This window comes from Cervus elaphus, chromosome X (genome assembly GCF_910594005.1).
Source record: "Cervus elaphus chromosome X, mCerEla1.1, whole genome shotgun sequence".
Lineage (NCBI taxonomy): Eukaryota > Metazoa > Chordata > Mammalia > Artiodactyla > Cervidae > Cervus > Cervus elaphus.
In genome coordinates this window covers 102,506,571-102,794,928 of record NC_057848.1, presented here as the reverse complement: position 1 = coordinate 102,794,928, position 288,358 = coordinate 102,506,571, and the positions used below count along the sequence as shown (strand labels likewise).

General features: G+C 37.2%; 2 protein-coding genes, 1 long non-coding RNA gene and 2 other non-coding genes across 6 annotated transcripts; 1 reads left to right on the top strand and 4 right to left on the bottom strand.

Annotated features, from left to right (window-relative positions):
* Positions 1-48,227: 48,227 nt before the first annotated feature.
* On the bottom strand, positions 48,228-60,895 carry HMGN5 (high mobility group nucleosome binding domain 5). The gene is made up of 7 exons (XM_043897414.1): positions 60,671-60,895; positions 58,903-58,932; positions 58,332-58,361; positions 57,992-58,045; positions 55,688-55,822; positions 52,945-53,097; positions 48,228-48,245 (listed from the first exon to the last, which is right to left on the bottom strand). The coding sequence occupies exons 1-7, from the start codon at positions 60,683-60,685 to the stop codon at positions 48,228-48,230; spliced, it is 435 nt and encodes a 144-aa protein (XP_043753349.1). The 5' UTR covers positions 60,686-60,895.
* A 64,992-nt stretch (positions 60,896-125,887) lies between these two features.
* On the top strand, positions 125,888-237,770 carry SH3BGRL (SH3 domain binding glutamate rich protein like). 2 transcript variants are annotated; one of them, XM_043896058.1, is made up of 4 exons: positions 125,888-126,299; positions 227,666-227,851; positions 230,379-230,459; positions 236,464-237,770. In XM_043896058.1, exons 1-4 carry the CDS (start codon positions 126,246-126,248, stop codon positions 236,494-236,496), a joined length of 354 nt encoding a protein of 117 aa, XP_043751993.1. In that variant the 5' UTR covers positions 125,888-126,245; the 3' UTR covers positions 236,497-237,770. The 2 variants fall into 2 exon arrangements, with proteins under 2 accessions (XP_043751993.1, XP_043751994.1); XM_043896059.1 differs by having other exon boundaries at positions 125,951-126,290.
* LOC122689539 lies at positions 170,476-186,553 on the bottom strand. Its single transcript, XR_006339844.1, has 3 exons — positions 186,415-186,553; positions 175,241-175,243; positions 170,476-170,485 (listed from the first exon to the last, which is right to left on the bottom strand). It is a non-coding gene; the product is annotated as an uncharacterized LOC122689539 (long non-coding RNA).
* Positions 224,298-224,404, bottom strand: LOC122690968. Its single transcript, XR_006340220.1, has one exon. It is a non-coding gene; the product is annotated as a U6 spliceosomal RNA (small nuclear RNA).
* A 27,534-nt stretch (positions 237,771-265,304) lies between the features above and the next one.
* Positions 265,305-265,408, bottom strand: LOC122691014. The gene has a single exon (XR_006340264.1). It is a non-coding gene; the product is annotated as a U6 spliceosomal RNA (small nuclear RNA).
* Positions 265,409-288,358: the final 22,950 nt, after the last annotated feature.

The window sequence follows — 288,358 nt, the reverse complement described above, 5'->3', positions numbered from 1 at the left end:
GTTTATATATATATATAAACATACACACATATCACATATCATTTATAAACATATACAATGGAATACTATTCAACCATAAAGTAATGAAATAATGTCATTTGCAGTGATGTAGGTGGGCCTAAAGATGATAATACTTAATGAAGTCAGTCGAACAGAGAAAGACAAATACTATATGATATCATTACTATGCTGAATATAAAATTTGATACAAATGAAGTTATTGAAGTTATTTACAAAACGAAAACAGATACACAAAACAAACATGGTTATCAATGTGGAAAGGGGTGGGAGATGGATAAATTAGGAGTTTGTAATTAACAGGTAACATCTTCTATATATAAAGTAGATAAACAACAAGGTCCTATTGTATAGCACAGGAAACTATAATCAACATCCTATAATAAACTATTATGGAAAAGATTATGAAAAAGAAGATGTATGTATATATATATATATATATATATATATATATATATATATATGTATATAATTTTTTTTTGTACACCAGAACCTAACAGAACAGTTTAATCAACAGTAGCTCAATAAAAATTTTAAAATAAAAAAGACTATCACTTGCCATTTCAGTAAACAAAGATATTGTATCCATGAAGCTATCAGCTACTGCAGTCATTGCTGGCCATGTACCCTTAGGAGAATTCATAATGGAGCAAAACTGGATACTGGCCATGGATAGTTAAGATGCATATCAAATAAATTATTTCAATGAGCCCAGACTCTTTCATCTTCACATACAAAAAAGGGCACTAAAATCATTAACTTGCAATATCTTTTTTCTAATTAGCAGTAAACTTTTGATGTTTGACTACATTCTTTTCAGTAAAAACCCCTTTTTATTCTGGCTTCCCACTTACCTCTTTGGAAAATTCCTTTGGAGCTATCTGAGTTGCTGCCTTCCCAAGCTGTAGTCTTCAGTAATACCTTGAATAATATAATTCAATAATAATATAATTCTGAACTTTTAGGTAATGAGTCTTTTTTTTTTCTCAGTTGACAGTACCCTAAAAATCTAAACTCTTTCTAAAAATAGATTTGAATATCTATTCCTGGAATGTGTGGGCCTTTTGCCCAGGTATGTCTGCCCAAAGATTTATGTAATATCTATGGTATGCACATTTCTAGGCCTGAGTGGTGGCCAAGGGATGATTGTTTTCCGTGGTATAAAATATGTGAACATACATGTTGGAGTATCTATATTATATTTGGTAGTGCTCTTGTTATTTAGGGTGGCTGAATTGTCATTGCCTTGACCACTTGAGGGTCTCTTCTGACAATCCCTCAAGGAAAATCACTGTGTTTTAAGGAGAGAGTCAAGTTAATGCCTAGTCTTTATACAAAGTACATCTTTGAATTGTACATGGTGCCCCTTAAAATAAGGTGTTATTTACAATCATTGTTCCCCTCTAAGTGGATGTACGTCTGCTCAGTCGTGTCCAACTCTTTGCAACCCATGAACTTTAGCCCACCAGGCGCCCCTGTCCATGGGATTTCCCAGGCAAGAATACTGGAATGGGTTGCCATTTCCTTCTCCAGGGGATCTTTCCAATCCAGGGATCAAACCTGAGTCTATTGTCTCCTGCATTGGCAGGCAGATTCTCTACCACTAGTGCTACCTGCAAGTGGAACCAATATCAATTAGGGGTACAGGCTGAGAGGAGCTCCAGTGTGTCTTCCTGGTTGGCTTGTAGATCTTAGGTTTCCCTCTTCAGCTTGAATAATTGCATTTAATTATTCAAACTCAATACAAAGGAATAATTGCACTGCATGTTTTTGGAAGAACTTAAAAAAATATATTTATTTATTTTTGGCTTCTACTGCTGCTGCTTGGAGAAGGCAATGGCAACCCACTCCAGTGTTCTTGCCTGGAGAATCCCAGGGACAGGGGAGCCTGGTGGGCTGCCGTCTGTGGGGTAGCACAGAGTCAGACACGACTGAAGAGACTTCGCAGCAGCAGTCGTGTCTGACTCTGTGCAACCCCATAGACGGCAGCCCCCAGGCTCCTCTGTCCATGGGGATTCTCCAGGCAAGAATACTGGAGTGGGATGCCATGCCCATCTCATTTTTTTTTTTTTTTTTGGCTCTGCTGGGTCTTTACTGCTGCACACGAGCTTTCCCTAGCTGTGGAAAGAGGGGAATACTCTTTGTTCCTGTGCACGGGTTTCTCACTGCAGTGGCTTCTCTTGTGGAACACAGTCTTTAGGCATGGAGGCTTCAATAGTTGCAGCACACGGGCTCAGTCATTACGGCTCGTGGACTTTAGAGCATGGACTCAGTAGTGGTGACACATGGGTTTAGTTGCTCCATGGCTTGTGGAATCTTCCCAGATCAGGGATCAAATTGTGTCCCCTGCATTGACAAGCAGATTCTCACCCACTGTGCCACCATGGAAGCCCTTTGGAGGAACTTTTTGAGGGTAATCATCCCAATCTGTCCTGTTTGTCCATGCCACCAACGAAGTAGCACTCGTTAGTCCTATGAAATGACCGAGAATGCAAGTGAAGAGAACATCTGAGGATGTTGACAGGAATTTTGCATTGGAGGTGCAGAAGCTAAGGTCAAACTTACTATTTCTGACAGACTTCTCAGTCAGGTTCATGGTAATGGCAATCTAATCATGGTTAGAACTCTCTAGAGTGGGTGGCAGACCTGTATTCATTTAATTTAAGACACTTGGAATAGTTTTGGAAAGTTGCACCAAGATGTTTCCCTTTATTAGGAATGCCTCAGAGATGTACTGGAAATAAATATCATTAATGATCCTCCCTAACACATACTTCTCAAGGTCTAAAGAGTTTTCTCCCTAAGTACCAGTCTGTTGCTTTCACCCTATAAACACAAAAAAAGTCAGTGCATCCCATTCCAGTAGCTATAATTGTACCTTGCTTGTAATCATTCCCTTCTTACACTGAGACTTTTTGTCTGAAAGGGTTAGGTGTAAGACGGTCAAGCATGTTATTAATATTTATTTTCAAAAAAGATTTGTATAATGCCCAGTTCCTTTCATCTGATTATTATCCAAGTGTCCAAAAGAAAATGCTCTCTTTCTAAGGACAGCTGCATTTATTGACCAGATTGCTTTACTAAGTAATATGGATCAAGGGAGTACAGTCAAAATTATTTTTGAATTGATTTTTGTAGAGGCCATTACAATGCTCAAAAATATTAAATGCCTGTGATAGAAGGGAGCATGGGAGTTCAATTACATTCCTTCACCACTACCTAATTGTTGAGTATCTTTGGCAATAAAAGGTGTATGATTGTTTATGTGCAAGTGGTTTGGAAAGACAAAAACATGACACAGATTAGTTTCATGGACCCCCAATGATGTAGCTAGAATCAGATGAGTGTGCTGATTCAGTATCATGAACTGTGGCAGAAGGCCTGAAATTCCTGGGTCAGAGGCAAAAGGAGCCAACTTTTATGTTCTCATTGGAAATTACTGGGAGAAAATCCCTTATGAGTTTCTCACACTGCATCTTATGAGCAGAGACATTGACAGCTTTGTTCTCGACTATCTTTTCTGGGATGTTTGTATAGCAAGAAGCCTTAGAAGATACAGTGTCTCCTTGTGGGGAAGAATAAAGATACTGATTATCTTAATAAAAATAATTTCTTCTTTCAGGGATAAAGCGTAGGCAAGTGTTCTTGAAACCCCTTTCAAAAGATTAGTGTCTCCTAAGTTCAAGGTTCCTTGGCTATGATGCAGATACACTGCATGCACTGTAACCACCTGAGTCAATCTCCATAATGCCCTAATGGAACTGAGGGACAGAGGGGATCAATACAAGCATGATATTCTGATATTCATGCTGCCTGCTCTTCTATTCTTCCTTGAATAATAAAGTCCTCTATCTCTTGTTTTCTGTAAATATTCCTGAAAAGTGGCAGGCTAACTTGATAGCTTGCAAATAGGGTAAAATTCCAGGTACTTCAGGGTTCTTAACAGACTACTGAGGCTCTTCGGATGACTATGCTTTGGCCAAGGAAAAGTTAAATCTTGTTAAAGCCTGACCTCAGGCTTATAAGATACTCTTTTCCTTTTAGTTCTTTTATTTGAACTGGAAGACACCTTCTTCTTTAATTACAGATAGAGGAATCAAGGTGAGGTGCAGAGACAGGAAATAGGTTTAAAAGAGAGAGGAACTTATAGATGTCTTTTATTAAATTACTCAAACCGGCTCATCAAGGTAACAAAGGGAGCCCTGATAAAGAAACAAAATGTGTTCATTTGGCTGGTATACAATTTAAAATTTATCTCTCAGAAGTGAATACAGTGAACATAATCGAATAAATTAAGGAGCTCTCCAGATGGTTAGATAGAATAATCACTAAGATATTTTTCATCTCTGAAAGTCTTGAAGTTGTCATTTCTTTTTATGTATTGGAAGCTATAATAAAATAACACATACTGGCTGGCTTATGTTGTTGTTCAGTCATCAAGTCATGTCTGACTTGTTGCGACCCCATGGACTGCAGCACGCCAGGCTTCCCTGTCCCTCACCATCTCCCAGTGTTTGCCCAAGTTCTTGTCTTTTGAATCAGTGATGCCATCCAACCATCTCATCCTCCAGAGCCAAGAAAAATTAATTTCTGTTGTTTTTAAACCACCCTTTTGCTCTTTCATGGATCACTGCCTTGTCATGGTGCAAGGGCTTGCATAATTCAATGAAGCTATGAACCATACTGTGTAGGGCCACCCAAGATGTACAGGTCATAGTGGAGAGTTCTGACAAAATGTGATCCACTGGAGGAGGGAAAGGCAAACCACTCCAGTACTCTAGCCATGAGAACCACATGAACTGTATAAAAAGGATGGCCTATAAACAACAGAAATTAATTTTTCATAGCTCTGGTGGCTAAGTCCAAGAATGGTGCCCACAGCTTCAGGGTTCAATAAGAAATTCCTGGTTCTTAGGCAGCCATCTTTTTACTGTGTCCTCACATGGCATGAAGGGCTAGGAAGCTCTGTGGTATTTCTTTTACAAAAGCAGTAATCCCATTCGTGAGGCTCCACCTTCATGACCTAATCAACCCAAAACCCCACTTCCTAACACTGTCACCTTGGGATGGTTCTTTACCACTAGTGTCACCTGAAAAGTTAGAAATCAATGGATAAGCCAGACCAAAATCTCATCTAAAGGCTCTGTGGAAGAATACACTTGCAAGTTCATTTTGGTTGTGACTGAATTCAGTTCCATGTAACTCTTAGACTGAGGTTCCAGTAATTGTTATTTTTCTGGGGTTGCTATGAAGTCCCAGAGACCACCCATATTATTTACAATGTGACCTTCACAACAGATAATATCCCTTGCATCAAATCTCTTTCCTGCTTTCATTCTTTCTGACTCCTCCATCCTTTACATCTAGACCTAGATTTAAAGAGATTATGTGATCTCTTCTAAAAGTCAACTAACCTAATCACAAGAGTGAAATCCTTATATTCATATTCCCAAGGATTATAAGGTCATGTACACCAGGGAACAATGAATTTTGGTTATCATCTTAAAATTCTGCCTATCATAGAGGCAAAATTTGCATGTTTTAAAAAACACATAAGTGTTTTTTATGAGTGTATCATTCCATTAGTTCTAACAATTGCATTTACCCCATGAAGTTCCCTTCTGTTTTTTTTTTTTTTTCTCAGTAAATACCTTCTTACATATCCGTGGAGTAGGAAATGGCAACCCACTCCAGTATTCTTGTTGCCTGGAAAATTCCATGGACAGAGGATCCTGGTGGGCTACAATCCATAGGGTCCCAAAGAGTTGGACAGACTGAGTGACTAACACACATACACCTATCTACATATCCCTAAAATGAAGCCATTATTTTGATTATATTTTATCAGATTAGTTTTGCTTGTTTTGGAAAACTCTCCTGCCTATGAACCTAACTTTGCCCACTGCCTACTTCTGTAAATAAAGTTTTATTAGGATATGGGCATGTTTATTCATTGATTTATTGTCTATGACTGTTTTCTTACTACAACAGGAGATTTAAGTTGTAACAGAGAACACATGGCCTGCAAAACTTAAAACATGTGCTATTTTATCCTTTATAGATGAAGTTCGTTGATTTTTGCTCTAGATCATTTTATGAATGGAATCCTACAGTATGTATTTCTTTGTGAGAGGCTTTTTTTGCCTAGCATGTTTTTAAGATTCTTCCATGTTGTTGCATCTGCCAATGGGTATTTTCTATATTGTTTAATAGTACTCTATCGTATGGCTACACCACAGTTTCTTCTTTTACTAATGAGCACTTGCCCTTTTTCCAGTTTTTAACAATTATGAATAAAGATACTATAAATATTTTTGTATGTCTTTTTTAGGTCATAAGGAAAACATATATTTAGCTTTATAAGAGACTGCTACTAATGAATATAACTCCCAGTTGCATCTGACCAAGAAGTCTAAGCCAAACACCCAGGAAGCTGTGTAGCCCATCCTAGAGCCCCAAGTACAGCAGCAACTGAGCAAAGAATACAGTCAACATACTGGTTCATCTGCAGAACCAAGTCAGTGGAATTGCCCGACCTGGGAGCTTGGTGGGCAGTTCTACCTGATTGGATACTCAGTTATTGAGCATTAATGGCTGTGAAGTTTGTTTTATGAACCTACCTGGGCAGGAAAACAAATTTGCAACCTTATCCAACTTCTGAGTAGAGCATTGAGTCCCACCTGATTAGGAACTTGACTAGAGAATCCAAACTATCACAGAGCTCATACTACAGCTGTGCTTGGGCTGGAAACCAACCCAGGTGTTCACCCAACTGTTCTCAAATAGTCATCCTTCTGACTTCAGAGTTCAGATAGTAGCCTCTCCCAAATTAAGACAACAATTGCAAGCCCCACTTAATAAATGTGCTTTCAGGTGACCTGTTCTGAACCCGAAGCTGAGTGAAGAATAAACCAGTAAAATCCTGAAAAGGAGACCATTTGTTCAAATGCATGTATAACAATGCAAAGAATCAAAGATCACAATGAATTAGGTAAAAATGACGCCACCAAAGGAAACTAATAAAACTCCAATAAATCAAATTAAGGAACTGATCTTATGAACAGAATAATTCTTTTAAAGAAGTTTAGTGAAAAAGAAGAAAATACAGATAGACAATCAAATGACATTAGAAAATCAATGTGTGGACAAAATGAGAAGTTAAAAAAGTAATGGAAATCATTAAAAAAACAAATTTTAGATTTGAAGAATATAACTGAACTTAAGAATTCAATAGAGAGCTCCAAGAACAAACTTAAGCAGACAGAAGAAATAATAAATTAACTAGAAGATAAGTCATTTGAAATTATCCAGAGTATCAAAAAGAAAACAGAATGAAAAAGAGTGAACGTATGTGGTATCATCAAAAAAGGCAGTATACACTTACAGACATTCCAGAAGAAGAGGAAGAAAAAGGGAAAGAAAGTATTATTTAAAGCAATAATAGCTGAAGATTTCTAAACTATGGGGAGAAAATAGCCATCTAGATTCATGAGGTATGAAGGGCCCCGAGTAGTTTGAGAATGAAGGGAGGTACAGTGAGACACAATGAAATTGTCAAAACTCAAAGAGAAATGATTTCAAAGGAAGCAATAGAAAAGTGACATAGACATCACATACAAGGAATCATCATAATACTATCAGTAGATATCTCAACAAAAACTTTATAGGCCAGGAGAGAGTAGGATGGTATATGTGAAAATATTGAAAGAAAAATACTGTCCAACAGGGATACTATACCCATCAAAGCACTCCTTCAAATATGAAAGATAAATAGACTTACATGAACAATCAAAACTGAGGAAATTTATCACCACTAGACCTGCCTTACAAGAAATGTCAAAGGGTATTTTTCAAGTAAAAATAGAATAATGTAAATTAACAACAGAAAAACATTAATGTATGTATAAAAGTTACCGAATTGTTAAGTATGTAGTGTGTGCTAAGTTGCTAGTTCGTGTCTGACTCTTTGAAACCCCATGGACTGTAACCCAGCAGGCTTTCCAGCAAGAATACTGGAGTGTGTTGCCATTTCCTTCTGTAGGGGATCTTCCCAGCCCAGGGATCAAACTCACATCTCCTGCATTAGCAGGCAGGTTCTTTACTACTGAGCCACCAGGGAAGGCCCATAAATATACAGTAGTCAAAGTCAGATTCTCTAATATTGTATTGGTGGTGCTGTAGTTTAACAACTAGTTTTGTGACTCTAGTTTAAAAGATACAAAGAAAAATATTAAAAATAGCAATAACAATATTTTGTTATTAGATGCACAATGTAAAAATATGCAAATTGTAATCTAAACTGTGGAGGGGGGATAAAAGTACAAATTTTAGGTATGTTATTGAAGTTGTTATCTGCTTAAAATAAGACATTATACACATGCTAAACATAATATATTTGTGTGTGTGTATATGCTTTGTTGCTCAGCCATGTCCAACTTTTTGAACCCCATGAACTGCAGTCCACCAGGATTCTCTGTCTATGGGGATTCTCCAGGCAAGAATACTGGAGTGGGTTGCCATGCTGTCCTCCAGGGGATATTCCCAACCCAGGGATCGAGCCCAGGTCTCCCACATTGCAGGCAGATTCTTTACCATCTGAGCCACCAGGGAACTTTTTAAAAGCAGTATGCGTAGAGTCCTTGAAGCATACTGCTTTAAAAAGTTATCAAATCATGAAAGATAGCAAGATTGGAAGGAAAAAAAGATCTATAAAACAATCTGAAAATAATAAATAAAATGGCAGTAGTAAGTGCTTGCATATCAATTGTTGTTGCTCTTGTTGTTTAGTTTATAAGTTGTGTCTGACTCTTTTGTGCCTCCATGGGCTGTAGCCCAATAAACCCCTCTGTCCATGGGATTTTCCAGGCAAGAATACTTGAGTGTTCCAGTGTTCCAGTGGTATTTCAGGAAAGAATACATTTCATTCTCCAGGGGATCTTCCTGACCCAGGAATGGAACTTGCATCTCCTCCTTGGCAGATAGATTCTTTATCACTGAGCCACTAGGGAAGGCACTTATATATCATAAGTACTTTAAGGGTAAATGGATTAAATTATCCAATAAAAAGGTATACAAAGTATGAATGGATAAAAATACATAATCCAACAATATGATGCATATTAGAGACTCACTTTAGTTTTAAAGACACATAGACTGAGAAGGAAGTCATGGGAAAAGATGTTTCAAGCAAATGATGATCAAAAGAAAACAAGGTTGGGTAAACTTTCTTCAGACAATAAAGACTTTAAGTGAAAAATGGTAACAAGAGACAAAGATATATAAAGGGCTTGATTCATAAGCAGTATGTAAAAAATGGAAGCAATTTTGCACAAAAAATATAGCATTTCAATGTATAAAGCAAATACTAACAGAGTTAAAAGAAGAAAGAAACAGCAGTACAATAATGTTTGGAGACTTTAAAACCCCACTCTCAACAATGGAAAGATCGTACAGACAGAGTAAATAAGAAAACAGCAGGTCTTTATCTTTCTGGCTTACTTCACTACATGTAAATCCATGGCTGATTCATGTCAATGTATGGCAAAAACCACTACAATATTGTAAAGTAATTAGCCTCCAACTAATAAAAATAAACGGAAAAAGAAGAGTACCTATTACTGTAATAGAAATAAAAATCTAATATTTTACTTCAAAAACAAACAAACAAACAAACAAAAAGAAAAAAAGTTTGAAAATCACTATAAATTAAACAGATATATACAGAAATTTATATAAATTAAACTGATATGTACAGAACATCTCATTCAATAACAGAAGAATATACATTAATCTCAAGCGCATATGAAACTTTTCTAAGGTAGATCATATTTAGACCACAAAACAAGTCTTAGTAAATTTAAGACTGAAATCATACCAGTATTTTTTCCAACCACAATAGTATCAAAATAGAAACAAACAAGAGGTAGAAAGCTGAAGAATATACAAATACATGGAAATTAAACAACATGCTCTCGAAGAGAGTATATGACAAGAAATCAAATGGGAAATTTAGCAAATTAAAGGTGAAATTTAACAAAACATCTTAAAACAAAGGCAAATGAAGACATAATGTACCAAACTTATGGCAGGCAGTAAAAACAACCATAAGAGGAAAGGATATAGCAAGAAACAGATACATAAAGAGGAAAGAAAGATCTCAAACAACCAAATTTACACATAAAGGAACTAGAAAAAGAAGAATGAACTATCCTTAAATTTAGCCAGAGAAGTAATGTTAGAAGAGATACAAATGAAATAGAAACTAGAGATACATTCATACTAGAAAAGATAAAAATAAGAGTTGGCTTCTGAAAAGATAACATTTGCAAAAACCTTTAGCTAAATTAACTAAGAAAAATAGAGAAAGCTGACTCAAATTAATAAAATTATGATGAAAGAGGAGACAAAACTATTGATACCACAGAAATAAAGATCAGAAAAGACTACTGTAAACAATAATACATCAAGTTAAATAGTTTAAAATAAATGGATAAATGTGTAAAAACATACAACCTCCCAAAACTGAATTATGAAGTAATAGAAATCTGAACAGACCAATAATGAACAAGAAAATTAAAGCAGCAATCGAAATCTTCCCAACAAAGAAAAGCCTAAGACCAAATGGCTTCCCCTGTAAATTCTGTCAAATATTTAAAAGGAATTAATGCCAATTCCTCTAAAATTTTTCCAAAAATTAAAGAGAAGGGAACACTCCAAAACTTATTTCACAAGGTTAGCATTACTCTGATTGCAGAGAGACAAAAACACTACACAGAAAAGAAAACTACAGGCCAATATACCTAATGAATACAGATTCAAAAATTCTCAACAAAATACTAACAAAACAAATTTAGCAGTACATTGCACACCATGATCAATTAAGATTTATCCCTCGGTACAAGAATGATTCAACATACACAAATAAATAAATGTGATATATCACATTAATAAAATAAAATATAAAAATCATTTCATTATCTCAATATATGCAGAAAGGCATTTGACAAAATTCAACATCCATTCATGATAAAAACTCTCAACAGATTGAGTACAGAAACAATGTGCCACAAAAAAATAAAGGTCATGTGTGACAAAACTCAGCTAATTTCATACTCAATGTTGAAATGTTGAACATTTTCCCCTAAGGTGAGGAACAAGACATGGGTGACCACTTTTATCACTTCTATTCAAAATAGGTCTGGAAGTACTAGCCAGGATAATCAGGAAATAAAAATAAATAAATGGTTTCCTCTTGAAACCAAGAGGAAGAAGTAAATTTGCCTCTGTGTACAGATAACATGATATCACATATAGAAAAGCCTAAAAACTCCGTCAAAAGCACTAAGAATTAATAATGAGTTAAATACAGTTGCAGGATACAAATAACACAGAAAATTAATTACATTTCTATACACTAACAATGAATTATTTCAAAAAGAAATGATTCAATCAGAAAAAAAAATACTTAGGAATAAATGTAGCCAAAGAGATGAAAGATTTGTACACTGAAAGCTATAACACATTGATGAAAAATTTCAAAGACACAACTAAATAGAAAGATATCCTGTGTTATTGTATTTAAAAATTAATATTTTTAAATATTTCCATACTACCTAAAACCATCTATGGATTCAATGAAATCCCTATCAAGATTTAAATGCCATATTTCAAAAATAAAAATAACAGTCCTAAAACTTGTTTGAAACTACTAAAGACCCTAAATATCTAATGCAATTCTGAGAAAGAAGAACAAAGCTGGAGGCATCAAGCTTCTTGATTTCAAACTATATTACAAAGCCATATTAACCAAAACAGTGTGGTACTGGCATAAAAACAGAGACCTAGATCAATGGAACAGAATAGAGAAACCAGGATAAACCCTTGCATATATGGTCAGCTAATCATTTACAAGGTCACTAAGAACATACAAAAAGGAAAAGACAGTCTCTTCAACAAAATAGTGCTGGAAAAATTAGATATCCATATACAAAAAATTGGAATTAAGCCCTCGTTTTATACAACACACAAAATTTTCCTCAAAATGGATTAGAGACTTAAATGTAATATCTGAAACCATAAAATTCCTAGAAGAAAACAGGGTAAAGCTTCTTGACATTGGTCTTGGCACTGAATTTTTTGGATACGACACCAAAACTGTTTGCACAATCAAACATATACAAGGAAGATGTCATTGATCTAAAAAGCTTTTCCATAACAAGAAAAGACCAACAAAATAAAAGACAACATACAAAATGGGAGAAAATATTTACAGATCATAAATCCAGTAAGGGGCTATTATCCAAAATATATAAGGCACTCATACTCAAAACTATTAAGTTTAATAGGAAAAAATGCAATTATAAATTATCAAATCTTATCATATTTTCCCAAAGAATGTATTCAAAAGGACAACGGATATATGAAAAGGTTTCCAATATTCCTAATCATTAAGGAAATACAAATCAAAATCATGATGTAATACCACCTCACATCTGTCAGAATGGCTATTATCAAAAAGAAAAGTGATAGTTCTGGTGAGAATGTAGAGAAAAAGAAATCATAGTGTACTAATGGTAGGAATGTAAATTGGTTCAGACAATGTGGAAAACAGTATAGAGGATCCTCTGACAATTAGTAAATAGGCTACCATAAAATCCAGCAAATCCCACTCTGGGGTATATATCAGAAGATGCAGAGTTCCAAAAAATGGCAAGGAGAGATAAGAAAGCCTTTCTCGTGATCAATGCAAAGAAATAGAGGAAAACAACAGAATGGGAAAGACTAGAGATCTCTTCAAGAAAATTAGAGATACCAAGGGAACATTTCATGCAAAGATGGGCTCGATAAAGGACAGAAATGGTATGGACCTAACAGAAGCAGAAGATATTAAGAAGAGGTGGCAAGAATACACAGAAGAAAATAAATAAATAAATTAATTAATTTAAAAAAAAAGAATACACAGAAGAACTCTACAAAAAAGATCTTCACGACCCATATGATCACGATGGTGTGATCACTCACCTAGAGCCAGACATCCTGGAATGTGAAGTCAAGTGGGCCTTAGGAAGCATCACTACAAACAAAGCTAGTGGAGGTGATGGAATTCCAGTTGAGCTATTTCAAATCCTGAGAGATGATGCTGTGAAAGTGCTGCACTCAATATGTCAGCAAATTTGGAAAACTCAGCAGTGGCCACAGGACTGGAAAAGGTCAGTTTTCATTCCAATTGCAAAGAAAGGCAATGCCAAAGAATGCTCAAACTACTGCACAATTTTCCTCATCTCACATGGTAGTAAAGTAATGCTCAAAATTCTCCAAGTCAGGCTTCAGCAATACGTGAACCGTGAACTTCCAGATGTTCAAGCTGGTTTTAGAAAAGGCAGGGGAACCAGAGATCAAATTGCCAACGTCCACTGGATCATTGAAAAAGCAAGAGAGTTCCAGAAAAACATCTATTTCTGCTTTATTGACTCTATATCTGCTTTATATGCCAAAGCCTTTGACTGTATGGATCACAACAAACTTTGGAACATTCTTCAAGAGATGGGAATACCAGACCAGCTGACCTGCCTCTTGAGAAACCTGTATGCAGGTCAGGAAGCAACAGTTAGAACTGGACATGGAACAAGAGACTAGTTCCAAATCGGGAAAGGCATATGTCAAGGCTGTATATTGTCACCCTGCTTATTTAACTTATATGCAGAGTACATCATGAGAAACGCTGGACTGGAGGACGCACAAGCTGGAATCAAGGTTGCCGGGAGAAATATCAATAACCTCAGATATGCAGATAACACCACCCTTATGGTAGAAAGTGAAGAAGAACTAAAGGGCCTCTTGATGAAAGTGAAAGAGAAGAGTGAAAAAGTTGGCTTCAAACTCAACATTCAGAAAATGAAATCGTGGCCTTTGTTCCCATCACTTCATGGCAAATAGATAGGGAAACAGTGGCTGGCTTTATTTTTAGGGGCTCCAAAATCACTGCAGATGGTGACTGCAGCCATGAAATTAAAAGATGCCTGCTCCTTGGAAGAAAAGCTATGACAAACCTAGACAGCATATTAAAAACAGAGATATTACTTGGTCAACAAAGGTCCATCTAGTCAAAGGTATGTTTTTTCCAGTAGTCATGTATGGATATGAGAGTTGGACCATAAAGAAAACTGAGTACCAAAGAATTGATGCTTTTGAATTGTGGCATTGGATAAGACTTTTGAGAGTCCCTTGAACTGCAAGGAGAGCCAACCAGTCCATCCTAAAGGAGATCAGTCCTGGGTGTTCATTGGAAGGACCGATGTTGAAGCTGAAACTCCAATACTTTGGCCACCTGATGCAAAGAACTGACTCATTTGAAAAGACCCTGATGCTGGGAAAGATTTAAATCAGGAGGAGAAGGCGATGGCAGAGATGAAATGGTTGGATGGCATCACCAACTCATTGGACATGAGTCTGGCTAAACTCCGGGAGTTGGTGATTGGCAGGGCGGCCTGGCGTGCTGCACTCCATGGGGTCACAATGAGTCCGACACGACTGAGCGACTGAACTGAACTGAACTGAAAATAAAGGTGAGAAGTACTCTGTCTTTTCACTAATCTCAGAGGTGGTGAAACAGTAGCAGAATCATAACAATCATATATTTTCCAACAGTGTGGTGGAAATTAATAAGGCAGTGTCCTTTAGGCACTTTGAATACCTGGTGATGTAGTCCTTAGAGATGTGCTTATTTTATTTTCATTGAGCTACTTTTCTTATTTTTCGAGATTTGTAAGCTTCTAAGAATGTAATTTTCTTCTGTAGCAAATTATCATAAGCAGTAAAAGTGCATAGTTCTCTAATAACTAGATGCTATCTCTAATGCAAAAATCAGTCCTGTTATTTCAAACATGAAAATTTTTCTTCTTAAATCTGTTTTGTTAATGGATTTTTTCATGTTGAAAAAATTTCCTCATTTTCACAAAGCATTGTGCTATATTGGCTACTCAGCATTGTAAATAATTAAAAAAATACTAAGTGGGAAACCTTGAAATATCTTTATTAAGGATGTTAAATTTATATAGCAAATTTCAAACTTAGTACTTGGGTAGATGGCATATTGTCTCCTTTGCTAATAGTGAAGACCAATATTATTATTGGAATAGAGAAGTTCCAATGTGATTGAAAGTGATGCTAGTCACCAAAGTCGAGATATAATAAGTGACATGAACTGGGGAATTATAGTAATTGGCCATTTAGGGCAGGGAGAAATGCTTGCCTTAATCATATGACTATTTCAGATGAAGGATTTTCCCCCTGAATAGTGAGACATTTATTTCATTTCTCCACTTTTCTCACACTGAAGGTAGGAAGTTAATGTTTGAAATTTTGACTTAGTTCAAATACTTGGTATATGATCAATTAAAGCCAATTTATTTATTTTATGAAAATACTAGATTTGAGGATGGCCACTCTAGTGTCTTTGGACAATTATTACATCAAATGGATTGCATGATACATCCAATTTTATAAAAAATAATTATTTAGATGAAACAATCCAAGACTCAACTGAACAGTTCTAAAACATTTATTCACCACAATGTTCATTAATTGAGACAACAGTTGGCTGGGAATCAAGAAGTCTGGTTCAAGTTCCCAGTACTACCATTTAAGAGTTGCAAAATCTTGGACAATGTACTTAATCTCTGTGTACTTTGGTTACTTCATCTATAAAATAATATATTCAAATAAATGCCCTCAGTCTTAGTTTGTTCAAGATACTAAAACAAAATGCCACAGACTGGGAAACTTAAAAACAACTGAAATTTATTTCTCACAATTTTAGAGGCTGGGAAATAAAAACTCAAGGTGATAAAGTCATGGTTGCATTCTGGTGAGGGCCTTCTTCCTGTTTCATAGCCAGGACCTTTCTACTGTGTCCTCACAGGGTGCAAGGGACAAGGGATCTCCTTGAAGCCTCTTTATAAGAGTAGTCATCTCATTATGACCTAATCATCTCCCCAAAGTCTCTACCTCCTAATATCATGTCATTAGACTTTAGGATTTCTACATATGGATTTTAGGGAGATGCAAACATTTAGACCATATCATTCTATTCATGGCATCCCAAAATTCACATCCTTCTCAAGTGCCATCAACTCAGGATATCAGTCCAAAATCTCATCTAAATATAATCTAAATCAGGTTTGAGTGATATCACTCATCCTGAGGAAGGTTACTCTCCAGCTATAAAACTGTGAAATCGAACATGTTATGTGCTTCTAAAATATAGTGATGTGATAGGCATAGGATGAACACTAATATTCTAAAATAAAGAATGAAACTAGAACACTTTCTAACACCATATGCAAGAATAAACTCAAAATGGATTAAAGATCTAAATGTAAGACCAGAAACTATAAAACTCCTAGAGGAGAACATAGGCAAAACACTCTCTGACATAAATCACAGCAGGATCCTCTATGACCCACCTCACAGAATATTGGAAATAAAAGCAAAAATAAACAAATGAGACCTAATTAAACTTAAAAGCTTTTGCACAACAAAAGAAACTATAAGCAAGGTGAAAAGACAGCCCTCAGAATGGGAGAAAATGATAGCAAACAAAGCAACTGACAAAGAATTAATCTCAAAAATTTACAAGCAATTCCTGCAGCTCAATTCCAGAAAAATAAATGACCCAATCAAAAAATGGATCAAAGAACTAAACAGACATTTCTCCAAAGAAGACATACAGATAGCTAACAAACACATGAAAAGGTGCTCAACATCACTCATTATCAGAGAAATGCAAATCAAAACCACAATGAGGTACCATCTCATGCCGGTCAGAATGGCTGCTATCCAAAAGTTTACAAACAATAAATGCTGGAGAAGGTTATGGAGAAAAGGGTACCCTCTTGAATTATTGGTGGGAATACAAACTAGTACAGCCACTATGGACAACAGTGTGGAGATTCCTTAAAAAACTGGAAATAAAACTGCCATATGACCCAGCAATCCCACTGCTGGGCATACACACCGAGGAAACCAGAATTGAAAGAGACACGTGCACCCCAATGTTCATTGCAGCACTGTTTATAATAGCCAGGACATGGAAGCAACCTAGATGTCCATCAGCAGACGAATGGATAAGAGATCTGTGGTACATATACATAATGGAATATTACTCAGCCATTAAAAAGAATGCATTTGAATTAGTTCTAATGAGGTGGATGAAACTGGAGTCTATTATACAGAGTGAAGTAAGCCAGAAAGAAAAGCACCAAAACCACCAACACCACATATACTAACGCATATATATGGAATTTAGAAAGATGGTAATGATAACCCTATATGCGAGCCAGCAAAAGAGACACAGATGTATAGAAATCTTTTGGACTCTCTGGGAGAAGGTGAGGGTGGGATGATTTGAGAGAATGGCATTGAAACATGTATATTATCATATGTGAAATAGATCGCCAGTCCAGGTTCAATGCATGAGACAGGGTGCTCAGGGCTGTTGCACTGGGGTGACCCAGAGGGATGGGATGGGGAGGGAGGTTGGTGGGGGTTCAGGATGGGGAACACATGTACATCCATGGCTGATTCATGTCAATGTATGGCAAAACCACTACAATATTGTAAAGTAATTAGCCTCCAATTAAAATAAATAAAAACAATAGCATTCCCACCACAAAAAAAAAAAACAAAAACAAATGATAATTATAAGATGTGATAGAGGTGCTAGCTAATGCTACAATGCCAATCATGCTGCAATATATAAATGTATCAAATCAACATGTGAGATGTTGTTGTACACCTTTAACTTAGACAATGTTACATGTCAAATATATTTCAAGAAATAAGAAAAAAAAATAAAGACACAAAAGGGAAAAATAGGAAAGAGTAAAGGGTTAATGATTCCTGAGTAAGTCCAAAACCTTAAGATCCACTGTGGTCTTGTAAGCAGATAGGGTAGAAGATCTTCAGAGGAAAAGAACCAGACGTAACTTTCTTAACATAAGAGAAGCCATTTAAGGCCTAAGTCATTTTGAGATCTAAGTGTAGCCACAGTGCTTGCCCTTACAGAAGAGTTGGTCTCAATAGTTAATAATTTTAAGGGAAGAAAAGATGGTAAAAATAGCTTTTACCAGGCCAGGGAGATAACATAACTATATGAGACAATATATCAGTTGTAAAGACTCCTAGTTCTGTTTCAAAGGTAAAGATTAGCCTGAAGAAAATTCTTGAGCACATTCTTGGCAGAATTCAAACACCCTTGAGCACTCAAACACCAGATTAACTTGAAACTAAGAAATGATGATGCTGACCTTTTCTGACCCTTGTGACTTTAATCAACTAGAGCCTGGACATTGTCAACCTTTGCCTCAATTCTATGTTGAATTATCCTTTGCTTAAGCCCCTCGATAAATATGCATACATTCTTAGCTTAAAAATTCCCAAACTATGTTGTTTGGGGGAGACACTGCTTTGGTAAATATCCCCGGTGTTCTCCTTACTTGCTCCAAGCAATAAAACCTTCCTTCTCTCACTCTTTGATTTGGTTGCATCTTTTGGCTCAACACCCACCAAGAGGGAAACCCAGTTTTTGAGTAATAGTCCCAAACTTCCAGATACTCTGAGATGGTAATTGAACCCGCAAATGTTGCTACGTGTGATAGGATAGTTATACAGGTAGTTGCTAAAGTCCCAGTAGAGGACTATAGATAAGAGAGAGAAAGCTAGGAAACTTTGGGAAACAACTGTAAGTTAATGATGAATCACTCAAGAAAGCTATCAGAACGTCATGGAACAAAACAGGCTTGCTTAACTATAAAGCTATAAATAAAAGCACAAGATATGCCCCAGGCCATTACATGAGAGAAAAATATCACCACTTTTCTATTGATTTGAATACGTACTATGATAATTTTAGTTTGAGTGAGGGACAGGGAAGTCTGGAAAGCTGCAGTCCATGCGGTTGTGAAGATTCAGACAAAACTTGGTAATTGAGCAACAACAAAGCTTAGTTTGACCTCGTGGGTCAGACACTCTCCTGCCTGATAAGAAAGGGGGGCTAGTGTTGTAAGCCTGAAGTATATCCAAAGAAGGTGGCCTTTTTCCCCTTCCCTACTTTCCTTTGATTATAAAATTGCAGCCCACTTAATCCTCAGGGCAGAGCCCCCTCTGTTGCCCACTTGCATCTCCCACAAGCATTCTTTATTAGTAAATCTACTTCTTGCCAATCACTTTGCCTCTCACTGAATTCCTTCTGTGCTGAGACACAAAGAACCTGAGCTTCAGTAAGTTCAGACACCAAGTGAGTGATTCTAAATAGAAGACTGTGGGTTCCAGTCCCAATCAGGATTTGTTGGCTTTCAGTCCTGTTCACATGCGTTCAAGTCCCAATCAATGTTTTAACTGGGTTTGAGTTCTGACTGAGTGGATTCGAGTCTCAATCTGAGTTTTGGCCAGGTTTATGTCCCAATATGAGGTGCAGTTTCAGGTGCACATACCAGTCATGAATTGTAGTCCTGTTCCTCTGACTCTCCCAGGCTGCAATTGCACAAGTGTCTCTACTATTTGGGGTTTCAGGAATTGACTTGTCTGTTTACTGTGGATCCTCTGGGTAGTATCCTAGTGAAAATTCTCTGTGATAAACCTGTCACTATAATGACTCTCTGCTGGGGTTGTGTGCCTGGAGCCCTTTATGATTCAATCCTTGAAATCCAGGATGAGAAAGTCACATCCCAGGGTTCTGAAAACTGCACCTGGTATAACTGAGGAACATGGAACTGGAATTTAGGGATCATAAGTCTCAATGTGAGGTGCCACCTGGCAGGGATGGCACATTTTTTGAAATGGTTCTGTCATGCAAGCACTAGCATTCTGGACCTGTGGTAGAAGGGGTAGTCCAAAAGATCTCTGAAATGGCCTGGATATCATTTTTTCATTGTCTTGAACAATAAGTCCTAGATTCTGTCTGTGTGCATGCCAGGTTGCTTCAGTCGTGTCCGACTCTTTGCAACCCTATGGACTGTAGCCAGCCAGGCTCTTCTGTCCATGGGATTCTCCAGGCAAGAATACCAGAATGGCTCCAACATAAATCACAGCAGGATCCTCTATGACCCACCTCCCAGAATACTGGAAATAAAAGCAAAAATAAACAAATGAGACCTAAATAAACTTAAAAGCTTTTGCACAACAAAGGAAACTATAAGCAAGGTGAAAAGACAGCCCTCAGAATGGGAGAAAATAATAGCAAACGAAGCAACAGACAAAGGATTAATCTCAAAAATATACAAGCAACTCCTCCAGCTCAATTCCAGAAAAATAAATGACCCAATCAAAAAATGGATCAAAGAACTAAACAGACGTTTCTCCAAAGAAGACATACAGATGGCTAAGAAACACATGAAAAGATGCTCAACGTCACTTATTATCAGAGAAATGCAAATCAAAACCACAACGAGGTACCATCTCATGCCAGTCAGAATGGCTGCTATCCAAAAGTCTACAAGCAATAAATGCTGGAGAGGGTGTGGAGAAAAGGGAACCCTCTTACACTGTTGGTGGGAATGCAAACTAGTATAGCCACTGTGGAGAACAGTGTGGAGATTCCTTAAAAAACTGGAAATAGAACTGCCATAGGACCCAGCAATCCCACTTCTGGGCATACACACTGAGGAAACCAGATCTGAAAGAGACACGTGCACCTCAGTGTTCATTGCAGCACTATTTATAATAGCCAGGACATGGAAGCAACCTAGATGCCCATCAGCAGACGAATGGATAAGAAAGCTGTGGTACATATACACTATGGAATACTACTCAGCCATTAAAAAGAATTCATTTGAATCAGTTCTAATGAGATGGATGAAACTGGAGCCCATTATACAGAGTGAAGTAAGTCAGAAAGATAAAGACCAATACAGTATACTAACACATATATATGACATTTAAAAAGATGGTAATGATAACCATATATGCAAAACAGAAAAAGAGACACAGATGTACAGAACAGACTTTTAGACTCTGTGGGAGAAGGCGAGGGTGGGATGTTCTGAGAGAACAGCATTGAAACAAGCATACTATCAAGGGTGAAACAGATCACCAGCCCAGGTTGGATGCATGAGACAAGTGCTTAGGGCTGATGCACTGGGAAGACCCAGAGGGATGGGATGGGAAGGGAGGCAGGAGGGGGGATCGGGATGGGGAACACATGTAAATCCATGGTTGATTCATGTCAATGTATGGCAAAAACCACTACAATATTGTAAAGTGATTAGCCTCCAAGTAATAAAAATAAATGAGAAAAAAAAATACTAGAGTGGGTTGTCATGACTTCCTCCAAGGGATCTTCCCAACTCAGTGATCTAACCCAATTCTCTTATGTCTCCTGCATTGGCAGGCAGGTTCTTTACCACTCGAATCACCTGGGAAGCCTGGATTCTGTTTAGAAAGCAAATCAATCTACTTTATCTTGATGAATAGCTCCTAATTTCCATTGAAATGATCAATTTGTACCAATCTCTTCATTAAATTTGGCACACCCCTTGTGTTTTCTCTGAACAAGCTTTCTTATTTCTTTCAATAGGAATAGATCAAGAAGTTTCCAATTTTTAAAGTCAACTTCCTCTTTGATTAACAATTCCACCTTCAAATAGCTTCTCTCTTCTCCAATTATATTATAAACATTTAAGAGAAACCAGACTCCCCTTCAAAACTTTGATTAAAATTCCTTCAGTTAAATATTCAAGTTCATTGATCAGAATTTCTACCTTCCACAACATACTAGGACATGAACACAATTCAGCCTAGCTCTTTGCCACTTTATGACAAATGCCTTTCCTCCATTTTCTAATAACATATTACTCATTTTCATCTGAGACCTCATCAGAATGGCCTTTACTATCTATTTTTATGCCAAAATTTGTTTACTACCATTCAAGTATTCTCTAAGACTTAAGATTTCTTTATAGCTATCCTACTCTCCATGTGAGCCATCATGAGAATTGTCTTTAACAGTCCATACGGGGACGACAGAGGATGAGATGGTTAGATTACATAACTGACTCGATGGACATGAATTTGAGCAAGCTCCAGGAGTTGGTGTTGGACAGGGAAGCTTGGTGTGCTGCAGTCTATGGGGTCACAAAGAGTCCGACATGACTGAGTGACTGAACTGAACTGAACTGCCTATTTATGGGAATGTAGACATTTCCTAGCATGTACATCCAGCCCTCAGTGGGGGAACCCTCAAATGTGGAACCTGCAAAAATTTTTTTTAATCTGAAAATTTCCAAAAAGCAAAACTTGAAATTAGCATATTCCAGCAACTAGTTATGTTGTATTAGGTACTATAAGTAATCTAGAGGTGATTTAAAGTATATGGGAGGATGTGCACAGGTTATATGCAAATACCATGCCACTTGAACATTTTTGGATTTTTGTATCTGCAGGGTGTTCTGGAACCAATTCCACAGATATCAAGGGATGGATGTACCTTAAAATTCTTAGAGCCTCTGTCCATCACTCAGTTTCAACATCCACATTTTTAGGCATTTGTTACAGCAGCATCCCCACTTCTCAGCACCAATTTTCTGTCTTAGCCTGTTCAGGCTGTTATAACAAAATGAGATAAAACAACAACAACAACAACAACAACAACAAAAAACAACAAAAAAACAGACTGAGTAGCTTATAAACAATGGAAATTTATTTCTTACACTTCTGGAGTCTGGAAGCCCCAGATCAGGGTATTGTCATGGTTGCATTCCGGTAAGAGCTGTAAACAAAAAGTGTTGCCCACCATTCCAATTCTATAAGCATCAAGTCATTAGTCACTGCAGTTGCCCACTGAGAGTATACCCTCAGGGGAATTCAGGGTGGAAAAAACAAGATGATGAATCATGTGGTTTAGACATATGGGCCCCTAAATAGTTAAGATGCATGTCTAGGGGAGCATTTCAATGTTCGCAGATTCTTGCATCTTCCCATACACAGAAAAGAACTAAAATTATTAACCAAGGATAACAAGGATTACAAGCATTTGATCCTTGTGACTAACAGTAATACTAAGCATACCAAGATGCATGCTTTGATGGACTAAGTGTAGCAAGATTGAGTAAGCCTACCAAGATGCATACTTGATTATGTGTATTGGTTTGGCCAAAACGTTCCTTCTGGTTTTATACCAGCTTATGGAAAACCCAGAGGAACTTTTTGGCCAGCCAAATATTTCCCAATCCCCTACCCCCAAATTTTATATATTACTTGCTCTTACCCTAATTTTTTGAAACAGTTCCTTGGAACTATCTGAAAGACTCTCCCAGGCTATATTTTTCTGTAAGTCCCCAGATAAAACTGAAATTTACAGCTCTCATGTTGTGCTTTTCTTTTCCAGTTGACAATTTTGGAGACCATGAAGGGACTCAGAACAAGCTTCTGACCTCTATCTGAACTCTACAAGGACTCACATATCAGCAGGCACTCTTTGTACCTGTCCACCTCCTCACTGAGTCTGGACAAATTTGGGTAAATCTCTCATGGTCTTGGGTCTCCCAATTATTGGTTAATGATTCTAAGCTTTATTTGGTGATAAAAAGATAATTTATTCTTCAGTTGAGAGACACTGGAAAAACTTGCTCAGATAAAAGACATAGAATGGTTTGGACTATGTGATTAGATAGGAGACTGGCTTAGTACCTTTCCTCAATTTGGCTACCTTAATAGAATTTGTTAAAATAAAAGTGACGATAACACATGAGAGCTCACTGCTCCAAAGAAAAGGGACTCAGCTCCGCCCGGCCAGTTATAGATTTTTCAGGCAACTGAGAAATTTGTGGGAGTGGAAGAAGTGTACTCATACTGTCCAATAGTCCTATAGGGGAACATATTCATTAATTTAAAATGTATCCATCCAGGGATGTACAATACAAAAGCTGGCTACTCAGTGCTTCGAGCACCCATGGTGATTTTAGACTGCTGGAGAGGGAAGCCAAGACATACAAAAAAGCTGAAATGACTCTAGAGTGACACCTAGAGTAGTTAAGTTCACAAACAGCACACTAGTTCCCCACACAATATTATTAGTAATTTTATTTCAACAAACATTAATATGAGGAATAGAGTTTCTCAAATAGAGAAATGAAGGACACTAGATAACCTCTGACTAATGCCTCATCTGGGTTTATATATGAACAGAAGTAATACTCGCAAGTACTCACTTGAGACAGATTTTATTTTCTTGGTCTCCAAAATCACTCCAGATTGTGACTGTAGCCTTGAAATTAAAAGACCCTTGTCCCTTGGAAGGAAAATTATGACAAACCTAGATAGTGCATTAAAAAGCAGAGACCACTTTGCTGGCAAGGGTCCATATATTCAAAGCTGTGGTTTTTCCAGTAGTCATGTATGGATGTGATAGTTGGACCATAAAGAAGGCTGAGCACCAAAGAATTGATGCTTTCCAATTGTGGTGCTGGGAAAGACTCTTGAGAGTCCCTTGAACTGCAATGAGAACAAACCAGTTAATCCTAAAGGAAATCAACCCTGAATATTCATTGGAAGGACTGATGCTGAAGCTGAAGCTCCAATACTTTGGCCATCTTATGTGAAGAGCTGACTCATTGGAAAAAACCTGATGCTGGGAAACATAGAAGGCAAAAGAAAGCAAGAAAGGGGTGGCAGAGGATGAGATGGTTAGATAGCATCACCGACTCAATGGACATGAATTTGAGCAAACTCCAGGAAGTAGTGGAGGACAGAGAAGCATGGCATGCTGCAGTCCATGGGATTTCAAAGAGTTGGACATGACTTGGCAAGAGAACAATAACAACTTACTTGAGAAGTAAAGGAAGTCCTGTTCTGAAGTGGTCAATATGGGGCTCTTTTGACAGTCCCAAACTGCCTTTTGTGTACACAGTTAGAGAAAGCCAGCAGAAGGTAAGCATTCTTACCATGTCAGTCAGTCTCCTGGAAATGAGTCTGCAGGGTCTGTTGGGAACAGCGTTAAGTTTTTCATCTTTTCTAAAATTAGATTAGTGGGAGAAAATATCTGTAGGACCAACTCCTTGGATTAAGAAACTCTTGGTTTGAAATTTGGCAGGGTACACTAGGTTTGTTGGTCCTTTTACTCCCTTTGTATCTATCTTCTGTGTTCTTTGTCATGAGGAAGAAAACCATTGGTCTAATTAGATTTTCCTTTTGTCTTGTCACATGTCTGGAGAACACAACTTATGGATCAGAGGAGTTTGTCATAAGAGAACTCAGTCTGCAAGAGGCCTTTATCATCTCAACTTTTGTTGTTTCTGCTTGTACGATAAAGATCTCTACTATCTTAAACTAACTTTGGGAGTGAAATTTCTGCATCTTGTGAGAGCTGCATCCTTTTCACTCTCTTGTGGTACACCACTTGTGGCCTTGGTTAAGCTGTGAAAGGGCTTATTGGTCTGAGCTACTATTAAGATCCTACTTGTCAATTGCTATCCTTTGAATTGGAATGACTTTTAAATTATTAAAATTTTAGACAGCACTCATCTTAAACAATTGTACCTATTCTAATTTGCATGCAAAACCTCAAAGTCTTAAAATTTCAAAATAACCTCATTAAACTTCACTAAAGGATTTGTTGTGGAAAGCTAGTGGAAGATTAAAGATACAAAAAGTACCTCAAACAAAAGACAATAGATCCACTCTATCCTCCTTTTATCTGAGTGATTATTCTAGTTATCCTCTGCCTGGATTGCCTTTCCACTCTGAAGAGACTATTAAACAGTTACCTTTAGAAACAGGACCACCTGAGATGGGTCTTCTTCAGGTCAAAAGCCAAACTTAGGGCCATGATTAAATAAAAAAGTTAAATTTTCTTGTTTTCAACAATGGATTTCCAATATAAGAGGCCACTAGTCAGACTAAACTTGTGACCATAGCTAATCTTCAGCATTACATAGAAAATTTTTTTGGTCTTCTCCCTTAAGCTAAATGTAACCAGGAGGGAAAGAAAAATATCCCAGCATAGGTGGATGGGTATGTCATTTAGGTGGTCACCCAACTCTTTGGAGAATTAAATACTGCTGTCTGAAACTATAGACAGTATACTCTTTGACATACATCACAGCAAGATACTCTTTGACTCAGCTCATAAAGTAGTGGAAATAAAAACAAAAATAAACAAGTGGGATCTAATTAAGCTTAAAAGCTTTTGCACAGCAAAGGAAGTTATAAACAAGATGAAAAGACAATATCAGAATGGGAGAAAATAACAGCAAATGAAATTACTGACAAAGGTTTAATCTGCAAAATACACAGCTCAATACCAGAAAAACAAACAACCCTATGAAAAACTGGGAGGAAGACCTAAAACAGACAGCTCTCCAGAGGAGACACATAGAAGACCAATAAGCACATGAAAGGATGCTCAACAGTGCTCATTATTAGAGAAATGCAAATCAAAACTACAATGAGAAATCACCTCACACCAGTCATGATGGCCATTATCAAAAATCTACACAATAAGTGCTGGAGAGGGTGTGGAGAAGAGAGAGCTCTCTTGCACTATTGGTGGGAATGCAAATTGATACAGCCACTATGGAGAACAGTATGGAGATTCCTTAAAAAACTAGGGATAAAATTACCACATGAATCAACAATCCTATTACTAGGCACATACCCTGAGAAAACCATAATTGAGAAAGATGCATTCCCAAAACTCATTGCAGCACTATTTACAATAACTAGGACATGGAAGCAACCTAGATGTACATCGACAGATGAATGGATAAAGATAATGTGGTACATATACACAATGGAATATTACTCAGCCATAAAAAAGGAATGCATTTCAGTCAGTTCTAGTGAGGTGGATAAACCTAGAGCTTGTTATAAAAAATGAAGTAAATCAGAAAGAGAAAAACAAATTTTGTATATTAATGCATATACATGGAATCTAGAAAAGTGGTACTAATGAACCAATTTGCAGAGTAGGAATAGAAACACAGACATAGAATACAGACATTGGACACAATGGGTGAAGGAGAAAGAAATCAAGCAATAGTCCTTCAGTCATGTCCAACTCTTTGCAACCCCATGGACTGTAGACCATCAGGCCTCTCTGTCCATGGAATCCTCCAGGAAAGAATATTAGAGTGGGTTACCATTCCCTTCTCCAGGGGTTCTTCCTGACCCAGGGATTGAACCTAGATCTTCTGCATTGCAGGCAAATTCTTTATTAACTGAGCCACCAAGGAAGCCCTGGTGAAGGAAAGGAGAGAGTTGGACAAATTGAGAGAGTAGCATGGATGTATATACACTACTGTGGGTAAAATAGATAGCCAGTAAGAAGCTGCTGTATAGGCACAGGGAGCTCAACCCGGTGCTCTTTTACCACCTAGTGGGGTTGGATGGGGTGAAGAGGAGGTTCAGGTGGGAGGGGATGTATGTGTACTTGTGGCTAATTCACATTACTGTATGGCAGAAGCCAACACAATACTGTAAAGCAATTATATTCTAATTAAAAATAAAAAGAAACAATTCAAACCTATCAATCTTTTTTCAATTCAGTTCAGTTCAGTCGCTCAGTCATGTCTGACTCTTTGCCACCCAATGAATCGCAGCACGCCAGGACTCCCTGTCCATCACAAACTCCTAGAGTTTACTCAAACGCATGCCCATCGAGTTGGTGATGCCATCCAGCCATCTCATCCTCTGTTGTCCCCTTCTCCTCCTGCCCCCAATCCCTCCCAGCATCAGGGTCTTTTCCAATGAGTCAACTCTTCACATGAGGTGGCCAAAGTATTGGAGTTTCAGCTTCAGCATCAGTCCTTCCAATGAACACCCAGGACTGATCTCCTTTAGGATGGACTGGTTGGATCTCCTTGCAGTCCAAGGGACTCTCAAGAGTCTTCTCCAACACCACAGTTCAAAAACATTAATTCTTTGGTGCTCAGTTTTCTTCACAGTCCAACTCTCACACCCATACATGACCACTGGAAAAAACATACCCTTGACTAGACAGACCTTTGTTTGCAAAGTAATGTCTCTGCTTTTTAATATGCTATCTAGGTTGGAGTATAATTGCTTTACTATGTTGTGTTAGTTTCTGCTATAAAACAACATAAATCAGCTACATGTATACATATATATCCTCCCTTTGAGCCTCTTTCCAACTGCCCCCCATCCCACCCCTTTAGCTTATAACAGAGCAGAGCTGAGCTCCTTATGCAGCCTCCCACTAGCTATCTATTTTACAGAGTGAAGTCAGAAAGAGAAAGACAAATATTGTCTATTAGCACTCATATATGGAATCTAGAAAAATTATACTGATTAAGCATTTTGTAGGGCAGGAATAGAAACATGAACATAGAGAACAGACTCGTGGACACAGAATGGGGAAGAGAAGGTGTGATGAATTGAGAGTAGCACTGGCATGTGTACTACCATGCACACTCAATTTTCTTTAAGCCAACTAAATAAAGCTCTTTTACAAATTAACTTTGGCAATACCACACATCTGCCACACACAGACACAAACACATGAGTATAGACCTACAAACATACAGACACAGAGATTTCAGAGTTCCCAATCCAAACTTCAGCCATGAATCAGGTACAATTACATAAAACCCATTGATTACAAAAGAGGTCTAATTCAAATTAGGTTTCTGGTAGATGAAGCAAATCACTGTCACATGTTTAGATGGCTAAATCACTTTTACAATATTTACAGAGAAGATACATAAGATCTTTATTTGTTCTAACAAGTTAAGTTCAAAACGACCTATCCTCCTTTTGTTTTTTCTTTCAGTAACAGTCACTTTCCTGAAATTTGCCTTTTAAAAACGTCCAAGGTAAATGTTACTGAAGAAGACCAGGTGGAAAATTTACATCTCCAAGGCACAGGAGGAGAAATGCAAGTTTCTACTAAGAGGGCTTTCCCCCCCCCCCCCCCCGCCCTTAAGCCAGAATTTTTAAAAAATACTTTGAAGTCACTTAAGATAAATTGGAGAGGTTTGGGGAGTGGTTAAAAAGATTGATCTTCAAGACCCAGATAATCACGATAGTGTGATCACTCACCTAGAGCCAGACATCCTGGAATGTGAAGTCAAGTGGGCCTTAGAAAGCATCACTATAAACAAAGCAAGTGGAGGTGATGGAATTCCAGTTGAGCTATTTCAAATTCTGAAAGATGATGCTGTGAAAGTGCTTCACTCAACATGCCAACAAATTTGGAAAACTCAGCAATGGCCACAGAACTGGAAAATGTCAGTTTTCATTCCAATCCCAAAGAAAGGCAATCCCAAAGAATGCTCAAACTACTGCACAATTGCTCTCATCTCACACGCTAGTAAAGTAATGCTCAAAATTCTCCAAGCCAGGCTTCAGCAATACATGAACCATAATGTTCAAGCTGGTTTTAGAAAAGGCAGAGGAACCAGAGATCAAATTGCCAACATCCGCTGGATCATTGAAAAAGCAAGAGAGTTCCAGAAAAACATATATTTCTGTTTTATTGACTATGCCAAAGCCTTTGACTGTGTGGATCACAATAAACTGTGGAAAATTTTTCAAGAGCTCGGAATACCAGACCACCTGACCTGCCTCTTGAGAAACCTGTATGCAGGTCAGGAAGCAACAGTTAGAACTGGACATGGAACAACAGCCTGGTTCCAAATAGGAAAAGGAGTACATCAAGGCTGTATATTTAACTTATATGCAGAGTACATCATGAGAAACACTGGGCTGGAAGAAGCACAAGCTGGAATCAAAATTGCCAGGAGGAATATCAATAATGTCAGATATGCAGATGACACCACCCTTATAGTAGAAAGTGAAGAGGAACTAAAAAGCCTCTTGATGAAAGTGAAAGAGGAGAGTGAAAAAGTTGGCTTCAAACTCAACATTCAGAAAACTAAGATCATGGCATCTGTTCCCATCACTTCATTGGAAATAGATGGGGAAACAGTGGAAACAGTGGCTGACTTTATTTTTTGGGGCTCCAAAATCAGTGCAGATGGTGATTGCAGCCCTGAAATTAAAAGATGCTTACTCCTTGGAAGGAAAGTTATGACCAACCTAGATAGCATATTAAAAAGCAGAGACATTACTTTGCCAACAAAGGTCCATTTGGTCAAGGCTATGGTTTTTCCAGTGGTCATGTATGAATGTGAGAGTTGGACTGTGAAGGAAGCTGAGCACCATAGAATTGATGCTTTTGAACTGTGTTGTTGGTGAAGACTCTTGAGAGTCTCTTGGACTGCAAGGCGATCCAACTAGTCCATCCTAAAGGAGATAAGTCCTGGGTGTTCATTGGAAGGACTGATGCTGAAGCTGAAACTCCAATACTATGGCCACCTGATGCGAAAAGTTGACTCCTTGCAAAAGTCCCTTATGCTGGGAGGGATTGGGGGCAGGAGGAGAAGGGGACGACAGAGGATGAGATGACTGGATGGCATCACTGACTCGGCGGACATGCGTTTGAGTAAACTCCAGGAGTTGGTGATGAACAGGGAGGCCTGGCATGCTGCGATTCATGGGGTTGCAAAGAGTCGGACATGACTGAGAGACTGAACTGGACTGAACTGGACTGAACTGAACTTCATGTTCCTAATTTATACCCTCTTTGTACTCTGATAGCCATAAGTTTGCTTTGTTATATTTGTGAGTCTGTTTCTCTTTTGTGTACAGATTCATTTGCATTATATTTTAGATTCAACATACAAGACATATCATATAACATTTTATACTTTAGGTCCATCCATGTTGCTGCAAATGGAAATATTTCATTCTTTTTTGTAGCATAGAAATATTCCATGTATGATCTTCTTAAGCCAATTGTTGATGGGCACCTGAGTTATTTGCATGTCTTGATTGTTGTAAATAGTGAAGCTATGAACACTAGAGTGCATGTATCTTTCCAAATTAGAGTTTTCATCTTTTCTGGATATACACCTAATCATAAGAGAGCTGAATTATATGGTAGCTCTATTTTTAGTTTTTGAAGCAACCTCCATACTTTTTCCCATTGTGGTTATATCAATTTACACTCCCACAATGTAAACAGTGTAGGAAAAGTTCCCTTCTCTCTAACATTTACTATTTGTAGGTTTTTGATGACAGCAATGCTGGTGAGTGTTTGGCAATAGCTCATTGTGGTTTAGATTTGTGTTTCTCTCATAGTTAGTGATGCTCAGAATTTCTTTATCTGCCTGTTAACAATCTCTATGTTTTCTTTGGAGAAAGGTCTCATTTCAGCTCAGTCACTCAGTTGTGTTCAACCCTTTCGACCCCATGGACTGCAGCATACCAGGCTTCACTGTCCATCACCAACTCTTGGAACTTGCTCAAACTCATTTCCATTGAGTTGGTGATACCATCCAATCAGCACATCCTCTGTCGTCCCCTTCTCCTCCTGCCTTCAATCCTTCTCAGCATCAGGGTCTTTAACAGTGAGCTGCCACTTCACATCAGGTGGCCAAAGTACTGGAGCTTTTAGTACTGATCATTTAGTTTATGAGTTGGGAAGGGGAAATATTTATTTGTTGTAAATAGAAAATGCTAGACTTGAACACTATATTAAAATACTATCTCAATCATTCCAGTCATCTTTTCTGACCACAATGCAGTAAGATCTCAATTACAGGGGAAAAAAAACTATTAAAAATTCAAACATATGGAGGCTAAATAACAGGCTTTTGAATAATCAACAAATCATAGAAGAAATCAAAAAAGAAATCAAAATATGCATAGAAATGAATGAAAATGAAAACACAGCAACCCAAAACCTATGGGACGCTGTAAAAGCAGTGCTAAAGGGAAGAATCATAGCAATACATGCTTACCTCAAGAAACAAGAAAAAAGTCAAATAAATAACCTAACTCTACACATAAAGCAACTAGAAAAGGAAGAAATGAAGAACCCCAGGGTTACTAAAAGGAAAGAAATCTTAAAAATTATGGCAGAAATAAATGCAAAAGAAGCAAAAGAGACCATAGCAAAAATTAACAAAGCTAAAAGCTGGTTTTTTGAAAAAATAAACAAAATTGACAAACCATTAGCAAGACTCATTAAGAAACAGAGAAGAACCAAATTAACAAAATTAGAAATGAAAATGGAGAGATCACAACAGACAACACTGAAATACAAAGGATCATAAGAGACTACTACCAGCAGCTATATGCCAATAAAATGGACAACTTGGAAGAAATGGACAAATTCTTAGAAAAGTATAACTTTCCAAAACTGAACCAGGAAGAAATAGATCTTAACAGACCCATCACAAGCAAGGAAATCGAAACTGTAATCAAAAATCTTCCAGCAAACAAAAGCCCAGGCCCAGATGGCTTCACAGCTGAATTCTACCAAAAATTTAGAGAAGAGCTAACACATATCTTACTTAAACTCTTCCAGAAAATTGCAGATGAAGGTAAACTTCCAAACTCATTCTATGAGGCCACCATCACCCTAATTCCAAAATCAGACAAAGATGCCACAAGAAAAGAAAACTACAGGCCAATATCACTGATGAACATAGATGCAAAAATCCTTAACACAATTCTAGCAAACAGAATCCAACAACATATTAAAAAAATCATACACCATGACCAAATGGGCTTTATCCCAGGAATGCAAGGATTCTTTAATATCCACAAATCAATCAATGTAATACACCACATTAACAAATTGGAAGATAAAAACCATATGATTATCTCAATAGATGCAGAAAAAGCCCTTGACAAAACTCAACACCCATTTATGATTAAAACTCTCCAGAAAGCAGGAATAGAAGGAACATACCTCAACATAATAAAAGCTATATATGACAAACCCACAGCAAGCATCACCCTCAATGGTGAAAAATTGAAAGCATTTCCCCCGAAATCAGGAACAAGACAAGGGTTCCCACTCTCACCACTACTATTCAACATAGTGTTGGAAGTTTTGGCCACAGCAATCAGAGCAGAAAAAGAAGTAAAAGGAATCCAGATAGGAAAAGAAGAAGTGAAACTCTCGCTGTTTGCAGATGACATGATCCTCACATAGAAAACCCTAAAGACTCTACCAGAAAATTACTAGAGCTAATCAATGAATATAGTAAAGTTGCAGGATATAAAATTAACACACAGAAATCCCTTGCATTCCTATACACTAACAATGAGAAAACAGAAAGAGAAATTATGGAAACAATACCATTCACCATTGCAACAAAAAGAATAAAATACTTAGGAGTATATCTACCTAAAGAAACAAAAAACCTATACATAGAAAACTATAAAACACTGATGAAAGAAATCAAAGAGGGCACAAATAGATGGAGAAACATACCGTGTTCATGGACTGGAAGAATCAATATTGTGAAAATGAGTATACTACCCAAAGGAATCTATAGCTTCAATGCAATCCCTATCAAGCTACCAATGGTATTTTTCACAGAACTAGAACAAATAATTTCACAATTTGTATGGAAATACAAAAAACCTCGAATACCCAAAGTAATCTTGAGAAAGAAAAATGGAACTGGAGGAATCAACCTGCCTGACTTCAGACTCTACTACAAAGCCACAGTCATCAAGACAGTATGGTACTGGCACAAAGACAGAAATGTTGATAAATGGAAGAGAATAGAAAGCCCAGAGATAAATCCACAAACCTATGGACACCTTATCTTTGACAAAGGAGGCAAGGATATACAATGGAAAAAAGACAACCTCTTTAACAAGTGGTGCTGGGAAAACTGGTCAACCACTTGTAAAAGAATGAAACTAGAACACTTTCTAACACCATACAAAAAAATAAACTCAAAATGGATTAAAGATCTAAATGTATGACCAGAAACTATAAAACTCCTAGAGGAGAATATAGGGAAAACACCCTCCGACATAAATCACAGCAGGATCCTCTATGACCCACCTCCCAGAATATTGGAAATAAAAGCAAAAATAAACAAATGGGACCTAATGAAACTTAAAAGCTTTTGCACACCAAAGGAAACTATAAGCAAGGTGAAAAGACAGCCCTCAGATTGGGAGAAAATAATAGCAAATGAAGCAACAGACAAAGGATTAATCTCAAAAATATACAAGCAACTCCTGCAGCTCAATTCCAGAAAAATAAATGACCCAATGAAAAAATGGGCCAAAGAACTAAACAGACATTTCTCCAAAGAAGACATATGAACATGTCTAATAAACACATGAAACGATGCTCAACGTCACTCATTATCAGAGAAATGCAAATCAAAACCACAATGAGGTACCATTACATTCCAGTCAGGATGGCTGCTATCCAATAAATGCTGGAGAAGGTGTGGAGAAAAGGGCAACCTTCTTACACTGTTGGTGGGAATGCAAACTAGTACAGCCACTATGGAAAACAGTGTGGAGATTTCTTGAAAAACTGGAAATAGAACTGCCATATGACCCAGCAATACCACTTCTGGGCATACACACTGAGGAAACCAGATCTGAAAGAGACACATGCACCCCAATGTTCATCGCAGCACTGTTTATAATAGCCAGGACATGGAAGCAACCTAGATGCCCATCAGCAGATGAATGGATAAGGAAGCTGTGGTACATATACACCATGGAATATTACTCAGCCATTAAAAAGGATTCATTTGAATCAGTTCTAATGAGGTGGATGAAACTGGAGCCTATTATACAGAGTGAAGTAAGCCAGAAAGATAAAGAACATTACAGCATACTAACACATATATATGGAATTTAGAAAGATGGTAATGATAACCCTATATGCAAAACAGAAAAAGAGACACAGAAGTACAGAACAGACTTTTGAACTCTGTGGGAGAAGGTGAGGGTGGGATGTTTCGAAAGAACAGCATGTATATTATCTATGGTGAAACAGATCACTAGCCCAGGCTGGATGCATGAGACAAGTGCTCGGGCCTAGTGCATTGGGAAGACTCAGAGGAATCGGGTGGAGAGGGAGGTGGGAGGGGGGGATTGGGATGGGGAATACGTGTAAATCTATGGCTGATTCATATCAATGTATAACAAAACCCACTGAAATGTTGTGAAGTAATTAGCCTCCAACTAATAAAAAATAAATAAATAAATAAATAAAACTACAATGCAGTATCACTGGTTGCATGTCACGTTGGCCTTAATAAAACAGTGACAACATCAAATTCTTGGAAGAATGTGGACAAACTGGATAACCCATATTTTGCTGGTGGGAATGTAAAATGGTAGATCCACTCTGAAAAACAGTTTGTCAATTTCTTAAAAAATTAAACATGCAACCACCATAGAACCCAACAATCACAATTTTGAGCATTTGTCCCAAAGAAATAAAAGCCTATGTTCAGTGAAAAATATGTATATGAATATTTAGAACAGCTTTGTTCATAATATACAAAAGATGGAAAAAAATTAAAATAAGTGCCTTGTTTTTAAAATTTCTATTCAATTTATTTAAACTAAACTAAAAAGATTAGCCATTTCTCCCATCTTCCCCTATCACTACCCCCCCCAACCTCTTAAAACTACAAATCTGTTCTCTGTATCTATGAACTTGCTGTTTTTTTTAAGTTTTTTCCTTCCAAAATAAGAGAGATTATATGGTAACTCTTTTTCTGTCTGACATTTCACTCAGTATAATGTCGTCTTGATTTATCTATGTTGTTACAATTGGCACGATTTCCTTCTTTCTTATCAAGTCAAGTCATGTCACTCAGTTGTGCCCTACTCTGCAACCCCATAGATGGTAGCCAGTGGGACGTCTCTGTTCATGGGATTCTCCAAACAAGAATACTGGAGCGGGTTGTCATTCTCTTCTCCAGGGGATCTTCCCAACCCAGAGATCAAACCTGGATCTCCTGAATTGCAGGCAGATTCTTTATTGTCTGAGTCTCCAGGAAGCCTTCTTTTCTATGGCTGAATAACATTCCACGTGGAATTCATCCATTCATCCACTGATAGACACTTAGGTGTTTCCATATTTTGGCCACTATAAATATTGTTGCAATGTACACGTAGGTGCATATATATTTTTGAATTAGTGTTTTGATTTTTTTCTGCTAAATATCAGAAGTGGAATTGCTGTATGATATGGTAGCTCTGTTTTCAACTTTTAGAGGAAGTTTCACTAATTTATATTTCTATCAAAGTTATACTAGGGCTTCCTTTCACAGGTGTACGAGGGTTTTCTTTTCTCCATAGCTTCCTAAAGATTGTTTTTGTTGTTGTTGCCCTTTTGATAATAGCCATTCTGACAAGTATCAGGGTATACCTAGTGGCTTTGGTTTGCATTTCCCTGTAATTAGGGATGTTCAGCATTTTCATGTATCTGTTGGCAATCTGTATGTCTTCCTTGGAAAAAATGTCTATTCAGACCTTCTGTCCATTTTCCAATTGAATTGTTTGGGTTTTATTGATATTGAGTTGAATGAGTTTTTAATATATTTTGCATATAAACCTTTATAAAATATATCCTTTGTAAACATTTTTGAACACTAATTAAGTTGTCATTTTGTTTCACTATAATTTCATTTGTTTTACAAAAGCTTTTTAGTTTGATGTGGGCCATTTATATTTGGTTTTGTAGCTCTTGTCAGAGGAGACAGATCCTCCCCCACATAAAACAAAATAACTAAGACTGATGTTAAAGAGTGTACTTCCTTTTAGAAGTTTTATGGTTTCAATCCTTACATTTAAGTTTTTTTATTTAAATAATATGATTATTAAAATCATTTATGTAACCCTTGTGGTTCCATGCAAATTTTAGGATTATTTGTTCCAGATCTGTGAAATGTGCACTTGGTATATTGATAGAGATTTCACTGAATCTGTAGATTGCTTTTGATAGTATGAATATTGGAACATTATTAATTCTTCCAGTCTTTTAACATGATATATCTTTCCAGTTATTTGTGCTGTCTTCAATTTCTTTCATCAATATCTTATAGTTGTTTTGAGTATAGGTATTTCAACTCCTTGGTTAAATTTATTCTTTTTGATACAATTGTAAGTAAAATTATTTTACTAATTTCTCTTTCTGATAATTTTTATTAGTGTGTAGAAACACAAGAGACTTTTGTATATTAATACTGTATCCTTTGACTTTAATGGATTCTTAATTAATTATAAACATATTTTTGCTGGCGTCTTTGGGGCTTTCTACATATAGTACCGCATATTGCAAAAGTGACAATTTGTAAGTTACTTTAATAATTTTGAAGTCATGATTCATTATTTTCCAGCTTCCATTGTTGTTGAAAAGTCCTTTGTCATTCTTATTCTCCTTTGTATGTGAACTGACTGTTAATACACACACGTGTGTGCTTATGCAAATAGGCATGCATGTATGTATGCACCTGCACAAAAGCCAGAAATGTGTAAGGAGACAAGGAAGGGAGAGAAAATGAAAAGTGTAAACTTTTAAGCAGTTCTTTTAATCCACAATATTCTAAAATTTCCAGATGATGTTTTCTGACATTTTTCATTTTTAATTCATAATGATAGGTCATTTAAATCTGGAATTTTTGTCTTAAAAATGTTCTTGCATTTTTCCTTTGATAATTGATGTCCCATCTGTTTTTTATTTTATGACAAACTATCCCCAAACTTAATAGCATAAAGTAAATATTTATTATTATTTATGAAGTTTCTATTAGTTCACAGAGATCACCTGTTGTTGTTGTTCAGTATAAACAATATCGTTAAGTATGAATGATTTATTTAATTGTCTCTCAGTCGTGTCTGACATTTTGCGACCCCATGGACTGAAGCATGCCAAGCTTCCCTGTCTTTCACCATCTCCCGGAGTGGGCTCAAACTCATATCCTTTGAGTCAATGATGCCATCCAACCATCTTAGCCTCTTTTGCCCCGTTCTTCTCCAACCTTTAAACTTTCGCAGCATCAGGGTCTTTTCCAATGAGTCAGCTTTTCACATCAGATGGCCAAAGTATTGGAGCTTTAGCATCAGTCCTTCCAAAAAAATATTCAGGATTGATTTCCTTTAGGATTGACTGATTTGGTCTCCTTACCATCCATGGGACTCTCAAGAGTCTTCTCTAGCACTAGTTTGAAAGCATCAATTCTTTGGTGCTCAGCCTTCTTTATGGTCCAGCTCTCACATCTGTATATGACTACTGGAAAAGCCAGAGCTTTGACTATACAGACTTATGTCAACAAAGAGATGTCTCTGCTTTTCAGTATGCTGTCTAGGTTTGTCATAACTTTTCTTCCAAAGAGCAAGTGTCTTTTAATTTCATGGCTGTAGTCACCATCCACAGTGATTTTGGAGCTCAAGAAAATAAAGTCTGCCACTGTTTCCATTGTTTCCCTATCTATTTGCCATGAAATGATGGGACCAGATGCCATGATCTTAACTTTTTGAATGTTAAGTTCTAAGCCAGCTTTTTCACTCTCCTCTTTCACCTTCATCAAGAGGCTCTTTAGTTCCTCTGAGTGGTTCTCATTTGGAGTCTTTCAGGTGGCTGCAGTCAAATGACAGTAGTGGCTGGAGTCATCTAAAAATTTTACTGGCTGACTGTCCATGATGACTTCCTCATATATGTGTCTGGCACCTCAGCTGAAATGGCTGAAATAGCTGAGGCTCAGTCAGCATTTACCTCCATACATGGTCTTCCTCATAGCATGGTTATTTCAAGGTAGTCAGATCTTTCACATGGAGGCTGGATGTCCCCGGAGGGTACATTCCAAAAATGAGTGTTCCAAGATTTAGAAATAAGAACCCGCTCATCTTTTAAAATCAGTGGGTCTCAGCTGCTTTTTTTCCCCCATATACCAGAGGATATTTGGTTATGTCTGACAATATATTTAGTTGTCAGAAGTGTATGTGGGAGGGAAGATACAACTGGTACCTAGCTAGTAGATGCAAAGGATACTATTAAACAGCCTATTGTGTACAGCACAGCCTCACACAGCAAAGAATTATTCAAACTCAAAAGTCAATAATGCCAAATTTGAGAAATGTTGTCTTAATCTTTAGTCTCAGAACTGGCACAGCGTCACTTCTGCTACATTCTATTGGTTAAAGCAGCCATGGGCTAGAAGTTTCGTCACTAGAGACTTTGGCACAAAAGGGCTCTGTGTTCAGTGATATCAGGTACACCTAAGGATGAAGGTAAGGTGCTTTTTGAAAACATCACAGCGAATTAATTGAATTTGTACATACTGATCAATAAAATCATTATATTTAAATGTATGTGTCAAATTTGAGGTATTTTTGGATGAGCTTAACATTAAACTATGAATTTTGAGTTATCAGATTGCCCTCTATAATTAGAGTGGGCATGTTCCAATCAGCTGAAGTCCTGAATTGAACAAGACTGTCTTCCCCAGGAAAAAGGAAATTCTCTGACTGCCTTTACCTGCACTATTAGCTTTCCTGGTTTTCCAAGCTCCTGGCCTTCACACTGGGTTTGCAATGTCAACTCTTTTAGATCTTGAGCCTATCAGCTCATACTACAGATTTAGACTTGCCAGTTTCCATAATCATGTGAGTCAATTCCTTGTCTCTCAGTCATTCTCTAATTTTATACATACATACATATATATATTCTTTCCTACAGGTTCTGTTTCTCTGGAGAACCATGACTAATACAGAGGCACACAGCACCACTTTATCTTGGGTTTTCAGAATATCTGTAGTCAAACTTATGTATCCAGACAGGAGTTTGTATGATTTGTCTCCAGAGAAACTCGCTCAGCTCATAGAGAATGACATTGGCAGATCTTGCTCACGAAAGGGCCAGACTCCTGCAAACCATCCCATAGTGCCATTAGTTGACTCCTAACTCCACCTAACCAGCTTTTTTTAGTGTCTCATTCTTAAATATGTGTTACATATTTTAAATCACCTGAAATTTGAGAAAAGACTCTAACATTAAAGCTAGATACCAACATAAGCCAAAATAAGGAGGAAAGGACCTTGGAGGATATATAACAACCCAAGGAAAAGAAAAAAAAAAAAAGAAAACAAAAACCAAGATTGTAAAATTGATACCAGAGGACAGTTCAGTCCCTCAGTCGTGTCTGACTCTTTGCCACCCCATGGACTGCAGAACGCCAGGTTTCCCTGTCCATCACCAACTCCCCGAGCTTGCTCAAACTCACGTCTATTGCGTCAGTGATGCCCTCCAACCACCTCATTCTCTGTCGTCCCCTTTTCCTCCTGCCTTCAGTCTTTCCCAGCATCAGGGTATTTTCCACAGTCTTTTACCAGAGGACAGAGGAGAGAAAATGTTACACTAAGAAATAAGAACAGCAAGATGTGAACAAAGGAAAGAACAAGAAAATAAAAAAAGAAGTACAAAATTCAATAAATTCAATAGCCATCTTGAGATATAAGGATGTATCCCAAAAAGAAGAGAAAGAGAGAAGCAAAATAAGGGAGAAAGGTTTAAAAAAAAAAATAGGAAAGGCAACACGTGGCCAGCTGCTGTTTGGTTCCCCTCCAGGAGTTACCTCTCAAATCTGTATTTGTCCCATTTCTCTTCTTGCAGAGCTAGCCTGGGTTGAAAGTTCTGTTGAAAATGACCTTTGAGCACCAAAGACACTTGGGTACTTGTACTTTGTACTGTTTTGTGATGACTGGGAAATGCAGATTTCAAGAATCTGGCTCTTCCTGTTTGAAAAGTGAACCAGACTTAAGACAAACAAATCACCAGGACAGGAATAGCTCAGTGCTGGGGTCAGACACTCTGTCCTCTAGCTGTGCTCTCCACTTTAACCACCAGCACATATCTGGCTAGTGATCTTCCACACACATCCAACCTGCTGTTCACCATTTCTCCAGCATAGTTAGGTAACCTCCCAGATGGCAGCAGTGTCCCAGGGCCCTGCCTTCAGCACACTATTCCATTGTGTAAAGGGGATACTGTACTCCAAGATTTTGACCTCATGCCTTACATAGTAAAAAAGCATTTGGGTTTTTTTTGTTGTTCTTGAGAGGGTTGTCTTTTGTTTTTGTTTCCTTTTGCTCTTATTTCGACCTTTCCTCTCTTTGTCTTTTCATGTAGACCAGATATTTGAAAGGGCAGATGATGGCTACAGGTGTAACATGCAGCTTGCTTTTACGTTGTTTGGGGGAGCTTTTACCTTGGATGGGAAATGGAACTTGCATTTCACCAGACTGTCGTGGCACCCTCACCTTTCACACTTTCCTCCAGTTCAGTACCTGTTGTTTCTCCTTTCAAATATGTTATTGTACTACCTCTTTCCATATGAAAGAATTCTCCTTATTTAAATAAAAAAGTAAAAAGAAAATAGAATAATAAATTCAGAAGATCCAACATCCATGTAGTAGGAATTCTGGAAACAGAAAATGAGGAAATAGAGAATAATGGTAGCTAATCTCTAAAAACGGCTCCCCAATGAGCCATGCCTCCTTGTATTCATGTCCTTGTTCACATTTCTCAGATTTGGGCTGATATTTTTAAATTTTCTTTTTGACTAATAAAATGTTGGGAAAGTAATACACAGCTTCCCAGGTTAGGTCATTAGAAACCTTGCAACTTGCGCCTGGGTCTCTTGGAACACACATTTTGTGGGTAGCTAGCCACCAGCCACCTTGTAAGAAATTAGACTACTCTGAAATCACCAAGCTGCATAGGTTAAAAAAAAAAATCGAGCCATGTGAAAAACCATCCAAGCTGAATTCAAGCTAAAATTCTAGACAGCTGATTGAAGAAACCATCTTCAATATCTGTCCAGTTAAGCTTTCAGTTGACTCAAAGTTAAACCACTACATGCCTATAGTTACATGAGAAACCTTAAGTGAGGACTCCCTAGCTGAGTTCAATCAACTTATGTGTCTGGGTTGAGTTGACTGGCACCTCTAAACATCCACTAGTACTAGCTTCCCCCAGGCCTCTGTCATACTGCCTTTTAGTCACCTTACTATTCTCTTACTAGCATTAACAAAAAATTGTAATTATATAATTATTTATATGATTAAAAATATATTGATTTCCTCTGCTGGATATAAGATATATGAGGGCAAGGAAGATGCATAGTTTCTTCACAGATATAACCACTGTAACCTAATTAACACATAGTAGGTACTCAATAAATATTTATTGACTAAATAAATTAATGAATCTAAATTGTAACCCTGGTGAATGACTTACCATTTCTCACTGAATTTCTAAGATTATTTTTACAAAACAAACAAAAAATCCTATTGTGTGGAAGTTGCTTATGAGTTAAGCTTATTTTGAGAGATGGTATAACCTAGCTCAAATTCTAGAAACCATGGATAGCCACAAATAAAATAAATTGATTGACCTTTGTGCTTAGTTTCCTTATATATGAAAATGAAAATAGTGATAGCACTTGCCTCATAGGGTTGTTATATGTAAATATGTTTATGTGTGTGTGTGTGTAACATATATAACATGCTTGAGAAAGTGCCTGCACATAGTAAACACTTTCATGTGTGTTAAGTATTTGAAGAAGTTGTTTCACTATTGGTCAGAATTCCTAATCTATGTGGAAAAAAAACTCTTTAAGCCACTGATACAAAAATATTTCAAAATTATTCATCTCACTCTGTGATTTCCTCTTTCTCTCTCTCTCCTTTAGAAAACATGCACACACACACACAAACACTTCCCCACTATTTGATCTGGAACCCAATTTCTGTAGCCACTGACTCCAGTCGATTTCTATAGCCACTGACTCCAGTAACACAGTATTATGTGTTACTTGATATAAACATGTACAGACAATGTTCATGGGAAAAATAATATTAAAAAAAAGAGTTTATAAAATTTGTAATAAACAACCAGAATCAACTGTAGTTACAGAGAAAATATGTGAAAGAAAATGACTGTTGCTCCATATAAAGTTGAACTTTTTTCTACTTATTATTTTCTTTCTTTCTTTTTTTTATTAGTTGGAGGCTAATTACTTCACAACATTTCAGTGGGTTTTGTCATACATTGATATGAATCAGCCATAGAGTTACACGTATTCCCCATCCCGATCCCCCCTCCCACATCCCTCTCCACCCGATTCCTCTGGGTCTTCCGAGTGCACCAGGCCCGAGCACTTGTCTCATGCATCCAGCCTGGGCTGGTGATCTGTTTCACCATAGATAATATACATGCTGTTCTTTCGAAACATCCCACCCCCACCTTCTCCCACAGAGTTCAAAAGTCTGTTCTGTACTTCTGTGTCTCTTTTTCTGTTTTGCATATAGGGTTATCATTACCATCTTTCTAAATTCCATATATATGTGTTAGTATGCTGTAATGTTCTTTATCTTTCTGGCTTACTTCACTCTGTATAATGGGCTCCAGTTTCATCCATCTCATTAGAACTGATTCAAATGAATCCTTTTTAATGGCTGAGTAAAATTCCATGGTGTATATGTACCACAGCTTCCTTATCCATTCATCTGCTGATGGGCATCTAGGTTGCTTCCATGTCCTGGCTATTATAAACAGTGCTGCGATGAACATTGGGGTGCATGTGTCTCTTTCAGATCTGGTTTCCTCAGTGTGTATGCCCAGAAGTGGTATTGCTGGGTCATATGGCAGTTCTATTTCCAGTTTTTCAAGAAATCTCCACACTGTTTTCCATAGTGGCTGTACTAGTTTGCATTCCCACCAACAGTGTAAGAGGGTTCCCTTTTCTCCACACCCTCTCCAGCATTTATTGCTTGTAGACTTTTGGATAGCAGCCATCCTGACCTACTTATTATTTTCAAACCTAAGGAAGTCAACGTAATCTGAAAGACTATTCAGATTAGGTAAATGAATCATTATTGATAGGTAATAGTCTTAAATCCACTATTTTAAGATAAAAATAATCGTTTATTATGTGAATATCACATTAAAAAGCCTTTTCTGTGTTCTAGAAAAGTACTTTCACACAAGTCATCTACTATCTCCATGGTTTAGATTTAACATGCTTTACACAGAAGGCTCTAAATTACAGCTGATTTGGTGGGATTTATTCTCTGTTCCTTATGTGCTAAGCAACTTGTTTCAACAATTCTGTATTTAATTGTGGAAAATTGCCACAATAGCATCTTGAAGACACGTTGTTACTTTAGGACCAAAACATTATTATTTGAGGATTTTCAAGACCTGATTTTAATTTTTTTTAAATTTTTTCCCATTTATTTTTATTAGTTGGAGGCTAATTACTTTACAATATTGTAGTGGGTTTTGTCATACATTGACATGAATCAGCCATGGATTTACATGTATTCCCCATCCCAATCCCCCCTCCCACCTCCCTCTCCACCCGATTCCTCTGGGTCTTCCCAGTGCACCAGGCCCGAGCACTTGTCTCATGCATCCAGCCTGGGCTGGTGATCTGTTTCACCATAGATAATATACATGTTTTGATGCTGTTCTCTTGAAACATCCCACCACTGCCTTCTCCCACAGAGTCCAAAACTCTGTTCTGTACATCTATGTCTATTTTTCTGTTTTACATATAGGGTTATCATAACCATCTTTCTAAATTCCATATATATACGTTAGTATACTGTATTGGTCTTTATCTTTCTGGCTTACTTCACTCTGTGTAACGGGCTCCAGTTCCATCCATCTCATTAGAACTGATTCAAATGAATTCTTTTTAATGGCTGAGTAATATTCCATGGTGTATATGTACCACAGCTTCCTTATCCATTCATCTGCTGATGGGCATCTAGGTTGCTTCCATGTCCTGGCTATTATAAACAGTGCTGCGATGAACATTGGGGTGCACGTGTCTCTTTCAGATCTGGTTTCCTCAGTGTGTATGCCCAGAAGTGGGATTGCTGGGTCATATGGCAGTTCTAATTCCAGTTTTTTAAGGAATCTCCACACTGTTCTCCATAGCGGCTGTACTAGTTTGCATTTCCACCAACAGTGTAAGAAGGTTCCCTTTTCTCCACACCTTCTCCAGCATTTATTGCTTGTAGACTTTTGGATAGCAGCCATCCTGACTGGCGTGTAATGGTACCTCATTGTGGTTTTGATTTGCATTTCTCTGATAATGAGTGATGTTGAGCATCTTTTCATGTGTTTGTTAGCCATCTGTATGTCTTCTTTGGAGAAATGTCTGTTTAGTTCTTTGGCCCATTTTTTGATTGGGTCACTTATTTTTCTGGAATTGAGCTGCAGGAGTTACTTGTATATTTTTGAGATTAATCCTTTGTCTGTTGCTTCATTTGCTATTATTTTCTCCCAATCTGAGGGCTGTCTTTTCACCTTGCTTATAGTTTCCTTTGGTGTGCAAAAGCTTTTAAGTTTCACTAGGTCCCATTTGTTTATTTTTGCTTTTATTTCCAATATTCTGGGAGGTGGGTCATAGAGGATCCTGCTGTGATTTATGTCGGAGAGTGTTTTCCCTATATTCTCCTCTAGGAGTTTTATAGTTTCTGGTCATACATTTAGATCTTTAATCCATTTTGAGTTTATTTTTATGTGTGGTGTTAGAAAGTGTTCTAGTTTCATTCTTTTACAAGTGCTTGACCAGTTTTCCCAGCACCACTTGTTAAAGAGTTTGTTTTTTTCCCATTGTATATCCTTGCCTCCTTTGTTGAAGATAAGGTGTCCATAGGTTCGTGGATTTATGTCTGGGCTTTCTAATCTGTTCCATTGATCTATATTTCTGTCTTTGTGCCAGTACCATACACTCTTGATGACTGGCTTTGTAGTAGAGTCTGAAGTCAGGCAGGTTGATTCCTCCAGTTCCATTTTTCTTTCTCAAGATTACTTTGGGTATTCGAGGTTTTTTGTATTTCCATACAAATTGCGAAATTATTTTTTCTAGTTCTGTGAAAAAAACCGCTGGTAGCTTGATAGGGATTGCATTGAAGCTATAGATTCCTTTGGGTAGTATAACCATTTTGACAATATTGATTCTTCCAATCCATGAACACGGTATGTTTCTCCATCTGTTTGTGCCCTCTTTGATTTCTTTCATCAGTGTTTTATAGTTTTCTATGTATAGGTCTTTTGTTTATTTAGGTAGATATACTCCCAAGTATTTTATTCTTTTTGTTGCAATGGTGAATGGTATTGTTTCCTTAATTTCTCGTTCTGTTTTCTCATCGTTAGTGTATAGGAATGCAAGGGATTTCTGTGTGTTAATTTTATATCCTGCAACTTTACTATATTCGTTCATTAGCTCTAGTAATTTTCTGGAAGAGTCTTTAGGGTTTTCTATGTAGAGGATCATGTCATCTGCAAACAGCGAGAGTTTCACTTCTTCTTTTCCTATCTGGATTCCTTTTACTTCTTTTTCTGCTCTGATTGCTGTGGCCAACACTTCCAAAACTATATTGAATAGTAGTGGTGAGAGCGGGCACCCTTGCCTTGTTCCTGATTTCAGGGGAAATGCTTTCAATTTTTCACCATTGAGGGTAATGCTTGCTGTGGGTTTGTCATATATAGCTTTTATTATGTTGAGATATTTTCTTTCTATTCCTGCTTTCTGGAGAGTTTTAATCATAAAAGGATGTTGAGTTTTGTCAAGGGCTTTCTCTGCATCTATTGAGATAATCATGTGGTTTTTATCTTTCAATTTGTTAATGTGGTGTATTACATTGATTGATTTGCGGATATTAAAGAATCCTTGCATTCCTGGGATAAAGCCCATTTGGTCATGATGTATGATTTTTAAAATATGTTTTTGGATTCTGTTTGCTAGAATTTTGTTAAGGATTTTTTCATCTATGTTCATCAGTGATATCGGCCTGTAGTTTTCTTTGTTTGTGGCATCTTTGTCTGGTTTTGGAATTAGGGTGATGGTGGCCTCATAGAATGAGTTTGGAAGTTTACCTTCTGCAATTTTCTGGAAGAGTTTGAGTGATTTTTTGGTAGAATTCAGCTGTGAAGCCATCTGGTCCTAGGCTTTTGTTTGCTGGAAGATTTCTGATTACAGGTTCGATTTCCTGGGTTGTGATGTATCTGTTAAGATCTTCTATTTCTTTCTGGTTCAGTTTTGCAAAATTATACTTTTCTAAGAATTTGTCCATTTCTTCCAAGTTGTCCATTTTATTGGCATAGAGCTGCTGGTAGTAGTCTCTTATGATCCTTTCTATTTCAGTGTTGTCTGTCGTGATCTCTTCATTTTCATTTCTAATTTTGTTAATTTGGTTCTTCTCCCTTTGTTTCTTAATGAGTTTTGCTGACGGTTTATCAATTTTGTTTATTTTTTTTCAAAAAACCAGCTTTTAGCTTTGTTGATTTTTGCTATGGTCTCTTTAGTTTCTTTTGCATTTATTTCTGCCCTAATTTTTAAGATTTCTTTCCTTTTACTAACCCTGGGGTTCTTCATTTCTTCCTTCTCTAGTTGCTTTAGGTGTAGAGTTAGGTTAGTTATTTGACTTTTTTCTTGTTTCTTGAGGTAAGCCTGTAATGCTATGAACCTTCCCCTTAGCACTGCTTTTACAGTGTCCCATAGGTTTTGGGTTGTTGTGTTTTCATTTTCATTCGTTTCTATGCATATTTTTATTTCTTTTTTGATTTCTTCTATGATTTGTTGGTTATTCAGAAGCGTGTTATTTAGCCTCCATATGTTTGCATTTTTTAATAATTTTTTTCCTTTAATTGAGATCTAATCTTACTGCATTGTGGTCAGAAAAAATGACTGGAATGACTTCAATCTTTTTGAGTTTACCAAGGCTAGATTTATGGCTCAGGGTGTGATCTATTCTGGAGAAGGTTCCATGTGCACTTGAGAAAAAGGTGAAGTTGATTGTTTTGAGGTGAAATGTCCTATAGATATCAATTAGGTAAGACCTGATTTTAAAGATAATGTCAAGATTTATCTGTGTGATCTTATTTGGTCATTAATCATATGTTATAATATGGTTTAGGAGATTAGACTCCAGCTCCGACATACCTTTGTTATATGCTTCCCTTTTCTTATGGAATTTTCTATAGTATTAATAACCTTCAGCATAAAACATATTAAATATTAGGGTATTGTTTTTAATTTAATTTTATTTTTTAACACCAAAAGCTTTTTGTATTGGGGTATAGCCAATTAACAATATGTGATAGCTTCAGGTAAACAGTGAAGGGACTCAGCCATACATATACTTGTACCCATTCTCCTCAGTGGAAATACTAAAGGCAGTCCTTATGCAGCAGGTATGACCCTGAAAATGTTTATAGATATTCTTTTTCTCCTTGGTAGACCAATAAACTGAAACATAGTTTCCCATCTAATTACAATATGATTTCAATGTTTATTCCCATTAAAATGTTTTTATTCTGAGGCATGCCCTCAAGCTTATGAATGGGGCAAAACCTTTAAAGTAACAACAGAAAAGTTTAGATTAAAACTTCAGCACTATATACTAAGAGAATTGATTATTGTGATGACTCAATAATAATGTATATTACCAAAACCTTGTGTTACCAAGGCTATATTTAACAAAAGATACTTCATATTACTAAAGAAACTTCAAGTGTACTTCTTGAACAGCTTTTCTCTGTGGGGTTCCCTGAAGATTTTTTTATACCCTTGTTTATTTCTCCTTATCTTTAGTAAAGATTGTTCTGTTTTGTAGAGTTATAATTTATATTCGCTTTCACTTACAGTCATGGTGTGCTTTCTCAATAAATTAGCACTTCCTTACTTCATTCCTCCCTCAAACATGTTACTATTGTTCAATCTTTTAGAGGAGAAATTGTGTGAAGCAAAGTTTTGATGATAAAAGGAAAGCAGTATCCAGTTACAACATCAAAAAGAAAATACAATACCCAAGGAAGAAAATTTACTTTGGTACCAATATTATAGTATGAAGCAATGATTCTCCTGTATGTATGTGTGCTTAGTTGATCAATCATGTCCAACTCTTTGTGACCCCATGGACTGTAGCCTGCCAGGCTCCTCTGTCCATGGGATTCTCCAGGCAAGTATACTGGAGTGGGTTGCCATTTCCTACTCCATGAGATCTTCCTGACCCAGGTACTGAACCTGCATCTCCTGTGTCTCCTGCATTGGCAGGCAGATTCTTTACCTCCAAACCACCTAGGAAGCTCAACCTCTTGTATGAGCACTTTATTATAGTTAAGACAATGTTGTAAGGTGAAGGTGGTTACCATTCTTCTTTATGTAGAGGGTATAATTTCACATGAAAAATTAAGATTACTCATTACCACAGTTCTGCCAGTCACCTGGGATGAGTTTTTAAAGAGGAACCCAGGATTGTTATTTTTATTTTAACCTTGGCAATAAAGGGGATCAAGGTGCTTAAAATACCAAATTCTGTGCTGGAAGTTGAATACATTTTTTTGTGGTTGCAGTATCTGGCTAGGAAGTGGGGATCTAGGCAAGTTACTTAGATATTTAACCAGCCCTTTTAAGTTGGTTTTGATTCCTGTAACATTGTAGTTATGGTAATTCTGAGACAGGGTAGGAAATGGTGCAGGACCTGCCAGCCTTGAGAAAGATGTAGAGCCAGAAGCCTATGCTTTGAAAGCTGGACTTCTGAATTTGTGCATTTTCTTTTTTATTTTTAATATTTGTGAAGCCAGGGAAATTAGGCAGGAAAAAAAGAAATAAAGACAACCAAGTTGGAAAGAAAGAGGTAAAATAATCTCTATTTGCAGATGACATGATTTTATAAATAGAGGAAACTATGAGGAAGCCACAAAATACCTGGTAATTCTAATGTACATGTTTAGCAAAATTGCAGATAAGAGATCAATATTAAAAACTCAGTTGTATTTCTATACACTAGCAGTAAATAATACTAAATTGAAATCAAGAAAACAATACATTATAGCTTCAAAAATGATAAAACACTTAGGAATAAATTTGATCAAGGAAGTGCAAAATGTGTACATGAAGAACTATAAAATACTGTGGAAAGAAATTGCTCTGCGGGTATAGTTTCACATTTGCAAGATGAAAAACTTCTGGGGAACTATTTCATAGCACTATAAATAAACTTAGAACCATTGAACTTTAGACTTAAAAAACGAATAAGATGACAAATTTTACATTATTTGTTTTCTACCTCAGTAAAAATACTGCATTATTTAAAAAAGAAAGACACCTTAAATAAATGGAAAGACATCCATGTTCATGGATTGGAAGAAAATTTTGTTAATATGGCAATGCTCCTCAAATTTATTTTCATACTATTATGATCCCTATCAAATTCCAATTGCCTTTTATTTTGTATAAATGTATGTGATGATTCTAAAACTCATAAAATTTGTAAGGGACTGGGAACAAAGTCGAAGAACATATACTTTCTAATGCCAAAGCTTAATACAATGCTATAGTAGTCAAACGTGTGGTACTGACATGATGAAAGACATATAGATCAATAGTATTAAATTGAGAGTCCAAAAATAAACCCGTGCACCTATGGTCTGTTGATTTTTGAACAGTGGCAGGATCATCCAAAGGGGAAATAGTCTTTTCAAGAAATAGTGCTTGCAAATGAATGAATTTGTGATCCTACTTCACACCATACACAGAATTTAACACAAGATGTATCAAAAGCCTAAATACAAAAGATAAAATTATAAAACTCTTTATATATCTTTGTGACCTGGAGTTTGGCAACTCTAGATTCTTAGATATGTCACCAATAACAAAATCAGCAAAAGGAAAAATAGATAAATTAGATTTAATAATAATAAAAAAAAAACTTTCTGTGTGTCAAAGGATTTTATCAAGAAAGTTAAAAAGACAACCCATAGAATGGGGAAAATATTTTGCAAATCATTACATCTGATAACAGATTTCTATCTAAAATATATACATGTCTTACAACTTAGTACTAAAAAGACAACCCAAGTAAAAAATGGGTTAAGTGTTTGTTAGACATTTTTCCAAAGAAGTTATCCAAATTCCCAATAAGCACATGAGAAGATGCTCAACATCATTAGGGAAATGCAAATAAAAATTAACATAATTTTGATCACTCTGAAATCACCTCATTAAGATTTTTTGGAGTTGTATTTACCCTTCCTTTGTTTATGTAAGTCTCAAGGGAATTGGGGTAGTGGGTTTGGACGCGTACACATGGGGTATAAAAGATTTTCACAAATGCTGGTCGGGGTCCTTGGCTAAGAGGAGACTCTGCCTTGGGCCCGCTGGCGTAATAAACTGCACTCCACTAAAAAAAAAAAAAAAAAAAAGACAGACAATAACAAGTGTTGGCAAGGATGTGGAGAAATTAGAACACTCATACATTGCTGGTGAGAATAAAAAGTGCTGAAGCCACTTTGGAAAATTGTCTGGAAGTTCCTCAAAATGTTAAACATAGACTTACTATATAGTTCAGTGGTTATACTCCTAGCTATATAACCAGGAGAAAGGAAAACATACACGTACACAAAAACTTGTATACGAATGTTCATAGAATTATTTATAATTGATAAAACAGAAACAACTCAAATATTCTTCAACAAACAATGTAGTGTATCAATGCAATATAATATTATCCATCCATAAAATAAATGTAGTAATGATACATGCTACAACATGGATGAATCTGAAAAATTATTCTAAGCAAAAGAAGCCAGACACAAAAGGCCATGTATTGCATGATTCCATTTCTATGAAGTGTCCAGAATAGGCAAACACATAGGTACAGAAAGCAAATTAGTTGCCAGGGCCCAGTGGTGGGACTGGTTGAGGGGAATGAACAGAGACCTCTAAGTGGTACTTTCTTATTTGGTGGCGAAAATATCATGGAATTAGATAGTGGACAGTGATAGTGGTTGCAAAACATTGTGAATATACTAAAACCATAGAATCGTACATTTTGAAATGGCTGAAATGGCTGAAAGGCATGAAATTTTATGCTTATTTTATCTCAGTGCAAATTTTTAAAAATATTTTCATGAACATCACAATAGAAAAAAAAAAGCATTATAATATTTCACTAACTGCAATTTTGGAGATATAACAAACTACAATCATCATTGAAGATAATTTTTATTAAGATAAATCCAATAAAATGTTGTGAATACACATATTATCAGAACTTCCCTTCTGAAATAAACATTTGTATTTCTTTTAAAAATGGAATTTCAATTGAATTTTTCCCAAGTAATATCAAAGTTATATTTGGGAAAGATAATTCTAACTCTTACCATTACATGAAAATAGTTCATTTTCTTTATAAAAACAACCTGGAGAACCACAAGAATTTTTGAGGAAATTCTTTTGGGATCTCTCCATTTTGTGAAATTATCACATATAGGAGTAAAATTCAAATTCAAAGATTTAACATATAAATTACAGAAAAGGGTATTCACTGACAAAGTTGAAAGCATATTTTTTTGTATATATTCCACCATTATAATCACAAAGCTTATCGATAATAATTCAATGTTGGGAACTTTGTGATTAATGAACAGTATGAAGATGTTTTAAAGGAAAGCTGTGTCTATAAAATATTTGATAAAAATATTCATCTCTATTAACATTACAACATAGAGGTACATATTACCAAACTATGAAACCATATAGGGCAGCTTTAAGCAATACTCTGAGACTCTTCTTTTTTTCCATCTTCTTTTTTGACCTCTTCTCTTTTGGTTATTTCTTTTCCAATTTCAGCCTTGCTTTCATCTTTTCCATCTCCTCCATCTTCTTTTCCAATTTCTTTCTCTTTTCCTTCTTTATTTTTTTCATCTTCCTTCTCATTTCCACCATCATCCCTTTTTCTATCTTCATCCTCTTTTCCATCTTCTCCTTTTTTCCCATCTTTTTTATCTTTTCCATCTTCAGATTCTTTGCCATCTTCTTTCCCCTTCCCATCTTCATTCTCTTTTTTATCTCTTTTTTCTTTCTCATCTTCTTCCACTTTGCCATCTTCTCCTTTCCCTTTTCTATCTTTACCCTCTTTTCCCTCTCCACTTTCTTTCTTACCTTCTTCCTCTTTCCCATCTTCTTCTTTCTCTTTTCTCCCCTCATCTTTTTTTTCATCTTCTTTCCCTTTTCCATCTTTGTCCTCCTGTATATCTTTTCCTTTCACTTCTTCCTTATTTTGATCTCCATCTCCTTTTTCATCTTTTTCATATTCTTTTCCATCTTTTGCCACTACCTCTTTCTTTTCTTCCCCTTCTTCTTTGATATCTTCAATTTTTTCTTCTATTATTTCCTCTATTTCTCTTTCAGGAACTGGTGCCTATAATGAATATAGAAGAAAAACCAAGATTTGTAAATTTGGAACCAAGACAGAATTATAGCTATCTTATTAAAGAAAGTACTTTCCCTATGGAAAAGGCCTCCTAAACAACGTGTCAAAAGGAAGCATAGGAAATAGGATTAATGAAAGTATCTCTACATAATCATGCACAAATAGATGTTTGGAACAATAAATTTGGAAAAACTTATTCATATAAACAATTTTCATTACAAATATGAGGAAACAGAGTAAATACAGAAAAAATGACATATTCTCTATCAATAATTCTCAATGAGTAGTATATACATATACAAAATATATCTCTTGAAGAAATAATACATTTTATTTCTATATTGGTGTATTTAGGTTTACTTTGTAAAAACTTAGTTGAAAAGTCTTTTACCAGATATCATAGGATCAGTTACAAAAGATTTTCCCTATATGCACAGGTTTGATTTATAGATTTGGCACTAAATCCAATTTTCATTGTTTTAACTATAATACTGAGAAATGTGGTAAGATAAATATGCAAAGCAAGACCTATTGGAAACATAAACATACTGATTTGTTTTGCAATCTGAAGAGGGAAAAAGACTCATATGATCTCAAAAAGGGATTTACAAATAGCCCATGTACTGACAAAAGGAATAGAGGATCAGTCTATATTTAATAAGACAGTCACTAGATTATTAAGTCACGATCACTGGCATTGATCTATTGATATAAGTGCTAACCCATTGCTCCCTTACCCATTCCTGAAAATTATCAAATTTTAAATTCATTTTCTTTCTTTTCCTCTTATTTACCACTATACTATATGATGTACACAGAATGTGTGTCCCTCAAAATTCATATGATGAAACCTAATTTCCAAAGTGATGGTATTTGGAAGTGAGGCCAATGGGAGGTGATTAGGTCATGAGGGTAGAGCCCTCATGAAAGGGATTTATGTCCTTATAAAAGAGGCCCCAGAGAGCTCCCTCACCCTTTCTATGGTGTCAGGGCACAGCAAGAAGACTGCCATCCATAAATCAGGAAGCAGGTCTTCTGTTCAGTTCAGGTCAGTTCAGTTGCTCAGTCGTGTCTGACTCTTTGCGACCCCATGAACTGCAGCATGCCAGGCCTCCCTGTCCATCACCAACTCCCGGAGTCTACCCAAAATCATGTCCATTGAGTCAGCGATACCATCCAACCATCTCATCCTCTGTTGTCCCCTTCTCCTCCTGCCCTCAATCTTTCCCAGCATCAGGGTCTTTTCAAACGAGTCAGCTCTTCACATCAGGTAGCCAAAGTACTGGAGTTTCAGCTTCAACATCAGTCCTTCCAATGAACACCCAGGACTGATCTGCTTTAGGATGGACTGGTTGGATCTCCTTTTTGTCCAAGGAACTCTCAAGAATCTTCTCCAACACCACAGTTCAAAGGCATCAATTCTTTAGTGCTCAGCTTTCTTTATAGTCCAACTCTCACATCCATACATGACTACTGGAAAAACCATAGCCTTGACTAGATGGACCTTTGTTGACAAAGTAATGTCTCTGCTTTTTAATATGCTGTCTAGGTTGGTCATAACTTTCCTTCCAAGGAGTAAACATCTTTTAATTTCATGGCTGCAATCACCATCTGCACTGATTTTGGAGCCCCCCAAAATAAAGTCAGCCACTGTTTCCACTGTTTCCCCATCTATTTGCCATGAAGTGGTGGGACCAGATGCCATGATCTTAGTTTTCTGAATGTTGAGCTTTAAGCCAACTTTTTTACTCTCCTCTTTCACTTTCATCAAGAGGCTCTTTAGTTCTTCTTCACTTTCTGCCATAAGGGTGGTGTCATCTCCATGTCTGAGGTTATTGAGATTTCTCCCGGCAATCTTGATTCCAGTTTGTGCTTCCTCCAGCCCAGTGTTTCTCATGATGTACTCTGCATATAAGTTAAATAAGCAGGGTGACAATATACAGCCTTGACGTATGCCTTTTCCTATTTGGAACCAGTCTGTTGTTCCATGTCCAATTCTAACTGTTGCTTCCTGACCTGCATACAGGTTTCTCAAGAGGCAGGTCAGGTGGTCTGGTATTCACATATCTTTCAGAATTTTCCAGTTTATTGTGATCTACAGAGTCAAAGGCTTTGGCATAGTCAATAAAGCAGAAATAGCTGTTTTTCTGGAACTCTCTTGCTTTTTCGTTGATCCAGCAGATGTTGGCAATTTGATCTCTGGTTTCTCTGCCTTTTCTAAAACCAGCTTGAACATCTGGAAGTTCACGGTTCACGTATTGCTGAAGCCTGGCTTGGAGAATTTTGAGCATTACTTTACTAGCGTGTGAGATGAGTGCAATTGTGTCGGTCCTCAGCAGATACCAAAAATGTGGGTGCCTTGATCTTGGACTTCCCAGCCTTCAGAGTTTTGAGAAATAAATTTCTGCTGTTTATAAGCCACCCAGTCTGTGGTATTTTGTTACAGCAACCTGAACAGACTAAGACACTGTGGAGTCATACTCATTTAATATTTCTCAACTTTTAAACTACAAGGCAAACAAGATTTCTTTCAGTTGAACCCATTGTTAAACTTTCAAATGGACAAATTGGAATATACCTCTATAATTTTTGCTCCTCCATTTTCAGCAGTTTCATTGTTGTATTCTTTAACAACTTCTTTCTTCGTTTCAGCTATGGTTTCAGCAATTGCATCTGTGTTTTTTCCCATCATATCATTTTTGGTCTTCATTTTCTGTCCAGCAACACAAAACAATAAAAAATAAATACAGAATTTAATTGGTATGTTGATTAAATGGCACAATTATTTTACCAGCTATTGTAATAGTTTATGGAAAAGCTTTAAAATACTTTCAGTGTCATTATAAATTGAAATGGCATTAAAATGAGTACTATTATTCTGATATAAATCAAAGTTTCTCTCAGATGAGAAGCAACAAGTTAGAATGCTGACCAGTAGCTACTCAGGGCCAATTGCCAGCATCGGGTTAAAATTTGATAAATTAATTATCTTTGATTACAGGGGACCAGTTTATCCCTGTCATGTCTAATAATTAGCGATAGGGTTTTTGATTGCAGAGCCTCCATTGTTAATAATTAAGAAAAATACTAAGTTAGGGAGAGCACCAATTTAAATACATTTGAAAGAGATCACTTGGGGATATTAGCGATTCAATATACAGGGCTACACGTTTTAGAATGATTTGAATCATGATTTCTTTATAAGAAAGCTCTTTGCCCTAAGTGTGTATGTGGTAGAAAGAGCACTGGATTAAGGGGCCAGCAAACACGTGTTTTAAATCTGGATCTGTTTCTTGTTTGATGTGACCTTGAGCAAAAGCATAATTTTCTCTGTGTTTACTTTTTCAAATGTAAGAGAGAGTAATATTACCTATCTACCAGGATGTTGTATGAAGCAAATGATAAAATATATGTGAAATTACATTGGAAACTGTAAAATGCAATATAGATATGTTATTATCCTTTTATCACGTGAGAAACTGAGAGCCAAGGAGGGTGAAGTGTTTTTATATTATGTTTTATTCTAGCACTTTTTTTAAAAGAAGAAATAAACAGTGTTTACTATTTTAACAACTTATAAGTTGAGTATTTAATAAGTAGTGACCTTGAAATGTGAAATAGAGAAAAACCAAATAGAAACTTCCTCTTCTGTTGTCATTTACTATGATTAATAAAACTATGGCCATAGTTTTAGCAAGGTCTTTTAATCAAGGATTTCAAAGCATTTTATGAATACAACTGTAGTGCAGTTTCTTCAATCACAAAATTATGGGATTAGATGATTTCTAATGTTTCTGCTAGCCTTAATGTTTTCTGATGTTAAGAACTAAACCCAAAGCCAGTACTCTATGACAACCTAGAGGGGTGAGATGGGGAGGGAGGAGGGGTTTAAGAGGGAGGGGACATATATCATATGTATACCTATGGTTGATTCATGTTAATGTATGGCAGAAACCATCACAATATCATAATGTAATTTTCCTCCAACTAAAAATAAAATAAAATTAAAGAATTCCACCTATCCTTAAAACATCAACAATGCCTCAATAAAGAATTCTAAAATGAAATAAAATCATACTATATTCACAAACATTTACATGTAAATAAAGGTAAATATAGGGGGGAAAGTAAGCTTAATATTGAGGCTATTTCTATTTTTAATATTTTTCTAGCCACAACACCAGAACATATAAGCCTATATGAAATCAATTGTGTGCATTTGGAAATAATGTATGTGGAAGCACTTTGCAAATTGTTCAATATTATCAAAAGTTAGTTACTATTATTATCACAAAACATTACTTTGGTTACTACAGTTTACACCTTGTGTTTTCCCAGGAATATTGGTATTGTAACCGTATGAAGTCAAAAGCATGTACATTTTATGGGCCTATCCAACTAAATTTTTGATTTTTGTCTCTTCCTAGGGAAAATGTCAATACACAATAGACAACCACAGAACACAAACAAATATTTCCTACTCAAAGGGCTGACATGTACCATATGGTATGATGTATAATGTAATATGGGGCTTCCCTGGTGGTTTAGTGGTAAAGTATCTGCCTGCCAGTGTTGGTGAGGCAGGTTTGATCCATGGGTTGGGAAGATCCCCTGGAGAAGGAAATGGCAACCCACTCCAGTACTCTTGCCTGGGAAATACCATGGATAGAGGAGCCTGGTGAGCTACAGCCCATGGGGTTGCAAAAGATTCAGACATGACTTACCAACCAAATCACAACAACAACAAATAATGTAATATATGACTAACTGAAAAGACAATAAAGCAAAATGATCAACTGTATTTATGAAGAAAAGTAAGTTTCCAAAAAACTATTTCTGAAGAAAAGTAAGTTTCTCTCAGTATTGCTTGCTGAATATTTACCCTTGGAGTTGATGTTCTTTTGGACTTCAACTCTGGTATAATGGGCACAGGCAACTGCAAAAAAAAAAAAAAAAAAAAAAAAGTGCAAATCATGGGGGAAGAAAGAGAAGACATCATAACTGAAGAAAGATCACTAACTGAAATTCAACTTTGTGATTAAAATAAATGGGTGTAGTTCAAACTGAAGACTAGGACAAAAATATTTCCTTGATGAGAAAGTTTTTTCTTAAAACAGCAAAAGTAAATCTTATATTAAATGACTAACATTGTCCAGGATCCCCTGAAGTCTAAAATTACATTTTACAATACATGGGCAACTTTTAAAAAAAAGACTACTTACAGCAGACAGTCTGGCTGATCTTCTCTTTGGCTATAAGTTAAAAATAATTATCAGTTAAGAAAATTATGGAAACACAAAACTAGAAATATTTATATTGTGGTGAAAGTATCTAGTGTAACACTATATATATGTTGTCATTAAGAAGTATTGTGAGCTTGATTAGAAAGTATCATTGAACAAATAAAAACATAAGCTTTGATTTTTCCCTTCTCTGGACCCTTCATACGCTAAAGAAAAAAATTCCAAATTAAATTTCAATTGCTAGGCTAAATTAACACAATGGCTAGTAACAGTATATTTAGAAATGAAAATATAGCCCTTTCTTGCAAGTCGACAAAGCAATTCTTTCGTTCACACTCTCTCCAGATCTTAAACACAATACCATCCTAAGTCCCAAGAAGTTTGGAGTTTTCAATACCTGCTATTTCTGAGAGAGACCACTGGCATACCGTATTGGTACTCATATGGTACAAATACACTAACCAGCATTTAGGTTTTAGCTGCTTAAGTGTCAATTTTATAAAACAAGTGATTTTTTTTTCAGACAGACTCTAAAACTAAAGAAACTCACCTCTTGCTTCACATCACCTTGACCTGCAGCCTATACAGGGGGGAAAACCACACAGAAATAAGCTCATCAATATAAATGTATAGATCTGAAAATATTGCCTATAGATTGCAGTCTGCAATATAACAGCTTATGACTTTTTCCTGGATTTCTGCTTAAATAGCCACCCGTTATTGCCCAGTAGCATGCTGTCTACTAACGTGCAAATATACACCAAGATGCAAATGAATTCCCGACATGTTTATACAACTGATAGTCAATTTCATCCTTTTGTATAAACTGTATCTCCTAAAAACAAACTTTAATTTTAAAATCCACCTGTTGTAGCCCGTGTTAAAGCCAAAAAGGATGAGGGAGGGCGAGCAGAGTGAAGGGCGGAGCTTCATGCAACTTCCCCGTCTGTTTAGACTCATGCTTGAGATGTAATTGTACTTAATCTGACTCTCACTTATCCCCTCCAAGTTCTGCAGACAAGAACTACAATCCCCACAATGCTTTGCGGCGGCGGCGCGGGGGGGGGGGGTTACCTCTTTGTTAAAACGTCAGCGCGTTTTATTGAGAAGCCGGCTGCGGATTTTAAAACTTCCCGCCACTACCTGCTACAAGGTTGCTGTCAGCTCTGTAAAATCGCAAGATCCATTGCACAAGCCTAGAAAAGCGCAGCGGCGGGAATCACAGGAAGGGGGTTGGTGATTAGAAACCATTGCTTTCTGTCCTTTTAGACTGGGAATTACTAAGCTATCGCACGAGTCATACAGCCTCAGAGCACCGTGGAATTTCAGTCTTATTCCTATTTCTAAAAATAGGGAAGACAAACGAATAGAGAGGAATAATACTTAAAAAAAAAAAACAAACATAACGCCTTACATTAGCACAGTATTTTACAATTTTATCAAGCAACGAAACAGCGATCGATTTCACTTCTAAGGGACCCGCCTCCCCAACAAACAAACAAACAGATCAACACTGAGTGTGAATTTCTTTCTTGTCTAAGAGAGGAGTCATGAATTTTTAAGTGAGGGTTTGCAGGAGACCAGCAGCCCTTGAATAGCTCATATCAATTCTTCGTGTCTAAAGTGAGCAAATCCACGCTACCCCCAGATCAGCAATAGTTTATCTGACGCATTTCTCTTATCATTCTTCCACCTTTAGACAGTGAGCTTGGAGAGTCTCAGACCTCTCGGGCCTAAAGTTGCTATTACAGCGGTGAATCTCTACCTTCTCCAGGACAGTTTGAAGTCTGCGCCGCCTAATGGCACAGGATTACCACTGCAAAGCCCTCTGGCTTGACAAGAAGTGGAGGAGGGAAAAAAAAAAAAGAAAAAGAAAACGGGAAGAACAAAGGCAAATAAATACGGGAGAAAGCCATGGCCTTCGTACCCCGAAACGGGACGGTTCCCGGAGGAAAGCTGGAGGCTGAGGAGGAAATTAGTGCCTGAAAGTGTGGTTGGGAGAAGAGTTCTCCAATAGGGTAAGCGGAGGAACGGGGGTGGGGTAGGAAGCGACAGCACAGCGCTATGGCTGTTTGTAATTCAGCATGGAGACACCTCTCAAGCGATTCTTTCCCTTAAACAAAACACGCCAAAAGTGAACTACCAGTTGTGTGAAAGACCATCCTCAACCTTATACTAACCGATATTTGCCCTTCCCTCCCCTTAGGCACCTCACAAAATCGAACTAGAAGCCAAAATGCTTTTTAAAAAAGTCTCTGCCGATTAGGAAATATGTATTTCAGTCGCTAATACCCCTTCTATCTTCCTATTTCACTTACCTTTCTTTTGGGCATTGTTGCAGCTCTCTATAGGAGATCTTAGCAGTCAGCAGGAAAAAAGCCGAAAGCAGTCTCTCCACGACCGCTCAGAGAGCAACTGAGTTTTCAATGAACTAATTAAAGTACGACCTGTACTTGCCTTCAAAAAAAAAAAAAAAAAAAACTCTCGTTATTGGCAACATTAAACGCACCAAGACACAACCGAACTACGTGAATGGTTAGGAGGAGTGGGAGCCAAATTGGAGTGACAGGCTGTCAGACCAATAAGGGGAGTGACCAGCCCAGGGGGCGTGGCCCACGGACTCCTGAAGCCCTCGAAGGCTGCCTGCTCCGACTGCTGGTGGGGTAGAGGAGCACCTTGACTTAGTGGACACAAAGGGCTGAAGCATAAAACCGGCGGGAAAGCTGGGGTTGTCCTTATCGGTTCTCTTTTCTTTTTTTCCTTTATGTAGTAATAACAGGAGAAAGTCACTGCACTTGCTTTCTCCACGGTCTCCAAAAGTTTCTTCCTGGAAGGAAAGTGCTTTTCAGATAGGACTGGGCCTAGGCTCCAATCTTTCCATTCTACCTTTGGCAGGAGGATGTAGATGACTTGAGAGGAGTACTCGTTTAGAAAGTAGAAAAGAGTGGAGCTGTTTCTCAGGTTGTGGGGACTTTGCGCCACACACGAATTGTGGTCCTGGCAGGATCAGGGTGCCAAAACGGGGCATCTTTCGCAGATGGAGAGCCTCAAAACTTGAAACTGTAAGAGCAAGAGGAACCTGAAGGTGGGGACATCTGATAGATGCCATTATCCCACTTGGTGGGAGTTCACCAAGAATTTAATGGGACTCTGTGTGAGGTAATAACACAGGACTATCTAGAGGAAAAAGGCTAATACAATGGATTATGAATCCAAAGGTGGCATTTGGTGAAGGAACTCGGGAAGACACCATACATGAAAGTATTTAGGGCACAGAGCCTGGACTAGGATAAAGCAATTAAAGCACTCACTTCTGGTGCAAATTTAAGGATGCACCCCAGACTCAGGAGATTAGGATGAGGCCACTGAGGTGAATTATGCAAGTGTAGAGTGCATGTGTTCTAAGTCGTTTCAGTCATGTCCGACTCTTTCCAACCCTGTGGACTGTAGCCCGCCAGGCTTCTCTGTCCATGGGATTCTCCAGGCAAGAATACTGGATTCCCATGGCCTTCTCCAAGGGATCTTCCTGACCCAGGGATGTAACCTGCATTGGGAGGCGAGTTCTTTACCACTAGCACCACTTGGGAAGGCCCGCAAGTGTAAGGTAGGATCTTGTTTTTATTTAAAATTGATATTTTGTTTATCAATGGACTTTAAAAAAATCTTTAATTAGCTCTTTAAAGTAGTGCATTAAACATTTATCTTTATTATTGAGTTTTGGGGTGCCCCTTATCATTTGTGTCTCAGTGCCCCCTAACCTCACCCTAGTCTTAGTTATCTTTAGGTGGCTTTCTACTTTAAAAGAGGCCTTTATTTGCTTTCCAAAGGTAGTTCATGAGCCCTAAAATTTGCTAGAATGGGAGTGTGGATTGGTGAATAAGGTACTTGAAGATAATAATGGGCAAAAATGTAGGATTTTGAGCCACTTTCTCAGAATGCCTTGGTTTGGTTTTTAGTAACAGCTAATTGGGTTTAACCATGTTCCAACAACAGCTGAAATACCTATTCTGAAAGGTTGATTAAAAAAGGAAATTAACCTTTTGAACAGTTACTTAAAAGAAGAAATCCATTTGTGTTCATGTGGATTAAAAATTAGAATCATCAGTTTAAAAAAGGAATATTCGTAGCTGCTATAGAATACCAAATAATCCCTTCAAACTGAAATACAGCCTAAGAGAAGAACCCATCATTTTTACCATTGCCCATTCTTCCCCTCACCTACAGTGTGGAGTTAAACAGATCAGGTAGTAAAGACTGACTGCAGCTCAGTTTCTCTCCTCCAACCTCAATGCATTCTGATTTAAGTAGGTAAATCAGAAAGACATTTAAATTTCTTCCTTTCCCCACAGTTATTGGGATCATTCCTAGATTCTCTAGATGCCTCTTTTTTTTCTTTTTAAAAAATTATTTATTTTAATTGGAGGCTAATATCTTTACAATATTGTAGTGGTCTTTGGTGAAGGCATTTTTGGGTGAACCTAGATATGTTTCAATCATTTTATTTACCAAAAGTTAGAAAGTAAACACAACATTTGGGTTCAATATAAGGATTGCTTCATAAGGATAAGGAGAAGCATGAAAGGAATAAAAAATGTGTCAACACTGGAACACATTCAACAAATTTGCATTTAGCATTATTTTGTGAGTTGGATTTTGTTTTCATGGACTAGTCTATAAGACTATAAAACTCTGAGGTATGCAAAATTGCATCACAGTTTCTGCCCTTAAAAATTTAGGATAAAGCAAACAGATGCACACATATTTATAAATCAAAAAGTTGCTTGTATCATGTGAGTGGTGCAATCTAAATTTAATAATAAAATAGAAGGAAACTATCATTTAGGACTGAGATCATTGGAGAAGTTTTTTTGTTGAGGAGGTAGTATTTGACTTGGCTCTGAACTATTGGATAAATTGTTACAGCAAATGCAGAGGCAAGAAAACTGTGTGCTTGTTTGGGGAACAGAATGCCTAGTCCAAGTGAATTGAAACAAATGATCATGAGGAATCTTGGGAGGCAAGGCTTAGTTTGAAGGCAAAGGAAAAATGTGCAGGTCAGTGGACTCTAAGATTCCTCTTAAGTTAGTCAGCAATTTTTCTTTTTCGTCAATTTCCCTTTCTTCTGGTCTAACCTGTTGCATCTGTGATTTGTATCTTATCCAATTGAAAAAAATAGTCATGCATGCATAAGAAAATTTTCTAAGGTTGAAATATTTCTTTAATTTCTGAACACCACCCTCATGTTCTTCTTTTCAATCATTAACTATGATAGTCTTTTGTGGAAACCAATCTGTCCTAGGCATTTTTCCTTTGCTATATTATTACCTCTGATTGCAGTCCTATTCTCTTATACCTTTGCTTATCAAATGTCTATCAAATAGTTCAGACCCAAGTAAAATGACCACTTCTTTGACAAAAGCCTTCTCCAATCATTTCAGTCCTAAAAGATTCTACCTTCTTGTTAAACTATAGACTTTAAATTGTATCACACATATGATTCAAGCAAGCTTTGATATTTTCCACCAACCACTATCATACAACTTCATATTGACTTAAAATTGTACATACTTATTTTTCCTTGCATAAATATTTTCTGTTCTCTCTCTCTCTCTCTCTCTCTCTATATATATATATATATATATATATATATATATATATATATATCCTATAGAATTCCCTAAGTTTAAAACTATTTTTCTAAAATTGAGAAATTATTCCTTAAGTAAAATTTTTTAAAAATGAAAGTTGCTCAGTTGTGCCCAACTCTTTGTGACCCCATGAAATTCTCCAGGCCAGAATACTGGAGTGGGTAGCCTTTCCATCCAGGGAGTCTTCCCAACCCAGGGGTTGAGCCCAGGTCTCCTGCATTGCAGGTGGATTCTTTACCAGCTGAGTCACAAGGGAAGCCCAACAATACTGGAGTAGATAGCCTATCCCTTCTCCAGAGAATCTTCCTGACCCAGGAATTGAACCAGGGTCTCCTGCATTGCAGGCAGATTCTTTACCAACTGCACTATCGGGGAAGCCCTAAGTAAAATTTTTATGTTTATATAATTGTCAAAGTAAAAATTTTATTGGCTCATTTAAAAAAAATGCATTGGCTTATTTCTCTTTTTAAATTAGTTATTTACAATGGGCATGTTCTCTGTGCACTTGAGAAGAAAATGATAGATAACTAATAAAAACCTACTATATAGCACAAGGAACTCTACTCAGTGCTCCGTGGTGACATAAATGCGAAGGAAATCCAAAAACAAGGGAATATATGTATACATATAGCTGATTTACTTTGCTGTATAGCAGAAATTAACACAACAGTGTAAAGCAACTACAGTCTAATAAAAATTTCAGAACAAATTGTTTATTAATGACAAAGAAGGTTGATTGCTGGACAATTCTCCACAGGATTCTCTAATTTCCCCTGGGTATTAAGCATGCCTACTGCCGCTATCAAACTTACATTAGCTGTAGCATGCCCATTTAGTAATCATTGGGAAATGACACAGGAAGATACAAAAAATTATAAAGGAAAAATACCAATATTAAAATATTTGAGACAGATAATCCAAAAGAAAGTATTAAGTGTTTATGAGAAAAGGGTTGCCAGGTGGTTAAGATAAAAGAGGTCTTCAAATGTTCTGTATATTCATAGCTTAAAATGATATATATGTTGCACTATTGTAAGTATTTCTCCAAATACTTCTTTGCATGCAATGAATCTCAAAAATACTGTTTGATTAGTAATAACTATCTTCTTTCCATATTACATTATCTATAATTTTGGCCTCATCCATTGTCATTAAAATACATATTTCTAAAAATTGAAAAAAATAGAATTATTGTTATGTTAGCAAATAATGAGGAGATTATGTAATTAACATTATGTAATTAAAATTTGTGTTTTACATGCATTGTCAGTTGGTATTTTCAGAGGGCAAAATAAATGGTAAATCTACAGTGAGCCAAAATACATAAATACACTTATTTTTGAGACTTCTATAAAATTGATCTGAGTAATTTGCTAAGATTTCACTTAGAATTTAAGTGACAGAACTTACCTGAGACACAAAAATTATAGTCCTGAAGACATATATCTTCCCATAACTTATGTTTATTCACTGTAGGCCAGAGACTAATAAAATCATGAATTAATGAGTGATCCCTGATATGAAAGATCTGGAAAGTAGGTTTCCAATGGTAAAAATGATGGAGCTGCTTTCTAGGGAAAATAAAGGAATATAAATCAGTTTTATGTTTTTATTGCAAAATGTCTACCTACTTTCAAAGTGATTATTTGAGGGAATATTATTTTTAGGTTCTCAGACCTTAAAGCTTAAAGGAGGCTGTTGGAGATTTCTAGTTTAATCACTTTGGAATACAAATGAATAAATTCTAATCCAAGGAGTTAAATGACATGCCCAAGATCACCTATTAAATGCACAGTAGGTTTTTTTGGTTGTGTACTAAAAAATGTATCTGTGGTTGTGATATTAACAATTATATAGCTTATGCAGAAATGTTAGTAACTATACAGTCCATAGAACTCTCCAGGCCAAAATACTGGAGTGGGTAGCCTTTCCCTTCTCCGGGGGATCTTCCCAATCCAGGGATCAAACCCATGTCCCCCGCATTGCAGGCAGATTCTTTACCAACTGAGCTACAAGGGAGCCCAAGAATACTGGAGTGGGTTGCCTATCCCTTCTCCAGTGGATCTCCCTGACCCAGGAATTGAACTGGGGCCTCCTGCATTGCAAGCGGGTTCTCTACTAACTGAGCTATCAGGAAAGCCCAAACTATAAGGCATATTTGATAAAAACAGATTTTGTTCAATTCCAGTTTCTTCAAAATTCAAGAAGAAACCCTGGCCATCAGCCTGCTTCAGATACTTTTTTTATGCTTATTTACTTTTTTATGCTTATTTATGTTTATCAATGGATCCTCATTTCATCTATAGTCTTTTTTAAAATATAAATCATAGAATTTTATTTTTTAATAATATAACTTTTTAATTTATTTTAATTGGATGATTGCTTTACAATATTGTGTTGGTTTCTGCCATACAACAATGTGAATCAGCCATAAGTATACATATATACCCTCCCTCTTGAGCCTTCCTCCCAACCCCTCCATCCCACCCCTCTAGGTCTTCACAGAGCACCAGGCTAAGCTACCTGTGTTATACTATACAGCAGCTTCCCACTAGCTATCTGTTTTACACGTGGTAGTGTATATAGGTTAATGCTACTCTATCAATTTGTCACACTTTTTCTTTATAATCTTAAACTTGAATTCTCTAGTCAGTTTTCAATGACCTCAAGAAAGTAGAAAACGTTGGGGAGAGAAATTCTACTTTCACATTTTGTTTTTTGGTCTAAGGTAATTTGAGGGAATGTGGATTTTTCACCTAGTGCTAAGTCACTTAAGTCATGTCTGACTCTTTGTGACCCTTGGACCATAGCCCCCCCAAGCTCCTCTGTCCATGGAATTCTCCAGGCAAAAGTACTAGAGTGAGTTGCCATGCCCTCCTCCAGGGGATCTTCCCGACCTAGGGATCGAACCCACATCTCCTGCATCTCCTACAGTGCAAGTGGATTCTTTACCCTCTGAGCCACCTGGGAAATCCTAGATCCCTTAAATTTACTAAATTTTATCTACTGTACTTTGTGGTTTTGGTATGGTTAATATCTACTCATTTGAAAAGACACTGATGCTGGGAAAGATTGAAGGCGGGAGGAGGAGGAGGGGATGACAGAGGATGAGATGGTTGGATGGCATCACTGACTCAATGGGCATGAGTTTGAGTAAACTCTGGGAGTTAGTGATGGACAGGGAGGCCTGGCGTGCTGCAGCCCATGGAGTCGCAAAGAGTCGGACACGACTGAGCTGAACTGAATATATATTTTTGCATGAAATATGAGACTTTTAAAATCTTAAAAATGTTCTGATAGTTTAGCATCAGCCTTGTCTTACAAAAACATAGATATTAATCCATAGCTTATAAACTACTAAGATGTATATTGGGACACTCCTACAAGGTGTGTGGTGTCTTTAGTTTAAAACAATTACATTTTGGCTTTTTATATTTTAATTTACCTTAATGGTCCAAGCTTCTTCCATCTCATTAGAAAGCTCACTAATGCTGGTTATCCTTATAAAAATAATTTAGAAAAAATTAATAGGAAATTCCCTCATGGTCAAGTGGTTAAGACTAGGCACTTTCACTACATAGGCTCAATTTCGATCCCTGGCCAGTGAACTAAAATTCCACAAGCCACGCAGAGTGTTCCCCTTTTCCATAAAAGAATTAATTTAAAAAAGTTGATAAATATCCTATGCTGTCTAATTGAGATTAGAGCCTATTTTTAATAAAAGTCAGATAAGAAAGAGTGCAGGGAAGAATAGAGAAAATAAGATCCACTGAAGGAGAATCATTAAGAAATAATCTTTAAAGAATCATTTTGAGGACATTATTTATACACGTCTGTGTTCTTCAATTCTAAGGACCTGGAGGAAAACATTTACTGCAAGGTTTTCCCTATTACTTATTTTTCAAGGAATCACTCTGTTTGTTTGTTTGTTCCTATCCTGTTTTTATTGTCAGTCTATGTTCAATTTGTTTGTTAAACAATAGCTGACATACTTCACTCATTTCCCATTTACTTAAAACCTGGGAAATTATACTGAAGTGAGTAGTCATTCAAGCAAATGGGCATGCTCAATTTTTATATATTTTGGTGACAATATTATAAATCTGCATTTATATGTATATTTATTATTGTAAGTAAACTAAGTATATCTTTGGAGTTTCTTCCCTTGGTTTCAGTGTTAAATTGTTTAAATGCAAATAAGAAGATATTTTTAAAAATATGCCAATAGTTTATTTGTTGGATTATAATTTATTTAGTCTTTTTCATATATGTATTCATTGCTGATTCAGATTAAAGGGAAAATAGACTTACTCCCTCAGTCTCCTTTTGTTTTTATGTTCTAGTTTACTTCTAAATTTATTGTAATTGTCACTCAGCACTTGATTTCTTCTGTATAAGGCCCACACTGGAGATTTTTAGAAAGTAATACAAGCTAGTTTGGTTCATTAGGCATGTTTTATTCTGTGAAAAACATTATTTGTGTAGCTCTTAAAAACAGAAAAAAATATTTTGTGAGTTTATGCCAACTTTTGCCCATTAAAGTAGCATCCAATTGTATTTAATCATCTTAAAAATTTTATATTTAAAATAATTGTGGCAGGATAATTTATTTAAATATTAATTTGTATATCTTTTTTTCAATTCAAGAATTTAGCCAAATTTTTGTGTTTCTTCCCCTCAGCCAGTGACTGATGGCTATGCTTTGAGAACTACACTGGCTAAGTTCTAGGAATTATGGAACTTGTTTGTCAAAGAGAAGTTGTTGCTTAGTTTCTAAGTCATGTCCAACTCTCTTATGACCTCATGACCTGTAGCCTGCCAGGATCCTCTGTCCATTGGATTTTCCAGGCAAGAATATTGGAGTGGGTTGCCATTTCCTTCTCCAGGAGATCTTCCTGATCCAGGGATTGAACCCCTGTTTCCTGTATTGCAGGCAGATTATCACTGAGCCACCTGGAAAGTCCCGTATCAAAAGGAAGAACATGTCTCAAAGAGTAGAAGAGAAAAAAAGAGCCATACTGTAGGAGACTTTGAACTTTTCTCAAGGCAGAGGCAGTGATAAGAAATGGGATAGTGAGACCAGACACTATTTGCACAGTGTTCCAGAATGAAATGTGGCTCTGGAATGCCAAATTAGGTAGTGGAAATACTGTAAGAGGGATATTTCTGATAATAATTGGAATAGAAGTGCCTCAGAGACAGGTAGCAAGAATCAGCACTGGAGAGAAGCACTACTTTATAAGCTCACCAACACAAACACATGCCCACTTCTTTTATCCTGGCCAGCACTTAGTGTCTTAAAATGTATTAATTTCACATGTCTTTAACTATGAATGAAGAACATCTTTATATATGTTTGATGGCCATTTGTATTTTTGCATGTGAATATTTGACCATATCCTTTATTTTTCTATTTGATTTTTCTCTTTCATCTTTTGAACTTTTTATAGTGGTAGGTTTTTTCCAAACAAAAGATTTAAGTTTTTATGTAGTCTCATCACTTTTTATATATAACTTATTGGTTAAAGTTTTAGAACTTTGCCATGCCAAAATTATAAACATATCCATTTATACTTCTGTCTAGAAATTATACAGTTTCACTTTTTAATATTTGAATATTTGTTCAGTCCTCTGGACTTTATTTTTTTTAAAGGGTGATTGGGGATACAGCTTAGTTTTTTTCCCCAAAATGTAAGTCAGTTGTGTCAGCATGTAACTTATTATCTATAAGTGAAGAAACTGAGGTCTAGAACAAGGAAGCAACTCATCTAAGATTTCTAAGTAAGTTGAGAATACAAATCAGGTTTTCAACTTCAACTTTGGGCCTATAATTTTTCCAACAAAGTACACTGATTTATTGTCACCTCTTCTGCTTAATTAAGTACTTTCCTGGTTTGACAGTGTTATGATTCAGTCTAACCTGGTAGAAACTGGATAAAAAAATCTTCTTAACTATAAACAATTATTTGCTTGCCACCAGGAGAGTGTGAATTAGAAAATGATTTATTTCCTTGTATAAGGAATATCTATACCAGAAACTTAAGGGAGAGAGACCAGCTGTTCTTTAGATTAGTTCTTGGCATAAGTTGGGAAGGTAATAATCACTACACTATCGTGAGAGGGATTGAGGTGGGAATGAGAGCAGGATGAGAGGGGGAACTTCTTTATATTTTTCTCTTGGGTCAGACCTTCTTGAGTCACTACTTAGAGATTATTAGTAAGATATTTCCTAGTTTTCTCCAGATAAAATTAATAATGACAGCTGCTATTTATTGGAAGTGTACTATGTGTCAGGTGTTGTTGTTTAGTCTCTAAGTCATGTCCAACTTTTTTGCAACCCCATGGACTATATAGCCCACCAGACTCCTCTGTCCGTGGGATTTCCCAGGTGAGAGTACTAGAATGGGTTGCCATTTCCTTCTCCAGGGCATCTTCCAGACCCAGGGATAGAACCTCCAACTCCTGCATTGGAAGGTGGATTCTTTACCACTGAGCCACCAGCAAGAGTTTGTATATGTGTCAGGTACTGTTAGGCTTTATATGAATTATCTCTGGTCCTCAGTTTACAGGTGATACAGCTAGCAATTGCTGAATTGCCAGAATTCAAACTCAGATAAGCTTGACTCCAGAGCCTGTTCTCTTTTAATTACATTTCAGTTCTTTCAACCTTTATTTTATCCAGTAGTTCTGCTTTTGAATCTTAATTCAGAAATTCATCATTATAAGAAAACTCAGCATAAAAATGTTTCTAATGTAATTAATTTGATAGAGAATTAATTATGTTTGATTTCCTGTCTTGCAGTTTTAAATTTCCAGTTCTGTTAGAGACACAGTGGTAGCTTAGCCCCAACTGTGAAATAGCTGCTAGACCAATGCTTATAGAATGTAATTATCCTGACCACAGCTCTAATCCACATTCATTCATTTCACAAATGTTAACTGAGTACTTCCAGGGTCCAGCCATTGCATTAGGCACTAAGGGGCACTGAGGATACAAAGATTTTGCTCTGTCCTTAAGGAACTCCCAATCTATTTTAGAGATAGGTGTGCCTACAAAAATTACAATATAATCTGAGATGTGATAATGTGCAAAATAAGGCATCAGAGTAAGAAGCAAAAGGAGGTAAAGACAATACAAGAGAGATGGTATTCTAAGTAAAGAATTACTAATACTTCTACATAATTTTATTCATCTTAAAGAAGTAATACTTGGTACAATACTGACATGCTAATTATTTATTTTTCATAGCACACTTAAAATAAATAAGTATTAGAATACTTGCCAATGTATCCCCCAAATTATCTCGTGGACTACCTGTGGAACTGTGTCCACACTTTGAGAAGCATTCCTCTATTAGAAGCACTTGCATTGTTGCCAGTGGTCAGTGCAGATGACTGGGATTTTTATATGATTGGACAATATTCAATGACCATTGGGCTATGTATTTTTCAGGCAGTGATGAATAGGGAGTTTCTTTTTTCTTGCTTGACTAGAGAGATGTGAGACTCCACCTTGAGTATAGCCAGGTAAACCTCTACAAGGACTATATAACTGCCCAGACAAAACAGAAAATATGATCTTTATCAGCTACTATTTTAGGCAAGCAGGGGCAGGTGTGAAATAATTCAGCTTTCTTGCATACCTTGTGGACTAGTTAAGACTGGCAACATATGATAAGTGTATATATACCACATAATTTCACTGACATATGAAAAATTAAAATCATATTTTTAACTTAATAATTCTGTTTTTTTTGTTGCTAACACTTCAATATTTCAATTAAAATTTTAAATATAAAAAGACTTGTGATTTTACTAAACTGAATTTCCATTAAAATTGTTTTATTACAATGAGCATGAAAATATCTGCTTGTTTTCAATGAGTACCAAAAATGGATGAATCTATTGATGTGGAAGCCTTGAATAAATTTACATCTGGAAAACAAGAGTTACACCAAAAAAACAATGTTTATGCATATTACAAAACTTTAATATAAATGTAGCAGCTGACTAAATATTGAACTTTAGCCTGTTTGAAATCATGCTATGCTGTATTGCCATTTGTCAGTTGTGTCATTGGGCTCTTTGCTTACAAGTACTAATTGCAACCAGGTTAGGACTTTCACATTGAGTTTCAACACTATCATTTGGTTTCATATTGAACTTAATGTTTCAATGAGTTTTAAATTTAACATTTGGCTTCATTAATATTTTAAATTTGCTATGACCAAATTCCAAATTTAATTATTAGATTTACTGTTTTAATTAAGTATCTTTATTGAAATGTAATTCACATACTATAAAATTCATCCAAAGTAAAGTGTACAAGTCAATGTATTTGTATATTAACAGAGTTGTGAAACTATCACTGGAATCACTTTTAGAATATTTAAATCACCTCCAAAACAGCATTTGTGCACATTAGCAGACACTCTCCATTCTCCCTTGATCCTCTTCCAAACTGGTCTGCACACTTAATACAATTTTTTTAATTCATGTAAAAATTAAAGGGAGTCAGTATAGCTAAAATAATCTTAGAAAAGAAGAATTAAGTTGGAAGACTCACAGTTCCTAATTTCTAAACTTATTACAAAGCAACATTAAGACAGTGGCATACTGTGTGCTGTGCTTAGCCTCTCAGTTGTGTCCAACTCTTTGTGACCCCATGTAGCCCACCAGGTTCCTCTGTCCATGGGGATTCTCCAGGCAAGAATACTGGAGTGGGTTGCCATGTCCTCCTCAAGGGGATCTTCCCAACCCAGGAATTGAACCCAGGTCTCCCATATCTTTACCATCTGAACCACCAGGGAAGCCCAGACAGTGGCATAAGGATAAACATATAGATCAATGGAATCAATTTAAGAGTGCAGAAAATAACCATTATATATGTAATTAACTGATTTTTCAACAAGGGTGCAAAAAAGATCAGTAGGAAAAAAAGTATTTTAAACAAATGACATTAGAAACAGTGGTTATCCACATGCGAGTGAATTAGACTCCTTCTTCACACCATACACAAAAATTAACTCAAAATGGATCATATACAATGTCAGAGAGAAAACAGTAATACTCTTAGAAGAAAACATAGGAGTAAGCATTTGTGACCCTGGGTTAGGCAATGGTTTCTTAGATGTGACACACACACACATACACAAGCAAACAAATAACAAAGGAAAAACATAAATTAGATTCATCAAAATTAAAATATTTTGTACTGTGAATGATATCATTAAGAAAGTGACTAGACAACCCACAAAATGAGAGAAAATATTTGCAAATCATATACCTCATAAAGGACTTTTATCCAAATTATAAAAAGAACTTTTAATAGAATCAATAATAAAATACAAACAACTCAATTTAAAAATGAATTAATGATCTGATATGACTCAACAATTACACTTCTAGATATAGATCAAAGAAAAATAAAAACGTATATCTACACAAAGTCTTGTACATGAATATTTACAACAGCATTATACATTACAGTCAACAAGTAGAGAAAACCCAAATGTCCACTGACTGATAGATAAGTAAAATGTACTATATTCATACGATGGAATATAGCTCAGCAATAGAAAATAATGAAGTAATGATACATGCTACAATATGAATAAATCTTGAAAACAGTACAGGCCTATCTCATAGATGCTACAAGTTTAATTTCAGGCTATCGCAATAAGAGGGATCGGGTGGAGAGGGAGGTGGGAGGGGGGATCAGGATGGGGAATATGTGTAAATCCATGGCTGATTCATGTCAATGTATGGCAAAAACCACTACAATATTATAAAGTAATTAGTCTCCAACTAATAAATATAAATGAAAAAAATGAATAAATAAAGTGAATATTGCAATAAAAGGAAGTCACATGATTTTTTTTGATTCCCCAGTGCATATAAAAGTTAGGTTTATACTCTGATCTTAAGTGTGCAATAGCATTATGTTTAAAAAATACATACCTTCATTTTAAAATAGTTTATTGCTAAAATATGCTAACCTTTATCTAGCCTTCAGTGAATTGTAATCTTTGTGCAAAAGTAACATCAAAATTTTATCACAGATCACCATAACAAATACATAATAATGAGAAAGTTTGAAATGTTGAGAGAATTACCAAAATGTGATACAGAAACACAAAGTGAGCAAATGCTATTGAAAATGGTGCTGATAGGCTTGCTCAATGCAGAGATGCCACAAAACTTCAATTTGTAAACAAAAAAAAAAAAATGCAATATCTGTGAAACACAATAAAGTGAAGCTCAATAAATCTCAAAGGTATGCCTGTTTATTAAGCAGAAAAAAAAAACAGGAAAAAAAAAAGACTGCATATGGTATGACTCCTTTTATGCAAAATGTTCAGAGAAGCAAATCCACTGGTTTCAGCAGTGGAGACAGCAAATTAATATATTGGTGACTTCTGGTTTGGTAGAGGTGGAGGGAGTTTTGAGGGATGGAGAGTGACCAGTAATGAGTACAAGGTTTCCTTCTAGAGGAACAAAAATATTCTAAAATTGATTGTGATGGTTGTCACACAACACTGTTGTACTAAAAAGTATTGAATTGTACACTTTGAATGAGTGAATTATATAGTATCTAAATGATATGTATCCAAAAGTTCTAAAAGTATACATGCATAGCATGGAATATTTTTTCTTCTTGAATTTATAAATCATATTTTATGATTAGAGCAAAATTATCTTGATAACATCAGCAAGTATTCAAGACAATGACCTTTTAAATATGGAGGAAGTAAAGGAGGCTCAATGGAAATACAATTTTCACACTTCAAGGTGCTAAAATGTTGAAACCAGTGGATTATAAGTCACATATGCATATTGCATTACCCAGAGCAACCTCTATGAAAACTATACAAAGTTATACACTCAGAAACACTATAAATAATTTAAGATAGAATCATTATGGCAAAAACCACCACAATATTGTAAAGTAATTAGCCTCCAATTAAAATAATTTTTTAAATGTTTGAGTAATAAACAAGGGAAGAAAAAAGAAACAGGAATGACAGTGTTGGGCTGCACTCCACAGGTCTACAAGGCCTGTACTTGGCCAGCTTCAAAACCAAAGAAAGAGTCAGCAACAGAGACATCAATAGTTTAATGGATAGGGGGATCTTACATGTCTGAAGGAAGGTCTTGGAGTAACACCTCACCATGTGTGGAGACAGCAGGCAGGTCATGGTGGAATTCTTTATTCCCAGGGCCAGGAGGAAGTTACCAGTTATAGGAAGAATTGATGTCTTATCAGTTACTGGGGAAACCAGCAGAGTAGCATGTTTCTCACTGCACCTTTGGTAAAATTATCACTAGCTGGGGCCTGGAGCATATTTATAGGGAGGCCAGTCATGTGGGTAGGGTGTGGATGAAGCAAGCACTGGTTGAGCAGGGAATTACAGACAACAAGAGAACATCTTGAGTGGCCTGACCATACACAGATAGCCAGAGGTAACAAACAGAAAACAAATAATAAAATAGCAGACTGAAGCTCTAACATATCCATGATAACAGAAAATGTAAATGATCTGAATAAAAGACAGAGATTGGCAGAATGGGTTTTTAAAATGACCCAACTATATGCTGTTAATACGAGACTCACTTCAAATTCAATGACATGAGTTGATAAAAATTAAAAATGTAGGAAAAGATATACCATGCAAAGATTATTTTTAAAAAGCTGGAGTTGGTCATTAACTTCCAATAAAGTAGACCTCATAATAAAAAATTACAGAGACAGGAGACACTAGATAGTGACAAAAGGATAAATCCACCAGGAAGACATAATGATCTTAAATGTCTATCCATCAAACAATAGAACCTCAAAATAAATACATGAAGCAAAAACTGATAGAGTTGGGGGGAGGAGAGACCAACCTACAGGTATAGTTGGGGATTCCAACCTGTCCCTCTTAGCACCTGATAGAACTGCTAGAGAAAAGAATCATCAAGCATATAGATCTAAACAGTACAATCCATTAACAGGATCTAATTGGTATATATTGAGCACTCCACCCAACAACATTAGATAAAACATTCTTCCAAGCCTCTACTGAACAATCAGTAATACAGACTGTATCCAGGGCCATAAAACAAACCTTAACAAATGTAAAAGAGTTGAAATTATACATTTATGTTCTTTGACCATGATGAAATTAAATTAGAAGTCAATAACAGAAAGACAACATGAACATTTCCAAATACTTAAAAATTAAACAATACATTACCACATAATCCATTAATAAAAGAGAAACTCTGTTGTTTAGGCACTAAGTTGTGTCTGACTCTGCGATTCCATAGAATGCAGCACACCAGGTTTCCCTGTCCTTCACTATCTTCTGGAGTTTGCTCAAGCTCATATCTATTGAGTCAATGATGCCATTCGACCATCTCATCCTCTGTTTCCCCTTTCTCCTCCTGCCCTCAATCTTTCCCAGTATCAGGGTCTTTTCCAGTGAGTCAGCTCTTCGCATCAGATGGCCAAAGTATTGGAGATTCAGCTTCAGCATCAATTCTTCCAATGAATATTCAGAGTTGATTTCCTCTAGGATTGACTGGTTTGATCTCCTTGCTGTCCAAGGACTCTCAAGAGTCTTCTCTAGCACTACAGATCAAAAGCATCCATTCTTTCTAGGGAAATTAAAAAAAAATACTTAGAACTAGGTGAAAATAAAAAATAAACACAAGAAAATATAGAGAATGCAATTAAGTAATACTGAGAGAAATGCATAGTACTAAATGTTTGTAATAAACAAGAAGAGAGGTCTCAAATCAATAATCTAGGTTCTTTAAGAAACTAGAAAAAGAAGAACAAAAAAACTAAACCATACAGAAAGAATGAAATAATAAAGATAAAAGTAAAATTAAAAATAGGAAAGCATTAAAGAAAAATCAATGAAATAAAAACTGATTTCCTAAAATATCAATAAAATTGATAAACCTCTGTCAAAAGTGTTAAATAATAGAAAAGACACAAATAACCAATATTAGGAATAAAGCAAGAGACATCACTACAGATTCTTTAACTGTTAAAAGGGTTGTAGGGAAGACTGAACAACTTTACATTCGTAAATTGCACAACTTAGAAGAAGTAGAACGGTTTCTTGAGAACCACAAAATAAAAAAACTCAACCAAGCTGAAATAGTTCTTGCTACAAAATATTTAAAGGATGATTAATATCAATTCTACACATTTTCCCCCCAAATTCAAAGAAGAATGAACAGTTCCCAACTAAAATATGAGGCCAGTATCCTGTTGCTACCCAGACAAAGACAGTGTAACATTAAAAAGAATGACAGATAGATATATCTCATGAACTTAGATGTAAAAATCCCAATAAAATATTAGCAAACTGAATTCAACAAGGTATAAAAGAATTACGCACCATGACCAAGTGTACTTTATTCCAGATGTGCAAGACTGCTTCAACATTTGAAAATCAATTAAAGTGATCCATCATAGTAACAGACTAAAGAAGAAATATCATTTGATCATATCAGTGTATCCAGAAGATACATTTGGCAAAATTCAACACTTATTGATGATAAAAACTGTCAACAGTTAGCAATAGAGGGGAAATTGCCTCAACTTGAAAAAGATCACCTACAAAAGTTCTTGAGCTAATATTGTACTTAATGGTGAAAAACTGAATGCTTCCCCCCTAAGAATGGGAAGGGTATCTGATCTTATCACTCTTGATATTTTACAGGAAGTTTTGTCCAGTACAATGAGGCTAAGAAAAGAGATTAAAGGTACACAAATTGTAAAGAAAATAATAAAACCACCTCTATGTGTAGATGACATAAATTATTACACAGAAATTCCACTGCACTCTACAAAACAAAAAAAACAAAAGTACAAAAACCTCAGAAGCTAATGAGTTAAGCAAGAATCAATTTTAATTCTATATCCTAATAATGAACATGTGGAAACCAAAATTAAAAGCACAATACTATTTATAATTGTTGCAAAATAAATGAAATATTTAGGTATATACTCAGTATGTACAGGTTCTCTATGCTTAAAACAACTAAATGATGATGAAAGAAATCAAAGGAGGCCTAAATAAAAGACATAACATGCCCATGGAATGGAAAACTCAATATAGCAAAGCTACGAATTCTCCCCAAATTGAATTTAATGTTATTTCTATTAAAATTCCAAGTTTTTTGAAGACATAGACAACTTATTCTAGAATTAATATGGAAACGCACAAGTCTAGAATAGCTAAAACAATTTTTAAAAAGAAGAATCATTCTTCTGATTTTAAGGTTTAATATATAGCCACTAAATGTTTCCTACTTCTTTTTTTTAATTTTTAATTTTTTATTTTCTCATTTATTTTTATCAGTTGGATGCTAATTAATTTACAATATTGTAGTGGTCTTTGCCATACGTTGACATGAATCATCCATGGATTTACATGTGTACCCCATCCTGATACCCCCTCCCACTTCCTTCCCCATCCCATCCCACTGGGTCTTCCCAGTGCACCAGCCCTGAGCACTTCTCTGATGCATCCAACCTGGGCTGGCGATCTGTTTCACACTTGATAATATACATGTTCTAACGCTATTCTCTCAGATCATCTGACCCTCGCCTTCTCCCACAGAGTCCAAAAGTCTGATCTATACATCTGTGTCTCTTTTTCTGTCCTGCATATAGGGTTATCGTTACCATCATTCTAAATTCCATATATATGCATTAGTACACTGTATTGGTCTTTATCTTTCTGGCTTACTTCACTCTGTATAATAGGCTCCAGTTTCATCCATCTCATTAGAACTGATTCAAATGAATTCTTTTTAATGGCTGAGTAATATTCCATGGTGTATATGTACCACGGCTTTCTTATCCATTCGTCTGCTGATGGGCATATAGGTTGCTTCCATGTCCTGGCTATTATAAACAGTGCTGCGATGAACATTGGGGTGCACGTGTCTCTTTCAATTCTGGTTCCTCAGTGTGCATGCCCAGCAGTGGGATTGCTGGGTCATATGGCAGTACTATTTATAGTTTTTTTTTTTTAAGGAATCTCCACACTGTTCTCCATAGTGGCTGTACTAGTTTGCATTCCCACCAACAGTGTAAGAGGGTTCCCTTTTCTCCACACCCTCTCCAGCATTTATTGCTTGTAGACTTTTGGATAGCAGCCATCCTGACTGGTGTGTGATGGTACCTCATTGTGGTTTTGATTTGCATTTCTCTGATAATGAGTGATGTTGAGCATCTTTTCATGTGTTTGTTAGCCATCTGTATGTCTTCTTTGGAGAAATATCTGTTTAGATCTTTGGCCCATTTTTTGATTGGGCCATTTATTTTTCTGGAATTGAGCTGCAGGAGTTGCTTGTATATTTTTGAGATTAATCCTTTGTCTGTTGCTTCATTTGCTATTATTTTCTCCCATTCTGAAGGCTGTCTTTCACTTTGCTTATAGTTTCCTTTGTTGCACAAAAGCTTTTAAGGTTAATTAGGTCACATTTGTGTATTTTTGCTTTTGTTTCCAATATTCCTGGAGGTGGGTCATAGAGGATCTTGCTGTGATTTATGTTGGAGAGTGTTTTGCCTGTGTTCTCCTCTAGGAGTTTTATAGTTTCTGGTCTTACATTTAGATCTTTAATCCATTTTGAGTTTATTTTTGTGTATGGTGTTAGAAAGTGTTCTAGTTTCATTCTTTTACAAGCGGTTGACCAGTTTTCCCAGGACCACTTGTTAAAGAGGTTGTCTTCTTTCCATTGAATATTCTTGCCTCCTTTGTTGAAGTTAAGTTGTCCTTAGGTACGTTGATTTATCTCTGGGCTTTCTATTTTGTTCCATTGATCAACATTTCTGTCTTTGTGCCATTACCATACTGTCTTGATGACTGTGGCTTTGTAGTAGAGCCTGAAGTCAGGCAGGTTGATTCCTCCAGTTCCATTCTTCTTTCTCAAGTTTGGTTTGGCTATTCGAGGTTTTTTGTATTTCCATACAAATTGTGAAATTATTGGTTCTAGTTCTGTGAAAAATACCGTTGGTAGCTTAATAGGGATTGCATTGAATCTATAGATTGCTTTGGGTAGTATACTCATTTTCACAATATCGATTCTTCCAATCCATGAACATGGTATATTTCTCCATCTACTGTGTCCTCTTTGATTTCTTTCATCAGTGTTTTATAATTTTCTATGTATAGGTATTTTGTTTATTTAGGTAGATATACTCCTAGGTATGTTATTCTTTTTGTTGCAATGGTGAATGGTATTGTTTCCTTAATTTCTCTTTCTGTTTTCTCATTGTTAGTTTATAGGAATGCAAGGGATTTCTCTGTGTTAATTTTTACCCTGCAACTTTACTATATTCATTGATTAGCTCTAGTAATTTTCTGGTAGAGTTTTTAGGGTTTTCTATGTAGAGGACAATGTCATCTGCAAACAGAGATAGTTTTACTTCTTTTCCTATCTGGATTCCTTTTATTTCTTTTTCTGCTCTAATTGCTGTGGCCAAAACTTCCAAAACTATGTTGAGTAGTAGTGCTGAGAGTGGGCACCCTTGTCTTGTTCCTGACTATAGGGGAAATGCTTCCAATTTTTCACCATTGAGGGTAATGCTTGCTGTGGGTTTGTCATATATAGCTTTTATTTTGTTGAAGTTTGTTCCTTCTATGCCTGCTTTCTGGAGGGGTTTTTCATAAATAGATGTTGAATTTTGTCAAAGGCTTTTTTGCATCTATTGAGATAATCATATGGTTTTTATCTTTCAATTCATTAATGTGGTGTATCACATTGATTGATTTGCAGATATTAAAGAATCCCTGCATTCCTGGGATAAAGCCCACTTGGTCATGATGTGTGATCTTTTTAATATGTTTGGATTCTGTTTGCTAGAATTTTGTTAAGGATTTTTGCATCTATGTTCATCAGTGATATTGGCCTGTAGTTTTCTTTTTTTGTGGCATCTTTGTCTGGTTTTGGTATTAGGATGATGGTGGCCTCATAGAATGAGTTTGGAAGTTTACCTTCCTCTGCAATTTTCTGTAAGAGTTTGAGTGAGATAGGTGTTAGCTCGTCTCTAAATTTTTGGTAGAATTCAGCTGTGAAGCCATCTGGGCCTGGGCTTTTGTTTGCTGGAAGATTTTTTATTACAGTTTCGCTTTCCATGCTTGTGATGGGTCTGTTAAGATCTTCTATTTCTTCCTAGTTCAGTTTTGGAAAGTTATACTTTTCTAAGAATTTGTCCATTTCTTCCAAGTTGTCCATTTTATTGGCATATAGCTGCTGGTAGTAGTCTCTTATGATCCTTTCTATTTCAGTGATTTCTGTTGTGATCTCTCCATTTTCATTTCTAATTTTGTTGATTTGGTTCTTCTCCCTTTGTTTCTTGATGAGCCTGGCTAATGGTTTGTCAATTTTGTTTACCTTTTCAAGAAACCAGCTTTTAGCTTTGTTGATTTTTGCTATGGTCTCTTTTGTTTCTTTTGCATTTATTTCTGCCTTAATTTTTAAGATTTGTTTCCTTCTACTAACCCTGGGGTTCTTCATTTCTTCCTTCTCTAGTTGCTTTAAGTGTAGAGTTAGGTTATTTATTTGACTTTTTTCTTGTTTCTTGAGTTAAGCCTGTAGTGCTATGAACCTTCCCCTTAGCACTAATTTTACAGTGTCCCATAGGTTTTGGGTTGTTGTGTTTTCATTTTCATTCATTTCTATGCATATTTTGATTTCTTTTTTGATTTCTTCTATGATTTGTTGGTTATTCAGAAGCATGTTATTTAGCCTCCATATGTTTGAATTTTTAATAGTTTTTTTTTCCTGTAATTGAAATCTAATCTTACTGCATTGTGGTCAGAAAAGATGACTGGAATGATTTCATTTTTTTATTTTTTTATTTACCAAGGCTAGATTTATGGCCCAGGATGTGATCTATTCTGGAGAAGGTTCCGTATGCACTTGAGAAAAAGGTGAAATTGATTGTTTTGGGGTGAAATGTCCTATAGATATCAATTATGTCCAGTTGATCCATTGTGTCATTTAAAGTTTGTGTTTCCTGTTAATATTCTGTTTAGTAGATCTATCCATAGGTGTGAGTGGGGTATTAAAGTCATCCACTATTATTGTGTTATTGTTAATTTCCCCTTTTATTCTTGTTAGCAATTGCCTTACATATTGCAGTGCTCCTATGTTGGGTGCATATATATTTATAATTTTTATATCTTCTTCTTGGATTGAACCTTTGATCGTTATGTAGTGTCCTTCTTTGTCTCTTTTCACAGCCTTTATTTTAAAGTCTTTTTTATCTGATATGAATATTGTGATTCCAGCTTTCTTTTGGTCTGCATTTGCATCAAATATTTTTTTCCAGCCCTTCACTTTCAGTTTGTATGTGTCTCTTGTTTTGATGTGGGTCTCTTGTCGACAGCATATATATGGGTCTTGCTTTTCTATCCATTCAGCCAGTTTTTGTCTTTTGATTGGGGCATTCAACCCATTTACATTTAAGGTAGTTATTGATAAGTGTGGACCTGTTGCCATTTGCTTTGTTGTTTTGGGTTCACGTTCATACAACCTTTCTGTGTTTCCTATCTAGAGAAGATCCTTTAGCATTTGTTGAAGAGCTGGTTTGGTGGTGCTGAATTCTCTCAGCTTTTGCTTGTCTGTAAAGCTTTTGAATTCTCCTCAATATCTGAATGAGATCCTTGCTGGGTACAGCAATCTGGGTTGTAGGTTATTCTCTTTCATTACTTTAAGTGTGTCCCACCATTCCCTTCTGGCCTGAAGAGTTTCTATTGATAGGTCAGGTGTTATCCTTATGGGAATCTCCTTGTGTGTTATTTGTTGTTTCTCCCTTGCTGCTTTTAATATTTGTTCTTTGTGTTTGATTTTGTTAATTTGATTAATATGTGTCTTGGGGTGTTTTGCCTTGGGTTTATCCTGTTTGGGACTCTCTGGGTTTCTTGGACTTGTGTGACTATTTCCTTCCCCATTTTAGGGAAGTTTTCAGCTATTATCTATCTCCTTGAGTATTTTCTCATGGCCTTTCTTTTTGTCTTCTTCTTCTCAAAAAATGTGAGAAATATATATGAAGTTCACTTTAAAAATAGGGTCTCCTTTTCTTACTTTTTTGTTTTTTTGCCAGTTTATAGTAGGTTATAAAAATGAAAATTAAAGAGTAATAGAGGAGTAATAGAGGACTGTAAAAAAAAACAAAGAAAAAAATTTTTTTTTTTAAATTTTTTTATTAGTTGGAGGCTAATTACTTCACAACATTTCAGTGGGTTTTGTCATACATTGATATGAATCAGCCATAGATTTACACTTATTCCCCATCCCGATCCCCCCTCCCATCTCCCTCTCCACCCGATTCCTCTGGGTCTTCCCAGTGCACCAGGCCGGAGCACTTGTCTCATGCATCCCACCTGGGCTGGTGATCTGTTTCACCATAGATAGTATACATGCTGTTCTTTTGAAACATCCCACCCTCACCTTCTCCCACAGAGTTCAAAAGTCTGTTCTGTATTTCTGTGTCTCTTTTTCTGTTTTGCATATAGGGTTATCATTACCATCTTTCTAAATTCCATATATATGTGTTAGTATACTGTATTGGTCTTTATCTTTCTGGCTTACTTCACTCTGTATAAGGGGCTCCAGTTTCATCCATCTCATTAGGACTGGTTCAAATGAATTCTTTTTGACGGCTGAGTAAAATTCCATGGTGTATATGTACCACAGCTTCCTTATCCATTCATCTGCTGATGGGCATCTAGGTTGCTTCCATGTCCTGGCTATTATAAACAGTGCTGCGATGAACATTGGGGTGCATGTGTCTCTTTCAGATCTGGTTTCCTCAGTGTGTATGCCCAGAAGTGGGATTGCTGGATCATATGGCAGTTCTATTTCCAGTTTTTTAAGGAATCTCCACACTGTTTTCCATAGTGGCTGTACTAGTTTGCATTCCCACCAACAGTGTAAGAGGGTTCCCTTTTCTCTACACCCTCTCCAGCATTTATTGCTTGTAGACTTTTGGATAGCAGCCATCCTGACTGGCGTGTAATGGTACCTCATTGTGGTTTTGATTTGCATTTCTCTAATAATGAGTGATGTTGAGCATCTTTTCATGTGTTTGTTAGCCATCTGTATGTCTTCTTTGGAGAAATGTCTGTTTAGTTCTTTGGCCCATTTTTTGATTGGGTCATTTATTTTTCTGGAATTGAGCTGCAGGAGTTGCTTGTATATTTTTGAGATTAATCCTTTGTCCGTTTCTTCATTTGCTATTATTTTCTCCCAATCTGAGGGCTGTCTTTTCACCTTACTTATAGTTTCCTTTGTAGTGCAAAAGCTTTTAAGTTTCATTAGGTCCCATTTGTGTAGTTTTGCTTTTATTTCCAATATTCTGGGAGGTGGGTCATAGAGGATCTTGCTGTGATTTATGTCGGAGAGTGTTTTGCCTATGTTCTCCTCTAGGAGTTTTATAGTTTCTGGTCTTACATTTAGATCTTTAATCCATTTTGAGTTTATTTTTGTGTATGGTGTTAGAAAGTGTTCTAGTTTCATTCTTTTACAAGTGGTTGACCAGTTTTCCCAGCACCACTTGTTAAAGAGGTTGTCTTTTTTCCATTGTATATCCTTGCCTCCTTTGTCAAAGATAAGGTGTCCATACGTTCGTGGATTTACCCCACCCACTGGGAAGATGTTAAAAATAATGGTTCACCAAAATTAAAAACTTTTCTCTTGAAAGAAACTGTGAGGATAGCTAGAAATGAGGAGAAAATATTTGGAAATCACTTATATAATAAAGTCTAGTATATATATATATATATATATATATATATATATATGTGTGTGTGTGTATATATATATATATAAAGTAACTCTCAAAACTTAACAAAACAATAATAAAACCACAAAGCATTTGTCAAGAAAAATTATAAAGTGTGGAAAAGACATGAACATTTATTTCAGCAGAGGATAACCAGGTGAAAAGCATAGGGAAAAATGTTCAATATTATTAGCCATCAGAGAAGTTCAAATTAAATCATAAGTTGATATCAATATATGCCTACAAGAAAAGCTAAAATAAAAATAATGACACTGGCAAATTTTGGTAAGAATGTGAAGAAATTTGATTGTTTAAACTTTGTTAGTAGGAATGTAAAATGATACACTGCTTTGGAAAACAATGTAACTAATTCTTATAAAAGTGAGTATACAATTCTTTTTGAAAAATTATTTATTTTAATTGGAGGCTAATTACTTTATAATATTGTCATAGTTTTTGCCATACACTGACATGAATCACATGAATCATGGCTATACATGTGTCCCCCATCCTGAAACCCCTAACACCACCCTACCCATTCCATCCCTCACGGTTGTCCCACTGCACCAGCCCCAAGTGCCCTGTCTCATGCATCAAATCTGCACTGGATATCTATTTTGCATATGGTAATATATATGTTTCAATGCTATTCTCTCAAATCATCCCACCCTCGCCTTCTCCCACAGAGTCCAAAAGTCAATTTTTTATCTCTGTGTCTTATTTGCTGTCTAGCATATAGGGTCATCATCACCATTTTTCTAAATTCCATATATATGTGTTAATATACTATATTGGTGATTTTCTTTCTGACTTACTTCACTCTGTATAATAGGCTACAGTTTCATCCACCTCATTAGAACTGATTCAAATGCATTCTTTTCAATAGCTGAGTAATATTCCATCGTGTATATCTACCACAGGTTTCTCATCCATTCATCTGCCAATGGACATCTAGGTTGGTTCCATGTCCTAGCTATTGTAAACAGTGCTGCGGTGAACATTGGGGTGCACGTGTCTCTTTCAATTCTGGTTTCCTTGGTGTGTATGCCCAGCAGTGGGATTGCTATGTTGTATGGCAGTTCTATTTCTAGCTTTTTAAGGAATCTCCACACTGTTCTCCATAGTGGCTGTACTAGTTTGCATTCCCACCAAGAATGTAAGAGAGTTCCCTTTTCTCTTCATCCTCTCCAGAATTTATTGTTTGCAGACTTTTGGATAGCAGCCATTCTGACCAGCGTGAGATGGTACCTCATTGTGGTTTTGATTTGCATTTCTCTGATAATGAGTGATGTTGAGCATCTTTTCATGTTTGTTAGCCATCTGTATGTCTTCTTTGGAGAAATGTCTGTTTAGTTCTTTGGCCCATTTTTTGATTGGGTCGTTTATTTCTCTTGTATTAAGCTGCATGAGCTGCTTGCATATTTTTGAGATTAATTATTTGTCAGCTGCTTCGTTTGCTATTATTTTCTCCCATTCTGAAGGCTGTCTTTTCACCTTGCTTATAGTTTCCTTCGTTGTGCAAAAGCTTTCAAGTTTAATTAGGTCACATTTGTTTATTTTTGCTTTTATTTTTCATAAATGGATGTTGAATTTTGTCAATGGCTTTTTTGCATCTATTGAGATAATCATATGGTTTTTATCTTTCAAATTGTTAATGTGGTGTATCACATTGATTGATTTGTGAATATTGAAGAATCCTTGTATCCCTGGGATAAAGCCCACTTGGTCATGATGTATGATCTTTTCCATATGTTGTTGGATTCTGTTTGCTAGAATTTTGTTGAGGATTTTTGCATCTATGTTCATCAGTGATATTGTCCTGCCATTTGTGTGTGTGTGTGTGTGTGTGTGTGGCATGTTTGTCTGGATTTGGTATTAGGGTGATGGTGGCCTCATAGAATGAGTTTGGCAGTTTACCTTCCTTTGACATTTTCTGGAAGAGTTTGAGTAGGATAGGTATTAGCTCTTCTCTAAACTTCTGGTAGAATTCACCTGTGAAGCCATCTGGTCCTGGGCTTTTGTTCATTGGAAGATTTCTGATTACAGTTTCGATTTCCGTTCTTGTGATGAGTCTTTTAAGATTTTCTATTTCTTCCTGGTTCAGTTTGAAAGGTTATACTTTTCTAAGAATTTGTCCATCTCTTCCAAGTTTTCCAATTCATTGGCATATAGTTGATGATAGTAGTCTGTTATGATCCTTTATATTTCTGTGTTGTCTGTTATGATTTTTCCATTTTCATTTCTAATTCTGTTGATTTGATTCTTCTCCTTTTTTTTCATTTATTTTTATTAGTTGGAGGCTAATTACTTTACAATATTGTAGTGGTTTTTGCCATACATTGACATGAATCAACCATGGATTTACATGTATTCCCCATCCCGATCCCCCCTCCCACCTCCCTCTCCACCTGATCCCTCTGGGTCTTCCCAGTACACCAGCCCTGAGCACTTGTCTCATGCATCCAACCTGGGCTGGTAATCTTTCACCCTTGATAATATACATGTTTTGATGCTGTTCTCTCTAAACATCCCACCATCACCTTCTCCCACAGAGTCCAAAAGTCTGATCTGTACATCTGTGTCTCTTTTTCTGTTTTGCATATAGGGTTATTGTTATCATCTTTCTAAATTCCATATATATGCGTTAGTATACTGTATTGGTCATTATCTTTCTGGCTTACTTCACTGTGTATAATGGGCTCCAATTTCATCCATCTCATTAGAACTGATCTTCTCCCTTTTTTTCTCAATGAGTCTGGCTAATGGTTTGTCTATTTTATTTATCTTCTCAAAGAACCAGCTTTTAGTTTTGTTGATTTTTGCTATAGTCTCCTTTGTTTCTTCTTCATTTATTTCTGCCCTAACTTTTAGGATTTCTTTGCTTCTACTAATCCTGGAGAATGTTTCGTGTGCACTTGAGAAAAAAAGTGAAATTCATTGTTTTGGAGTGAAATGTCTTATAGATATCAGTTATGTCTAACTGGTCCATTGTATCATTTAAAATTTGTGTTTCCTTGCTAATTTTCTGTTTAGTTGATCTATCCATAGGTGTAAGTGGGGTATTAAAGTCTCCCACTATTATTGTGTTACTGTTAATTTCCCCTTTTATATTTGTTAGCTTTTGCCTTACATACTGTGGTGCTCCTATGTTGGGTGCATATATGTTTATGATTGTTATATCTTCTTCTTGGATTGATCCTTTCATCATCAAGCAGTGTCGCTCTTTGTTTCTTTCATGACCTTTATTCAAAGTCTAATTTCTTTGATATGAGTATTGCTACTCCTGCTTTCTTTCATTCTCCCTTTGCATGAGATATCTTTTTCTAGCCCTCCACTTTCAGTCTGTATGCATCCATTTTTTTCAGGTGGGTCTCTTGTAGACAGCATATTTAGGGATTTTGTTTTTGTATCCATTCAGCTAGTCTTTGTCTTTTGGTTGGGGTATTCAACCCACTTACATTTAAGTCATTATGATCTCCCGTTGTCATTTGCTTTGTTGTTTTGGGTTCAAGTTTATAAACCTTTTCTGTGTTTCCTCTCTAGAGAAGATCCTTTAGCATTTGTTGAAGAGCTGGTTTGGTGGTGCTGATTCTCTCAGCTTTTGCTTGTCTGTAAAGCTTTTGATTTCTCCTTTATATTGAAATGAGATCCTTGCTGGGTAAAGTAATGTGGGTTGTAGGTTTTTCTCTTTCTTCCCTTTAAGTATGTCCTGCCATTCCCTTTCGGCCTGAAGAGTTTCTATTGAAAGATCAGCTGTTATCCTTATGGGAATCCCTTGTGTGTTATTTGTTGTTTTTCCCTTGCTGCTTTTAGTATTTGCTCTTTGTGTTTGATCTTCATTAATTTGATTAATATGTGTCTTGGGTTTATCCTGTTTGCGACTCTCTGGGTTTCTTGGACTTGGGTGGCTATTTCCTTCCCCATTTATGGAAGTTTTCAACTATTATCTCCTCGAGTATGGCCTTTCTCATCGCCTTTCTTTTTGTCTTCTTCTTCTCGGTGTTTAACATTGTCCCAGAGGTTGTCCTCATTTCTTTTAATTATTTTTTCCCCTCTGCTTAATTTATTTGCACTGTTCTATCTTCTACCTCATATATCCTATCTTCTGCCTCAGTTATTCTACTGTTGGTTCCCTCCAGAGTTCTTTTCATCTCAATTATTGCATTATTTATTATTGATTCACTCATTTTTATTTCTTCTAGGTCCTTGTTAGCCACTTCTTGCATCTTCTCAATCCTTGTGTCTAGTCTATATTTCTGTAGTAACTCCATTTTATTTTCAAGATTTTGGATCATCTTTACTATCATTATTCTGAATTATTTTTCGGGTAGACTCCCCATCTCCTCTTTTGTTTGGTTTGGTGTGCATTTATCATGCTCCTTTACCTGCTGAATATTTCTCTGCCTTTTCATTTTGCTTAGAGTGCTGTGTTTGGTGTGGCCTTTCTATAGGCTGGAAGTTTGTGGCTCCCCTTTATTGTGGAGGCTGCTCCCTGTGGGTGGGGTTGGATGAGTTGCTTGTCAAGGTTTCCTGGTTAGGGAAGCTTGAGTCTGGGTCCTGTGGGTGGAGCTGGATCTCTTCTCTCTGGAGTTCAGTGAAGGGTCCAGTAGTGAGTTCTGGCTTGTCTATGGGTTTGGTGTGACTTTAGGCAGCCTGTATTTTAATGCTAATAGCCATGTTCCTGCACTGCTGGAGAATTAGCATGGAATGTCTTGCTCTGGAACTTGTTGGCTCTTGGGTGGTGCTTGGTTTCAGTGTAGGTATGGAGGCTTTTGGATGAACTCTTGTCGGTTAATGTTCCCTGGAGTCAGGAGTTTTCTGGCATTTTCAAGTTTTGGATTTTAGCCCCCTGCCTCTGGGTTTCAGTCTTTTTCTTACAGTGACCTCTAGACTTCTCCATCCATATAGCACAGATGATAAAACATCTAAGTTATTGGTGAAAAGATTCTCCACAGTGAGGGACACCCAGAGAGGTTTAGAAAATTACATGGAAAAGAGATGAGGGAGGAGGGATATAGAGGTAACCAGGAGCAGAAGAGGGAGAATCAGAAGGGGAGAGACCAATCTAGCCTGTAATCAGTTCCCTGAGTGTTCTCCACAGCCCAGAACAGTTAGAGAGATTCACAGAGTTAAGTAGAGAAGAGAAGGTTTATGGAGGAGATGGAGGTGACCTGGAGGAAAAAAGGGAGAGTCAAAAGAGGAGAGAGCAATCAAGCTGGTAATCACACCTGTAAGAAAAATGGGTACTGAAGATTAGATTCTTAAAGGTACAAACTTGATAACAAATACCAAAAAGCAAAGATTAAAAATCTATAGTAAAGGTTAGATTCTCAAAAATACAGTATTGAAAATACAAAACAAAATCAATCACAAAATCATATATATATATATATATATATATATATATATATATGTATGTATATATATATGAAATTTGCTTTAAAATAGGGTCTCTTTTTTTTGCAAGGTAATAGGTTATAAAAATGAAAATTAAAGGAGTAAACAATAACTTAAAAAAATGATAATAGTAAAAAAATATATCTGTTAATTTCTCTGGAACTGTTGACTGTAGTGTGGGGTCAGTTAAGTTTCAGATAGTTCTTTGTTCCAGCTTATACTTCTTTTCAAGGCCTGTAGGCCCCTTCCAATGCTTAGTCAATGCTAACTACATGGTTTTAATCTGTTACACCTGTCACTTCCAGAGTGGTTCCCTCTTTGTTGATTTTGGCTTACTCTGTTTGCATGTCTCTTCAGTGTCTAATTTCTGCCCTGACACAAGGGGCCAAAGGTGGTCACTTATTTAGGCTCACTTGCTCAGTTGTGTTGTGTGAAGGGAGGAACCCTGGAAACAAATATCACTGGCATGTGTGGGGAGTGCTCGCAGTGTATGGACCACACTGGGTTTGCCCCAGCTTACAGTGGTGTGTGCTTTCCAGGTCCACACTGCTCAGACTCCAGGTTGTTCTGCAGGGGAGCTGTCCAAAGCAGGCCCTGCATTTTGTGCACTTCCCAGGTCTAAGTTGCTCAGGTTCAGGTTCTCGGGTACTCCACAAAGGCACAGACTCAGTTGGGCGTGCGTTTTGTACCCTTCCCAGGTCCAAGCAGCTCAGGCTACCAGGTTCTTGGCAAGCACACTGTCCCAGGTGGGTTGTGCATCTTAATCACCTCTCTGGTCCCAGGCGCTTGATTTCCCAGGTGTACCACGAGAGCACCATCTCAGGTGTGCCATGTGTCTCCTCTGGGGAGCTGATCTCAGACTGTGACCCTCCTGGCGGGTGTCAACCTCCCAGGATCCCAGCCATCCAGGATCCCAGGAAGACTTGGTTAGCAACTGGGAGCCTGCTCACAGTTTGGTGGAGGATGTCGTGTCTGGGGCCAAGATTGCCCTTTTCCTTCTATCACTAGCATGTCTCTGCCTCCGGTGGGGAGAGGGGCTGGTCCGCAGCTGGCTAGCTCTCCTTTGGTGTTCGTTTAATCCTTTTTTCTGTGAGTAGTCCAGGTTGCACTTTAGGTTAGAGCTTTTTTGGGGAAAGTTCTCTCTCTCTCTTTTTATTTCTCTCTCTGGCTATCCCACAGTTTGGGTTGCTATCTCATGTTAGCTCCCTCAGATTGTCCTCAGGGCAATCAGGCCCGGTCCTTACCCTAAGCATGCAACCCGTGCCTCCCTGTCCGCTCGCTGGTGGCGGAAGCGAGTATCTGGGCTACTTTTCCACTGGGAGTTGTGGTTAGGCACGTATTCTGTGTTTTTTTTGTTGTTGTTGTTTTGTTTTGTTTGTTTTTTTGTTTTTTTTTTTCCTCCTGGTTATGTTGCCCTCTGAGATCCCAAAACTCCCCACAGACCCACCAGAGAGAGGGTGTACTGCTATTTGGAAACTTCTCCTTCACGACTCCCTCCCCAGGATGGGTCTCTGTCCCTAACTCTTTTGTCTCTCTTTTTGTCTGTTAAATTTTGTCCTACCCCTTTTAAAGAGAATGGGCTGCCTTTCTGGGTGCCTGGTGTCCTCTGCCTGTGTTCAGAAATTGTTTTGTGGAAGTTTCTCAGCATTCAAATGATCTTTTGATGAATTTTTGGTGGAGAAAGTGGTCTCCCCATCCTATTCCTCCACCATCTTAGGACTGCCCCAGTATACAATTCTTGTCTGTAAAATTCTATGGACAGAGGAGTCTGGTGGGCTACAGCCCATGAGATTGCCAAGAGTCAGACACAGGTGAACAATTGAGCACAAACAATACACATGCAGTTAACCTGCAACTCAGCAATTGCACTACAAGACATTTGTCCCTGAAAAATTAAAACTAACGTTAACCTGTAAATGTGTGCAGAAATGTTAATAGTAGCTTTATTCATAATAGCCCAAACCAATAAAAACCTAGTGTCCTTTAATGTGTTATAGCTAAAACTGTGGAACAGCTATATCAGGGAATACTATGAAAAAATATAAAGGAAGTATTGCTAAGTGCAACAACCTGAGTGAATCTCTAGAGAATTAATATGAGTGAAAAAGTCAACACACAAAGTTATATACTTTATGAATCCTTTTATATAACAGTATTGAAATTGCACTATTTTAGAAATAAAGAACTGATTAGTGATTTTGGGGATTAAAGACAGAGTAATGGGTAGGGAGGAGGTGGAATATGGTTGTAAATACACAGTACATTGGATCCTTGTGGTAATTGTTCTGTATGTAGACTTAGTCAAGGATACATAAACCTACACATGTGATAAAACTGCATATAACAACCTAGATGACCATCAACAGGTGGATGGATAAAGAAGTTGTGGTACATATATATAATGGAAAATTACTCAACCATAAAAAAGGAACAAATTTGAGTCAGTTCTAGTGAGACAAATAAATCTAGAGCCCGTTATACAGAGTGAAGTTAGTCAGAAAAAGAAATACACATATATGGAATCTAGAAAGATGGTACTGATGAACGTATTTGCAGGGTAGGAATAGAGTCCCAAACATAGAGAACAGACTTGTGGACACAGTGGGGGAAGGAGAGGGAGGGATGAATTGAGAGAGTAGCATCAAAACATATACATTACCATATGTAAATAGGTAGCTAATGGGAAGGTGCTGCATAACATAATCTGGTACTCTGTGACAACCTGGAGGGGTAGGATTGAGTAGGGGGTGGGAAGGAGGTTCAGGAGGGCAGGGACATATGTATACTTGTGGCTGATTCATGTTGATGTATGTCAGAAACCAACACAACACTGTAAAGCAATTATAATCCAATTAAGGATAAATTTTAAAAAACCTGCATATAATTTAATAAATATACAAATTTGTTGCTGTTCAGTTGCTTAGTCATGTCTGGCTCTTTGTGACCCCGTGGACTACAGCACACCAGGCTTCGCTGTCCTTCACCATCTCCTGGAATTTGCTCAAGCTCATGTCCATTGAGTCAATGATGCCATCTAACCATCTCATCTTATGTCTCCCCTTGTCCTCCAGCCCTCAGTCTTTCCTAGCATCAGGGTATTTTCCAATGAGTCAGCTCTTCACATCAGGTGGCCAAAGTATTGGAGCTTCAGCTTCAGCATCAGTCCTTTCAAAGAATATTCAGGACTGATTTCTTTTAGGATTCACTGGTTTGATCTCCTTACAGTCCAAGGAACTCTCAAGAGTCTTCTCCAGCGCCACAGTTTGAAAGCATCAATTCTCTGGTGCTCAGCCTTTTTTATGGTCCAACTCTCACATCTGTACATGACTACTGGAAAAACCATAGCTTGAATACATATGCACAAATAAGTACATGAAATGTGAATACAATCAGTGGATTGTATCTGTCAATATTTTGGTTGTGCTATTGTAATATGCTTTTGAAAGATGTCATTGGGGGAAACTGAGTTTCTTACAACTCCATAAGAATCTATAATTATCTCAATAAAAATTTCAATTAAAGTAACAGTGGACTATAATTTGCTGGCCCCTCCTAGAAAGAATATATAATGCCATTTTTTTCCAGAAATTAAATGATCGTGGTCGTTTTTGAATGACTAGTACCCTTCTGCAATAAATTTGCCTCCAATGTAGTATTGGAAGCAGATATTTGTACTATGTGAATGTGTTCTATATCAGGGTAGCCTAGAGTGTAGCCAGAAGTAAACAGGACTAACATATCAGCAACAGATAGCATCATGCTGACTTATTTGTTATTTAAGCACAATGATTAATGTCTCAGCTCAAAGTTTATAGCAGAATTAAAATCCCAAATTCTGGTGGGCTCTTCTGTCTAGATTTATTCCTCCCATGAAACACAAGTTTTTCTTATTCAGCTTCTTCCAGTATTTGGCTTAATATAACTTTCTCAGAATAGAAATCTGATTGTCACATTTACATTAATCTCGTATCCCTTTTCCTTGCTTTAATTATTTCCATAGAATTTATTACTTTCTAATACACTATTAATTTGCTTACTTATTTTATTTTCCTTCTTCCATTCTAAAATGTAAGCCTCATAAGGCAAAGATTTTTGTCCGATTTTTTTCACCACTGTATACCAAGTGACTATCTTAAAGTAAGTCCTCAAGAATTACTTATCAATAAGTGAATAAATAGGGTATCTTCCCTGAATTTGTTCAGAGAAAACTTCTTAGTAAACTGATTTGTTGTTGGACACTTTGGTTGTTAGTGTGATTGATAAAGTCAGCACACCTGAAAAACCTGTCATCTTCAATGTTGTCAGTAGCAAAGATACTTAGTCAGAAGCTTATAGTTCAGGGTGCTCCTGATGATAGCTCAGTTATGAACCTAGCTCAATTGAACTCAAGTGTAAACACTGGTCAATTAGTCCCATGTAATTGCATACCCTAAAAGTTCTAATGGGTAATGGGTCTCTCCTAGCAGCAGACGCCCATTACATGTGCCCATTAAGTCTGGTGGAAGCTTGGAGTGAGTCTGGGCCTGCGGACCATGTTTGAGTTCTTTAGTGCCCTGAAATTTGTCATTATGTGACTCTATGGGAGGTTATTATATAGGCAGCTAAGATTCCCCTGACTTAAGATAAAGCTAGAGGGAGGAAACTGGCTCATTTTTGTCATTGGGTAACTGCAGCACTTCTTGCGGGTGGGCCAGGTGCACACACACAGAGTGGCTGACTTTTCTGTAGCAAGGTATCTTATGCTGGTGTGTTTACTCAGTCATGGCTGTTGCTAGACTGAACCAGGATGGCTATGAGGTAGGTCTAAGTATCCAAGTAGCCTTTTAGCTATACACACAAGTCCAAGCTACCAGCCTTGCCTATCTAAATTAGTTGTTCAAATAAAAGTGTGGAAAGCTTTTCTTGGAATGACATGTTTATGGCAGCATCATTCCATAGCACATCCTTTCCAGCAACTGGAACCCTTGCACAGTGTCTGTCTAGTGCTTTTAAAGTATTGGCTTCTCCTCATGAGCAGGAAGTTACATACCATTCAGAGTTCTAATACTAATCCAAAATAGGTCTGGCATAGAAAGTGAATATTTTGAAGGTGCAGAATGACCCATTTTTATCTCTCCTATCAGCAGGCTATCTAAAATGTTCTGCCTTGCTTAGAAGTATGAGGACAGAGTGTCCATGGAGTTATGTAAGGAATTTCATCAATTGACCCAGATTAAAACTACTGTTCTTTAAAGTACTAAATGCCTGAACAATTATGCAGATGTGGCGCCCTTGTATGTAGGAGTAAGACCTTTGATTACAGAGCTAATTATTTTATAATAGTTTTCTTCCAAAAGATTAATGAAAGAACTGCAGGATTGCTGCCAGTTCATCTATGTCCATATGTGTAGTGCTTCTGGAGAATTGGGTTTCATAATATGATGGTCATATCTTACACTTGAGGCTGTGGAGAATCCAGAGGGGCTTGGTGATAGGATAAACTGAAGGTGACCTGAGCCAGAGGAACAACTCAAATAGTAGTCAAAGTAGTAAATAAAGATTCTAGGATAATTTTGCTCTCTTGGTTACTATTTAACTCACCTGTGAAATTCTATCATTTTAAAATAAATATATGATAAAGACACTGTGCTTAATATATGAATCAAAAGTGGTACTTTCCCTTTGCTTTAAAATATATCCCTACACAGTATTACTTTCTGAGTTGTGAAATGTAGATATAATTTATGGTGAATTTTAGTGTTGCTTTGTCTTTCAAATACATTTTATGAAAACATATTCCTTGAGGAAATGTATAGAAATGATTGAAATTGATATTTCCAGTTATGAAGACATTGCAATTACAGAAAAAGGTGCTTCTGATAAAATATTAGGTGAAGAGGGTCAATTCAAAATAGTATTTGCAATGTGACCTCAACCCTCAATCTTATACCAACTGTGATAAGGATATCTAAGGAGTTTTAGTACTTGTTGGGTTTTCCTAGATTCAGGGACACTTGTGATAAATTGAAGGGCATCATTCTACAAGATACAAGATCAATAGAAATTCCATAAAGTTCACTATCAGTGTTTTAGGAAGACCATGTGGTAATGTTCAGAATCATTTAAGTTGTGTATAGTTTTTGAGCTGACATCTTCAACCATTATTCTGTACAATGGGCTCCCTGTTCAATCTACAACTTTGGTATCCTTTATAGAGTGCCTCACACAAGGCTGTGTGTAAGCATTTGCCATTAATTCATATCTGATGAGTTATTTTGATTGATGGCTATAAGTTTTCCATGGTGAAGGATCTCTTGAGGTTAAGTGGCCCATATCATCCAGCTTTGCATGTAAATATGACATGGATGTTTTGTACTTGGATTGCCACCAAATCAGTGCCTAATGTATCAGAGTTGAGCTGCACTTTGATTGGTCTGATTATTCCAAGTTGTAATGATGGAACCCTTGGACACAGGATAATAAGTGCCTTCAGAGTTGTTTCTCTAAATAAAAAGAAGTCTCCAAGTATCCATATGGAGAAGCCACTTTTAAGAGTTCTGGTCAGCAGACTCTGCTGAGCCCCCAGTCAATAGCCAGGATCAACTGCCAGATATGTAAATGAAAGAGTCTTCAAATGGTTTTATCCTCCAGTCTTTGAGTATTCCAACTGAGGTCTTAAACATTTTTTGAACAAAAGCATGACATTCTTGTCTGTCCTTTCCAAATTCCAAATCCCTAGGAGTCAGTGAGAATAATAAAACGTTGTTGTTTTGTGTCTCCAATGTTGAGGAATTCTCCAGGCCAGAATACTGGGGTGGGTAGCTGTTACCTTCTCCAGGGGATCTTCCCAACCCAGGAATTGAGCCCACGTCTCCCACATTACAGGCAGATTGTTTACCAGCTGAGCCACCAGGGAAACCCCAGCAAGAGTTAACTATTAATATAATAAAAGTTGGTACCTGTAAGTGGAGTACTGCTATAACAAAAAATAAACAAAAACATGTGGCATTGGCTTTAGGACAAAGTAGCAAATGGAAGATACAAATTTCTTGGTGAGAGTAGTAGAAAAATCATAAAGGGCCCTAAGGGGCTTATTGGTAAAGACTTAAAAGCATAAGTTGATATAAAAGGAGCTCTTCTTATGTACTGATATTAGCATAAAGTCAGTAATTCTCTTCTAAGGTAACATGGAAAATAGGAAATATATTGAATACCTAATAAACTTGATGATCTACCTATATATAGAGTTATACAGGCAATATGTTCAAAGCGCCTTCTGCTTTTTTCCCTGAATATAAAACATGTGGAAGGAGAGATGTGAGCTAAAATATTAACTTTTATCAAAGAATGCAAAACAGTGAATTTGAGAATAATACTGTTTTTTTTCCCCCAGCTTCTCCAGTGGTTCTCAAATTAGAAAAGGCTTTAGGCCAACATTGAGAGTGTTAACTCTGTTGTTAAAACATCAAAAAGATGTAAGGCAGTTCCTCCTAGAATTTTTCAGACAAAGGCCTTCTAAGGATCTTAAGGCCATGTCTTACAGATCCTTTTTGCTAAACAATATGACATCTAAGAATTTTAAGGTAGTTATCTCATAGCAGTTTTAGAGAGAGTCAAAGTTGGAGAAATCTGTTTTAGTTATGGCTTTTGTCTAATGGAGTGGATTATAAATTAGTACACAAAAAGCCCACAGTTTTTCAATGAATTGTATCAACTTGGATTGAAAGGGATAGAGTACAAAACAAAGTATTTTGGACTCCGTAAGGAAACAGGCTGAGAAAACTACTCAACAGCAGAAATGAGGTTTGTTTTTTTTTTTTTTTTAATGAAACAAGGAAAGATAGCTCAGAGGATCGAACCAAGCAACTAGAAGGTAGAATGAGAATTGATAGAGAGCAACTTCCAAGCAGTATGACAAAAGAAGGAAATGGCAACATGTTCACATACAGATTTCAGAGTTGCTAAGGACTGATGATTACTACATGCTTTTAATTTACCCCTTCTTTCATTTCCTTCAGAGTGTCTATTATGATTACACTAGGCTTGCCCCACAATTTTATGTTGTGTATGTGGAGTTTATAACTTGTAAATTTAGTATGCATATTTTCATTTCAAGAGATACTCAAGGAACTATACCTTCCAAAAAACAAAATCTAAGGATCTTCATCTACACTTGGACCTGATTTAGAAAACAAAATCTTATAGTTAAATTTCTGTCATAATGGAATTAGATTTGAAGGAGAGAATTGTGTATTTTGCATGTGGGAAAGATGTTATTTGCTTTAATCAGTGTGCAAATTGTGGCAGGTTGTATTTTCCAAAGTTGACTCAATATGGCCCATACTGAAACCATTTCATATTGGGACTTGAACTCAGAAGGCTATGACTCAAACCTGGCCAAAACCCTGTCTGAGGCTTGAACCCACATGGCTGGGACTTGAACCCAGCCAAAAGCCAGTTTGGGACTCAAACCTATATGGCTGGAACTCAAACCCAGCCAAAACTCGTGGACTTTCAACTGAGATCACAGACCTGATTTCAGGACCTGATCTCAGACCTGAAGTTCAGATTCTTGATGTCTCATAACAGAAAGAATTCACTGAGAGACAAAATGATAGGTAAGAATTGGATTTTATTTAGAGAGGAACACACTCCACAGATAAAGTGTGAGCCATCACAGAGGGAACATGTGGCATAGAAATGTGATGTGATTAGCTTTTATGCACTGGGTAATTTCATAAGCTAATGAGTGGGAAGATTATTCCAGCCATTTTGGGAAAGGGGTGGAGATTTCCAGGATTTGGGCCACTTCCCACATTTTGGTCTTTGATGGTTGGCCTTGGAACTGTCTTGGTGCCTCTGGGTTTGTCATTTAGTTTGCTGATGTGTTACAATGAGCTTATACTGAAGATCAAGATCTAGTTGAAGTCAACTGGTCTGCTATCTTGGACCTATTTTATTCTAATCAGTTTATGTTGTGTCCTTGGTTTTTTCAAAGGTTATGCCCTGACCCCTTCCTTCCTGTTTCAATACTACAGGCTCTTCTTAAAATGTGACTTTGGCATTTCTTCCACAAAAAGCTGAGGGTCTATGTTTCCTCCTATTCAACCTGAGCAGGCTTGTAACTGTAGCATAAGTGATGCTGTGTGACTTGTGACTTCCAAGGCTAGAATATTAAAGGTGATAGAGCTTCAACTTGGGACACTTGCTTACGGAACCCAACCACTATGTTGTGATGAAATCTAAGCCAATACATAGAAAGGTCACACGTTCTGGCAGGCAACCCCAGGCGAGATCAGAGCACACAGTTAGTGTCAATTGCCAAGCATGGAAGCGGGAGAGGCTTCAGATGGTGTTAGCCCTCAGCCTTTGACTCTTCTCAGCTGAGGCCCCAGAAACTATGGAGAAAAGACAACCCATCCTTGATGTATCTTTTCCAAATTCCTAACTCACAGAATCTGTGTGCATAATACATAAGTTGTTGCAAATCATTAAATTTGGGTGGTATGTTACACAGCAACAGGACTGGAACAGAACCTATCAATAGCCAGTACTCTTTATTCCTTAAGTTGGTTCTAGCCAGGCAGGTAGAATGTTCTACCAGAAAGTTCTGTCTGAGCAACTTCATCTCTAGACTTTTGAAATATGTTTTAAAAGATTTAATCTGGAAATAGTACAGCTATGAAAAACTCATTACTACTTGGATTAGGAGTTTGTTAGAGATATATTTGTGGAATGTATCAAATATATCAAACAGGTCAGACTTCTTCAATCTTTCTATACTCCTAACACACCTGAGGAATGAATCCCTTTCTTATAAGTAACGATGTCCCACCAAAGCAGTGAGTTTTAGATGTAAATGTAGGAAGTATGTATCATAATATACAAGAGGTAAGAAGAGGGGATGTGTAGTTTTAAAAAGCCTCTAACCCCTAGAGATTCTTATAAGTTCTTCATTTGAAATTCGATTATTTGTACCCTAATATCCCTGTGAGATCTGAGACAAATTTCCATTTCTTAGAAGTCAGGAGCATTGTGGCTGGCCAAGGAAACTATTAGGAACTGAAATTAGTTTACAAGTGTCCTTGGGTTGCCACATAAGGCTCTGAAGATTCATATTTGTTTAAAAGATTCATATGTGTTTAAAAATTGCCCTTTTGTTGGTATAAAATTTCAGAGCTACAGATAGTGTCTCCATACAACTAATGCTATTTTAAAGAGAAGCAGAAAACCCATCACTAAGTGTTACTGGACACTGTCAGTGGGTCCTCTCCCCCTATGATAACAGGGTTATTTCAAAAATGCTAAGAAAGTCTAAAATTGTATCATCAAATTTTAGTTCAGTGAATCTATTATATGGTCTGGCTCACATCAATTTGTTGCCTGATGGGAGTCAAACTCAGTCCAAGATAACAAGAGCAAAGACACTGAATCAGAAAGACAATTGTTTGAGTTGATTTCTCTTCCCTGGCATTTTCAAACAGAGCCCATTACTTTACCCTTACTCCCAGTACTGTGTAGCTGTGTTGTCCCATATTTGTTATATTTTGTCAATTGAGGAACTGAGATTTCTTTGTCCACTTATCTTAACCTGGTTCTATAATGTTATTTATTTCATTGTGAATGTGTCTCATTCTTTTTGATGTGACATTTTTTCTCCCTCCTTTTGCCCAAGGTCGATGTCTCTATAATTTCCAGATCTCTCTGTTATCTACTTCACTTGTTCAAAGCAAACAGCACATTTGTAGGAAAACTAAAGTCACATGAAACACTGAACAAAGATGCTGGAGTAGGGAAAGGGAGAGATTGGGGGGCATCTAGATTTCCTTTTAATTCTAAAAGTGGGGATTGAAGTTCTCAGAGAAACAAAGGTTTTAAATCAGGAGAGACATCCAGAATCCCTGTTTCATTAAAAAGAGACATTATACAATAAGCTCCCTTAAGGTATCGAGTTTTTTCAGTTTTGTTTATTGATGTATCCAAGTGCCTCCATTAGCTCCTGGCATATAATAGGTACTTAATATAGACATTTATTGAATGATTAAATGCAACTCCCCTTCTGTCTGGGAAACAGCCTGATACATTGGAAAGATCACTGGCTCTAGATTGATCCTTTATCTAACATCGAATGTTGGATTTACCTAAGAATTCAGTTACGGACTACTTTTTCTTCTAAATCTATATTTTTTCCTTAGCTGTTATCATCTATTCCTGTGACTTCAATTACCACTTCAATTACTATAACCTGATGATGCCCACATTTCTATTTCTATCTCTTCCAACTTGACATCTCTGCTTCACTTACCCACAGACATCTCAAACTCATTATATTTAAACTTGAACTCATTATTTTTCCCCCACATAAGCTATTGAAATGAGTTGAATCAATCCTGCGGTGGTGCACATGGCATCGATTGAGCCCAATTTTAGTCTTTAATAAGTTCCAGCATATTATTTTCAGCAGCAGACTGATGGTACATCCTTAATAAAATTCCCCTTACTTATCTTACATGCACCAGCTCACCAGAATTAGAGAGAAATAGAAACATAAACAACTCTTAATTGCTCTTCCTTCTGCCTATTATCCTAGAAAATTTCAAGTTTAAGACTTGAGTTAATTTTGAGTTTGAGATCTATTCAAGCTCTGAGACATAGAATAAGAGGTTGAGAAGGAAGATCAGGATTAGAGCCATGGTGCAGTCTCCATGTGAATGAAGGTGTATGTAAAAGGAATAGATCATTGTAACTTTGAATGACACAGGAAATGTTAGATCAAATATTAGGGTTAGTACAGGATTTCTGAACATTAGTATCAGCACTACTAACACTTTGGGCCAAATAATTCTATGCTGGGTGGATAAATGGGGAGAGCTCCTCCCTGTGTATGCTTACTCGCATCTCTGGCCTCTATTTATTAGACAACAGTAACATCACCCCCACAATTTTAACAACCCAAAATTTCTTCATACATTGCTAAATGTCCCCTGAGTGGCAAAAATTTCCCCCAGTTGATGACCATTGATCTAGGAGAATTGCTTTATCAGATATTAATGATCTGAGAAATATTTTGAATGGGCATGGATTATCACACAATTACTATCACTAAATACAAAATTACATTATGGCTTGTTGGGAAGCCAGTAAATTACTCTGTTATATTTGTGAAACAAAAATCACAGAATTTCAATAATTGATAAAGGGAAATATCTTTATCAGTTTAAAAGACTACTTCAGAGAAAAGCAAGTTTCTGACACCTCTCAGCACCTAATGGAAAGGCAGTTGATTACATGAACTAAAAAGAAGTATTGTGATTCTAAATGACAGCACTGCCTTTATAAGGTACTGAAAGAACATAGACACTGGCTATTTAAAGAATCAAGTCACCATAGAATAAATTTGAAAAAAATCTCTGCACTTAGTCACTCAGTCATTTCCGATTCTTTATGACCCCATGGACTGTAGCCTGTCAGGCTCCTCTGTCCATGGGAATTCTCCAGGCAAGAATACTGGGGTGTGTTGCCATACCCTTCTCCAGAGGATCTTCCCAACCCAGGGATCAAATCCAGGTCTCCTGAATTGCAAGTGGATTCTTTACCACCTGAGCCACCAGAGAAGCCCAGGTATTAATTCTATGATAATTCTATTCAAGAGGGACTCATGAAAAGAAGAATCTCAGAGAATTCCAGGCAAGGTCTCATATACTCCTGTCCTTAGCCCAGCTTCATGATCAACAAGATCCCAAATGGTTATTCCTGAGTCATTGGTGGCACTAATTTCTAAGATACCATATCATTCCTTGGTCTTCTCTGTCTTCAATCTCTTGCTTATTTTGGAGAAGGGATTCAATGACACTTTCAGATTAGATGTTACTGGGTGTAAGTACATAGTGGTTTTCCTAAATTAAAATCTAAAGGTTTCGATCTATGCTACAGGGCCAAGATTTGCAAAACAAGACACGCCATCTCAGATACTCAAGGGAAATGGGAACTATTTATCCCCCATTAGGCCTTTTTGGAATTCCCAGAGTACCTGGTAGTCTGTTTTAGCAAACATGTCTGAAAAGTTGTTCTTGCCTCCAGAGAGTATCTATACAGAGTATCTGTCAGCTATGTTGTCCTTGTTGTTGTTGTTCAGTTGCTCAGTCATGTTCAACTCTTTGCAACCCCATGGACTGCAGTGTGCCTGACTTCCCTATCTTTCACTATCTCCTGGAGTTTGCTCAAACTCATGTCTACTGAGCCGATGATGCCACCCAACCATCTCATCCTCTGTTGTCCCTTTCTCCTACTGCCCTCAATCTTTCCAGCAACAGGGTCCTACATATATCTTTTCTGATTCAATTTATGGGGTAGAGGATAGATACAGAGGATGATGAGCTAAGAGAAAAGGCCTCTCCAAACAAAAGTCCTTTCTGTGACCTGAAATAGATTCAATGGCTATATCCACAACCATATATGCATACATATGCAACATATATAATAAAATTTTCACACTAGAATTATTTTTCTAAGTGACATGACTGGGCGGTGACAACTATGGTGCAAAGGGGAGTCCCTGCTCAATATCCAGGGCAGGCTCTGGTTACCACAGCAACAGTCAAGCCCGGTATCATGGGTCTGGCTTTAGGACCTATAGTCATGTTCATGTTGAGGTAGGGCCAGACCAGAATTTGAGTTGCCTACATAGCTCCCACGGTGGGTCCAAGTGTGTGACTACTGTAGTACTAGGATCTAACGTCAGTGGATCTTCAGTGGTGGCTGGGTGAAAACAACACTTGAGAGTCACCAGGGCCAAATACAGGCATTCCCGCAGTTAAGGTGTGACTGAGACCAGTTCCAACAACAGTATACTTTGTGAGCCCACACAACAGGTGAAAGGGGACACAACAGAGTACAATCACAGGTGAACAGCTCCAGAAAAGGAAAACTCACTGGTTGCTGCCCTAGCAGAAGTGTTCCAATCCCACCTACCTGGCACCCAGATCAGAATCACAGCTAAGGAACAAATCTGGGGGCCTCTGCTCCAATAGCTAAGAAACTATCCACTCCCTGACAGGGCAGTGACAACCGCAAAGCAAAGCGGAGGTCCCACTCAATACCTAGGGCAGGCTCCGACCAACACAACATCTATCAAATGCCCTATCAAGGGGGAAACAGAACAAGCCTCTGGACCAACTTCATCCACCAGGAGGCAAACAATGGAAGCATGAGAAACTACAGCCTATGGAAAGGAGATCATGAATACAGTAAATGTGACAAATGAGACAATATAGAAATATGTTGCAGACAAAGGAGCAAGATAAAAACCTACAAGAACAATTAAATGAAGAGGAAATAGCCAATCTATCTGAAAAAGTATTCAGACTAATGATAATAAAGATAATTCAAGATCTCAGTAATAAAAGAAGACACAAATTGAGAAGGTACCAAAAATTTAGCAAAGACCTAGAAGAACGAAAGAACAAGAAAACAGAGATGGAAAAGACAATAACTGAAATGAAAAATACACAAGAATGAATCAATAGCAGAATAACTGAGGCAATGCATGTGTATGCCAAGTTGCTTAAGTTGTGTCCAACTCTTTGCGACCCCACAGACTGTAGCCTGCCAGGCTCCTCTGTCCATGAAATTCTCCAGGCAAGAATACTGGAGTGGATTGTCATGCCCTCCTCAAGTGACCCAGAAGATATAGTGGTGGAAATCTCTGCTGTGGAACAGAAAAATAAAATAAAATAAAATAAAATAAATGAGAATAGTCCCAGAGACCTTTGGGACAACAATAAACACCCCAACATTTGAATTATAAGGGTCTCAGAAGAAGACAAAAGGAAAGGGCCTGAGAAAATATTTGACGAGATCATTTTGAAAACTTTCCTAACATAGGAGAGAAAAAAATCATTCAAGTCTGAGAAGTGCTGAGAGTCCCATAAAAGATAAACCCAGGAGGAACATGCTGAAATATAAATTAATCAAATTGATAAAAATTAAATACAAAGAAAAAATTAAAAGCAACAAGAAAACAGTAACAACAACAACAACAAAAACCTACAAGGGAAACCCCATAAGGTTTCAGCTGACTTTTCAGCAAAAACTCTGCAGGCCAGAAGGGAGTGGCAGGATATATTTAAAGAGGTGTAAGAGAAAAACTTTCAACCAAGAATACTCTAACCAGCAATACTCTCATTCAGATTCAACAGAGAAATCAAAAGCTTTATAGACATGCAAAAACTGAGAGTTTAGCACCACCGAAACAAGCTTTTTAACAATTGCTAAAGGAACTTTTCCAGGCAAAGAACACAACCTTGATTCATGGACCTAACATTCCAAGTTCCTATGCAGTATTGCTCTTTATCGCATCGGACTTTATTTCCATCACCAGTCACATCCACAGCTTGGTGACATTTTTGCATTGGCTCTGTCTCTTCATTCTTTTTGGAGTTATTTCTCCACCAATGTCCAGTAGCATATTGGGGCACCTACTGACCTGGTGAATTCATCTTTCAATGTCCTAGCTTTTTGCCTTTTCATAGTGTTCATGGGGTTTTCAAGGCAAGAATACTGAAGTGGTTTGCCATTCCCTTCTCCAGGGGACCACGGTTTGTCAGAACTCTCCACCATGATGTGGCATGGCTCATAGTTTCATTGAGTTAGACAAAGCTGTGTTCCATGTGATCAGATGGGTTAGTTTTCTGTGTTTGTGGTGTGTCTGCCCTCTGATGGAGAAGGATAAGAGGCTTATGGAAGCTTCCTAATGGGAGAGACTGACTGAGGAGAAACTGGGTCTTGTTCTGATAGGTGGGGCCATGCTCAGTAAATCTTTAATACACTTTTCTGTTGATGGGCGGGGCTGTGTTCCCTCTGTTATTTACCTGAGGCCAAACTATGGTGGAGGTAATGAAGATAATGGTGACTCCTTCAATAGGTCCCATGTATCCATGCTACACTCAGTGCCCCCAACCCTGCAGCACACCACCTCCGACCCACGCCTCCACTGGAGCCTCCTAGACATTCACGGGCAAGTCTGGGTCAGTCTCTTGTGGGGTCACTGCTTCTTTCTCCTGGGTCCTGGTGCACCCACGGTTCTGTCTGTACCCCCAAAAGTCTGTTTCCCCAGTCCTGGGTAAGTTCTGGCGGCCCTATGCTGGGGTTACTAGAGACCTCCTCCAAGAGGTCTTATGCCATATCCAGGTCTTCTGTACCCAGAGCCCCTGCCCCTGTGGCAGTCCACTGCTGACCTGTACTTCCACAGGAGACACTCAAACACAGTTTAGTCTCATTCTCTGTGGAGTCTCTGGGACCTGGTGCACACAAGGTATGTTTCAGCCCTCTAAGCATCTCTGGTGAGAATGGGGTTGATTCTAAATGAGATTTCACCTCTCCTACCATCTTGCTGGGCTTCTCCTTTGCTCTTGGATGTGGTATATCACCTCAAAGTCAATACAATGGCACTCAGCCACTACTTCAGCACCTACCGTCTTGCTGGGGATTTTCTGCCCTTGGACGTGGGGTATCTCCTCGTTGCCACTTCAGTGCCACGCAGCCACCACTCCAGTGCCTACCATCTTGGAGAAAGTAGGGAAAACCACTAGACTATTCAGGTATGATCTAAATCAAATCCCTACAATTATACAGTGAAAGTGAGAAATTGATTCAAGGCATTAGATCTGATAGACAGAGTGCCTGAAGAAATATGGATGGAGGTTCATGACACTGTACAGGAGGCAGTGATCAAGACCATCCTGAAGAAAAAGACGTGCAAACAGGCAAAAAAAAAAAAAAAAAAAAAAGTCTGAGGAGGCCTTACAAACAGCTGTGAAAAAAAGAGAAGTGAAAAGCAAAGGAGAAAAGGAAAGATATACCCATTTGAATGCAGAGTTCCAAAGAATAGCAAGGAGAGATAAGAAAGTCTTCCTCAGTGATCAATGCAAAGAAATAGAGGAAGACAACAGAATGGGAATGACTAAAGGTCACTTCAAGAAAATTAGAGATCCCAAGGGAACATTTCATGAAAGATGGGCACAATAAAGGACAGAAATATTATGAACCTAACAGAAGCAGAAGATATTAAGAAGAGGTGGCAAGAATACACAGAAGAACTGCGCAAAAAAGATCTTCATGACCCAGATAATCACGATGGTGTGATCATTCACCTAGAGCAAGTCATCCTGGAACGTGAAGTCAAGTGGGCCTTAGGAAGAATCACTACGAACAAAGCTTGAGGTGATGATGGAATTCCAGTTGAGCTATTTTAAATCTAAAAGATGATGCTGTGAAAGTGCTACACTCAATATGCCAGCAAATTTGGAAAACTCAGCAGTGGCCATAGGACTGTAAAAGGTCAGTTTTCATTCCAATTCCAAAGAAAGGTGCTGGCAAAGAATGCTCATACTACTGTACAATTGCACTCATTTCACGTGTGAGTAAAGTAATGCTCAAAATTCTTCAAGACAGGCTTCAACAGTACATGAACCATGAAATTCCAGATGTTCAAGCTGGTTTTAGAAAAGGCAGAGGAACCAGAGATCAAATTGACAACATCCATTGTATCATAGAAAAAGCAAGAGAGTTCCGTAAAGACATCTACTTCTGCTTTATTGAGGAGAAGGCAATGGCAACCCACTCCAGTACTCTTGCATGGAAAACCCCATGGACGGAGGAGCCTGGTAGGCTGCAGTCCATAGGGTTACAAAGAGTTGGGCAGGACTGAGTGACTGAACTGAAATTGAACTTATAGAGGATAGGGAAGAGTGGCATAGGTGGGGAGGGGATAAGAATGGGGCTTCTCAATATAAATCTTTATTTATTGCTTTATTTTTGAACCATTTGAGTATATTGTGTATTCAAAGCAATATAAATAAATATCATTTTAAAAGAAGACATTATCTCCTCGGCAAGCCTTACTCATTTTAAAGATTTTGTCTTCTCCTTTTTTTTAAATTAATTAATTTATTTTAATTGGAGGCTAGTTACTTTACAATATTGTAGTGGTTTTGCCATACATTGACATGAATCAGCCATGGGTGTACATGTGTTCCCCATCCTGAAACCCCTCCCACCTCCATCCCCATCCCATCCCTCAGGGTCATCCCAGTGCACTGGCCCTGAACACCCTATCTCATGCATCAAATGTGAACTGGCAATCTATTTCACATATGGTAATATACATGTTTCAATGCTATTCTCTCAAATCATCCCACCCTCGCCTTCTTCCACAGAGTTCAAAAGTCTGTTCTTTATCTTTGTGCCTCTTTCACTGTCTCACATATAGGGTCATCGTTACCAGCTTTCTAAATTCCATACATATGCATCAATATACTGTATTGGTGTTTTTCTTTCTGACTTACTTCACTTTGTATAACAGGCTCCAGTTTCATCCACCTCTTTAGAACTGATTCAAATGCATTATTTTTAATAGCTGAGTAATATTCCGTTATGTATATGTACCACAGCTTTCTTATCCATTCATCTGCCGATGGACATCTAGGTTGCTTCCAGGGACAGGCTATTGTAAACAGTACTGTGATGAACACTGGGGTACATGTGTCTCTTTCAGTTCTGGTTTCCTTAGTGTGTATGCCCAGAAGTGGGATTGCTGGGTCATATGACAGTTCTATTTCCAGTTTTTAAGGAATCTCCACACTGTTCTCCATAGTGGCTATACTAGTTTGCATTCCCACCAACAGTGTGAGAGTGTTCCCATTTCTCCACACCCTCTCCAGCATTTATTGTTTGTAGACTTTTGAATAGCAGCCATTCTGACCAGCGTGAGATGGTACCTCATTGTGGTTTTGATTTGCATTTCTCTGATAATGAACAATGCTGAGCATCTTTTCATGTGTTTGTTATCCATCTTTATATCTTCTTTGGAGAAAAGTCTGTTTAGTTCTTTGGCCCATTTTTTGATTGGGTCGTTTATTTTTCTGGAATTGAAATTGTTGCTTGTGTATTTTTGAGATTAATTCTTTGTCAGTTGCTTCGCATGCTATTATTTTCTCCCATTCTGAAGGCTGTCTTTTCACCTTGCTTATAATTTCCTTTGTTGTGCAAAAGCTTTTAATTAGATTCCATGTGTTTATTTTTACTTTTATTTCCGTTAATCTGGGAGGTGGGTCATAGAGGATCCTGCTGTGGTTTATGTCGGAAAGTGCTTTGTCTATGTTTTCCTCTAGGAGTTTTATAATTTCTTGACTTGCATTTAGATCTTTAATCCACATTGAGTTTATTTTTGTGTATGGTGTTAGAAAGCGTTTGAATTTCATTCTTCTACAGGTGGTTGATCAGTTTTCCCAGCTGCTGCTGCTGCTGCTGCTAAGTCGCTTCAGTCGTGCCTGACTCTGTGCAACCCCTTAGATGGCAGCCCACCAGGCTCCACCGTCCCTGGGATTCTCCAGGCAAAAATACTGGAGTGGGCTGCCATTTCCTTCTCCAAGTTTTCCCAGTACCACTTGTTAAACAGATTGTCTTTTCTCCATTGTATATTTTTGCCTCCTTTGTCAAAGATTAAGTGCCCATAGGTGCATGGATTTATCTCTGGGCTTTCTGTTTTGTTCCATTGATCTATATTTCTGTCTTTGTGTCAGTACCATACTGTGTTGATGACTGTAGCTTTGTAGTATAGTCTGAAGTCAGGAAGGTTGATTCCTCCGGTTCCATTCTTCTTCCTCAAAATTGCTTTGGCTATTAGAGGTTTTTTTATTTCCAAATAAATTGTGAAATTATTTGTTCTAGTTCTGTGAAAAATACCGTTTGTAGCTTGATAGGGATTGCATTGAATCTATAGATTGCTTTGGGAGGTATACTCATTCTCATTATATTGATTCTCCTGATCCATGAACATGGTATATTTCTCCATCTATTTGTGTAGTCTTTGATTTCTTTCATCAGTATTTTATAATTTTCTATATATAACTCTTTTGTTTCTTTAGGTAGATTTATTCCTAAGTAATTTATTCTTTTCATTGTGATGGTGAATGGACATTTTCCCTTTATTTCTCTTTCTGTTTTCTCATTGTTAGTGTATCAGAATGCAATGGATTTCTGTGTGTTAATTTTATGTCCTGCACAAAATATGCTTTGCTTAGCTATAGTTATTTTCTGGTGGTGTCTTTAGGGTTTTCTATGTAGAGGATCATGTCATCTGCAAACAGTGAGAGTTTTACTTCTTCTTTTCCAATCTGGATTCCTTTTATTCCTTTTCCTTCTCTGATTGCTGTGGCTAAAATTTTCAAAACTATGTTGAATAGTAGTGGTAAGAGTGGGCACCCTTGTCTTGTTCCTGACTTTAGGGGAAATTCTTTCTATTTTTCACCACTGAGGATAATGCTTGCTGTGGGTTTATCATATACGGCTTTTATTATGTTGAGGTATGTTCCTTCTATGGCTGCTTTCTGGAGGGTTTTTATCATATGTGGATGTTGAATTTTGTCAAAGGCTTTTTCTGCATCTATTGAGATAATCATATGGTTTTTATCTTTCAGTTAGTTAATGTGGTGTATTACATTGATTGATTTACTAATACTGAAGAATCCTTGCATCCCTGGGCTAAAGCCCACTTGGTCATGGTGTATGATCATTTTAATATGTTAAGTTTATACCTAAAGTAACTAGAAGAAGAAGAAATGAGGAACCGCAGGCTTAGTAGAAGGAAATAAATCATAAAAATTATGGCAGAAAAAAAATGAAAAAGAAACAAAGGAGACTATAGCAAAAATCAACAAAACTAAAACCTGGTTCCTTGGGAAAATACACAAAATAGACAAACCATTATCCAGAATCATCAAGAAAAAAAAAAAAAACAGAGAAGAATCAAATCAACAGAATTAGAAATGAAAATGGATAAATTCCAACAGACAACACAGAAATTCAAAGGATCATGAGAGAATACTATCAGCAACTATATGACAATAAAATGGACAACTTGGAATAAATGGATGAATTCTTAGAAAAGTATAACCTTCCAAAGCTGAACCAGGAAGAAATAGAAAATCTTAAATGTTAATGTGGTGTATCACATTGATTGTGTATTGATGGTGTATCACAGACAGATCACAAGCACAGAAGTTGAAACTTTAATTTAAAATCTTCCAACAAACAAAAGCCCAGGACCAGATGGCTTCACAGGTGAATTATACCAAAAATTTGGAGAGAAATTAATACCTATCCTACTCAAACTCTCCCAGAAAATTGCAGAGGAAGCTAAACTGTCAAACTCATTCTATGAAGCCACCATTCACCCTAATACCAAAACCAGACAAAGGTGCCACAAGAAAAGAAAACTACAGGCCACTATCACTGATGAACTTAGATGCAAAAATCCTCAACAAAATTCTAGCAAACAGAACCCACACTGTTTATATGCAATTTTTTATAACACTTCACACTTAGTACCATAATTTTTGTTTCTTTTTAGTTAATCCTACAAAGGTATGAACTTAAGTTAATGCATCTGTCTCTTTTTTTTTTTTTTGCATCTGTCTCTTTCATGATGTGCACAGTGCCTGGCTAGTGATAGCTGCCCAGTAAATTGTCTTTTGGATGAATATAACCTTTTCAACTACATCTGTCTTAATGATTTTTTTATACAGCATCTTACTTTTGATTTTTATTGTATTTGTCACTCTCTTGTAGTATAATTATTTATTTAGATGTGCTTGTTTTTATGAGATTGTGAATCCCTGAAGTTATAGTAGATTTTCAATTGGAGTGATGAACTGAGAGACTGAAAAATTAGAATTTTTTTTTAAATTAAGTTAACAAATGATGCCAATACTATCATAATACTTAGTGATATCTAAGATGCCCATTCTCCAATAATAGAGTCTCAGTAGTGGAAAATAAAAATCTAAACTTCAAAACATCTTTGTTCATGGTAGAGGGAAAGGAGAGAGGAGGAGGATAGTCCAATAAAAATTACTTAAAAAAATCTTTGTTTTTTACACTGACGTCTTTATCCCTGGAGACCTCACACATCCTAAAGTCCTTTATTCAAGGGTATGCAGAAATCTCTTAAGCTGTTTTTAGAATCTCCTTTTGGTTTGGTTTCCAGAATTTCAATGATTAATATTAAAATCCATTCATGGTATTTATTTATTCAGACTTTATGGAAGAACAACACTATGTAGAACAGCACTAATAAATTGGGATTGAAATTCCAAGAATGACAGAGGTATTACCCTAGAGAACATAAATTACTTGAATGCATGAAAATCCTTTGGCCTAGCTGAAATGTACTTATTTAAAAAATGCATTCATTCAGCAAATATTCTTTGAATATCTACCATGCTAGACACTATGAAGTGTTACAATAGAAATAAAATATGATCTTTGTCCTCAGGGAGGCAGTATGGCATAGTGGTTAAAAACAAATGAAATCAAATAAACCTATAATTTTTATGATAATTGAAATATTGCTTCTCTCTTTACTAGTTATATGATCTTCATCAAGTTACTTAAACACTATTCTTACTTTCCTGTCAAATAGGTACAATAGTAGCTATTTCACAGGATTTTTATAAAGGTTTAAGTGAAATAATGGACATACAGTGCTTTACACAGTGCTTAGCTGAAGAATTGATGCTTTTGAACTGTGGTGCTGGAGAAGACCCTTGAGGGGCCCTTGGACCAAAAGGAGGTCCAACCAGTCCATCTTAAAGGAGATCAGCCCTGGGTGTTCATTGGAAGGACTGATGCTGAAGCTGAAACTTCAGTACTTTGGCCACCTCATGAGAAGAGTTGACTCATTGGAAAAGACCCTGATGCTGGGAGGGATTGGGGGCAGGAGGAGAAAGGGACGACAGAGGATGAGATGGATGGATGGCATCACCGACTCGATGGACATGAGTTTGAGTAAATTCTGGGAGTTGGTAATGGACAGGGAGGCCTGGTGTGCTGCGATTCATGGGGTCACAAAGAGTCAGACACGACTGAGCGACTGAACTGAACTGAGCTAGCATATAATAACCACACCAAAAGTGTTTTTCAGTCTTATCACCTAAAAATAGAAGCATTCTTTTCTGTAGTCAACCTTTTCATAACATTAGATTCATCTTCTTTATTATAGTTTATGACCCCATTCCAAATATAGACTTGGTATTCATACATGGTATTCTTATCCTAATTCTTGCACTCTAAGAGGCATGAGGGAACAATTTCTTAGAATAGTGACAACAAGGACTTGGCTTGGTACTTTTTCTTTTTAAAGCAATTTTGCTTCTATTTTTCAACAGTGAGATTGGCAAGTGAGTTTTTTGTAATGTACCGATTAAACTTTGGAATGAGTACAAAGATGGCCTTGAAGTGATTGGAAAATATCCTCTTTCCTATCATCTGGAGAAATATTAATAAATTTGGCATTTGAAAAATTCCTTCAATTATTGTAGAATATGTCAATGAAATCATTTGGGCCTGAAGTTTACTTTGTGGGGAGTTTTGCAATTACATATGTAATTTTCTTAATTGTTTTTAGTCCATTCTGTGTACATTTTAGTAAGTGGTGTTTTCCTCAGAATTTGACCATCTCATGTCATTTACTGACATTGAATTATTCATAATGTTTTCAAAATCTATTGGATATGTTGTGATGTCTTTTTTTCATTCCTGAGATAGGTAGGACATTGCGGGTTCTCTCATTCATTCTCTATTTCTCTCTCTCTCTTTCTTATTTCAGTCTAACAGTTTAAGAAATATTTAGTTCTTATAAAAGCCAACTTTTGGCTTTGCTGACTCTTGTCTATTTTATTTTCAGCAATTTCTGCTCTTATCTTTATTATATCTTTCCTTTTTCTTCTCCTTTTCTCTGGGTTTAATTTCATATGCTTTCTTAAGATGTGTGCTTAGATCACAGACATTCAACTTTCTTCTTCTTAGCTAAACATTCCCTTATAAACATGGCTTTAACTGCACATTACAAGTTTTAATATGTTGTATTTTCATTATCCCTCAGTTCAAAAATTTCTAATTTCAATGGTGGATTTTGTTTAGAAGCATATTGCTTAGTTTCTTCAAATATGTGAGGATTTTTTATGTTTCTTTTTGTTATTAATTTCTAGTTTAACATATTCTGTATAACTTGAATCCTTGGAAATTGATTGAGACTTAATAGTACAGTATGTGTCACTTTTTGTAATACCTCATGTGCACTTGAAAAGAGCATATATTCTGCAGCAGTTGAGTACAATGTTTTATTTATGGCTATTAGGTCAAGTTTCTAGATTATATTTTTCAAATCATTTATATCTTTATACTGATTTGGTCTACTATATCAGTTATGGCAAGAAGTCTATGAAAATACTCCACTATAGTTAAGGATTTGTCCATTTCTCCTCATAATTTTTGTTTTGCATATTTTTAGTGCTATATAACTAGGTACATGCAAATTTAGAATAGTTCCATCTTCATTGATAAATTAAGGCTAAGGCTTACCATTAAATATTCTTTTAACTCTAGCAAATTTTTCCTTAAAGCCTACTTTGCCTGGTATTAATATAGCTATGCCAACTTTCTTGTGGCAGCTTTTGCATCGTATATTTTTGCATCTTTATTTTCAAGCTTCCAGTATTTTTTGACTTAATTTCTGTATCTTTTAACTTTATTCCTATAGGAAGAATACAGTTGAGTTTTATGCTTATCTAGTCAGACAATTTTTATCATTTAATTAGATCAGTTACTCTACCTTTAATGTATTTAATATTTGTTATATATATGTGTGTGTGTGTGTGTGTGTGTGTGTGTGTGTGTGTGCGCGCTTAATCGCTCAGTCATGTCCGATGCTTTGCAACCCCATGGACTATAGCCCTCTAGGTTTCTCTGTCCATTGGGATTCTCCAGGCAAGAATACTGGAATGGGTTGCCATGCCCTCCTCCAGGGGATCTTCCCAACTCAGGGATCAAACCCAGATTTCCCACATTGCAGACAGATTCTTTACCATTGGAGCCACCAGGGAAGCCCATGAATACTGGAGTGGGTAGCCTATCTCTTCTCCAGGGTATCTTCCCGACCCAGGAATTGAACCAGGGTGTCCTGCATTGCAGGCGGATTCTTTACCAGCTGAGCTACCAGGGAAGCCCACATATATATGTGTATATAAATATATTTTTACATACATAGCTTATCACTGCTAACTGTGCCATCTGTTTCTGCTCTGTTTTTCTCTCCAGTCTTTCCTTCTTTTAAATTGATTTTAGTTATCCTATTTTAATCCTCTATTAGCTTGTTAAGCTTGTGTGCTGTGCTAATTAGCTTCAGTTGTGTCCAATTCTGTGTGACATTATGGGCTGTAGACTGTCAGGATCCTCTGTCCATGGGATTCTCCAGGCAAGAATACTGGAAGGGGTTGCCTTGTCCTTCTCCAGGGGATCTTTATGACCCAGGGATAGAACCCACATCTCTTATGTTTCTTGAATTGGAAGGCAAGTTCTTTACCACTTCTGTCACCAGTGAAGCCCTTGTTAAACTTATTATAATGTATTCTGTTACTTTTATTGCCTATCCTAGAGATTACCACAATGTTCTTGGCTTATCTATGTATGTATGTATCTATGTAAAACACCTTTCTTGATAATATAATTACCTTTGAATCTTTGAACTACATTTATCCAATTTATATTCAAATTTTCTCACATTTTTAAGTTCTTCAAATATTTTAAACTCCGTAGTCATTCATTTCAGATCTACTCAGATATTTACTAATCTCCATGGTTAGTCATTCCATGCTGCATCTCTCAGCTTCCATGCACAATGCTTTTATTTTTCCTGAAATACATCCTTTAGTATTTCATTTAGTATGGGACTCTTGGTGAAAAATTCTGTTTATCTGAATATATATTTCAAAATATTTATGTTGACTGTGACTTCTATGTTTATAGTGCATTCTTTCAGCACATTGGAGATATGTTTCCACTGCCTTTGGTCTCTTTTTTTTTTTTCCCCTGATGAGCAGTCAGCAATAGATACTATTATCGTTTCTTCAATGGTAATATGTCTCTTTATTCTTTGGTTACTTTTATGATTTTCTCTTTGTCTTTGGTTTTCAGTTGAATATTTTCCCTTTTAAACAGCATTGTTTTTGAGTGCTAGACATTATAGATGAAAAAAGTGTAGTAATAATGAGGCTCTCAATGATGTTGTCTTATCCCAAAGAGGAGTTACTTCTACTTTTGGAGGAATTTCAGATTACCTTAACATAATCGAGGTCCCTTTAGGGTCCAGTCAAGCTTTGTTTCCCTTATTTCTGTCGTACAACTCTTTGAAGTAATGACTTCTGAGTTAAGGTCATGAAAGGTGATATAGATTCTGCCTTATTTTCTGGAGCTCTGAGTTGCACTGTAAGAAGATTCATTCCCTGAAGCTGTCATGTCATGAAAAAAACATTGTCAAATGTTGAAACCACCTGGAAATACTATAGCCAACATTTGCAGCTGAGCTTAAGGTTTGAATCATCTCAACATAGGCAGTGGATACATTAATAGAGAAATCTCTAGATGATTTCAGCCTCCAACCAATCAGTGACTCTCACTCTTCAAGACTTCCCAGCTGAGGCCTAAGATACAGTAGAGAAGAGGCAAATAGTAATTTTTATGCCCTGGCTGAGATCATGAGCTGTGGAAACTTTGAGCATGATAAAACTGTTGTTTCATATTTTGGAGTTGTTTATTACACAATAGTAAAAGAATGAGTGTTTTGGAGGTTTCAGTGCAATGCGAAAATGAAAATAATTTTTTAAAGTAGAAGACTGGAATCTTTAATCCAGTTTTCTGCTGATGAGGGACTAATGCTGAACCTGAAGCTCCAATACTATGGCCACTGATGCGAAGAGCCAACTCATTGGAAAAGACCCTGATGCTGGAAAATATTGAAGGCAGGAGAAGGGGATAACAGAAGATGAGATGGACATGAGCTTGAGCAAGCTCTGGGAGATGATGAAGGATAGGGAAGCCTGGCGTGCTGCAGTCTATGGCATTGCAGAGTCAGACACAACTGAGTGACTAAGTAACAACAACATATAATATTGGAAAGAAAAAAGAGCTGTCTTTTTTCCTGGATGATATAACTGTGTAAATAGAACATACAGATAATTATTAATGTTAACATTTGAGTTTAACAAAGTTTCTGTATACAAAGCCTGTATACAAAAATCTATTGTGTTTTTATATTGCAGTTACAAACATTCTAACTTTTTAAAAGGAAATAGAAAGGACCACAAACAGGACACAATGAAGAAGAACAAAGTAGCAGAACTTGCAGTACAAGTTTTCAAGATATTAAAATTGATAGTAATTTAGATAGTGTGGTATTGGCACAAGATAGACAAATAGACAAGTGGAACAGAGTAGAGATACCAGAAATAGACCCATGCATGTATGATCACTTGATCTTTGACAAAAGTGGCATTGCAAAGCAGTGGGAAAAAAATGTTTTTTCAATTTCTAGTGCTAGAATAATTTGATACCTATTTGGAAAAAAAATTAAATTAGATCTATATCTCAAGCCTTACCTGCAAATTAATTCCAGGTGGATTATAGCTCTAAAAGTAAGAAAAAAAAAGTCCAATAAATAGGAAAACATCTTCATACCCTTAGGGTTTGGAAAGACTTTTAAATTAATGGCATAAAGCCAGCTAACTAGAAAGGAAAATATTGATATATTTAAATAACTCAAAATTAAGAGACATTGTTTGTAAAATGACACTGTTAAATCAGGCTGGAAGACATTATTCATAACACATATAAGAGACACGAGGCTGTTAGTTGGGATAGAGACAAAAGAAACACAAAATTTTAGAAAGGGCAAACGTTTTGAACAGATACTACACAAAATAAAGTATCAAAATGGTGCCAAGTATATGAAAAGGGGCATGACTTCTTAGCAATTAGGAAAATGCACAATTAAATAAACCTTTTCCACTAATACGGCTAGAAGAGAAATAGAAGGTTCAGAATGAGAACCCCATACTACTCTACATGATGCTAGTCATATCATACTTGGAGCATGATATTTAATTCTGGGGACTATGCTATGCAGAAAAAAGAAGTTGAGAAGCCAAAGCATATTTAGAGGAAAGACCTCTAGATATCTATCACAGCATATGAAGAATGGTTTAGAAAAAGTGGAAATATTAACTTGGAGGGGAGAAGTCCTTCTGTTACAAAGGAGTTCACAAGAATAGAGATGAGTTTATAACTGGAAGTTATTTGTATCAAAGAGACATAAAAGGAAATGATTCTCGTCTCAACCTCATAAATTTTTTTCTAAAGTTTTGAGCTGACCCAAAAATGTAGCCGGGAATGCCTCAGGAATTGTGAATTCACTGTAACTGGAGGTATTCACAAGCAATGCCAGGGCAGCCATTTGATGGCATTATTAATATTAAGGTGTAGAGGGAGCTAGGGGTTTAGACTGACTTCTGAAGTCCTTTTCAGATTTGTAATTCCATAAATCTTGGTTTATTTGTGTGTGTGTGGGAGAGAGAGTGGGAGAAAGAGAGAGAATGGGACCTCAGAGCAGATCTCTCTTTGGAAGAAATAATACCTGGGAAATCACCCTGCACCATAACCTCACTGTTGTTCGTTGTTCAGTTGTGTCTGACTCTTTGTGACCCCATGGACTGCAGTAAGCCAGGTTTCCCTGTCCTTCACAATCTCCTGGAGTTTGCTCAAAGTCATGTCCATTGAGTCAATGATGCCATCCAACCATCTCATCCTCTGTCATCCTCTTCTCCTCCCACCTTCAATCTTTCCCAGCATCAGGGTCTTTTCCAGTCAGTTGACTTTTCACATCAGGTTCAGCGTTAGTCCTTCTGATGAATATCCAGGGTTGATTTCCTTTAGGACTGACTGGTTTGATCTCCTTGCATTACATTTCTTCTAAATAAATGAGTCATCTTCAATGTTAACTCACTATTCTTCTGGAATCAGTGATACCTAATGAAGAATAAGGGGACAGTGGCCCTTACTGCAGGTATCGAAAGATTTTTAAAAACAGTTATTTCTTTGTCATGAAGTCCCATTGTAACCTGAGACATTTTCTTGTAAATGCTCAGGGACAATTATTCTAGCTCTCTGCTGGAATTCTGTACAGTACTGATAAAATTTTGTCTTGGTTTTCCAAGCACAGAACATTTTTTCCCATGAATATGTGGCGCCCTCTAGCGGCTACAATAGACATAATATCTAGTGAAATCAGAATTCTAGACCCAACCGAGAAAACTGGCTCCAATTCTAAAGTTGTGTCCTCATGTACCCCAATATTCATTGCAGCACTATTTACAACAGCTAGGACATGGAAGCAGCCTAAACGTCCATCAACAGATGAATGGATAAGGAAGCTGTGGTACGTATACACAATGGACCATTACTCAGCTATAAAAAGGAACGTATTTGAGTCAGTTCTAATGAGGTGGATGAAACTGGAACCCATTATACAGAGTGAAGTAAGTCAGAAAGAGAAAGATAAATACTGTACATTAACACATATAATATAGTGTAGGGTATTCTCTAGTTGCAATGAGCAAGGAATACTCTCCAGTTGTGGTGTGCAGGCTTCTTATTGTGGTGGCTTCTCTTGTTGTGGAGCAGTCTCTAGAGCACAGGCTCAGTAGTTGTGGTGCACAGGTTTAGTTGCTCTGTAGCATGTGAGATCTTCCTAGATCAGCATCGAATCCGTGTCTCCTGCACTGGCAGGAAGGTTCTTTACCACTGAGCCACCAAGGAAACCCCCAGAGAGGCCGTTTTTCTGCCAAGCTCTGCCAAAATTGCAAAATACACATCGTCATTTTTTTTTGAGCACTACCTCTTATGGTGATTTGTTGAGCAGTAAAAGGTAACTGCAACACAAATCTGTGCTGTTTCTGAAATCTGTGCATGGGGTGGCAAAAAGAGAAGAAGAAATCTGTCAGGTCAATACTTTGAAGCTGGAAGATTGTTTTGTCATTGAAGCAGCCTACATCCAAAATTCTACTTGATCCAGGGGAAAAGAAGGAATTTTACTCAGATACTCTCATCTGAGAAGATTTCCTACTTGGGTACATTCTGTTACCTATTCTCTCCTCTCAGCATTCCATCTTACGAGTGATCCTGTTTCTTTTACCTTAGGAATTTAGAAAAATGGTATTGATAATCCTACATGCAGGGCAGCAAAGGAGACATAGATATAAATAACAGATTTTTGGACTCAGTGGGAGAAGGCAAGGATGGGATGATTTGAGAGACTAGCATTGAAGCATGTACATTACCATACATAAAATAGATGACCAGGGAAAGTTCAGTACATGAAGCAGGGTACCCACTGCCAGTGCTCTGGGACAACCCAGAGGGATAGGATAGGGGAAGAGGTGGGGGAGGGTTTCAGGATGGGGGGGGACACATGCATACCTGTGGGTGATTCATGTCAATGTATGGCAGAAAACTATCACAATGTTTTAAAGTAATTATCCTCTAAATAAATAAATTAAAAACAAAGTTGTGTCCTGCTGATGCACATCACCAGACATGACTCAGTGACTGAACTGACTGAACTGAAAATGAAGCAAAAATGATCATTCTAGAATATGCAGTCAAGAGATGGTTGAAATAATAAGGGTCAGTTCAGTTCAGTCACTCAGTCATGTCCGACAATTTGTAACCCCATCAACCGCAGCATGCCAGGCCTCCCTGTTCATCACCAACTCCTGGAGTCCACCCAAACTCATGTCCATTGAGTCGGTGATGCCATCCAACCATCTCATCCTCTGTCATCCCCTTCTCCTCCTGCCCTCAATCTTTCCCAGCATCAGGGTCTTCTCAAATGAGTCAGCTCTTTGCATCAGGTGGCCAAAGTATTGGAGTTTCAGCTTCAACATCAGTCCTTCCAAAGAACACCCAGGGCTGATCTGTTTTAGGATGGACTGGTTGGATCTCCTTTTGGTCCAAGGGACTGTCAAGAGTCTTCTTGAACACCACAGTTCAAAAGCACCAATTCTGTGGCGCTCAGCTTTCTTTATAGTCCAACTCTCACATCCATACATGACTACTGGAAAAAACATAGCCTTGACTAGATGGACCTTTGTTGACAAAGTAATGACTCTGCTTTTTAATATGCTGTCTAGGTTGGTCATAACTTTCCTTCCAAGGAGTAAACATCTTTTAATTTCATGGCTGCAATCACCATCTGCAGTGATTTTGGAGCCCCGCCCCCCCCAAAAAAACAAAAAAAGTCAGCCACTCTTTCCACTGTTTCCCCATCTATTTGCCATGAAGTGATGTGACCAGATGCCATGATCTTAGTTTTCTGAATGTTGAACTTTAAGCCAACTTTTTCACTCTCCTCTTTCACTTTCATCAAGAGGCTCTTTAGTTCTTCTTCACTTTCTGCTATAAGGGTGGTGTCATCTCCATGTCTGAGGTTATTGAGATTTCTCCCGGCAATCTTGATTCCAGCTTGTGCTTCATCCAGCCCAGCATTTCTCATGATGTACTCTGCATACAAGTTAAATAAGCAGGGTGACAATATACAGCCTTGACATACTCCTTTTCCTATTTGGAACTAGTCTGTTCTTCCACGTCCAGTTCTAACTGTTGCTTCCTGACCTGCATATAGGTTTCTCAAGAGGCAGGTCAGGTGGTCTGGTATTCTGAGCTCTTGAAGAATTTTCCACAGTTTATTGTGATCCACACAGTCAAAGGCTTTGGTGTAGTCAATAAAGCAGAAATAGCTGTTTTTCTGGAACTCTCTTGCTTTTTTAATGATCCAGTGGATGTTGGAAATTTGATCTCTGGTTCCTCTGCCTTTTCTAAAACCAGCTTGAACATCTGGAAGTTCATGGTTCACGTACTGCTGAAGCCTGGCATGGAGGATTTTGAGCATTACTTTACTATCATGTGAGATTAGTGCAATTGCCTGGTAGTTTGAACATTCTTTGGGATTGCCTTTCTTTGAGATTGGAATGAAAAGTGACCTTTTCCAGTCCTGTGTCCAATGCTGAGTTTTCCAAATTTCTTAATAAGGACCTATAGATTTTGTTTATATACCAGTTCATTGGGAAAGTTTTCACTTAGGTTAATACATCAATTCCCATTTGAATGCAGATTTCCAATGAATAGCCAGGAGAGATAAGAAAGCCTTCCTCAAAAAAAAAAAAAAAAAAGCCTTCCTGAGCGATCAATGCAAAGAAATAGAGGAAAACAACAGAATGAGAAAGACTAGAGATCTCTTCAAGAAAATTAGAGATACCAAAGGAACATATCAGGCAAAGATGGGTTTGATAAAGGACAGAAAGGGTATTGGCCTAACAGAAGCAGAAGATATTAAGAAGAGGTGGCAAGAATACACAGAAGAACTGCACAAAAAATATCTTCATGACCCAGATAATCACAATGGTGTGATCACTCACCTAGAGCCAGACATCCTGGAATGTGAAGTCAAGTGGGCCTTAGAAAGCATCACTGTGAACAAAGCTAGTGGATGTGATGGAATTTCAGTTGAGCTATTTCAAATCCTTAAAGATGATGATGTTAAAGTGCTGCACTCAATATGCCAGCAAATTTGGAAAACGCAGCAGTGGCCACAGGGCTGGAAAAGGTCAGTTTTCATTCCAATCCCTAAGAAAGGCAATCCCAAAGAATGCTCAAACTACTCCACAATTTCACTCATCTCACATGGTAGTAAAGTAATGCTCAAAATTCTCCAAGTCTGACTTCAGCAATACATGAACCGTGAACTTCTAGATGTTCAAGCTGGTTTTAGAAAAGGCAGAGGAACAGAGATCAAATTGCCAACATCCGTTGGATCATCAAAAAAGCAAGAGAGTTCCAGAAAAACATTTATTTCTGCTTTATTGACTACGCCAGAGCTTTCAACTGTGTGGATCACAATAAACTGTGGAAAATTCTTCAAGAGCTCAGAATACCAGACCACCTGACCTGCCTCTTGAGAAACCTGTATGCAGGTCAGGAAGCAACAGTTAGAACTGGACGTGGAAGAACAGACTAGTTCAAATAGGAAAAGGAGTATGTCAAGGCTGTATATTGTCACCCTGCTTATTTAACTTGTATGCAGAGTACATCATGAGAAATGCTGGGCTGGATGAAGCACAAGCTGGAATCAAGATTGCCGGGAGAAATATCAATAACCTCAGATATGCAGATGACACCACCCTTATGGCAGAAAGTGAAGAGGAACTAAAAAGCCTCTTTATGAAAGTGAAAGAGGAGACTGAAAAATTTGGCATAAAGCTTAACATTCAGAAAACCAAGATCATGGCATCTGGTCCCATCACCTCATGGGAAATAGATGGGGAGACAGTGGAAACAGTGTTAGACTTTATTTTGGGGGGGCTCCAAAATCATGGCAGATGGTGACTGCAGTCATGAAATTAAAAGACACTTACTCCTTGGAAGGAAAGTTATGACCAACCTAGATAGCATATTAAAAAGCAGAGACATTACTTTGCCAACAAAGGTCCGTCTGATCAAGGCTATGGTTTTTCCAGTGATCATGTGTGGATGTGAGAGTTGGACCATGAAGAAAGCTGAGCACTGAAGAATTGATGCCTTTGAACTGTGGTGTTGGAGAAGACTTTTGAGAGTCCCTGGGACTGCAAGGAGATCCAACCAGTCCATCCCAAAGGAGATAAGTCCTGGGTGTTCATTGGAAGGACTGATGCTGAAGCTGAAACTCCAGTACTTTGGCCACCTCAGGCGAAGAGTTGACTCATTGGAAAAGACCCTGATGCTGGGCGGGATTGGGGTAGGAGGAGAAAGGGACGGCAGAAGATGCATGAGATGGCTGGATGGCATCACCGACTAGATGGGTATGAGTTTGAGTAAACAATGCGTGTTGGTGATGGACAGGGAGGCCTGGCGTGCTGCGATTCATGGGATCGCAAAGAGTCGGACACAACTGAGCGACTGAACTGAACTGAATACATCTGTATTTAAAAGAAATTAAATACTAGCAATTGTCTTCCCAATTCTGAAAGTTCCTGATAAGACTAACTGGTCTTTGCTAATACCGCCTATCACTCAGTTCTCTGGAGTTGCTAATTTTGTCATATGGTTATGTAGAATCAATAGAAGAGTTTTTCTTTCTTTCTACTTTTTTCATCAATTCAAAATAGATTATAGATTCAAGTAGAATATATGTTGAGCACTAAGAGTTGAGGGGTTAATTATGTTATTATATTGCAAATTATGTCCATCATGCCAAATCAAAACCTGAAGGAATATTTTCCTGTCCTGTGGGTGGGAAGCATAGTCACAGTCACCCTGATGTTGACCATGATGAGGGTGACTAGTTTACCCTTACTTACTTCAGCCTGATCATGTGTATAAAGGTTTTTATTTATATTTATTAAAGATCAGAGTGGGACATATGGAAAGCTCAGAAAAGACAGACTATCTGGGGGAAAGGTGAGGAAAGGGACAAGAAAAGCAAAGGCATGGAAATAGGAATAAGTATGGTTATTGTAGTGGTAGTAAACAATGGTTATTCAAGGAAGTTGGTTTGGGGAGCAATGAGTGAGACTGTATGGATTGTTTAGGGCCAGATTTTGGTGGGAGCTCCTTAGAAACAAACACACTTTATGTTTGTTTTGATAGTCAATGGAAACCTGTCTTAAGTATTTCAGGCTACACTGTTCTTAGTGACACATGAAAATTATGTTTTTGGAAGAAAAATAGGTAACAGTTATTGAGTACTTTCCCTGTTCCACACAATGTATTAAAAATGATATTTAAGAAGGTAACCTTTGGAGCTGGTTGAACTCGAAGTCTGATCTTAACTCTGGAATTTATTAGGTAAATGACTTTAGGAAAATTACTCATTTTCATGCATTTCCTTGAGTCTTCCTCTGAATAAACTGACGTAATTATATCTACCTCTCAAGTTTGTTGTACCGATCACATAGTTTGGAGAAGGGAGAATCTATTAGGAAGCTATTACAATTATTGGATCTAGGCAAATATGACTTAGAATGGAGAGGGAGGACAAAGTAAAAGTAAAGAAGTAGGACAGGTGACTGACTCTCTCCACTCTCATTCATGTTGCAAGTTCTTTATTTCTGTTCATTTGACATAATCTGGGAAGTATAATTATTATGGTGGGAGCTCCTTAGAAACACAATTTATGTATGTTTTGATAGTCAATGGAAACCACTCTGGGCATTATCAACTATTTGCTCACTTCCCTAGAGCTACAAATAACCGTTTGCTCTCTCTGTTCCCCATTTCCACATCTCCTGCAACATATGATCCAAATTCCCTTTCCATAACCAGTTACAAAGCAAACAAAACAAAAATCATCCACTTTCTTACAGTGTATTTTCAATTTTTTATTTGCAATTTCTTCCTCCATTCTTGAGTTTGCCAGTCAATCAGGCTTCTTGAGAATTCTCACGGAAGCAGGATTCCCTAATTTAACAAAAAGCAAAACTCAAAAAGAAAACCAATCCTGCTGTTTCTGGACTTGTGGAAACCTGATACTTTTCCTAAGCCGCAGCACTCAGTCCTTCAGGGTCCAATTCCTGCCGCCAGCTAACACGAAAACAGTCACTACAAAATAGCAATCTTAAAATGCACAAGGCTTTGAGAACTTGGGCTTTCTTACTAATGTCTGGTTTCAACGTAGAACTTCCTCTTCCAAAGGAGAACTTCCTCTTTCAAAGAAAGCATCTTATTTGTATACATTGCTGAGCTGGAAGGCGCAGAACTTTGAGTCTCCGTGAGGAAAGGTCCTTCATTGCAATCAGATTTAACTCAACGCTCCTTTCTTTTTCTTTCTCTTTTCTTTATTTTCCGGGAGTGAACAGTCAAAAATAAATGTTTCAACAGATCTCGCGGTGCTATTCGAGATTCCCAATTAAAAAAAAAAAAAAAAAAGAAATGATGCAAACGAGCCTGTGCCTTCTGGGCTTTGGGGCTGGGATTGCAGCGGTCGAAGCACAGTGAAAGCAGCCAAGGGCGGGGCTCTGGCAAGTTCCCCTTCCACCTTCCCCCACCCTTCTTTTCCAACCTCTGTACTGCCCTTAGCTTGATTCCAGCCTTTGCTGCAGCTGCTCTCCAGCCGTTTGCAGGATTCAAACTACAGAAGCTGTTCCCAAGATGGTGATCCGTGTGTATATTGCATCTTCCTCTGGCTCCATGGCGGTAAGGAAGGTGGGAAGCCCACCTTTGTTATTTTTCTACACATCAGTCTCCTGCTGCCCCAGAACCCTTGAATTGCAGAAGTTAGTCTGGCAGCTTCTCCTTCGGCAGACACAGGCACTTCCCACCCAACCCCCTGTCTTCCCTTTTCTTCTCTTTGTTGCATCGGTTTCATTTTTCCATGGAATTTAGCTTTATTTGCCTTACGACGTTAGGGCCACATTTCTTCTTTGAAGTAAAAAGAAAGCTTCGGAGTTTTGGTAAATGGGAGATGGTGGTATAGGGTTTTTAGGGTTAGGTGAAGAAATCAAGTCACACACTTGTAAGAATGGGACATTTCACATATGTGTTCTTAGTATGGAGTCAAGGGACAAGGGTGCACATCTGTAAGGGATGTAAAACATGGTCTTATTGATGATGATGAAGTGGAGGCCTACTAAGACACTGTGATTATATTTCACAGAGACCCCTATAATCAAAGAGTTATATTTTGCCAATGTGTAAGAGAGAGTTATTTAACTTCGGCCTAAAGACTCTGTTAGAACTAGGCAGGATGGGAGACATCAGGAACAATGATAATTTTTTTTTTTTAAACAATGTGACAAGGGATGTGTTTTTTCCTTCCATATGTTCCCTTATTTTGACTTTTTCTTTTCTTTCAAAAGATATTACTTCGAATAGTTTCTAAATGCTTCAAATATATTGAGAACTGGAAAGAGAACTAACAAGTGGCTTCTTTTGTTGTCGCAGACCCCAGTGACCGCTTCTTCAATTGATAGGACATCCCCCTCTCATTCATGTGCTCTTAATGTAGAATCACAATTTTCAACAGTTGTGGGGAGCAATAGGCTAAACCAGGGGAAAGCTGAGTGTATATGCATGGTAAATAAAAGTGTCTCTTTCACAATTCGCAAAAAGCAGATTTTTTTTTTTTTTTTTTTTTTTTGCTTTTTGGGCTCAGGATATGGGTTCGGGATGTAGAATGTACAAACCCCATCTCTCTTCTGAGCTTTAGAGCAGCAGCAACAAAAAAAAAAGTCCATATTTTTTGTTTTTATGTATTTTTGTTTTGTTTACCCCCAAGAGGATTTAGAATAGAACTGAAAGTTGTGCGAAATCACAAGAACTTTGAACCTTCAACTTGTCTGGCAACTATATGTGGGTGTATTTAGACAGTTTTGAAATAGAATACTTAAGGTTATATTTTGGAGTAAGTTTAGGTTGAAAACAAAAGGAAAACTTCTTATATTGTCTTTGAACTTCATTTTATGAGCTTCTTGCCTTATTATTTTCCATATATATTAATTGTGATATTTGAAATAATGTTTGAGCTGCTCAGAGTTTCAAGTCCAATACAATAATTGTAAAATTTAGAAGATCAGCTTAATACCTTTAGTTAAATCCCAAATTAGGTTGAACAGATCAGGAAGTTAGTTTTGATGATTTCACTGGATAACATGCAGTTTCAATACTGCTCATTTATTCTTTGCTTTCTTGCTCTTCTACCCCTTCCTAAAAGGCAGATTCAACAAGAAACTCCTTTAAGAATTTCTGTTCAAGTAGAAACAACTGTACCTCTTTCTTTGTTAAGACTTAAGTTTCTTATGGCCTTGAAAATGACTACTGTCTCCTACTATGTCCTTTTCCAGATTCCATTGTTGAAGACTATGCAAATAAGAAGTATTTATGCTTTTTGTGTTTTGTTTCAATTATTTTTCTTATGGATAATTATAGATTTGTCTGTTGTTGCAGTAATTATAGTTCTTGTAAACCTGTTATCAAAAGTCTACTGCATATTGCCAAAATAAATTTTTGTTTTATTATAATCTTATAGTACTTTTAAATAATATTAAAACAGTGTAAAATTAGTAAGCTTCAGAAGAGTTATTTTATAACATAAATGGGGACTCTTCAGTTTGCAATACTAAGGTCTTTCCTTTAAGAATGCTGTGATGTTGTATTTTAACATATGATTTAGAAATTTTGAGGCAAACATCCTAACAGGAACCCAACAATTGCACAAAGTGAGATGCTTCTATAAGTGACTAAGTATAGTTCTCTGAAGAACATTTAAAGGAAAGCTTTTGTTTTTGGATTGTGAAATCTTTGTTTTCTTACTCCTGTTAGTGATTTTAATAAAATTACCAACACTAGATGTTTTATCAAGTAAGGGAGGATCTATGATAATTACAACTTGGTGTGACCTTAACTCAAGAGTACCTAGCCTTCACAGTCCAATTAAAAAAAGGTTTCAAACTTGTATTCAACTCTGCCCCAATTACAGAGGTATAGCCCTTGCTTCTCAAAAGTTTAGAAATGAAAGTGAGTATGTTGGTTTTTATACCATTATAAAATGATATGAAGTTTCTTGATAATAGCCATAATAGTGATAGTAAGTAGGAACACTTAAATGTGTCAGATACTATCTCATTTTTTCTTGGCAATTTCTAGTCTTATGAATTACATCCTACGATTATCTGTGTTTTTAGGGTAAGGAAATATAGGTTCAGAGAGGTTAAACAACTTTCTCAAGATCATACAACTAGTAAGCCACAGAGCTTGAATCTAATACAAGCTGTTTGAATCCAAATGATACATGTTTAAAGAAATACATCCTCCAAGTGATGGGTGACAGCTAGGAGGCATGCAGATATAAATGTGAAGAGAAGGGAGTAAGTCCTGTAAGTGGAATTGCTTGGGCATATACAGTCAGGGGGATAGAAAAATGAGGATATAGTATAGAGGAGGGATAGTATGTCTAAAGGTGAATGTCAATAAGTGTGCTAAATTTACTTAAGGCCAGAGATATAGAGAAGATGCACATTTGGAATTGGTCTCGTATAGGAAAAGGATGAAATTCAGGTCTTAATACTGTTTTTTAAATTTTTTAAGTAAAAACCATTTAGCAAGAATTCAACTCCTAAGTTGTTTGCCTATAGGAAGTGATTTCTGCCTGCTCAGAACTGCTTATGCATGTTTTGACTTACTGTAACACAATAGTATATGCCATGTCATGTTTTTTTTTCTTGAAATTTTAATGTCCTATAAATTTGCATTTAATGGAAGAGGAATAGTAAGCACAGAGCTTATAATAAACTTAATGAATTTCAATAACTTATAACAAAAATCAACCTTGGCCTTTGATCAGGATCTCTAGAGTGATAATAACATGGAGAATTATAACTGACTTAGAGTATTCTTCCCATACTTTTCCTCAGGTCCATAATTATCTCCATTTCAGGGTCTCTATGTGTTTTATTTTATTTTATTATTTTTTTTTTGCAGCCCCAGAGGGGCATCTATGCATTTTAGATGTAATTAGTATAGAAATTTTAAGATTGAGTAGATAGATTGTGGTAAATTTCTGAGGGTATTATTTATGAACTAACTTTTGTAAAATGATCTCTTTTGTTTTACTGTTAAAACAACCTAGTTGTAGCTTAGATTGTCTGTATAGTAAATGAATTCTACATAATTTTCCTCTGTGGCATTATTCTGTGTTTGAGTTATAAAAGCTAGTGATTGCCAAAGCATTAGTCACTGGGCAGTATTTTCTTCATTTGGATAATATGGACATAAAACAACAAGCCACAGTTCTTCATCTGTATGATTCTCAAGTATTCTCAATAATAATTGCATTATGTGAAAGAGTGTTTGCTGCTCTTTTTTTCATGGAAAGTCATTTGAAGTATAGCAGTGTGTATATGTCAATCCTAAACTTCCAGTTTACCCCCCACCACACAAACTTCCTCACTGTAACCATAAGTTCATTCTCTAAGTCTGTTTCTATTTTGCAAATAAGTTCATTTGTATCATTTTTTTAAGATTCCACGTATAAGTGATGATATTTATCTCTCTTTGTCTGACTTACTTCACTTAGTATAATCCCCAAGTCCATCCATATTACTGCAAATGGCATTATTTCATTCTTTTTAATGGCTGAGTAATATTCAATTGTATATATGTACCGCATCTTCTTTATCCATTCATCTTTTGATGGATATTTAGGTTGTGTCCATTTCTTGGCTATTGTAAACAGAGCTGCAAAGAACACTGGGGTGCATGTATCCTTTTGAGCTATGGTTTTCTCTGGATATATACCCAAGAGTGGGATTGCTGTATCATATAGTGGCTCTATTTTTAGTTTTTTAAGGAACTGCTGTGCTGTTCTCCATAGTGACTGTATCGATTTACATTCCCACCACCAGTGTAGGAGGGTTCCCTTCTCTCCACAGCTTCTCCAACATTTATTATTTGTAGACTTTTTAATGATGGCCATTCTGACAGGTGTGAGGTGATACCTCACTGTAGTTTTGATTTGCATTTCTCTAATAGTGATTTGAGTATCTTTTCATGTGACTCTTGGCCATCTGTATGTCTTCTTTGGAGAAATGTCTCTTTAGGTCTTCTGCCCACTTTTGATTGTGTTGTTTGTTTTTTTTCGATACTGAGCTGCATGAACTGTTTGTAAATTTTGGAGACTAATCCCTTGTCAGTTGCATTGTTTGCAAATATTTTCTACCATTCCGAAGGTTGTCTTTTCATTTTGTTTGTGGTTTACTTTGCTGTGAAAATCTTAATTAGGTCCCATCTGTTTATTTTTGTTTTTATTTCTATTACTCTGAAAGATAGATCAAAAATTGATCTTGCTGTGATTTGTCAGAGTGTTCTGCCTATGTTTTCCTCTAAGAATTTTATAGTATCTAGTCTTATATTTGGGTCTTTAATTCATTTTGAGTTTACTTTTGTTTATGGTATTAAAGAATGTTCTCATTTCATTTTTCTAACATGTAACTGTTCAGTTTTCCTAGCACTATTTATTGAAGAAACCATCTTTTATCCATTTTATAGTCTTGTCTTCTTTGTCATAGAAACATTGGACATAGGTTCATGAGTTTATTTCTGGGCTTTCTATTTTGTTCCATTGATGTACATTTCTGTTTTGTGCCATTACCATACTGTTCTGATGACTGTAGCTTTCTAGTATAACCTAAAGTTAGGAAACCTGATTCTCCAGTTCTGTTGTCTTTTTCAAGATTTTTTTTTTTTTTTTTAGTTTTGGATCTTCTGTCTCTTCATACAAGTTTTAAGATTGTCTGTTCTAGCTCTGTGAAAAATGTCATTCATACTTTGATAGGGATTGCATTGAATCTGTAGATCACTTTGGGTAGTATAGTCATTTTGAAAATATGATCCTTCCAGTACAAAAACATGATATATCTTTCCATCTTTCTGTGTAGTCTTCAATTTCTTTCATCTTATAGTTTTCAGAGAACAGGTCTTTTGTCTCCTTAGGTAAGTGTCAGTTCAGTTCAGTCACTCAGTTGTATTAGTATATTCCTGGTATATTATTTTTTTGATGCAGTGGTAAATAGGATTGTTTGCTTAATTTATTTTTCTGATCTTTCATTGTTAGTGTATAGAAATGCAACACATTTCTGTGTATTTTGTATCCTGCAACTTTACTGAATTCATTCATGAGCTCTAGTAGTTTTCTGGTAGCATCTTTAGGATTTTCTACATATAGTATCATGTCATATGCAAGCAGTGACAGCTTTATTTCTGCTTTTCCAATTTGGATTCCTTTTATTTCTTTTTCTTCTCTGGTAACCATGGGTAGGACTTCCAAAACTCTGTTGAATAAATATGACAAGAGTGGGCATCCTTGTCTTGTTCTTGATCTTAGAGGAAATGCTTTCAACTTTCCACTATTGAGTATGATGGTAGCTGTGGATTTGTCATATATGGCCACTGCTCTTTGTATTTATAAATAGAACATTAATTTGAAATATGCTGTGGTCTTTGTCATAGCTGCCAAGGTTTGTTTAAATGCTGCGTAAAGATATTCATAAGCTATTTGGAAGAGCAAAATTAGAAATTTCATGACATGGCCATTTGGACATGCTTTTTGGATACCCTGAACCATGGGAAATGGCAGCTCTCATGAGGCAAATGCAGGAACAGTCTAAAGATCGGCACCTTTAGATTGATGTCCTATATTTAGTGGCTGATTTCCTTAACATCACAGCAGCAATGGCAAAACCTTTGGAATAATTTTGTCCAATTTAAAGAGGCTTGGGAAACACACTTACCAATGATCATGACTCTTGGATTCTTGAAATTCAAATGGTAGTAGGAAAGAATGCATTGCAGAAGTTTAGTAAAAATTTCATAATATGGTAGGAGAAAAGGATAAAATAAATTTATTTTTAGCTCAAATACTATTCTGTCAAGGAAAGGGCTTTGATTAATAAACCTTAAGGTCGACCCTCCCCCCAGTGGCTCAGTGGTAAAGAATCCACCTGCAATGCAGGAGATGCAGGAGACATGGGTTTAATCCCTGGGTCAGGAGAGATACCCTGGAGGAGGGCATGGTAGCTCACTCCAGTATTCTTGCCTGAAAAATCCTATGGACAGAGGAGCTTGGAAGGCTACAGTCCATGAGGTCTCTAAGAGTCAGACAGGACTAAAGTGACTGAGCACAGCATGGCACCCCCTGGGTTGTGCTGGAAAAGAAAAATAAATTGAAACCCCAGACATAATCAAGTCAAATGTTCTAATTTTCTGTAGTTAATCTTTAAATTGTTTTCCAAGATATATATTGTGCTGTGAAGCATATATTTTACAGGAATATTTTCTGCGTTAGGTGAATTATCAAGGATAAATGTGTTTCATTTCTTACTGATAAAATTAAACAGAATCTGTTGATGACTATATGACCATCTGTTTGCTTTCAGTTCTGTTGTACTTTGCAGCCTACCAGGAAGCCTTCTAAACCCAGTATTTAATTACTTCCTTCAATGCAGACCAAGATTAAACAAACATACATTTAGAAAGAGGACACAGCTCATTTATGATGACTATTTTTATTAGTATGAGAGCAAAGCTGACTTTTCACACTTGGCCAATAGAGAAGAATTCTAAGCAAAGGGATTGTTTTCTGGCTCAGTCCTTCACATTTTAGCTTTGTTGGTTTGTTGGAAGTGTTTCCCATTGCCAGAACATCAGGCAAAAGTTAAGTATAAGTTTAAAAATATCACCACAAATTTATAAACTGTATGTTTAAGAGTATTCAGTAGTGCTGCTAGATTTTTGTTTCATTACTTTTCATTAACCTGGCTAATCAGGATTTGAGTCTAGTAATAGTAAAGCCTAACATTTATTTATGCATTGTGTATGTCAGGTACAGTGCCCAGTGTTTTACATACTTCATTTCAATTAGTTTAATCCTTGTGATAATTTTGTGAGGTAAATACTAGTATTAGATCTATTTCATGTGATTGATGGGGATATTTCTAAGACCCAGAAACTAGGTACATTGGTCAAGATCAAAGAGTTACAAATGGTAGAACTAGGATTAGAACTCAGGTTGTTCTGACTAAACACTCCTAAACACTGTGTTATTTGTACTCTCTCTTGCTGGATAGATACTGAACAGAAATTATGTCAAAGTACATTAAAATCTTGTCATGTGATTGGGAACATATAACTGCCATTTAATAACCATAAGATGCCTGAAAAGTAGGAAAAAGACCAGATGATGCCTAACTAGGCAAATGTGTCATCTATAATCTGCGTATGAGAGTTAGGTGCGAGTGGGGAAGATAGGTTAGTAGCAACATTTTCATATACAATTTAGTTCTTTTTTTTTTTTTTCTTGAATAAAATTGCTTAACTAAGGACATTTTTTAAATAGCATTTGTGACATGTATTGAACTTTTATGAGTTTTGATTCTTTTTAATATAATTAAAATGTGGCTTGTAATGATTCTATAAATCTAAATTCATCAAGAAAGCAGTACTTCTGTGACTTGTAAACTCTGGTTCTGAACTCTAGTCTTTGAGTTCTGTCCCTTTGGCTTAGTCTTTTCTGGAGATGAGACCCTGTCACAGAGTTGGAGTACAGCCAAACATTTTTGCTGAGGGGATTTCCAGCAGTGACTCAAGACAAAAAGAACTTCACCTTTTTAAAACCAGAGAATAGTCTTAGTTGAGCTACAACATGAGGAAATTTTGTTTATTTCACTACCACTCAGCCAATTGTTTCACCATAAGTGCAGCATATTTCTCAACACTGAAATTATAACAGTATATATATATATATTGAATAGTGGCTTTATTATTTGAGAAATCATTCTATCCAGTGTGATTTAGAAGGAAGATGAGCATAGACAAGTACTTAATATGTTACAAATATGATAACACATCTCATTTTTAATTTTAATTTCTCATGTAAATAATTTATCAGCTTTAGTTGATAATAGTAAGAACTATCACTCATTTGGCACTTAAAATATGCCAGGCATAGTGGTAAGAACTTTAGATGCATTGTGTCATTTAATTCTTATGACGATTCAGTGGAATCAGTACTCCCATTATGCTCATTTTTTTCTTCCCTTTTCCCCTTTTTTTTATTGAGATAGAGTTGATTTACAATATTATAAATATCGGGTATACAACTAGTGATTCACATTTTTTAAAGGTTGTGCTCCATTTATATTTAATGCAAAATATTGTATATATTCCTTGTGCTGTACAATATATACTTGTAGCTTATATATTTTATACATAGTAGTAGTTGGTACCTCTTAATTCTCTCTTATTATGACATTTTTAAGAAGAGGAAACAGACTTAGAGAGCTAACAATGTTAGAGAAGTAGCAAACACCCTTCAGATCTGTCTGATTCCAGAGCTCACAATTTTAATGCTTATGTTATTCTGCCTAATGATTTGTTATTTATTAATTATCCAGTATGAATGTAGCTCTGAAACTAGTTTAAAAGTCATTGTAAAAATGCTTTTCTTCTAAACTTGGAAAATCACGAAAAATACTTCTTAATTAATTGGTCTATAGCAGTACCAAGAATAATTCTAGTTGCCTGTTACATCATGTTAACAACTTAGAATTCTTTAGAGTGGAAATTTAAAGTCATAAAAGCTTATTTGTGTATGATTACTTAGAATGCAGAACATGTACTTTTATCCCAATATAAGAAAATTAACTTGTGTGAGACAGTCTAACTAAAAGTAGATTAAAACATATTGTTTTGGGGAAAGAATTTTAAGCTTTTAGCTAGAGAATGTAGTTTTAGGGTGAGGTATGCCTGATGCCTGGGTAATTTGATTAGGTCACTAAAGCTTCCTTTGCTTCTCATCACCCTCACAAGTGGAATATAAATAACATAAAATTAAGAGTATTATGGAAGAAAACTTCTGCAAGTAATTGTCATTGGAAATCTGTTACTAAATATTGTGCAATCTGATCTCACACTTTCAGAATCTTAAGCGTAATTGGTCTTGCTCATCAACTAAATATTTTGAACTCAAAAAGCTGTGGTTGTGGTGAAACTGTTTCAATGAGTTTCTGCTTAAATTTTTAGAAATAAAGGTCTTGAATTTAAATATTCTGAGCAATATTGAGAGAACACTCGGGATGGTGGTGGTGATATAGCAAATTGGTCAGGCAACGAGACAAATATCTGGTGAGTTTTAAAGGGAATGGGATGGGGAGGGAGGTGGGGGGGTGGGATCGGGATGGGGAACACATGTAAATCCATGGCTGATTCATGTCAATGTATGGCAAAAACCACTGCAATATTGTAAAGTAATTAGCCTCCAACTAATAAAAATAAAGGAAAAAATATAAAGTGGAACAATGAAAAAAAAAAGCGGGGGGGGGGATATGTAGGAAGTGTGGCAAAATCCATAATATGGCTGATTCTATACCAGACTTTGGAATTTATGTGATTTAAAAAAAAAAGTTGTTGGAAGGAAAATCTAAAAATATTATAGCAGAATGTGACTAAACATTTTTTGTCCAGTTGCATTAGGACTTACTATTACATTCTGAAGTTGAAATTGAAGAATAATTTTGGTTTGGTATGTGTTTGTATCCCTTTTATTTTATGGTTATGATCAGTCTCTGTGTGGGGTCTTAAGAGAGGAGTATGTATATATCTCCCTTGATATTTAGTCTGACTCTACCAAAAAGATGACCTTAGAACTAAAGCTATACATTCCAGGGAATCCTTACACTACCCAAATATCAGGGTCTGTGTAAGGGAAGTCCCATTAGTCATATAGCATGTATATAATTTTAAAATTCAGTGACTCTAGATTTCATGAAAAGTTGATGCTTTGAAATACAAAACATCTAGCACAATATTATCTAAATAATTTATGTCTGGATACTTAAGTAGAGTAACTATAAATCAATATCTAATTACTTTTTAAAAATCATTTGCTACAGAGATATATTTTATTTTTTCATTGTATAAAGTAGTGGGATAGAGGACTATTGGAATTGTACTTTCAGGCTAATATATAGATCTAGAGATACAGTGCATAAACATCTTATTTCTTGGAATATATAGAGAACATCTAAAATGGGCTAATGCTACAACAATTAGATACCATATTGTGCAACAGGTCATGTTAAGAGATTCTGGGGGAAGAAAAGTGCAAAACCTGAACTTTTGGGTTGTCCACATATTTCTCCAATAAACAATTATAAGGAAAAGTACACAATCTCCTAATGAGTGAGATAGTGTGTTAGTCACCAAGTCATTTCTGACTTTTTGTGACCCCATGGACTGTAGTCCAACAGCCTCCTCTGTCCATGGAATTCTGCAGGCAAGAATACTGGAGTGCATAGTCATTCCATTCTCCAGGGGATCTTCCCAACCCAGGGATTGAACCCGGGTCTCCTGCATTGCAGGTAGATTCTTTACTGTCTGTGACACCAGGGAAGTCCAATGAGTGAGATAATTATGACCTAATTCCATACCCACATTTGCAAAAAGTACCACCTTTTAATGTCCTTATACGACTTCATGAAAATATTTGAAGTTGGAATGGTAGACGTTAATTTATATGTCTGTGTTGTTTTAATAAAAATGTATAGCAATTTTCATTTCATATGATTAGTCATGAGCTCTTATTGTATGTAAAAGCATATAATAATAAAGACAGATGCTTGTTGTTGTATATAATAGCATTAAACTTTAAAAAAAAAAACATTTTCCCAAACTATATAGAGATTGTATCTACCATAGTTATTGTTTTAAAGTCACGTGAGCCAAAATAAGTGAGGCAGTCTGGAGATGTCGATTTCTGAGACTACATAATATGGTCTGCAAATAAGGAGTTGTATGTGATGTGAGGGCTCAAAGGCAGAAGTCCTTGCCCGAAAGTTGGCATGCTATCTCACAGGAATCAACATTCTACTTCCCAACAAATGTCCCAAAATACTTTGTCTACCCTTTCTAGTGATCCTGTCTTGATCTTCTTGAATAACTATTCTGAAAACAACAATAGTTTATTAGCTCAATTCAAGCTTTATTCAATTTTCCTGTCGTTACATTAGAGAAGGGTGTGGGAAGTAGATCTTAGGTATAGTTTGCACTTTCTTCTTATATTTGAATGTTTTTTCACAGGCATGATTTTCATGATTATTATACAGTTCTGTTTAAAGCCAGATGTAGCAGTGATGAAAAGTTAAAGATTTGTGGTAGAACTGCCTATCAGTTACCTTGGGATACTGGAACAAATCATGCTAAGCCCCCTTTTCATTATCTGAAAAATACTTTTTAGAGTTCTTAATAATCCCTTCACTTTGGGATCCTGGCCTTGATCTTTTGTGTAAACAATCATGTCTTACAAAAATCTGAGGTGTATTTATATGTATTTATAAAACCCCAATCATCTTATATTTGCTTTCCCTTCCTGTTCTCCTTGGTCCTTTTTTTTTTTTCTTTCTAAAGGGTTATAGGACTTCCAGCAGTATGGTTTAATGTTTGGTTCAGGGTTCTATGTATCAATGTCCTGTATTTAGGTAGGGTTTAGTTCATGCCAACTGCTATGTTAAATTTGATAAGGATCGTCTCTTGAGCCAGACTGCCTAGGGAGGGGGCTATCCAGTGTTTGCCATTGGTCAAGCTTATAGCAGAAAGGCTCAATGCTGAAATGATCAATATTTCTCTTTTGCTTCCACCAACTCATTAGATAAAGATAATTTTAGCTCCTCCTTCCCCCTTCCAACATATTTTTAACTCTTCCCACCACAAACATTTGAACCCCATCAAAAATGGTTGCACCAATTACCAAAATTAATAAGCATCAAAATCCAGTTGGGCCTTGTTGTTCTTGTGGATAAATTTTCTCTTAGTACCAGATTGGTCTTAAAATCGCATTATGGGGAATTCCCTGGTTTCCCAGTGGTTAGGACTTCATGCTTCTACCACAGGGTGCATGGGTTTGGTCCCTGGTCAGGGAACAAGGATCTTGCAGGCCATATGTCATATGAAAAATAGTATTATGACTTTCAAATTTTTGTAACAATGCTTTAGTGTACTAAAACAACTATATCTTGATAGAAAGGGCATAATAAAAGTTAACTTATTTTTTTTTGACTGATATCACTTGTTATTAAGAAACCTGGAGTAGAACACTGAAAATTCCTTCTTCATTGTGGAAATAAATGGCTTTCAGTCTTTCCCATTTTTCTCAGCATCAAACATACTAAAAATAAAATATTAAAAGCATCTGCGTAGAAGGGATCATAAGAAGTCATCCAGTCCATACACGTAAGGACTGCCTGTGAATTGTCCCAGAAGGATCATAATCAATTTTCCCTTAGTAAAGTCTCCAAAGAAGGAATATATAACGTCCCTTGATAAAATGTTATTCCTTGTTGTCCTAGACTTTGGGACTAAGATTGTGGAAATCTGGGTAACTGATGGTTGTTTTTTACCTCTTTTTGTGCAGTGAAGAGAAAGATTAGTTTCTTGAAGTCATGGAAGCAAAAAAAGAAAAGCTCTGTGCAATACATAGAGATCCACTTGTTATCAATTCAACACATATTTCCTGAATACCTACTGATAAAACATTCAGCTCTGTGAGGGAAAAGGTGTTTGTTCTGAAAGAATTTATAGCCTGCCTTGTTTTGGAAAGCTTAAAATAGGTCTAGTGGCTTTTCTTCCCCCTCTTCTCTTCAGTCCCTCTTTTTTAGGAAGCCCTCTGGGCATTGCTCATGCCTATAGATTAGTACACACTTAAGATCATGCTATAAAAGAATATTTCCATATATTGGTTATTTTGTGAGACTTGTGATTTATTGAATTTATGCTAAACTCTAAACAGCCTCAGAGTAAAACATTTCATGAAAAAATAAACTTATTAAGGTGAGTAATTCCTAAAGTCCAAGTATTGGACATTGTTCATTTATAAAAGTTTATGGTGTTACTAATGAAAAAATATGGCATGGCTAATGTAAGACAGTTGCTCATAGTAGACTCTTATAATCCTTGGTATTTCTGTGAGGTTAGTTGTAAATTTTTTCATTTCTAATTTTATTAGTTTGTGTCATCTCCTTTTTTTTTCTTTGATGAATCTGGCTAAAGGTTTATCAATTTTGTTTATCTTTCCAAAGAACTAGCTTTTAGTTCCATTGATCTTTGCAACTGTTTTCTTTGTCTCTATTTCATTTATTTCTGCTCTGATCTTTATGATTTCTTTCCTTCTACTAACTTTAGGTTTCATTTGTTCTTCTTTCTCTAGTTGTTTTAGGTGTAAGTTAGGTTGTTTATCTGAGGTTTCTCTTGTTTATTCTTTTTTTAAAATTAATTTATTTTTTATAATTGCTTTACAATATTGTTTTGGTTTCTGCCATACATCAAGATGAATCAGCCATAGGTATACATATGGCCCCTCCCTCTTGGACCTCCCATTCACTGCCCACCCCATCCCACTCCTCTGGTTTGTTACAGAGCCCTGGTTTGGGTTCCCTGAGTCATACAGAAAGTTCCCATTGGCTATCTATTTTACATATGGTAGTGTATATGTTTCCATGTTACTCTCTGAATTTGTCCCACCCTCTCCTTCCTCCTCCACCCCCATGACTATAAGTCTGTTCTCTATGTCTATGGCTCCAGTGCTGGCCTACAAATAGGTTCATCAGTACCATTTATCTAGATTCCACATATACACTTAAATATATGATATTTGTTTTCCTCTTTCTGACTTACTTCACTCTGTATAATAGGCTCTAGGTTCATCCACTTTGTTAGAACTGACTCAAATATGTTCCCTTTTATGGCTGAGGGTTGTATATTCCATTGTATATATGTACTGCAGCATCTTTACCCATTCATCTGTTGATAGACATCTAAGTTGCTTCATGTCCTAACTATTGTAAATAGTGCTGCAGTGAACATTGGGATACATGTGACTTTTTCAGTTTTGGTTTCCTCAAGGTATATGCCTAGTAGGGGGACTGCTGGGTTATTTGGTAGTTTTACTCTTAGTTTTTTATCGAATCTCCATTCTGTCTTCTATAGTAGCTATATCAGTTCACATTCCCACCAACAATGAAAGAGGTTCCCATTTCTCCACACCCTCTAGCATTTATTTTTTTGTTGATTTTTTTCTTGATGGCCATTCTGACCAGTGTGTGCTGATATTTTATGGTAGTTTTCATTTGCATTTATTTAATAATGAGTGATTTGAGCATCTTTTCATGTGTTTATTAACCATCTCTACATCTTCTTAGATCTTTTGCCCACTTTTTGATTGGGTTCTTTGTTTTTCTGGCATTGAGTTGTAAGAGTGGCTTTTATATTTTGGAAATAAATCCTTTGTCAGTTGTTGCATTTGCTCTTATTTTCTCACATTCTGAGATTTGTCTTTTTCACCTTGTTTATACTTTCCTTTGCTGTACAAGAGCTTTTAAGTTTAATTAGGTCCAATTTGTTTATTTTTCTTTTTTTTTTTAATTTTTTTATTAGTTGGAGGCTAATTACTTCACAACATTTCAGTGGGTTTTGTCATACATTGATATGAATCAGCCATAGATTTACACTTATTCCCCATTATTATTTTTGTCTTTATTTCCATTATTCTCAGAGGTGGGTCATAAAGAATCTTGCTGTGATTTATGTCATACACTGTTCTGCCTTTGTTTTCCTCTACCAGTTTTATAGTTTTTGGTCTTACATTTAGGTCTTTGATCCATTTTGAGTTTGTCTTTGTGTATACCGTTAGGAAGTGTTCTAATTTCATTCTTTTGCACATAGCTGTCCAGTTTTCCCAGTGCCACTTACTGAAGAGACTGTCTTTCCCTTATTGTATATTCTTGCCTCCTTTGTCATATAGGTGCCCATAGGTGTGTGGATAGAAATCTCTGGGCTTTCTATCTTGTTCCATTTGTCTATATTTCTGTTTTTGTGCCAGTACTGTACTGTCTTGATAATTGTAGCTTTGTAGTATAGTCTGAAGTCAAGAAGGTGGATTCCTCCAGCTTCATTCTTCCTTTTCAAGATTGTTTGGGTATTTGGGGTCTTTTGTGTTTCCATTCGAATTGTGAATTTTTTTGTTCTACTTCTGTGAAAAATGACATTGGTTATTTGAAAGGCATTGCACTGAATCTGTAGTTTATATTTGGTAGTAGTCATTTTCACAATATTAATTCTTCCAACCCAGAAACATGGATTATCTCTCTATCTGTTTATGTTGTCTTTGATTTCTTTCATAAGTGTCTTATAGTTTTCTGTATACAACTCTTTTGTCTCCTTAGGTAGGTTTATTCCTAGGTATTTTATTCTTTTTGTTGCAATGGCATTGATTCCTTAATTTCTCTTTCTGATTTCTTTTGTTAGTATGTAAGAATGCAAGTGATTTCTGTGTATTTATTTTGTATCCTGTGACTTTACTAAATTCACTCACTAGCTCTAGTAATTCTCTGATAGTATCATTAGGGTTTTCTATGTATTGTTTCATGTCATCTGCAAACAAGTGAGAGTTTTATTTCTTCTTTTCCAATCTAGAATCCTTTCATTACTTTTTCTTCTCTGATTGCCATAGCTAGCCCCTCCAAAACTATGTTGAATAATAGTAGGAAGAGTGGGTGCTTTTATATTCTTCCTGATTTTAAGGGAATGCTTTCACTTTTTCACCATTGAGAAAAATGTTTGCTCCGGGTTTTATATAGGGCCTTTATTATGTTGAGGTAGGTTCCTTCTGTGCCAGTTTTTTGAGGAGTTTTCATCATAAATGGGTGCTGAATTTTGTCAAAAGCTTTTTCTGCATCTGTTGAGATGATCATATGGTTTTTATCTTTCAATTTGTTAATACGGTGTATCACATTCAGTCATGTCCGACTCTTTGAGACCCCATGGACTGCAGCACGCCAGGCTTCCCTGTCCATCACCAATTCCCAGAGTCTACTCAAACTCATGTCCATCACGTCAGTGATGTCATCTAACCATCTCATCCTCTGTCATCCCCTTCTCCTTCTGCCTTCAATCTTTCCCAGTATCAGGGTCTTTTCCAATGAGTTGGTTCTTCACACCAGGTGGCCAAAGTATTGGAGTTTCAGTTTCAGCATCAGTCGTTCCAATGAATATTCAGAATTGATTTCCTTTAGGATTGACTGGTTGAATTTTCTTGCAGTCTGAGGGACCCTCACGAGTCTTCTCCAATACCACAGTTCAAAACCATCAATTCTTCGGCACTCAGCTTTCTTTATAGTCCAACTCTCACATCCATATATGACTACTGGAAAAATCATAGCTTTGACTAGAAGGACCTTTGTTGGTAAAGTAATGTCTCTGCTTTTTAATATGCTGTCTAGGTTGGTCATAGCTTTTCTTCCAAGGAAACATTGATTGATTGTGTATATTGCAGAATCCTTTTATCCCAGGAATAAGCTTGACTTGATCATGATATATGGTCTTCTTAATGTGCTGTTTAATTTTGTTGGCTAGAATTTTGTTGAGGATTATTGTATATGTGTTCATCAGAGATATTGGCTTGTAATTTTCCTTTTTGTGTGATGTCTTTGGTTTTGGTATCAGGGTGACAGTGGCCTTGTAGAGTGAGTTTGGAAATGTTTCTTCATCTGCAATTTAAAAAAATAGTTTCAGAAGAATATGCATTAGCTCTTCTCTAAATGATAGAATTCAGCTGTGAAGCCATCTGGCTCTGGGCTTTTGTATTTGGGAGATTTTTTTTATCACAATTCTTATTCCATTGCTTGTATTTGGCTTATTTGTGATTTCTGTTTCTTCCTAGTTCAGTTTTGGAAGGTTGAATTTTTCTAGGAATCTGTCCATTTCTTCCAGGTTGTCCATTTTGCATTTAGTTGCTCATGATAGTCTTTTATGATTCTTTGTATTTCTGCATTGTCTGTTGTAACCACTCCATTTTCATTTCTTTCTTTCTTTTTTTGTTCATTTGATTCTTCTTTCATTTTTTTCTTGATGAGTCTGGCTAATGGTTTGTCAATTTTATCTTCTCAAAGAATCAGCTTTTAGTTTTATTAATGTTTACTATTGTTTCCTTCATTTCTTTTTCATTTATTACTGATCTGATCTTCATGATTTCTTTCTTCCTACTAACTTTGGATTTTTGTTGTTATTGTTGTTGTTCTTTTTCCAGTTGCTTTAAATGTAAAGGTAGGTTTTCTATTCTATGTTTTTCTTGTTTCTTGAAGTAGGATTGTCTTGCTATGAATGTCCCTCTTAGAACTGCTTTGCTGCATCCTAAAGGTTTTGGGTCATCGTGTTTTTGTTGTCACTTGTTTCTAGGAATGTTTTCCAATTCCTTTTTATTTCTTCAGTATCCTGTTCGTTATTTAGAAACATATTGTTTAATCTCCATGTGACTGCTTTTAAAAGTTTTTTTTTTTTTTTCCCCCTGTAATTGATACCTAGTCACAGCATCATGGTCAGAAAAGATACTTGAGATGATTTCAATTTTCTTACATTTACTGAGGCTTAATTTGTGGCCCAGAATGTGGTCTGTCTTGGAGAATGTTCCATGTACACTTGAGAAGAAAGTGCATTCATCTGCATTTGGATGGAATGTCATGAAGATATCAATTAGATTCATCTGCTCTAATGTGTCATTTTAGGCTTATGTTTTCTTATTAATTTTGTTTTGATGATCTGTCCATTGGTGCAAGTGAGGTGTTAAAATCCCCTAATATTATTGTGTTGCTGTCAATTTTCCCTTTTTTTCTGTTAATTTTTGCTTTATGTATTGAGGTGCTTGCATGTAGGATGCATAAATAATTACAATTGTTATATCCTCTTCTTGGATCTCTTGATCATTGTGTACCATCTGTCTTTATTTCTTACAATATTCTTTATTGTAAGATCTACATTGCCTGATATGAGAATTTCCACTCTGGCTTCTTTTTGACTTCCATTTGGATGGAATATCTTTTTCCATCCTTTTACTTTCAGTCTGTATGTGTCTCTAGGTCTAAAGTGGGTCTCTTGTACACAGCATATATATGAGTCTTGTTTTTGTATCCATTCAACCAGTCTGTGTCTTTTGGTAAGAGTGTGTAATCCATTTACATTTAATGTAATTGTGTGTGTGTGTGTGTGTGTGTGTGTGTGTGTGTGTGTGTGTGTGTGTATATGAAGGCAATGGCAACCCACTCCAGTACTCTTGCCTGGAAAATCCCATGGACGGAGGAGCCTGGCAGGCTGCAATCCATGGGGTCACAAAGAGTTGGACACGACTGAGTGACTTCACTTTCACTTTTCACTTTCATGCATTGGAGAAGGGGATGGCAACCCACTCCAGTGTTCTTGCCTGGAGAATACCAGGGACGGTGGAGCCTGGTGGGCTGCCGTCTATGGGGCCACACAGACTTGGACACGACTGAAGCGACTTAGCAGCAGTAGCAGCAGCATCTATATCTATATCTATATCTTCATATTGGCATCTTCTTAATTGTTTTGGTTTTGTTTTTTAGGTCTTTTCCTTCTCTTGTCCCATTCATGTTTCCTGCAAAGCTCATTTGTTGGTGCTAAATACTCATATTTAATTTTTGCTTGTCTGTAAAGCTCTTGATTTCTCCATGCGATTTTTGAATAGGATCCTTGCCGAGTAATCTTGGTTGTAGATTTTCCCCTTTCAGTACGTTAAATATATCCTGCCATTCCCTACTGGCCTGCAGAGTTTCTGCTGAAAGATCAGCTGTTAAGCGTATGGAGTTTCCCCTGTATGTTATTTGTTGTTTTTCCCTTGCTGCATTTGATATTCTCTCCTTGTATTTAATCTTTTTAGTTTTATTAGCATGTGTCTCAGCATGTTTCTCCTTAGGTTTATCCTGTATGGGATGCTCTGTGCTTCTTGGACTTGATTGACTCTTTCCTTTCCTATGTTGGGGAAATTTTCAAATATAATCTCTTTAAAAATTTTCTCAGACCCTTTCTTTTTCTCTTATTCTTCTGGGCCCTCTATAATTCAAATATTGGTGTGTTTAGTATTGTTTCAGAGATCTCTGAGACTATCTTCAATTCTTTTCATTCATTTTCCTTTATTCACTCTTCAGCAATTATTTCCACCATTCTATCTTCCAGCTCACTTATCTGTTCTTCTGCATCAGTTTTTCTGCTGTTGATTCCTTCTAGAGTGTTTTTAACTTTTAGTAATTGTTTTGTCTATTTGTTTATTCTTTCTTTTTTCTAGATTCTTGTGAAATGTCTTAATTGATTCTTATATTTCCTCCATTTTATTTTCAAAGTTTTGGATCATTTTTTACTATCATTATTCAGAGTTATTTTTCACATAGTTTGCCTATTTCCTCTTCTTCATAAGATCTTGTGAATTTCTACCTTGTTTAATTTTTCTTTTGTGTAATATTTGTTTAATATTTCTCTGTCTTTTCATTTTTTTCCAACTAAGTGTGTTTGAGATCTTTTTCTTCTAGGCTTTATGGTTATATGGCTTCATTCTTTCAGTTTCTGCTCTCAGTGGGTAAAGTTGGTCCAGTGGTTTATGTAGGCTTCTTGTTGGGAGTGATTTGTGCCTGCATTCTGGTGGGAGGAGGCAAGTTTTTTTTTTTTTTTTCTCTCTGTTGGGCAGGATTCTGTCAGGTGGTTGGTTTTGGGGTGTTTGTTAGTATACTGTCTGCTGATGATTAGGTTTATGTTTTTGTTTTGCTTGTTGTTTGGGTGAGGTGTCCTGCACTGGATGCTGCTGGCAGTTGGTGATACCAGGTCTTGTATATAGGTGGAGACCTTTGTGGGAGTTCTCACTAATTAATACTCCCTGAGGTTAGAAGTTCTCTGGCAGTCTAGGGTCCTGAACTCAGTGCTCCCACTCCAAAGGTTCAGGTCATATCTCTCTCTGGGGACTGAGATTCCATAAATTGTTTGTTATAGAATTAAAGTCGATGAAACAGACACGCAACACACATAAACAAAATAACAAGAAGCAAAAGATGAACCGAAGCAAATGGTAAATTTAAAATCTAGTACTAACAAAAACAGTGGAATACACTAGCACACATGCTGTGCTGTGCTTAGTTTCTCAGTTGTGTCTGATACTTTGTGACCCCATGGTGTGTAGCCTGCCAGGCTTCTTTGTCCATGGAGATTCTTCAGGCCAGAATACTGGAATGGGTAGCCTTTCCCTTCTCCAGGGGATCTTCCCAAACCAGGGATCAAACTGAGGTCTCCCACATTGTAGGCAGATTCTTTACCTTCTGAGCCTCCAGGGAAGCCCAAGAATACAGGAGTGGGTAACCTATCCCTTCTCCAGGATCTTTCCTGACCTAGGAATTGAACCGGGGTCTCCTGCATTGCAGGCGGATTCTGCGCCAGCTGACACAGACATACACACACACAAACAAAACCATAACATTCCAAAGAAAAGAAAGTACAAGAATGTGACTTGAGAAGCAAAGGAAAGCAAACATTTTATCAACCAATGAAAAACAGAACTAACTAAAATGCAAACCAGGAAACAAAACAAAAGCAGAATGCCAACTGGGGAATTAAGCAAAGAAAACAAACTAATATTTTGAAAAACAGAAATAAAAGTAAGAAAATAAAAGTAAAAGAATTTAGAAAAGCAATGTTAAATAGAAGTGTATAGAAAGATTTATATATATTAAAGAATAACTATAGCAGGAAAAGAATAACAAGAAAAACAAACAAACAAACAAAAAAAAAAAAAAAAAAAAAAGAAAAAAACCCACAGAACTGCAAAAGGCCAACATAGAGGTAGCAGTAAATAAAGGAAGTAAAAAGCTTGGTTAAAAAAGTAAAGTTCCAAAAGATTAAATAGTTAATAGTAATAATGAAATCAATAGCCTCAGCAACAGAGGAAAAGAAAAATAATAATAATAACGCAGAACCAAGTACAGAAAAATTCAAAAAAGAATGATAATATATGTTTTTCTTAGATTTCAGCTGTCAACATCATGTCCCTCATTGTGAGTCACAGTCCACCTTTGCCTCCCTAGGATGCTCTCCAATACTGGGCTGGTCTCTTGACCTGCTATGGGGACAGATCAGACTCTAATCTGACCCTTCCCCTGCATATTGTTGCCTCCAATGTCCACAGCTGCCAGAGCTAGTGAGTTATCTTTTGTGGGAGCTCTCATTGTCCTTTTATATATTCCATAGACACAGAGTCTGCCTAGTTTCTCGTGTGGATTTAACCTGTAGCTTGTACAACTGATGGGAAGGTTTTGGTTCTTCTTCCTCAGCTACACTGCCCCTGGGGTTCAATTGTGGTTTTATTTCCACCTCTGAATGTGGGTCATCCACAGGAGTTTGCTCTTGAGGCTGCCCTGGAAGACTTGGTCTGCCCCGATGAGGACTGGGTGTGGAGGTGGTGCAGCTGCTTAGATCACAGAGACCCTCACAATACCAGATATGCAGGAGATATGGTGCTCTTGGGGTTTTTTTCCTAGCCTCTGGCAACTCTTGCCCAGTGAAGATTGAACGTGGAAGTGGTGCACTTGCTTCTATTGCAGGGACCCTGGGTGGCACCAAGTGTGTAGGGATGCTGGCTGTCTCAGCCAATTTCAGGAGCTATGGTGCTATTACAGTCTTTTTCTAGCCTCTGGCAGTTGGCATTCAAAAGGCCTTTGTGGCTAGTCCTTTTCTGTTACCTGGTATGTCAAGCACTTAAAGGGCCCACCTGGCTCAGGTCCTTCTCTGTTGCTTGGAGCATCAGGCAATTAACGCCCTCCCACCCCCCAACCCCAGGTTCGGGAACTTCTGTATTGCTCAGCATGTTAGACACTTGAAGGGCCACCCTCTCTGGGGTCTTTCTCTATTGATCAGTGCTGACATGTGGGGTGATAGAGGCTATAGTGATGGCTCCACCCCCTGTGCATGATTCAGCATTATTGCCTTATGTCTATGGATGCTCTGATTTCTTCCAACTCATTCCCCACCATGATCTCCTCCCTCACATCCCCTAGGGCCTTCTTCCCAAAGTCAACAGCAGACCTCACTCTGGGATTGCTGTCCAATCCCTGTGCTTGAGCTCCCAGCCCCCACATATTCCAGGGGATTTACATCCCTGTCCAGGGTTCATAGAGCTGTGGCAAGGATTGTCTGTGTGGTTCTCATTCCATTCAGACTGTCACAGATCAACTGATGCACTCTCCAGCAGCTTCAAATGCTTCTCCAGGTTCCCAGACAATTGCCCCAATGTGGGGATCTGACCTGCTTCAATTTCCTCATGCCCTGGGTGCAGGTCTAGTCCTGACTAGCTCACTCTCCTCTTTTTCATCTCCTTCCTTTGTCCTACTGAGTTTTTCATGGATCTATATATTCTTTTCAAGTGGTCAGGGACTTCTACCCACTTGGAGCTGGTATTCTGTGAGACCTTCTGTGTCTGAAGATGTATTCCTAATGCATCTGTGGAGACAGATGTACTCCATATCCACCTACTCTTCCACCATCTTGTCCATCTCTTCTTTTCTTGTTTTGTGAGGTAAGATTGTAGTGCTATAAACTTCCCTCTTAGAAGTGCTTTTTGTAGATTACCATGTCCATGGGTTGGAAGAACCAATACTGTCAAAATGACTATACTACCCAAGGCAACCTACAAAGACAATGAAATCCCTATCAAATTACCAATGGAATTTTTCATAGAACTAGAACAAAAAACCCTAAAAATTTGTATGGAAACACAAATGACCTGGCATAACCAAAGCAATCTTGAGAAAGAAAACAGCTGGAGGAATCAGGCTCCCTGATATCACAGTGAACTACAGATCTACAGTCATCAAAACAATGTGGTACTGGCAAAAAAAAGACATATAGATCAATGGAACAGGATAGAAAACTCATAAATAAGCCCATGTACCTATGATCAATTCATCTATGGCAAAGAAGGCATGACTATACAATGTTGGAAAGAGTGTCTTTAACAAATGGTGCTGGGAAAACTGGACAGCTACATGTAAGAAAAAAGAAATTAAATTACTGTTTAATTCCATACATAACAATAAGCTTGAAATAGATTAAAGACCTCAATATGAGCCCAGACACTGTAAAACTCCTAGAGGAAACCATAGGCAGAACACTCTGTGACAAGAATCACAGCAATATATTTTTCAATCCATTTCTCAGAATAATAGAAATAAAAAACAAACAAGTGGGACCTACTTAATCTCAAAAGCTTTTGCACAGCAAAGGAAACAATAAACAAAACAAAAAGACAACCCACAGATTGGGAGAGAATATTTGCAAATGATGTGAGTGACCAATAAAGGATTGGTCTCCAAAATTTACAGACATCTTATGATGCTTAACAGTGTGAAAACAAACAACCCACCTAAAAAACGGGCAGAAGACCTAGATAGACATTTCTCCAAAGAAGACCTCCAGATGGCCAATAGGCACATGAAAATATGTTCAATGTTGCTAATTATTAGAGAAATGCAAATCAAAACTACAATGAGCTATCACCTCACAGCAGGCAGAATAGCTATCATCAGAAAATCTACAATACATAAATCTACAATAAATGCTGGAGAGGGTGTGGAGAGAAGGGGGCCCTTCTATTTTGTTGGTGGGAATGTAAATTGGTATAGCCAATACACATGGAAATTCCTTAAAAACCTAAAAATAGAGCTACCATATGACCCTGAAATCCCACTCCTGGGCATATATCTGGAAAAAGGAAATGATACAAATAGATACATGCACTCCAGTGTTCATTGCAACACTGTTTACAGTAACCATGACGTGGTAGCAGCCTAAATGTTTATTGACAGAGGAATGGATAAAGAAGATGTGGTGCATATATACAATGAAATATTACTCAGCCACTAAAAAGAATGAAATTATGCCACTTGCAGCAACTTGGATGGACTTGGAGAGTCTCCTACTGAGTGAAGTAAGTGAGACAGAGAAGGAGAAATATCATATGACATCCCTTATATGTGGAATCTAAAAAGGAATGATATAAACGAACTTACAAAACATAAATACACTCATAGACTTTAAGAACGAGCTTATGGTTGCTTGGGGGAAGGAAGGGGGAAGGGATAATTAGGAAGTTTGCTGTGGACATGTACACACTGATATATTTAGAATAGATAACCACCAGAGACCTACTGCATAGCACGTGGAACTATGCTCAATGTTATGTAGCCCCCTGGATGAGAGGGGAGTTTGGGAGAGAATGGATACATGTATATGTGTGGCTGGGTCCCTTCTCTGTTCACCTGAAACTTTAACAACATTGTTTGTTAATGGCTATATCCCAATACAAAATAAAAAGGATTTTAATAAATAAATAAATAATTTTAAAAAGAGTAAGAAATTGCAATGATCCTAGTTGGACTGTTAACCAAAATGTGGGTCATTACCAACTGTTTTGTGGTGCTTCCCTGGTGGCTCAGATGGTAAAGAATTCACTGCAATGCAGGAGACCCAGTTTCAATTCCTGGGTCGGGCAGATCCCCTGGATAAGGAAATGGCAACCCACTCTAGTATTCTTGCCTGGAGAATCCCATGGACAGAGGAGCCTTGTGGGCTATGGTTCATGGGGTTGCAAAGAGTTGGACACGACTGAGAGACTAACACACCAATTGTCAATAAAATCAAGGCCATAGAAATAAGTACCTTACCTAAGTATGACTGTGGCTTAGTTTTTCTTTTGAAAAAATGAAATTTCTTTTTAAAATTAGGCCTTTGTCACATTTTTAGGCACCTGCATTCAGCCCAAGGTTCTTTTGCATATTCTTTGGTGAAACCTATGTATTTATAAAGAGCTCAACTTTTACTCCTATCAAGGTTTTTCTCCATAATGAATGATGTTATGATGACGATATTAATCTTGAGAAATAGAAGGCCATGACTTAGGAATCTTAGCATCCATTTGATAATTATATATTTCTGAGAACTACAGGGTAAATCCCAGCTGACTTAAATTGACACTCTATCTTTTACTGAAAGAAGAATTATTGTCTCAACTGTTTCTCCCTCTGCAATCCATTTCACTGAAGATCCTCATATTAACCTTCCTAAATATATTTTAATCTTCTCCAGAAGATACCCTCAACCTAGGTTGCATGAGTGTGTGCTAAGTAACTCAGTCGTGTCCGACTCTTTGCAACCCTATGGACTGTAACCCGCCAGGCTCCTCTGTCCATGGGATTCTCCAGGCAAGAATACTGAAGTGGTTTGCGATGCCCTCTTCCAGGGAATCTTTGTGACCCAGGGATTGAACCTGCATCTCTTGTCTCCTGCATTGGAGACAGATTCTTTATCATTAGCAGCACTTGTAAAGCCCTCAACCTAGGTTAGATGTTTTCATAATCTAGTAGTACCTTGTGCATATTTCTTTTTATTTTTTTATTCATTTATTTTCCATTTATTTTTATTAGTTGGAGGCTAATTACTTTACAGTATTGTAGTGGTTTTTGACATACATTGGCATGAATCAGCCATGGATTTACATGTATTCCCCATCCCGATCCCCCCTCCCACCTCCCTCTCCACCCGATCCCTCTGGCTCTTCCTAGTGCTCCAGCCCCAAGCACTTGTCTCATGCATCCAACCTGGTAAATATTTTTATGTCATTGCATATTTTATTATAATTTTCTGTTTTTATCTTTCTTACTAGACTGTGAACTCCTTGGACTTGGGGTCTTTGTTTTGTGCACCTCTATTGTGTTCTCAGGCTGTTGCACAGTGCCCAGTCCCCAGAACTATGTAATGAATACATGCTTATGGACTTAGAGGATGCATAAATGAATATATGCTTGAATAAATCTCTTGATTTATCCCAAACAATATCTGTGAAATTATGGATTTAATTTTCTAATTGCCTATTTTTCTATTACACATTAGCATAAATGCATACAATTAAAGAGACATCTTTATTTTTTTTTTTATTTTATTTTTTTTTTTTTTGTAGTGGAGTGCAGTTTATTATGCCGGCGGGCCCAAGGCAGAGTCTCCTCTTAGCCAAGGACCCCGACCAGCATTTGTGAAAATCTTTTATACCCCATGTGTCCAAACCCACTACCCCAATTCCCTTGAGACTTACATAAACAAAGGAAGGGTAAATACAACTACAGTAACCCCATCATTCACGTGTTATGTGTTCAAACAGTCAATAATCAATAAGCCCGCAGTTACATAACAAATAGTTAATAACTGATAAGCCTGTGCTTACATTCTGATAGCTAGTGTCCGAAGGCAGGGGTGATTAGTGTCTGTTCTTCAAGATTCCCCTGCCCAGAGGGGGGTCTTATCCTTCCATTGTCATTCCCACAGGCGCTAAGCACAGAGTTCAGAGTCCACTGGAGAGGTGGCCGCCCACGATCAGCACAGACAGGCCTGAGATGGAGTCCAGGCCCTATGAATTCCTTCTTCATTCCCCCCTCTTGATGCTCTTAGTTTCCCTAACGAGCATCATTTATTGAGATATATTGTACCTTAGCCCTCCTGCCACCCACATGAGAGAATGCTATCAACCTCTGGGTTACAAAATTCACAAGGCATTGTAGGAAGCAGGGTCCACAAAGCAGTATGATCAAGATTACTATAACAGTTCATTAGACATGGCTTTCACTTGATTTTGCATATCCTCCAAGGCAGGAGATACATCTTCAGACAGGTCAGGGATGTACACACCATTTGCCAAAGTCCCTCCTTGGGCTGCTGTGAGTATGTCTAATGCCATCCTATTTTGAAATTACTGCCTTCCTCATCTGAATCTGTTCTTCGTTCAAAGCTTGAATGGCTTTAGTACTGTCTAAGAGGGCCTGTTTAATGAAATTAGTTAAGGCCTCTACCTTAACCATGATATCCGTTGTCCCTACAGAGGGTATAAACAAGGCAGCAAGATAGTCATACCATTGGAACACAGATCGTGTCCATCTTGCATGCAGATAAAGCAGGTTTACTGGAGGCTGCTGTAGGCTAGGCTTAATTCTGCCATGGGCGAAAGCAAATCCTAATGTGCAACGCCCCACCCAGCCAACTGGTAACCATGGCCATAAGTTAAGCCCACAGAGCCACTGGGTCCCATTGGGGGCTACCCAGCGGATTCCAGGATTATATTTCCAGTCGGAACCGGGCCACTGAGCAGACTGATTGGGGTGATAAGGTATAAGCCTTTGTTATCTCCGTAAGGCTGGTGTTCATGTTAAATGTAACCCTATGTCCCTGGCCCATTGATGGCTTCTTCCAACACCAGACAGCAAAGAAAGGTTATGGTTGGTGAGAGAGAGGAAAGTTCCTTTTTGTTGTTAAAGTCCCCATAACGGAGTGACGATACCCACCAGGGGAGTCTGTCTATTACTGACAGGGGCATAGCCCCACATACCCAACAGTTGGAGGAGTTGTGGAAGTTCGCGAAAGAATGTGCCCACGAGATGAAGACGTTGTCCTGTGCAGGAACACTGGTCAGGTTCAGAATTGCGTTGATGAGGCCGAGCAGCAGGAGTCGTTTACCCAGCTCCATCCTGTAGAGGGCTCGTCCGGGATCTCATTCTCTTCTTCCTCTTCAGAATGATCTTGGTTCCCCGTGGGTCGGTGGGGTCCTTCTGGATGGTCCACTTGGCGTCCTCCGGGTCAGCGTGGTATGCCTTCTTTGCTCTGGTGTGATGGATCAAGGGACAATACCTGCAACTTTAACTGTAGTAGGGGTAGTTAGAATAACATAAGGGCCCTTTCCCCAAAGGGCTAGCAAATCATGTTTCCAATCTTTGACCCATACTTGGTCACCAAGTGTAAACTCATGAATCTGTTCCCCAAGGGGGAATGGCACCCTTTCTTGTACAAACTTAGTTACCCGATTTATTACCTTACCCAGTTCCATCTGCTGTGAAATCCTATCCCCCCTTACCTGAGGCAAATTTGTTGACACCTGTTTTATTATGGGAGGAGGCCTCCCATACACAATTTCGTGCGGAGAATAGCCTTGGGACTGTGGGGTCATCCTGAGTCTGAGCAGAGCCATTGGAAGCAAGTCCACTCAGGAGCAGTCAGTCTCTCTGATCCACTTGGAGAGTCCCTTTAAGTGTCCGGTTGGTTCATTCCACCATCTCAGAACTCTGGGCCTCCTCTTTGTAGATCTGTGCCTTCTTCTTCGACACCTGGTAACCTGCTTCCATCAACAGCTGGAGCAGTGCATTTGTCCCTTTCCAGCATTTTTCCTTGGTCTCAGGCAGCCAGCAGCAGGTCATCCCCCTATTGTAGGAGCTGACATCCATACTCTTCCGGATGGAATGAGTCCAGATCAGAAGCCAAGGCTTCCCCAAAGATGGCTGGGAAGTTTTTAAACCCTTGTGGGGGAGTCCAGATGAGCTGTTGTTTGGTGCTCCCCACTGGATCTTCCCATTCAAAGGCAAAGATGGGCTGTGACGCTGGGGCGAGGCTATGCAGAAGAAGGCATCCTTGAGATCTAGGCAAGTGTAAACTTTAGTCCTCGGTGGGAGGAGGCTAAGCAAGGTATAGGGGTTTGGAACAGTGGTGTGTAAAGTCACAGTAGCCTGGTTGACTAGCCTGAGATCTTGTACAGGCCTATAGTCCTGTCCTCCTTCCCTTTTGACTGGCAGGATTGGCGTATTCCAAGCCGACTGGCACTCTACTAGAATGCCTGCTTGTTTCAATCTATTGATGTGGGGCAATATGCCGGCTCAGGCCTCCATCCATAGCGGGTACTGGCGCCCTCTAACCAGGATGGTGCCTGGTTTGAGTTCCATTATCACTGGGGTGTGATGTTTAGCCAGCCTGGGGGGAGGGGGGGTTGTCTTCCACCCAGACCTCAGGGAATAATTGAGTTAGCTCCCTCATGCTCTTCTGGCCCACCCGGTTCTGCCTTCAGAGGCTCATGCAACCTCCACTCATCTTGGGTTGGTATTGAGAGAGAGGGCAAATAAGTCATAGAGTCCGTCCAGAAGGTGGGCCTCTCCTCAGGGGAGAAAGTCACCTATGCTCCTAGTTTGGAGAGCAAGTCTCCTCCCAACAGGGGTACTGGGCACTCAGGAATGTAGAGGAATTCAGGAATCACTTGGTGCCCCCCATCTGACATTTTCTGGGCTGGCAAAACGATTTAGTCATCTCTTCTCCCGATACCCCAGTTACAGCGGTAGTCTTTGTGGACAGAGGTGCCACAGGTTTTGTTACTACCGACAGTTCTGCTCCTGTATCCACCATGAAGTCAATGTTTTGGTCCCCCACTTTTACGGTTACCATGGGCTCTCAGGGACCTGATATCTCTGAGCCCTGGCAGCCCTAGTTAATTTCCAGGTCAGTAAGCCCCACAACTGCAGGAGCTTCCTCTTCCTTCCTTGCCTTAGGGCATTCATTCTTCCAGTGGCCAAAAGCTCGGCGCCAGGCACACTGGTTTGGCTGTAGTGGGCCCAGGGCCTCCCTTGGGACCGGCTGAAGGACTGTCCTGTCCCTGGGGCAGATGAGGTTTTCTGGAGGGCCCGAGATAGACTTTCCCAGAGCAGCAGCTAGCACTGTAAGTCTCTTGTCTGTTCTCTTTTATTCCCTCCGGCTCTCTGGCAGAGCGCGGTCTCTGCTTAATTCCAACATCTCCCTCCCCCTCTTGTCAGTACTCACCGGGAGAGGCGGGCATAGCTTGGGTGGTTCGGTTGGAGCCGGATTCTGGAAGTGTTGGCCAGAGGCTTCTGTCACCGGGATCGGAGCCTGCCCAAACGGCGGCTCTACGAACTCCGGGAAAGCTGGCTGTTGCAGAAACTTCACCTGGCCCTGGATCGGGCATTAAGGCGGCCTCCGGTCCTGGTGAAGCACTGGGAGGCAGGCGTGTCATTATCCAGTATGCGGGAGGGGTCAGGTCATCCCTGTCCAAATCCTGTAGAATTTCCTTTTTTATCATCAGTCAATTTTTGTGCCATTAATATCTTTCCCTTTCCCTTCTGGATACAGAAACTTGTCCAAGTAGGAGGGTCTCGAGCTAACCCTAGCCATGAGTCAATAGATGGATATTGATCCAGGTGTCCTGGCTCTCCTGTGACTTTAAGTTCACGGTGTTCTCTGGTGGCCATCCTGCTCCCATAGGGGGCCATTCGACCTCACAGAGTATGTGGAGGCAGTTAGGCTTCATCTTCACCCCACAGTCTCCTCCTAATCCCTTCTTTAAATTTTTAATCATGCACTCCAATACAGTTGCCTTAGATTCACTTTCCCCCATCTTGCTTACCTTCTCGGACCTTCTTCTACTTTTCCTTTTCGTTCTGTCTACGAAGTTCTCAGTACCCTATGTACTTCTGATATTTCCACTCAGTGACACTTAAATTGCCATTCTGCCTCCTTCCTAATTGGGGTGAGAAGAGCCTTACCTGCCAGACCCCAGAGGGAGAAGGGGGATCGGCGTGTCTTCACCTGCCAGTCAGCATAGCTGAACCAGAACATCACATGGTCCAAGACTGTTTCTCCCTTAAAGTCCATTCTGCCTTGGTGGGCTTGATCAGAAACACAGATGGGTTAAATATCCCATGTCCCAGGCCATCTCCGGAAAAGCCAATTCATACTCACTTCTGTATCCCCCTCCTTCTAGCCTAACAATTCCGAGGGGGTCAAGAATTTCACAGCAGACAGGACACCTCCTGGGGGAGGGCAGAATATGAGCATACAAAGACCAGTTTCCTATTCTAAAAATCCCCTGGTGATCGCTTGGTAATAATATTCCCCGAGACGGCGTGGAAACACCTCCTAAATGACCTTCACAAATTTCCTTCCTAAACCCTAGCACGCTTGTCGACCTGTGTACCAAGCAATCGCCGCCTGCCTATTCCAGGCTCCTGTGGGTCCTTGCTCCTTCTAGTCCCTCCCAGGGGGGTGATCAGGCCCCCTCTTCCACCCTGCCGGGTGGGCTCCTCCTCACCTGAGCGCTCAGTTCCCCTGCTGCCGTCCACTACCTGCTGACCTGAAAGGTCCGGGCTTTGAGAAGCAGAATCCTTCCAGAGGGGCGAGGCGCCTTCCCCCCTCTAGGAGATTCAAGCCACAAAGCCTCGGGGTGGCCTCAAATGAGACCTGTCTCCTCAAAGTGAGGAGTTTCCCGGCCCATGCACCAAATGTTATAGCCACGCTTTCCGGGAAACAGACTCACTCAGAAGGACAATGCAGATAGTGGAGTGCAGTTTATTACGCCGGCGGGCCCAAGGCAGAGTCTCCTCTTAGCCAAGGACCAAGAGACATCTTTAATCATGTACTTAAAGTCATCTTATGTGCCATCAATGGAAAGCTTTGCACTAGAGGCACTGTCTGGTCCAGACACTAGTTACTACTTCCTGCATATGCCAGGTTTATAGCCTCACCTCTGTGCCTTTAGTCCCAGTGTTTCCTCCACCTGAATTATTCTTTTCCTATTCCACAGGCCATGGTCATACCCATCTATCTTACCCTAATGAAGTCTTTTCTGGCTACTTAAAGTAAGGCAGTTCTCTCTATCACTAAACTACTTTAGCCTTTATTGTCTTTTTATTTCATAAGGGATACTCATCATATTGTTAGTTATATTTTAAGTACTGCATTAAACTCTCTGAGCATAGAAACTCTATCATATATGTCTTCAATGCTTAGCCCAGAAGAGATGTTTTGTAAATGTTTGTTGATCAATTAATTTTCTTAGTGATGTTGTTGCCTCAATAAAACAAGTAACATTAGTGTAAGATTTTATGTGGAAGGAATTGTATCTATTGGTGAAATCTAATTCAAGATCTATAGAATTTTTTAGATGAACTAGACTTATAGCCCAGTCTGTCCAACAGTTTATTCACTGCAAACATTTTTTTAACAGCTTTTTACATATTGACCTTCTCCACTGATGCTTCTATTAATTCTTCAAATAGGTTGTTTCATTGTCAGAAAACTCTTGTTAATGTATACTAATAGCTACTAATACTAACTCCTAAGTTAGTAAATACAGCTTCTAGAAGATTTCCAAATCCTAATTTCTGGAACCTGTGAATGTTGCTTTATATGGGAAGAGGGACTTTGCCTCTAAGATTCAGTTAAGGATCTCGAGATGCAGAGATTACCCTGGTTTATCTAAGTGGGCACTAAATGCATTAGGGTGGTATAAAAGTAATTGTGGTTTTAGACTGTGAATTTAAAATCATCACAACTGGGCTCAAGCACATCTTTATTAATCAAAATAGGAATCATTACAATTAACACATTTTTGCTAACAAGAAATAAGTTTGTTTATTCCTGTAGCATAAAAATCTGTGCTTCAGGATTCCATGAACTCTTAGAAAGCATTTTCTGCCTCCTGCTGGTTGTGGAAGCAGTTTTCTTGCAAAAAGTTTTCGAGATGCTTGAAGAAGTGGTAGTTGTTTGGCAAGAAGTCAGGTGGATATGGCAGATGAGGTAAAATTTAATAGCCCAATTTGTTCAACTTTTGAAGCATTGGTTATATGATGTGCAGTCAGGCATTGTCATGGAAAAAAAAAAAAACAAAAAACAAAAACTGGGCCCATTCTGTTGACCAATGCCGGCTGCAAGTGTTGCAAATTTTATTGTTATCAATTTTCTGATCATACTTCTTAGATGTAATGTGATAGTTCAGACAGCTGTAGTGGATCGGATCAGCAGCAGACCACCAAACAGTGATCTTGACCTTTTTTGGTGCAAGTTTGGCTTTGGGAAGTGCTATGGAGTTTCTTGGTCCAACCACTGAGCTGGTTGTCGCTGGTAGTTGTATAGAATCCATTTTTTGTCGCATGTCACAATCAGATCAAGAAATGGTTCATTGTTGTTGCATAGAATACGAGAAGACAATACTTCAAAATGATGATTTTTATTTTTAGTTTTTTGATTTGCAGTCAGCTTATGAGGCACTCACTTATCTAACTTTCTTACTTTCCAATTTACTTCCAATGCTGAACAACTGTAGAATGGTTGACGTTGAGTTCTTTAGCATCTCCTCACGTAGTGATCATCTTTGATGATCCTCTCAATTGCTTATTGTTAACTTCCAATTGCTGGCCACTGCGCTCCTCATCTTTAAAGCTTTTTTCATCTTCTTTGCAAAATTTCTTGAACCACCACTGCACTGTACATTCATTAGCAGTTCCTAGGTCAAAGGCATTGTTGATGTTGTGAGTTGTGTCTGCTGTTTTACAACCCATTTTGAACTCAAATGAAAAGCTTGCTCAAATTTGCTTTTAGTCTAATATCATTTCTATAGCCTATAATAAATATAAAATAAATAGCAGGCAATAAGTTGTTAGCAAAAAAGCATAAAACAAGAAATGTGCATAAATTGAGGTATACCATAACCACAGTTAGTAATGTATTCTAATATCAAATGGCAAAGTTCAGCAATGCAAAGCTGCAATTAGTTTTACATCAACCTAATAATTGCAAGGGTCTTTATAAGAGAATGGCAGAGGAAGATTCAATGGCAGAAGAGGAAGTAGATTTAATGATGGAAATAGGTTGGGAGTGAGGCGAGGAAGAGGTCATGAGCCAAGAAATGCAGGTGGCCTCTAGAAACTAAAAGAGGCAAGGAAAACAGAATCCCTCTAGAGCTCAGGCTATATATTGTCACCCTGCTTATTTAACATATATGCAGAGTACATCATGAGAAACGCTGGGCTGGAAGAAGCACAAGCTGGAATCAAGATTGCTGGGAGAAATATCAATAACCTCAGATATGCAGATGACACCACCCTTATGGCAGAAAGTGAAGAGGAACTAAAAAGCCTCTTTATGAAAGTGAAAGAGGAGAGTGAAAAAGTTGTCTTAAAGCTTAACATTCAGAAAACTAAGATCATGGCATTTGGTCCCATCACCTCATGGGAAATAGATGGGGAGACAGTGGAAACAGTGTCAGGCTTTATTTTTGGGGGCTCCAAAATCACTGCAGATGGTGACTGCAGTCATGAAATTAAAAGACACTTACTCCTTGGAAGGAAAGTTATGACCAACCTAGATAGCATATTAAAAAGCAGAGACATTACTTTGCCAACAAAGGTCCATCTGGTCAAGGCTATGGTTTTTCCAGTGGTCATATGTGGATGTGAGAGCTGGACTGTGAAGAAAGCTGAGAGCCGAAAAATTGATGCTTTTGAATTGTGGTGTTGGAGAAGACTGTTGAGAGTCCCTTGGACTGCAAGAAGATCCAACCAGTCCATCCTAAAGGAGATCAGTCCTGGGTGTTCATTGGAAGGACTGATGCTAAAGCTGAAACTCCAATACTTTGGCCACCTCATGCAAAGAGTTGACTCCTTGGAAAAGACCCTAATGCTGGGAGGGATTGGGGGCTGGAGGAGAAGGGGATGACAGAGGATGAGATGGCTGGATGGCATAACCGACTTGATGGGCATGAGTTTGAGTAAACTCCGGGAGTTGGTGATGGACAGGGAGGCCTGGCGTGCTGCGATTCATGGGGTTGCAAAGAGTCGGACATGACTGAGCGACTGAACTGAACTGAACTGAGAGCCCTCAGAAGGAACCAGCACTGCCAGCCTCTTGATTTTAGTTCCATGAAACTAATTTCAAACTTTGACCTCCAGAACTGTAAGTGAATAAGTCTGTGTTGTTTTAAGCCACTAAATTTGTGGTGATTTGTGTTTGTGACAATAAGAAACTAATAGAATTTCTAGCACTGCCATTGATAAGTCAAATATTCTTGGCCAAGTCACGTACCACTTCTGTTTCTCTTAGGTAAAGTTGGGTTTAACATTGCCTGTATTACAGGCCTATTGTAAGAAAATTCATAAATTTGTTCCTTAAATAAATGTTTTGGGCTTCTTTAAAATTAATTTTTATTGAAGTATAGTTATCTTATAGTAAAAACTATCACAACATTGCTTTGGACCTTTTATATCAGAAATACCATCATGAAAAGTGGAGAGACAAAGACCAAATTTGAGTAATTGGTTGTTAGATCCCCCACACCAGTTAAAAGCATGGTGCAAATATTTTAGATATTACATTGATTTTAAAGTGCCACATTTCATTTTGATCTGAAGGAAATTGCCATAGCTATTGCTAAAGCAGTCAATTAGTATCTCATTTAAGAGCTCTGTTTTACTTTTCTTCTTAAAAGCAAGCAAAATGTTCTCTTCTGTACATTTCCGACCACCAAATTCCCTTACTCTGCTGGTCTATTTCAGAACACAGAGCTTGTCTTATTGCTTGCAAAACCCTTGGGACTCGAATCTATGTGGAGAATGTACAAAAATTCCTGAACAAGCCATCAGATGAGACTGTTGACAAGTTCCTAGCTTGAAGGAAATCAGTTGTCTAATGTTTTCACTTTTGCTGTAGAGATGAGTTATTTTTCATTTGCTGTCTTGATAAGTCTCTAAAAGCCACAATGATTTCATTTGCTTTTTAAGCAGATAGAACATTGACAGTACAGTGGCACATTTTCTAAAATCTTCTGTAAGTTTAAAGTGGTGATAGCATTTTTGACACTACTATTATCAACATAATATCCCTGAGTGCTTTCATTCCTATAATGTGTGGTCCAAAGTGACTCTTGACACATGAAGAAAAGCCTGTGGATTCCTGTGTTTGTACTTTTGCCAAATGGGATGAAAGTCTGATTTTTCTCACTTGCCTTAATATCAAAAGTATACTAGGAATCTTCTGTGGTTACTTTCCTCCAGATGAGATTATGGGTTCCTTGGAGTTACTCATTAATTCACACTAGGTTGAAGAGTTTGTACTTGTAACAGTTTCATTCATGTAAACTGAGTAGAGAACACTTTTATTTAGAGTGGCCACTAGAACATATACTTCTTTATATAACACTTTTCAGTTAAAGCAAAGGGTTACTCTTCCAACTAGTTCCTAGAGGAGGTAAAGATTCAGGGAGAATTGCACATCCCTTTCCCTACCTTGATCCTCTGATTGTTAAAGACTTCTTGGAACGACAACATGGCAGAGTAGAAAGTGTCCTGAGAAATTAGCTATTTCAAATTCCTTGTTTTATATATATATGTGTGTGTGTGCATGTATGCTAAGTTGCTTCAGTCGCGTCTGACTCTGTGTGACTCTATGTATTGTAGCCTGCCAGGCTACTCTCTCCATGGGATTCACACATATATATGAAGAACTGCAGCTCAGCTCAGAGACTAGATTCCAGGTCACCTAACTACCAAATCAATGCTCTTTAAAACAATGTGTTGATATATTGAAGTAAGGCGAATATGTTCACTAGTTGGTGGTCTGTGGTTCTTTAGGAAGAGAAGCCAGAAAAACCATGTTGAATTGCCCTTGGAAATTTTTCATGTAGAAATAGGTTTAAATATTATTTTAGTAGAAGCCTGTGAACACAAGTATTATCCACTCTTGATCTTTTAAGAAAGCAGTTTTCTGCCAACAAGAATGATACATTACATCAGACATATATCTAAAAAGATAGACTTGCAGATGAGGCTCTATTTTTAAATTTGGTGTCAAGCTAATACTTATCACTAACTCCTTTTATCATTTTGAAACAGCTATGAAGCGTAGTGTCATTAGCCTTTTCTTTTTAATGAGGAGAGTTGGATTTCATTTTGTATATATTTTTAGCCTTTGAAGGTATCAGTATCCATCTTTTGTCATTTTTAGAACACGAAAATTAGGTTATAGTTTTGGACATTTCCTTTTATTAATCTTTCCTATCTGAACCTAAGGATCTAAGAAAAAATAGTAAATTGTACTAAAGGATTATGTCCTCTATTAGCAGTCAACTTGTTCCTATAGCAGATTATAAAGGGAATCCCTATTAATAACTCTTACCAAGTGCTAACAGTTATCAATTTAACTGAATTGCTGTGTGTAAAATGGTGTTGTGTTGTTGGTTTTTCTGATGAGCTAGTCAAATTTTTGCTGAAAAGTTAAATATTGTTTTTGTTTAGTTGCTAAGTTGTGTCCAACTCTCTGCAACCCCATGGACTGTAACCTACCAGGCTCCTCTCTCCATGGGGTTTCAAAGGCAAGAATATTGGAGCCGGCTGCCATTTCCTTCTCCAAAGTTAAGTATAGTTAAGTTCAAAAGAGAATATCCAGTTTTGCAAAATTAAAGTGTTAGCAGTTTTTTAAATGACTTTTCATTTAAATGTTAGAATAACATTGTGGTATATATATATATTTCCCCCTTGGGAGGGGAGAAGGGCTAGAGATTTAATTCAGTCACCAACGGCCAATGATTTAATCAATCATGAATACATAGAATCTCCATAAAAACTTCTAAATGACAAGGTTTCACAACCTTATTAGCTTCCATTGGTTATAGCAGTAATATCTCTATGAGAAACTTTCAGAACATTATGCTATATGGAACTCAGTTAGATAAAGACAAATGCCAAGCTGTTAGAAGGACCCCACTTGTAAAAATAGCAGCTTTGAGTACAAGAATGCAGTAGCAATATTCTCTGGGCATGAGCAAATAAAATTAAATGAGAGAATGCATGTGGTACTTAGCATAGTACCTGACACAAGTTCAGTTCAGTTCAGTCACTCAGTCCTGTCCAGCCTTTGTGACTCTATGGACTGCTTCCCTGTCCACTTTCCTGTCCGTCACTAACTCCGGGAACTGCTCAAACTCATGTCCGTTGAGTCGATGATGCCATCCAACCATTTCACCCTTGGTCATCCCATTCTCCTTCTGCCTTCAATCTTTCCCAGTATCAGGGTCTTTTCCAGTGAGTCAGTTCTTCACATTAGGTAGCCAAAGTATTGGAGTTTCAGCTTCAACATCAGTCCTTCCAATGAATACCATGAATTTGGTAGCACTTTGAAATGAATGTGTATTTCAATTTATAAAACAGTATCTATACATACTGTTATACACTTCATACACTATACATAAAGTTGTACACTTCACTGCAAAACATTTTCTTGGTCTCCAGAAAATGCCTTGTATACTTAGAGATTTGTAGGCTCTTTGCAATAACTATTCTTCCCTTTCACTCTCCCTCCCCACAGTGATATCAGGATCACAGATCAGAAACTACTGCTGTAAGAATTCAGATTTAAGAGATATGTGCCTAAGATATATTCTAGGGAAGGTAAACTTGAGTCTGAAGAATCAATAGGAGAAAGAAGGACATGAGTATGGAAAGGCTTCCTATTTATTGAGTGCCTTTGGGGATTCAAGCTCAAAGCCAAGACCTTTACATTCATCTTCTTATTTAGCCCCACATCTCTAGGAAATAGGTGTATTACACCAATTTCACATAGAAGAAAACTTAGTCTCAGAGTGATTGACTAACTAGGCCTAAGTTGTATAGTCAGTAAATTTGCTGAACTAATTTCTGTACACAAGATTTTACATTATCATTAATCTAAAAAGAAGGGCAGATATCAGCTACTGTTATTACTGGTAAAGAAAGGGTGAATTTAAACTGGTAAACCTGAAGTCCATAGAAATTACAGCAATTGTTTGCTTTTGTACTTTCTCAGTTGGCAGTCCCATCTTAATTACCTCAGTGTTTTTGAACATCCTGTTGAGAAAGCTTGCATTGTTCTAGTTTGTCATGCAACAGATTATTTCATCTTTTATTGACTTTACTAGTAATGTTTAACTCTGCTGTCTGGGCTCATTCTGTGGTCCAGAATTGTCTGTTTTTCACAGGTGATCTGCAGCAGGATGCGAAAACACCAGTGGTTTTGTGAGTGACTCTTTGTAAATTCCTCAAATTGCATGTGAAGAAGTAGCTTTTCATTATGAATCAGTTCAGTTCAGTTCAGTCGCTCGGTTGTGTCCTACTGTTTGCAACCCCATGAAGTGCAACACGCCAGGCCTCCTTGTCCATCACCAACTCCTAGAGCCCCCCCAAACTCATGTCCATTGAGTCAGTGATGCCATCCAACCATCTCATCCTGTGTTGTCCCCTTATCTTCCTGCCCTCAATCTTTCCCAGCATCAGGGTCTTTTCAAATGACTCTGCTTTTCTCATCATGTGGCCAGAGTATTGGAGTTTCAGGTTCAACATCAGTCCTTCCAATGAACAACCAGGACTGATCTCCTTTAGGATGGACTGGTTGGATCTCCTTGCAGTCCAAGGGACTCTCAAGAGTCTTCTCCAACACCACAGTTAAGAAGCATCAATTCTTCAGCTCTCAGCTTTCTTATAGTCCAACTCTCACATCCATATATGACTACTGGAAAAACCATAGCCTTGACTAGATGGACCTTTGTGGACAAAGTAATGTCTCTGCTTTTTAATACGCTGTTGAGGTTGGTCATAACTTTCCTTCCAAGGAGCAAGTGTCTTTTAATTTCATAGCTGCAATCACCATCTGCAGTGATTTTGGAGCCCACAAAGACAAAGTTGGACACTGCTTCCACTGTTTCCCCATCTATTTGCCATGAAGTGATGGGACCGGATGCCATGATCTTAGTTTTCTGAATGTTGAGCTTTAAGACAAATTTTTCACTCTCCTCTTTCACTTTCATCAAGAGGCTTTTTAGTTCCTCTTCACTTTCTGCCATAAGGGTGGTGTCATCTGCATATCTGAGGTTATTGAGATTTCTCCCGGCAATCTTGATTCCAGTTTGTGCTTCCTCCAGCCCAGCGTTTCTCATGATGTACTCTGCATATAAGTTAAATAAGCAGGGAGACAATATACAGCCTTCACGTACTCCTTTTCCTATTTGGAACCAGTCTGTTATTCCATGTCCAGTTTTAACTGTTGCTTCCTGACCTGCATACAGGTTTCTCAAGAGGCAGGTCAGGTGGTCTGGTATTCCTATCTCTTTCAGAATTTTCCAGTTTATTGTGATCCACACAGTCGAAGGCCTTGGGATAGTCAATGAAGCAGAAATAGATGTTTTTCTGGAACTCTCTTGCTTTTTTGATGATCCAGCAGATGATAGCAATTTGATCTCTGGTTCCTTGGCCTTTCTAAAACCACCGAAGTAGAAATACCTTAACTTGCTAACTAGCTAAAAATAATAAAATAAGCATTATAAAATCAGTTCTGCATTGTGTATTAGGAAATGGTTTTCCTCACTTTCTATTTAGTTGTCTTTGATTAATTTTACAAAGTGCATTTATCGATAGTTCAGTGCAACTTTTTTTTTTTTTTAAAGATTTCTATTGGGGGCGGTCTTATGATGGCAGAGGAATAGGATGGGGAGACCATTTTCTCCCTCACAAATTCATTGAAAGAACATTTGAATGCTGAGAAAATTCCACAAAACAACTTCTTAACGCTCACAGAGGACATCAGGCATCCAGAAAGGCAGCCCATTGTCTTAGAAAAGAGGTAGGACGAAATATAAAAGGTAAAAAGAGAGACAAAAATGTTAGGGATGGAGACCTGTCCCAGGAAGGGAGTCTTAAAAGAGAAGTTTCCAAACACCAGGAAACCCTCTCACTAGTGGGTCTGTGGGGAATTTTGGAATCTCAGAGGGCTACATAACTGGGAGGAAAAATAAATAAATAAAACCCAGAGATTATGTGCCTAGCAGCAACTCTCAGCACATAAGTAACCCAGATACTTGCATCTGCCACCAGCAAGGAGGGGCTGAACAGGGAGGCATGGACTGCATTACTTAGGGTAAGGACTGGGCCTGAATGCCCTTAGGGCAATCCTAGTGAGCTAACGTGAGATAGCAACCCAAACTGTGGGATAGCCAGAGAGAGAGAAAAATAAAGAGAGTGGTCTCTCCCATGAAAAACCCCAACCTAAGGCACTGCCAGGTCCGCTCACAGAACAAAGAACTGAGCGAATACCAGAGGAGAGCTAGCTGGCTGCAGACTGACCCATCCCCCACCAGAGGCAGGGAGGCAGGCGGGCAGCAGCCAGAGCCAAAAAGGGGAAATCTCGGCCCCAGAGATGGCATCCTCTACCAAACTGCAAGCAGGCTGCCAGTTGTTAACCAAGACTTCCTGGGAATCTGGACGGTTGACACCTGTCAGGAGGGTCACAGCCAGATATCAGCTCCCCAGAAGAGACACATGGCACAACTGAGGTGGCACAGCCGCTGCACACCAAGGAAACTGAGCGGCTAGGATGGGGGAGATGATAAGACTCACCCTCCACCTGGGGAGAGTGCACTAGCCAAGCACCAGGTCACCTGAACTGCTTGGACCTGGGGAGGTCACAAAACGCCGGCCCAATCAAGTCTGCGTCTTTGTGGAGTACCTGAGAACCTGAACCTGAGCGGCTTAGACCTGGGAAGTGCATTCAACCCAGGGCCCACCTCAGACAGTTCCCCTGCAAAGCAACCTGGAGCCTGAGCAGTGTAGACTAGGAAAGCACAGTTTGCCAAGACACTGTTAGCATTCCCCACACAGGCCAGTGATATTTGTTTGCAGTGTTCCCCCCTCCCCACAGCACAACTGAACAAGTGAGCCTAGATGAGGGACCACCTTCACCCACTTGTGTCAGGGCAGAATTTAGACACTGAAGAGACCTGCAAACAGAAGAAGCCAAAATAAACGGAACTGGTTTGGAAGTGACAGGTGCAACAGATTAAAACCCTGTAGTTAGCACCGACTACATGGGAAGCGGCCTATAGATCTTGAGAATTATAAGCTGGAACAGGGAACTATCTGAAACTGAACTGATCCCACACTGCCCTCGACAGCTCCAGAGAAATTCCTAGATATATTTTTACTATTATCACTCTTTAAATTTAATTTTTTTTTTTTTACTTTTAAGTCCTCTATTACTCCTTTAATTTTCATTTTTATAACCTACTATTATGTTGGGAGAAAAAAAGACCCTGTTTTTAAAGCAAACTTCATATATATATTTCTTATTTTTTTGTGATTTTTTTTAATATTGTATTTTTGAGAGTCTAAACTCTACTCTAGATTTTTAATCTTTGCTTTTTGGTATTTGTTGTCAATTTTGTACCTTTAAGAATACAATCTTCATTACCCATTTTTGCTTAGGAGTGGGGTTGCTGGCTTGATTACTCTCTCTCCCTTTTGACTCTCCTTTTTCTCCACCAGGTCACCTCTATCTCCTCCCTCCCCCTTCTCTTCTCTACCCAACTCTGTGAATCTTTTTGTGTGTTCCTGGCTGTGGAGAACACTTAGGGAACTGATTACTGGCTGGATCTGTCTCTTTCCTTTTGATTCACCCTTTTATCCTCCTGGCCACCTCTATCTCCTTCCTCCCTCTTCTCTTCTCTAAGTAAGTCCATGAACCTCTCTGAGGGTTCCAGACTGTAGAGAGCAAACACATAGGGAATTGCTTACTGGCTAGACTGCTCTCTCCCCTTTTGATTCCCCCCTCCCCCTCCTGGTCACCTCTATCTCCCTCTTCCCTCTTCTCTTCTCCATATAACTCTGTGAAACTATGTGGATGTCCCTCACTGTGGAGAATCTTTTGACCATTAACCTAGATGTTTTATCATCAGTGCTGTATGGATGGAAAAGTCTTGAGGCTACTGTAAGAATAAGACTGAAAACCAGAGGCAGGAGGCTTAAGTCCAAAACCTGAGAACACCAGATAACTGCTGTCTCCAGGGAACATTAATGGATAAGAGCTCATCCAAAAGGCTCTATACCTACACTGAAACCAAGGACCACTCAAGAGCCAGCAAGTTCCAGAGGAAGGCATACCACTCAAATTCTCTAGCAATGCAGGAACATAGTCCTGAGCTTCAATATACAGGCTGCCCAAAGTCACACCAAAACTGTAGACATCTCAAAACTCACTACTGGACACTTCATTGCACTCCAGAGAGAAGAAATCCAGCTACACCCACCAGAACACCGACACAAGCTTTCCTAACCGGGAAACCTTGACAAGCCACTCGTCTAACCCCACTCACAGGAAGGAACCTCCACAATAAAGAGGAACCACAAACTGCCAGAACACAGAAAGGCCACCACAAACACAGTGATATAAACAAGATAAAAAGTCAGAGAAATACTCAGCAGGTAAAGGAAAATGATAAACGCTCACCAAACTGAACAAAAGATGAGGAGATAGTGAATCTACCTGAAAAAGATTTCAGAATAATGATAGTAAATATGATCCAAAATCTTGAAAACAAAATGGAGTTACAGATAAATAGCCTGGCGACAAGGATTGAGAAGATGCAAGACATGTTTAACAAGGACCTAGAAGAAATAAAAAAGAATCAATCAATAATGAATAATGTAATAAATGAGATCAAAACACTCTGGAGGGAACCAACAGTAGAATAACGGAGGGAGAAGATAGGATAAGTGAGGTAGAACATAGAATGGTAGAAATAAATGAAGCAGAGAGGAAAAAAAGAAAAAAAATAATTAAAAGAAATGAAGACAACCTCAGAGACATCTGGGACAATGTTAAATGACCCAAAATTCAAATCATAGGAGTCCCAGAAGAAGACAAAAGGAAAGGTTAAGAGAAAATACTTGAGGAGATAATAGTTGAAAACTTCCCTAAAATGGGGAAGGAAATAGTCACCCAAGCCCAAGAAATCCAGAGATTCCCAAAGCGGATAAAGCCAAGGCAAAACACCCCAAGACACATATTAATCAAAGATCAAACACAAAGAACAGATATTAAAAGCAGCAAAGGAAAAACAACAAATAACACACAAGGGGATTCCCATAAAGATAACGGCTGATCTTTCAATAGAAACTCTTCAGGCCAATAGGGAATGGCAGGAAATACTTAAAGTGATGAAAGAGAAAAACCTAAAACCCTGAATACTGTACCCAGCAAAGATCTCATTCAAATATGAAGGAGAAATCAAAAGATTTACAGACAAGCAAATGCTCAGAGAATTCAGCACCACTAAACCAGCTCTTCAACAAATGCTAAAGGATCTTCTCTAGACAGGAAACACAGATAGGGTGTATAAACTCGAAACCAAAACACAAAAGTAAATGGCAACAGGATCATACTTATCAATAATTACCTTAAACGTAAATAGGATGAATGCCCCAACCAAAAGACAAAGACTGTCTGAATGGATACAAAAATAAGACACCTATATACGCTCTCTACAAGAGACCCATCTCAAAACAAGGGGAACATACAGACTGAAAGTAAAGGGCTGGAAAAAGATATTTCAGGCAAATGGAGACCAAAAGAAAGCAGGAGTCACAATACTCATATCAGATAAAATAGACTTTAAAATAAAGGCTGTGAAAAGAGACAAAGAAGGACACTACATAATGATCAAAGGATCAACCCAAGAAGATATGACAATTATATATGCACCCAACATAGGAGCACCACAATATGTAAGGCAAATGCTAATAAATATGAAAGGGGACATTAACAATAACAAAATAAGAGTGGGAAACTAATACCCCTACTCACACCTATGGATATGTCAACTAAAGAGAAAATTAACAAGGAAACACGAACTTTAAATGATACAATAGACCAGTTAGACCTGATTGATATCTATTGGATATTTCACCCCAAAACAATGAATTTCACCTTTTACTCAAGTGTACACGGAACCTTCTCCAGGATAGATCACATCTTGGGCCATAAATCTAGCCTTGGTAAATTAAAAAACAAAATTTGAAATCATTCCAAGCGTCTTTTCTGATCATAATGCAGTAAGAATAGATGTCAATTACATGAAAAAAAAATCCAACATATGGAGGTTGAACAACACGCTTCTGAATAACCAACAAATCACAGAAGAAATAAAAAAAAAGATATCAAAATATGCAGAGAAATGAATGAAAATGAAAACACAATAACCCAAAACCTATGGGAGACTGTAAATGCAGTGCTAAGGGGAAGGTTTATAGAAATACAGGCTTACCTCAAGAAGCAAGAAAAAAGTCAAATCAATAACCTAACTGTACATCTAACTCAACTAGAAAAGGTGGAAATGAAGAACCCCAGGCTTAGTAGAAAGAAAGAATTCTTAAAAATTAGGGCAGAAATAAATGCAAAAGAAATGAGAAACCAGAGCGAAAAATCATCAAAGCTAAAAGCTGATACTTTGAGAAGATAAATAAAATCGACAAACCACTAGCCAGACTCATCAGGAAAAAAAAGGGAGAAGAATAAAATCAGCAGAATTGGAAATGAAAATAGAGAAATCACAACAGACAACACAGAAATGCAAAGGCTCATAAGAGACTATCATTAGCAATTATATGCCAAAAAATGGACAACTTGGAAGAAAAGGACAAAATCTTAGAAAATTATAGTTTTCCTAAACTGAACCAGGGAGAAATAGAAAATCTTAACAGACCCATCACAAGCACGGAAAGCAAAGCTGTCATCAGAAATCTTCCAACAAACAAAAAACCCAGGACCAGACGGCTTCACAGCTGAATTCTACCAAAAGTTTAGGGAAAAGCTAACACCTATCCTACTCAAACTCTCCCAGAAAGTGGCAGAGGAAGGTAAACTTCCAAAACCATCACCCTAATACCAAAACCAGACAAAGATGCCACAAAAAAAAGAAAACTATAGGCCAATATCACTGATGAACATAGATGCAAAAATCCTTAACAAAATTCTAACAAACAGAATCTGACAACATATTAAAAAGATCATACATCATGACCAAGTGGGCTTTATCCCAGGAATGCAAGGATTCTTCAACATCCGCAAATCAATCAATGTAATACACCACATTAACAAACTGAAAGATAAAAACCACATGATTATCTCAATAGATGCAGAAAAATCCTTTGACAAAATTCAAAATTCATTTATGATAAAAACCCTCCAGAAAGCAGGAATAGAAGGAACATACCTCAACATAATAAAAGCTATATATGACAGACTCACAGCAAACATTATCCTGAATGGTGAATAATTGAAAGCATTTCCCCTGAAATCAGGAACAAGACAAGGGTGCCCATTCTCACCACTACTATTCAACATAGTTTTGAAAGTTTCAGCCACAGCAATCAGAGCAGAAAAAGAAATAAAAGGAATCCAGTTTGGAAAAGAATAAGTAAAACTCTCACTGTTTGCAGACGACATGATCCTCTACATAGAAAATCCTAAAGATTCCTCCAGAAAATTATGAGAGCTAATCAGTGAATATAGTAAAGTTGTAGGATATAAAATTAACACACAGAAATCCCTTGCATTCCTATACACTAACAATGAGAAAACAGAAAGAGAAATTAAACAATTCCATTCACCATTGTAATGAGACAATTAAATGCTTAGGAATATATTCACTTAAGTAAACAAAAGACATATATATATATATATATATATTATATATAATATATATATATATATATAAACACTGATAAAAGAAATCTAAGAAGATACAAATAGATGGAGAAATATACCATGTTCATGGATTAGAAGAATCAATAGAGTGAACATGAGTATACTACCCAAAGCAAACTATAGATTCAATGAGATCCCTATCAAGCTACCAATGGTATTCTTCACAGAACTAGAACAAATAATATCACAATTTGTATGGAAATACAAAAACCTCGAATAGCCAAAGCAATCTTTAGAAAGAAGAATAGAACTGAAGGAATCAACCTGCCTGACGTCAGGCTCTACTACAAAGTCACAGTCATCAAGACAGTATGGTACTAGCACAAAGACAGAAATATAGATCAATGGAACAGAGTAGAAAGCCGAGAGATAAATCCACGTACCTACGGACACCTTATCTTCTACAAAGGAGGCAAGGATATACAATGGAAAAAAGACAACCTCTTTAACAAGTGGTGCTGGGAAAACTGGTCAACCACTTGTAAAAGAATTAAACTAGAACACTTTCTAACACCATACACAAAAATAAACTCCAAATGGATTAAAGATTTAAATGTAAGACCAGAAACTATAAAACTCCTAGAGGAGAAGATAGGCAAAATACTCTCTGACATAAATCACAGCAAGATCCTCTATGACCCACCTCCCAGAATATTGGAAATAAAAGCAAAAATAAACAAATGGGACCTAATTAAACTTAAAAACTTTTGCACAACAAAGGAAACTATAAGCAAGGTGAAAAGACAACCTTCAGAATGGAAGAAAATAATAGCAAATGAAGAAATAGAAAAAGGATTAATATCAAAAATATACAAGCAACACCTGCAGCTCAATTCCAGAAAAATAAATGACCCAATCAAAAAATGGGCCAAAGAACTAAACAGACATTTCTCCAAAGAAGACATACAGATGGCTAACAAACACATGAAAAGATGCTCAACATCACTCATTATCAGAAAAACACAAATCAAAACCACAATGACATGTCATTACGCGCCAGTCAGGATGGCTGCTATCCAAAAGTCTACAAGCAATAAATGCTGGAGAGGGTGTGGAGAAAAGGGAACCCTCTTACACTGTTGGTGGGAATGCAAACTAGTACAGCCGCTATGGAGAACAGTGTGAAGATTCCTTAAAACACTGGAAATAGAACTGCCATATGACCCAGCAATCCCACTCATGGGCATACACACCGAGGAAACCAGATCTGAAAGAGACACGTGTACCCCAATGTTCATCGCAGCACTGTTTATAATATCCAGGACATGGAAGCAACCTAGATGCCCATCAGCAGATGAATGGATAAGGAAGCTGTGGTACATATACACTATAGAATATTACTCAGCCTTTAAAAAGAATTGATTTGAATCAGTTCTAATGAGATGGATGAAACTGGAGCCCATTATACAGAGTGAAGTAAGCCAGAAAGATAAAAACCAATACAGTATACTAACGCATATATATGGAATTTAAAAATATGGTAACAATAACCCCATATGCAAAACAGAAAAAGAGACACAGATGTACAGAATGGACTTTTAGACTCTGTGGGAGAAGGCAAGAGTGGGATGTTCTGAGAGAGTAGCATTGAAACAAGTATTCTATTAAGGGTGAAACAGATCACCAGCCCAGGTTGGATGCATGACACAAGTGCTCAGGGCTGGTGCACTGAGAAGACCCAGAAGGATGGGGTGGGGAGGGAGGCAGGAGGGGGATCAGCATGGGGAACACATGTAAATCCATGGCTGACTCATGTCAATGTATAGCAGAAACCACTACAATGTTGTAAAGTAATTAGCCTCCAACTAATAAAAATAAATGAAAAAAAAACAATAAAATAAAATCATAAGGTAATGAGTTTTTTTTTTCCATTTATTTTTATTAGTTGGATGCTAATTACTTTACAATATTTTAGTGGTTTTTGGCATACATTGACATGAATCAGCCATGGATTTACATGTGTTCCCCATCCTGATCCCCCCTCCCACCTCCCTCCCCATCCCATCCGTCTCAGTATTCCCAGTGTACCAGCCCTGAGCACTTGTCTCATGCATCCAACCTGGGCTGGTGATCTGTTTCACACTTGATAATATACATGTTTCAATGCTATTCCCTCAGATCATCCCACCCTCGCCTTCTCCCACAGAGTTCAAAAGTCTCTTCTATACATCTGTGTCTCTTTTTCTGTCCTGCATATTGGGTTATCGTTACCATCTTTTTTTTTTTTTGTAATTTTATTTATTTATTTATTTTCCTTTTTTTTTAATTAGTTGGAGGCTAATTACTTTACAATATTGTAGTGGTTTTTGTCATACACTGACATGAATCAGCCATGGATTTACATGTATTCCCCATCCCAATCCCCCCTCCCACCTCCCTCTCTACCAGATCCTTCTGGGTTTTCCCAGTGCACCAGGCCCGAGCACTTGTCTCATGCATCATTATACAGAGTAAAGTAAGCCAGAAAGATAAAACCATTACAGTATAGTAACACATATATATGGAATTTAGAAAGATGGTAATGATAACCCTATATGCAAAACAGAAAAAGAGACACAGATGTACAGAACAGACTTTTGGACTCTGTGGGAAAAGGCGAGGGTGGGATGTTTTGAGAGATCAGCATCATTACCATCTTTTAAAAATTCCATATATATGCGTTAGAATGGCTGCTATCCAAAAGTCTACAAGCAATAAATGCTGGAGAGGGTGTGGAGAAAAGGGAACCCTCTTACACTGTTGGTGGGAATGCAAACTAGTACAGCCACTATGGAGAACAGTTTGGGGATTCCTTAAAAACACTGAAAATAGAACTGCCATATGACCCAGCAATCCCACTTTTGGGCATACACACCAAGGAAACCAGATCTGAAAGAGACACATGTACCCCAATGTTCATCGCAGCACTGTTTATAATAGCCAAGACATGGAAGCAACCTAGATGCCCATCAGCAGACAAATGGATAAGAAAGCTGTGGTACATATACACAATGGAATATTACTCAAACATTAAAAAGAATACATTTGAATCGGTTCTAATGAGATGGATGAAACTGGAGCCTATTATACAGAGTGAAGTTAGCCAGAAAGATAAAAACCAATACAGTATGCTAACGCATATATATATAATGAGTATTTTAATTAGTGCAATTTATATTCCTCACAATTTATGCTTAATTTTAATATTGTTTAAAATCCAAACAAAATAAAGAGCACTTATTGTTACATAGCATTTTAATAGTAACACCAGACATTAAAGTCCTTTCATATACTTTACTTTCCATAAGAATTCTGTAGAGATAACTGCCATTCTTTTTCTTTTTCAAACTTGAGTAATATTAAATTTATTTCAACAAATCATTTCCTGAATCAGGATCAAACACCTTAAAGCCAAGAACATATTTATGGAAATAATATGAGTTGCCGTTTGTCTAGAGTTTAAAATGAGGTCATAATTTACTTTTTGTCTTTTGGCACAAATATGGATATTTAGGTTGAGTAAGAAGTTAAATATGTAACATTGGTTACAAGAATTGATTTTACAAATAAACACACCATATTATGTGGGATTGCTGAATACATGCTGGAAGTATAATAGTTCAGTGTTACAGAATCCATGATTTATGTTTTTAATTTTATTGCTATGCAATTTAACTTCCACGATTTTCTGTTCATCTGGATGGTGAAATTACAAGATTTCATCACCCAAAACTGCATTTGATGTTGAGATAATTTCCCCTTCTGAAATGTGTAAGAGCTGAGAACTCTGTAATAACCAAATAGGTTGTACATGGTATATATTCACAGACAATTCTCCATTCATCTCTTGTATTTAGGCACATCTTCTGAGCAGAGGCAATGACTTCCTTTGTTCTGCATTATCTTTTCAAGGATGCAGACAACCTTGAAAAATGAGATCACGTCTCTCTAAAGCAAAGGGAAGATTTGCTTACTGCCCAGGATGAAAGATCCAGGTCCCTAACCTGGCCCCTTGTGTCACCCTTTAAGAATTGAGGTTCAGGGAACAGGTACAAGAAACTACTAATACTCTGGCTACTGCTTTTGCTGTGACCTAGAACTCCCATGTTTTCTGCTACCATCCTTAAAACCATGGCAGGTTTACTTGTTAGTTTGTAAATAGAGTAAATATATCAGGTCTTTCACCATCCTTGACAGCAGTTCCTATTGTTAAACATGCTCTAGTTCTTGATGGTCCTAGTCCAAATAACATTAGTAGCAATTAAATTGCACTGAAAACTCATTGATGAGCCTTCAGAACTACCTGTCCCAGGCCTCTTTTGTTTTAGCAACCTTAGCTTGCTAGCTGGTTAGTTTTGTGGACCATTTGATCCTGGTCTTATTTAACTAATTAGATAATACATGGCAGTTGTTCTCAGCTGGATGGTTTGGATCATGCTTTATTCAGTCTGGGAGTACATTCATAGTGTTCTCTGGAATGTATATCTGGGGCATACTGCTCAGCTAAGGCTTCAGACTAATTCTTTTTACTATGGGAAATGCATTTGTTGTTTGGGTAAGATAAATAATTCTGAGTTGCCATGCTCCCTTGAAGGTGTTTAGTTTCCTTTGTAATGAAATATTAATCATCTCACTCACTATGGAGGGAAAAAAAAATCAATACTACAGCTAAATTAGTCTGAAATGGTAGTATTTGGTTTTGTATTTTCTGAAATCACAACCTCTTAGGTGTAAGGATTATGCTGTTAGCTGAACCACTGTTAGCTGGATGTCGTTAGCAGTTATTTCCCTAGAAGGGTCTAGAGAAGGTGACGAGGGACATGGAGATTTTTACATATGTGAAATATAAACAACTTTTAGGTTGCTAAACTACATTTAGTAATATACATTTCTTTGTGGATGTTTTTGCAAATTTGGTAAAAAAGCAAAAATCATGCAATCATCATATGTTTTTGTAAGGCCACTTAAAATCCTTTCCCTTAAATAGATTGTAACTAAGGGTTTGCTTTAAATTGAATGGCTGAATTTGTTTTCAGTATGAAAAACTATAAAGCCATGCCAAGTTGTCTCATTATATGAGAGTAATAAAGCATGCTATTTAGTTAGATAAAGTTTTAATTGTTTGGAAAGCTGACTCTGTGATCTAAAATCTGACAATTATTTGTGAAAATTGCCCTGTTAAATAATGTATACAAACATTTTCTATCTCTTGTTATTACACATTTGATAAGATAGTAATTTTAAGAGTAAATTGAATTTAAGAAAGTTGAACTGGGATATTTTGAGCCATTTCCATGAATTTGATCAACATGTGTAAAAATGATTTTTTTTTCCTGCATGCTGTGCTCTGCTTCATGGTGGGTGTTAGGTTGAGATTCTCCACTACTTTGAATGATGCCATTAGCAATAGGTCACACTTGAAACATCCCTTATGTTTTGTTTCCCTTCCTTATGTTGCTACAATAATATGACTGTTGACTTTGAAAAAGTAATTGTCTTAAATATTTTTTAATTGTATTGAGGGAGAATTTGTTCCTAGCAAAGAGATGTCTTTGGGTTGAAATTTCAGTAGATCATATGCAAAATCAGCTTCCTCTCACTTTTAAAAAGTAAAGTGGAGAAAACATTTTCTTTCAGCCTAGAGTTAATAGAAATTGAATTTCTGAGAATATGCATGTGTCTTTGTGTGAGTATTATTGTTTTTCTTCATAAAATGATCTGGGAGACTTTCAGAGATTGAGTCAATGACTTTCCTGCACATTGTTTAACAGTAGTTTTGGTCTCCCCTGTTTCACAGAAACAAATATTGGGGGATTTTTACAGTGAACACTGGCTGAGTGTTGTGAGTATAGGTTTTGTGATTCAAATTGACTTAACTTTGGAATTTTTTCTACTGTTTCATATTTACCAATTAGGAGCATTGAATAGATGCCAGAAAAGGTAGCCAAGTTAAGAAAAAACAGTTTTACAATACAGCACAGTGCTTTTAATGGAAGCTGAGTAAGGCTTGATAGACAGGGAAGCCTGGCATGCTGGACTCCATGGGGTCACAAACAGCCAAACAGGATTGCACAACTGAACTGAATAAACAGTTACATTTTTCTGAAGTTTCTCACAGAAATTTACAGTCTCCGTTCAGTTCAGTTCAGTTCAGTTGCTCAGTCATGCCTGACTCTTTGCAACCCCAAGGACTGCAGCACACCAGGCTTCCCTGTCCATCACCAACTACAGGAGCTTGCTCAAACTCATGTCTATTGAGTTGGTAATGCCATCCAACCATCTCATTCTCTGTCACCCCCTTCTCCTCCTGCCTTCAATCTTCCTAGCATCAGGGTCTTTTCCAATGAGTCAGTTCTTTGCATCAGGTGGCCAAAGTATTGGAGTTTCAGTTTCAGCACCAGTCCTTCCAGTGAATATGTAGGACTGATTTCCTTTAGGATGGACTGTTTGGATCTCCTTGCAGTCCAAGGGACTCTCAAGAGTCTTTTCCAACACTACAGTTCAAAAGCATCAGTTCTTCAGCACTTACCTTTCATTATAGTCCAACTCTCACATCCATACATGACTACTGGAAAAAACATAGGTTTGACTAGATGTTCCTTTGTTGGTAAAGTAATGTCTCTGCTTTTTAATATGCTGTCGAGGTTGGCCATAGCTTTTCTTCCAAGGACATCTGGAAATGATGGTTTACATACTGTTGAAACCTGGCTTGGAGAATTTTGAGCATTACTTTGCTAGCATGTGAGATGAGTGCAATTGTGCAGTAGTTTGAACATTCCTTGACATTGCCTTTCTTTGTGATTGGAATGAAAACTGACCTTTTCCTGTCCTGAGGCCACTGCTGAGTTTTTCAAATTTGCTGGCATATTGAGTGCAACACTTTAACAAGATCATCTTTTAGGATTTGAAATAAGTAGTTGATAAAGAATAGCTCAGTTGGTAAAGAATCCATCTCCAGTGTAGGAGACCCCAGTTCAATTCCTGGGTTCAGGAAGATCCACTAGAGAAAGAATAGGCTATCCACTCCAGTATTCTGGCCTGAAGAATTCCATTGGCTGAATAGTCCATGGGGTTGCAAAGAGTTGGACATGACTGAATGACTTTCACAGTCTCTGAGTAGTCCCTAAAACCTTTCCTGGATGTGCTAAATAGCCCATCTTGCTTCGTAGAGACCCTTCATAAAGTGAGTGAAAAAAGATCACTAGACTTTATGAATGTTCAAGCATCAGTCCAACACTTTATAAACCACTAACCTTATCATGTCTGCCTAGTGACTACACTGCTTGATTTAAATACATCTTTATCATCTTCATATATGTATATTTTCTACTGATAGCAATTTATCAAAAGGTTTCACTGAATTGTGTAGATACAATTTTCTTATGTTTGATCCCAGAGTCTGGCTCCTTATCTGCATGCCCTCACTAGCATACTACTCCAGAAAGACTGTCCTATATTGTGATTGATGTACTGTGGTGTAATTCATTGTTTTTATGAATGCAGGGGTTCTCTCTCAATTATATATAGTTAAAGTTCCTTATATATATTTAAAGTACCTACATTTCTTTGAGAGCTTATTTACATTTATTCATTTGGCACATATTTATAGAACACCCGCTATGGGTCAGATATAATTAAAGAAAGTACATAGAATGATGGACAAGATACATAAAATTTCAACCTTGAGAGACAATTTACAATATAGCAGTCAGTGTTAGGTGCACATTGCTTCTATTGTGTGTAATTTTCTGTGCAATAGTTCTGGGAGGTGAGTATTATTACTCTCAACTAATAAATGAGGGATTTAAGAGCCAGAGGTGAATCAACTCACTCCATCACACAGATAATAAGTGGAGGATCTGAGATTCAAATCCAAGTCATTTGGGTTATGTATTAATTTTCTATGTTGTTTAACAAATTACTGTGAATATAATTACTTAATACATTTATTACATCACAGTGCCTAAAGGTCAGGACTCCTGGTATACCTTAAATAGATCCTAAAAGGCTACATCAACGTATCAACCAGGAAAGGTTTCTCATCTGGATACTCCACTGTAAAAGAATCCATCTTCAAACAAATGTGGTTGCTGTTGCTCAGTCACTCATTCGGTCTGACTTTGCAAATCTGTGGAATACAGCACTCTAGGCCTCCCTGTCCTTAACCATCTTCTGGAGTTTGCTCAAACTCATGTCCACTGAGTGGTGATGCCATCCAACCATCTTATCCTCTATTGTCCCTTTCTCCTCCTGCTTTCAATCTTTCCCAGCAGCAGGGTCTTTTTCAATGAGTCTGCTCATCGCATCAGGTGGCCCAAGTATTGGAGATTCAGCTTCAGCATCAGTACCTTCAATGAATATTCAGGACTGATTTCCTTTAGAATTGACACGTTTGATCTCCTTGCTGTTCAAGGGACTCTGAAGAGACTTTTCCAGCACCATATTTCGAAGGTATCAATTCTGTGGTGCTGAGCCTTTTTTATTGTCCAGCTCTCACATCTATACATGACTACTGGAAAAACCATAGCTTTGACTATACAAACCATTGTAGGCAAAGTAATGTCTCTGCTTTTTAATATGCTGTTTAGGTTTGTCATAGCTTTTCTTCCAAGGAGCAAGCGTCTTTTATTTTCATGGTTGCAGTCACTGTCCATAGTGATTTTGGAGCCCCCCCAAATAAAGTCTTTTACTGTTTCCATTGTTTCCCCTTCTATTTGCCATGAGGTGATGGGAGCATATGCCATGATCTTAGTTTTTTGCCTGTTGAATTTTAAGCCAGCTTTTTCATTCTCCTATTTCACCTTCATCAAGAGCCTCTTTAGTTGCTCTTTGCTTTCTGCCATACGGGTGGTTTCATCTGCATATCTGAGGTTTTGACATTTCTTTCGGCAATCTTAATTGTAGCGTGTGCTTCATCCAACCTGGCATTTCACATGATGGGCTCTGCATGTAAGTTAAATAAGCAGGGTGACAATATACAGCCTTGACCTACTCCTTTCCCTATTTGGAACCAGTCCATTGTTCCATGTCCAGTTTTAACTGTTGCTTTTTGACCTGCATACAGGTTTCAAAGGAGGCAGGTAAGGTGGTCTGTTATTCCCATCTCTTTAAAATTTTTCCACAGTTTGTTGTGATCTACAAAGTCAAAGGTTTTAGTGTAGTCAATGAAGCAGAAGTAGATGTTTTTCTGGAATTCTCTAGCTTTTTCTATGATCCATTGGATGTTTGCAATTTGATCCCTGGTTCCTATTCCTTTTCTAAATCCAGCTTGTACATCTGGAAAGTCTCAGTTCACATACTGTTGAAGCCTAGCTTGGAGAATTTTGAGCATTCCTTTGCTGGCATGTGAAGAGTGCTATTGTGCAGTAGTTTGAACATTCTTTGGCATTTCACTTCTTTGGGATTGGAATGAAAACTGACCTTTTCCTGTCCTGTGGCCACTGCTGAATTTTCCAAATTTGCTGACATATTGAGTGTAGCACTTTCACAGCATCATCTTTTAGGATCTGAAATAGCTCAACTGGAGTTCCATCACCTCCACTAGCTTTGCTCATAGTGATGCTTCCTAAGGCCCTCTTGACTTTGCATCCCAGGATGTCTGGCTCTAGGTGAGTGATCCCACCATCGTGGTTATCTGGGTCATGAAGATCTTTTTTGTACAGTTCTTCTGTGTATTCTTGCCACCTCTTCTTAGTATCTTCTGCTTCTGTTAGATCCATACCATTTCTGTCCTTTATTGTGCCCGTGTTTGCATGAATTTTTCCCTTGGTATCTCTAATTTTCTTGAAGAGATCTCTAGTCTTTTCTATTCTATTGTTTTCCTCTATTTCTTTGCATTGTCTACTCATAAAGGCTTTCTTATCTCTCCTTGCTATTATCTGGAAGTCTGCAATCAGATGGGTATGTCTTTCCTTTTCTCCTTTGCCTTTTAGTGCTCTTCTTTCCTTAGCAATTTGCAAAGCCTCCTCAGACAGCCACTTTGCCTTTTCTCATTTCTTTTTCTTTGGGATGGGTTTGATCACCACCTCCTGTACAGTTTTCCTAACTTCCATCCATATTTCTTCAGGCACTTTGTTAATCAGATCTAATCCTTTGAATCTACTTGTCACTTCCACTATGTAATCATAAGGGATTTGATTTAAATCATGCCTGAATGGCCTAGTGGTTTTCCCTATGTTCTTCAATTTAAGTCTGTGTTGGCAAAATTTATTTCCTTGAAGCTGTAGTACTCATGACAGCTTCTTCGTAGCCAACAAAGGATGAACTCTTCCGAATCAGCTAGAAAAATAAAGCCCTGTGTAGAAGTGTTATAACATCAACACTAGAGTGGTGTCCTGTCACCTTTGGCATATTCTATTGACTGGAAGCAAGTAACTGTCCCTGCCCATACTATACAGGAAGGAATTCTGTAAAGAAGTAAATGCCAGGAGGTGAGGATCATGGGGGCCATAAGTTCCATAGTCAATGGTCTTTCTGCTGTGTTGTGTTGATTCTACTATGAGTTCAGTACACGTGAATTGATTTTTTTGAAATATTAAAAAAAAATTGTAAAGCTGTGGAACACCACTGGAAAAGTTTAGCAGGGGGAATTCTCACAATCTCATAATTCCAGCACAGTTTAGTCACATGAGCAGGGAGATACACACTCACTCCTGCTCTAAGTGGTCATAATAATTGTGTTTGGATTACTGTCTAGTTTTTAAACTATGTATATAGTTCTCCTTTTCACAGTTGGAATCATAGTAAAAACATAATTCTCTAGACTTCTTTTACTCTTTACATCATAGCTATTTTTCTTTGCTGCTACATAATTGCTGGTGGTCAGTTTGATGTGTTCATAGCAGTCTTTCAAGTGATTACACCACTGATTGCTTAACCGGGTATGAATGATTGGATATACTGGCAACTTTCAATTCTCCACCATTAAGAACAAACAAATAAATTACAACAACAAAAACACATCAAAACAATGCATAATCTCTTCAGGCACACAATTCTACTGTCTTTTGGATTATTTACTTAAAATAAGAATCTAGAAATGAAATTTCTGAATCAAAGAACATGAATGCTTATATCTGTTGACACACACTCTCAAAATGATTTTGGTTTTATTTGGCCTTGACTGAATTAACAGCTTTCAAAATTACAAAGGTATATTAATAATGCTAGTTAGAACTGTATGATTATTACTGCCCTTCATGGGGTTTTGGTAGTGAGAAGTAAGGGAAATTGTCTTCTCTTTATGTTCTATTCTGTGATTTAAATAAGGATAAGGATTCCCTCAGGACTCATACTATCAAATGATGTCTTATATATGGGTAGTTTTCTTAGTCATAGTGTAGGACAGTGCCTTCCCTACAATAGGGCAGACAGCATTCTCTTGGGTATTTCTTTCTGTAGGCAGTTGGACTAATTTATTTTTTTAGGTGCAATACCCTGTTATCTAATTCAGCTGTACATTTCACAGTAACCTTTTCCTGCAGTAGAAAAGGAAAAAAGAAAAAGACAGAAATGGTGCAATACATGGTTGACTGGCTCATGTTTGTCATTCAGTCAATGCTAATAAAAATAATTAATTGCTTATTAGTTTCCTTGTGATTCAATAACTGATGTTTTGGAGTTGGTGGTTGCAGGGTTTTTTTTTTTTTTTTAAAGTATCTGTTTTGAGCTGGAGAATTTAACTACCATATTTGGTTCTCATATGCCTGCCCTATGACCTTACATCAGTCTGTTGGAGGATTTGTGTATTTTTGCTTATCCTTATATGGCTACTTGGAAAATCTGTCTGGCTGGAATTAGAACCCCTGTAACATTTGCAGGAAGTGTAGCTTTAGGAGAAAGCTGTGGTTTATGTAATTAGGTTTTCTCACTGCCAGAATTTGTTTCATAGAAAGGTGGTGAGTTGGAGAACAATCTTTGCTGACTATAAAATCACCAGCATTTTATATATCTTCATTGTATATCTCTTCATATACCAAATTCCTTTCCTTCTGTTATGACAGAGTTGTCTTAAAAAGGAATGAAATCTGTATAGTAACTCACTGTACTGAGTTAATAATGATATTGATTAAGGCAGGGAAGTGCGAACTGTAATAAATCAGTCTGTGTACTTTTAAATACTTAGTACAAACTTAATCTGAAATTTTATGGAACATAAAACCCACCTATATTAGACTAGTACTTGTCACAAACATTTAGCTTTGATATTTGATTGTGTTGTAACAATGTGATTTGTTTCAAGGAAGGCTTTTTCTCTAAGGCCCGCCTAAAGCTGCCAGACAGAGAAGGCAATGGCACCCCACTCCAGTACTCTTGCTGGAAAATCCCATGGACGGCAGAACCTGGTTTGCTGCCATCCATGAGGTCGCTAAGAGACGGACACGACTGAGCGACTTCACTTTCATTTTTCACTTTCATGCATTGGAGAAGGAAATGGCAACCCACTCCAGTATTCTTGCCTGGAGAATCCCAGGGACGGGGGAGCCTGGTGGGCTGCCGTCTATGGGTTCGCACAGAGTCGGATACAACTGAAGTGACTTAGCAGTAGCAAAGCTGCCAGAACAACCTAAAGTACCTGTTAACCTATTTTCCCTTCAGCACTCATTTCCTATAGGCACCTTTGGTCACAAGACACTGACTGATACTTTTGTGGAAACACCTTGTACTGTTCTCAACTTCATATTTTATTTGTATGGACATTTTTAAATTAAAATAATCTTCTCTTGGTATAGGCTATGGAATTGATATGAATCATTGATTCTTCACTATAACTTTTTCTTACCAAGTCTTAAAGTTCCAGGAGGCTTTTATTGCTTGTGGCATGTTTCTTTGTTTCACTATCACAGAACTTCAGAATGGGGAAGGACTGAAGGGGTCATCTAGAAAAATCTACCCTGTATATGAACCCTTAAAATAATCAACAGATTTTCTTGCTCTTACTTTGAAATTAAGAAGGATAGAAAAGAATTATGAGCCATTTCTGTCCTCATGGGGATGTCGTTAAGTAGATAGACAGCCTAATTAGCATGAGATAACAAGTGTGGTAAAGCATTATTTTGTTATTCATTATGCTTAGTGTTTAACCTGTGCCTTTTACTTTGACAGATCTTGGGCAAGTGTCTGTTTAGGAAAAAGTTTCTAATCCATTGAATATTAGTTTCTTCATTTGTTAATCTGAAATGAAAATAATAGCAGCTCATAACTTTTTGTGATAAATAATGTAAGCATATATGGTGCCTGGTCCATAAAAAAATTAGTCAATAATAATTATTGTATTATCATTGAGAGTAAGGTTAAATTTGGTGTAAAGCAGAAAGGGACTTTCTACATATAAAATTTTACAGTCTATTGTTAGCACACCCTAAAGCAAGATCTGTGTCCCTTTATTCCCCTTTATAAGCACACACCTAATTCTCCTATTTCTCTGCAGCAGAAAGGAGGCCAGATTTTGATTAAGGTTTGGCTAGATTCCATGGCTTAAATTGTCTGCCAGTATGGAATTTACAATCTTGTAATTATAGTCCATAAGTTCCTTGAGACTATAAATAATATTTGTATTTTATTTTTACTGGTATTAAGGTAAGAACAATGGCCTTAAGGTTCAGTGGGTACTTAGGAACTGTATTTTTTTTTTTTTTTTGGCACAGAAAGATACATCTTTCTTTATTTATCCAGTACAACTGAAAAATAATTCATATACAACACTGTATAACTTTAAGGTATACAGCATAATGTTTAACTTACAGAATCATGAAGTTATTAATACAATATACAAAAAAGGTATTCATGACCCCAGATAACCAAGATGGTGTGATCACTCACCTAGAGCCAGACATCCTGGAATGTGAAGTCAAGTGTGCCTTAGGAAGCATCACTATGAGCAAAGCTAGTGGCGGTGATGGAATTCCAGTTGCGATCTTTCAAATCCTAAAAGATGATGCTGTGAAAGTGCTGCACTCAATATGCCAGCAAATTTGGAAAACTCAGCAGTGTCCACAGCACAGGAAAAGGTCAGTTTTCATTCCAACTCTCAAAAAAGGCAATGCCAAAGAATGTTCAAACTACTGCACAATTGCACACATCTCAAACACTAACAAAGTAATGCTCAAAATTCTCCAAGCCAGGCTTCAACAGTACATGAACCATGAACTTCCAGATGTTCAAGCCAGATTTAGAAAATTTAGAGGAACCAGAGATCAGATTTCCAATATCCATTGGATCAGCAAAAAAGGAAGAGAGTTCGAGAGAAACATCTATTTCTGCTTTATTGACTATGCCAAAGCATTTTACTGTGTGGATCACAACAAACTGGAAAAATCTTAGAGATGGGAATACCGGATCACCTTGCCTGACTCCTGAGAAATTTGTATGCAGGTCAAGAAGCAACAGTTAGAACTGGACATGAAACAACAGACTGGTTCCAAATTGGAAAAGGAGTACATTAAGGCTGTATATTGTCACTCTGCTTATTTAACTTGCATGCAGAGTACATCTTGTGAGATGCCAGGCTGGAAGAAGCACAAGCTGGAATCAAGATTGCTGGGAGAAATATTAATAACCTCAGATATGCAGATGACACCACACCTATGGCAGAAAGTGAAGAACTAAAGAGGCTCTTGATGAAAGTGAAAGAGGAGAGTGAAAAAGTTGGCTTAAAACTCAACATTCAAAAAACTGAGATCATGGCAACTGATCCCATCACTTCATGGCAAATAGATGGGGAAACAATGGAAACAGTGACAGAGTTTTTTTTGTTTTGTTTTGTTTTTTGGGGGGGGAGCTCCAAAATCACTGCAGATGGTGACTGCAGTCATAAAATTAAAGGACACTTGCTCCTTGGAAGAAAAGCTATGGCAAACCTAGACAGCATATTAAAAAGTAAGGACATCACTTTGCCAAAAAAGGTCTATCTAGTCAAATCTATGGTTTTTCCAGTAATCATGTATGGATATGAGAGTTAAACTGTAAACAAAGATGAGCACTGAAGAATTGTTGCCTTTGAACTGTGGTGTTGGAGAAGACTCTTGAGAGTCCCTTGGACTGCAAGGAGACCCAACCAGTCCATCCTAAAGGAAACCAGTCCTGAATATTTATTGGAAGGACTGATGCTGAAGCTGAAACTCCAATATTTTGTCCACCTGATGTGAAGAACTGACTCATTAGAAAAGACCCTGATGCTGTGAAAGACTGAAGATAGGAGGAGAAGGGGGCCACAGAGGATGAAATAATGGATCATTGACTCGATAGGAAGGAGTCTGAGCAAGTTCCAGGAGTTGGTGATGGACAGGGAAGCCTGGCATGCTGAAATTCGTGGGGGGGTCACAAAGAGGCAGACAGGACTGAGTGACTTGTTTGAACTGATTACTACAATAAGTTCAGTGAATATCTGTAATCTCATATGGAATCAAAATTAACAAAATAGGGAATAAAATGATTTCTCTGAGAAAAGAACTCTTCGAATTTAATGTCTTAACAACTTTCATACATAATATATAGCTGTGTTATTCATATTTCTTAGTTGTATTACATTTTATTCTTAGTACTCATTTATCTTACAACTGGAAGTTTCTACTTTTTGACTACCTTTATCCATTTCTTTCTCCTTCCAACCTCTGCCTCTGGTAAATACAGATCTGATCTCATTTTCTGTGTTAGTTTGTTTAGTTTTGAAGTATAATTGACCTATGACACTATGTTAGTTCCTAGTATGCAACACAGTAATTCAGTATTTCTATATGTTTCAAAATGATCACCATGATAAGTCTAGATACCCTCTGTCACCACACAAATATATTACATAGTAACTGACTATATTCCACACACTGTACTTTTCATACCCTTAATTCATTTATTTTGTAACTGAATTTTCCTACCTCTTAATCTCCCACACCTATTTCTCTCCCCTCCCCCAGCTTTCCCTCCTCTCTTCCTGTTTGTTCTCTTTATCTGTGACTTTATTTCTCTTTCATTATGTTCATTTGCTTTTTAGATTGGATATTTAGATGAAATCATATAGGATTTGAGTTTTTCTGTCTGACTTATTTCATTTAGCATAATACTTTCTGGGTTCATTCATGTTGTTACATATGGCAAGAGTTCATTCTTTCTTATGGCTGAGTACTATTCCAGCGTGTATATATGTTACATCATTTTTATCCATTCATCTATTGATGGACACTTAGGTTGCTTTCATCTCCTGACTATTATAAATAATGCTTCAGTGAGTATGGGGGGGTGTATATCTTTTCAAATTAGTGTCGTCATTTTCTTCAGCTAAGCATCCAGGAATGAAGTTGTTGGATTATATGTGCTGTGCTGTGCTTAGTCCCTTAGTTGTGTCCAACTCTTTGTGATTCCATGGAGTCACACCAGGCTCCTCTGTCCATGCAATTCTCCAGGCAAGAATACTGAAGTCGATTGCCATGCCCTCCTCCAGAGGATCTTCCCAACTTAGGGATCAAACCCAGGTCTCCTGCATTGCAGGCAGATTCTTTACTGTCTGAGTTACCAGGGAAGCCATGGTAGTCCTATTGTTAATATTTTAAGAAAAGTCACTGTTATTTTGAGTAGTGAAAGCACCAATTTATATTCCCAAAGTTATTTGCATGAAATTTCCCTTTCTGCACATCCTTGGAAGTACATATTATTTGTGATCTTTTGGATAATAGCCATTCTGACAGGTATGAGGTGTTGGTTTCGATTTCCCTGACGGTTAGTGATGTTGAGCATCTTCTCATATACCTGTCTATGTGTATGTTTCTTCTTTTGAAAAAATGTCTGCTTTTGATTTCCCTGATGACTAGTGATGTTGAGCATCCTTTCATGTGCCTGTCTATGTGTGTGTTTCTACTTGGGAAAAATTGTCTACTCAGGTCATCTGCTGATTTTTTTTTTTTTCATTTATTTTATTAGTTGGAGGCTAATTATTTTACAATATTGTAGTGGGTTTTGTCATACATTGACATGAATCAGCCATGGATTTACATGTATTCCCCATCCGAATTCCCCCTCCCACCTCCCTCTCCACCCGATCCCTCTGGGTCTTCCCAGTGCACCAGGCCCGAGCACTTGTCTCATGCATCCAGCCTGGGCTGGTGATCTGTTTCACCATAGATAATATACATGTTTCAATGCTGTTCTCTTGAAACATCCCACCCTCGCCTTCTGCCACAGAGTCCAAAAGCCTGTTCTGTACATCTGTGTCTCTTTTTCTGTTTTGCATATAGGGTTATCATTACCATCTTTCTAAATTCCATATATATGTGTTAGTATGCTGTAATGTTCTTTATCTTTCTGGCTCACTTCACTCTGTATAATGGGCTCCAGTTTCATCTATCTCATTAGAACTGATTCAAATGAATTCTTTTTAATAGCTGAGTAATATTGCATGGTGTATATATACCACAGCTTCCTTATCCATTCGTCTGCTAATGGGCATCTAGGTTGCTTCCATGGCCTGGCTATTATAAACAGTGCTGCGATGAACATTGGGGAGCACGTGTCTCTTTCAGATCTGGTTTCCTCGGTGTGTATGCCCAGAAGTGGGATTGCTGGGTCATATGGCAGTTCTATTTCCAGTTTTGTAAGAAATCTCCACACTGTTCTCCATAGCGGCTGTACTAGTTTGCATTCCCACCAACAGTGTAAGAGGGTTCCCTTTTCTCCACACCCTCTCCAGCATTTATTGCTTGTAGACTTTTGGATAGCAGCCATCCTGACTGGCGCGTAATGACATGTCATTGTGGTTTTGATTTGCATTTCTCTGATAATGAGTGATGTTGAGCATCTTTCCATGTGTTTGTTAGCCATCTGTATGTCTTCTTTGGAGAAATGTCTGTTTAGTTCTTTGGCCCATTTTTTGATTGGGTCATTTATTTTTCTGGAATTGAGCTGCAGGTGTTGCTTGTATATTTTTGATATTAATCCTTTGTCTATTGCTTCATTTGCTATTATTTTCTTCCATTCTGAAGGTTGTCTTTTCACCTTGCTTATAGTTTCCTTTGTTGTGCAAAAGCTTTTAAGTTTCATTAGGTCCCATTTGTTTATTTTTGCTTTTATTTCCAGTATTCTGGGAGGTGGGTCATAGAGGATCCTGCTGTGATTTATGTCAGAGAGTGTTTTGCCTATGTTCTCCTCTAGGAGTTTTATAGTTTCTGGTCTTACATTTAGATCTTTAATCCATTTTGAGTTTATTTTTGTGTATGGTGTTAGAAAGGGTTCTAGTTTCATTCTTTTACAAGTGGTTGATCAGTTTTCCCAGCACCACTTGTTAAAGAGGTTGTCTTTTTTCCATTGTATATCCTTGCCTCGTTTGTCAAAGATAAGGTGTCCATTGGTTCATGGATTTATCTCTGGGCTTTCTATTCGGTTCCATTGATCTATATTTCTGTCTTTGTGCCAGTATCATACACTCTTGATGACTGTGGCTTTGTAGTACAGTCTGAAGTCAGGCAGGTTGATTCCTCCAGTTCCATTCTTCTTTCTCAAGATTACTTTGGCTGTTCGAGGTTTTTTGTATTTACATACAAATTGTGAAATTATTTGTTCTAGTTCTGTGAATAATGCCGTTGGTAGCTTGATAGGGATTGCATTAAATTTATAGATTGCTTTGGGTAGAATAGCCATTTTGACAAACAATATTGATTCTTCCGATCCATGAACACGGTATGTTTCTCCATCTGTTTGTGTCCTCTTTGATTTCTTTCATGAGTGTTTTATAGTTTTCTATGTATAGGTCTTTTGTTTCTTTAGGTAGATACACTCCTAAGAATTTTATTCTTCTTTTTGCAGTGGTGAATGGTATTGTTTCCTTAATTTCTCTTTCTGTTTTCTCATTGTTAGTGTATTGGAATGCAAGGGATTTCTGTGTGTTAATTTTATATCCTGCAACTTTGCTATATTCGTTGATTAGCTCTAGTAATTTTCTGGTAGAGTCTTTAAGGTTATCTTTGTAGAGGATCATGCCATCTGCAAACAGCAAGAGTTTCACTTCTTTTCCTATCTGGATTCATTTTACTTTTTTTTCTGCTCTGATTGCTGTGGCCAAAACTTCCAACACTATGTTGAAGAGTAGTGGTAAGAGTGGGCACCTTTGTCTTGTTCCTGATTTCAGGGGAAATGCTTTCCATATTTCACCATTGAGGGTAATGCTTGCTGTGGGTTTGTCATATATAGCTTTTTTTTTAATTTTTATTTTATTATTATTTTTTTTCCAGTGGGTTTTGTTATACATTGATATGAATCAGCCATGGATTTACATGTATTCCCTATCCCGATCCCCCCTCCCACCTCCCTCTCCACCCGATTCCTCTGGGTCTTCCCAGTGCACCAGGCCGGAGCACTTGTCTCATGCATCCCACCTGGGCTGGTGATCTGTTTCACCATAGATAGTATACATGCTGTTCTTTTGAAATATCCCACCCTCACATTCTCCCACAGAGTTCAAAAGTCTGTTCTGTATTTCTGTGTCTCTTTTTCTGTTTTGCATATAGGGTTATCGTTATCACCTTTCTAAATTCCATATATATGTGTTAGTATGCTGTAATGTTCTTTATCTTTCTGGCTTACTTCACTCTGTATAATGGGCTCCAGCTTCATCCATCTCATTAGAACTGGTTCAAATGAATTCTTTTTAATGGCTGAGTAATATTCCATGGTGTATATGTACCACAGCTTCCTTATCCATTCATCTGCTGATGGGCATCTAGGTTGCTTCCATGTCCTGGCTATTATAAACAGTGCTGCGATGAACATTCGGGTGCATGTGTCTCTTTCAGATCTGGTTTCCTCAGTGTTTATGCCCAGAAGTGGAATTGCTGGGTCATATGGCAGTTCTATTTCCAGTTTTTAAAGAAATCTCCACACTGTTTTCCATAGCGGCTGTACTAGTTTGCATTCCCACCAACAGTGTAAGAGGGTTCCCTTTTCTCCACACCCTCTCCAGCATTTATTGCTTGTAGACTTTTGGATGGCAGCCATCCTGACTGGCGTGTAATGGTACCTCATTGTGGTTTTGATTTGCATTTCTCTAATAATGAGTGATGTTGAGCATCTTTTCATGTGTTTGTTAGCCATCTGTATGTCTTCTTTGGAGAAATGTCTGTTTAGTTCTTTGGCCCATTTTTTGATTGGGTCATTTATTTTTCTGGAATTGAGCTGCAGGAGTTGCTTGTATATTTTTGAGATTAATCCTTTGTCTGTTTCTTCATTTGCTATTATTTTCTCCCAATCTGAGGGCTGTCTTTTCACCTTACTTATAGTTTCCTTTGTAGTGCAAAAGCTTTTAAGTTTCATTAGATCCCATTTGTTTAGTTTTGCTTTTATTTCCAATATTCTGGGAGGTGGGTCATAGAGGATCTTGCTGTGATTTATGTCGGAGAGTGTTTTGCCTATGTTCTCCTCTAGGAGTTTTATAGTTTCTGGTCTTACATTTAGACCTTTAATCCATTTTGAGTTTATTTTTGTGTATGGTGTTAGAAAGGGTTCTAGTTTCATTCTTTTACAAGTGGTTGACCAGTTTTCCCAGCACCACTTGTTAAAGAGGTTGTCTTTTTTCCATTGTATATCCTTGCCTCCTTTGTCAAAGATAAAGTGTCCATAGGTTCGTGGATTTATCTCTGGGCTTTCTATTCGGTTCCATTGATCTATATTTCTGTCTTTGTGCCAGTACCATACACTCTTGATGACTGTGGCTTTGTAGTAGAGTCTGAAGTCAGGCAGGTTGATTCCTCCAGTTCCATTCTTCTTTCTCAAGATTACTTTAGCTATTCGAGGTTTTTTGTATTTCCATACAAATTGTGAAATTCTTTGGTCTAGTTCTGTGAAAAATACCGTTGGTCGCTTGATAGGGATTGCATTGAATCTATAGACTGCTTTGGGTAGAATAGCCATTTTGACAATATTGATTCTTCCGATCCATGAACACGGTATGTTTCTCCATCTGTTTGTGTCCTCTTTGATTTCTTTCATCAGTGTTTTATAGTTTTCTATGTATAGGTCTTTTGTTTCTTTAGGTAGATATACTCCTAAGTATTTTATTCTTTTTGCTGCAATGGTGAATGGTATTGTTTCCTTAATTTCTCTTTCTGTTTTCTCATTGTTAGTATATAGGAATGCAAGGGATTTCTGTGTGCTAATTTTATATCCTGCAACTTTACTATATTCATTGATTAGCTCTAGTAGTTTTCTGGTAGAGTCTTTAGGGTTTTCTATATAGAGGATCATGTCATCTGCAAACAGCGAGAGTTTCACTTCTTCTTTTCCTATCTGGATTCCTTTTACTTCTTTTTCTGCTCTGATTGCTGTGGCCAAAACTTCCAACACTATGTTGAATAGTAGTGGTGAGAGTGGGCACCCTTGTCTTGTTCTTGATTTCAGGGGAAATGCCTTCAATTTTTCACCATTGAGGGTGATGCTTGCTGTGGGTTTGTCATATATAGCTTTTATTATGTTGAGGTATGTTCCTTCTATTCCTGCTTTCTGGAGAGTTTTAATCATAAATGAGTGTTGAATTTTGTCAAAGGCTTTCTCTGCATCTATTGAGATAATCATATGGTTTTTATCTTTCAATTTGTTAATGTGGTGTATTACATTGATTGATTTGCGGATATTAAAGAATCCTTGCATTCCTGGGATAAAGCCCACTTGGTCGTGGTGTATGATTTTTTTAATATGTTGTTGGATTCTGTTTGCTAGAATTTTGTTAAGGATTTTTGCATCTATGTTCATCAGTGAAATTGGCCTGTAGTTTTCTTTTTTTGTGGCATCTTTGTCTGGTTTTGGAATTAGGGTGATAGTGGCCTCATAGAATGAGTTTGGAAGCTTACCTTCATCTGCAATTTTCTGGAAGAGTTTGAGTAAGATAGGTGTTAGCTCTTCTCTAAATTTTTGGTAGAATTCAGCTGTGAAGCCATCTGGTCCTGGGCTTTTGTTTGCTGGAAGATTTTTTATTACAGTTTCGATTTCCTTGCTTGTGATGGGTCTGTTAAGATCTTCTATTTCTTCCTGGTTCAGTTTTGGAAAGTTATACTTTTCTAAGAATTAGTCCATTTCATCCAAGTGGTCCATTTTATTGGCATAGAGCTGCTGGTAGTAGTCTCTTATGATCCTTTGTATTTCAGTGTTGTCTGTTGTGATCTCTCCATTTTCATTTCTAATTTTGTTAATTTGGTTTTTCTCTCTTTGTTTCTTAATGAGTCTTGCTAATGGTTTGTCAATTTTGTTTATTGTTTCAAAAAACCAGCTTTTAGCTTTGTTGATTTTTGCTATGGTCTCTTTAGTTTGTTTTGCATTTATTTCTGCCCTGATTTTTAAGATTTCTTTCCTTCTGCTAACTCTGGGGTTCTTCATTTCTTCCTTCTCTAATTGCTTTAGGTGTAGAGTTAGGTTATTTATTTGACTTTTTTCTTGTTTCTTGATGTAAGCCTGTAATGCTATGAACCTTCCCCTTAGCACTGCTTTTACAGTGTCCCATAGGTTTTGGGTTGTTGTGTTTTCATTTTCATTCATTTCTATACATATTTTGATTTCTTTTTTGATTTCTTCTATGATTTGTTGGTTATTCAGAAGCGTGTTATTTAGCCTCCATATGTTTGAAGTTTTAACAATTTTTTTCCTGTAATTGAGATCTAATCTTACTGCACTGTGGTCAGAAAAGATGACTGGAATGATTTCAATTTTTTTGAATTTTCCAAGACCAGATTTATGGCCCAGGATGTGATCTATTCTGGAGAATGTTCCGTGTGCACTTGAGAAAAAGGTGAAGTTGATTGTTTTGGGGTGAAATGTCCTATAGATATCAATTAGGTCTAGCTGGTCCATTGTGTCATTTAAGGTTTTTGTTTCCTTGTTAATTTTCTGTTTCGTTGATCTATCCATAGTTGTGAGTGGGGTATTAAAGTCTCCCACTATTATTGTGTTACTATTAATTTCCTCTTTCATACTCGTTAGTGTTTGCCGCACATATTGTGGCGCTCCTATGTTGGGTGCATATATATTTATAATTGTTATATCTTCTTCTTTGATTGATCCTTTGATCATTATGTAGTGTCCTTCTTTGTCTCTTTTCTCATCCTTTATTTGAAAGTCTATTTTATCTGATATGAGTATTGCGACTCCTGCTTTCTTTTGGTCTCCGTTTGCATGAAATATTTTTTTCCAGCCCTTCACTTTTAGTCTGTATGTGTCTCTTGTTTTGAGGTGGGTCTCTTGTAGACAGCATATATAGGGGTCTTGTTTTTGTATCCATTCAGCCAATCTTTGTCTTTTGGTTGGGGCATTCAACCCATTTACATTTAGGGTAATTATTGATAGGTGGGGTCCCGTTGCCATTTACTTTGTTGTTTTGGGTTCACGTTTATACAACCTTTCTGCATTTCCTGTCTAGAGAAGATCCTTTAGCATTTGTTGAAGAGCTGGTTTGGTGGTGCTGAATTCTCTCAGCTTTTGCTTATCTGTAAAGCTTTTGAATTCTCCTTCATATCTGAATGAGATCCTTGCTGGATACAGTAATCTAGGTTGTAGGTTATTCTCTTTCATTACTTTCAGTACATCCTGCCATTCCCTTCTAGACTGGAGGGTTTCTATTGATAGATCAGCTGTTATCCTTATGGGAATCCCTTTGTGTGTTATTTGTTGTTTTTCCCTTGCTCCTTTTAATATTTGTTCTTTGTGTTTGATCTTTGTTAATTTGATTAATATGTGTCTTGGGATGTTTCGCCTTGGGTTTATCCTGTTTGGGACTCTCTGGGTTTCTTGGACTTGGGTGGCTATTTCCTTCCCCATTTTAGGGAAGTTTTCAGCTATTATCTCCTCGAGTATTTTCTCATGGCCTTTCTTTTTGTCTTCTTCTTCTGGAACTCCTATGATTCGAATGTTGGGGCGTTTCACTGTGTCCCAGAGGTCCCTGAGGTTGTCCTCATTTCTTTTGATCCTTTTTTCTTTTTTCCTCTCTGCTTCATTTATTTCCACCATTTTATCTTCTACCTCACTTATCCTATCTTCTGCCTCCGTTATTCTACTCTTGGTTCCCTCCAAAGTGTTTTTGATCTCATTCATTGCATTATTCATTTTTAATTGACTCTTTTTTATTTCTTCTAGGTCTTTATTAAACAGTTCTTGAATCTTTTCAATCTTTGTTTCCAGGCTATTTATCTGTAACTCCATTTTGTTTTCAAGATTTTGGATCATTTTTATTATCATTATTCTAAATTCTTTTTCAGGTAGATTCCCTATCTCCTCCTCTTTTGTTTGACTTGGTGGGCATTTTTCATGTTCCTTTACCTGTTGGGTATTTCTTTGCCTTTTCATCTTGTTTAGATTGCTGTGTCTCGAGTGGGCTTTCTGTATTCTGGAGGTCTGTGGTTCCTTTTTGTTGTGGAGGATTAACCCAGTGGGTGGGGTTAGACGATTGGCTTGTCAAGATTTCCTGGTTAGGGAAGCGTGCATCAGTTTTCTGGTGCATGGAATTTGATTCCTTCTCTTTGGAGAGCAATGGAGTGCCCAGTGATGAGTTTTGAGATGGGTCTATGTGTTAGGTGTGACCTTGGGCAGCCTGTATGTTGATGTTCAGGGCTATGTTCCTGCGTTGCTGGAGAATTTGCGTGGTATGTCTTGCTCTAAAACTTATTGGCTCTTGGGTGGTGGTTGGTTTCAGTGTAGGTATGAAGGCTTTTGGACAGTCACTTATTGCTTAAAGTTCCATGTAGTCAGGAGTTTTCTGGTGTTCTCAGGTTTTGGGCTTAAGTCTCCTGCCTCTGGATTTCAGTTTTATTCTTCCTGTAGTCTCGGGACTTCTCCAACTATACAGCACTGATAAGAAAACTTCTAGGTTAATGGCTAAAAGATTCTCCCCCGTTAGGGACACCCAGAGAGGTTCACAGAGTTACATGAAGAAGAGGAGAGGGAGGAGGGAGATAGAGATGAGCAGGAGGAGAAAAAGGGGGACTCAAGAGGAGAGAGACAGATCTACGCAGCTGTCTGTTCCCAGAGTGTTCTCTGTAGCCCAGTCACCTACAAAGATTCACAGAATTGGATTGGGAAGAGAAGGGGAAAGGAAATAGAGGTGTTCTGAGGTAGAAAACAGAGAGTCAAGATTGGGAGAGAATAATCTTCGGTTTAAAAATAGGGCTTCTCTTCTTTTTTTTTTTTTATTTTGTAAGGTTATAGTGTATTGAAAATGAAAATTAAGGAGTAGTAGAGGAGTACTAGAGGACTTTAAAAGAAATAAGAGAAAAAGAAAAATAGAAAATAGAAGAGAAAAAGGAAAGAAAAAAAAGAAGAAAAAAGAAAAAAAAGAAAAAAAAAAGAAAGAAAGAAAAAAAAAAGAAAAAAAGAAAAAAAAATTTTTTTTCCCCTAATTAAAAAATCGTAAAAGTCTATGGAAATGAAAGTTAAGGAGTAATGGGGGAGTAATAGGGGATTTTAAAGGAAAATAAAAGAGAAAGAAAAAAAAAAGAAAAAAGAAAAAAAAAAAGAAAAAAGTAAAATTATATCTAGGAGTTTCTCTGGAGCTGTTGCGGTCAGTGTGGGTTCGGCTCAGTTTCAGATAGCTCCTCGTTCCAGCTTACGCTTCTCGATATCTACAGGACCCTTCCGGTGTAGTCAATGTTTCCTAGAGGGATTTTAATCTGTTGCACCAGTCCCTTCTGAAGCGGTTCCCTTTGTTTATTTGGCTTCTATTTGCCGGTCTCTTCAGAGCCTCATTTCCGCCCTGACACAGGCGGGCGGAGGTGGACTCTCATTCAGGTAGCTAGTTCCGTCGCTCTGCGGGGAGGGGCCTGCGCTGCAGGGAGAGGCCGGCACTGTGGGGACAGGCTTGCGCCGCGGGGATGGGCTGGGGCTGCCGGGAGGGGCCGAGGCTGCTTTCTCCGTCTGCGCTGCTCAGGCTCCCGGCTGTTCTTTTCGGAGCGCGTCCCGGGCTGCACGAGGTTCCAGCCCTCGGGTGTTACACAAAAGCGCGGAACGAAAAGCTGCGCCTGCTCTCTGTGCCTTCCCCGTCAGAGCGGTCCAGGCAGCCAGGGGCTTGGTGGGCGCACTCTCCCCAGGTGTGGCGCGCCCAGTCCCTTCCACGGACCCAGTTTCAGTTTCCTCTGGCGCCAGTCGGGTGCCTGCGCCTTCTGCCCTCCGCGTTCCCAGCCCCAGTCCCCGCCCGCGCCGGTCGGGTGCCTGCGCCCTGTGTCTCGCCGCGACCTTCCCCTCCCCCCTGCCTCCTGCCTCCGGCGGGGCTGGGCCGGTCCGCAGCCTGCGAGCTCCTCTCTGGACCCTCTCGGTCTCTTTGTTCTGCGAACGGCTGGCAGTGTGTTCGGGCCGGTTAATTTACTCTCTCTCTTTTGGTCTCCCACAGTTCAAGTTGGCAACTCACAGAAGCTCCCTCCGATTGTCCTCAGGGCACTCAGGCCCGGACCCTACCCCAAGCAATGCCGCCTAAGAGTTCCCGGGACGGATCTCCGTCCTTAGCTCTTTTGTCTCACTTTCAATCTTTTATATTTTGTCCTACCTCCTTTCGAAGACAATGGGCTGCTTTTCTGGGTGCCTGATGACCTCAGCTAGCGATCAGAAGTTGTTTTGCGAAGTTTGCTCTGCGTTCAGTTATTCTTTTGATGAATTTGTAGGAGAGAAAGTGGTCTCCCCGTCCTACTCCTCTGCCATCTTGGCTCCTCCCCCCCATATATAGCTTTTATTATGTTGAGGTATGTTCCTTCTATTCCTGCTTTCTTGAGAGTTTTAATCATAAATGGGTGTTGAATTTTGTTAAAGGCTTTCTCTGCATCTATTGAGATAATCATATGGTTTTTATCTTTCAATTCGTTAATATGGTGTATTACATTGTTTGATTTGCGGATATTAAAGAATCCTTGCATCCCTGGGATAAAGCCCACTTGGTCATGGTGTACTATCATCTGCTGAATTTTAATCAGCTTTTCTTTCTTTCTTTCTTTCTTTTTTTTTTTTTTTTTGATGTTGAGGTGTTTCGGTTTATTTTATATTTTATATATTAACACTTTACTGGCTATACTGTTTGTAATCTCCCATTAAGTAGGCAGATTTTCATTTTGTTCAGTTTCCTTCACTGTGCAAGAAGCTTTTAATTTAACATAGTCCCATTTGTTTATTTTTGCTTTTCTTTCCCTTGCCTAAAGAGACATATCCAAAACATTCTGCTAAGGCTGATGTCAAAGAGCATATTGCCTATATTTTCTCATAGAAGTATTATGGTTTCAAGTCTTACATTTAAGCCTTTAATCCATTTTTAGTTTATTTTTGTATATGATGGGAGAAAATCGTTTGGTTTCCTTCTTTTGCATGTAGCTGTACAGTTTTACCAGCACCAATTATTGAAGAGGCTTTCTTTTCCCCCTTGTATATTGTTGCCTTTTTATCATAGGTTAATAGACCATTTAATGTGTTCCTTTCTGGTCTCTCAATTTGGTTCCAAAAATCAATCTCTGCTTTTGTACTGGTTCAGTTTAGTTCAGTCACTCAGTCGTGTCCTACTCTTTGTGACCCCATGAATCACAGTACGCCAGACCTCCCTGTCCATCACCAACTCCCGGAGTTTACACAAACTCATGCCCATCAAGTCAGTGATGCCATCCAGTCATCTCATCCTCTGTCGTCCCCTTCTCCTTCTGCCCGTAATCCCTCCCAGCATCAGGGTCTTTTCCAATGAGTCAACTCTTTGCATGAGGTGGCCAAAGTATTGGAGTTTCAGCTTCAACATCAGTCCTTCCAATGAACACCCAGGACTGATCTCCTTCGGGATGGACTGGTTGGATCTCCTTGCAGTCCAAAGGACTCTCAAGAGTCTTCTCCAACACCACAGTTCAAAGCATCAATTTTTCAGCTCTCAGCTTTCTTCACAGTCCAACTCTCACATCCATACATGAGCATTGGAAAAACCATAGCCTTGACCAGATGGACCTTTGTTGGCAAAGGAATGTCTCTGCTCTTTAATATGCTATCTAAGTCGGTCATAACTTTCCTTCCAAGGAGTAAGCGTCTTTTACTTTCATGGCTGCAGTCACCATCTGCAGTGATTTTGGAGCCCAAAAAAAGAAAGTCACACTTTTTCCACTGTCTCCCCATCTATTTCCCATGAAGTGATGGGACCAGATGCCATGATCTTAGTTTTCTGAATGTTGAGCTTTAAGCCAACTTTTTCACTCTCCTCTTTCACTTATCAAGAGCCTCTTTAGTTCTTCTTCACTTTCTGCTATAAGGGTGGTGTCATCTGCATGTCTGAGGTTATTGAGATTTCTCCCGGCAATCTTGATTCCAGCTTGTGCTTCTTCCAGCCCAGTGTTTCTCATGATGTACTCTGCATATAAGTTAAATAAGCAGGGTGACAATATACAGCCTTGATGTACTCCTTTTCCTATTTGGAACCAGTCTGTTGTTCCATGTCCAGTTCTAACTGTTGCTTCAGGACCTGCATACAGCTTTCTCAAGAGGCAGGTCAGATGGTCTGTTATTCCCATCTCCTTCAGAATTTTCCACAGTATATTGTGATCCACACAGTCGAAGGCTTTGACATAGTCAATAAAGCAGAAATAGATATTTTTCTGAAACTCTCTTGCTTTTTCGATGATCCAACAGATGTTGGCTATTTGATCTCTGGTTCCTCTGCCTTTTCTAAAACCAGCTTGAACTTCTGTAAGTTCTCGGTTCACGTATTGCTGAAGCCTGGCTTGGAGAATTTTAAGCATTACTTTACTAGCATGTGAGATGAGTGCAATTGTGTGGTAGTTTGAGCATTCTTTGGGATTGCCTTTCGTAGGGATTGGAATGAAAACTGACCTTTTCCAGTCCTGTGGCCACTGCTGAGTTTTCCAAATTTGCTGGCAAATTTTGTACTGGTACCATACTCTTTTGATTACTGTAGCTTTATAGTATAGTTTGAATCCAGAGGATTTGGTACCTCGAGTTTTGTTATTCTTTCTCAATATTGTTTTGGCTATTTGGGTTATTTTGTTTCCATAGAAATTTTAGAATTACTTGTTTTAATTCTGTGAAAAATACCATTAGTATTTTGGTAGGGACTGTACTGAGTATGTAAATCACCTTAGATAGTATGTTCATTTTAACAATATTAATACTTCCAATCTGTGGACATGGTGTATCTTTCCATCTGTTTTTGTCATCTTCAATTTCTTTTATCAGTGTCATAGTTTTCTGAGCACAGGTCTTTTATCTTCTTACTTAGGTGTATTAGATATTTTATTTTATTTTATTTTTTTGATGTGATGGTAAATGGGATTGCTTTCTTAATTTTTCTGATATTTTGTTTTTAATGTATAGAAATATAACAGATTCCTATATATTAATTGTGTGTCCTGCAACTTTGCCATCTTCATTGATGAGTTCTAGTAGTTTTATGGTGACATCTGTAGAATTTTCCATATGTAGTATCATGCCATCTGTAAACAGTGACAGTTTTGCTTCTTTCTTACCAATGTGGATTCTCATTTTTTAAAATTAATTCACTTTAATTAAAGGATAATTATTTTATGATGTTGTGGTGGTTTTTGCCATACATTTTAATGAATCAGCCATGGATGCACATGTGTCCCCCCATCCTGAAACCCCTCCCACCTCCCTCCTTACCCCATCACTCAGGGTTGTCTCTGAGCAGGGATTTGAGTGCCCTGCTTCATGCATTGAACTTCCACAGTCATCTATTTTACATATGATAATATACATGATTCAATGCTATTCTCTCAAATCATCCCACCCTCATCTTCTCCCACATAGTCCAAAAGTCTGATTCTTTTAATCTGCATCTCTTTTGCTGCCTTGCATATAGGATCATCATAACTGTCTTTCGAAATTCCATATATATGTGTTAATATACTGTATTGGTATTTCTCTTTATGACTTACTTCACTCTGTGTAATAGGCTCCAGTTTGATCCACCTCATTAGAACTGACTCAAATGCATTCTTTTTATATAGCTGAGTAATATTCCATTATGTACATGTACCACGCTTCCTTATCCATTTGTCTGCCGATGAACATCTATGTTGCTTCCATGTCCTGGCTATTGTAAACATTGCTGCATTGAACCTTGGGGTACATGTGTTTCTTTCAGTTCTGCTTTCCTTGGCCTGTATGTCCAGCAGTGGGATTGCTAGGTCGTATGGCATTTCTATTTCCAGTCTTTTAAGGAATCTCCACACTGTTCTCTATAGTGGCTGTACAAGTTTGCATTTCCACTAACAGTGTAAGAGGGTTCCCTTTTCTCTACACTGTCTCCAGCATTTATTATATGTTGACTTTTTGATGGCGACCATTTTGACTGATGTGAGATGATACCTCATTGTGGTTTTGATTTGCATTTCTCTGATAATGAGTAATGATGAACATCTTTCCATGTGTTTATTAGCCAACTGTATGTCTTCTTTGGAGAAATGTCTGTTTAGTTCTTTGGCCCATTTTTTTTTATTGGGTTGTTTGTTTTTCTGGTATTGAGCTGCATGAGTTTCTTGTATATATTGGAGATTAATTCTTTGTTGTTTCATTTGCTATTATTTTCTCCCATTCTGAAGGCTGTCTTTTCACCTTGCTTATAGTTTCCTTCATTATGCAAAACCTTTTAAGTTTAATTAAGTCCCATTTGTTTATTTTTATGTCCATTACTCTGGAAGGTGGGTATTAGAGGATCTTGCTGTGATTTATGTCAGAATGTTTTGCCTATGTTTTCCTCTAAGAGGTTAATAGTTTCTGGTTTTACATTTAAATCTTTAATCTATTTTGAATTTATTTTTGTGTATGGTGTTAGAAAGTGTTCTAGTTTCATTCTTCGACAGATGGTTGACCAGTTTCCCAATACCACTTGTTAAAGAGATTGTCTTTTCTCCATTGTATATTTTTGCCTCCTTTGTCAAAAATAAGGTATTCATAGGTGCATGGGTTTATGTCTGGGCTTTCCATTTTGTTTCATTGATCTATATTTCTGTCTTTCTCCCAGTACCATACTGTCTTGATGACTATAGCCTTGTCATGTAGTCTGAAATCAGGCAGGTTGATTCTTCCAGTTCCATTCTTCTTTCTCAAGACTGGTTTGGCTATATGAGGTTTTCTGTTTCCAAACAAATTGTGAAATTTCTTGTTCTAGTTTTCTGAAAAATTGTTAGCTTGATAGGTGTTTCATTGAATCTATAGACTGTTTTGGGTCGTATACTCATTTTCACTATATTGATTCTTCCAATCCATGAGCGTGATATATTTTCTCCATGTATTTGTGTCATCTTTGATTCTTTCATCAGTGTTTTATAGTTTTCTTTATATGGGTCTTTTTTTTTTTTTCTTTAGGTAAATGTGTTCCTAAGGGTTTTATTCTTTTTGTGGCAATGGAGAATGACATTGTTTGCTTTATTTATCTTTCTGTTTTTTCATTATTAGTGTATAAGAATGTGAGGGATTTCTGTGTATTAATTTTATATCTTGCAAATTTACTATATTCTTTGATTAGCTCTCGTAAATTTCTGGTGGCATCTTTAGGGTATTTTATGTAGAGGGTCATGTCATCTGCAAACAGTGAGTTTTTCTTTTCCAATGGATTCTTCTATTTCTTTTTCTTCCGTGATTGTTGTGACTAGGGCTTCCAATAATATGTTGATTAGTAGTGCTTAGAACGGGCACCCTTATCTTCTTCCTGATTTTACAGGGCATGCTTTCGAATTTTTACCATTCAGGATAATGTTTGCTGTTTCCTTTGTTGTATATAGCTTTTATTATGTTGAGTTTGTTTCTTGTATGCCTTCTTTCTGGAGAGTTTTTATCATAAAAGGATGTTGAATTTTGTCAGAGGCTTTCTCTGCCTCTATTGAGATAATCATATGGTTTTTATCTTTTAATTTGTTAATATGATGTATCACATTGATTGATTTGTGAATATTGAAGATTCCTTGCACCCCTGGGATAAAGTCCACCTGGTCATGATGTATGATCTTTTTAATATGTTGTTGGATTCTGTTTGCTAGAATTTTGTTGAGGATTTTTTCATCTGTGTTCATAAGTGCTATTGGCCTGTAGTTTTGTTTTGTTTTATTTTTTATTTATTTATTTATTTTTTTTTGTGGCATCTTTGTCTGGTTTGGGTATCAGGGTGATGGTGGCCTCAAAGAGTGAGTTTGGGAGTTTACCTTCCTCTTCAATTTACTGGAAGAGTTTGAGTAGGATAGGTGTTAGATCTTCTCTAAAGTTTTTGGTAGAATTCACCTGTGAAGCCATCTGGTCCTGTTTTTTTTTTTTCTTTTCTTGAAAGGTTTTTGAGTGCAGTTTGGTTTTCCATTCTTGTGACTTGTCTGTTCAAATTTTCTATTTCTTCCTGGTTCAGATTTGGAAGTTTATTCTTTTCTAAGAATTTATCTATTTCTTCCAAGTTGTCTTTTTTTTTTTGGCATATAATTGCTGATAGCAGTCTCTTATGATCCTTTATATTTCTGTGTTGTTTGTTGTTATTTCTCCATTTTCATTTCTAATTTTGTTGATTTGATTCTTCTCCCTTTTTTTCTTGATGAGTCTGGGTAATAACTTGTCTCTTTTATTTATCTTCTCAAAGAACCAGCTTTTAGTTTTGTTGATCTTTGTTGTAGCTCCTTCGTTTCTTTTTTCATTATTTCTGCTCTGATTTTTATGATTTATTTCCTTCTACTAACTTTGGGATTCTTTATTTCTTCTTTTTCTAGTTACTTTAAGTGTCAAGTTAGGTTGTTTATGTTATGTTTCTCTTGTATTATACAAGATTTGTATTATATTGAACCTCCCTCTTAGCATTGCTTTAACTAATTCCCATAGGTTTTTGGTTGTCGTGTTTTCATTTGTTTCTATGCATATTTTCATTTATTTTTTGATTTCTTCTCTGATCTATTGGTTATTCAGAAGCGTTTTGTTTAGCCTCCATGCATTGATAGTTTTCTTCCTATAATTGACATCTAGTCTTACCACTTTGTGATTAAAAAAAAAAAAATTGCTTGCAATGACTTCAGTTTTTTAAATTTACCAAGGCTAGGTTTATGGCTCAGGATGTAATCTGTCCTAGAGAATGCTCCATGTGCACTTGAGAAAACATCAAATTCATTGTTTTGGTGCTATATATCCTGTAGATATCAATTTGGTCTACCTGGTCCATTGTATCACTTAAAGCTTGTGTTTCCTTGCTAATTTTTTGTTTGGTTGATGTATCCATAGATGTGAGTGGCCTATTAAAATCCCCAACTACTGTGTTACTGTTTATTTCCTCTTTCATACTTGTTAGCATTTGCCTTACATTTTGAGGTGCTCCTATGTTGGGTGCATATATATTTATAATTGTTATATCTTCTTGGATTGATTCTTTAGTCATTATGTACTGTCCTTCTTTGTCTCTTATCATGGTCTTTATTTAAGTTGTATTTTATCTGATATGATTATTGCTACTCCTGCTTTCTTTTGGTCTCCATTTGCATGAAATATGGTTATACATCCCTCACTTTCAGTCTCTATGTGGCCCTAGGTTTGAAGTGAGATTCTTGTAGACAGCATATATAGGGGTCTTGTTTTTGTATCCATTTGGCCAGTTTTGTCCCTTGGTTGGGATATTTAACCCATTTGCATTTAAGGCAATTATTGATAAGTATGATCCCACTACCATTTACTTTGTTGTTTTGTGTTTGTTTTTATAAACCTTTTCTATTTTTCCTGTCTAGTGAAGATCCTTTCGATTGTTGTTGAAGATCTGGTGTGGTGGTGCTATAGTCTCTCAGATTTTGTTGTCTGTAAAGCTCTTGATTTCTCCTTAACTGAATGGGATCCTTGCTGGGTAGAATAATCGTTGTTCTGAATTTTTCTCTTTCATTACTTTAAGTATGTCCTGCCATTCCCTTCTGGCCTGAAGGGTTTTTATTGTAAGATCAACTGTGTTCCTTATGGGGATCCCCTTGTATATTATTGGTTGATTTCCCTTGCTGCTTTTAATATTTGCTCTTTCTGTTTAATTTTTGTTAGTTTGGTTAATATGTGTCTTGGGGTGTTTTGCCTTAGGTTTATCCTGTTTGGGACTCTCTGGATTTCTTGGACTTGGGTGGATATTTCCTTCCCCATTTTAAGGAATTTTCAACTATTATCTCCTCAAGAGTTTTCTCATGCCCTTTCTTTTTGTGTTCTACTTTTGGGACACCTATGATTTGAACTGGGCTTACCTCATAGCTCCAGCCGGTAGAGAATCTGTCTGCAATGCGGGAGACCTGGGTTTGTTTCCTGGATTGAGAAGATCCCCTGGAGAAGAAAATGGCAATCCACTCAAGTATTCTTGCCTGGAAAACCCCATGGACAGAGGAGCCTGGCGGGCTACAGTTCATGTGTTCACAAGAGTCAGACATGTCTTAGTGACTAAACCACCACCACCATGATTTGAATGTTGGGGCACTTAACATTGTCCCAGAGCTCTCTGAGGTTGTTCTCATTTCTTTTAATTCTTTTTTTATTTTTATCCTCTGTGCTTCATTTATTTCCATCATTCTATCTTCCATCTCACTTATCCTCTCTTCTGCCTCAGTTATTCTACTGTTGTTTCCCTCCAAAGTGCTTTTAATCTCAGTTATTGCATTGTTCATTATTGATTGACTCTTCTTTATTCCTTCTAAGTCTTTGTTAAACATTTCTTGCATCTTCTCAATCCTTATCCCTAGTCTATTTATCTGTTACTCCATTTTGTTTTCAAGATTTCAGATCATCTTTACTATCATTATTTTGAATTCTCTTTCAGGTAGTCTTCTTTTCTCCTGCTCTTTTGCTTGGTTTTGTGGGATTTTATCATGTTTGTTCACTTACTGAATATCTCTCTGCCTTTTCATCTTGTATTATTGTGCCCTTTCTGCGGGCTCTAAGGTCGTGATTCCTCTGAATTGTGGAGTCTGATTTCTGTGGGCAGAGTTGGACCAGTGACTTGTAAAGGTTTCCTCGTTGGGGGATCTTGTGTCTATATTCTGGTGGGGTGGAGTGGATCTCTTCTTTCTTTAGTGCAATGAAATGTTCAGTAGTGAGTATTGGAGTGTCTGTGGGTTTGGTATGGCTTTGGACAGCCTGTCTTTTAATGTTCAGGGTTGTGTTCCTGTTTTGCTAGAGAATTAACATGCTGTGTCTTGCATTGGGACTTGTTGACTCATGCTTGGAGCTTGATTTCAGTGAAGTTGTAGACTTTTGGGTAAGCTCTTGTCTGTTTATGTTCCCTGGCATCAGGAGTTCTCCAAAGTTCTTAAGTTCTGAAGTTGAGCCTCATGCCTCTGGGTTTTGGTCCTCCTCTTACAGTAGCCTCAAGACTTCTCCATCAATACAACACAGAAGATAACCCCCCTAGGTCAATGGTGAACCAGCTCTCCACTGCCAGAAACACCCAGAGATTTGCAGAGTTATATAGAGAAGAGAAGAGGGTGGAGGGAGATAGAGGCGGCCAGGAGGAGGAAATGGAGAGTGAAAAGGGGAGAGAGCAATGAACCCAGTAATCAAATCACTAAGTGAAAATGGATATTGAAGATTAGCTTATTAAAGGTATAAAATTGATAACAAATATCAAAATTAAAGAGTTAAAACCTAAAATAAATGTTAGATTCTCAAAAATAAAATATAAAAAATTCAAAACAAATTCGATCATTAAAATTAAATATATATATATATATATATATATCAAATTTGTTCTACAAAAATAGGGCTTTTTATAGAAAGGTAATAGTAGGCTATAAGAATGAAAGTTAAAGGAATAATAAAGAACTAAAATTTTTAAGAATTTAAAAAGTGATAATAGTCCAAATATACCTAGGAATTTCTCTAGAGCAGTTGCGGGCAGTTTGGTGTCAATTCAGTTTCAGATATTCCCTTCTTCCTGCTTGTACTTGTTCTCAAGGTCTTGAATTGCCCCCTTAAATGCACAGTCTCAGCATTAACTGCAGGGTTTTAATATGTTGCACCTGTCACCTCCAGGGCAGTGTACCCTTCTTTGTTTATTTTGGTTTCCTCTCTTTGTAAGTCTCTTCAGTTTTTTTTTTTTTCCCCCACCCTGGTGCAATGGGTCCACCGTGGCCACTTATTTAGGCTCAGTTGTTCAGTTGTGCTGTGGAGAGGGAGGGGCGCTTACCACTGACATGTGTGGGGAGTGCTTGCAGTGGTGGACTACACTTGGTTTGCCACAGCCCAAGGCGGTGTGTATTTCCTGGGTCCACACTGCTCAGGCTCCAGGGTGCTCTGCAAGGGCACTGTCCCAAGTGGGCCCTGTGTTTTGTGCACTTCCCAGGTCCAAGCTGCTCAGGTTCTTGGGTGCTACCCAAGGGCACAGACCCAGATGGGCTCTGAGTTTTGTGCCCTTTCCAGGTCCAAGCTGCTCAGGTGACGAGGTGCTTGGTGAGCTCACTGTCCCAGGTGGGCCATGCATCTTACCCACCTCCTTGATCTCAGCAGCTCGGTTTCCTGGGTACACCATGAGCACACAATCCCATGTGTGCTGTGTATCTCCTCTGGGGAGCTGATCTCAGGTCATGACACTCCTTGTGGATGTGAACTGTCTAGGATTCCAGGAAGGCATGATTAACAACTGGCAGCCTGCTCAGAGTTTGGTGGGAGATTTGGTCTCTGGGGCTGAGATTGCAACAGCCCCTTGCCTTTCATCTCTGGTTGTGGCACACCTGCCTCTCTGCCTCCAGGGAAGGAGTGCCCTAAATGGCAGCCAGCTTGCTCTCCTTTGGAATTCGCTAGGGCACAATCCTTTGTTCTCTGAGTGTGCTGGGGTCACCATGCAGCTTTGGAAACTTTCCCGGGAAAGGTCCTTTCTTTTTTTGGTCTCTCTGTCAATCCCACAGTTTGGGTTGCTATGTCACATTAGGTCCCTCAGATTGTCCTCAGGGCATTCAAACCCAGTCCTTCCCCTAAGGACTGATGATGCAACCTATGCCTCCCTGCCCAGCCCCCACTTGCTGGTGGTGGATGTGAACCTCTGGGTCGCTTCTCTGCTGACATTTGTGGTTAGGTGCAAATTCTGTTTTTTTCTCTCCCCTCCTCCCCCCAGTTATGTTGCCCTCTGAGATTCCAAAACTCCCCACAGACACAGCTGGAGAGTTTCCTACTGTGTGGAAGCTTCTCCTTCACAACCGCCTCCCCAGGATGGGTCTCTTGTCCCTAAATCGTTTGTCTCTCTTTGCATATTTTGTATTTTGCCATACCTCCTTTCAAAGAGATTGGGCTGCCTTTCTGGGTGCCTGGTGTCCTTCTCCAGCGTTCAGAAGTTGTTTTGTGGAAGTTTCTCAGCATTCAAATGACCTTTTGATGAATTTTTAGGGAAAAAGTGGTCTCCCTGTCCTGTTGTGCCACCATCTTGGGACCCCCTCCCACCTCCAGTGTGGATTATTTTTGCTTCTTCTTCTTCTTCTTCTTTTTTTTTTTTTTTTTTTTGTCTTATTGCTGTCACTAGGATTGCTAATAGTATGTTGAATAATAGTGGTGAGAATGGGCATGTCTGTCTTGTTCCTGATCTAGGAGGAAGTGCTTTCAACTTTTCTCCATTGAATATAATGTCATATGTAGGCATGTTATATATGGCCTTTATTTTATTAAAGTAGGTTCCCTCTGGGGTCTTCACAGGTGGCACAGTGGTAAAGAATCCACCTCTCATTGCCAGAAATGTAACACGTGAGTTCAATCCCTGGGTCGAGAAGATCCCTTGAAGTAGGAAATTACCTTGATGAAACCCACTCAAGTATTCTTGCCTGGAAAATTCCATGGTCAAAGGAGCCTGGCAGGCTATAGTCCACGGGGGCACAAAGGGTTTGACATGACTGAGCACACAGACCATGCCAAGTTCCCTCGATGCTGACTTGCTGGAGAATTTCTATTATAAATGGATACTGAATTTTATCAAAAGGTTTTTTGCATCTGTTAAGATGATCATATTGTTTTTATTCTTCAATTTGTTAACATGATGTATCACATTAATTGATTTCATGTGTTGAAGAATACTTGCATCACTGGGATAAATCCTACTTGATCATGGTATATGATCCGTTTAATGTGTTGTTGGGTTCTGTTTACTAATATGATGAAGATTTCTGTGTCTATGTTCACCAGTGATTTGCGCCTGTAATTTTGCTTTTATTCTGTGTGATACATTTGCTTGGTTTCTGGTAACCGTGTGAGACTGGCCCCATAGAATGAGTTTGGAAGTTCCTTCCTACGCAGGTGTTTGGAATAATTTGAAAAGGATAGATTTTAGCTATTGTACATAGGTTTGGTAGAATTCACATATAAAGTCATCTAGGCCTGGATTTTTTTGTTGTTGTTGTTGTTGATAGTATTTTAAATTATTGATTAAATTTCATTACTGATTTTCTCTCTGTTCATATTTCCTGATTCAGTCTTGGGAGATTCTACATTTTTAGAACATGTTCATTTATTCTAAGCTGTCCATTTTATTAGCTTATAGTTGTTTATAGGAATCTCTTATGATCCTTAAATTTCTGTTGTATTGTTTGTAACTTTTCCTCAGTTATTTCTGACTTTGATTTGGGCCTTCTCCTTTTTCTTGATTTCTTGTTTTTCAGTCACTCAGCCATGTCCCACTATTTTGCAACCCTATGGACTTCAGCATGCCAGGTTTCCCTGTCCTTTACCATTTCGAAGAGCTTGCTCAAACTCCTGTCCATTGAGTCAGGGATGCCATCCAACCATCCCATCCTCTGTCATCCATTTCCCTTCCTGCACTCAGTCTTTCCCAGCATCAGGGTCCTTTCCAATTATTTGGCTCTTCACACCAGGTGACCAAAGTACTGGAGCTTCAGTTTCAGTATCAGTCCCTCCAATGAGTATTCAGGATTGATTTCCTTTAAGATTGACTTGTTTGATATCCTTTCTGTCCAAGGGACTCTCAAGAGTCTTCTCCAACACCACAGTTCAAAAGGATCAATTTTTTGGTGTTCAGCCTTCTTTGTGGTCCAAATCTCACATCCATACATGACTACTGGAAAAACAATACCTTTGGCAATATGGATCTTTGTCAAGAAAGTAATGTCTTTGCTTTTTAATGCACAGTCTAGGTTGGTCATAGCTTTTCTTCCAAGGAGCAAGCATTTTTTTTTTTAAATTTCATGGCTGCACTCACTATCTGCAGTGATTTTGCTGCCCAAGCAAATAAAGCATGTAACGGTTTCCATTGTTTCCCCATCTATTTGACATGAAATGGTGGGACCAGATGCCATTTTTCTTAGTTTTTTGAATATTGAGGTTTTTTTTTTTTCTTTTTTTTTTTTTTACTTTTTCATTGAAGGTTAGTTGCTGTACAGAATTTTGTTGTTTTCTGTCAAACCTCAACATGAATCAGCCATATGTGTACATATACCCCCTCCGTTTTGAACTTCCCCCTACCTCCCTATCCCACCCCTCTAGGTTGATACAAAGCTCATGTTTGAATTTTCTGAGCCATACAGCAAATTCCTGTTGGCTGTCTATTTTAATATGGTAATGTAAGTTTCTGGGTTAATTTCCATACATCTCAACCTCTCCTCCCCTCTCCCCTTGTACGTTCTCTATTCTCTATATCTGTTTCTCCATTGCTGTTCTGTAAGTAAATTCTCCAGAACCATTTTTCTAGTTTCTGTATATATGTGTTATAATATAATATTTATCTTTCTCTTTCTGACCTACTTCACTCTATAATAGGTTCTTGCTTCATCCACCTTAATAGAGCTAACTCATATATGTTCCTTTTATGGCTGAGTAATATTCCACAGTGTATATGTACCAGAACTTCTCTATCCATTCATCTGTCAGTGGACATCTAGGTTGCTTCCATGTTCTAGCTATTGTAAATAGTACTACAATGAACAATGGGATACATGTGTCTTTCAATTTTTGTTTCTTCAGGGTATATGCCTAGGAGTGGGGTTGCTGGTTTTATTTATTTATTGTGGTTTTATTCCTAGTTTTTAAGGAATCTCCATGCCGTCTTCCATAGTGGCTGTATCAATTTACACTCCCACCAACAGTGCAAGAACATTCCCTTTTCTCCAGACCCTCTGTAGCATTTATTGTTTGTAGACTTTTTGATGATGGCTATTCTGACCAGACTGAGGTGATATTTGTAGTTTTGATTTGCATTTCTCTAATAATGAGTGATGTTGACCATCTTTTCATGTGTTTGTTAGCCATCTGTATGTCTTCTTTGGATAAATGTCTATTTAGGTCTTTTTCCCATTTTTTGATTAGGCTGTTTGTTTTTCTGACATAGAGTTTTATGAGCTGCTGTATATTTTGTAAATTAATCCTTTGTCAGTTGTTTCATTTGCTACTACTTTCTCCCATTCTAAGGGTTGTCTTTTCACCTTACTTATTATAGTTTCTTTTGCTGTACAAAAGCTTTTAAGTTTCATCAAGTTTCACTTGTATACTTTTGTTTTTGTTTCCATTACTCTAGGAGGTGGGTCATAGAGGCTCTTGCTTTATGTCATTAAATGTTCTGCCTATGTTTTCCTCTATGAGTTTTATAGTTTCTGATCTTACATTTGGGTTTTTAATCCATTTTGAGTTTATCATTTTGTATGGTGTTAGGAAGTGTTCTAATTTCATTCTTTTACAAGTAGCTGTACAGTTTTCCCAGTACCATTTATTGAAGAGACTGTCTTTGCCCCATTGTATATTCTTGCTTTCTGTGTCAAAAATAAGGTACCCATAGGTGCATGGGATTATTTCTGGGCTTTCTATATTGTTCCATTGGTCTATATTTATGTTTTTGTGCCAGTACCATACTGTCTTGATGACTGTAGCTTTGTAGTATAATCTGAAGTCAGCAAGGTTGATTCCTCCAGCTCGATTCTTCTTTCTCAAGACTGCTTTGGCTATTTGGGGTCTTTTGTGTTTCCATATGAATTGTGAATTTTTTTTTGTCCTAGTTCTATGAGAAATGTCATTGGTAATTTGATAGGGATCACATTGAATGTGTAGATTGTGTTTGGTAGTATAGTCAGTTTGATGATATTGATTATTCCTACCAAGAAACATGTAATATCTCTCCATCTGTTTATGTCGTCTTTGATTTCTTTCCTTAGTGTCTTATAATTTTCTGTGTACAATTCTTTTGTTTCCTTAGGTAAGTTTATTCCTAGATATTTAATTCTTTTTGTTGCAATGATGAATAGGATCGATTCCTTAATTTCTCTTTCTGTTTTTTCATTGTTAGTATATAGAAATGCAAGTGACTTCTGTGTATTGATTTTGTATCCTGAAACTTTGCTAAATTCACTGGTTATCTCTAGTAATTTTCTGATACTATCTTTAGGGTTTTCTATGTACAGTATCATATCATCTGCAAACAGTGAAAACTTTACTTCTTTTCCATTCTGGATTCCTTTTCTTTCTTTTTCTTCTCCAATTGCTATAGCTAGGATTTCTAGAACTATGTTGAATAATAGTAGTGAAAGTGGGAACGTTTTTCTTTTTCCTCTTCTTAGGGGGAATACTTTCAGTTTTTCAACTGAAAATTGAGAATAATGTTTGCTGTAAGCTTATCATATATGGCTGTTACTATGTTGACATAGGTTCCTTCTATGCCCATTTTTTCAAGAATTTTAATCATAAATGGGTGCTCAATTCTGTCAAAGCCTTTTTCTGCATCTATTGAGATTATCATGTGGTTTTTATCTTTCAGTTTGTTTAAATGGTGTATCACATTGATTGATTTGTGTATATTGAAGAATCCTTGCATCCCTGAAATAAACCCAATTCGATCATGGTGTATGAGCTTTATGATGTGTTGCTGAATTATGTTTGCTAAAGTTTTGTTGGGGATTTTTGGCAGCTATGTTCATCAGTGAAACTGGCCTGTAGTTTTCTTTTTTGTGTGTGTTGCCCTTGGTTTTGGTATCAGGGTGATGGTGGCCTCATAGAATTAGTTTGGAAGTGTTCCTTCCTCTGCAATTTTTTGAAAGAGTTTTAGAAGGATGGACATTAGCTCTTCTCTAAGTGTTTGATAGGATTCTCCTGTGAAGCCATCTGGTCCTGGACTTCTTATGTGTGTGAAATTTTTGATCACAGCTTCAAATTCAGTGCTTGTAATTTGGTTGTTCATAATTTCCATTTCTTCCTTGTTCAGTCATGCAAGATTGAGCTTTTCTAAGAATTTGTCCATTTCCTCCAGGTTATCCATTTTATTGCCATATAGTTGTTCACAATAGTCTCTTATAATGTTTTGTATTTCTGCATCATCTGTTGTAACCTCTCCTTTTCCATTTCTAATTTTGTTGATTTGATCCTTCTCTTTTTCTTGATGAGTCTGGCTAATGGTTTGCCAATTTTATCTTCTCAAAGAACCAACTTTTAGTTTTATTAATCTTTAGTATTGTTTCTTTCATTTCTTTTTCACTTATTTCTGCTCAGATCTTTATGATTTATTTCCTTCTACTAACTTTGGGGGTTTTTTGTTCTTCTTTTTCCAGTTAGGTGTAAAGTTATGTTATCTATTTGATATTTTTCTTGTTTCTTGAGGTAGGAATGTATTTCTATAAGCTTCCCTCTTAGGACTGCTTTTGTTGCATCCCATAGGTTTTGAGCTCTCATGCTTTCATTGTCATTTGTTCCTAGAAAATTTTTAATTTCCCTTTTGATTTCTTCACTAACCTGTTTGTTATTTAGAAATGTGTTGTTTAATCTCCATGTGTTTGAGTTACTTACAGGTTTTTTTTTTTTCTTGTAATTGGTATCTAGTCTCATAGCATTGTGGTTAGAGAAGATGCTTGATACGATTTCAACTTTCTGAAATTTACTGAGCTTTGATTTGTTACTCATGGTGTGGTCTATCCTGGAGAATGTCCCATGTGCACTTGAGAAAAAGTTGTATTCTGCATTTGTATGGAATGTCCTGAAGACATCAATAAGATCCATCTCAGCTTATGCATCATTTAAGACTTGTGGTTCCTTATTAATTTTCTGTTTTGATGATCTGTCCATTGGTATGAATGGGGTTTTAAAGCCTCCTACTATTATTGTGTTACTGTCAATTTCTCCTTTTATATCTGCTAGTGATTCTCTTATGTATTGAGGTGCTCCTGTGTTTAGTGCATACATATTTACAATTGTAATGTCTTCCTCTTGGATCAATCCTTTGATCATTATGTAATATCCTTCCTTATCTCCTGTAAACTTCTTCATTTTAAGGTCTTTTTTGTCTGATATGAGGATTTCTGTTCCAGCTTTCTTTTGCTTCCCATTGGCATGGAATATATTTTCCATCCTCTCACTTTCAGTCTATATGTGTCTTTAGGTCTGAAGTGGGTTTCTTGTAGGCAGCAAATATATGGGTCTTGTTTTTGTATCCATTCAGCCAAAAGTCTGTGACTTTTGATTGGAGCATGTAATCCATTTACATTTAAAGTAATTATTGATATATATGTTCCTATTGCCATTTTCTTAATTGATTGGGATTGATTTTGCAAATTTTTTTCTTCTCTTGTATTTCTTGACTACATAATCCCGTCAACATTTTTTAAAGCATTTGTTGTAATCCCTTTAACATTTGTTGGTCACCTTGAATTCACTTAACTTTTGCTTGTCTGAAAAGCTTTTTATTTCTCCATCAATTTTGAATGAGATTAAAAGGGGCATCCTTGGTGGAGTCCTACTCTGTAGTTCAGTGCCTAAGGCATTTGATGGGCCAGCCTCTCTATTGTTCAGCTGCCAATGCTGGAGTGTGGGGAGAGAGAGGCTATGGTGATGGCTCCACCCCCAACAAGTGACTCAGCAGTATTGCCTTGATTCTATGGCTTCCTGGCTCTCCTCCACAGGCATTTTCCACCCTATCTCCTCCTTCACATCCCATCAATCCATCTCTCCACAGTCAACATCAGCCCTCACCCTGGGATTGCTCCACAATCCCTAACCTCTAGCTCCTAGCTGCTGTGCCTTCCAGAGGACTCGTGTCCCTGTCTAGGGTATGTATGGCTGCAGCAAGGAGTGTCTGATTTTAATTCCATTTAGGTTGCCACAGATCAGCTGTTTCACTCTCAGCCTTAAATGTTTCTCCTCTGACGCAGAAAATTGCCCCTATGTGGGGATCAGATTCCTGCTTCAGTCCTCCCCACCTGCCGAGGGTAGGTCCAGTCTTACTAACACTCTTGCTTTCCCCCCAGTTCCTTCATTCTACCGAGTTTTGCATGATTGTATATATTCTTTTCTGCTGCTCAGGTACTCCTGTCCATTCTCAGCTGGTGTTCTGCATGCACTTCTGTGTCTGAGGTGTATTTGTGATGTATCCATGGAGAGATAAATCCACGTCCACCTACTCCTCTACCATCTTGTTCCCCGAATATTGAGGTTTAAACTAACTTTTCCACTCTTTTCTTTCACCTTCATCAAGATTTTGTTCCTTTTTGCTTTCTGCCATAAGGGAGATGCCGTCTGCATATCTGGGGTTATTGATATTTTCCCCAGTTATCTTGATTCCTGCTTGAGCTTCACATGATGGACTCTGCATATAAATTAAATAAGCAGTGTGACAGTTTACAGCCTTGACATACTCCACTCCCAACTTTAGATCAGTCCATTGTTCCATGTCTGGTTCCAGCTGTTGCTTCTTGACCTGCATGCAAGTTTCTAAGAGGCAGGAAAGGTGGTCTTCCCTTTCTTTTGGTGGTTTTCCCTTTCTGGTATTCCCATCTTTTGAAGAATTTCCCATCATTTGTTTTGATCCACACAGTCAAAGGCTTTAGCTTAGTCAATATAGCAGAAATTGATGTTTTTATGGAATTTTCTTGGTTTTCCTCTGATCTAATGGATGTTGGCAATTTGATCTCTGCTTCCTCTGCCTTTTCTAAATCCAACTTGTACATGTGAAAGTTCTTGGTTCATGTACTTCTGAAGCTTATCTAGAAGGATTTTGAGCATTACCTTGCTAGAATGCATAATGAACACAGTTAAAAAGTGTAATTTGTACATTCTTTGGTGTTGCCTTTCTTTAGGATTGGAATGAAAACTGACCTTTTCCAGGTCTTTGGCACAATAAACTCAGGCAAGAATAAAGGCAGCTTGATCTGTTGTAGGGTGGCTGAGGAATGCATATTTTTAGAGTGATAGATAAAACATTATGCAGAAATCTTAAAGTTAAGCAGTAAGGGGTAAGGTTGAAATTGGCCACAGGGAACCAGTGTAGCAGCAGTTGGATTGCAGTATATATTTTGATTCTGTGGCTTTCAGCCTTTGGTCAAATTAGTCTATTATTTATTAACCTGCTAATACTTTTCTAGACAGAGGAGCCTAGTGAACTATAGTCCATGGGGTCACAAAGAGTTGGACACGACTTAGCAACCAAACAACAACAGACACTTCTCTTGGCAAGTACATTTGATAAGACTATGTGGGTTTGAAGTTCACCTACAAGAGGTGAAAGTGTAGTCACCCACATATTCTGGGTTAAAAGAGTTTTTCTTGACTAAATTAAGTTTCAGTTCTGAATAATCTCATCTTTATAAGCCCTTTCTTATCTGGCACTTTTCTCTGTAGATACTATTTCCTTTAGTCCCTCTGTCTCTTACTGACTCAGTTAAAGCTTTTTTTTTTTTTTACTTTCAAGTGAGTAGTTTATTGTATTCAGATCATTTTGCTGTGTGAAATGATTGTTGGACTTTTTTAAAGTGATGGGTACATTGCTTATTTTAAAAAAAATAATAAAGAACAGGAAGCATCTGATGCCCTTGCACTTTCTTATCTGCTTCTTTGTAAATTTAAAGTACAGAAATATGCCCTGCATACCAACTTTGCCCACTCAGAACTATTAAGTGATGAAATGCTTGGCAAAGGGGGGGCATGGGCTACATTGTTCTCAGTGCAGTCAACAAGAAATCAGAGGCCTCATGACATTCCATTCAGTTCTCTTCTGTTCATACTGCCTATGTACAAGCAAGCCCACAGATTGGTGGACTTGGGAATTCAGTGGGGTCAGTTTAGACTGGTCAAGGGAAAAGAGGCTATACTACCTGGGAAATCAAATACACTAAATGAGGCTATTTGGAAGAGAACATAAGATATCTCAGGCTTGTTGTCTTTCTATTCTGTATCACAAAGTTTAGAAGGAACTCTCCCATATGTGTCAGTCTTATTTCCCCAGCAAGATTGTGAATTCTAATATGTACTGCATGTAGTGAGAAAGAACAGGGCTTTGCAGCCAGATAGCTTTAGAATTGTAATTTGGTACAGGCAATTAATAGACCATTCTTCTCAGGAAGGTCTGTTAACCTTTCTAAATCTCAGTTTCCATTGTTGTAAAATAAGGATAATCATAATAACCTTTCAGAATTGTCAGGATTTCAAGAGCTATGCATACATAGCCTCACAAAGAATTTGATACTCAGCAAACACTCAACAAGCCTTAGTCTTCCTTTCTCCTTAAAGGTCTTTATCTGATACAAAACTTAACTCAATAATAACATACAGTAAGGCTTGGGAATTTTGTTTTCAGATTATCTTGGGAGGTCATTCCCAACACATTTTTGTGTAACCTTCTGTTAGAGTTTAAGTAGGGACGACTCTGGGCAGAATTCTAAGGCACACAAAGAAACTTCACTGTTTCCTTACCTACTTATCTCCAGGCAGTCCCTCCTTCCACTCCAAACATGCACACTTCCTGCCCATTCTAAATCAGTAATGATAGAGTTTCAGGCATCAGAAGACTGAATTGAATTGAATCAAATTGAATTGAATTGGTGCTCCTTATTTCACAACTTCCTGGATCTACACATAGAGCAGTGTCTGAAGGAATTGGAGAGAGACCACAGTTCCTTCTGACTCTGGGGGGGAGGGGTGGAAAACTGCAGATAAGAAAGGGCTGGATAGATGAGATTATTCAGAACTGATCAAGAAAAGTCTTCTTAACCCAGAAAATTAGGCATGAGTGCACTTTCTTTACTGTGACCACCTTAAGACATAGTAATTCCTATTTTTGAGAAAGTACCTTTAAATATCTACCTTTTCCTTTTTTCACACAAGGCTCCAATTCTGAAATTCAGTTCAGTTCAGTTTAGTCGCTCAGTCGTGTCCGACTTTTTGCGACTCCATAAATTGCAACATGTCAGGCCTCCCTGTCCATCACCAACTCCCGGAATTTACTCAAACTCATGCCCATCGAGTCGGTGATGCCATCCAGCCATCTCATCCTCTGTCGTCCCCTTCTCCTCCTGCCCCCAATCCCTCCCGGCATCAGGGTCTTTTCCAATGAGTCAACTCTTCGCATCAGGTGGCCAAAGTACTGGAGTTTCAGCTTCAGCATCAGTCCTTCCAATGAACACCCAGGACTGATCTTTAGGATAGACTGGTTGGATCTCCTAAATTACTTGGACCTTAACATCTCTTTAGACATAATGTGGTAGAAGTGCAACTAAAAGAGAAAATAGTAACAGTATTTTGGGATGGCAGGCAGCAGTAAAATAGCAAACCTTGCACTGTGCTCTTATGCTGCCACATCGTAGAATATCTCTCAGGATAACTCCAGAGAGCTAGGGGTAGAGATGGGAGATCAACACGGAAATTCTTGATAGTCTTAACCTAGATTTGTTGCAGACTTGTTGGTAAAGAGATATGAATTACAAGTTTTTCATGGCTGATTGTGACCAAAGCATTTTTTAAAGCATTACAAAACAGGCAAGCTGAAAACAAATGTCTCTTGCTGTGGTTGTACCATTAGATTAAGCAGTAAGAAGCTAGTGGCTTAAGGACTCATTACAGCATTCTCTTAAAAATGCATGCAGATCTCTTTGGTTACCAAATGACTACACAGTGGCAATGCTGCTGTGGTCTATAGTCAAACAGACTGGGGATTCAGATTTAATTTTCCTTTTGGGTATATTTGGTAAGTAGAATAGTAAAAGATTAAAAAAGAACAACAACAACTTTAAATTCTATTTGTTCATGCTTCCTTCACCCCACACCTAAATGCTTATTAGGCACTGGCTAAGCGGAGAAGGCAATGGCATCCCACTCCAGTACTCTTGCCTGGAAAGTCCGATGGATGGAGGAGCCTGGTAGGCTGCAGTCCATGGGGTCGTGAAGAGTCAGACATGACTAAGCGACTGACTTCACTTTCACTTTTCACTTTTATGCACTGGAGAAGGAAATGGCAACCCACTCCAGTGTTCTTGCCTGGAGAATCCCAGGGATGGGGTCACACAGAGTCAGACACGACTGAAGTGACTTAGCAGTAGCAAGCAAAGATAAGCTTATTATTTCTCTAACAAATTAAAGCAGCTTCTCTTATGGCAGATTCAAAACAAATAGAACCAATTGGAGGAAGTCTATATATCTGAATTTGCTTTTGCATAAGTTGACTGGGTCAAAACTTTTAACTTGTATAAAAAGTCAAAATGCATACCTACACAAGTGTTTATTCATTAAGAATTTAGTCATTGAAATTGTGAGCATCCATTTAGAAAGTTTACAGGTTTATTTTATAATACTGTACCTTCATTGTTCTAGTGCAATATGCTATAATAGTTGTGAGCTCATTTTTCACAGTTGGTTGTTTATATTAAGCTTTACTAAATGCTGCGATTCATGGGGTCGCAAAGAGTCGGACACGACTGAGCGACTGAACTGAACTGAGCTGAACTGAAATACATCAAGCTTTCAGTAAGCATGAGTCTGCATTCAGTATAGATGGATATATATGTAGCATTTGTGAAGTCATTATTAAGCTTAATCTAAGTGGCATCATTCATAGCAATAAACACTTGCTTTCTCTTCTAAGTTCCTTCCACTCATTTGCTTTGTGATTCATTTGACTCCTCTCACCTAAACACCTTGTGTGGTTGTTTAAGTTTCATACTTAAATACCATTGTGGTAATTAAAATTTTTTAACATATTTATGCCTAATCCTTCCCATTAGATTGTAATTTTAGGAGGGAATCTGCTATGTTTCTTTAGACATTTGAGAGAAACTCATACGTTTCTTACACACTTAAAAGGCACCCAAGAAATATTGTTGAATAGCTATGAAATACAGTGTCAGACAATCATTTTATTTTATTTTTTTTCCTTTATTTATTTATTTTTTCAGTGGGTTTTGTCATACATTGATATGAATCAGCCATAGAGTTACACATATTCCCCATCCCGATCCCCCCTCCCACCTCCCTCTCCACCCGATTCCTCTGGGTCTTCCCAGTGCACCAGGCCCGAGCATTGTCTCATGCATCCCGCCTGGACTGATGATCTGTTTCACCATAGATAATATACATGTTGTTCTTTCGAAACATCCCACCCTCACCTTCTCCCACAGAGTTCAAAAGTCTGTTCTGTACTTCTGTGTCTCTTTTTCTGTTTTGCATATAGGGTTGTCATTACCATCTTTCTAAATTCCATATATATGTGTTAGTATGCTGTAATGTTCTTTATCTTTCTGGCTTACTTCACTCTGTATAATGGGCTCCAGTTTCATCCATCTCATTAGAACTGGTTCAAATGAATTCTTTTTAAGGGCTGAGTAATATTCCATGGTGTATATGTACCACAGCTTCCTTATCCATTCATCTGCTGATGGGATCGTGGTTGCTTCCATGTCCTGGCTATTATAAACAGTGCTGCGATGAACATTGGGGTGCACGTGTCTCTTTCAGATCTGGTTTCTTCAGTGTATATGCCCAGAAGTGGGATTGCTGGGTCATATGGCAGTTCTATTTCCAGTTTTTTAAGAAATCTCCACACTGTTTTCCATAGCGGCTGTACTAGTTTGCATTCCCACCAACAGTGTAAGAGGGTTCCCTTTTCTCCACACCCTCTCCAGCATTTATTGCTTGTAGACTTTTGAATAGCAGCCATCCTGACTGGCGTGTAATGGTACCTCATTGTGGTTTTGATTTGCATTTCTCTAATAATGAGTGATGTTGAGCATCTTTTCATGTGTTTGTTAGCCATCTGTATGTCTTCTTTGGAGAAATGTCTGTTTAGTTCTTTGGCCCATTTTTTTATTGGGTCATTAATTTTTCTGGAATTGAGCTGCAGGAGTTGCTTGTATATTTTTGAGATTAATCCTTTGTCTGTTTCTTCATTTGCTATTATTTTCTCCCAATCTGAGGGCTGTCTTTTCACCTTACTTATAGTTTCCTTTGTAGTGCAAAAGCTTTTAAGTTTCATTAGGTCCCATTTGTTTAGTTTTGCTTTTATTTCCAATATTCTGGGAGGTGGGTCATAGAGGATCTTGCTGTGATTTATGTCGGAGAGTGTTTTGCCTATGTTCTCCTCTAGGAGTTTTATAGTTTCTGGTCTTACATTTAGATCTTTAATCCATTTTGAGTTTATTTTTGTGTATGGTGTTAGAAAGTGTTCTAGTTTCATTCTTTTACAAGTGGTTGACCAGCTTTCCCAGCACCACTTGTTAAAGAGGTTGTCTTTTTTCCATTGTATATCCTTGCCTCCTTTGTCAAAGATAAGGTGTCCATAGGTTCGTGGATTTATCTCTGGGCTTTCTTTAAATTTTGGTCCGTCACAGTTGGAACCTCTGTCTATCTTCACTTTAAAGTGTCAGCTGAGAAAATGTCAGGTTACTTATAAAACAAGACAAAATTTCATCTTGATTAAATGCTTTATTGCAGGTCAGCACTGTCATGAAAATTACTCTTGTTTTCCCATGAGAAGCGTGATTATTGAAGCTTTGTTCTTCCTTTGGAATTTTTTTCTTTTCTTTTTTTTTTTTTTACATACAAGAATTCAACAATTTTATATGTACAACTAGATGAATTTTGACAAATCCAAATCCATTTATGCAATGATGATAATAATCATGGCATAAAAACATTTCCATTAATCAAAAGATCCTTCATGACTCTTTTTTTAAAATAGATTAATTTACTTTAATTTTTATTTTTTATTTTTTTTTCCATTTATTTTTATTCGTTGGAGGCGAATTATTTACAATATTGTAGTGGTTTTTACCATACATTGACATGAATCAGCCATGGATTTATATGTGTTCCCCATCCCAATCCCCTCTCCATCCCATCCCTCTGGGTCTTCCCAGTGCACCAGCCCTGAGCACCCATCTCATGCATCCAACCTGGGCTGGTGATCTGTTTCACCCTTGATAGTATACTTGTTTCCATGCTGTTCTCTTAGGTTGCTTCCACATCCTGGCTATTATAAACAGTGTTGCGATGAACATTGGGGTACACGTGTCTATTTCAGATCTGGTTTCCTTGGTATGTATGCCCAGGAGTGGGATTGCTGGGTCATATGGCAGTTCTATTTCCAGTGTTTTAAGGAATCTCCACACTGTTTTCCATAGTGGCTGTACTAGTTTGCATTCCCACCAACAGTGTAAGAGGGTTCCCTTTTCTCCACACCCTCTCCAGCATTTATTGCTTGTAGACTTTTGGATAGCAGCCATCCTGACTGGCGCGTAACGACATGTCATTGTGGTTTTGATTTGCATTTCTCTGATAATGAGTGATGTTGAGCATCTTTGCATGTGTTTGTTAGCCATCTGTATGATCTGTATGTCTTCTTTGGAGAAATGTCTGTTTAGTTCTTTGGCCTATTTTTTGATTGGGTCATTAATTTTTCTGGAATTGAGATGCAGGAGTTGCTTGTATATTTTTGAAATTAATCCTTTGTCTGTTTCTTCATATGCTATTATTTTCTCCCATTCTGAAGGCTGTCTTAAAAATATGGAACACTTCATGAATTTGCATGTCATCCTTGCACAGGGGCCATGCTAATCTTCTCTGTATCATTCCAATTTTAGTATATGTGCTGCCGAAGTGAGCACCTTCCTTTGGAATTTGAACATTCACTCTGACACCTTCTAAAGCAGAAACCTTATCAGTTAACCTCTTAAAAAAAAAAAAAAACAAAACTTGACCTTTGGCTGACAGACAGGAAACTTACTGAGGCTAACTGGAGACAGATTTTTTCGTGTAGGCAGCAGTTTTTTTAGCAGCCCTGCTCTGTTGTCTTTGGTGGGATGGATACCCTGAATCTCAAACCCTGACAGGTGGAAATTCTTTGGGTGGAAGTGGGGGGTGTGGTTTGCTCTTTGAAAAAGATTGATTTAAATTCCTGAACAGTGCCACTGTCTACTTGCAAATACATTTGTGTGTTGAAAAGGATATCAGTAACCTTTTAACTCCAAAGTATTTTTTCCTGTAGGAAATTTAAATTTTATTCCTTAGGGAAACTTTGTGATACCCATTCCTAATTGTTCTGAACAATTGTTCCTAATTGTTCTAGCAATGCATGGTTTTCAGTCACATCTGTCCAAATCCACTTTTGGGGGATATATTGTATCAAGCATGCACCTATAGGTACTAATTGTTTAGATATTAATCATCCCTTGTAGGAAGTAAAATTGATATTTGAAAATGGACTTACAGATATATAAGAAACAATTTTTTACATTTCCTGAAGATTCAAAGCTGGACAAATGTTCATATTTGCTAGGGCAGAATCTACTTTAAAAATATTATAGCCCATTCTCTTCGGCCCTATAAAGTTGTAGAATACTCTAGGGGGCATGTGTATTTATTTGTCAGGCAGTTTCAGAAGATGGAAGAAATACTTGTGGTCCAGAGCTAATGGTTAGGGAGTAAGGACATCACTGAAGATATACAGTAATTACCACTGATACCAGGCCTGGCTACCACCTTAGCTCAGGACATAGAGAACAGTGTTCCCAACATATTAAGCATTCAATAATGTGAGAAAGGCCCAGAGAGTCATTTATCTTAAGGGTTCTCTGCTTTTTGTCTCACATAAGCATGACAGATGACAGTCATCGAGGGCCATGTATAATTCTTAGCATGTTAGCTATAACAGTAACTCTTAATTCACTAAAAATATCTGTTGGAATGCCAAATGCCTTGAAGTATACCATATTTATAGGATATCTGTATATCTACTTAAATTTGTAAATATGCAAATGATGAACAAATTGTTTGACACACTCCATGCAATCTGAACACCCCCTGTAGCATCATGGAAATTAAAACGCACTAATTTAATTGAGCCTTCTACCACTCCTGTTACTGATTCTTACATGGATTATCCTCAAAATTCAATGGAAACAGTGACAGACTTTATTTTCTTGGGCTCCAAAATCACTGCAGACAGTGACTGCAGCCATGAAATTAAAATATGTTTGCTCCTTGAAAGGAAAGCTATGACAAATGTAGACAGTGTATTAAAAAGCAGACATCACTTTGCTGACAAAGGTACATATATTCAAAGTTATGGTTTTCCCATTAGTCATGTATGGATGTGAGAAATAGACCATAAAGAAGGCTGAACACAGAAGAATTGATGCTTTTGAACTGTGGTGTTGGAGAAGACTCTTGAGATTCCTTTGGACTGCAAGGAGATCAAACCAGTCAATCCTAAAGGGAATCAGTTCCGAATATTCATTGGAAGGACTGATGCTGAAGCTCCAGTACTTCGGCCACCTATTGTGAAGAGCTGACTCATTGAAAAAGACCCTGATGCTGGGAAAGATTGAAGGCAGGAGAAGAAGGGGACAACAGAGAACAAGATGATTGGATGGCATAACCGACTCAATGGACATGAATTTGAGCAGGCTCCAGGAGATGGTGAGGGATGGGGAAGCCTGGAGTGCTGAAGTCCATGGGGTCGCAAAGAGTCAGACACGACTGAGTGACTGAACGAGAACAATCCTCAAAATTCAAAAGGTGGTGTGTTTAGTTGCTCAGTTATGTCCGACTCTTTTCAATCCCAAGGATTGTAGCCCACCAGGCTCCTCTGTCCATGGGATTTCTCCACAAGACTACTGGAGTGGGTAGCCATTCCCTTCTCCAGGATATCTTCCTGATCCAGGGTGTGGTATTGTTACATTTATAAATTAAAGTTTGATTTTATAAGTTAATAAGGAAATATGATTCCTATTAGAAAAACTGGCTACAAATTTTGCTGATTTCAAGTGATTTTTAATGGAGGACATTCTGTGCTCTGATCTAAATATCTTGTAGTGATTTCAGTTCCTTTTGGGAGAAGTTGAGAATTTTTTTTTCCTGGAGTTGTGTGATGAGAGATAAAATTACCTGTAGTCACAAACAAGTTAGAACAAAAATATGACTCTGTTTATGCATGTATGTATGTGTGTGTGGGGATATAAATCTAAAGAGGGCTTGACTATATGAACTTTTTTTATTTTGCATTTTGATTTCCATTAAAAAGACTTTTTCTTTTGATTTTGTATTTTTGATGCTTCTGCTCCGTGAGTCTTTTTAGTGTAGTTCCATGAAGAAATATTTATTGATTGTGCTCTGCAGCTCAGAAATGTTTACTAAGTTTTAAATTTGGGTCAATTACTATAGATGTGTGAATCAAGGTTCTAAAAGAAATGCATATCAGGGAAGAAACCCAAAAATATTAATTTTATTATTTTGAAGCCTTCTAGGAACGATTAGGAGACAAAATAAGTGTATTATCTCCAAGATTCCTTAGTGTTACATGTTAAGGGCTAATGAATGGTATGGTTATATTTCAAACTTATTATAAAAGCAGGCTTAGCTCTTCTTACATCTTCCTCAGTTTCTATTCTAAATGATGAAAATTGAGGCATAGAGGTTTAAAACATTCTCAAGGTAAGATTCATTTCTGTTAGCTGTGTGGTGCTTATTAAGACAGGAATTAGACTCAGGTCATTTGGGATGACTTTCAACAAGGGCTAAAATTAAGAGAGGTTTGTAGATACTTTTCAGTTAATTGCCCTTTTTATTATTGATATGCATCAGCTAGCTTTTCTTCTATATGATTAGATGTAATTCCAGAGGAAAAATAAAAGTCCGGTTGATAAAAGGATCTGTGAACTGAAAGCTCTTCAGTCCTCTTATGAGACATCATTGAGAACACACTAATAAAGAGGGAAAAACCACATATATTTTGGAAAGCCACAAATCTTGATCCATGTATGAATTCATTTCTACTAGTTCATTAACACACTTTTATTGAATTTGAAAAATAAAAACAACAAAAGCTGTTTGTTCAACAACATGATTTCTTGTCCTTTGGGTCCTAGATTAAGAAAAAACAGCAAGATGTTCTTGGTTTCTTAGAAGCTAACAAAATAGGATTTGAAGAAAAAGATATTGCAGCCAATGAAGAGAATCGGAAGTGGATGAGAGAAAATGTACCTGAAAACAATCGACCAGCCACAGGATATCCCCTGCCACCTCAGATTTTCAATGAAAGCCAGTACCGTGGAGTAAGGAACCAATTAAAATTCTTATTTTTTTTCAAATGGATTGCCTCAAACCCATTCTCTTTCTTTTACTCCCACTCCAAATCTCCATACAGTCATTCATCCTGCTTATCCTTTGCATCCATCCTAGACATCTGGGGTGTTTTACCTTCTCAGTTCAGTTCAGTTCAGTCACTCAGTCATGTCCAACTCTTTGCGGCCCCAAGAACTGCAGCATGCCAGGCCTCCCTGTCCATTGCCAACTCCCAGAGTTTACTCAAACTCATGTCCCTTGAGTCGGTGATGCCATCCAGCCATCTCATCCTCTGTCGGCCCCCTCTCTTCCTGCCTTCAATCTTTCCCAGCATCAGGGTCTTTTCAAATGAGTCAGTTCTTCACATCAGGTGGCCAAAGTATTGGAGTTTCAGCTTCAGCATTCGTCCTTCCAATGAATGTTCAGGACTGATTTGCTTTAGGATGGACTGGTTGGATCTCCTTGCTGTCCAAGGGACTCTCAAGAGTCTTCTCCAGTACCACAGTTCAAAAACATCAATTCTTCGGTGCTCACCTTTCATTATAGTCCACCTTTCACATCCATACATAACGACTGGAAAAACTATAGCTTTGACTAGACAGACCTTTGTTGGCAAAGTAATGTCTCTGCTTTTTAATATGTTGTCTAGGTTGCTTGTAGCTTTTCTTCCAAGGAGCAAGTGTCTTTTAATTTCATGGCTGCAGTAACCATCTGCAGTGATTTTGGAGCCCCCTTCCCAAAAAAGAAATAAAGTCTGTCACTGTTTCCACTGTTTCCCCATCTATTTGCCATGAAGTGATGGGACTGGATGCTATGATCTTAGTTTTGTGAATGTGGAGTTTTAAGCCAACACTTTCACTCTCCTCTTTCACTTTCATCAAGAGGCTCTTTAGTTATTCTTTGCTTTCTGCCATAAGGGTGGTGTCATCTGTATAGCTGAGGTTATTGGTATTTCTCCTGGCAATCTTGATTCCAGCTTGTGCTTCATCCAGCCCAGCGTTTCTCATGATGTACTCTGCATGTAAGTTAAATAAGCAGGGTGACAATATATAGCCTTGACGTACTCCTTTCCCTATTTTGCCTTCTACTTGGAGGCAAATGGATGAGTCATTCACCAAAAAGTTATTGGTGAATATGTAAGTACAGACTAGAGTATTTTATTGTTTTAGTATGTTCATGAAGAAGCTGCTGAAAAGAGGTGAGCTGTTTTACTTATTTAGTTTGAAATTAATTTAAAAAGAGGAATACCTTATTTTCTGCTTAAAAGTAGTAAAGCTTTTATTTTGGTATCATTAATGAATTTTCTTTAAATTTTTGACTTATGTATGGATTAGGGAAACAAAAGTAATTTTTACTTTGTGATTGGTGTTTTCAAGTATGCCATCTTGGTTGTTGATGGCAAGTCAACAAGGAAAGCTGTGACCAACCTAGACAGCATATTAAAAAGCAGAGATATTACTTTGTCAACAAAGGTCCGTCTAGTCAAGGCTATGGTTTTTCCAGTAGTCATGTATGGATGTGAGATTTGGACTATAAGGAAAGCTGAGTGCTGAAGAATTGATGCTTTTGAGCTGTGGTGTTAGAGAAGACTCTTGAGAGTCCCTTGGACTGCAAGGAGAATCCAACCAGTCCATCCTAAAGAAGATCAGTCCTGGGTGTTCATTGGTAGGACTGATGTTGAAGTTGAAACTCTGATGCTTTAGCCACTTGATGTAAAGAGCTAACTCATTTGAAAAGACCCTGATGCTGGGAAAGATTGAGGGCATGAGGAGAAGGGGACGACAGAGGATGAGTTAGTTGGATGGCATCACTGACTCGATGGACATGGGTTTGGGTGGACTCTGGGAGTTGGTGATGGACAGGGAGGCCTGGAGTGCTGTGGTTCATGGGATCGCAAAGAGTTGGATACAACTGAGTGACTGAACTGGACTGAACTGCCCTTTCAGTCTTATTTCATGAAAATCTCATACCCTTCCTCCAAACACAACACAGATTTACTATTCTTATGGTCATGGGCATGCCTAGCTAATATCTGGTCTTCCATTGGTTCTGAAGACATCTCTACTTTTAAATTATTTTAATTTTTTATTATTTTATTTATTTTATAATTATTTATTTTTATTTTTATCTGCATTAATAATGCAGGAGAAATAATGGTGAACTGGAACAACAGTTTCAAATCAAAATTAAGCAACCTCTTACTGGCATAGAGTTGGCTACTTTGGGCTGTGAAGAAAGCTATTTCCCCTGAGGCAGATTTAAGTTCTATGCAGTATGAAGTAAGAGACCAATTTCTGTATCTCACAGAACAGTATATCTTTTAACCCACATTAACTGGGGTCCAATGAGCCTTGCCTGTTTACTGCTCTTTATAGAATTCTAGCATTATGGAAGTTAACTGACCTGTCTGCCCCCAATGATGTTGAGCAGTCAGATCATTTTGAATTAATTTCCCCTTTTCTTTCCAACCAACGAAGGTTGCATATTGCTAATTCTTCTTGCCTTCTTTTTATCAAGGATTATGATGCCTTCTTTGAAGCCAGAGAAAATAATGCAGTGTATGCCTTTTTAGGCTTGACAGCCCCACCTGGTTCAAAGGTATGATTCATTTTTCCTTTTCTTTGTAGGCCACTTTATTGCTTTTTTTAAAAATAAAATCAGTAAAATTTCCTTTATTAAGTATACAGATTAAGCCAGAGGCTTACAGCATAGGTAAAAGGAAATGTCCCTGCTCTGCATGCACTTAATCCCTAGTATGGTAAACAGATGTGCATAATCAAGTATATTATGTATGTGGATAAGAGGTAGGCAGAGTGACTTCCCTGTCAAACTGCCCAAAACAGCAGATTTCTCACTGACCCATTCACAAACAAGTGGTTAGCAACTTTAAAGAATCCATTATTCCAGTTGTCATGTAAGGGTCTACATGGACAGAAATCATCTTAGTTCATAATAATCTTCTTGGTGATATCTATTGTTTTCGTGTGGAAGCAACTGCCATAGTCACCTATTCAAATTAACTAAGAGCATCTGAGTCTCAAAACTGGTCACTAAATTGCTGGCTGAATTTGGAAATTTTCCCTTGCCAATGAAAAAATTTTTTGAGTGGCAGAGTTCCCAGAGGAGACCATATAAAGAAAAACATCAATAATTAAATTGCAAATTTGAAGAAAAGTCTCAAAGCTATGGACTTTAAATATGCCTTTGCCTTTTACCACATTTCTTCTCGACAAAGGCTAGTTTAATCAAAATGTGTGTCCCCTGCTGGCATTTTACATTTTGCTCTTAGAAGTTAATTGTATGTTAAACAGATTCTTCAAACTCCAGCTCCTTCTCCAATTTTGAGTCTGTATTATTGTCTATGTTTTCACTAGAGACCATTTACAGGCATTTTTGAGTCACTGTGAAATTCTGTTTTCTTGCCAAACTTTCTTTTACCATGGATAAAATGTATTATTTTAGGCTTTATATAATTCAAATTGTAGGAAATCTTAGGTAAGGAATTTTCCTTTAAACAAGTTGTGTGCATAAGTTGCTTCAGTCATGTCCAGCTCTTTTGTGACCCTATGGACTGTAGGCTGCCAGACTCCTCTGTTCATGGGATTCTCCAGGCAGGAATACTGGAGTGGGTAGCCATGCTGTCCTCCAAGGGATCTTCTCAATCCAGGGATCAAACCGGCATCTCTTACATCTCCTGCCTTGGCAGGAGGGTTCTTTACTACTAGCGCCACCTTGGGAAGCCCTTAAAGAAGTTAGTAAAACCCAAATTGTCACTAATTTCAGGGCATATATTAGAGAAAGTATGAAAGGAAGGATCATCTATTTTTTATGACTGATGACTTTCAGTGAAAAGTGGAAGTTATTCATTCATTTATTCATTCAGTAAATATTTACTGAGTGTCAAATATTGACTTGATATTGATGGTAGGGCAAATACAGAGAATATGGCATAATCTCTATCTTCAAAGTGTTTATAACCTAGTGAGGGACATGTATGCAAGTAATTATACAATGAATATGCCTACAAATAATTATGATATACTGTGGTAAATTCTATATGATTGGTATAAATAAAGTTTAGTAGGCACCCAGAAGAAATAATCATAAATTGCTACGAAGGACTTTGGGGAAGATTTCACAGAGGAATTGACATTTGAGCTACTAGGGATTCCAAAATACTGAAGTAACACTAAGCGTCTTTCACAGAGGTTGCAGCAGGAACCACTGCGTTTGGATATAGCTGCACCTGATGGTATATCTGGGAAGCAGTAGTGCAGTGTAGCATGAACCTAGAATAGGACATATTAAATAAAAGAAGATGCATTAGGAAGTGAGATTGGCTAGGTAGGTTGGGGCCAGATTATGAATGCTGTGCTATGAATGTATGTGTACATGAATGCTATACTTTCAACTTCATCTTCTAGGCATGTAAAAGCCGTGGTGTGGAATGAGGGAAGGCAATGAGGTGATTATATCTGTATTTTAAGATGTGATTTGATCTTTGTGTTAAGAAAATAAATTTAGCAGATTTATCTGTGGATTGTGAAACATTGAATAAATGAAATATTAAGAGTTGGGCTGATCCATTAGAGGGCACCTTAAAAGTCCAGAAGAGATGACCTAAAGTGGGACAGCAGCTATAGAAAGGAAAAGATGGATTTAAGAGGCACAGAAAAATCACTTGTGATAGAATTTGGCAGTTTACTAGATTCTTGTGTATGAAAAGAGTTGGAAAGGATTGAAGCAATCTCTAAGGCTTCTAACCTGGGTGATTGGGAAATAAAGAAAAAGTCATGGAGGAAACAGAAAAGTGAGTAGTCCAAGGGAGGGGTTAGCCTTGGAAAGGAGAGAGTATGCAGTTTTCTTTTGAGACTGGAAAGAATGAGGGGAGAAAGATGAAAATCGAAATTTTAATGTGCATGGGAGTTTAGGAAAGTTCATATTTGAAAATGTTGTATCTTTAGTATGAGGTAGGAACAAAAATCATCTGCTAGGAAGGATGGGAAATTCAATGAGAATTGAAAGTATTCACTTGTTGAAAATAATAATAATAAGCCAAAGAATAGGCTAAGATCATTGATGGAATGATGGCTTAGCAAGATGAAAGGCCCAGTTGAAGTTAGAGTTGATGAGCCCATTATGAAGCCAGTCAATTTATTTATAGTGATTTTTTCATCCTTGTTTAACCCTAGAAGTAGGAATAGAGTAAATGAACAGCAGATATTATCAAGGATTGAACTATAGGGAGCTGATAGATTGGGATAACAAAAAGACATCCAGAATTGACAGTGGGGTTGAGGGTAGATTGGTAATAGGAAGATTCTGAATGTTAGTATTTAATAGGTTTTTCTCAAGATTAAAAGTGATAAATTTTATATCAGAAGAGTTTCCCCCTTTAATTTAACAAGACAATAAGTCTTCCAGAAAGAACTGGCTGAAAAGAAAGTATACAAAATAAAGAGATACAGCTAAGTAACCTGCATTGGAAAAATGCAGTCATAATAAAAGAAACGTGATAAAAGTAGATACAGTATTCATCTGTGAAGTTAACAAATATAAAACAGTGATAATGCTCAATGCTGAGAAGGGTGCATTGAAACATATTCTCTCATATATTACTGATGCTGGTATAAATTGGTACTACTGCTTGAAAACCAAAATGGCAAATATATATTAGGGATCTAAAAAATGTTTACAATTCTTCATCCAGTAATTTTACTGGGTATTAAAGCCTATTGAAATAATTTTATACACAGAAAAGGCTTGTTGAATAAAAAAATAAAAATTTTATTTATATCTTAAGAAATTTGTAAACAAGTTAAATGTCTAAAAATAGGATCAACAAAAATGGTTTATCCACTTAATGAACTCATGCTCTCATTAAAAAATGATAGTTTGTGAAAAGATACATTATAATGAGCTACAGAATTGCTTTTATTGCATAACAAACATTCTAATTACATTTAAAATCTATTTATAGGGCAAAAGAGACTAGAATCATAACTAATAATATACCTATTTTTCCCTTTATTTTCCAAATAATTAAAATACATTCTCTTTACATTTAAAAATTATTGAAAGCCAGTGCACTGGAAAACTTGTGATTTAAAAGTACCCAATATAATTGAAAAAAAAAATAATAAAAGTACCCAATAGCAAATAGTCCCATAAAGCAAGGAATCCCATTTAATAAAATATTTTTTTTATTCTTTTCAATATTGGATGCATTTAAACATAGTATATAAAGATATTTACTATTTACTTTTTTTGCTATTTACTGTTTTATTAATACAAAAAATAATTTCTTAGCATTAGCATTTCTTACATTTCAGTAGAGTTGATAGTTTTGATATGAAATAAAATAATTGATATATTTTTACTAAAATATAAAAATCCAGTGATGTGGAAAAGCCATGTTCACTAACACGTTGAAGGAACAAAGCACGCTGGTTAAAGAAGTATTCTCATTGACTTTGAACCACCTGGCTCTAGGGAAAGGCCATGAAAATCTGCCTCTACTGTGGGATTTGAAACATTCCCATTTCTACTAAATCCATTCCATTTTACTGCATCTCCAAGGGAAACTGTATGTTAACAACACTTAGTTGTGGTGTTGGTCTTAGTTACTTTCCACTTAATCCAGAAAGTGGAAAGAAGAAAGGTAGGAAAAAAATACGGATACCTGCAATGAACCAAGCACTGAGCTATACATTTCACATTTATCTCATTTTATCTTTATTCCAGCCTTAAGAGATAGGTATCCTCAATGCCATTTTACAGAGGAGGAAACTGATACTCAGATAATTTAAGTAATTTGACCAAGACTACATAATAATTCAGTAGCAGATATGGAATTTGAACCCAGGATTATATGACTCAAAACCAATGCATTTATAGAATGATGTTTATAGTGGGAGTAGGTAAAGAACACATCATATTCCTACTTCTAAAGCTCTCTGGTTGATTAAATAACTAGTGATTCTATAAATACTAGCCACTTACTTTTACATAATAATAAAGCTTTTAGCACAATTTACATATTGTATGAATAAAATATATTTTTAAAAGTAAATAATTTAAATATATAGTATATTTTATATTTAAATATAAGTATAATATATTTAATATACTATACTTACAGGTATATATTTAAGTATATATAATATACTACATATATTTAAGTATATATAATATACTTATGAGTAAATATAAGTATAGTATATTTAAATGTAGTATATTAAATAGTATGTGCTCTTAAAGACAAATTATAAAGAATTTTTAATTGCCTTTTGTTTTTGATTTTTGTGCAAGTAATTTATTCCATTAAAAAGGATAACTGAAAGCTACACAGTTTGTGACAGATCAGTAAAGATTGATAAGTGTGACTTTAGGGAACTAGGCTGTCTCCAAAATACTAGTTACTCAGGTATTAGGTGCTCGTAAGAAGAAGGACATTACATTAGTCACATATTCATGTTTTTATACCACTGCTTCCCCATCTATATATGCTAGGCCATTGAAGGTTTTTGGTATAAAATTAATTGTGCTGTGTGAGGAAATATTTAGAATCTTCTTCAATAAAATGAAACAAAATACATACTGTGGGTCTAAGACAGACTCATTTTGACAGCCAAACACTACTTTCGAAATTTCATAAGAGCTTAGGGACTGTATGTATGTATGTATGTATGTATGTGTGTATATATATGTGTATATATATATGTGTATTTTTTTTTTTTGTTACTAAGGGTTTTGGAAGGTGAGTCAATAGTGTATTACATCTGTTTTGTTAAGCATGTATTAAGAATGAATTACACTGTCTTCTGGTTTCCTTCTATCAGTTTTGCTTCTTTTTTTGCAGGGGAGGTAAAAATGTAGCACCTTTTACTTTTCCTTTCTTTCAGTGTTAGCATCAGAGGCCTATTTTGGAATATTCAGTTGCTTTCACTCCTCCTGATATTGTCAAGAGAGGTGTTTAGGTGCTGATTTTCTAGTATATATGATTTCTACAACTCAAATCTGAGGTTTCTTTCACCAAATTCACTCATGCCACCCATCTTTATTTCCATATATTTTTCCTTGAATTGTATTTTGTGTTGAGTACTATCTTAAGTGCCAGAGCACACCTATAGGTCAGAATTCCTATGGTAGAAATACTCACTGTTCACAGGAACTGCTAAGAAATTTAAAAACAGCATTTTAGCAAATAACACATTTTCTAAGTAACTTAACCTTAAACAAAACTCAGCAGACTGGAAACTGTAGATGATAATGTTTTTAAACACTCAATTTTTGTGAAAAATCACTCAAAAAGTAAATTAGCTACTTTTAAATAAAATGTCAACTATAATTGACACAAGTGTAAATCACTCACTTTTATGGAATTGTAGACAGTTCTCTATTACATCTGTTTCTAGACAGAAGTTTCTATATTATAGTTTTTCTATTAAGAATTTTTAAGCCATCTTTTTCTGGGGGCTATTTTTCTGATTTTGAATAGTCTTAGTAATTTGAGATAATATAGTTTACTCAAAATACACATGTATGTATGTTTTATGATATTTCAATCTGTTCTTTTTCTTTTTTTTTTTTTTCATTTCAGGAAGCAGAAGCTCAGGCAAAGCAGCAAGCATGAATCTTAAATATTCTGCCTTAAGCATCCTGAAAAAGGAGTCTCCATTGCTTTTTATAAAATAGCAAAATTATCATGGCTTCAAAAGAAATAGGCTTAATGTTGAAAAACTAGATTAGTTGGTACTTTCACATGCAAACAGTCAAAATGAATTCATAATTAAAATGTTAGCAATGTGATGAGGAATATAGGAAATGAACATAAAATTTTAAGTAGGTGCCATGGAATACTATTGTCCGCTAAGGCATTTTATGTACTTCAGTGATTTTAAAAAGCAAGCACCTGTTCCCTTTTTCGGTATTATTATTGCAGTTTAATTATATCTGTATCTCTACATTGAGTAATTTTAAAAGGCGAGTGAGAATTTGTCTCTTGTTCCCAAATTGCCTCATTAATTTTAGTAAGCAAAAGTCTGTACCTTTTTAGTGTGAATTATTGTGACTAAAAAGTAGTTGCAGATAATGTTTATGATATGTCATACATTGTAATTTCCTGTGGTATTTATAACATTCCCATTCCTTTGTAGTTAAAAATTTAAAAAATAATTATATGTACTGAATCACAGGTCTTCTAGGCTTCTAAATGTAGCCTTTCATTGCATATTTCAGTGACCAGAACAGATGACCTCCCACAAAAAAATGATGTATTCAGTTGAAAATTTCTTGCTTAACTAAACACTTTTCATGCAATCATGTTGCTAAGCTGCTTGCCCTGGAGAAATATGTATATGTATGTTATGGAAGTGGGATGGCAAATAAGTTTAAAATGGCATCTTTTCACAAAGAACTCAGACCTTTAATTAACTTTTAAAATAGATTGGAAATAAGTTTCCCCTTTTAAAACAACTTATGATCATGAATGCCACTATTTCTGATGTATTTTACATTTTTGTTTCAGCTTATTGTATGAGTGCATTAATCTAAGCAGAGAGAATCTTTTCTCTGCCTCTATTCCCATGAATACCGTAAGTATCAGACAAAAGGATCAATTTTTTAAAATATTAATTTTGAAAACTTCTTAGAAGACAAGAAACATTATGGCCTACATCAGCCAGAAGACATGTATATTGTACTTTAGTTCCACACTACTATTGTACTTTGGTTCCACATTACTGAAAGCAAACACATTTTACTTTAAATTACTTTATCATATCATTTGATGTATGCAAGTCTGTGCTCTTTGCCAAAATCAACATATAATGAAGACATGGCTTTGTTTACTGAAATTCAAACTTGCTGCAATGTTTTAAAATAAACTCAGTACTTTCAAAAACATAATTTTTGTGTTCATATAGTTTCTAAATAGTGTAATAGTAATTTTAGATGGGTAATACACTTTTTAGGTAGTGGGAAAGGAGAAAAGAGACGATAACAAAAAGAAAACACTTTGAATAAACTTTCTAAATTTCTTATTTAGGATTCTGAATTTTGCAGTATACACTGGAGTCAAAGCATTATTTTGTGTACAAAAATATGCTATGGAGAGGTCTAGAGTAAACAGAGTATTTTGTAATAAATTCTGGAAAATGCTAAAACATTTTTTCATCAATATTTTCTCCTGAGATTTATTAAATGCAGATGATGATACTTGCAGTATTTTGTGGGTATTTTTGCTTTTCCTTTAGTTTCAAATAATCAATACTGTCAAAAACAGATATTCTTTAAAAATAGATGACAGTTTTGAGATGTTTATATCTACTAGACTATACCTTAAAATTAACATATATGTATATGTAAAGTAAAATGTTGAATTGAGTCTTCATAAATTGAAGTCTTTCTTTTTGTCAGCTGAGTACTATATGTCCTATAGATATAAAAAAAGCAGGTGAAATTCTGAATATTAGGAAGTGCCTTCAAGGCCATGCTGATTTTGGTCACTGCCCCCTGTACAATGTTATGAACCTTTGTGCATAGTTCCTCAGACACTCTGCCTACCAGATCTAATCCCTTGAATCTACTTGTCACCTCCACTGTATAATCATAAGGGATTTGATTTGGGTCATACCTGAATGGCCTAGTGGTTTTCCCCTACTTTATTCAATTTAAGTTAGAATTTTGCAATAAGGAGCTCATAATCTGAACCACAGTCAGTTCCGGGTCTTGTTTTTGCCAACTGTATAGAGCTTCTTCATCTTTGGCTGCAAAGAATATAATCAATCTGATTTCGCTATTGACCATCTGGCAATGTCCATGTATACAGCCATATCTTGTGTTGTTGGAAGAGGGTGTTTGCTATAAGCAATGTGTTCTCTTGGCAAAATTCTTAGCCTTTGCCTTGCATCATTTTGTACTCCAAGGCTAATCTTGCTTATTTCTCCAGGTATCTATTGACTTCCTACTTTTGCATTCCAATCTCTATGATAAAAAGGACATCATTGGGTTTGTGTGCATGTGTGTGTGTGTGTGTGTGTTAATTCGAGATATCTTGTAGATCTTCACAGAACCAATCAACTTCAACTTCTTCAGCATTAGTGGTTGGGGCATAGTCTTGGATTATTGTCATGTGGAATGGTTTGCCTTCGAAATGAACTGAGAATATTTTGTTCTTGAGATTGCACTTAAATACTGCATTTCAGACTCTTTTATTGACTATGAGGACTATTCCAATCTTCTAAGGGATGCTCACGCACAGTAGTAAATAAAGTCATCTGAATTAAGAATAGCAAGTAGAGATAAGAAAACCTTTCTCAACAATCAATGCAAAGAAATAGAGGGAAACAATAGAATGGGAAAGGATAGAGATCTCTTCAAGAAAATTAGAGATACCAAGGGAACATTTCATGCAAAGATGGGCTCAGTAAAGGACAGAAATGGTGTGGACCTGACAGAAGCAGAAGATATTAAGAAGAGGTGGCAAGAATACACAGAAGAACTGTACAAAAAAGATCTTCATAGCCCAGTAAATTATGATGCTGTGATCATTCACATAGAGCCAGACATCCTGGAGTGTGAAATCAAGTGGGCCTTAGGAAGCATCACTACAAACAAAGCTAGTGGAGGTGATGGAATTCCAGTTGAGCTATTTCAAATCCGAAAAGATGATGCTGTGAAAGTGCTGCACTCAATATGTCAGCAAACTTGGAAAACTCAGCAGTGGCCACAGGACTGTAAAAGGTCACTTTTCATTCCAATCCCAAAGAAAGGCAATGCAAAAGAATGCTCAAACTACCACACAATTGCACTCATCTCACATACTAGTAAAGTAATGCTCAAACTTCTCCAAGCCAGGTTTCAGCAATACATGAACCGTGAACTTCCAGATGTTCAAACTGGTTTTAGAAAAGGCAGCGGAACCAGAAATCAAATTGCCATCATCCACTGGATCATCAAAAAAGCAAGAGAGTTCCAGAAAAACATCTATTTCTGCTTTATTGACTATGCTTGACTGTGTGGATAACAATAAACTGTGGAAAATTCTGAAAGAGATGGGCATACCAGACCACCTGACTTGCCTCTTGAGAAACCTGTATGCAGGTCAGGAAGCAACAGTTAGAACTGGACATGGAACCACAGACTGGTTCCAAATAGGAAAAGGAGTACATCAAGGCTGTATATTGTCACCCTTCTTATTTAACTTATATGCAGAGTACATCATGAAAAACGCTGAGCTGGAAGAAGCACAAGCTGGAATCAAGATTGACAGGGGGAAATATCAATAACCTCAGATATGCAGATGATACCACCCTAATGGACGAAAGTGAGGAAGAACTAAAGAGCTTCTTGATGAACATGAAAGAGGAGAGTGAAAAATTTGTCTTAAAGCTCAACATTCAGAAAACTAAGATCATGGCATCCGGTCCCATCACTCCATGACAAATAGACGGAAATAGTGGGAGACTTTATTTTTGGGGCTCCAAAATCACTGCAGATGGCGATTGCAGCCATGAAATTAAAAGACGCCTACTCCTTGGAAGGAAAGTTAAGACCAAACTAGACAGCATATTAAAAAGCAGAGACATTACTTTGTCAACAAAGGTCAGTCTAGTCAAGGCTATGGTTTTTCCAGTAGTCGTGTATGGGTGTGAGAGTTGGACTATGAAGAAAACAGCACTGAAGAATTGATGGTTTTGACTTGTGGTGTTGGAGAAGTCTCTTGAGAGTCCCTTGGACTTCACGGAGATCCAACCAGTCCGTCCTAAAGGAGATCAGTCCTGGGTGTTCATTGGTAGGACTGATGTTAAGGCTGAAACTCCAATACTTTGGTCACCTGATGTGAAGAGCTGACTCATTTGAAAAGACCCTGATGCTGGGAAAGATTGAGGGCAGGAGGAGAAGGGGATGACAGAGGATGAGATGGTTGGATGGCATCACCGACTCAATGGACATGAGTTTGTGTAGGCTCCGGAAGTTGGTGTTGGACAGGGAGGCCTGGTTTGCTGTGGTTCATGGGGTCACAAAGAGTCAGACAAGACTGAGCAACTGAACTGAACTGAACCGAATTAAATTTGCTCATTACCATCCATTTTAATTCTCTTATTCCTAAGATGTTGAATTTCACTCTAGCCATCTCCTGCTTGACCATGTCCAATTTACCTTGATTCATGGACCTAACATCTCAGTTTCCTATGCAATGGGAAAAGTCACCAGACTTTACTTTCACCACCAGAAACATCCTCAGTTGAGCATTGTTTCCCCCTTTGCCTGGCTTCTTCATTCTTTCTGGAGCTATTAGTAATTGCCCTCTGCTCTTCCCCAGTTACATATTGGTCACATCCCAACCTGGTGGGCTCATCTGGTGTCATATCTTTTTGCCTTTTCATAGTGTTGATGGGGTTCTCAGGTCAAGAATATTGGAGTAGTTTGCCCTTTCCTCCTCCAGTGGACCACTTTTTGTCAGAACTCTTCACTATGACCCATACATCTTTGGGTGACCCTGTATGCTTGGCTCATAGCTTCATTGAGTTATGAAATGGTTAAGTCAGTCAAAACAAACAAGTTAAGTCAGTAAAAACAAACAAACAGGTTTGTTCATATAGATGGAGCTTGGGAGAAATTATGGATAGTTCCATTTCTTTTCACTTTCTCTCATAATAAATAGAGGAAATATATGCAAATCACATATGGTTTTAACTATTCCTAAACATTAGTAAAATATCAAATGGAGGTATTGGAGAAGACTGTATATTAAATTTATAATAAGTAGCTTGAAGTAAAGGTGGGGAAAAACAACAAATTAAACATCTGTTGTAGTGACTGACCCTTCAGCAAGTGGTACATAGCCTTTTCAACTCCATTCTACATTTTTTTGTTGTTTCCTACAATGGATTTGATATGCTCTGAGAAAATAAAGGAAAAAAAGCATTCTCGGTCATCAAAAAACTCTTTAAAAATCTTACTTGCTATATTTTATAATATCTAAGTTTTAAAGTGCTGCTATGAGTGGTAGTTATAATTAATCATTTAACCCATATTTTTAATCACAAACTATTTTATTTAGTCGCTAAGCTGTGTTCAACTATTGCAGTTAATATACAGTAGGCAGTTTTTTTTTTGGGGGGGAGGGGGCCTTTCCTGATAGCTCAGTTGGTAAAGAATCCACCTCCAATGCAGGAGACCCCGGTTTGATTCCTGGGTCAGGAAAATCCTCTGGAGAAGGGATAGGCTACCCACTCCAGTATTCTCGCCTGGAGAGTTCCATGGACTGTATAGTCCATGGGGTTACAAAGAGTCTTTCACTTTCAGGCACTTATTTTAGGGGAAAAAATACTAACGTGGATACGACATTATCTCTACTTTTAAGAAACTAATTATTTACTGTGGAATGATGTACATATTACTAGGCATTTCTAATACAGAAAGATAAGTAAGTGGTGCTAAGAGACAATTTAGGAGAGACATCTTATTATGTGTTGATGAATATAAGAAGTGATCAGGCATACTTTCCTATTTGTTGTTTAGTCGCTAAGTCATGTCCAACTCTTTTGTGACTCCCTGGACTATATTCTGCCAGATTCCTCTATCCATGGGATTTCCCAAACAAGAATACTGGAGTGGGTTGCCCTTTCATTCTAAGAGGAATCTTCCCAACCCAGGGATCAGACCCATGCTTCCTGCATTGGCAGACGGATTCTCTGTCACTGAGCCACCACAGAAGCCCATACTTTCCTATAGGAAATATATAAACTATGACTTAAAGGCTAAGAAGGAGTTAACCAGGTGAAGAAGCAAGGGGAGTGCAGCAGCATGGCCCCTGGCTTAGAGGCTCTTGCCATCATGGAACATTAAAGAAACTACAAATACTTCAGCATGGCTAGAGTAGAGATTGTCTGTGGTCAGCACACATTTTACTTATGTGAGAGTTCTTGTGATAAGAAGCTAGTTCAGTTCAGTCACTCAGTTGTGTCCAACTCTTTGCAGCCCTATGAACTGCAGCACACCAGGCTTCCCCATCCAACACCAACTCCTGGAGCTTACTCAAACTCATGTCCATCGAGTAGGTGATGCCATCCAACCATCTCATCCTCTGTCATCCTCTTCTCCTCCTGCCTTCAGTCCTTCCCAGCTTCAGAGTCTTTTCCAATGAGTCAGTTCTTCACATCAGTTGGCCAAAGTATTGGAGTTTTAAGCTTCAGCACCAGTCCTTCCAATGAATATTCAGACTGATTTCCTTTAGGATGAACTGGTTGGATCTCTTTGCAGTCCAAGGGACTCTCAAGAGCCTTCTCCAACACCACAGTTCAAAAGCATCAATTCTTTGGCACTCAGGTTTCTTTATGGTCCAACTTTCACATCCATACATGATTACTGGAAAAAAAAAAAACAAACAAACATAGCTTTGACTAGATGGACCTTTGTTGACAAAGTAATGTCTCTGCTTTTTAATATGCCGTCGAGGTTGGTCATAGCTTTTCTTCCAAGGAGCAAGCGTCTTTTAATTTCATGGCTGCAACCACCATCTGCAGTGATTTTGGAGCCCCTCAAAATAGTCTGTCATTGCTTCCATTGTTTCCCCATCTATTTGCCATGACGTGATGGGATTGGATGCCATGATCTTAGATTTGTGACTGTTGAGTTTTAAGTCAACTTTCCCACTCTTCTCTTTCACTTTAATCAAGAGGCTCTTTAGTTTTTCTCTTTCTGCCATAAGGGTTGTATCATCTGTGTATCTGAGGTTATTGATATTTCTCCTGGTAATTTTGATTCCAGCTTGTGCTTCATCCAGCCCAGCATTTTGCATGATGTACTCTGCATACAAGTTGAATAAGTAGGGTGACAATATACAGCCTTGACATACTCCTTGCCTGATCTGGACCCAGTCTGGTGTTCCATGTCCAGTTTTAACTTTTGCTTCTTGACCTGCAAACAGATTTCTAAGGAGGCGGGTATTGTGGTCTGATATTCCCATCTCTTTAAGAATTTTCCACAGTCTGTTGTGATCCACCCAATCAAAGGCTTTGGCGTAGTCAATAAAGCAAAAGTAGATGTTTTTTTCTGGAGCTCTCTTGCTTTTTGGATGATCCAACAGATTTTGGCAATTTGATCTCTAGTTCCTCTGTCTTTTCTAAATCCAGCTAGGATTTGGAAAGAAGCTAGGGAAGAAGCAGCTGGAGAAGTAGGCAAGTCTTTATTTTTATTCTTCTTTGAAACTTCCCCTATTGTCATTATTTGGGAGTCTGCTTTTATAATAAGTGGTCAATGTAATATTTCTCACTTTAAAAATTAACTAATTAGATTACTTTTTAGAGCAGTTTTATTTAAGAAGTTTCAAGAAAAATTGAACATAAAGCACAGAAAGTTCTCATATACTTTTCCTCATCCCCCAATTTCCAGTATTATTAACATCGTGCATTAATGGAATATATTTTGTTATAATTGATTAACCAATATTGATAAATTATTATCTACTAAAGCTCATAATTTACATTAGGCTTCATTCTTTGTGTTTTACAGTTCTATGGATTTTGACAAATGCATAATATATCCATTACAGCATTATAATTTAACAGTACATTACAGTAACATAGTAGTTTCACTGCCTTAAAAGTCCTGTGTTCCACATATTCATCCTTCCCTCTTTGTCCCATTCATGTCATTTGATTGTCAATCTGCTCAGAAATTTATTCCATTTTAAATTTATTTTTAAAAAAATTATTGGACTATAATTGATTTACAATGTTGCATTAGTCTCATGTGTACAGCAGAGTTATATATATATATATAGAAAATTTTTTGCATTTTGTCATTTATTCATGTGCTTTGCATTTTAGTTGATGTGCTTCTTACTTGTTTTTCTAGATGTTACACTCCTTAAGATTAGAAAAGATTTTAAGAGATCGCCTAGCCCAGGAGTGTTCAATTGCCCAAAAGCTTTCTTGACCCATTTGCTTGTTCGTGGAAGGTACTGTTAAAGGATTACAGAGATCTTTCCTATTGAGCCTCAGAATACTTCTAAACACATTACTTTAGAAAGGCAACAACAGTCACCAGATTTTGCACAAGATTAAAACCTGTTTGATACTTTAATCTAAGTCAACCGCATTTTACCAAAAAGGAAACTGAAATCCAGAAAGATCAGTTGATTTACCCTAGGATGCAAAGTTGGTAACTTGCAAATCACGAATAAGTTGAGTCTAGGACTTCTTACCCAACCCAGTGATGTTTTTACTATGCATCTCTTAGAGCCATCTTTAAAAAAGTGACATGACAAACAATACTATTATAAAGTGCATACTTCAAGATTTTTTCAAAAACATGCATTTCAGTTTCCAATGCTGATTAGTTCTGCTGGCTACAAAGCAATCACTACTTAAGGCTTTTTAAACCTGATCTGTACATCTTTTTCTTTAAGGAAAACATGATGTAGATAACCCAAATGGAAGACATGTGAATGAAGATTTTCTGATTAAAATGAGTGTGTGTTTTTATTATGTGTATTTGGGGGAGCATGAGTCTGGCTGGCTCTATTTTCTACCCCTGCACTCTGCCAAACATCAAATAATTCTAGGGAATTTCTCAGGCTCTACCAAGAATACTTCGAAAGCCATTGCACTAGAGGAACAAGGGATTATTAATTTTATGTATTCATACTTTAGATATATTTCCACATCACAGATATTATACATCTTTTCTTAACACAAAGGCTCATAGACTGATGCATCAAATATCTCCCAAATTATGCACATGAACTAAATGTATAGAACAGATTATTAATGACTAACCTTTATAATGTACTTGACTTAATAAATAGACTTCATATTAGATGATTAAATCATATCAGTGTTTCTATAGAAGACTATCTCTATATAAGTAAGGTAAAATTATTGAAATATATCTTGGTTACTTACAGTACGTTGTGCACAGTACTTCAATTTTTTTAAAAACTGACTTGAAATACAGTCTTATCCCCACATTACAACTCTGTCATAGAAAGAAGAGACCCAGAACAATCCAGTCTCTCTCACACATGGAGCCTGAATGAATGTATTTTTTATTTTAATGAATGTATTTTTTAAATAAGAATATAAAAAAGCCCTAATATAGGTTTGAGTCATCTATTTCAATCCATTATAATAATGTCTTTCCAATTTTGTTGGTTATGATCTCCAGTGACAGATGCATCATTATGATAGTAAATAAATGAATATGCATCTGTTTGTGTATACATCTCTGTCTACACCTATCTGTCTATATACACATTTATATACATATAATCAATTTGTCCATAAATCTTTATAACTAGAAGATAAATTTTACAAATTCCTATATATATATATAGGAAATATTTTATATGTGAATTATAAATGTACACAAATTATTATAAAGAATTAATCCACACAGTAATGATGACTGGAAAGTCTGGAATCTGTAGAGCCGATTGGTGTCTAGAAGCTCAGACAGGAGTTAACACTGCAGTTTTTTGTTCATTTGTTTGCATGACCGAATGAAATCCCTTTGTCCATTGGGCAATTTCTCCCCATTCCCACTCCCTCAAGCACTAGGCAACCAACAATCTGCATTCTGTCTTTATGGATTTATCTATTCTTGATATTTCATATAAATGAAATCATCCTATTCATGACCTTTTGTGTCTGGCTTCTTTCACTTAGCATAATGTTTTGGAGGTTTATTCATTATGTAGCAGATATCAGTACTTTAATCATTTATGCTGAATATGATTATGTATTATACACCAATTCAACTACTCATCTGTTAATGGACATTTGGGCTGTGGTCACCTTAGGCTATTATGATTAGTGCTGCAATGAACACGTGAGTACATGTATATATATATCTAGGAGTATATGTGTAGGGTCATATGGTAGCTTTGTCTTTAATTTTTTGAGGAACTATTCAACTCTTTTCCAACATGGCTACACAATTTTGCATTTCCACCAGTGGTGCACCTGGTTCCAATTTTTCTACATCCTCTTCAACACTTGTTAATATCTGTTTGGCTTTTTTGTTTTGAAAATAGCCATCCTAAGAGGTGTGGGCTGGTATCTCATTATGGTTTTGATTTCCATTTCCCAAATGATTAATGATGTTGAACATCTTTGTGTGTGTGTTGTTCATTTGTATATTTTCTTTGGAGAAATGTCTAGTCAAGTCCTTGTCCATTTTAAATGGATTGTTTGTCTCTTTGTTTTTGAGTTGTGAGTTATTTATATATTCTGGATACTCCACCCTTGTCAGATACATGATTTACAGATATTTTCTCCCATTCTGTATGCTGTTTCTTCACTTTCTTGCTAGTTACCTTTGAGGCAGAAATATTTTTAATTTTGATGAAGTCTAGTTATCTATTTTTATCTTTCATTGCTTGCACTTTTAGTGCAGGAAACCACTACCTAATCCACAAGATACAAAGATTTACCTCTACGCTTATTTCTGAGAGGTTCATAATGTCTACTCTTGCATTTATGTATTTAAGTAATTTTCAATTAATTTCTGTGTATGGTTTTAAGTAAGGGTCCATATTAATAATTTTCCATGTAGATAGTCAAGTGTATCTTCACAGTTTCTTGGAGAGACTATTATTTCCCCATTGAATAGTCATGGTACCATCATCAAAAATTAATTGATCATAGGTGTATATGTTTATTTCTGGGATTTCAATTTAATTACATTGGTCTATATGTCTATCTTTCAGCCAGTATCACACCATTTTGATTAATGTAACTTTGTAGTAAGTTTTGAAATTGAGAACCTTGAGTTTCCAATTTTGTTATTTTTCAAGATTGTTTTGGCTATGTGGGACTCCTTGCGGTTCCATATGAATTTGAGGATCTATTTGCCCGTTTCTCCAAGAAAAGGCTGTTGGAATAGTGATATAGGTTACATTGAATCTGTAGATTTATCTGAGTATAGTATTGTCATTTTAACATTATCAAGTCTTCCATCCCATGAACACAGGATGTCTTTCCATTTATTTAGGTCTTTAATTTCCTTCATGAATAATTGGCAGTTTTCAGTGTGTAAGTATTTCACCTCCTTGGTAACATTTATGCTTAGTTATTTTATTCTTTTGGATGTTAGGTAAAGAATCCACCTGTAATGCAGGAAATCCTGGTTCAATTCTAGGGTCGGGATTCTTGGGTCGGGAAGATCCCCTCGTGAAGGGATAGGCTACCCAGTCCAGTATTCTTGGGCCTCCCTGGTGGCTCAGCTGGTAAAGAATTCACCTGCAATATAGAGACATGGGTTTGATCTCTGGGTTGTCTTCCCTAGTAGCTCAGCTGGTAACGAATCCATCTGCAATGCAGGAGACCCCAGTTCAATTCAAATGGAATTGATTTCTTAAATTTTATTTTCAGATTTTTCATCACTCTTGTAGAGAGAGAAACTGCTTTTTGGGTTAATCTTTTACCCTGAAACTTTGCTGAATTAATTTAAGCTCTAGTTGCTTCTTTATGGATTCTTTGAAATTTTCTATATATGAAATCACATTATCTGTGGATAGTGATAGTTTAGCTTCATTCACATAGTTTAGCTTCATCCTTACACATTGGATGTCTTTTATTTCGTTAACTTACCTAATTTTTATGGCTGGAACTTCCAGTAAAAGTGTTGAATAGCAGTGGGGAAAGCAGCCATCTTTGTCTTGTTCCTGATCTTAGGGGCAAAGGTCTCAGTCCTCTACCAATTTATACTGATGTTAGCTGTGTTGTTGTTTATATAAATTCCCTTTATCATGTTGGATAAATTTCCTTCTAATCCTAGTTTTCTGATTTTTTTAATCATGAAACAGTATTTGATTTTGCCATTTTTTTTAAATTCAATTGAGATGATTATGTGCTTTTGCTTCCATTAATGTAATATATTGAAATAATTGATTTTATATTGAACCACTCATATTTGTAGGATAAGTCTTGCTTGTTTGTGGTATATAATCATTTTAATATGCTGTTGCATTCAGTTTACAAGCAATTTGGTGAATATTTTTACATGGATATTCATAAAAGATAATAGTAATTGTTCTTTCTTGCAATATTGTAATCTGGCTTTGGTATGAGGGTATGCTGGCTTCATAGAATGAGTTAGAAAACATTTCATCTTTCTCTATTTTTCAGAGGAGTTTGGGAAAGATTGCTGTTAAGTTTTTTTTTTTTTCCCAAATGTTTGTCAAAATTTACCATTAAAATTGTCTGGTGTTGGACTTTTCTTTGTTTGGAGGATTTTGATGACAGGTTTAATCTCTTAGTCCTTTCCAGATTTTCAATTTCTTCTTGAGTCAGTTTTAGTTGTTTGCATATTTCTCAGATTTTTTTTTTCACTTCATTTAGATTACCTAATTTGTTGATCTAAAATCATTGATAGTATTCTCATTTTTTCAACTTCTCTGAGATTAATAGTAATGTCTGCATTCCTTATTTTAATATTTTGAGACTTCTACTTTTTTCTTTTCTTTTTTGTCAGCATAGCTACAGTTTTATAAATTTTGTTGGTTTTTTCAAAGAACCAACCTTTAGTTCCATTGGTGCCCTTTATTGTTTTACATTTTTCCTATCTGGTCTGGCCTAGAGAATAGTCCATGCACTCTCAAGAAGAAGGTGTATTCTGCTGCTGTTGGGTGGAGTCCTATAATTTATATGCTTAGGTCATATTGTTTTTTCAAGTTCCCTATTTCATTATTGATTTTCTGAATACATGTTACATCTGTTTTGAAACTGGAGCATTGATATCTCCAGCTCTTATCATAGAATTATCTCCCTACAGTATCAACATTTGTTTTATATATTTTAAGGCTCCATTGTTTCTTGTGTATGCATATGGTCAAATCTTTTTGATACATTCACCCTTTTACTTATGTTTAATGTCTTTTTTTGCTTCTTATAATAGTACTTGACTTAAAGTTTATTTTATTTGATGTTATTATAGATAATCCAGCTCTATTTTTATTATTATTTGCATGGGATACTATTTATATATTTCAGTTTTTTGTTTTGTTTTGTTATTCTTGCAGCATGTGTCAGAATGTCCTCCCTTCCTCTTTAAGGTTAAATAATATTCCATTCTATGCATTAACAGTTTTTTATTTCTTTTAATATAAATTTATTTTTTTTAATTGGAGGCTAATTACTTTACAATATTGAAGTGGTTTTGCCATATACTGACATGAATCAGCCATGAGTGTACATATGTTCTCCATCCTGAATCCTCCTCCCACTTCCTTCCCCATCCCATCCCTCTGGATCATCCCAGTGCACCATCCCTGAACACCCTGTCTCATGCATCAAACCTGGGCTGACGATCTGTTTCACATGTGATAATACACATGTTTCAGTGCTATGCTCTCAAATTATCCCACCCTCGCCTTCTCCCACAGAGTTCAAAAGTCTGTTAAATACATCTGTGTCTCTTCTGCTGTCTCACATATAGTGTTATCATTACCATCTTTCTAAATTCCACATACATACGTTAGTATACTGTATTGGTGTTTCTCTTTTTGGCTTAATTCACACTATATAATAGGCTCCAGTTTCATCCACCTCATTAGAACTGATTCAAATGTATTATTTTTAATGGCTAAGTAATATTTCATCTCACACCCTAGTAAAGTAATGCTCAAACTTCTCCAAGCCAGGCTTCAGCAATACATGAACCGTGAACTTCCAGATGTTCAAGGTGGTTTTAGAAAAGGCAGAGGAACCAGAGATCAAATTGCCAATATCTGCTGGATCATCGAAAAAGCAAGAGAGTTCCAGAAAAACATCTATTTCTGCTTTATTGACTATGTCAAAGCCTTTGACTGTGTGGATCAAAATTAACTGGAAATTCTGAGAGATGGGAATACCAGACCACCTGACCTGCCTCTTGAGAAACCTATATGCAGGTCAGGAAGCAACAGTTAGGATGGGACATGGACAAACAGACTGGTTCCAAATAGGAAAAGGAGTACGTCAAGGCTTTATATTGTCACCCTGCTTGTTTAACTTATATGCAGAGTACATCAGGAGAAACGCTGGGCTGGAAGAAGCATAAGCTGGAATCAAGATTGCCGAGAGAAATATCTATAACCTCAGATATGCAGATGACACCACCCTTATGGCAGAAAGTGAAGATGAACTAAAAAGCCTCTTGATGAAAGTGAAAGAAGAGAGTGAAAAAGTTGGCTTAAAGCTCAACATTCAGAAAACTAAGATCATGGTATCTGGTCCCATCACTTCATGGCAAATAGAAGGGAAAACAGTGGAAGCAGTGTCAGACTTTATTTTTGGGGGCTCCAAAATCACTGCAGATGGTGACTGCAGCCATGCAATTAAAAGACGCTTACTCCTTGGAAGGAAAGTTATGACCAACCTAGATAGCATATTAAAAAGCAGAGACATTACTTTGCCAACAAAGGTCCATCTAGTCAAGGCTATGGTTTTCTCAGTGGTCATGTATGGATGTGAGAGTTGGAATATGAAGAAAGCTGAGAGCCGAAAAATTGATGCTTTTGAACTGTGGTGTTGGAGAAGACTCTTGAGAGTCCCTTGGAATGCAAGGAGATCCAACCAGTCCATCCTAAAGGAGATCAGTCCTGGGTGTTTATTGGAAGGACTGATGCTGAAGTTGAAACTCCAATACTTTGGCCATCTCATACAAAGAGTTGACTCATTGGAAAAGACCCTAATCTTGGGAGGGATTGGGGGCAGGAGGAAAAGAGGACAACAAAGGATGAGATGGCTGGATGGCATCACTGACTTGATGGACATGAGTTTGAGTAAACTCCGGGAGTTGGTGCAGGACAGGAAGGCCTGGCATGCTGCGATTCATGGGGTCGCAAAGAGTCAGACATGACTGAGCTACTGAACTGAATATTTCATTGGGTATATGTACCACAGCTTACTTATCCATTCGTCTACTGATGGACATCTAGGTTGCTTCCATGTTCTGGCTTTTATAATCAATGCTGCAATGAACATTGGGGAACACGTGTCTCTTTCAATTCTGGTTTCCTCAGTGTGTATGCCCAGCGGTGGAATTGCTGAGTCATATGGCAGTTCTATTTCCAGTTTTTAAAGGAATCTCCACACTGTTCTCTATAGTGGCTGTTCTAGTTTGCATTTCCACCAACAATGTAAGAAGGATCCCTTTTTTCCACACCCTCTCCAGCATTTATTGTTTGTATGCTTTTGGATAGCAGCCATTCTGACCGGCATGAGTTGGTACCTCATTGTGGTTTTGATTTGCATTTCTCTGATAATGAGTGATGTTGAGCATCTTTTCATGTGTTTGTTAGCCATCTGTAGGTCTCTTCAGAGAAATGTCTATTTAGTTCTTTGGCCCACTTTTTGACTGGGTTGCTTATTGTTCTGGAATTGAGCTGCAGGAGTTGCTTGTATACTTTTGAGATTAATCCTTTGTCAGTTGCTTCATTTGCTATTATTTTCTCCCATTCTGAAGGCTGCCTTTTCACCTTGATTATAGTTTCCTTCGTTGTGCAAAAGCTTTTAAGTTTAATTAGGTCACCTTTGTTTATTTTTGCTTTTATTTCTGTTACTCTGGGAGGTGGGTCATAGAGGAGCCTGCTGTGATTTATGTCAGAGAGTGTTTTGCCTATGTTTTCCTCAAGGAGTTTTATAATTTATGGTTTTAGGTTTAGATCTTTAATCCATTTTGAGTTCATTTTTGTGCATGGGGTTAGAAAGTGTTCTAGTTTTATTCTTTTACAAGTGGTTGACCAGTTTTCCCAGCACCACTTGTTAAAGAGATCATCTTTTCTCGATTGTATATTCTTGCCTCCTTTGTCAAAGATAAGGTGTCCATAAGTGTATGAATTTATCTCTGGGCTTTCTATTTTGTTCCATTGATCTATATTTCTGTCTTTGTGCCAGTACCACGCTGTCTTGATGACTGTGGCTTTGTAGTAGAGCCTGAAGTCAGGTGGTTGATTCCAACAGGTCCATCCTTCTTTCTCAAGAATTTTTTGGCTATTCGAGGTTTTCTGTATTTCCATAAAAATTGTGAAATTATTTGTCCTAGTTCTGTGAAGAATACCGTTGATAGCTTGATAGGGATTGCATTGAATATGTAGATTACTTTGGATAGTATACTCGTTTTCACTATATTGATTTTTCCAATCCATGAACATGGTATATTTTTCCATCTATTTGTGCCCTCCTTGATTTCTTTCACCAGTGTTTTATAGTTTTCTATATATAGGTCTTTTGTTTCTTTAGGTAGATATATTCCTAAGCATGTTATTCTTTTCATTGCAATGATGAATGGTATTGTTTCCTTAATTTCTCTTTCTGTTTTCTCATTGTGAGTGTATAGCAATGGAAGAAATTTATGTGTGTTACTTTTATATCCTGCAATTTTACTATATTCATTGATTAGCTCTAGTAATTTTCCGGTGGAGTCTTTAGGGTATTCTATGTAGAGGATCATGTCATGTGCCAACAGTGAGAGATTTGCTTCTTCTTTTCAATCTGAATTCCTTTTATTTCTTTTTCTGATCTGATTGCTGTGGCCAAAACTTCCAAAACTATGTTGAATAGTAGTGGTGAGAGTGGGCACTCTTGTCTTATTCCTGACTTTAGGTGAAATGCTTTCAATTTTTCACCATTCAAGATAATGTGTTATAAGGGATTGTCATATATAGCTTTTATTATGTTGAGGTATGTTCCTTCTGTGCCTGCTTTCTGGAGGTTTTTTTTTTTTTTTTTTTTTTTTTTTTTTATACATGGATGTTGAATTTTGTCAAAGGGTTTCTCTGCATCTATTAAGATAATCATATGGTTTTTATATTTCAATTTGTTAATATGGTATATTACATTGATTGATTTGCGGATATTGAAGAATCCTTGCATCCCTGGGATAAAGCCCACTTGGTCATGATGTATGATCTTTTTAATATGTTTTTGGATTCTGTTTGTGTTTCCTTGTTAATTTTCTCTTTAGTGGATCTACCCATAGGTGTGAGTTCAGTATTAAATCTCCCATATTATTGTGTTATTGTTAATGTCCCCTTTTCATACTTGTTAGCATTTGCCTTACATATTGTGGTGCTCCTATGTTGGGTGCATATAATTGTTATATCTTCTTCTTGGATTGATCCTTTGATCATTATGTAGTGTCCTTCTTTTTCTCTTTTCACAGCCTTTATTTTAAAGTCTATTTTATCTGATATGAATATTGCTGCTCCTGCTTTATTTTGGTCTCCATTTGTGTGAAATATCTTTTTCCAGCCCTTCGCTTTCAGTCTGTATGTGTCCCTTGTTTTGAGGTGGGTCTCTTGTAGACAGCATATATAGGGATCTTGTTTTTGTATCCATTCAGCCAGTCTTTGTCTTTTGGTTGGGATATTCAACCCATTTACATTTAAGGTAAATATTGACAAGTATGACCCCATTGCCATTTAGCTCGTTATTTTGGGCTAGAGTTCATACACCTTTTCTGTGTTTCTGTCTAGAGAAGATCTTTAGCATTTGTTGGAGGGCTGGTTTGGTGGTGCTGAATTCTCTCAGCTTTTTATTGTCTGTAAAGCTTTTGAGTTCTCCTTCATATTTGAATGAAATCCTTGTTTGGTACAGTAATCTGGGTTGTAGGTTTTTCTCTTTCATCACTTTAAGTATGTCTTGCCATTCCCTTCTGGCCTGAAGAGTTTCTAATGAAAGATCAGCTGTTATTCTTATGAAAATTCCCTTGTGTATTATTTGTTGTTTTTACCTTGCTGCTTTTAATATTTGTTCTTTGTGTTTGATCTTTGTTAATTTGATTAATATATGTCTTTGGGTGTTTTGCCTTGGATTCATCCTGTTTGGGACTCTCGGCTTTTCTTGGTCTTGGGTGACTATTTCCTTCCCCATTTTAGGGAAGTTTTCAACTATTATCTCCTCAAGTATTTTCTCATGGCCTTTCTTTTTGTCTTCTCCTGGGACTCCTATGGTTCGAATGTTGGGGCATTTAACATCGTCCCAGAGGTCTCTGAGGTTGTCCTCATTTTGTTTTCTTAATTCTTTTTTCCTCTCTGCTTCATTTATTTCTATCATTCTATCTTCAACCTCACTCATTCTATCTTCTGCCTCCATTATTCTACTCTTGGTTCCCTCCAGAGTGTTTTTTATCTCATTTATTACATTATTCATTATTGATTGACTCTGTTTTATTTCTTCTAGGTTCTTCTTAAACATGCCTTGCATCTTCTCAATCCTTGTCTCCAGGATATTTATCTGTAACTCCACTTTGTTTTCAAGATTTTGGATCATTTTTACTATCAGTATTCTGAATTATTTTTCAGGTAGACTCCTTGTCTCCTCCTCTTTTGTTTGTTTTGGTGAGCCTTTATCATGCTCCTTTATGTGCTGAGTATTTCTCTACCTTTTTGTCTTGTTTATATTGCTGTGTTTGTGGTGGCCTTTCTGTATTCTGGCAGTTTGTGGTTCCTCTTTATTGTAGAGGTTCCTTGCTGTCGGTAGGGTTGGATGGGTGGCTTGTCAAGGTTTCCTGGTTAGGGAAGCTTGCGTCAGTGTTTTAGTGGGTGGAGCTGTATTTCTTCTCTCTGGAGTGCAATGAAGTGTCCAGTAGTGAGTCTTGAGATGTCTATGGGTTTGGTATGACTTTGGGCATCCTGTGTATTGAAGCTCAGGGCTATGTTCCTGTGTTGATGGAGAATTTTTGTGGTGTGTCTTTCTCTGGAATTTGTTGGCACTTGGATGGAGCTTGGTTTCAGTGTAGGTATGGAGGCTTTTGGATGAGCTCTTATTGATTAATGTGCCCTGGAGACAGGAGTTCTCTGCTGTTCTCAGGTTTTGGGCTTAAGATTCTTCCTCTGGTTTTCAGTCTTATTCTTACATTAGCCTCAAGACTTCTCCATCTATACAGAACAGATGATAAAATATCTAGGTTAATGATGAAAAGATTCTCCACAGTGAGGGACACTCGGAGAGGTTCATAGAGTTACATGGAGAAGAGAAGAGGAAGGAGGGAGATACAGGTGACCAGGAGGAAAAGAGGAGGAATCAAAAAGGGAGAGAACAAGCTAGCCAGTAATCACTTCCCTATGTGCTCTCCACAGTGTGGAACCCTCAGAGATGTTCACAGATTTACACAGAAAAGAGAAAAGGGAGGAAGGAGACAGAGGTGACCATGAGAGGAAAGGGGGGAATCAAAAGGAGAGAGATAGATCCAGCCAGTAATCCGTTCCCTAAGTGTTCCCCACAGCCCAGAACACACAAAGAGATTCACAGAGTTGGTGAGGGAGGAGAAAGAGGTGACCTGGTGGAGAAAAGAGAGTCAAAAAGGGGAGAGAGCAATCAAGCCAGTAATCACACTCCCGAGTAAAAATGAGTACTGAAGACTGGGTTTTTAAAGGTACAAAATTGACAACAAATACCAAAAAACAAAGATTAAAAATCTAGAGTAGAGGTTAAACTCTCAAAAATACAATATTAATAAAACAAAACAAAGTAACAAAATTATATATATGTATGAAGTTTGCTTAAAAAATAGGGTCTTTTTTTTTTTTTTGCAAGGTAGTAGTAGGTTATAAAAATGAAAACTGAAGGAGTAGTAGAGGACTTAAAATTTAAAACATTTTAAAAAATATTTTAAAAATGATAATAGTTAATATATATCTAAAATGCAGTCCAAAATGCAGTACTTGGATGCAATCTAAAAAACGACAGAATGATCTCTCTTCATTTCCAAGGCAAACAATTCAATATCACGGTAATCCAGGCCTATGCCCCAACCAGTAACACTGAAGATGAAGTTGAACAATTCTATGAATACCTACAAGACCTTTAGAACTAACACCCAGAAAGGATGTCCTTTTCATTATAGGGAACTGGAATGCAAAAGTAGGAAGTCAAGAAACACCTGGAGTAACAGGCAAATTTGACCTTGGAGTATGGAATGAAACAGGGCAAAGGCTAATAGAGCTTTGCCAAGAGAACACACTGGTCATAGCAAACACCCTCTTCCAACAACACAAGAGAAGACTCTACATATGGACATCACCAGATGGTCAACACGGAAATCAGATTGATTATATTCTTTGCAGCCAAAGATGGAGAAGCTCTATACAGTCAGCAAAAACAAGACCGGGAGCTGATAGTGGCTCAGATCATGAACTCCTTATTGCAAAATTCAGACTTAAATGGAAGACAGTAGGGAAAACCACTAGACTATTCAGGTATGGCCTAAATCAAATCCCTTATGACTATACAGTGGAAGTGAGAAATAGATTTAAGGGACTAGATCTGATAGACAGAAAGCCTGATGAACTACAGACGGAGGTTCCTGACATTGTACAGGAGACAGGGATCAAGACCATCCCCATGGAAAAGAAATGCAAAAAGGCAAAATGGTTGTCTGAGGAGGCCTTACAAATAGCTGTGAAAATAAGAGAAGCAAAAAGCAAAGGAGAAAAGGAAAGATATTCCCATTTGAATGCAGAATTCCAAAGAATAGCCAGGAGAGATAAGAAAGCTTTCCTCAGTGATCAATGCAAAGAAACAGAGGAAAACAACAGAATGGGAAAGACTAGAGATTTCTTCAAGAAAATTAGAGATACCAAGGGAATATTTCATGCAAAAATGGGATCAATAAAGGACAGAGTGGTATGGACCTAACAGAAACAAAAGATATTAAGAAGAGGTGGCAAGAATACACAGAAGAACTGTACAAAAAAGATCTTCATGAGCCAGATAATCACAAAGGTGGGATCACTCACCTAGAGCCAGACATCCTGGAATGTGAAGTCAAGTGGGCCTTTGGAAGCATCACTATCAACAAAGCTAAGGGAGATGATGGAATTCCAGTTGAGCTATTTCAAATCCTGAAAGATGATGCTGTGAAAGTGCTGTACTCAATATGCCAGCAAATTTGGAAAACTCAGCAGTGGCCACAGGACTGGAAAAGGTCAGTTTTTATTCCAATCCCTAAGAAAGTCAACCACAAAGAATGCTCAAACTACCACACAATTGCACTCATTTCACACGCTAGTGAGGTAATGCCCAAAATTCTCCAAGCCAGGCTTCAGCAATATGTGAACCGAGAACTTCCAGATGTTCAAGCTGGTTTTAGAAAAGGCAGAGAAACCAGAGATCAAATTGCCAACATCCGCTGGATCATTGAAAAAGCAAGAGAGTTCCATGAAACCATCTATTTCTGCTTTATTGACTACGCCAAAGCCTTTGACTGTGTGGATCACAATAAACTGTGGAAAATTCTGAAGGAGATGGGAATACCAGACCACCTGACCTGCCTCTTGAGAAACCTATATGCAGGTCAGGAAGCAACAGTTAGGATGGGACATGGACAAACAGACTGGTTCCAAATAGGAAAAGGAGTACGTCAAGGCTTTATATTGTCACCCTGCTTGTTTAACTTATATGCAGAGTACATCAGGAGAAACGCTGGGCTGGAAGAAGCATAAGCTGGAATCAAGATTGCCGAGAGAAATATCTATAACCTCAGATATGCAGATGACACCACCCTTATGGCAGAAAGTGAAGATGAACTAAAAAGCCTCTTGATGAAAGTGAAAGAAGAGAGTGAAAAAGTTGGCTTAAAGCTCAACATTCAGAAAACTAAGATCATGGCATCTGGTCCCGTCACTTCATGGGAAATAGATGGGGAAACAGTGGAAACAGGGTCAGACTATTTTTGGGGGCTCCAAAATCACTGCAGATGGTGACTGCAGCCATGCAATTAAAAGACGCTTACTCCTTGGAAGGAAAGTTACGACCAACCTAGATAGCATATTAAAAAGCAGAGACATTACTTTGCCAACAAAGGTCCGTCTGATCAAGGCTGTGGTTTTTCTAGTGGTCATGTATGGATGTGAGATTTGGATTGTGAAGAAAGCTGAGCACTGAAAAATTGATGCTTTTGAACTATGGTATTGGAGAAGATTCTTTAGAGTCCCTTGGACTGCAAGGAGATCCAACCAGTCCATCCTAAAGGAGATAAGTCCTGGGTGTTCATTGGAAGGATTGATGCTGAAGTTGAAAGTCTAATACTTTGGCCACCTCATGCGAAGAGTTGACTCTTTGGAAACAACCCTGATGCTGGGAGGGACTGGGGGAGGGAGGAGAAGGGGACCACGGAGGATGAGATGGCTCTATGGCATCACCGACTCGATGGCCGTGATTTTGGGTTGACTCCCAGAGTTTGTGACGGACATGGAGGCCTGGCGTGCTGTGATTCCTGGGGTCGCAAAAAGTCGGACACGACTGAGCGACTGAACTGAACTGAACTGAGTAATTTCTCTGGAGCTGTTGTGGGCAGTGTGGGGTCAGTTCAATATCAGATAGTTTTTGATCCTGCCTATAATTCTCAAAATATATATGCCCCTTCCAATGTAGTCGGTGTTAGCTATGGGGTTTTAATCTGTTGCTCCTGTCACTTCTAAAGAGGTTCACTTTGTTTATTTTAGCTTCTTCTGTTAGCTGGTTCTTCAGTGTCTAATTTCCCCCGTGACACATGTGGGCGAAGGCAGTCATTTATTTAGGCGAAGGCAGTCATTTATTTAGGCTCACTTGTTCAGTCATGCTGTGGGTAGGGAGGAACACTGCAAACATATATCACTGGAGTGTGTGGGGAGTGCTTGCAGTGTGTCAGCTGCACTGGGTTTGCCCCCACTCATGGCATGTGCACTTTCCCAGTCTACACTTCTCAGGATCTAGGTTGCTCTGCCGAGGAACTGTCTGAGGCGGGCCCTGGGTTACATGCACTTCCTAGGTCTAAGCTGCTCAGGTTCAGGTTCTTGGGTCCTCCACACAGGCGCAGACTCTGTTGGGCTTGATTTTTGTGCCCTTTCCAGGTCTGAGCACCTCAGACAACAAGGTGCTTGGTGAGCGCAGTCTCCCCAGGTTGGGAGTGCATCTTATCACCTCCGTGGTCCCAGCGGCTCAGTTTCCTGGATGGCAGCAGGCGCGCCCATCTCAGCTGTGCCTTGTGTCTCTTCTGGGGAGCTGATCTCTATCTGTGACCCTCCAGGCGGATGTCAACCGTCCAGAATCCCAAGAAGTCTTGGTTAGCGACTGGGAGTCTGCTTACAGTTTGATAGAGGATGCCTCTCTGGGGCCAAGATTGTCCCTTTCCAGCTCTGGTTGCCCCCCGCCTGCCTCCCTGTCTCTGGCAGGGGATGGGCCGGTCCACAGCCAGCTAGCTCTCCTCTGGTATTCACTCAGTTCTTTGTTCTGTGAGCATGTCTGGCAATGCCTTAGTTTAGGGCTTTTTACAGGATAGTTCTCTCTCTCTCTCTCTTTCTTATTTCTCTCTCTCTCTCTTTCTTATTTCTCTCTCTCTCTTTCTTATTTCTCTCTCTCTCTCTCTGGCTATCCGACAGTTTGGGTTGCTATCTCACATTAGTTCCCTCTGATTGTCCTCAGGGCATTCAGGCCTGGTCCTTACCCTAAGCAATGCAGCCTGCGCCTCCCTGTTCAGCCCCCAGTTACTGGTGGGAGATGCGAGAGCTAGGAGTTGACGTTAGGCATGTAATCTGTGAGTTTTATTTATTTATTTATTTTTCCTCCTTGTTATGTTGCCCTCTGAGATTCCAAAACTCCCCACAGACCGGCCGGTGAGAGTGTTTCCTGGTGTTTGGAAACTTCTCCTCCATTCTCTGGACGGATCCCGACCCCTATCTCGTTTGTCTTTCTTTTTATCTTTTATATTTTGTCCTACCACCTTTCAAAGACAATGGGCTGCCTTTCTGGGTGCCTGATGTCCTCTGCCAGCATTCAGAAGTTGTTTTGTGGAATTTGCTCAGCGTTCAAATGTTCTTTCAATGAATTTGTGGGGGAGAAAGTGGTCTCCCCATCCTATTCCTCCACCATCTTAGGACCTTCCCCCCATCATTTCAGTTTTAACCTGTTTGTGTTTTGGGATCTAAAGTGAATTTCTTATAGACAACATATAGCTAGACCATGTTATTAAATCCATCTTTCAAAATATGCCTTTTAGTTGAAGTTACATTTGAGGCAATTACTAATAAGTAGGAGCGTTATTTGGTATTTGTTTTGATATGACGTACCATTTCTGTCCTTCATCTCTCCCATTACTGCCATCATTTGTATTTAGGTTTTTTTTTTTTTTTCTGTAGCTTATTGTAGGGAGTTTTGACTCCCTTCTTATTTCTCTTTGTGTATTTTTAAAAGATATTTTCTTTGTGGTTATCATAGAAGTTGCAATTAATATTATAAATTTATAATGTTGATACAACCTTGTCTAAAACAATATATAAAAATTTTACTTATACATATTTTTCCAAAAACTTTTGTTTTTATCACAAATACATCTTTATACATTATGTAACCAATAATGCAGATTTATTATTTTTATGCATTATCTTTTCATTCATATAGGAATTAAAAAAAGAATTACAAACAAAATTAAAACTGGCATTTATATTTATTTGTGTAGTTACCAATTCTTTAATTCTATGCATCTTTTTATGTCTTTGAATTATTGTTTAGTGTCCTTTCATTTTATCTTAAATGCACTTCTTTAACATTTCTTGTGTGGTAGCTCTACTTGGTCTAGTGGTAACAAATACCCTCAGCATTTGTTTATCTGGCAAAGGTGTTTTTATTTTTACAATTTTCTGGCTTCTTTTAATTTTTTTTAAATTGAGATATAGTCAATGAACAAAAACTGTATAAGCTACAGGTGTAGAATATAGTGATTCACAATTTTTTTTTCCTTTATTTATTTTTTTTTCCAGTGGATTTTAAAGGTTATACTGCATTTATAGGTATTATGAAATATTGGTTATATTTCTCATTATACAATTTATCTTTGTACTTTATTTTATACATAACAGTCTGTACCTTTTAATCCCTTACTCCAAAAATTCCCCTCTCATTTTCCCTATCCCCACTGGTAACCACTAATTTGTTCTCTATCCATAAGTCAGTTTCTGTTTTGTTATATTCATTGGTTTGTTTTGTTTTTGTGATATTCCATATTTAAGTGATGTCATACAGTAACTGTCTTTCTTTGTCTGACATTTCATTTAGCATAATGTGCTCTAAATCCACCCATGATGTTTGTTGCAAATGGAAAAATTCCATTCTTTTTATGGCTGAATAACGAAAAGTGAAAGTGAAAGTTGCTCAGCTGTGTCCAACACTTTGCAACCCCATGGACTATACCATGGACTATACCGTGGACTATACTATAACCCCATGGAATTCTCCAGGCCAGAATACTGGAGTGGGTAGCCTTTCCCTTCTCCAGGGTATATTCCCAACCCAGGGATCAAACCCAGGTCTACCACATTGCATGAGGATCCTTTATCATCTGAACCACCAGGGAAGCCCAAGAATACTGGAATGGGTAGCCTATCCCTTCTCCAGTGCACCTTCCCAACCCAGGAATCTTGACCCTAGAATCGAACTGGGGTCTCCTGCATTCCTGCATTGCAGGTGGATTCTTTACCAGCTGAGCTACGGAGAAAGTCTGTGACTGAGTAATATATATATATATTAATTATATAATATATATTTATATAATTATAAATTATATAAATTATAAATTATATATAATTATAAATTATAATTATATAATATATATATAACATATATATAATTAAATTATATATATATGTATATATATATACATACATACATATATATATATGTATGTATGTGTATATATATAATATACACATACATACATACATACACACACACATATAAACATATACATATACATATATACAGACACACACACACACACATATATATATATATTTCTATGTTGATGGACACAACTTGCTTCCTTATCTCGGCAATCATAAATAATGCTGCTATGAACATTGGAGTGCATGTATCTTTTTGAATGGGTGAGTTTTGTTTTGTTTTTAATGTTTTTTTTTTTTTTTTCTTTTGGTTGTATACTCAGAAGTGAAATTGCTGTGTCATGTGTTCAGTCGCTAAGTCGTGTTTGACTCTTCACCTATCTCCTGGAGTTTCCCAGAATTCATGTCCATTGAGTCCATGATGCTATCTAACCATCTCATCCTCTGCCACCCCCTTCTCGTTTTGCCTTCAATCTTTCCCAGCATCAGGGTCTTTTCCAATGAGTTGGCTCTTCACATCAGGTAACCAATGTATTGAGGCTTCAACTTCAGCAAATAGTCCTTCAAATGAATATTCAGGACTGATTTGAACTCATTGCAGCCCAAGGGACTCTCAAGAGTCTTCTCTTGCACCATGATTTGAAAGTGTCAGTTCTCCAGCACTCAGACTTCTTTGTGGTTCAGCTCTCACATCCATACATGAATACTGGAAAAAACATAGCTTTGACTATATGGACGTTTGTTGGCAAAGTGATGTCTCTGCTTTTCAATATACTGTCTAGATTTGTAATAGCTTTCCTTCCAAAGAGCAAGTGTCTTTTAATTGCATGGCTGGAGTCACCATCCACAGTGATTTTGGAGCCCAAGAAAATAAAATCTGTCCCTGCTTACACTTATTCCTCTTCCGTTTGCCATGAGGTGATGGGACCAGATGCCATAATCTTAATTTTTATTGTGGCGTTTCAAGCCAACTTTTTCAGTCTCCACTTTCACCCTCATCAAGAGGCTCTTTAGTTCCTCTTCACTTTCTGCCATTAGAGTGGTATCATCTGTATATCTGAGGTTGTTGGTATTTCTTTGGCAATTTTGATTCCAGCTTGTGATTCATCCAGCCCAGCATTTTGCACGATGTATTCTGCATATAGGGCTTCCCTAGGTGGCACAGTGGTAAAGAATCTAGCTGCCTAAAGAATCTTGCAGGAGATGCAAGAGACATGGATACAATCCCTGGGTCGGAAAGATTCCTTGTAGTAGACAATGGCAGCCCACTCTAGTATTCTTTTTTTTTTTTTTTTTTCATTTATTTTTATTAGTTGGAGGCTAATTACTTTACAATATTGTAGTGGTTTTTGTCGTACATTGACATGAATAAGCCATGGATTTGCATGTATTCCCCGTCCCGATCCCCCCTCCCACCTCCCTCTCTACCTGATCCCTCTGGGTCCACTCTAGTATTCTTAACTGGAAAATTCCATGGAGAGAGGAGCCTGGTGGGCTACAGTCCAGGGAGTTGCAAAAAGTAAGACATGACTGAGTGACCGAGCACACACACACTACTTATAATTTAAATAAGCAGGGTGACAATATATAGCCTTGTACTTTTTCCCAATTTTGAATCACTCAGTTTTTCCATGTCCAATTCTAACTGTTGTTTATTGATCCTTATATAGGTTTCTCAGGAGACAGGTAAGGTGTAGTTCATCGTGATCTACACAGTCAAAGGGTCTTATGTTAGTTCTCTTTTTAGTTTCTGTAGGAAGTTCCATGCTATTTTCCATAGCGGCAGCATCAGTTAAAAATTAACAATGTATGAGAGTTCCCTGTCCCCACATCCTCACTAAAAATTTTGTGGTCTTTTTGGTGACAGCCAGTCTGACAGTGTGAGGTAGTATCTCATTTTGGTTTTACTTCCATTTCTCTTATAATTCACGATGTTGAGCCTCTTTTCATGTGCTTGTTGTCCATCTGTACGGCTTCTTTGGAAAATGTCTGTTTAGATCTTCTGCCTGGTTTTTGATTGAGTTGTTTGTTATTGTTATTTTTTAAAAGTTGACTTGTATGAACTGTTTATATATTTTGGACATTAATCCATTATTGGTCATATCATTAATAAATATTTTCTCCTATTCAATAAATTTTCTTTTCATTTTATCAATGGCTTCCTTTGCTGGGCAAAATATTTTAAGTTTAATTAAGTCCCCTTTGTTTATTTCTGGTTTCATTCCTTTAGCTTTAGATAGATAGATCCAAAAAAATTACTATGTTTTATGAAAAAGAGTGATCTGTATATGTTTGCTTCTAAGAGTTTTATGGTTTCTGATATAATGTTTATGTCTTTAATGCATTTGAGTTTATTTTTGTATATAGTATGAGAAATGTTCTAATTTCATTCTTTTACATGTAGCTGTCCAGTTTTCACAATACCCCTTATTGAAGAGTCTGTCTTTTCTTCATTGTATAATTTGCTTCCTTTGTTGTAGATCAATTGACTATAAGTGTATGGGCTTATTTTGGGCTGTCTGTTCTGTTCTGTTGATCCATGTGTCTGTTTTTGTGCCAGTACCATAATGTTTTGATTACTAAAGCTTTGTATTTTCAGTCTGAAGTCATAGAGTGTGATTCCTCCAGCTCTGTTTCTCTTTCTCAAAATTGTTTCAGCTCTTTGGGGCCTTTTCATTTCCATAGATATTTTAGAATTTTTTTGTTCTAGTTCTGTGAAAATTGCCTGTCATATTTTGATAGGGATTGCATTGAATCTGTAGATTGCTTTTAGTAGTATGATCATTTTAACAATATTAATTCTTCCAATCACTGAACAGTATAATTTTTCTTTTTCTTTTTTTTTCTTTTTTTTAAACATGGAACGCTTCACGAATTTGTGTGTCATCCTTGTGCAGGGGCCATGCTAATCTCTGTATCGTTTCAATTTTAGTATATGTGCTGCCGAAGTGAGCACTGAACAGTATAATTTTTCATGTTTGTCCTTGGCATTGTTTGACTTTCTAAATACACTAGTATACATGGGTACATTTGAATGCCCTAATTCCCCCAAATTAGGAAACTCATCCTTCAGGTATTCCTCACAAGCTTTAGGCAATGTCTTAATTATAATTTTTGCCCCAGGTGACTGTTGGTTAATTCACCTTGCAAAGTTTTGAAGCAGTGCTCACTGCTTTTGTATCCTGAGTGAGTTCTGAGTTTAAAACTTTTAAAAAATATATGCCATATACTATAGCATTTTCTTGTGTTTTATTTCATTTTTCAGAAATGCTGGTATCATACGACTATGTTAATTTCATTGTGTAGCCATTTGCCTTTTCAAACTATCAGCATTACAGAGTTTATAAAAGTTATTTGGGGCTTGGGAATGACTCTTGCTTTATTCTACTAGCTTTCTCATTTATACTGTGAATTTAGGGGCATCCCGGTGTTCATCCTCTAATGGTATAATGGGAAACCTCTTCCTCTTTTGACTTTACTCATGTCTCTAGAAGTTTTTATTCTCTTTTGTCTTAATTTTGGGAAATTGCACATGGGGCATAATATGAGTTTCCTTTGACTTCCGTAACAAATTACCACAAAATGAGTGGCTTAAAATAACAGATGTTTAAGTTCTCACAACCCTGAGGTCAAAAGTTTGAAATAAACATGTTAGTAAGTCTGCATTCCCTCTGGAGTCTCTTGGGGAGAAACCATTATTTGCCTCTTCAGCCTCAATTGTTTCCAGACATTCTTTGGCAAGAGGTCATATCACTCCAGTCTCTCTCTCAGAGGTCATGGTGCCTTCTCTTCTTTCTATAATATCACTCTAATAAGGATTATTGTCATTACATTTAGGACCCAAATGGATAATTCAGGGTGATTTCCTTATCTTAAGATTCCTACATTTGCAAAGACCCCTTTTCAAAATAAGCTAGTATTAATAAATTCTAAGGATTAGGATGCATACATATATTTTCAGAGGCTACCAGTCAATCCATTACAGGGAATTTTGAAGGGGAGATGAGAAAAATGCCTTCTCAGTGGATGACTGTCAGGGTATTGTATCTGCAAAGTCAGTAAACTTTTTATACTCCCCAGATTAATAGTCCTTTGGGCAGCTCAAGTTAATGTTGTTATGCTGGATGTCAATCCTCCTGAGTTTTCTTATTCTCTGCCTGAAAGATGGGGGAATAAGGGGTTAAAGGGGGCAAAATGTTTGCATATGATAGGCATTTTCCCTGTTTTAAAGGAAAAACTGATTTTAAATGGTCGATGATATATTTATCTCCCTCTATTCTCTGATCACCAGTTTCATAAAAGTCTCCCATCATCCATTTCATGAGCTTGAAGGTTTCTATAATCTTCTGGCTCACCCTCAACCACCTTTGATCCTCTCTTAGAGTGGAATATGAAACTGAATATACAAATAGACAAAGGCCAGTTCTTATATGAAAACAGAACTCAAACCAATAACCTGCAACAGCTAACTCAGGAAGCCAAACCACAACCTTTGCAGTAAACTGCACAGGAAGCCAAACAACCTCCTGTAGCAATAAGTTCAAAACAGCCAGAACACGATCAACAACTGCCAGCTTCCCTAATTTTTGGTTCTGCTTACAAGTTAGGACTAAGTGACGGAAACAGAATATGCTTCCCTAACAGATTAAACCTAATATGCCCTGCTTCTAGTTAGTCTGCTTCAGCTTCCCCTTGCCAATAGTTTCCAATCAGGGCATATGTGAAGCCTTCATTTTTTCCATTATAAAGATTTCTTACTCCTTTGCCTGCCTTTGAGGTTTTGAAAAATGTAAGTGATGGTGACTACTTATTATAGCAATATTTGATTAAATAAGCTTTAATTGTTTTCACTTGGTTGGTCTTTGTTTATTCCCATAAGAGGCATGGGAAAGTTTGGGATGTTATTTCACTCACTGTAATGGAGGATTAAGGCTTTATCAGGCTGCCCTCAGCCCCATTATCCTAGACCCTTGCTTAAGAATTTCAACTTCTCAGTTTTGATGCAATGAGAGGCCCTGGCTTGACTTTAGAAACAAGAGGTACCACTCTTTTCTCTTTTCTGGATCCCCTAAACCTAGGTGGTATTTTTAAGGACTCTATTTCCCATCTCTCTGGTCATTTTGACCATAAGGAGGGCCAATATGTGAGACTTATTTTATAGGGACACACACTACAGACTCACTTTTTGCTGTTTTCTCTCCTTTTAGATCCTTTTCTTCTCCATTAAAACAGGGCCTTTTGCCTCACCTATGTAATGGGTCAAAAATCTAGATTTATCACTTATTAACTCTGTAGCTTTTTGAAAATTTCTACTTGACAATTCATTTTCCTTATTCATAAAATAAGTATGATTATAGCACCTATCTCACAGGGTTGTAAACACTGTATATAGGTAAACTCATATACAGCACTGTAGAACGGTGTCTGGAACATAGTGAACACTGAAGAAGTACTTACAATTTTGACTTTCAAAGGAGACAATAGTTCTAAACTGTTACTAGTGCTGTGATAAAAATAGGTATTAGGTACCATGTAAGTTTAAGGAAAAATGGTGTTTCATTCTGTTAGGATGAAAGAGGTCACAAAAGGCTTTCAGAGGAATTTTCCTTAAAATTTCAGTAATTATTTGTCAAGCAGATGGTGAGACAATATGGGCTTGCAAGTGTGTAAAAAAAAGTCAAGATAATGCCTGATAAACTGATACATCTAGAAAACTACAAATAGGTAAGGAGGGTTAATGGAGAAGATAGTTGGATGTAACTAAAAAGTGTGAAAAGAATGATCTACAAAAGTTTGCTTCACAGAATGAATATGGGGTTTAGATTTTAACCTATAGATAAACACTTCTCAAAAATTAGTACATAATCTGAAGCTGTTCATGTAAAATTCAAATATCTTTGCTCAGTTTTAGAGGTCTGGGGAAAGGTCCAGGAATCCACATATTTAATAAGTTATGCAGATGATTCTGAGGACCGTGGTTTTCTTATACCACACTGTGAGAGACATTTTGCTGCAGCTACATATGCTTGATTAAACTTATGTTTTGAAAGATCTAATTCTATTGTTCACAACTTGAGGTGCATATTAAAATCATTAAAAATGGTATCCAGCTTTTAAAATTACTCAGGTGATTCCAAGATTCAGTCAAGGTTGAAAAGTCTTGACTTAGCAGCAATGCAAAGGGCAGATATTAGAATAGTAAAACTGGGAGGGGGGGATCGGGATGGGGAACTCATGTAAATCCATGGCTGATTCATGTCAGTGTATGGCAAAAACCACTACAATATTGTAAAAAAAAAAAAAAAAAAAAGATATCTAGAATAGTAAAACTGGAAGCAAGCAGTTAAAATATTTGCAAGAATGATGAGGACAGGAACAAGGGCAATAGCTGGAGAGCTTGGGGAATAGCTGAGATATTAAGACTAGCACATCTAGAGTTTGGTAATTGATTGCATACAGAAGTGAGGGAGTGGGTGATATTAACGGTGACTCTCAGGATTTAGAGTTAGGGTTTGAGTGAAGGGAGGTGCCATTCAACAAGATAGAAACCACAGGAGGAAAAACAGATTTTGAGGAAGACTTCCATTTTATAGCAGAGGTGGAGGGATGACCTAGCATTTTTGTTATTCTTTGGTATTGGTTACCAGAGTTTAGTATACAAAAAAAAAAAAGTCACCTGGGGGGTTTGTTAACAATACAATTTTTTATTTCCTCCCTATTTTCATCTGGGAGGATTTGGAATGGAGCCCAGTGATCTTTTTTACTTTTATTCTCTTGAACAGCCCCAGTACAGTATGTAGGCCTTTGTTAAATGTATTGAGAAATGTTTACTAAAAGTAAATTAAAAATTGCACTAAAAGTCTATTTCATGGCTATGAATTGACAGCTACTAATGATTTAAAAGAAGAGTCTGGTGATATTAAACAATATTCTTATTTTTATATAGTTCTGTATTAATAAAATGTTTATGGTGTAATAAAGAGATTTAAATGCATAATGGAAATAAAAAGTCCCATATGTTAGTGATTACAACTTAGTCTAGGTAGTGATTAACTTTAATGAAAGTTTAACTCTATTACAATTAAAAGCAACTGATGTATATGGGACTATATGTAGATCCACCTTGCTAAATATATTTTGTGTTATTGCTGACCATTCATTCTATCTTCAGAAATTTCAGAATCGCTTTGCTCTCCTTTGCCTTGTGAAGCATTTCAAAATCCTAAAAAAAAAAAAAAAAAAAAAAAATTAACTTATTATATCAATACTGAAAATTTCCATTATGAAGTTGTTAAACTCAAGTATCTAGGTAAGTTTGCTAATTATCTTACCTGGGCCTTTACAAACTGCTGCCAGCTAAGTTAGAGAAAAAAAAAATCCTCAGGGGATCAGTCATTTCATACTGTAATGTATGATGAAAAATACCAGATAAGTATCCCAAAATATGCTGCATGACAAAATTTCCTTTTATGATGTTTTCATAATAAAATACAGGTTTCCTTATCTCCAGGGACATAATTAAGTCCTTCCAAAAATGGATATACCTGCGCTTCTTACCCCATGAATATTTTATTTCCTCATGTAAATGACCTTAAAATATGAAGTCAAAATAAGACAAACATGGACATTTATTCTTACACCACAATATTCTCGGTCATTGAATATCTGAGTTGGTAGAGCCTTAAGGGTGGAAATCTTCATCCTCATTTCTTGAAGTACTTTCAAATTGACAGAAATGTCTACTAATACATACTTTATTTTGTAAGTATATAAAATACTGGTCACTTCCTCCTGTTTCTGCTTCACCTAGATAGACAAAGATATAGGAAGAAAGAGATCAACTGATCTCAATGTTTTATTTTCCCTGTCCATTATGCTATAGAAGAGGAACAGCTTTTAATGGTATAAAATTTTTGAGGCACTCCAACATAAAAACAGACTTAAAGAATACAATATGTAACCATTTGACCTAAATTCACAGAGAAAGAGAAATTAAGCAAAATTTTGAAAAGACAGAGGAACTACTCTAAACTGAAAGCAAGATAAAACACTAAAAAAATAAATAATGAAACCAAAATAAAGAATTTACCAGATAGAACATTCAAAATATTGATAATAAAAGTGTTAAATCAATTAGGAAAAAGAATTGATCCAAACACTGAATATTTAAACAAGGAACTAAAAACTAAAAAATGCCCAATCAAAAATAAATAATTCAATACCTGATATAAAAATTACCCTAGAATGAATAAATACTAGATAAAGAGATACAGAAAAATGCAAAAGTAATCTGGAAGATGGAATAATGGAAATTACACACTCAGAGCAGCAGAAAGAAAAACTAATTTTTTACAAATGAAAACAATCAAAAAGACTTCTGATATAACATTAAGCACTCTAATATTCACAGTATAGGAGTACCAGAAGTAGAAGGGGGGGGGGGTGTCAAAAACTTATTTGGAGTAATATGGCTGAAATCTTCCCAAATCTGAAGAAAGGAACAGATATGCAGGTACAGGAAGCACAAAAGTTCCCAAATACGATGAAGCCAAAGAATCCCATACCAAGATATGTCACAATTAAAATGGCAGACAAAAAAGATAATTCTAAAAGAAGCAAGAGAAAAACAGTCAGTTACAAGGGAATCCCATAAAGCTATCAGCTAATTTTTGAGGATAAACTTTGCAGACCAGAGGGAGTGGCATGATATTTAATATATTCAAAGTGTTGGAAGGAAAAACCTGCAACCTAGGATGTTCTACCCAGAAAGATTATAATTTAGAATAGAAAAAGAGGGCTCCCTTGGTGACTCAGTGGTAAAGAATCTGCCTGCCAATGAAGGAGACATAGGTTCAATCTCTGACTGGGGAAGATCCCACTTTCCTCGGAGCAACTAGGCCCATGTGTCACAACTATTGGGCCTGTGCTGTGGAGTCTCAAATACTGAAGTCCTCACACCCTGGAGCCCATGTTACACAACAGGAGAAGCCACTCCAATGAGAAAGAAGCCCAGGCACTGCAATTGGAGAATAGGCCCTGCTCTCTACAACTAGAAAAAGCCAGAGCAGCAATGAAGACCTAGCACAGCCAAAAATAGATAAATAAATAAAGTTCTCAAAAGAAAAATAGAAAAAGAGATAAAGAACTTCCCAGACAATCAAAGACTAAAATAATTAATCAATACTAAACCTATCCTTAAAGAAATGTTGAAGGGCCTCTCTAAATGAAAAGAATTAAGAATTCATAGGAAAGGGGAAATCCCACTAGGAAAGAAAAAATACAGTAAAAAATGAAAAGCACCTAAACTAGCCAATATATAGATTAAAATACAAAGAGATTGTAAAAGCAACTACAACTCAATGAACTATTAAGGGATAAAAATGATGATGTAAAATAAGACATCAAGAAGAAAAAATATGAAGCAAGGGAGTAAAATATATAAATCCTTTAGAATGTATTTGTCATGAAAGGCTACTGTTAGCAACTATATGCCAATAAAATGGACAGCCTGGAAGAAATGGACACATTCTCAGAAAGGTACAAACCTCCAAGATTCAACCAGGAAGAAATAGAAAATATAAACAGACTAATCACAAGCACTGAAATAAAAACTGTGATAAAAAGTCTTCCAATAGACTGCTTCACAGGCAAATTCTACCAAACATTTAGAGAAGAGTTAACACCTATCCTGCTTAAACTCTTCCAAAAAATTTAAGTGGAGGAAAACTCCTAAACTCTTTCTATGAGGCTACCATCACCCTGATACCAAAACCAGACAAAGATATCACAAAAAAGAAAATTACAAGCCAACATCACTGATGAACATAGATGTAAAAATTCTCAACAAAATCTAGCAAACAGAATCAACAACACATTAAAAGGATCAAACACCATGATCAAGTGGGGTTTATTCCAGGGATGTAAAGATTATTCCATATATGCAAATCAATCACTGTGATACATTATATTAACTAATTTTTCAACACAATTCAATAGCCATATGCAATAAAAACTCTCAGAAAATCAGCATATAAGGAGTCTACCTTCTATAGTAAAGGTACATAATAAAGGTACAACAAATTCACAGCAAACATTACTTGTAATGGTGAAAAATTGAAACCATTTCCTCTAAAATTAGGAACAAGACAAGGGTGCTCACTGTCACCACTATTATTCAATATAGTTCTGGAAGCCCTAGCCACGGAAGTCAGAGAAGGAAAAGAAATAAAAGTAATCCGTATTGTAAAAGAAGAAGTAAAACTCTCACTGTTTGCAGATGACATGATAATATACATAGAAAATCCTAAAGATATTATCAGAAAATTACTAGAGCTAATCAGTGAATTTAGTAAAATCACAAATACAAAATTATTACACATAAATCTCTTGCATGCCTATTCACTAACAATGAAAAATCAGAAAAAGAAATTAAGGCAATAATCCCATTTATCATCACAATAAAAAGTATGATGCCTAGGAATAAACCTACCCAAAGAGACAAAAGACCTGTATGCATAAAACTAGAAGACACTGTTGAAAGAAATCAAAGATGACACAAAGAGATGGAGAGACACACCATGTTCTTGAATGGAAGAATCAATATTGTGAAAATGACTGTACTATTCAAAGCAATCTACAGACCCAGTGCAATCCCCATCAAATAACCAATGGTATTTTCAAAAAAACTAGAACAAAAACATTTGCAATTTGTATGGAGACACAAAGCCCCAAATAGCAATCTTGAGAAAGAAGAATGGAGTTGGAGGAATCAACCTTCCTGACTTAAGACTATACTACAAAGCTGTATTCATCAAGACAGTATGGTAATGGCACAATAATAGAAATATAGATCAATTGAACAAGATACAAACCCCAGAGATAAACCCACACATCTATTGACATGTTACCTTTGACAAAGGACTCATGAATATACAATGGAGAAAAGATAGCCCTTCAATAAGTTACGTTGGGAAAATGGGACAGCTCTGTATAAAAGAATGAAATTAGAATAGTCCCTAACAGCATAAACAAAGATAAACTCAAAATGAATTAAAGACTTAAATGTAAGGCCAGGAATTATAAAGCTCTTAGGAGAAAGCATAGGTTGTAGACTCTGATATAAATCACAACAAGATCTTTAACCTACCTCCTAGAGTAATGGAAAAATAGCAAAAATAAACAAATGAGACCTAATTAAACTTAAAAACTTTTGCACAGCCAAGGAAATCATAAACAAGATGAAAAGATAACCCTCAGAATGGTAGAAAATAATTGCAAATGAATCAACTGACAAAGAATTAATGTCCAAAATATATAAGCAACTCATTCAGTTCAACATCAGAAAAATAACAATCTAATAAAAAAGGGGGGGGGGGCAGAAGACCTAAAAAGACATTTCTCCAAAGACATACAGATGGTCGATAAACACATGAAAAGATGCTCAAAATTGCTCATTATTAAGTAAATGAAAATCAAAAGTACAATGAGGTATCACCTCATACTAATCAGAAGGTCCATTATCAAAAAATCTACAAAGAAGAAATGCTAGAGAGGTTTTGGAGAAAAAAAGGGAATTCTCCTTCACTGTTGGTGGGAATGTAAACTGATACAGCCACTATGGAGGACAGTATGGAGATTCCTTTAAAAAACTAAGAATAAAATTAACATATGACACAGCAATCCCACTACTGAGCATATACCCTGATAAAGCCACAATTCAAAAAGACACATATACCCAATGTTCACTGCAGAACTATTTACAATAGCCAGAACATAGACACAAACTAGATGACCATCAACAGATAAATAAAGAAGATGTGTTACATACATAAACAGAATACTGCTCAACCATAAAAAAGAAAAAAAACAAATTTGAATCAGTTGTAGTGAGGTGGATGAACATAGAGCCTGTTATACATAGTGAAGTCAGTTAGAAAGATAAAACAAATGTGTATTAACACACACAAAAAGTGGTACTGATGAACTTATTTGTAAGGAAGGAATGGAGACACAGATATCGGAACAGACTTGTGGACACAGTGAAGAAAGGAGAGGGTAGGACGAATTGAGAAAGTGGCATTGACATATATACACTATCACATATAAAATAGGTAGCTAGTGGAAAGATGCTATATAACACAGGGAGCCCAGTCTATTGCTGTGACGAGCTAGAGAGGTGGAATGGGAGGGGGGAGGGAGACTCAAGAGGGAGGACATATACATAATTAAGGCTGACTCACTTTCTTTTATAGCAGAAGCCAACACATTGTAAAGCAATTACTCTCCAACTATAGAACTTAATAAACCAAAAAATAATGTGTTTGAATTTGAATGACTACAAGTTTAAAACAAGTACATGCAATTATGACTCAACATATTTCGACCACATGGTAACCACTAATCAAAAACCTATGATAGATACACACACACACACATACACACACACACACACACACACACAACAAACAAACAAAAAGAAAGGGACAATCATCGACAGAAGGATGATGGAACCCACTAAGAAAAGATGCACTATACCCGATGACATAGGAGTAGTCACAATGAGATGGTAGTAGAGGCACAGTTATGATAAAATCAAATTCCACTTACACACCTAGTGGGCAACCCACAAACTGGAGGACAATAATTACAAAGTTCTCCCACTGTTGCAAAGGTCGTGAGCCCCAGATTCAGTTACCCAGCCTGGAGAGCCTCAAAAGGACTAGGAATTCCAGGTAATCTGACTTTATGGTTTTCTACATAAAGCAGCAAGTCACCTGCAAATAGTAACAATTTTACCTCTTCCCTTTCAATTTTTAATGCTTTTTACTATTTTTTCTTGGCTGATTGCTGTGGTCAGAATTGCACAATTCTGTATTATAGAAGTGTCCAGAATGAGCATCTTGCCTTGTTCCTGAATTTAGAGAAAAGGCAACTTTTCATGTTTGAGTATGATACTGGGTGTGGGCTTGTCATACATGGCTTTTAGTCTGTTGAGATATATTCTTCTACACCCGCTTTGAAGAGCTGTTTTTTTTTTTTTTTTTTTTTAAATCACGAATGAATGCTGAATTTTGTCAAATGTTTTTTCTGAATATATTGAGATTATCATGTGATATTTATCATTCCTTTTGCTAATGTTGTGTCATTTATTTTGTTTATTTTGATCTCCTCTCTTTTCTTCTTGGTGAGCCAGCCTAAAGACATACAATATTTCATTTATATATATTTTTTGAAAAAGTAACTCTCAGTATCCTTGCTCTCTTTTCTATGATCTTTTGCTCTCTATTTTATTTATTTCCTCTCTCATCTTTATTGCTTTCTTTCTTCTGTTGAATTTGGGTATTATTTCTTCTTATTTTATTATTTTTTTTAATGCTATAGGTTATGTTGTTCATTTGAGATATTTGTTGTTTTTTTGAGGAAGACCTTTATAGCTATAAACTTCTCTCTTAAAACTGCTTTTGCTGCAATGCATAGATTTTGGAGGGTTATGCTTCCATTATCATTTGTCTTGAGATATTTTCTGATTTCTGCTTTGATTTCTTCTTCAAACTATTGGTTTTTTAGTAGCATATTCTTTTTAGTATCCACACATTTTTTTTCCCTTTTCTACTTTTCTTTCTGTAGTTGATTTCTTGTTTTATACCATTGTGGTTCAAAACTGCTTGAAATAATTTCTATTGTCTTTTATTTGTTCAAACTTATTTTGTGGCCTAGAGAGTGATCTATCCTGGAGAAAGTTCCATGTACACTTCAAAATAAAAGTAATTTCTGCTGTTTTGGAGTCAAATATCCTATAGATATCTACTGTGTCATTTAAGATCGTTATTGCCATATTGATTTTCTGTCTAGAATATTTTCCCACAGTGTAAGCAGGGTATTAAAAGTCCTCTACTATTATTTTATTGTTTCTTATTTTCCCTTTATGTCTCTTAGTACGTGCTTTGTATATTTAGTTGTTTGGTATCAGGTATACATGTTTAATGAGTATAATATCCTCTTCTTGCCCTGATCCCTTCCCTTTATCATTTTATAATGCCATTTTTTATCTTTAGTTATAGCCTTTGATTAAAGTTTATTTTTTCTTTTGTTCTTTTTCTAGTTGTTTTACATATAAAGTTAGGTTGTTTGTTTGATGGTTCTCTTATTTCTTGAGATAGGGTGGTATTGCTGTAAACTTCCCTCTCAGCACTGCTTTTACTGCATTCCATGGGTTTTGAATTGTCCTGTTTTCATTGCCATTTGCTTCAAGGTATTTTTCTAATTTCCTCTTTTGATATCTTCAGTGACCTTTTGGTTATTCAGAAGCATATTGTTTAGCATTCATGTGTTTGTGTTATTTTAGTTTTTCTTTTCTTGTAGTTTATATCTAATCTTATAGTACTGTGGTCAGAAAACATGCTTGAAATGTTTCAGTTTTTGTTTTAATTTACCAAGGTTTGATTTGTGACACAAGAGAAAAAAGTGAAATCTACTGTTTTTGAATGAAATGCCTTGTAGATATCAATTAGGTCCAACTGATCCAATGTATCATTTAAAGATTGTATTTCCTTAATTGTCTGTCTGAATGATCTGTCCATTGGTGTAGGTAAGGTATTAAAGCCCCCCTATTATTGTGTTACTGTTGATTTCCCCTTTAATGGTTGTTAGCATTTGCCATATGTATTGAGGTTCTCCTATGTTGAATGCACTTATAATTGTTATATCTTCTTATTGGATTGATCCCTTGTTCATTATGCTGCATGCTTTTTTATCTCTTGTGCATATGTGCATGTGTTCTCAATTGCTTCAGTTATGTCCGACTGCAACTGTATGGCCTGTAACCTGCCAGGCTCTTGTTTCTATGGGATTCTCCAGGCAAGAATACTGTAGAGGGTTGCCATGCCCTCCTCCAGGGAACCATCCCAACCTAGAGATCAAACCTGCATCTCCTGTCTCCTTCATGCTATTGGATTCTTTACCCACTGAGCCACCTGTAAAACCCTATCTTTTGTGAAGTGAAGTGAAGTGAAGTGAAAGTCTCTCAGTCGTGTCCGACTCTTTGCGACTCCATGGACTATACAGTCCATGGAAATCTCCAGGCCAGAATACTGGAATGGGTAGCCTTTCCCTTCTCCAGGGCATCTTCCTAACCCAGGGATCAAACCCAGGTCTCCCTGATTGCAGGCAGATTCTTTACCAGCTGAGCCACAACTCTTGTAATGGTCATTATTTTAAAGTCTATGTTATCTGATATGAGTATTGCTACTCCCTCTTCTATTGATTTCTATTTGCATGGAATATCTCTTTCTAGCCCCTCACTTTCAGTCTGTATGTGTCCCTAAGTCTGAGGTGGGTCTTTTATAGACAGCACATGTAGGGGTCTTATTTATGTATCCATTCAGCCAATCTGTGTCTTTTGGTGGAAGCATTTAGTCCATTTACATATAAAGTAATTCTTGAGATCTTTGATCCTATTACCATTTACTTTATTGTTTTGGGTTTGTTCATATAGGCCTTTTCATTTTCTTCTGTTTCCCATCTAGATAAGTTCCTTTAGCATTTATTGTAAAGCTGGTTTGATGGTGATGTATTCTGTTAGCTTTTTCTTGTCTGCAGAGCTTTTGATATCTCCATCAAATCTAAATGAAATCCTTGCTGGATACAGTAATCTTGGTGGTAGTTTTTTTTTCTTCTTCTTCCTTTTATTACTTTGAGTTTATCCTGCCAATCCCTTTTGGCTTGCAGAGTTTCTGTTAAGAAATCAGCTATTTACCTCATGGGGATCCCCTTTTATGTTATTTGTTAATTTTCCCTTGTTGCTTTTAATATTTGTGCTTTGTGTTTAATTTTTGTTCAGTTGATTAATATGTGTCTTGGTTATTTCTCCTTGGATTTATTCTGTATGGGACTCTCTGGGCCTCCTGGGCTTGAGTGGCTATTTCCTTTCCCATGTTAGGGAAATTTTCAGTTTTTAATAATCTCAAATATCTTCTAATAGCCTTTCTTCTGGCTTCTTCTTCTGGTACCCCCATAATTCGAATACTGGTGCCTTTAACGTTTTTCCAGAGGCCTGTGAGACTGTCCTCATTTCTTTTTATTCTTTTTTTCTTTATGCTGTTATACTTCAGTTATTTCCACCATTCTATATTCCAGCTAACTTATCCATTCTTCTACCTCATTGTTTTGCTATTGGTTTCTTCTCATGTATTTTTAATCTCAGTTATCATGTTGTTCATGCTGATTGTCTGTTCTTTAATTCTTCTAGGTCCTTGTAAAACATTTCTTGTATCTTCTCAATCCATGCCTCCAGTCTATTTATCTGTGCCTCTAGTTTATTTTCAAGATTCTGGATCATCGTTACTATCACTACTCAGACTTTTTTTTTTTTTTTTCAGGTGGACTGCTTATTTCCTCTTCATTTGTTTGATCTTTTCGGGTTTTACCACGTTCCTTCATCTTCTGCATATTTCTCTATCTTTTCACTTTTTAAAAATTTACTGTATTTAGGATCTCCTTTCTGCACACTTGAATGTCATAATTCCCCTTAATTATGGAGTCTAACTCCCATAGTTGGGGTTGGACAAGTGCCTTATGAAGGTTTCTTGGTTTGGGAGACTTGTGCCTATGTTCTTGTGGATGAAACTGGATCTTGTCTTTCTGAAGGGCTATGCCATGTCCAGTATTGTATTTTGTGTTGTCTTTGGGATTGGTATGACTTTGGGAAGCCTTTCTTCTAATGGCCAATTTTGTCTTCCTACTTTGCTGAAGCTTTGGTGTGAGGCATCTGGTACTGAAACTTGCTGGCCTTTTGGTGGGGCTTGTTCTTAGTGTTGAGATGGAGGCCTTTGGAAGGGCTCTCACTGATTAATTTTTCATGGGGTCAGGAGTTCTCTGGTGGTCCAAGTCCTATACTTGGGTCTTCTACCTTGGGAGTTCAGGCCTGACCCTTACTAACTGTAACACCAAGACTTTACAGGCCTCACAGAACAGAAGACAAAACCCCAAGAGTAATGGTGAAATAACATTCCACAGCCAAGAACACCTGTAGAGACTTGCATACTTACAAAAAGAAGAGAAAAAAGGGGAAAAAGGATAAAAACAGGAGCCAAAACAGAAGAGATCAAGCCAAGGAGTCAGAACAGAAGAGATCAATCCAACAATGAAATCCCTGAGTGAAAATGAATACTGAAAGCAAGAGTAGCAGAAATATAAAATTAAAAAAAAAACATGAAAAAATGCAATACATTTAAACAGCACTGTAAAGATAGGGGACAATACAATGGATTTATTTTAAAATAAGATGTTTTAAGAAATGGAAAACAATAGGTAACACACACAAAAAAATTAAAGGAATAATGAGCATTATAACAATATGAAAAATAAATGGGAAAAACTATAGACAGAGTGGTAGTAAGAAGAATGTACTTGTGACTTCTCTGTTTTCCTGTCTACACAGTGTGTTCCAGTTCATCTACCTATTCAGAAAGTCCTCCAATATTTCTAGGATGGTCTCTAGACCATCCACTGACCTGCTGTGGTCAGTTTGCAGTCAGCTCAGACTCATATCTTGCCTTACTCCAGCTTGTACTTGCTACCAAAATCCACAGTCTCAGGATAATTGTGGGGATTTAATCCACTGCATCTGTGTCTGCAGGAGTGTGATTTCCCTTTTCCTATACTCACACAGCTCCTAGTGCTCTGCCTTGGTTTTGTGTCCACCTCTGCTTGTAGGGCACTCTCCAGGGTCTGTTCTCCACCCAGACACCAGGGGATGAAAGTAGCAGCTTATTAGGGCTGGCTTGCTCAGTTGGGCTAGAGAGAGAGAGGAGTATGACACACACAGTTGGGGTGTGTAGAGAGTGCCCACTGTGACCAGCTGAGACCTGTGGGAGCTTGCCACAGTCTGAGACAGGTCACGCACATTCCAAGGGTTGTTGACCCTGGGTTGTGGGTCCCTTGGTAGAACCAAGCTGCTCAGGCTCCCAGGAAGATTTGGGCAGCGACCCATGTCCACTCACAGCTTGGTAGCAGCTGTGACACCTGGGATCAAGGCCATAGTGGCCTCCTGTCTTCCACCTCTGGCACTCGCACTGGCTTTTCTACTTCTGAAACTGAAGACTGCAGCCATTTCCTCCCCCTAAGGTATCCGTGGAGGTGGGGTCCTTTGTTCTATGAGAATTAGAACATTCTCACAGCAACGATCTTTTGGCTTTCTGGTGGGCCCAGGTTTTTCCATGGACTCCCTCAGCTTTGTTGTACTAGCCCCCTCAAAGTATCTTCACAGCAACCAAGCCTGCTCCTGTCTCTGGGGTTTGACCCCAGGGCCTGAGCCTTACCACCCTGCCCCAACTCTATGCTCCAGGCACAGGCGTGTAAGCCACTTATTGGCTGGGAATTGTTTTTCATCAATGATCCCCCATTTTGGCTTCCAAGCACCTGCTGTTTCATTCCCCTCTGAGTTTACAAAATTCCTTCCTGACCTCGCCTGTGAGGGGGTTTCTGAGTGTGCGGAAAATTTTCCTCCTTTATGACTCCCTCCCTGGTGTGCAGGTCTCTGTCCTGAAAACTTTTATCTCTTTTTTTATCTTTATCTTTTTTCCTACCTTATTCTTGCCTTTTTGAAAGTCTGGAGGCTTCTGCCAGCTTTCAGAAAGTGTTCTGTAGGAGTTGTTCCACTTGCAGGTGAATTTTTTATGTCTTTGTGGGAGTAAAGGTGATTTCCATGTCTTATTCCCCTGTCATCTTGAAAAGCTCCTATTTTTTTCTGAAATGAGTATAGTTACCCCGCTTTCTTGTCATTTCCATTTGTGTAAAGTATCTTTTTTCATCTTCTCACTTTGTCAGTGTTTGTATTTATCCCTAAAATGAGCCTCTTATAGGCAGAATATTGAAGGGTCTTGTTCTTTAATTCAATCAACCATCCTTTATCTTTAGATGAGAGCACTTATTCCATTGAAATTTAGAATAATTATTGACAGGTATGTACATATTTCCATTTTATTATTTGTTTCTTGATTGTTTTTGTATTACTTCTCTGTTGTTTCTTCCTTTGTGGTTTTGATGATTTTCTTTAGTGGTATTCCTATGTTTTTCTTTTAAAAAAAAAGAAAGAAAGAAAATTTTATTTTATATTGGAGTATAGCCAATTGAAAATGTGATAGTTTCAGGTGAACAGAAAAGGGTCTCAACCATACATGTACATGTATTCATTCTCCCCCTAAAACTTCCTTCCCATCCAGGCTGACAAATAACATTGAGCAGAGTTCTCTCTGCTATACAGTAGGACCTTATTAGTCATCCATTTTAAATATAGCAGTGTACATACGTTGATCCCAAATTCCCTAACTATCTCTCCCCTAATTCTTTCCCCCTGGCAACCATTAGTTCATTCTCTAAGTCGATGAGTCTGTTTCTGTTTTGTGAATAAGTTTATTTGTATCACTCCTTTTTAGATTATGCTTATAAAGGATATCATATGATACTTCTCTTTCACTGTCTCACTTCATCTAGCATGACAATCTCTAGGTCCATCTATGTTGATGCAAATTGCATTATTCCATTTTAATAGCTAAATAATATTCCATTATATATATATATATGTATATATATATATATATATATATATATATATATATAACATATTCTTTATCCATTCTTCTGTTGATGGACATTTAGAATGCTTGTATGGCTTGGCTATTGTATACAATGCTACAGTGAACACTGATGGTACATGTATCCTTTCAGATCGTGCTTCCTCCAAATATATGCTCAGCAGTGGGATTACAGGGTCATATAGTAGCTCTATGTTAAGTTTCTAAAGGAACCTTTATACTGTTCTCCATAGTGGTTGTACTAATTCGATTTCCCAACAACAGTATAGGAGGGTTCCCTTCTCTCCACACCCTCTCCACCATTGATTGTGGATTTTTGATAATAACCATGTTGAGTGGTGTGAGGTGATACCTCCTTGTAATTTTGATTTGCATTTGTCTAATATTTGGAAATGTTGAGAATCTTTTCATGTGCCTTTGGATATTTGTGTGCTTTCTTTGGAGAAGTTTCTTCTGGCCATTTTTTGATTGGGATGTTTGTTGGATGGTGTTAAGCCTCGTGTGCTGTTTGTAAATTTTTGAGATTAATCCCTTGTTGGTCACATCATTTGAAAATATTTTCTCCCAATCTGTGGGTTGATTTTAATTTTGTTTAATGTTTCCATTGCTGTGCAGAAGCTTTTGTTTAATTAGGTTCCATTTATTTACTTTTGTTTTTATTTCCATTATTATGGGTGACAGATTGAAAAAGATATTGCTGTGATTTGTGTCAGGGTATTCTGCCTATGCTTTCCTCTAGGGGTTTTATAGTGTCTGGTCTCACATGTTGACCTTTAATCCATTTTGAGCTTATTTTAGTGTATGGTGTTGAAGAATGAACTATTTTTTTTTATTGTAGCTATCCAGGTTTCCCAGCACTAGTTGTTGAACTGACTGTCTTTCCAACATTGTGAACATTGTGTATTCTTGTGTCCTTTGTCAGAGATTAATTGACCATTTGGTTCATGGGTTTCTTTCTGTGATTTCTGTCTTGTTCCATTGATCTATATTTCTATTTTGGGGCCAGTGCCTAGCTGTTTTGATGACTGTAGCATAGTAGTATAGTCTGAAGTCAGGGAACCTGAATCCTCCAGCTCCGTTTTTCCTTCTCAAGATTGTTTTGGCTGTTCATGGTATATGTGTCTCCATATGGATTTTAAGACTTCTTGTTCTAGTTCTGTGAAAAATGCCATCAGTAATTTGATAGGGATTGCATTGTATCTGTATTTTTTTTGGGGGGGTAGCATAGTCATTTTGACAGTATTGATTCTTCTAGTCCATGAACATGATATATCTTTCCATCTGTTTGTCTTCAGTTTCTCTCATCAATGTCTTATAGTTTTCAGAGAATAGGCCTTTACTCTCCTTAGGTGGATTTTTCCCTACATATATTATTCGTTTTGATGTGATGGTAAATAAGATTGTTTCTTAAAATTCTCTTTCTGATTTTTCATTGTTAATGTATAAGAATGTGATAGATTATTGTCTATTAATTTTATATCCTGCAATTTTACAAAATTCATTGACAAACTCAAGTATTTTTCTAGTAGTGTCTTTAGAATCTTCTATGTATAGTATCAGGCTTCCCTGGTGGCTCAGACAGTAAAGAATCTGCCGGTAATGTGGGAGATCCAGGTTCTATCCCTGGGTCAGGAAGACCACCTGAAGAAGGGAATAGCAACCCACTCCAGTATTCTTGCATGGAAAATTCCATGGACAGGGGTGCCTGGTGGGCTACAGTCTATGGGTTCACAAAGAGTTGGACATGACTGAGCAATAACACACACATGTATATATCATGTCATCTCCAAACACTGACAGTTTAACTTCTTCTTGTCTAATTTTGATTCCCTCTACTTCTTTTCCTTCTTTGATTGACATAGCTAAGACTTACAAAATTATGTGAATAAAAGTGGTGGGAGTGGACACCCTTGTTTTGTTCCTGATCTAAGAGGAAATGCTTTTGATTTTTCAACATTGAGTATGATGTTAACTGTAAGTTTGTTGTATATGGCCTTTATAAAGTTGGATATGTTTCCAATATACCCACTTTCTGGGGAAGTTTTTTTTTTTTATCATAAATGGGTGTTTAATTTTGTCATAACCTTTTTCTGCATCTACTGAGATGATCATATGGTTTTTATTATTCAATTTCTTGATGTGGTGTATCACATTGATTTGCAGACATTGAAAAATTCCTGCATCTCTTGGGTGAATCCCATTTGATCATGGTATATGATCTTTTTGAATGTATTGTTGGATTCAGATTGATAGTATTTGTTGAGGTTTTCCACATCTACATTCATCAGCGATATTGGCCTGTAATTTTCTTTGTGAGATCTGTGTCTGGTTTTGGTATCATGGTGATAGTGGCCTAATAGAATTGAGTTTGGAAGTTTTCCTTGCAATGCAATTTTTGGAAAAGTGTTTCGGAAGGCTAGGTGTCAAGTCTTCTCTAAATTTTTGATAAAATTTGGCTGTGAAATGATCAGGTTTCATGCTTGTGTTCAGTGTTCATATTTTATATTTCTTCCTGGTTCAGTCTTGGAAGATTGCACCTTTATAAGAATTTGTCCATTTCTGCCAGGTTGTCCATTATATTGGCATACAGTTGCTCCTAGTAGTCTCTTGGGATGCTTTACATTTCTGTTGTGTCACTTGTAACTTCTCCTTTTTCATTTCTAACTTTATAGATTTGAGTCCTCTCCCTTTTTTCATGATGAGTCTGGCTAGGGCTTTATCAATTTTGTTTATCTTTTAAAGAACCAGGTTTTAGTTTCATTGATCTTTGATATTGTTTTCTTTGATATTTGTTTTCTTTCTCATTTATTTCTGTTCTGATCTTTATGATTTCTTTCCTTCTACTAACTTTAGATTTTCTTTGTTCTTCTTTCTCTAGTTGTTTTAGCAGTGAGGTTATGTGGTTGATTATATATTTTTTTCTTCTTTGTTGAGGTAAGATTGTTTGCTGTTAGCATCCCTCTTAGAACTACTTTTTCTGCATCCCATATGTTTTGAACCATTGTGCTTTCATTTTCATTTTTCTCTAGTTACTTTATTTCCTCTTTGATTTTTCATTAGCATATTGTTTAGCCTCCACATGTTTGTGCTTTTTGTAGTTTTCTCTCACTGTTTATTTCTAATCTCATAGCACTGTGATCGGGAAAGATGCTTTTTATGATTTCAATTTTCTTAAATTTACCAATACTTGCCCTGTGTGCCAGCATGTGGTCAATTCTGGAGAATGTTTCATGTTCACTGGAGAAAAATGTGTATTCTGCTGTTTTTTGATAGAATACTGTACTAAATATCTATTAAATCTATCTGGTATAATATGTAATATAAGGCCTGTGTTTCCATATTAATTATCTGCATAGATAATCTGCCCACTGATGAAAGTGGATTGCTGTTGATTTCTCCTTTTATGGTTGTTAGTATTTGCCTCACATATTGAGGTACTTCTATGTTGGGTGCGTATATATTTATAATTGTTATATCTTCTTCTTAGAGTGATCCCTTGATCATTATGTAGTGTTCTCATTTGTCTCTTGCAGTCATTTTTGTTTTAAATAACATGCAAGGGAACTCCCATAAGGTTACATTTGATGTCTCAAAAGAAACACTGCAAGCCAGAAATGAATGGCGTTATATATTTAAACTGATGATAGGGAAGAATTTACAACCAAGAATACTCTACCCAGCAAAATTCTCATTTAGATTTGATGGAGAAATAAAAACCTTTCCTGACAAGCAAAAGTTAAGAGAATTCAGCATCATGAAACAAGCTTTACAACAAATGCTAAAGGAACTTTTCTAGGCAGGAAACACAAGGCAAGGAAAAGACCTACGCCAAATAAACCCAAAACAATTAAGAAAATGGTAATAGGATCATGTGAATGCATGCTAAATTGGACATTCAGTCATGTCCAACTATTTGTGACTGGCGTTGTAGCCTGCCAGGCTCCTCTGTCTGAAAACTGAAATGGGTTGCCATGCCCTCTTACAGTGACTCTTCCTGACCTAGTGGTCGAACCTGCAACTTTTATGTCTCCTGCATTGACAGGCAGGTTCTTTATCACTAGTGCCACCTGGAAAGCCCCAATAGGATCATATATATCATTTATTACCTTAAATGTAAATAGATTAAATGAACCACCCAAAAGACATAGACTGAGTAGGCAGATGAAAACATGAGCATGTATGCATTTCCACTTACCACATCCCTCTACTTAAACCCCTAAGTTGTATGTAATTATTTTATATTGTTAGGTTAATCATGTTTCCATTATGACTTGCTACTGTAATTATGTTTTATTTTTTCTGGCTATTGATATTGAAAACTGATAAACATCTCTCACTATTATGATTATGTAATTATTATTAAATTAATACCATTGAATTTTGACTCATTAACAGAAAAGCAATGCAAAATTCTATATCACTAAAACAGTCATTTAATAGAAAATCTGTAATCAGTTTTTAAAATTCAGTTGTGTATCAGAATTACCTTGGAATTTATTGAAAAATACACATGCCTAGATATTGTTTTCTCTTTTCTTTCTCCAAAGCTCCAGATGTGTTTCTAATGTCCACCCATGTTTAAAAACAACTGAACTATATGATCTTTTCTTTTAGTTTTACCTAGTTCATTTCACTTTTATTAGTTCCTATTCAGTATTCCCATTTCATTTAGTTTTCCAATTTCTCCATCTCTCTTTTTGTTGTTGTTCTTTCTCAAACTTTTATGAAGTGTAATAGAAAAGCTTTTGTAAACATGCATAAATATACATAAATAGTATAAATTATAATATATATATATTAGAAAACTAGTTAACTTTCACCTAGCTAAAAAATATGACAATTTGATTCCACTTTTTTGCCTTAGTAAGAATGGAATGCTAGATTTCTAATTTTTATTCATTCAAAACTTTGTTATATTTCCATGTATTATTGGCATCTAATATTATTGCTAAAAGACTAGGACATTCATTACCTTTATGACTTAAAAATAAATTTAAGTGAGGCTTGAATGGGAAATTAACATGTAAAACAGCATTATTAACTGAAGTACAGATTTTGTTCAAATTTAACAAAAATTTATGCCATTGTACATTATTTGTTTTCATAACTTAGTCAAGATTGCACTTTGTATTTAGTTATGTTGAGAAGCTTCAGCTGTGTACAACAAATTCTGGTAAATTCTCTTTTTATTTTTACTCTGTTAAAACTATTTTTCCATTTTCATTGTTATTGCTTCTTAGATACACCTATCAAATATAAGCAGACATTTAACTTCTAAATACATGGGATTTTTAAAGTATCTTTGATATAAAATTTTCATTTTTATACTAGTTTGTCACTTAAATGCTTTCTTCTCTGCAATCACCTTCTCTGTTTTTACAGTCTTTCACTTTTACTAAGGCTTTCAGTGGCTAAGTCAAAGATCTCTCTTGGCAAATGTCACATTGCATTAAATGCAATAATCTGCAAAATATATGGGTTATTTTCAGATATCATTTGATATTGATTTTAGCATATTTCCACAGTGATAAGATAACAAACTTTGTAGAATTTCAATACCTTTAGAATATGAAATTTTTGCACCTTCTTTTATGTTCCTGGATATGTTCCAGAGTCCCCTGGTTTATAGTCTATGGGAACTTGAATAGCATTTGTACCTGCTATTATGTGAAAATTGTATAAATCTTAATCATGTTGAATTGGTTCATGATGCTTATCAGGTCTACTCTAGCCTTATACTCTTCTGCATATTAATCCTATTATTTCTTAGGAGTTTGATATTGAAACTCCAATATTAATAAAATCTTAATTTATTTACTTTAGAAAATAATTGTAATACATGGTGGTGAAGAATCTCCCTGCAATGCAGGAGACCTGGGTTAGATCACTGGGTCAGGAAGATTCCCTGGAGAAAGGAATGGCTACATACTTCAGTATTCTTTCTGGAGAATTTCATGGACAGAGGAGCCTGGCAGAGTACAACCCATATTATCAACATGATTGAGAGACACTTTCACACTTTTCATACTGTAATTATGTGCAACTTTATTCTGTATTTTCCAAGTCTCCTATAAATGTATCATACTTTCATAATTTAAAAAATAAAAAAGGAAGAGAAAAATATTCTTTTTTTTTAATGTCTATGTGTCTGATATGGATACTGCTACTCCAACTTCCTTATGATTTCCATTTGTATAGAATACCTTCTCCCATCCCCATATCTTCAGTCTCTATGTGTCCCTAGGTCTGAAGTGGTCTCTTGTGGACAGCATATATACAGACCCTGTTTCTGTATCCACCTAGTCAATGTCCTT

Excerpts from the sequence above, each read along its gene's own strand:
- HMGN5 (XM_043897414.1), bottom strand. Across the intron at positions 58,362-58,902 it reads AAGGTGATGTGAAGCAAGAG|CCAAAGAGAAGATCAGCCAG; the intron begins GTGAGTTTCTTT and ends TTTAACTTATAG. Across the intron at positions 53,098-55,687 it reads GAGGAGCAAAAATTATAGAG|GCACCAGTTCCTGAAAGAGA; the intron begins GTATATTCCAAT and ends TATTCATTATAG.
- SH3BGRL (XM_043896058.1), top strand. The coding sequence starts at position 126,246 with ATGGTGATCCGTGTGTATATTGCATCTTCCTCTGGCTCCATGGCGGTA. Across the intron at positions 227,852-230,378 it reads ATGAAAGCCAGTACCGTGGA|GATTATGATGCCTTCTTTGA; the intron begins GTAAGGAACCAA and ends CTTTTTATCAAG. Across the intron at positions 230,460-236,463 it reads CAGCCCCACCTGGTTCAAAG|GAAGCAGAAGCTCAGGCAAA; the intron begins GTATGATTCATT and ends TTTTCATTTCAG.